This window comes from Schistocerca piceifrons, chromosome 1 (assembly GCF_021461385.2).
Source record: "Schistocerca piceifrons isolate TAMUIC-IGC-003096 chromosome 1, iqSchPice1.1, whole genome shotgun sequence".
NCBI lineage: Eukaryota > Metazoa > Arthropoda > Insecta > Orthoptera > Acrididae > Schistocerca > Schistocerca piceifrons.
In genome coordinates, this window is record NC_060138.1 from 246,670,305 (window position 1) to 246,958,662 (window position 288,358).

General features: G+C 39.9%; 2 protein-coding genes across 3 annotated transcripts; one reads left to right on the top strand and one right to left on the bottom strand.

Annotated features, from left to right (window-relative positions):
- Nucleotides 1–6,727: 6,727 nt before the first annotated feature.
- Nucleotides 6,728–118,036, top strand: LOC124784161 (adipocyte plasma membrane-associated protein-like). 2 transcript variants are annotated; one of them, XM_047254080.1, is made up of 8 exons: nt 6,728–6,824; nt 40,910–41,019; nt 49,009–49,214; nt 72,826–72,942; nt 88,118–88,286; nt 98,278–98,412; nt 114,103–114,376; nt 117,597–118,036. In XM_047254080.1, the coding sequence occupies exons 2-8, from the start codon at nt 40,913–40,915 to the stop codon at nt 117,858–117,860; spliced, it is 1,272 nt and encodes a 423-aa protein (XP_047110036.1). In that variant the 5' UTR covers nt 6,728–6,824; nt 40,910–40,912; the 3' UTR covers nt 117,861–118,036. The 2 variants fall into 2 exon arrangements, with proteins under 2 accessions (XP_047110036.1, XP_047110035.1); XM_047254079.1 differs by lacking the exon at nt 6,728–6,824 and adding an exon at nt 6,841–7,395.
- Nucleotides 118,037–162,870: 44,834 nt separating this feature from the next.
- Nucleotides 162,871–179,605, bottom strand: LOC124784307 (6-phosphogluconolactonase). Its single transcript, XM_047254091.1, has 4 exons — nt 179,326–179,605; nt 179,024–179,224; nt 175,345–175,628; nt 162,871–165,126 (listed from the first exon to the last, which is right to left on the bottom strand). The coding sequence occupies exons 1-4, from the start codon at nt 179,450–179,452 to the stop codon at nt 165,016–165,018; spliced, it is 723 nt and encodes a 240-aa protein (XP_047110047.1). The 5' UTR covers nt 179,453–179,605; the 3' UTR covers nt 162,871–165,015.
- Nucleotides 179,606–288,358: the final 108,753 nt, after the last annotated feature.

The window sequence follows — 288,358 nt, forward strand, 5'->3', positions numbered from 1 at the left end:
TTATGCCCTTAGAAACCTACCATCAGTGTGTAACATGCAGTGTCTTTTAGTTACATATTATTCATATATACACTCAAATCTTAGCTATGGCATTATTTTTTGGGGAACAAATGCACGAAATAGGAACACAATTTTCAAGGTCCACAAAAGATCCATAAGAATAATAACCAAAAATACTAGTTGAGCTCATTCTAAAGATCTGTTCCTAACACTGGGGATTTTAACTGCTCCATGTGAATACATTTACCAGTCAGTTGTACACATCAAAAATAACATTGGTAATTACTGCACAAACAGCTCTGTCCATGACCATACAACAAGAGATAGACTCAACTTACATTTACCAAGAAAAAATAAACATACAACTCAAAACAGCTTTTTCTACCAAGGAATAAAACTGTACAATAAAATACCATAAGAGATTAAATAAATTGCAAAAATACAATTATTTAAAAATGCAGCTAAAAAATACCTATTATGCAATACATTTTATACATTGAAGGATTACTTAGCTGAAACAAAGTAGGGATCTGATAAAAAATGTTATACAAATAAATAATGATAATGATTATAGAATATTCAGCATTCCACATAACACCTTCACTTCATGTTTTTTTCTTCTTTTTTTCTTTCCTAGAAATGCTTACCCCTAAACTATGATGCACAATAACTAACACCTATTCGTCTTTCTGAGTTCAACATCTCACTCAATATGGAGGGATGCTGACTCAGTTTTTCAGAATAGCAAATGAGAAGTTGAGGTACAGAAAATGGCCCATAGATCACCAGTGTGTGTGTGTGTGTGTGTGTGTGTGTGTGTGTGTGTGTGTGTGTGTGTGTGTGTGTGTTGTAGTGAGTGAAGTGTTATGAAACAATGTGTGTACAGTGTGTACAGAGACTGATAGTGAGATATGAGTGAACAATGTTGCATTACATTATTTAATAAGTTATTTGAAAAATAAGTATTGTATATCAGAAGTAAAACTAATGATTTTCTCTAACTAGAAGCCTGTAAATTAATCTAAATTTGTAAATACTTTGACATCTCCTATATCCTCGTAAAAAGAGATCTAAGGATGAATAAAGATACTACTACTACATTTGACTGGGCAACTAGACCTACATGTAAGTGTAAATGGTGAACCCAATATAGTTACAACACATGATGTTCATTATGTAAAAAATGTTGCAACTGACCTGCTGTCTGTATGGGAAATTGTCAAGAATGGAAATAAAGTCATTTTTGACATGCACGGAGCTAGAGTAATCAACGAAAATGGTGAAGTTATAACTACAGCCAGTAACAAAAGGGGTATTTTTAAGTTTGATACCATTGACAGTAAACATAGAAATGTTAGTCATTCAGTATACTCAGCAGAAGGTTTTTTTATGGTACCACAGACCTGGACACCTAAATAGAAAGAGTATGTCTTTAATGAGGGATAGTGTGAAGAGAATACAGAATTATAGTCTAACCAAGGACCCTTGTGAGATATGCATAAAAGGAAAACAAGCGAGACTACCTTTTAAGACTGGTAAAAGTAAATCTATGGATATTTTGCAGTTAATCCATACAGATGTATGTGGCCCAATAGAGTGCGAATCCATATGTGGGAGCCATTATTTTCTTACGTTTGTTGATGATTATTCATGATATACTCTTGTTTATTTCCTTAGTTCCAAAGACTAAGTCAGTGACATTTCTGAGGAATATTGAAATATGGTCGAAAGGTGGACGGGACAGAAGAATAAGATCATCAGGTCTGATATGAGAGAGAATACATTAACCAGAAATTCAAGGCACTTCTGGCAAAAATGGGAATCAGGCATCAGACTACGATAAGGTACACCCCATCTCAAAATGGGGTTGCTGGAGGACTAATAGGACCATTATCGAAAAAGCAAGGAGCATGATAACTGATGCAGGATTATCGAAAGATGGCCATATACCTGAAAAATAGATCACCAACAAAAGAATTAAGGAATAAAAACCCCTATGAGATATGGGTAGGAAGGAAACCTGACCTAAGCAATATAAGGGTTTTTTGGTGTGATGCAATGCCATACATTCGAAAACAGCTAAGAGGAAAATGGGACCCAAAAGCTGAAAAGTATATTTTTGTAGGCTATTATGAGAATTCAAAGGGCTACCGATTAATGGATCCATTGAATAAAAGGATTGTTACAAGCAGAGATGTAGCGTTCTTTGGAAATAGAAAGGACTCTGAAGAGGGCAAGACTACTAAGTAACTGCACTTAGTTCCAAGAGTGAAACCTTATGTGAAGAAAGAAAAAGTGAAGAACAGGAAGAGGACAGTCAAAGGCAAATGGAGACCATTTATGATGACAATTAGTTTGAGGACAAACAAAATAGAGTGAACAATCTAAGGCGTTCTTATCGCGTACCAGCACCAAAAGAATATCCAGATTTTGAAATGTATGCAGCCCAGTCTTTTAATGATGAACCAGAAACAGTAGAAGAAGTAATGAGCAGTCCAAACTCTCAAGAAAGGAAAGAAGTGATGGAGAGAGAATTGGAATCTTTATCTCAGAGCGAAACCTTTGAATGGGTAATTATGCCAGCAGATAAGAAGCCATTACAGGGAAGATGGGTATTCACTTTGAAGTGCTCTGAAAACTAATTACCAAGATATAAAGCACGACTTGTAATAAAAGGATATTCGCAAAAATAGGGGGTAGATTACAAAGAAACTTTTTCACCCGTAGTCAAGTATGCCTCGTTGAGATATCTTTTAGCCTTGGCAGCAAAACGAAATTTAACATGGATGTAAAAACAGCATATGTCATTCCACATTCCACCAAGAGAAGCTATGAAACCCAGATCGGAAAGGGAAAAGATTTGGCGTTTGCTGAAAAGTATTTATGGACTTTAAAAGAGTGCACATTGTTGGAATCGATGTCTACATAAAACTCTAATAAATATGAATATGCAGCAATCTAAGGCAGATCAGTATATACCATAAAAGTGAAAGAGAAGAGATAATAATAATGGCAATATGGGTGGACGATTTCTTTATCTTGGCTAAAAATGAAAGTCAAATGAGAATTTTTAAGAAACAGAGGCAAACCAAGTTTAAGGTGCATGACTTGGGAAAAGTTAAACGTTATTTACGTATGCAGATTACTAAGGATGAAGAGAGACAAAAATTGAGAATAAATCAATCATCATATACAGAAAAAATCTTAAATAAATTTGGCATGAGTGATTGTAAACCCATAACTACTCCAATGGAAGCAGAAGTGAAGTTAAATATAATGAGACAGATTGGAATGTGATAAAAATGTTCCATATTTGGAAGCAGTAGGGGGTCTGTTATATTTGTCTCAAATGTCACGACCCGACATTGCTTTTGCCACTAGTGCAGTGAGCAGATATTGCAGAGACCCAAAGGAAAAACACTGAAAAGCTGTGAAAAGGAAATTACATAAGACGAACTTCAAACAACGAATTAAGATACCATGTTGTTGTTGTTGTGGTCTTCAGTCCTCAGACTGGTTTGATGCAGCTCTCCATGCTACTCTATCCTGTGCAAGCTTTTTCATCTCCCAGTACCTACTGCAACCTACATCCTTCTGAATCTGCTTAGTGTATTCATCTCTTGGTCTCCCCCTACAATTTTTACCCTCCACGCTGCCCTCCAATACTAAACTGGTGATCCCTTGATGCCTCAGAACATGTCCTACCAACCGATCCCTTCTTCTGGTCAAGTTGTGCCACAAACTTCTCTTCTCCCCAATCCTATTCAATACTTCCTCATTAGTTATGTGATCTACTCATCTAATCTTCAGCATTCTTCTGTAGCACCACATTTCGAAAGCTTCTATTCTCTTCTTGTCCAAACTATTTATCGTCCATGTTTCACTTCCATACATGGCTACACTCCATACGAATACTTTCAGAAATGACTTCCTGACACTTAAATCAATACTGGATGTTAACAAATTTCTCTTCTTCAGAAACGCTTTCCTTGCCATTGCCAGCCTACATTTTATATCCTCTCTACTTCGACCATCATCAGTTATTTTGCTCCCCAAACAGCAAAACTCCTTTACTACTTTAAGTGCCTCATTTCCTAATCTAATTCCCTCAGCATCACCCGACTTAATTAGACTACATTCCATTATCCTTGTTTTGCTTTTGTTGATGTTCATCTTATATCCTCCTTTCAAGACACTGTCCATTCCATTCAACTGCTCTTCCAAGTCCTTTGCTGTCTCTGACAGAATTACAATGTCATCGGCAAACCTCAAAGTTTTTATTTCTTCTCCATGAATTTTAATACCTATTCCGAATTTTTCTTTTGTTTCCTTTACTGCTTGCTCAATATACAGATTGAACAACATTGCGGAGAGGCTACAACCCTGTCTCACTCCCTTCCCAACCTCTGTTTCCCTTTCATGTCCCTCGACTCTTATAACTACCATCTGGTTTCTGTACAAATTGTAAATAGCCTTTCGCTCCCTGTATTTTACCCCTGCCACCTTTAGAATTTGAAAGAGAGTATTCCAGTCAACATTGTCAAAAGCTTTCTCTAAGTCTACAAATGCTAGAAATGTAGGTTTGCCTTTCCTTAATCTTTCTTCTAAGATAAGTCGTAAGGTCAGTATTGCCTCACGTGTTCCAGTGTTTCTACGGAATCCAAACTGATCTTCCCCGAGGTTGGCTTCTACTAGTTTTTCCATTCGTCTGTAAAGAATTCGTGTTAGTATTTTGCAGCTGTGACTTATTAAGCTGATAGTTCGGTAATTTTCACATCTGTCAACACCTACTTTCTTTGGGATTGGAATTATTATATTCTTCTTGAAGTCTGAGGGTATTTCGCCTGTTTCATACATCTTGCTCACCAGATAGTAGAGTTTTGTCAGGACTGGCTCTCCCACGGCCGTCAGTAGTTCCAATGGAATATTGTCTACTCCGGGGGCCTTGTTTCGACTCAGGTCTTTCAGTGCTCTGTCAAACTCTTCACGCAGATAACATAGAGGAGGTAATGCAAAACTAGAAGGCTACAGCGATGCAGACTGGGAGAGTGAATTGGGAGATAGGTACTCCACTACGGGTTGCTGCTTTAAATTAATGAGAGGCCTCATTTCATGGTCCTGTCAAAATCAAAAAACTGTTCCATTGAGTACCGTAGAGGCCGAGTATATGGTGCTGTCTTACACCTTACAAGAAGCATTGTGGCTAAGAACATTAATATGTGAAATAGAACCCAATTTAATAGTGGAATCCATAACGATCTTCTGTGACAATAAAGGAGCCATTAACCTAGCTAAAAATGATGTCACTAGTGCTAGAACAAAACATATTGATATAAGGCACCATTTTATTCAGGACCACATAGAGCGACAGAACATCACCGTGTAATACCTGCACACAGAAGACGTGTTGGCTGACCTGACAAAACCCTTAGACATAGAGAAGTTTGAAAAGATTGTAGGACTATTTGGTTTATCTTGTGAAGGCAAGCCACAAAATATATGTTCAAAGGGGGGTGTTGGAATTGTGTGAATAATATATTTCGTATGAAATGGCAGCAAAGTGCATCATGTGGAATATAATAGACCTCTCTGGTGCTATTGTACACTCGCAGTTTTACATATGTAATTAAATGTTCCTTGGTTGTTGTGTTCAATGTATTTTACCTGGAAATGCAAATATAGTTACTGGCACTAAATGTATTTTCCTCACTATTACTTATTCACCTGTGTCGACTCTAATAAAAACTTCTGTTTTTTTATTCAGTCTTTTGATTTCTTCAACCTTAAGTCTTAAATCACTGGGTTCACAGATGGGCACTGCATTTGTTACTTGAGCTAATTTCCTCTTCTTTTGCGATACAGATTCCAAGACACCAACTGCCTCTTTCGCCCATCTCTGTTTTCATAGCGTAGAGCTCGCAGACTGCGCCTCGCGTTGCGTCTTGATTGTGCACACGCCATTCGCACGCAGCCGGCTGTCCGCTGAATGATGTCACAGCGTGAGGGGCGCCGTGGGAACCTTGTCAGCGGGCCCACCTCGAATGTCCTACCTTAGAGAGCCTATTTTCTTTGTACGTGTTTTTCAAAATGGCGAGGTGTGACGTTATTTGTACAGGAGTTATGTAACTTTTAACTGAAGAACTTATAGTGACGTTGATGAAGAATAAACGGATCACACAACACTACATAAAGAAGACAGAGCATAAATGAACATTATCGCAGTATAGCTGCATTTAGTTCTAGCAGTTCAGAAACAGTGTTTCCTTTTATCTGTTCCGACACAGCCATGGAAGACTGTTTTGTGTTTGCAACACGTTGCAATCATCGACAACCCGTTAGTGGCCGCAAACAACGTTGCAAACATTGTTGCAAAACATGTTTCAAATTCAGTGTACACCCGGCTTTACGCAAGCGGTGATGTGGGGCATGGACATGTGAGTGTGTGGAAACCAGGCTTCAAAAACATTTCGCTCACCAGTTTAGCGGCAATTTCCTGATCATACGCGACGATTTGTCTGCATAGATGTAAACTGCGCCCATAAATTAGAGTGCATTTGCTCCAACATGCGAAAATTTCCATGTAAACCCTATGATTTGCCTTCTCAGAATTTTTGCGCAGATAAGTCATAGTGTGTGAATTGTGAACTGCTATTGAAATAAACGAAGAGATTTACCCGTGGTTGACCAGTTCGATTGTCGATATTATCGATCTATGTGTATGGTCGCGTTATTACTGGTTGGGTGGATATTTTCAATTTTCGATAGTACTTAGTCACCACCAGCTGTTACGTCCTGGAAATTGCAGAAAACGCAGAAGCACTTGCATGCGTAACATGGAATTAAAAATAACTACGAAAGAGGAATGTGTTACCGAATTGTTAATTTGCCGACCTGTTGGTTTCGTGGATGCTTCATAGGGAGATAACAAGCAGTTGAGACAGGTGTACCGTATCTGTCGAATTTAAAAAAAAAGAAGTGTCGCGAAACTGCGACGAAACAGGCATCGTTCAATAGTAATTATTGTAATGGACACTTAACGAGCTGATCAAGTCGACGATCTGCCCTTTAACATCAGCATGGACTTCGGAACATAAGTCACACATTGACGACATTGTTTATCACAATCTCAATACGAAATTATCAATTAAATGTACATAATCACAGCGTGACTAATTCGTCGTCGTCTGCATTAGATTAGCTCTCCTGTCAACACGAGTTGTTAATGAGATACAGCAGAAGCAATTTAAGAACTTGTTTGTCATCGGGCCGTACGGAGAACTGGAAAGTCACGCTCCTGTTAACGAGTATTTAGTTACGTGGAAGTGCGGAGGTAGTGCGTGCGGCGAAAAAATTTTGAATGTTTATCTGCCTCCTTTCGCAGTACTTCATCCAAAGGTTAGACGTTTTATATAGTAATGTATTATTTACATGTCAGCTCTTAACAAGGACGCCGAGATCACTAGTCCATAGGACAACAATTGCGAAAGTGCGAAAGCAGTATAACTATATAGGAGTTAGATCACTCTTGTTATTGCAACTTGATTATCTGAGCAGAGTTTTCATCCCAAATGTAACAACAAATTCTTAATGGCGTGTTTGCCAGAAATATATTAACGGAATGCCACATACGAGCCTGAAACTGCTGTTAAAAGCTTTTGGGTATGGAAGCACCCTCTTAATTGTCTTCAGACAGCCACACATTACGTCGCAACAATTTACATTATTGTCTAGTGAAATAACTGCAATCTTAAAAAAATAATAATTTAAAAGTTTTCACGTTCATTTATTTGCTGTGTTGTTAACCGATCGTATAGCGGTATCTTTAAACATCTGTAACATTTCGAGCGCATTTTCGAGGAAGGCAAGCAGCAGATTGTTACATGTTCCAGAATGAATTCGTTTTGCAGAATTGTTTCCACTCCATTTTATAAATGATCTACAAATACCAAGAACTGTTGCAGATCTTTATCTCCATTTCATCTGAAGATGTTCAAGCATTTGCCAAGGCTGGTTCTTTAACAAAACCAGTTATGATGAATTTCCCCAATATGTATATAAGTGAGCTGTCAGTGTTTTAACAAACCCTTAAACACAAAGAAATAAAAATAGCACCTAGGAACAGACAACGTCCCTTCAGCACTTCAGATCATTAATTCGAATTTAGAACTTGTCACAATAACGTAGTAACCCACCCCTATTAAGAGTTTCACATGCTGTTTACATTCTGTGGACACTCATCCTCTTACTCTATCTTTTAAAACTTTACGATTTCCTTTGCTGAAGAGAGGACATATGCCAGTGGGAGTTAATTTATGATAGACATACACACCAATCAATTATTGCTCAAGTATTTAAATTTTTTGAATCTGTTGGTGTTAAAAACTACTGAGATGACATACCAAGACTGCAAAAGGCTTTCTGTGAGTGCAGTATGTTCAGTGTTGGATTGTGTAGCCACTCGTTGCTGCAGAGAAGAACCAATTTCTTGATGACACATAGCCCTATATCCAGAAGTAGTCACTCACAGTGCTGGGTTACAATTAAAAAAAAGTGTGGACTGTCTTAAGGAATTAAATAGGCTGCAGTTAGAAAGCTCTTCATACTATTTTACGTTAAAAGTATAGTGTTTTCCCAAGAGATTAAACATGAGAGTTTTGGTTATATGTGGCTGTAAGACTGCTTTAACGGGCATGGTTTCTCCCATCTGCAAGGAGTGTGCAATTTGTTGCACTATTCAAGTGTGCATGATGGACTGACAGAAAGCCAGAGGCATGCCTTTGCAAACACTGCAGAGGCTGTCTTATTACACTATAGTGGACGGTTGAATCTTTGAATTGACCCTTGAGGTATACATGGATAGCACAAATGGTAGTACACTATCCATGAAATACAAACATTTGTGTTTTAACCCCACTCTGTACATAGTTTCTAATTCGTTACATGTAATCAACTTAATATATACTCCGTAAAAAGAAGAAAAATTTTCATGCCATGACAGACTGTGCTTGCAGTCCATTTAAGGCAACTTCCATATTTTTATCAACATTGTGGTTTCTTGCCAGCATCCACAGTATTTTCTTAACATTCTTCTTTAGTCCTGCTGCAATCCCCTTCTATTCTGTTTTGTGTGTGTGTGTGTGTGTGTGTGTGTGTGTGTGTGTGTGTGTGTGTGTGTGTGGGAGGGGGGGGGCATGCGTATGTGCGCACGCACACATATGTAAGCATATGCTTGTGTGCATGCACTTTCCTCTTCATTCATCATCCTATGTAAAAGCTATTGCTATCTTTGTAGTATTCCTCAGATGGTTTCTCTTTGCCTTGCATCTTCTGTGTTATACTTGAAGCATGCAAACTGAACTGCTGCACTATGAATGCAGTCATTCATATTGTTGTATAACTAGCAGAAGGTTACCCAACTATTATATGAAGATGGAACAAAGGAAGTTTCAGGTTTTAATTTTCTGCATGGAATGGACAAGAATGTGGAGAAAATTAGGCATAATCATGCATGGTCTTGTTGGAGAACCACCTAGCATTTGCCTGTGTTGTTTATGGAAATCATTACAAAATTAAGTCATGGCAGCTGGACACCCTGCTCATCCTGAATTCTCCTGGACAATGCTCAAATCCGAATTTTTAAGTTGCGTTTTGTTTTTGATTTAGGAAAGCAATAGTTTGGCATGCAGAAAATGTCAGCATAGCTGCATGTTCTTTCACGTTACAATGATTAGTGATTTATACACCACATAACATACACTTATTAATCATATGATCAGGATACAGGAAAAATGTCAAAAAATAGTTGTTTAATTCCTTAAGCCTTATGTAAGATAATAGCTAGTGCTATGGAGCGGTATTCTATTTTTTAAAATTTTTTATGAGTATGTACAACTATAGTTGCATAATAAGGCTAATGATCAGTGACATTGAGCCTAAATTATCAATTCATCTTTCATAAACTCCTGCACTGAGTGACACAGTTTCTTTTTCAATAGACTCGATGCATGTTCAGAATATTCTTGCCTTTTATTCTATTGAAAGTTTTCAGTCTCAAGTATTGGAGAGTCTTTTTATATAATTTTAATCCTTGGGTAGGAAGTATAAATTTATCTTTATTTATTGTATTATATGAATAATCAAAATGATTTTTCATTAATAATTCTGGTTTGTTACATTAAAAGATTATTGTTTTGTAGTTGTTGCGGGGGAGGGGTGGCAAGGGACTGTTAAAACTACCAGGTTTGCGAGTAAATGAGCAACAGGATTCTCTTAGACATGCAGCACATGTATTTCTGATGACACGTTCTCTGGAACTTAAATATATATAATATATTACCAGCATTTCCCAAAAATACAATGCCATACCAGCACTGATTCAAAATAAGTCTATTTTTCAATTGTCTTTGTGACAATGTCAGTGGCACTGGGTAATTGCATTGCAAATGCAAAGCTAACATATTTAGTTGATATGTACTCCCTTTGCATATTCCAGTATAAATTTTTATCCAGATTTAGACCCAGTAATGTGACTGGTTCCACTTCTGCTGTACCCTTTTTTATGACTTATTTTAATTTTGTGATTTCAATAGTACCATATGCATTTTTGAGGTGTTCAGAGACAATCTGTTTAACTGTTACCATGTTACAGAAAATATTAACGATGCAGTCAGATTATTTCTGCTTCACAATTTTCATTAAAACAAATGCTTCATCTGCAAATGGAACTGATGGAGAGTTGACATTAACAAAGAACCAGAAGCGAGTAGGATGGAATAGAGCCTTGAGGTACATTATGGTTACTTTTCTTAATTTTGAAGGATAATTTGCTGCTTTTGAGGAGGTAATTACTCTTTGTCTTGTGTCATGTAGGTACAATATAAGAACTGTAGCACACTGCCCCCTAAACCTTTGTATTAGCAAGTTATGATTTCCTGAGTTGAAAGCCTTTTCGAGGTCTCAGAAGATACCTTCCACTTTACTAGTGAGTTGCTGACCTTGAGAAAGAAGTCATAAAAAGACATCTACAGTACTGTTTCTGCTCTGGAGATCAGTTTCATTTGTTCAAACTAATCTTGTGTTTTCCAATAAAATATTGTATGTTACTTGCAATTACTTTCTCAAACACCTGTGATCAGACAGGAAGAAAAGTGTTTGAGTAATAAATTACCCTATCTTCCACAGACCCCTTCTTGAAGAATGACTTTATTCCTGGACATTTCACAAAATCAGGAAAACAAACTTGTTCAAAAGACTGATTTATTAAAACAGGCAGTGGATTGTTTTTATGTATTTATTTACATTTTATGGCCTTCATTGGACCACTCTAGCCAAATTTATACAAAGAATTTTTCACATCTTGGGTTGTCGGGTGTTCTGCCGGATATCAGCGTCGTACTTGCACGATATTTCGGTCACGTAGCTCGAGACCTTCATCAGGTGCGACCTGAGACTGCTCCTCGAGTGGATCTGGTCCAGTATTTATGCCTATGGACTTCCCCCTCCACCAACGGCTGCAGGCGCTTCCTCTGTGGTCCGCGCCCATTCCCTGTGACCTGCTGGAGCGTTGCTGCTCCGTTTTCCGTCCGCTGCGGTTCTAGGTGTTCCCTCTGCGGTCCGCGCCCACCAAACCCGCTCCTGGGGGTTTCATCTACGGTCTGGGGTACCAGGCGTTCCACCTGCGGTCCGCGCCCGCTCACCACGACCTGTTGGAGCGTTGCCGCTCCGTTTTTCATCTGCTGCGGCTCTGGATGTTCCCTCTGCGGTCCGCGCCCACCAGTCCCACTTCTGGGTGTTCCATCTTCGGTCTGGTGCTCCTGGCAGTCCGTCAGGGGCTCGTTTACCATCTCCATGTCTCTGGTTCTTCTGTTTGTGTAGTGTTGCAGCTGGCCCCGTTGCTCCTTTAACAATTCCAGAGCCGGATCCCAGGCTCTGCTTAGCTGGTACCCTGTGTCACGATTCATAAGATCGTCAGCCATTTTAATCTCAATCGATTCTCTTATGACACTGTCCCAAAATCTGGGTGTTTGTGCTAGAATCTTGGTATCCTCATACTTCATGGCATGATCTAGCTCTAGACAGTGTTCAGCAATGGCTGACTTAGTCACCTGTCTTAATCTAGTGTGCCTCTGATGTTCTTTGCACCTGATCTCCACAGTTCTTGTCGTCTGGCCAATGTAGGACATGCCACATTGGCAAGGTATATTGTAAATCCCTGGTTTTCGTAACCCCAGGTCGTCTTTGACACTCCCCAGCAGTCCCCCGATCTTGTTGGATGGACAGAAAACACACTTGATATTGTGTTTACGCAGGATCCTACTGATTCTGGCAGAAATAGAGCCAGCATAGGGCAGATATGCCACCTTCCTTGCTTCATCTTGGTCTTCTTCAGGAACCTGTGGTATAGTGGCTGGTCGGAGTGCCCTCTCAATTTGTCTGTCCATGTATCCATTCTTGGAGAAAACTGTTTTGAGACGTTCTATCTCTATGGGTAGATTCTCTTGGTCTGATAGGGCACGTGCTCTGTGGACCAAAGTCTTCAGAACCCCATTCTTCTGTGCAGGGTGGTGACAACTGCTGGCCTGCAGATATAAATCAGTGTGTGTAGGTTTTCGGTACACACTGTGGCCAATTGATCCATCTGCTTTCCTCTGGACTAGTACATCCAGAAATGACAGCTGGCCATTCTTCTCCAGTTCCATGGTGAACTTGATATTAGGGTGGCATGAGTTAAGATGTTCAAGAAACTCATTGAGCCTGTCCATCCCATGTGGCCAGATCACGAAGGTGCCATCCACATACCTAAAGAAGCATGTGGGTTTGAATGTGGCTGTCTCCAATGCCCTCTCCTCAAAACTCTCCATAAACATGTTGGCAACCACAGGGGACAACATGTTTATGGAGAGTTTTGAGGAGAGGGCATTGGAGACAGCCACATTCAAACCCACATGCTTCTTTAGGTATGTGGATGACACCTTCGTGATCTGGCCACATGGGATGGACAGGCTCAATGAGTTTCTTGAACATCTTAACTCATGCCACCCTAATATCAAGTTCACCATGGAACTGGAGAAGAATGGCCAGCTGTCATTTCTGGATGTACTAGTCCAGAGGAAAGCAGATGGATCAATTGGCCACAGTGTGTACCGAAAACCTACACACACTGATTTATATCTGCAGGCCAGCAGTTGTCACCACCCTGCACAGAAGAATGGGGTTCTGAAGACTTTGGTCCACAGAGCACGTGCCCTATCAGACCAAGAGAATCTACCCATAGAGATAGAACGTCTCAAAACAGTTTTCTCCAAGAATGGATACATGGACAGACAAATTGAGAGGGCACTCCGACCAGCCACTATACCACAGGTTCCTGAAGAAGACCAAGATGAAGCAAGGAAGGTGGCATATCTGCCCTATGCTGGCTCTATTTCTGCCAGAATCAGTAGGATCCTGCGTAAACACAATATCAAGTGTGTTTTCTGTCCATCCAACAAGATCGGGGGACTGCTGGGGAGTGTCAAAGACGACCTGGGGTTACGAAAACCAGGGATTTACAATATACCTTGCCAATGTGGCATGTCCTACATTGGCCAGACGACAAGAACTGTGGAGATCAGGTGCAAAGAACATCAGAGGCACACTAGATTAAGACAGGTGACTAAGTCAGCCATTGCTGAACACTGTCTAGAGCTAGATCATGCCATGAAGTATGAGGATACCAAGATTCTAGCACAAACACCCAGATTTTGGGACAGTGTCATAAGAGAATCGATTGAGATTAAAATGGCTGACGATCTTATGAATCGTGACACAGGGTACCAGCTAAGCAGAGCCTGGGATCCGGCTCTGGAATTGTTAAAGGAGCAACGGGGCCAGCTGCAACACTACACAAACAGAAGAACCAGAGACATGGAGATGGTAAACGAGCCCCTGACGGACTGCCAGGAGCACCAGACCGAAGATGGAACACCCAGAAGTGGGACTGGTGGGCGCGGACCGCAGAGGGAACATCCAGAGCCGCAGCAGATGAAAAACGGAGCGGCAACGCTCCAACAGGTCGTGGTGAGCGGGCGCGGACCGCAGGTGGAACGCCTGGTACCCCAGACCGTAGATGAAACCCCCAGGAGCGGGTTTGGTGGGCGCGGACCGCAGAGGGAACACCTAGAACCGCAGCGGACGGAAAACGGAGCAGCAACGCTCCAGCAGGTCACAGGGAATGGGCGCGGACCACAGAGGAAGCGCCTGCAGCCGTTGGTGGAGGGGGAAGTCCATAGGCATAAATACTGGACCAGATCCACTCGAGGAGCAGTCTCAGGTCGCACCTGATGAAGGTCTCGAGCTACGTGACCGAAATATCGTGCAAGTACGACGCTGATATCCGGCAGAACACCCGACAACCCAAGATGTCATTAGATCGCCGGGAAAGCCTGAAGAGTTACAAGAATTTTTCAGTTTCCTGTCGGCCCAGTACTTCTTCATTCTTTCGGATCTCATCCTTCCTTCTTCATCGGAAATCACCCTTCCTATTGTCTGTTTGTTGATTCTTGTTTTCAGTCTGGTTTGTTTGTCTGTGAGTTTCCTGATTTTGTCAGTTTTATTTCTTAGATTTTCCAATGTAATCTGTAGCTCATCCATACCTTCCTTGATTTCTGTAATCCATTTAATGTTGCACTTACTGTTCCACAATTTTTCTATAAATCTCGTGATGATCCTGTTCTCTGGTGTTCTGATTAGATGTCCGAAAAGTGAAATGCTTTTCTTCCTGATTGTTCTCATTACCGGTTCTATTTCCTTGTAGACTGTTTCATTTGTAGCTACTCTCCAGTGTCCATCTTTCTGGTACAATTTGTTGATGCACATTCTGATGATTCTTCTCTCTGTTTTGAGTATTTTTTCTATTTGTGCAGTGTTAGTTGTTTTGAAGATGGTTTCACTTGCATACATTATTTCTGGTTGAGTGACTGTTTTGTAGTGTTTTAATTTTGTTGCTATTGACGGGCTCTTTTTGTTGTAGGTGTTCTTGGTGATATATTGTGCTCTGATAAATTTGTTTGTTCTGTTATGCCATGTTGGCTTTTCATTGAGGTTATATGTTATGATTTCTCCCAGATATTTAAATTTATCTACAATTTTCATTTCTTGGTTTCCTAAGGCAATTTTGTTTATGATTGGTGGGTCAGTTAACAAGATGACTGTTTTTTCAAAGGATATTCCAAGACCAATTTTCTGTGCTATTTCCTGTAGTGAGATAAATTGTTTGGTTTCCTGAATACTGTTGGACAAGAGAGCAAGGTCATCAGCAAATCCTAGACAATTTAAACTTTTGTTGTCTTTGGTTCTTCCAGTTTGCATGTTCTTTGGGTTAATCTTGTACCATTCCCTCATTATGTATTCTAAAGCACAGTTGAACAGCAGTGGTGCCAAACAGTCTCCTTGTCGTAAACCTGTTTTTATGATGAATGACTCAGAGAGTTCCCCCCTGAACTTGATTTTGGTACAGTGTTGGTTAAGGTGAGTGCTATCAATTTGATTAATTTTATAGGGAGCCCAAAATTTCTTAAGATTTTTAACATTGAAGGAAGCAGACATGGATTCAGACATATGCTTTATTAACGTCCACGAGTGGGTTGGTTATTGTGTAATACACTAATTTACTGAACATTGTATATTGTAACAATAAGAACGTAAAAAATTGATGGTGTTGAATGAGAAGACATGAAGACTGACTTTTCTCTGCGGAACCTCAACTACAGATCTCAGGCCGGCCTCTAATTTCATAGAATGGTTAACAGTTTCGTACATGCTCACTTACTGAAGAAATCTCAGAGTTACCAAAAGCACTAAAGTAGTTTATTTTTTTGTTTATTTAATCGTATGGCTAGGACCCCCCGTCGGGCAGGCCGGTCCCCGGGTGCCCGTCTTTCAATTTGATGCCACTTCAGTGACCTGCAGTCAATGAGGATGATAGGATGATGATGAGGACAGCACAACACCCAGTCCTTGGGCGGAGAAAATTCCCCATCCCAGCTGGGAACTGAACCCGGGCCCAGAGGATTGTCAATCCGTCATGCTGACCATTCAGCTACTGGGAGCGGAAAGTAGTGAAGAAGTATTAAAGACTCATCGACCTTGTCAGCAGAGGCTGGTATGGGTTACCAAATGTGGAATTGCTGAACTGGGACTGGCTAACGCTCCTGTATTACTGTGAACTCCGTACATACTTCTGTGCCCACCACTGTATTCTTATTGATCAGTTTCTGTTTCAGTGAATTGGGACCTTGGCTTAAATTAATGGAAAAGATTGCAAAAACAACTATATTAAGGCAGAAAAATTCCTCAAGCTTAGATTTAGCTACATGCTGGCAGATGAAGGAGTGTTGAGGCGAAACATGTTACCTGACCTCTGTTTTAGATGTAGATGTTCCTGAGTCAGCAGTGTCCTATTAAGTCTATTCAGGCACATGATGCACTGTTTGTGTGGACTCTGTTTTTGTCTCATTACCTTCTTGTAGGTACTCCATGGAGACTGAAGTTCAACTGTACAACACTCCCACGAGCGTTCACCCGACTTATGTTTCGGAGAAGCAAATGGCAAGAATTACAGTACTGATATTAAGAGAACAGACAAACTGCCAAATGTATTTATTGTTGTTAAATGAGATGATTGAACTTTTAAGGAGCGGAAACCTGCTATACCCAGAAGATTTTTCAAGTACCAGGTGCAATTTAGAAATCTGTGCCAAAGTTATGAAATGCAACTGTTTAATAGGAAAAATTCAGAAACCTCTGAAATGCAAAATTGTGTGGCTTATATCTAACTGTCATTTGCTGGTCAATACCCTAGATTTTAGGTGAGATTTTCTTTCATATAAAGATGTCAAAGAAATGTGCCCACCACTGTATTCTTATTGATCAGTTTCTGTTTCAGTGAATTGGGACCTTGGCTTAAATTAATGGAAAAGATTGCAAAAACAACTATATTAAGGCAGAAAAATTCCTCAAGCTTAGATTTAGCTACATGCTGGCAGATGAAGGAGTGTTGAGGCGAAACATGTTACCTGACCTCTGTTTTAGATGTAGATGTTCCTGAGTCAGCAGTGTCCTATTAAGTCTATTCAGGCACATGATGCACTGTTTGTGTGGACTCTGTTTTTGTCTCATTACCTTCTTGTAGGTACTCCATGGAGACTGAAGTTCAACTGTACAACACTCCCACGAGCGTTCACCCGACTTATGTTTCGGAGAAGCAAATGGCAAGAATTACAGTACTGATATTAAGAGAACAGACAAACTGCCAAATGTATTTATTGTTGTTAAATGAGATGATTGAACTTTTAAGGAGCGGAAACCTGCTATACCCAGAAGATTTTTCAAGTACCAGGTGCAATTTAGAAATCTGTGCCAAAGTTATGAAATGCAACTGTTTAATAGGAAAAATTCAGAAACCTCTGAAATGCAAAATTGTGTGGCTTATATCTAACTGTCATTTGCTGGTCAATACCCTAGATTTTAGGTGAGATTTTCTTTCATATAAAGATGTCAAAGAAATGGCTGTCAATCAATTACAGGAGAAGTGTATGACTAAGCTTAAAAATGTGAAGAAAATTAGGAGTTGATGAAAACAGGTGTCTTCATTTTGACATATAATAAGCTACTTCTCCCAGACCATATTAAGACTGGCTTATGTCTCAAAGTAATATGATATATTATGGAGAAATACCACAGGTTTAGCTGTATTGCATTGTCAGAGGCAGGTAAGTAACAGTAGCACAAATATCTGTATTTGCAAGTGCCTCTACAAAGGTACACTTGCTTCCATACTACTCTCTCCTTCAGCCAGCCTGAAAAGTTGTCCACTGGAACAGCTATCCTCTTTTCCATGCTCCGCAGAGATTCTTCTGCAAACCATGCTGGTTTAGTTCTGTTGAGAGAAGACATGACAAAATCAAACTTTGTTTTAAACAGATAACATTGCTTTTTGAGGACATTGTTCTTGCCACTTGAACTGTTGGACCATGGCTTTGCTGGGTCGATGAACTGTTCCTGTGTTGATTAGCAGAATGACATCGTAGAGGAGAGGTGCTCATCAGCCTGATGACTAAGCTTGCACTATGTAACAGCAGGACATGTTTAGTACCAAGAACATTCATTCTGGATGCTGACAATATAGGTGTAATCCAGCACCTCTGAAAGCTGAAGTTGTTAAATCTTACAGCTCTGGCTGTACTTCTGAATGAGCTGACTAGGTAGAAAAACTGGAAGAAATGTAGTAATCATTGCCCAACGGTGATGTCCAGGCACTCCAACCTGCTATGAATTCTAGAGTGGGAGTCCCACCGTAGGAGAAACACTAGCCAGTTGGCTTACTTCTTAGATGTCAGCAGCTACAGGCATATGCCTCAGGTGAAGTCTGCATGTAGTCAATATTGTGCCTTTGCACCATTGTGTCATCTGCTGGGTGGTTACCTCCTGTTGATGGCCACATGCCTGGTTAGCCTGGTTTCAGTTAGCATTGCCCAACTAGCACACTGCCACTATGGGAGCGGTCAGCTGCATGAGCTGTTCTCTCTCATGTGTTGCTAACAATTGTGGCACCTTACGTCAGCTCTCTGCTACTGTGCTGTTACTAACATATGATGACCCAAGCATGCATCACGTTCCTCGCAGACTACTTCTAAGCTGGCACACTTCAGCGACTGTGGCCAACAAGTATCACCGATGGCAGCTATCTTCTCTCCAGCTACAATTCTGTATGTATAACTGTCATGAATTAATGTCTGTCTTAACCGTGTATGTTTTACTGACAGTTTACTGTTCAACTCCAGCTCACCGCCACAACTGCACCCAGGTCCAGATAGGGGAAATAGCACTCCATCACAACACAGTAGCAACTAATCCATCTACCACGGTAGGGGTCATATCCATCCTCTACGGAACTACCCATCCACATACTCTGATCTGCCTTGAAGTTTATGCCCTGTGGTCCAACACACTGCACTAATCTCTAAGGAGCCTTCCTAATAGTGTGCATTCTGCTGCAAGGCCAAATTTTATATACTGATACAACCACAGAGGCTTTTGGCAAAGCAATTATAGCCATATCCTATTTCATAGGGCTCGTAAGTTCAGTGTAGAATGCAGGAGAGCTTCTTTGGAGTTTGGAAAGTGGAAATACACACATCAAAAAAAGTTTTGCATCTCCCCGGTTCCCAGAACTCCTGAACATAGATGTTGACTGTGGATATTATATCACACACACAGTTCCCTTGACTGTTCAGAGATGTCACTAAACCCATCCAAAGATGTAAACAACCATGCATGAGCAGTGCCTATTAGACGGAGGGAGTCCGACAGCCGATCAGTTCCAGTCATTCCACCAGGAAGGAGGTACATGGTTCGTGTTGTCAGCCATGCCTAGATGGTCAATACCATGGTTCGATCGCATCCGCATAGTTACTTTGTGCCAGGAAGGGCTCTCAACAAGGGAATTGTCCAGGCGTCTCGGAGTGAACCAAAGTGATGTTGTTCAGACTTGGAGGTACAGGAACTGTTGATGACATGCCTCGCTCAGACTGCCCAAGGGCTACTACTGCAGTGGATGACCGCTACCTATGGAGTATGGCTCGAAGGAACACTGACAGCAATGTGACCATGTTCATTAATGCTTTCCGTGCAGCCACAGGATGTCATGTTACGACTCAAACTGTGCGCAATAGGGTGCATGATGCACAACTTCACTCCCGACATTCATGGTGAGGTCCATTTTTGCAACCATGACACCATGCAGCGCAATAGAGATGGGCCCAACAACATGCCGAATGGACAGCTCAGGATTGGCCTCATTCTCCTCACCAATGAGCATTGCATAAGCCTTCAGCCAATCGTCGGAGACATGTTCTGAGGCAACCCCGTCGGGCTAAACATCATAGACACTTTGTCCAGCAAGTGCAGCAAGGTGGAGGTTCCCTGCTGTTTTGGGGTGGCATTATGTGGGGCTGACGTCACTGCTGGTGGTCATGGAAGGTGCCGTAACGGCTGTACGATATGTGAATGCCATCCTTCGACCGATAGTGCAACCATATCGGCAGCATATTGGCGAGGAATTTGTCTTCCTGGATGACAGTTTGTGCCCCCATCATGCACATCTTCTGAATGACTTCCTTCAGGATAATGACATTGCTCGACTAGAGTGGCCAGCATGTTCTCCAGACATGAACCCTATCAAACATGCCTGGGATGGTTTGAAAAGGCGTGTTTATGGACGACGTGACCCACCAGCCACTCTGAGGGATCTACGCCGAATCGCTGTTGAGGAGTGGGACAATTTGGACAAACAGTGGCTTGATGAACTTCTGGACAGTATGCCACGATGAATACAGGCATGCATCAGTGCATGAGGACTTACTACTAGGTATTAGAGATACCAGTGTGTACAGCAATCTGGACCACCACCTCTGAAGATCTAGCTGTATGGTGTTACAACATGCAATGTGTGGTTTTCATCAGCAATAAAAATGGAAAAAATGATGTTTATGTTGATCTCTATTCCAATTTTCCATACAGGTTCCGGAACTCTCGGAACTTAAGTGATGCAAAACTTTTTTTGGTGTGTGTAGGGAAGCTTCAAGGCAACTCGTGAGAGATGTCTGGACAGTTTAGTTGGTAAGAAGAATCCCTGCAGAAGGATAGGGCTCACATGTGAGTCCCATTCTGGCACACAGTTTTATTCTGAGAGAAAGTTTCCCAACAGTGGCCAGTCTGCTGCAAAATGGAAGTTTTCATGTGGAGAAATCAACTGGTTTGCAACCAGTTATAAAGTTTCCACTGTGTTGCTATAGGTCAGGCAGAGATTAAAACAAAAACGGGTCTAAAACATCAGACAAAACTTATTCATCAGGTACTCTATGTGACAGCCATTGTACAGAAACAATGAAGTATCTAGTATGCTTAAAAGAATAATCTAGTTCCTCAAGTAACACAAGGTTATCAGAGGACCCAAACTCAACAGGAAAGTAAGTGGACAGGATAAAAAAATCATCTGTGAAATAGATCTCACATTGCAGTGGGAAATGAGCAGGTTCAGCATACATCTCAAAAAACTGAAACTCTAGGAAGACCCACAAGTATGTTTGCTTCTCTAGAATAAGTGCATTTTTAATCATGTAACACACTTGAGCTAAGAGGCTGCTATCACTACTTAAAGGTTGGCTTCACAGAGAATATGTCTAAAAGTGGAATGGCTTCCTGTATAAAAAAAACATTTAATGCCCCTTACATGTCGTAGGCATCCAAACAGTGGCTGCTAATGCTTGTATTTTTTTTGGATCAAAGTATGTCTCAGTTAGTTTAAAACACAAGAGGCTACAGATTATGAATTAATCAATGACCTTGTAACACATCTGTGCCTACTCTTTCTCGCATCCTTTAATGTATTTGATATGCTAGGAGACCCAACATCAGATTTTCTCAGGTGTCAAGTTGGTGAAATTCCCATGATGTCCTATAAGCTATGTATGTGCAATAGGTGACACAACATGCAATTTGGTGTTGCTACAGAACCTTCCTCTGCCACAATTTTGTTTCCCCATCATTGTAGGTTCCTCGTAGTGGGAAGTTTTTAATGATTTTCATTCCATTAACCATTCTCCAGTCAGAATTTGTCTATTTGGTCAGAGTAGTTCATGAGAGAAAGCTACAGAGATGGATAGCGAGCAGAGCAAACTGCACACTGAACAGCAAATTGCTTTATTGTGAATAGGATCTCTGTGACTGATGTTCCTGATTTATGTATCCTGTGACTTCTGAAAATGATTTCAGGAAAGGGCTGAGGTGCTTCCTTTACTTGAGCTGCGATCAGTTTCTCCCTCTTATTTCTACACTTGGACTCTCTTTCATTTTTAATGACCTCAGAATTCCTGGCATATTAAACCCTTTACATGTTTATGAGGCAGCATCATGAACGTAGTAGATCTCATCACAAGTATTATACACCAGGCTGATGAATTGTCACTGTCACAACTCTGCAGATGACAACAGGAGGCGCCTTGTTTCCTAGGACTGAATTTGTATGACAGTTTAAAAGGGTATTATCTAGGCATAGTTTTATCATAACTTAGTACTCCAGCATCGACTGAATACTTTACCAGACTTTGCTAGTATGGTGCCTATATGGCTAATTCTCAGTCAGTATCTAAAATAGTTGATAACAACAGACAGTGAAGGATTGGTTAAAACTCACTTGCCATGTTTTCCTTCCTCAACTTGATATGTCACATGTGCCAGCCTGCAACATACTATCTGTTGCCACCATGTAACAGGGTTACTCATTCATGGCTGGAGTAATGGTTACTCTCCTTGTTTTGCTGCCCTACTGGCACATACAACTGTCTAAAAAGTTTCTGGCCTTTGATTTTCCCGCATAAAATAGAGACAATAGTGCAGCGCCACTGTACACAGTAAAGGAAGAGACCTTTATGCACATGCATGAATTTTGTCCACGCCTTCTAGCGTGTCAGTCGTTGCCTGTCGGTCACTGAGTGAGGTGCTACACAACGTGTTCATTGGATTACCAATGCTCTCGAGATGACTGAACGTGTTGAGCAAAGATACTGCATAAAATTTTGTCAAAAGCTTGGTGATTCTCAAAGCAAAACAATTTGTAAGATTCAGCAGGTGTTTGGAGAAGATGTGATGGGTGAACACAAATTAAGGAGTGGTTCAACCAATTCAAAAATGGCCGCACATCAGCGGAGAGTGACCAGCATTCTGGCAGGCCCCAAACTGCTCAGAGTGCAGCTGTTGTTGAAAGTGTGTAAAATTTGGTGATGGCAGATCGTCTTTTGACCGTGCGGGAGATTGCCTAAGAGGTTGGAGTGAGTAAAGATTCTGCACATGCAATTTTGCATGATGATTTGAACATGCACTGAGTGACTGCAAAATTCGTGCCCAAGTTGTTGTCCCTGGAATAAAAAGACCTCCATTTTGATGTTGCACAGGACTTTATGGACACCGCGAGCACTAATCCTGGGTTTCTGAACACCGTGATAACTGGAGATGACAGTGAAAAACTGGCAACTGCATCACGACAACGCTCCCACACATTCATCCCAATTGATCCAAAATTTCTTTGCCAAACGTGGAATTACAGCCGTTCGCCATCCTCCCTACTCTCCAGACATGGCTCCATGTGACTTCTGGTTGTTTCCAAAATTGAAGATGCCACTGAAAGGATCCCATTTTGAGAGTAGAGAAGAGATAATACGGAACATGCTGACGGAGCTGAACACCATTCCAAAAGAAACCTTACAGAGGTGTTTCTGGCAGTGTGTGCAAGCACAAGGGGCCTACTGTAAAGGGGATTAGGGCCAAAGGTCAGATACTTTTTAAGACAGGCCTTGTACTATTAAACCAAATATTGCATTAGATGAGTGTAATTTGGTACTGTTCTGTCAAATGGAACATACAACTGCATTGAAGGGGGGGGGGGGGGGGATTGTAACAAGATAGAAACTGATGTTTCGTCTTGGCACTGGGCATCTCATGAAACATAGTATGAGCAGTATTTGTTTAAGCTGACTCCATCTACCCATTACAGTTACCTGGCAAAACAAAGGACAAGATGCACCTAGTGACTCTTATGAGAAAATAGAGTCAGAGATAGAGATGGGAAAATTTTAATGACTGGGCAGAAGTCATGAGTGGCATCTAACAGGGTTCAGTGTTGCATCCCCTCTTATTCATTGTTTAGGTGAACCAAGATCCACTTAACATACATCAAGCAGATTCAGTACTCTCTGAAGATGACACAAACATATTTAATTTTGGAATTACAGAAACAGAAGAAACTGTTACACACATTTCTCATGGAGTTGTATTGTGGTTCTCAGAAAATGGTCTGTACTGCAATTTTTTTAAAAGTATATTCAGTGGAGTAAAAACAACAATAAATGTAGTACATGATGAATGAGAATCACCAAATAGAACAGAATGTTCCAATTTTTGGAACTATGTATTGGCAGGTATTTGAGCAAGGGGAAACAGATTAAGCTGCTCAAACTGTCAAATTCATCTTTTGATCCACGCATAACTGCTTGTATCTGAAACAAAAGAATCACCTTAACGTGCTTGGGTATTTAGACTCATTAACGTCTTACATCATGATGAAATAGGGTTTTTTTTTTTTGTCAATGTGGCTATGTGTGTGAATGTATCCACTTTTATAGAACTAGAGCCAGAACTCAAAGGCTAGTGAACACTGTTCTCTGTTACATTTGTCTTGCACCACACATCATTCTACTATTGGTGAGTGATTGCTTTTGTCTTATTTTATGTATTGTTCCATAACGCAATATACCTCTTCAAGGAGGGACTGATGACCTCAGAAGTTAAGTCGCATAGTGCTCAGAGCCATTTGAACCTCTTCAAGGATTTAATTAGGCTATCCTAATTGCATCCAAACAACACACACACACACACACACACACACACACACACACACACACACATTCACCAATGAAATCCATACTTCCACACTAATATTATAAATGTGAAAGTAACTCTGTTACACTTCATGACTTAACTGCTGAATTGGTTTTGATGAAATTTGCTTTGGCGATAGTTTGAACACTGAGGAAGAAAATAGGTTGCTTTAGAAAATGTGTAGTGTGAGATATTTATTGATTTGAAGATGTACAGCGAAACATGGAACAATAATTACTCATTGAGAAAGTTTTGACTTATGATTTTCGAACTTTATCATGACTGCTTTTCGTGTTTGATATGTTCTACATAATAAGATTCAGCATAATGAATACAAAGCTTATACACTCTTGAATGTGTTTAGTCCACATTTCCATCCTAAAACCAGTCACATGCCCATCACATTCTAGCCGCTGAGTGTCAGGTGCCTCTTATACAGGGTATGGCAGTGTTCATAGCATAATTTGACTTGCATAGTACAATGATGTACTGCAGGAATGCATGCTAGCTCGTGCCGCATTTGTGCACTAAAGAGCTGCCATTTCGAATGTGACAGTGATATGGAGCGGTGGAGTGCACAGCATCGTGCCTTTGCTGTTGAAAGTTATTTCAAGAATAATGACTCCGTTATTGCTACCCAGCATCTGTTTCAGCAACATTTCAACTTAGGGGCGTCATGGGAAAGTTGCAAATGGACAGACCATTGTGAGGTGGGTACGTGCACCGCTTGTCATCATGCACAAACTGTGCATCCGATCGCTCATTCAGCAGAATATTGCACGAAGATCTCCATTTTCACCCATATAAGCTGCAGATTGTTCAGGAAATTAGGCCTCGGATTGGGTTGTACATGAAACATTCTGCTTAACCATGTGTGATCTCCATAGCCAAAATTCACAAATGTTGCACACCATCCTAATAGCAGATGAAGCTCATTTCGAGTTATGTGGTTCAGTGAATAAACAGAATATGTGTTATTGGAGTGATGTAAACCCACATGAACTGCACATCAAGCCCTTGCACAGTTCTCGTGTCACAGTGTGGTGTGGAGTTGTGTCCTTTGGGATTATTGGCTCTTACTTCTTTGAGGATGACAGCGGTGTGGCTGTAACTATCACCAGTGAACGCTACCTAAGGATGCTGCTATACTTTGTTCTTCCCCAGTTAGGTATGGTCGATGTGAATGAGGAACAATTATGGTTTCAACAAGACAGATTCACCTCGCATACAGCCAGAATGTGACAGACATTTCCCGGTAGAGTAGTTTCCCATTTTGGTGACATTTCATGGCCGCCTCACTCACCTGACCTTCCATGGGCAGACTTTTTCCTTTGGGGCTACCTGAAGCAAGAAGTGTTCTGAACACGTCGTGCCACTATTCCTGAGTTGAAGGATCACATCAGAACTGCTGTTGGCAATGTCCCAGGGAATACGTTATGCCGAGTTATGGAAAGCTTCCAACACCACCTAGATGAAAGTGTTGAGCAGAGGGGGCATCATTTGACAGGAGTTATATTCAAAAAGTAATCCATGCAATGGACAGTGACTTACATGTTAGCAAATGGCATACCTTTAATTATTAATTGACATAAGAGGTAATGAATAAATTACAGTTACTGCCTGATGGTGTGTTTTTAATATGCTACTATGAACGGTGCCGCACCCTTTAGTTTCTGAGATGATTGAGGACTCACAACAGCAGCATCGTTTGAATTTCTGTATGACAAACAGAGAGATGTTGTGTCCTTAGATGTAGAACATGGGGGACTTTTAGTGAGACTGTATTTGATTATGATATGTGAACGCAGCCATGGGTAACAGGCATACATGTGGGGGTAGCTTTCTTTATTGCATGAACAAATATTATAAAATTTGCACTGCACCAAACTACAATTTATTTATTTTCTGTTGTTGTCAGTTTAAAGCTACTTAATAATTTTAGAAAGTCCAATTTTATGTTAGTCATATCACTCTTCATAACAAAACTACTGATGTTGATCAAGAGGTCTTGGTGTTGTGGTTACAGTTTCTGCCCCTCAGTTATGGAGTCCCGGCTTTGATTCCTGGCTGGGTTGGATTTTCCCCTCTGGGGAATGGGTATGTGCGTGTTGTCCTCATCATCGTTTTATCATGATGGACATGCAAGGCAGCAAAGTGACATTAAATAAAAGACTTGCACCAAGCAGCTGAACATCCAAAATCTTCCTGCCAATAAAGCCATAGGCACATTTCATTTCATGTTACTGGTGTGGGAGCACAATTGCATGTAACAGCTAGAGTACAATTCTTACACAATCCTCAGTGTGTTTATCTATATTTCCATGCTAATATTGTTACTTGTGAAAGTAATTCTGTCAGTTACATTTCCACAGCCAAACTGCTGAGCCAATTTTGATGAAATTTGCTATGGAGGTAGCTTAAACTTTGTGAAAGAAATCAGGCTACTTTAGGATGTAAAAAGAAAGAAGCCAACCCCCTAAGAGGGCGAAGTAAGAAGTAAGGAATGGAACATCTTTTTTTTTCTTGAGTGAACATGAACCATGTCAAAAAATTATTACATCTGTTACTTAATGTACACATGTTGTATAATGTATAGATGCCCAAGCCCCCCTGCATGCTCTGCTCAGCAGTGACGCTGAATGCATCATGTTGTCATGCATCGAGGGGGGCCGAGGGGACTCCCATCAAGAACTTTGCTTACCCGAAGAGGCAGATATGTGAAGGCAGCTGACATTATTGCACGTACAATAGCTTGCTTACTTACTCACCATCACTCTTTATAACAAAACTACTGACACATGAGTATAGCTATGGGTAATAGCTAGTTCAAATACTATTCTAAAAGAATAATGATGTACATGCCTATAAGAACATGTACCATAGTTGCTTGGTATTAATGTTATTAAAGACATAAGAAAGGTGATTGATGTGCTGCAAAAAATCTTTGCTCATTTGCCCAATATCGTAAAAGGCCTGACAAATGTTGTTGTTGTGGTCTTCAGTCCTCAGACTGGTTTGATGCAGCTCTCCATGCTACTCTATCCTGTGCAAGCTTCTTCATCTCCCAGTACCTACTGCAGCCTACATACTTCTGAATCTGCTTACTGTATTCATTTCTTGGTCTCCCTCTACGATTTTTACCCTCCACACTGCCCTCCAATACTAAATTGGTGATCCCTTGATGCCTCAGAACATGACCTACCAACCGATCCCTTCTTCTAGTCAAGTTGTGCCACAAACTCCTCTTCTCCCCAATTCTATTCGATACTTCCTCATTAGTTATGTGATCTACCCATCTAATCTTCAGCATTCTTCTATAGCACCACATTTCGAAAGCTTCTATTCTCTTCTTGTCCAAACTATTTATCGTCCATGTTTCACTTCCATACATGGCTACACTCCATACAAATACTTTCAGAAACGACTTCCTGACACTTAAATTAATACTCGATGTTAACAAATTCCTCTTCTTCAGAAACGCTTTCCTTGCCATTGCCAGTCTACATTTTATACCCTCTCTACTTCAACCCTCATCAGTTTTTTTGCTCCCTAAATAGCAAAACTCCTTTACTACTTTAAGTGTCTCATTTCCCAATCTAATTCCCTCAGCATCACCCGATTTAATTCGACTACATTCCATTATCCTCGTTTTGCTTATGTTGATGTTCATCTTATACCCTCCTTTCAAGACACTGTCCATTCCGTTCAACTGCTCTTCCAGGTCCTTTGCTGTCTCTGACAGAATTACAATCTCATTGGCAAACCTCAAAGTTTTTATTTCTTCTCCATGGATTTTAATACCTACTCCGAACTTTTCTTTTGTTTTCTTTACGGCTTGCTCAATATACTGATTGAATAGCATCGGGGAGAGGCTACAACCCTGTCTCACTCCCTTCCCAACCACTGCTTCCCTTTGATGTACCTCGACTCTTATAACTGCCATCTGGTTTCTGTACAAATTGTAAATAGCCTTTTGCTCCCTGTATTTTACTCCTGCCACCTTCAGAATTTGAAAGAGAGTATTCCAGTCAACAATGTCAAAAGCTTTCTCTAAGTCTACAGATGCTAGAAACATAGGTTTGCCTTTCCTTAATCTAGCTTCTAAGATATGTTGTAGGGTCAGTATTGCCTCACGTGTTCCAACATTTCTACGGAATCCAAACTGAACTTCCCCGAGGTCAGCTTCTACCAGTTTTTCCATTCGTCTGTAAAGAATTCGTGTTAGTATTTTGCAGCTGTGACTTATTAAACTGATAATTCAGTAATTTTCACATCTGCCAACACCTGCTTTCTTTGGGATTGGAATTACTATATTCTTCTTGAAGTCTGAGGGTATTTCGCCTGTCCCATACATCTTTCTCACCAGATGGTGGAGTTTTGTCAGGACTGGCTCACCCAAGGCTGTCAGTAGTTCTAATGGAATATTGTCTACTCCAGGGGCTTTGTTTCGACTGAGGTCTTTCAGTGCTCTGTCAAACTCGTCACGCAGTATCATATCTCCCATTTCATCTTCATCTACCTCCTCTTCCATTTCCATAATATTGTCCTCAAGAACATCGCCCCTGTATAGACCCTCTATATACTCCTTCCACCTTTCTGCTTTCCCTTCTTTGCTTAGAACTGGGTTTCCATCTGAGCTCTTGATATTCATGCAAGTGGTTCTCTTTTCTCCAAAAGTCTGTTTAATTTTCCTTTAGGCAGTATCTATCTTACCCCTAGAGAGATAAGCCTCTACATCCTTACATTTGTCGTCTAGCCATCCCTGCTTAGCCATTTTGCACTTCCTGTCGATCTCATTTTTGAGACGTTCGTATTCCTTTTTGCCTGCTTCATTTACTGCATTTTTGTATTTTCTCCTTTAATGAATTAAATTCAATATCTCTTCAGTTATCCAAGGATTTCTACCAGCCCTCGTCTTTTTACCTACTTGATCCTCTGCTGCCTTCACTATTTCATTCCTCAAAGCTAACCATTCTTCTTCTACTGTATTTCTTTCCCCCATTCCTGTCAATTGTTCCCTTATGCTCTCCCTGAAACTCTGTACAACCTCTGGTTCTTTCAGTTTATCCAGGTCCCATCTCCTTAAATTCTCACCTTTTTGCAGTTTCTTCAGTTTTACTCTACAGTTCATAACCAATAGATTGTGGTCAAATTCCACATCTGCCCCTGGAAATTTAAAACCTGGTTCCTAAATCTCTGTCTTACCATTATATAATCTATCTGATAGCTTTTAGTATCTCCAGGGTTCTTCCATGTATACAACCTTCTTTCATGATTCTTGAACCAAGTGTTAGCTATGATTAAGTTGTGCTCTGTGCAAAATTGTACCAGGCGGCTTCCTCTTTCATTTCTTAGCCCCAATCCATATTCACCTACTACGTTTCCTTCTCTTCCTTTTCCTACTGTCGAATTCCAGTAACCCATGACTATTAAATTTTCGTCTCCCTTCACTACCTGAATAATTTCTTTTATCTCATCATACATTTCATCAATTTCTTCATCATCTGCTGAGCTAGTTGGCATATAAACTTGTACTACTGTAGTAGGCTTGGGCTTCATGTCTGTCTTGGCCACAATAATGCGTTCACTATGCTGTTTGTAGTAGCTTACCAGCACTCCTATTTTTATTATTCATTACTATTCTGACAAATAGTAAAGCAAATTTTAAATCCAAGCAGAAATTTTTCCTTGTGGGGTGCTCAAATTCTTTGAGCTAGTGGCATCACAAAAGGAATGTTTTAATTATGTAAAACATTGCAACTCTATTCTTAGACGTGACCAAATGTACTGCCAAAATTAAACAGTATTTTTGTAAATTATATGAATGTAGAAACTTCCAATAAAAAATAAAAGAGGTGAACACTAATATGATAAACTTATCTGCAGTACAAAATTTATATCAGGGAATAACAATCTTTTTTCTGTCTGGTAAACTAGGGAGTAAAAGGTATTTTGTATGATTTAAACTGTGTGCAAGGTGACTGAGAAGGAATGTCACATAATTTTGTGAGGTGATTCTACTTGTGAAAATAAACCGCAAAAATCATATGAACATGTGTCCAATTTTCAATCATTATGGAACTGGAGGGTGTTGAAGACTACACAATCCATGCATGAGTATAAAGACAAGTGTGACTGTGAATATTACTGAAATGCTGTGGAAGCACTGTGGTGGGCAGTATAGTGGTGGGACAGGCAACCGATCCATCGTGCAAGAGGTGTTCAAGAAGTCGTCTACCCATCTCAATGCGCTTTTCAACTTGTTGGACTTACTCAGTTAAACAACACTCAGGCACAACATGTACACAGCCTCACGACTGTTCACTGATCCAACCTGTGACTGCACACTGGGTATGATTGCGTCTGTTGCCTTGGTGCGACGTCACAATTCTGCCATCTGTTGGAGAAACCCCAAACTTCTAGGAAGGATCAGTCATCTGTCCCAACATTATTCTGTCCACCACAATGCCTGCACAGCATTTTGGTAAGTAATATTCACACTTTTCTCCATACTCATTCTTGGATGTGTGTAATCTTCAACCTGCTCTAGTTTCGTAATGATAAAAAATCGGACGCATGTTTCTTCATAGGATTTTTTTAGTTTATTTTCACATGTAGAATCGCCTCACAAATAATGTGACATTTCTCTGTTTATTCATTAGTCTGTGATAGATTTATGTTCAATTCAATGCACATGGTCCGCAGTGCTGGAACTCTGAAAAAGGTCTCAATTGGAGGACTCCATTGAATCTGCAAAGAAGATTCTCCAAAAGTCAACTCTTTTTAGGAATTTCTGTCATACTATCCCTATTTTACAATCTTTGCAAGATCAAACAAGTAGCGGAAGGTCCAAATTTGGACTGTAGGTAGTATGCACAAGGATTATTCAATCATGTAAGCCAGTTTATTCCCATATTGATTATGTCTGATCTTATTAATTGATCCTCTCATTTAAATTTGTTGTTCATGATAGTGAAGCAATGAATGTTTGTACAATGTTCAAAGAACTTACGCAAATACAGTCGGATGACACCATCGACAGCTGCCGAAATTTTGACAGGAGCAGATCCTACCATTTTCAAGGCATAACTGCAGCAAGTAGTTCCGTTGCACAGTGCTTACTAGCAGCAGTTATGCACTGGAAATGCAGGGTACGCTCCTGTCCAAATATCGGTGGCCGTTGATGACATCACACAGATATATTCCAGAAAGTTATTTGAGGAAGGTATGTACAATTCTTCCACTGCCATTATTTTTGTCCTGAAACTGGGTTTAGTATTCAGAGTTAGTGGTTATCTTTTCTTCCCAGAAGAGCAATTAGAAATGACAGAAGAGGTTGACATGAGAAAGCTTCTCAGTATTATACTAGAATACTAGCTGGGCACATTTCAGCGATAATGTTCACACTTCTTATTGATAACAAACTATTCACTCCATTTATAGTGAGGGCACCAGTTCAAATAGCCAACTTAAGAAATTGTTTATATTTTTTAAGGATAATACTGCAAAATTTTTGCACTAAACCCTTAACATTGGAAATCAGTATGTGTGACTTACTTTTGAAATGAAACTCAAGAGAAAGGGATGAAACAGGTATTCAGAAGAGAAATATCCACTTAGCAGCTACACTTAAAATTAAAACAGAAAGACTTGGAGCAATGGAAAGTGGATCTATTATGTAACTGAGGCTTTGTCCAAATAAAATAAGTATTAGTCTTATTGCACTAAAACATTGTGGACAATGATCTTGTAATCAGGTTACATGCTAGAGATATGAAATCTTTAGGTTATGCCAAAAAATATATCCTAAATTTCCAAAATAATTTTCCTAGGCATCAACTGCAGTATACATCTTAGGTCCTGTGCTACCCATAATTATATACCTTACCACTATGGAAGCTACCTGTGTGAGCTGCCTTATAGTAAAACATGGTCAGTGTACTCTATTGTTACCATATGCAGGCATACTCAGATTCCGTTTCTAACAGAGTGAAGGTTATTAAAGGAAAGGCAAACTATTGAAGCATATCTGAAATGCAAGTTCTGTTCAAGGTTTTGTTTTGAGTGGGCACTGTCAAGTCATAATGAATAACTATATACAAATTGCTGTAACTGGCAATATTCTATTACCCTGTTGCTGATAATTCTGCAGATCATAACAGCAGGGCTCTGGATATTTGATTATTTACTATCTGGGTATCTATTTCAGCAGCACTTGCTGTGAGCTCATGAACTGGGAACTGATTTCCATTATGTGCTTCAGCCCTGTCACTCATCTGGTGGCAATATACTATACATTACTTATGTCTGTTCTTCATCTTCCTCCACTTTTATCCTCAAAGCTTAACTGTGATTTACTTTTCTCTTTACTCATGTTTGTCGTGGGAGGGTGCAAATCACTATCTGTACATCCAGAGGTATGTTTTCTGCGGCCTTTCTAACTTGCTTCAGACAAGTACTGAGATGATTGTTTGAAAAGGCTATTGCCAATTTCTTCGCCAGCTAAGATAGGGTCCCAGTTCAAATGACTTTGATTGTGATGAGATGATAAACGGTAATCTTCCTTCTTTTCATTTCATTTACATTTGGACCTTTAAAATCTGTAGTTCTTGAAGAATTAATTAGGTTTTACTTAATGATATGTCCTAATCTTTTCCTCTGACTTGTGTATCTCCTAATTTACAGCTTCAAATGACTTTGGTTTCTGAAAATTTTGCCTCCACTCCCTCATCTTTTTCATCTTGCACAGTTCCCTGCTGCTATCAATGTTTGCTTAGAGCGCAAGATTGTCCATCTTTTCCAATCTTCTGACTACTTCTCTGTCGATGTTCTGGTACAGTCTTGTTTGCTATTCAAATGCTGCCTTCTGTTCCTTTATCTTCTTGTCCCTTCATCTTCCCCTTGGTCTCTTGCCCTCCATTTTCACCTTGTGCATCTTCCTTGGCATCCACTTCTCATCCAGTTTCTTCATATCCCCATATCATTTTAATGTTTTTTCTTAGTCTTTCTTGCAAGGGTTCCCCATATGTTGTCTCCGTAGTATTTACATTTCTCATCTTTTCGATTTTTGTTACACCCATGGAACTTCTCAAAGAACTTGATTTCAAGTGCACCTTACTTTCTTAACTTTCCTTCATGACCAAGGTTTGAGCAATATACAACAGAAACGGTCTTTAGCACGATTGATACATCATCTTCTTACTTTTCTGGGTGACTTCTTTGGTTCATATAATTCCTATCACATGTCTCAGAAAGCTATCAGCTAGCCTTTGCTTTTTCTCTTTTTCCCATTTTCGTGTACTATACACCTGAAGTGCTTGAAACTTTTCACTGTTTTCAGCTGCTCCCTGAAAAGTGTCATGCTTACTACAGGACTGTCCTCTTTTCTAGTGACCACTAGCTTGCACTTCCTTGCCTTAAATTTTGAAATTTTGGGCCACCAGTATTAAAAGTAATGGAGATAGTGTTTGAGACTGTTTCTGTGCTCTACACTCACTCTGACACAAGTTACACTTCCCTGATACAGTTCTTTTTCATTAGTACAGGATTGTTCTCTACACCCTTTCCTTCTTAGTGCCTCTCACATTTTTTGGGTACAGTGATGTATGCTTTCTAAATCCAGAAGACGATCAGTAGATCTCTACCATATTCTTAATAGTGTTCCTGCATATGTCTCACAGCAAATAAGAGAGCTGTTGTTTACCTTCATTTCCTGAAGTCAAACTATAATCTCTCAGCTGCTTTTCCACTGTTCTCCATATTTACCTTTCCAGAAGCTCTCAGAAAAATTTTACACAGTGCCTTTAAGGATAATTTCCCTACAGGTTTTGAAATCCTCTTCAGTTTTCATACATCTCTCATAATTCTTCACGACCACCTTGTGTCCCCCCCCCCCTCCCCCCTTCCCCCCCCCCCCCCCTCTTCTGCTACTCTGATCATTTCCACACTTAGTTAATCCAGTTTCGGTACCTTTCCTCATTTTGTTTTGTTCAGTGTCTCCTTTATTTAAATCCAGTTTTGAGTGTTTGATATTTCCAGTTCCCCCATTATCTCTCTATCTTTGTTTTCCTCCACTGTTCCACTTGGGTTCAGAAAATCATAAAAATACATTGTGCACACTATTTGAGGTCCAACCCCTATTACACACCATTCCTATTTTTATAAACTATTTTTAAATTTTCTACCATTCCTCTTTTCCTGTTTCTAATCATTTCTTACAGTATTTACTTATTTTCTTTACTCTCCTGCCTCATTGTCATGATCTGTTTTTCCATCCACTTACTCCTTTCCACTTTGATAACTTTTTGCACTTTCTCACTTTATACGAGGGCTATCCACAAAGTACATTACGTTTTGGAATTAAAAATAAATAAAGTATTGGAAATTTTTTTATTATATACAGATGAAAGCCACACTTAAATACTACTTTTCTACATAGTTGCCATTTAAATTAAGGCACTTATCTAGCAATGGACGAGCTTGGAAATTCCTTCGTCGTAAAATTCGGCCGCCTGCGCCTTCAACCAAGAGGTTACCTCTTCTTTTGGGACAGAAAAGGTGTGATTTTTGTGGATTTCGTGGAAAGAGGCACTACAATAAACTTTCAAAGGTATTGCCAAACTCTGCACAACGTCAGAAGAGCAGTACAAAACGAGTGCAGGGGAAAGTTGGGCTCAAAGATCTTGCTGATTCACGACAACGCCCGGGCCCACACGGCAAATGCCACTCGTGAAGTTCTCGAATCTTTTAACTGGGAGTTGTTTCCTCATCCACCGTACAGTCCCGACCTGGCACTGAGCGACTTCCACTTATTCCCAGCAATGAAGAGGTGGTTGGTTATGCAGCGTTTTGATGACGACGCACAGCTTCAAGAAGAGGTAACCACGTGGTTGAAGGCACAGGCGGCCGAATTTTATGACGAAGGAATTTCCAAGCTCGTCCATCGCTACGATAAGTGCCTTAATTTAAATGACAACTATGTAGAAAAGTAGTATTTAAGTCTGGCTTTCATCTGTATATAATAAAAAAAATTTCCAATACTTTATTTATTTTTAATTCCAAAACGTAATGTACTTTGTGGATAGCCCTCGTATTTTTCACTTGCTTCTGACATCCTTTATTAAAATCCATATTCTAAACACCTTATTGTTATTGAAAAGCACTTTTTTAACTTGAGAATTTCACCAAGTTAACTTCTTGTATCTTCTCTTGTTAATTAGTTCTGCCATGCACCTCCTATGATGCTTCTACCAGTGTGCTCTTTAAAACTCCTGCATTCTTCTTCCACAGTTTGCAACTCAGCTAGGGCTTTTTTCTTCTTACTTTCTGCTGATATTGTTCCTTTAGCTCTTCTGTTGCTGATATCGTCTGTTTAGCTTTTCCATGAACCATGGACCTTGCCGTTGGTGGGGAGGCTGGCATGCCTCAGCGATACAGATAGCCGTACTGTAGGTGCAACCACAACGGAGGGTATCTGTTGAGAGGCCAGACAAACATGTGGTTCCTGAAGAGGTGCAGCAGCCTTTTCAGTAGTTGCAGGGGCAACAGTCTGGATGATTGACTGATCTGGCCTTGCAACACTAACCAAAACAACCTTGCTGTGCTGGTACTGTGAACGGCTGAAAGCAAGGGGAAACTACAGGCATAATTTTTCCTGAGGGCATGCAGCTTTACTGTATGGTTGAATGATGATGACGTCCTCTTGGGTAAAATATTCCGGAGGTAAAATAGTCCCCCATTCAGATCTCCAGGCGGGGACTACTCAAGAGGATGTCGTTATCAGGAGAAAGAAAACTGGTGTTCTACGGATCGGAGCGTGTAATGTCAGATCCCGTAATTGGGCAGGTAGGTTAGAAAATTTAAAAAGGGACATGGATAGGTTAAAGTTAGATATAATGGGAATTAGTGAAGTTCGGTGGTAGGAGGAACAAGACTTCTGGTCAGATGACTACAGGGTTATAAACACAAAATCAAATACGGGTAATGCAGGAGTAGGTTTAATAATGAATAAAGCAATAGGAATGTGGGTAAGCTACTACAAACAGCACAGCGAACGCATTGTTGTGGCCAAGATAGACACGAAGCCCACGCCTACAACAGTAGTACAAGTTTATATGCCTACTAGCTCTGCAGATGATGAAGAAATTGAAGAAATGTATGATGAGATAAAAGATATTATTCAGATAGTGAAGGGAGATGAAAATTTAATAGTCATGGGTGACTGGAATTCGATAGTAGGAAAAGGAAGAGAAGGAAACGTAGTAGGTGAATATGGATTGGGGTTAAGAAATGAAAGAGGAAGCCGCCTGGTGGAATTTTGCACAGAGCACAACTTAATCATAGCTAACACTTGGTTCAAGAATCATAAAAGAAGGTTGTATACATGGAAGAAGCCTGGAGATACTAAAAGGTTTCAGATAGATTATATAATGGTAAGACAGAGATTTAGGAACCAGGTTTTAAATTGTAAGACATTTCCAGGGGCAGATGTGGACTCTGACCACAATCTATTGGTTATGAACTGTAGATTAAAACTGAAGAAACTACAAAAAGGTAGTAATTTAAGGAGATGGGACCTGGATAAACTGACTAAGCCAGAGGTTGTACAGAGTTTCAGGGAGAGCATAAGGGAACAATTGACAGGAATGGGGGAAAGAAATACAGTAGAAGAAGAATGGGTAGCTTTGAGGGATGAGGTAGTGAAGGCAGCAGAGGATCAAGTAGGTAAAAAGACGAGGGCTAGTAGAAATCCTTGGGTAACAGAAGAAATATTTAATTTAATTGATGAAAGGAGAAAATATATATATGCAGTAAATGAAGCAGGCAAAAAGGAATACAAACGTCTCAAAAATGAGATAGACAGGAAGTGCAAAATGGCTAAGCAGGGATGGCTAGAGGACAAATGTAAGGACGTAGAGGCTTATCTCACTAGGGGTAAGATAGATACTGCCTACAGGAAAATTAAAGAGACCTTAGGAGAAAAGAGAACCAGTTGTATGAATATCAAGAGCTCAGATGGAAACCAGTTCTAAGCAAAGAAGGGGAAGCAGAAAGGTGGAAGGAGTATATAGAGGGTCTACACAAGGGCGATGTACTTGAGGACAATATTATGGAAATTATGTACTTGACGACGATATTATGGAAATGGAAGGGGATGTAGATGAAGATGAAAGGGGAGATATGATACTGTGTGAAGAGTTTGACAGAGCACTGAAAGACCTGAATCAAAACAAGGCCCCGGGAGTTGACAACATTCCATTAGAACTACTGACAGCCTTGGGTGAGCCAGTCCTGACAAAACTCCACCATCTGGTGAGCAAGATGTATGAGACAGGCGAAATACCCTCAGACTACAAGAAGAATATAATAATTCCAATCCCAACGAAAGCAGGTGTTGCCAAATGTGAAAGTTACCGAACTATCAGTTTAATAAGTTATGGCTGCAAAATACTAACGTGAATTCTTTACAGATGAGTGGAAAAACTGGTAGAAGCCGACCTCGGGGAAGATCAGTTTGGATTCTGTAGAAATATCGGAACACGTGAGGGAATACTGACCCTACGACTTATCTTAGAAACTAGATTAAGGAAAGGCAAACCTACGTTTCTAGCATTTGTAGACTTAGAGAAAGCTTTTGACAATGTTGACTGGAATACTCTCTTTCAAATTCTGAAGGTGGCAGGGGTAAAATACAGGGAGGCGAAAGCTATTTACAATTTGTACAGAAACCAGATGGCAGTTATAAGAGTCGAGGTACATCAAAGGGAAGCAGTGGTTGGGAAGGGAGTGAGACAGGGTTGTAGCCTCTCCCCGATGTGATTCAATCTATATATTGAGCAAGCAGTGAAGGAAACAAAAGAAAAATTCGGAATAGGTAATAAAATCCATGGAGAAGAAATAAAAACTTTGAGGTTCGCCGATGACATTGTAATTCTGTCATGACAGCAAAGGACTTGGAAGAGCAGTTGAACGGAATGGATAGTGTCTTGAAAGGAGGATATAAGATGAACATCAACAAAAGCAAAACGAGGATAATGGAAGGTAGTCGATTTAAATCGGGTGATGCTGAGGGAATTAGATTAGGAAATGAGACACTTAACATAGTAAAGGAGTTCTGCTATTTGGGGAGCAAAATAACTGATGATGGTCGAAGTAGAGAGGATATAAAATGTAGACTGGCAATGGCAAGGAAAGCATTTCTGAAGAAGAGAAATCTATTAACATTGAGTATTAATTTAAGTGTCAGGAAGTCATTTCTGAAAGTATTTGTATGGAGTGTAGCCATGTATGGAAGTGAAACATGGACGATAAATAGTTTGGACAAGAAGAGAATAGAAGCTTTCGAAATGTGGTGCTATAGAAGAATGCTGAAGATTAGATGGGTAGATCACATAACTAATGAGGAAGTATCGAATAGAATTGGGGAGAAGAGGAGTTTGTGGCACAACTTGACTAGAAGAAGGGATCGGTTGGTAGGTCATGTTCTGAGGCATCAAGGGATCACCAATTTAGTATTTGAGGGCAGTGTGGAGGGTAAAAATTGTAGAGGGAGACTAAGAGATGAATACAGTAAGCAGATTCGGAAGGATGTAAGTTGCAGTAGGTACTGGGAGATGAAGAAGCTTGCACAGGATAGAGTAGCATGGAGAGCTGTGTCAAACCAGTCTCAGGACTGAAGACCACAACAACAACAACAGCCTTTCTTTCTTTTTACCTTCCATAGTCACGTTCACCTTTCAATGATTTACTGACACCTAGGGTCGCCATAGATTTCACGGGCCCCTAGACAAATTTTTGTGAGGGTCCCTAGGCCATCTCAGCCCAAAGCAGTTAATTATCACAAATATTAATTCTTCAGTATGTTGTTTTACACGTGAGTGGTAGATGAATGCTGCCTGCATAGTCCTCTGTCAATTATTTATTTGTTGATTGAATGTACTGTCTTTAAATAGTTACAAATTTTAATATAACATAATAATAATAATAATAAGAGTAATAGCTATCGAAAGAAAATCAGTCAATCCATATTTAAATAAATTTAATCTCCAGAAAAGTTTTGATTATTTGTTGCTCACAAATGTGCTAAATGATGACTGTGGGGATTTGTCATTTAATTTCGCAGTAGGAGGTGTTCAGTCGTTGCCATACCTGATTATTAATATGTGTTGTAAAATTGTGTTTGATAGTTAGTTGACTATCACTTCTTCAACTTTTCTTGAGTCGTGTCAGATGCCAGTGTGGGGAAAAATGAGGTAAGCAGTCTGGTGGCTGAAAGGCAAGAACTGTTGTGCAGGGATGTCTCTGGCAGTGGTGACAACATTTGCAGCTCACGCCCTATTGTGACCATTTGCCATAAAGAAAGCAACACACAGAAGTACAAACGTTTTATCAAAGCCCATTAAAGTGACATTCATGTTCACATGTGGTAATTATTTGAAACAATGAAAGGTATATGAAATTAAAGTAAGGCCACAATAAAGGTCAAAGAACAGAATAGTATTGCTACTGCAATACCACTCAGTTTCAGCTTGCATAAATTGGCAGCAGTGTTAAGCATCACAAAAACTTATGAATCCCATTGACAAGTGTCAAGCAGTACTAGGGGGCATTGCCCCAAGAAAAGTTGGACAAGCTATAATATCTTATTGTTGTGTTGATTTTCTGCTATTTTAAATTTATAAACTAGCAAAAGCATCACTAGCAACATTGACCTTACATGATTGTACAATTGCCCAGCACAGACAGCTTGATGAAAATTTTAATATTAAAGAGAATCACAGTTGAATAGTGAGCAAATATAGATATAGAGAGATAATTTTTTTCAATGGCCCCCCTCCCGAACTTGTCAGAATCCCCCCTCCCTGTCCCCCTCCCCTCCCCCATACGGGTGGCCCTGCCATCACTTCCCAAGATTCCTGTGAGGTGTTTCCAGCAATTGTAACGATAATTGGGCACATGTCACCACTGTATTGCACTCCAGCTGGTAGTGCATGACTTCTTGCCATTGCCCATGTCCCACTACTTGGACGAGGGGTTGGACTCTGGGAGGCCTTTCCCTGCTCTTGATTATTCCTTTATTCTAAATAATTTATGTTGCTCCTGTTGAAGTAATTTTAAAAGATATCTGAAATCTGGGTGCTCAGTCATGTTCTTAATTTTTTATTGTTGTTTTGCCTGAATGTAGTTGTATCTGATATAAAGATTAATAAATAAATATGATTAGTATTAATTTTTACCTTCATATTGCATATAAACAATGTGGTTATTCTTGTGAAGCATGCACTTGTAGAACATTATAGCATGTTGTAGCAATTCCTTTGATGATTATTTATCCACAGACATATAAACCTGTGAGAAATAAAATCTGTATGAATTTTGGGTGTAATGTAATATTTTCTTACACGAATGTGTAATTTTTGCATAATCTGCTTTTCAGGAAATGGGTTTTATAAAATTCATTGGTGCCAGACTATTTGAAGCCACTATTTGCTTCATACTTATTACAGTGCTGCCTCTGCCACCTTACATGGAATTTACGGCCTACAGGTTTGTCTTAAGAACTGTAAATCTATACTGTATATCAGCTTCACTCAAACTTCTTATAGTGGTGAGACTTAGAGGAAGTGTATTTAGTAGTGAATTATCAAAATTGATATTGAGAGGACCAGATAGTAAACAACAAGGTAGTAGATACTTGTGTAACTTCTTGTAATTGGGGTTCACATTCAAGTAAAAGATAAAAATAAAAAAGTTAAATAAACTAAAAGGAATGTATGTGATATCAAGAATTGTTTTAGTAACAGTTGGGTGCTTATTTAAGAGGATTGTGCTTATTTAAGAGGATTGTGTTTAGGATTGTTATTTAACTATTTTTATATGAAGACTGTTTTATAAGCTCATTTTTAACTAATGGGCTACTTAAGAAACCATGTGCTTTGATAACATTTTTTATCTGCAATGAATTTTCTGATCTGTTATTAACCGTTTCACATGTACTTGCAATGGCTACTAATATAATGTTATGTTAAATAGTTCTGGACTCCATTTTAGTCATCTGTTGGCTCAACCTTTCTGTGTATTACTATAGTTCACAATATTATATTTCAGTTACCATTTTAATTTTTTATTATGTTTGTCTGCCATTTTGTTGTAATGGCTGACTGATAACTTCTTTTATCTTCACGAATGTTGGAGAGGCTTTCTTTCTTCTTTCTTTTTTTTCCCCATTGTATAATGGCAGCCTGCACAAGGATCACCACAAGACATAACAAATAAACAAACAACAGTTTTGGTATGCCAGAAGAAAATAAATCTTCGGCAGATATAGAATTCTTATGTAGTCTTCATCAATTTGAGCTATGTTTATTATATATGAACACAATTTTAAGGAATTTCAATCAAGCTATCACCAGTTATAACTATGAAACATTGTAGGAACTATTATCATCACTTTTGTATTCCTTCAGATACACACACACACTGTTCAAGCATATGACATATAGAAGTGCAATAAAGCTGCCACTAAGGTCACAATTTCATACTTTTACAAAAAGCTCGAGAAAACCAGGTATGATTCTCTTACTTCAAATAAGTGTGGGAGTATCCAAGACATTGTGAGCTATTGTGAATAATCCAAAACAAGAGAAATCAAAATACATCAGGAAAGTCAGTAAAGCAAACAATAAATTCAGCAAAACACACAGCTTAATAGAGTACAAAGATCTGCTTGACTGTGGCTGGTACTCTGCTTAAATAGCAAGAGGTGCTGCCCATCTCACACCATGTTGCTGTGGCATACAATGATCTTCGAGGGCATAAAGCAAACTATTGCCATCACAAATCAATTTCACTGTAATTACTCTGGAGGCCAGTGTGTTCATTTCCTTGTCTCTGGTGCGGATGGATATGTGTGTGTGTGTGTGTGTGTGTGTGTGTGTGTGTGTGTGTGTGTGTGCGAGTGTGCGAGTGTATACCTGTCCTTTTTTCCCCCTAAGGTAAGTCTTTCTGCTCCCGGGATTGGAAGACTCCTTACCCTCTCCCTTAAAACCCACATCCTTTCGTCTTTCCCTCTCCTTCCCTCTTTCCTGGCGAAGCAACCATTGGTTGCGAAAGCTAGAATTTTTTATGTATGTATGTGTTTGTTTGTGTTTCTATCGACCTGCCAGCGCTTTCGTATGGTAAGTCACATCATCTTTGTTTTTAAATGTATCATTATGTATATTCACTGATGATATTTTGGTAGTCAGCATTTTTTAAACAAGTTATTTCATGGCCAGTTGTGATACATGAAACAAAGATAGTTTGCTCTTGCACTCAGTCCAAGGACAGGTCAACAGCAGTCAGGTTGGCAGCAGTACCAATAATAGCAAACCTCCAGTCTTCACATTTTTCTGCCATCTTCATTTCTGTGTAGAGGAGCAACAGCCAAAACTTTTTAAATTTGATCTACATACTACATACGTAGCCTTTTTCTAGTTTATTAAGCATTCGCATAATACCCCTCTATTTTTGTTTTAGGACCTCCCTCCCCCCACCCCACTCCCCTCCCCACCCCCTCATGTCTCAATAGACAACCAGTAATCTGAACTCATCCTTTTAAATAGTGTACACTACTGTCCTCTCTCTCTGTTTTAAGGGATTCATCATTCAAGCTCTCGTCAGTCGTTTTACCTTTCAGGTTGTGCCTGTAACACCTCATCTGAAAAATATTCAGTCTTTTCCTCTCCTCAGTAGCTAGAGTCCAGGTATAATAGCCATAAAACATGACATTCCAAACATATGCTTTCGAAACATTTTTCCTTTCTTGTGTGTTGATGTGACCTGTACAACTTTCCAGTCTATATGTATGAATCTTCCACCAAGTGAGCAGTTGTATATGACTGCTAAGTATGGAGCTATTATGTCGGCTTACTCTGAAAAGAATCCAGTTTGTATACATTCTGGACTGGAAGACTTGTTTTTAGTAATTGATTAAATTGCTTTGCTGCTTTTAAGTGACTCGTGTTGGCAGCTGTTCTGTTTTGAACTCTGCAATATTTACTTACTTATGTAGATCCAGTTGTGAGGAAAAATTCTCAAGGATGTGGGAAATATCAAAATAAAATATAATGATGGACTAATCCCACATTCTAGCAAAAAGCTAAGTATCAGAATATTGTTTAATGTTATTTGTGAAGGACATTTGTCATCGTTGACTCATATAATGTATTTAATGATCAATAGTAAAGGTTCTACATTGAAAAAAAAATACTGCTGCTTTTTTGGTTAAATTGTTTAGCTGCCATATATATTTTACTGCTTATTTAACAGTTGGAAACACAATGAAGAGCAGGATAGTAGTTACGACACATCATATAAATTTAAATAAAAATGAACTCTTGTTGCAGTTAAGTCAGCCTAGAGCTGGTTTCACAAAAATACCCATGAAGTTAACATAAGGAGTATACAAACAATAGCTTGCAATATGGGGAATGGACTGGGTGGAAATGGTTCATGTATCAGTTATAGATAAGAAAGCTCAATAGGGTGTATGGAATGTGCCACCTATGCATTGCTCATACAATCACATTTAAATTCATTTAACCAGTAATAATTTGTGCTGAGTGCTGTTGCAGTATCTCTTTGAACTTTTCTCAGCTTAGTGGAGTGCCACACGTAAGAATGCCTGTATAGACAATATTATTGTGAATTTCCATAGGGAGGATTTTACAGTTAGACTTGCAGGAAGTGGACTTGCAGATCATGAGCCACTACTCCTTACCCTCTGTAAGAGGCAGCCAGTTAAAACTGAAGAATCTAAAGTAGTAGTGGTACGAAGACAGAAGGAAGAGTACATAAATATGTTTGTTGATAGATTAGGAAGTGCAGATTGGGACTTTATATAATTGTCAATCTGGAAAAAGGGAAGCTGAAATTAGCTTTGGTAACTTCTTTAAAAAGTACACAGATTTATGGTATTCTTGCTCACCAGTAAAAAAAATTAGATATCCAAATGAAATGAAAAAGAAAAGTCTGAACTGGTTCACACAAGAGCTAGTAGAAATTAGAGGAAACTTGCATATGCTGTACCAGATGCATAAACAAGCCTCTGACCAAGGGGCAGAACAGAGTGTGAACATTCATAGGTCATATCTGAAATGCAAAAAATACTATAAAGCTAAACTACTTCTGGCAAAAAAAAGCAAGCAGTGGAGAACTATATAGAAAGAGCTCCCAATAAATGCAAGGCAGCCTGGCAAATAATAAAACAAGAGAATACACCGAAACGCACAGAAACAGCTCTGCTTGATCCTGAAGAATTAAACGAGTACTTTTTAAACTCAGTTAAAGAAATAAGTAACAGTATCAAAGCAACAAATTCATCTGCAATGAACCTTGTTGGAACACCACTGCCTGTTAACCTGGCATTTCAATGGAGGGCTGTCACACCCGCTGATGTTATAAAAGCTGCATCCAAATTTTCAGGTTCTAAAAGTATGGACTGTTATTGGTTATCAAATAACATAATTAAAAAGACAATACACTCAATCACCAAACCATTAGCTTATATTTTTAATAAATGTGTAGAATTTGGAGTTTTTCCGGATGCACTCAAGGTATCAAAAGTTGTCCCAGTTTTTAAAAAAGGAGACAAACATCTCCCCCAAAGCTACCGACCAGTCTCCATTGTTCCAATATTCTCAAAGGTATTTGAGGCTCTGATACACAAATAAGCAACTTCTTTGAAAAGCACAATATCCTATGTAACAATCAGTTTGGCTTTCGAAAGGGGAAGAACACAACAGGGGCCATCTTGGAAATCATTGACCAAACCTTAACAGCTTTTGAAAATAATAACATGGTATCACTGGTATTATGTGACCTAAGCAAAGCTTTCGATTGCATTCCTGTTGACATACTACTGGGGAAACTAGAGTTTTATGGGGTGAGAGGGAGCACTTTATCTGTGATAAATTCTTATTTAAGTAACCGAAAACAATTCGTTTCAGTCAGAAATTTAAATTCTTCCATCATGGAAATCAGCACAGGTGTACCACAAGGGTCTATCCTTGGACCCTTCTTCTTCATTGTCGCTATTAATGATTTAACTAAAAATATAGCTCACCCTGTTGTGTGTTATGCTGATGATACAACACTACTTACCACACATCAGAACATTTCAGATCTGAATAACCTAACAAAAGAAACACTAGATAAGGCCCTGGACTGGTTTGCAGCCAATAAGCTCCTATGCAACCCTGACAAAACACAACAACTTTTAATGGGAACATCAAATGAAGTAGGCAATAAGTCGGTAAAACTCTTAGGTATTCACATTGACTCAAAACTATATTGGGAGGAACATGTCAATCATGTATGTGAAAAAATATCTCGGGTGGCATACCTTCTCTTGAAACTAAGGGAGGTAGTGAGCTTGGAGTACCTCAGGGTGACATACTTTGGGCTATTCCAGTCGCATATTTCATATGGTCTTATTATATGGGGGCACTCCCCTCACATCAAAAACGCATTGAAATTACAAAAAAAAGTCATACGTATAATTTGTAAAAGAGGTCATAGGGAGCACTGTCGTCCTCTTTTCTCCAGACTCAGAATACTTACAATTATAAATTTATACATCTATGTGTCTGTACTCTACATTAAAAATAATATTTCAGAATTTATTGCCAGAAAGGAAATACACGAACACAACACCAGGGCGAACGGTAATTTAGACATACCGCGCCACAGATTAGCGAGAACAGGAAATTCCCACAAAGTTAACCCACTCAAAATGTTCAATAAACTGCCAATTCATGTTCAGTCTAGGGATACAAATTCTTTTAAAATTAAGTGGTACAGCTGGCTGTCAGATCATCCATTCTATGACATTAAAGAATTCTTTGAGATGCCTGAGGAGAATATAAGCATTTAAAAGTTGTCTGTAGTTAAACATATTATTTTGTGCTGTGGTTAATCGTGTGTAATTACAAAGTTTATACTATAAACAACAAAATACCTTATTATATTAGATTATAAGATAGCTTGTTGTGTTAGCTTTTAAAAGCTATCCTTTGTAATTTGGTACACTACCATGCTTCAAATGTATTTATAATGTATTGACAGAAGTTTATTTTGTTATTCTGTATGTACTAGTACATCTTGTATGACGAAGCCAATATCATTGTAGAATGATCTATGGTGAATAAAATTCTTGAAATTCTTGAAATTTAACAAAAATCGTTTGTCACTGAATGATATTCATTTGTACCCATTTCCATGGAACATATGACACTACTCTCTTAAGATAGCTACCAGTAAACAATGGCCTTTTCTTTAAAGGGTACTAGAGTTATCAATCTTCTATTCAGCATCTTGTAAATGCCATATTAGACTTGTTAGTGCTCTCATCATATTACATTGTAGTTCAGCTCTCATCAATTTAAATGTGCTATATAATGCTATATAAAGAGACTCTGATAGTTTGAAGGAAGTAATACAAAATCTCACTTTCTCACAAACTTTTCTTCACTTCTTTTCAATGTACATTACTTATGGTTGTGCACACTAATTCTGCAAAGACTTCACAATGTATGCTTAGGAACATTGGTCAAAAATGCTACATAGGCAGATACATTCATGCGAGTAAATTCTAAGTGATGCCAATAGCAAGTTTCTTTAATTTTTGGCAAAAGGAAGAAATTATTTGGGGCCAGTCATAGCCCTAAATTGGTCATAGAATTGTCCAGATTTAGGACTAGCTAAGAAATGCTCGTATTTTGAGTGTCTTGGGTACTGTCCTGTAGCCATAGTTGGACAAGGTATGACGCAAGCCCATTTGTTAATCACTTCTCATGAATGCTTTCAAGAACTCTTCAAAGGAACTCCATGGTATTCCAATTTGTTGTTATTGTTGTACTTTCTTTGAATGTGAATATAGCAATGTGTCCTCCTACAATCAAGAAATTGCACACTCATTTTTCCACACACTCTTCTCATGCTGGGGAAAAACCATCACAGATGATCCAGATGCATTGACACTGATTTTTCCATGAATCAGATTATAACAGCCACATTTTGTCATCAGTTATGATGGTGAATATCTATTTTGAAATTCAAGTGATCAAGAAATAGTGTACAGCACTATGAATGATGAATCTCTTATTTCTGGTGTAAGTGGTGTCATATGCCCTTGACAGCAAATGTTTTTCACATCAAGACTCACATGTAACTCATAGAGATAATCAGTGGCCCAATCCCAAGAATACAGAAAAGTTACAGTGGAAGTTGTGTGATATGACTACTTTCACAAATGTCCCCTCTTCTGATAGGGTAGGATATGCCTATGATGAGATTGGAATAGGATATGCTGGGTGGAATACTGGTTGGGTGCATAGAGCAGATCTTGCAGTAGCATGTTCCTTAACACTTTATTATGCAATTGCAGGTAATACATCATTTCCATTGGTTGGTCAGTGACAGCTGGAAGCAGTCTTGACCAGTGTTGTGACTTACTGCTTTACAGCTCACCATGTACCATCTACACTTCCCAAGGAAAAAAAAAAGTAAATAAAAAATAATAAAAGAAATGAGTAAGGTGCCAAATACATAATGGTCATTACTCTTTACAGAAAAGAAAATTACTGGTTCCTTACAAATTTGGTGCTGGAACAGCCTGTTTCACAAACAATGAACGGAATAAAAGGGAACCTAATGAATTTTTAAATACCCTTTATGACTGTATGCTTCAGTCTGTTTATGCTTTGAAAATAAGTCAATAATAGAATACAAATTTGTTACATGGTTTTACTGCTTCATTTTCTATGTACTCAGTGGAAACTAAGGCAGCACCTAGTTTGAGAATGCGACCAGATATAACCCTGGTACCGTGGCCATATAGTGTACTCATGATAGCAACTTCATGCATGTTGTATCTCAGTGTGTGAATGTTTTTGACCCACATAGTACTCTACTATCTGAACAGGCCTCAAAAGGCCTAATGGTACTGACCGGACGCCATTTCATCCTTGGCGAATAGATATCACTGGATGTGGATTTGGAGAGGTATGTGGTCACACTGCTCTCCCAACCATTGTCATTTTTTATGACTGAAGCCGCTACTTCTCAGTCAAGTAGCTCCTCAATTGGCTTCCCAACAGTGCTCGGCACATCCAGATGGTCACCCATCCAAGTGTTAACCAAGTGCAAAAGCACTTAACTTCAGTGATGTGATGGGAACCGGTGTTACCATGGTGGCAAGGCAGTTGGCAGCTTCACATTATAACTAATAAAATAAAAACCGTGGGGTTCAGAAGCAGGAAATTAATTCATTACAACATCTAAACCAACAGTGAACAGTTTTTTTACTGAATGTACAACTGAAAATTTTGTTTTGTTTCATGGTAAAAAAGCCAAATAAGGTAAATGAATAGAGATATGGAATGAACACAATATGTTATCAGAAGTGTTAAAATGAGTCTATTTATGAGTTAAATTGCTAGTGGAGAAATTGCTCTAATTTGTCATTTACAAAGCTTTGTTACTTTTTTTTTGCAGTGCTCCTTCTTACATGCCATTTGAAGGACCATTACAGCTAAATGATAGATTAAACAATGCAGAACATTTATTTGTTGATCTTCTTAAGGGGCCTGAAGCATTTGCTGTACACAATGGAGAAATTTATACAGGAATACATGGAGGAGAAGTAGTTAAAATTGTAAACAACAGTTTAGTGCATGTAGCAAAGTTTGGAAAACCATGTGGTACGTACATTCCAAATTGTAATCAATATTGTAATTGGCAACAAAAGAATAAAAATCATCATTGAATCCTGCAGTTTTTTTTTACTGTACTGATTTGTTACCAGTTGCAGTGTGGGAATGGAAAAATTTAATATTAATACCATTTGAGTACTGTCACTGTTCTTGCTGCATGTATTTTTCATGATAACTAATATTCTGATTTAAGATTTTATCTACTCCCTTCGTTTCCATTCTTATGTGAGAAATTTGTGCTGGAAGAATATGAAGCAGAATATGTAGCACAGATAAGGACAAACAATTACAGTGAAGTGCTCAGAACGAAATAAAGTTAACTTGTAAGAATAATTTGAGGACAACAAAATTGTTGTACTGGATGAAAATACACTCGTCTGTAAAACGGTGGGTTCTTTGGCTTGCTCTGGGAGGTGACCGAGTGGATACTATAACACATAAAATATTAGTTTGCTTTATTACAACATGAATAAGAAGAACTACTTAACTTTGTAAACCCATTTCCCCAGGGATGTTATGAGTATTTACAACTGTCTCTGAACATTAACGTACCACTTGATACAGACAAAATACAAGTCTCTCACTCAGAGCACATTTGACAATAATTTTAATGTAGTAGCCTGCTTAATACATTGATCACACAGTTGGCCTTCTAGAAGACAAAGCTGTCATCTTAGTCAGTGACCACGGACTAGAGTGAGCGGTACTTTGCGCGGTCGTAAGTAGAAGATCTGTTGCAGCAGTGTACTTGTAGCAAAATGTTTCTGGATGTTGCTACACCATTGTTACTCATCTGTCAATGTAGCTTCCAGAGGTTATCTTTTCTTGTGGTTACTTTACCACCTTGCTCTTTAGATGACACCACGTAAATATCCCCAATAGACTTAAACTTATTATGTTTTAGTTTTTGCTTTTGCTTTTAAACAGGTCTTGAAGGATTGGAATTACAGTATTTGTAAACTGTGTTGCAGTGCTTTTAGGATCAAATGTTTGTATGCTTCATTGCTGTCACAAATTACATTTCTGTTTTGAATAATCACTGGAGATAGATCATAATTTTATTGAAAATACTTTAAACCTGTGAATAAACTGTTTGCTTCACATTGATAGAATCAACCATTATTGCCATTTGTATAATGTTTCTCTCTCTTTATACTATTTATATTATTCAGTCTTAACTGATACTAAAATAAATATTGAGTAATTCATTACTGAAGTATTGCTGACATTTTCCGTTTTGTTCAGGCCTGGATGTAAACTCAGTGTAAGTAATTTATAAATTGTAACAAACAATTGAAAGCCCTGGATGGAATAATAACGATATTAAAAGAAGGATAGATTGATACTCACCATATAAAGGAGACCTCGAGTCATGCTAGGCACAACAAAAAACTGCTGCCCATTAAGCTTTCAGCTTAAAGGCCTTCTTCTGAAGTAGGAAACTCATATACATTCACATAAACACAACTCACACACAAATGACCACTGCCTCTGGCCATCATGGCCAGACGTGGACTGCAGCTGTGCCTGATGTGAGGAGCAACCTGGTGTGGGTGGTGGGGGTAGGGAGGGTGCTAGGTTGGGGAGGGGGAAGGAAGGCTGCCTGAGGGTGAGGGGAGGTGTACTACTGCTTGTGCGAGTGTGTGGGGACTTGATGGGGACAGGAAAGGGTTGCTAAGTGTAGTTCAGATGTTTGGAGGGGAGAGGGTGGAAAAGGAGGGATAGACCTAGATGACATGACCCTTACATCCTCACACCACAACGTACTGCAATCTGGTTATTCACACCATTTGGAGCCCCTCTTGTTCTGCCATGGCTCCTGGATCCACCAACAACTCTGTCCAAATGTGCATGACCACACCTGGGCATCCACATAGAATGGTGTAGCTGCACCCACTTCATACTCTGGGAATGCATGCTGGAAAACCAAAAAGATCCAGTGAGGGCACCTATAGGAATTCTGCTGGGTTTTGACCATTGATAGATGTGGACTTGCAAGAAGCCAGAAGAAGTCTAGAACTGAAACCAATTTAACAAACCCTAAAGCTTTCAACATTTGCACATTAAAGGTGCGAACAAACTGTTCTGCTACACTATTTGTGGATTAATGGAGAGGGGGTGTGGTCAGCTGCATAATACAATTGTGAATGGAAAAACTATTTGAATGACTGAGAACCATTTGTCATCATCAGAATGTGGGCTGCACACTCTGTTATGGAGATCTGCTCCAAATCTAACATAAAATCATTTTTCCTGAACAACTCCTTCTAGTTCATGGAAAAATAATATGTTTATCCGTGTTATCACTAATTATGTATACACATCGTATAAGCTGACTTGTTCCACATTGTAGTGTCACCGCCAGACACCACACTTGCTAGGTGGTAGCTTTAAATTGGCCGCGGTCCATTAGTACATGTCGGACCCGCGTGTCGCCACTGTCAGTGATCGCAGACCGAGCGCCACCACACGGCAGGTCTAGAGAGACGTACTAGCAATTGCCCAGTTGTAAGGACGACATAGCTAACGATGCACACTGACGAAGCCTCGCTCATTTGCAGAGCAGATAGTTAGAATAGCCTTCAGCTAAGTCAATGGCTACGACCTAGCAAGGCGCCATTAGCAGTATATTGTCTGAAACTATAGAGTCTCACTTGTATCGTCAATAGCGATGTACCAAGGATGGATTAAAGTTAAGTATTCCAGGAGCTACGTACTTTTCTTTATAGCATTCATTACGTATCCTGTTGCAGACCTATCTCTATTCTGCGTGAGCTTAGCGCGTGCCTTTCGGCTACTTCAGAGTGGCGTGGCTGTCTTGTTACGCCACAACACACATCATCTCAAGAAAAGAATGATTCAAATGAGTCATGAAATATCTAACTAACTAATTAAGTAATTAATTAAACATTCCTTTGTCCTGTCTCCAGAGTTTCTGTAGCACCTGGTGAAGTCCCATTTGTGGCCATGGCCAAAGCTTATATGTTCTTACCAGTGTGTATTGTGCAAAATAAGTCATGTGATGTATTGTTTTGTAGATTTTTCCCAAAATGGTGGATCCAGTCTATGTCTTTTCACTGCTACACGTATACTATCAAGCTAAGTAAGTCCCACCAACCTCACTTTGACCAGCAAGACAAGGTTTAAAATAGTCATTTTTCCATACCACTTTTCCTTGCCCCTTAGCTATCAAAACACTTTCAAAAACCTTTCAGATGTGGCCACGTGATTGGAAGAAAAGCACTACAAACAGTCTCTTCACCATCTCCAACCAATTTGGAAGAAAAACACCGTAAACAGACTCTTCACCATCTCCAGCCAATTTCTAGCATCTATTTTCTACTCTATAAACTATACAGGATAACAGTTAAAAGAGATAAGAACACACACAAGAAGTCTACACTTCAAATTTCCCCTGGAGCCAAATGGATTTTATTATCCTCTAATAAACCTTGCCAAGTCCCTTATTGTTATCAGGCAACACCATCAGCTAACTAACTACTCCATAGATTCAGATTCAGATTCTTTATTAGTCATTCAGCATTATTACATGCAAAAGACTTCGTCAGTTCACTTAACCTATTAATTTTACAAAATAAATTTTTACATATTTAAGTTGATATTGGGCATTTCTAAAAATTCTTCTAATGAATAGAATGGATTAGTTAACAAGAATTTATGTACATTTTCTTTAAATAATCTACCAGGCTTGAATAATGCATTTTTAGACAATATGTTATATATTTTAATTGCCATATACTTATGACTATCGTTAGTTTTAGCTAATCTATTTTATGGCAACAGCAGAGAAGTACAGGTTCTTGTATAGTAGTCATGCCTTTGATTTGTTACACTTAAATTAGGTAGTTCAGCAACTATGTAGTTAATGCTGTCAAGAATATATAAATTAATAACTGTTAAAATTCTATATTTAATGAACAATGGTTTACAATATGTTCTATTATCTACCTTGGCCGTTACTCTGATTGCTTTCTTCTGGATCACCATAATCTCATTTATTTTTCTGCTGTTTCCCCAGAGTATTAACCCATACCTTAAAACAGATTGAAAAAAGGCAGTGTACACTGTCCTTACGTACTCAAATGTCACACAACACATTAGTCTCTTCAACAAATATATAACTCTTGACAACCTAACCACTATGTGATCAACATGAGAGTTCCATGTTAGACTGTTGTCAAGTATGATACCGAAAAACTTTACCTTTTGTTTTTCTATTTTTGTAGTCTTTGATAGACTGAACCACATATTCTGAGTCTTTTCCTCATTTAATAGTGGACCATTTGCATTAAACCATGCTGTTGCATTTTCTTTTGCCAATTTCATATCACTTACAAGGTTATCAAGTACATGGTTTACAGATAGAAAAGTTGTATCATCTGCATACATATATGTCTTTACATCTATATTTTCTGGTAAGTCATTTATGTGTACAAGGAAAAGAAGTGGTCCCAATTTAGATCCCTGTGGCACTCCGTGTTGAACATCGAGTGTGTTTGACAGATGACTCCCTGAACTCACCACCTGTTTCCCTTTATTGAGGTATGCTTTGATGAGTTTTAAACTTTTCTCACATATTCCATTGTACTCAAGTTTAGAGAGCAAAAGTGAGTGGTCAACACAGTCAAAAGCTTTGCTCAGATCACATAAGGTTACCTGTGTGTGGGCATGGTCCTCGAATTCTGCTAAAATGTCTCTGACTAAGAGCTCTATGGCATGTATAGCTGACCTTGCTTTTCTGTAACCAAACTGTGATGCACTTAACATACCATTTAGTTCCAGGTACTCATACATCTGCCGATATATTATGCTTTCAAAGACTTTTCCTAGTACTTGAATTAGTGAAATTGGTATGTAGTTTGCGGGATCTGATTTGATACCCTTCTTAAAGACTGGAGTTACCTTGGATAGTTTGAGAGGATCAGGAAAAAACCCTTCTATGAGACACAGGTTTATAGAATATGTTAATGGTGCTGCAATGTAACGTATGATTTCTTTCAATACATTGTTTGACATATTAAAAATATCTGTACTGTATGAATTTTGCATTTCTTTGACTAGGCTGCCTCTTCTTCGAGAGTCCATATATTCTCACTGAATAGTAACACCCCCTGCTGCTGTTGATGTTGCTGGTTTATCTTTTTTCCGTTGTGACAGCTGTTGCTGCAGTAGGTCTATAAATCACAAACGTCCACAGTAGCACTTGTTAAATAAGTACTTCAACTGTCTTACTGCCGATGTTGTAACCCTCACTTTGGCCCACAATGTTTATTGAACATAAATAATTTCTGTAACAACAATGCCAATTCACCGGACCAATTCCTGAGCCCACGTATAGGAACACACTTCCAGATAATTTCACAACTTTCCAGACAGAGTGAATAACTTTATTGATCACTTATTACACTTCTGAAATACATACCACAACACAGCTTCTGCCCCAGGAGGCAGAAAAATAGCCTTATGCAACCCAAAGTGGCTGCTGGCCATCTCCTCGAATTTGCATCCTCCGAACTGCTCCATGAAATATTTTTACATGAAGACTGTTCTGGCCAATCACTCTCCAGAGCACCATGTAGGCCCTTTGGCCATTACTGTTAACTCACATAGTACAGCTGTCAAGTGCTGTTGCCTGCTGACATTTCAGAAGTTTCTTCTGTAAGGGTATTAGGAAACACCAGCCATTCTGTGGAAGTCAGTCGTCTTTGAAAGTAGTTGGGTTAGGCCGGGCCACCCCATTTAACTGCAGCATTATCAGTAGAACTGCAGATATTTGGTCATCCCTAGAACCACAGTCAAAGTGGACATGCAGTTCTATATTGAACAAAAAAGATTTTCGTCAGATGCCTGATCTTTCTAAGAAAAGTAAATAAAGATAAAATACTTGAAAAAGTAAAAATTATAGTACTTCTTAAAACCAGTCATCTGTAAAACAAGAAAGGAACAAAGAAAACAACAAATCAGTGCAATATAATTGAACTAAACTATACATTGTAATTAATAAGCAATCATTACTCATAAAGAATTGAAAATTGGGAAATAGAAAAAACTCTCCTTGGAAAATCCAAGATGGAATAATGATGATATTATGAAAAGGATAGATCGCTGCTCACCATATAGCACAGATGTTCAGTCACAAATAGACACAACAAGTAAGCTTTCAGGGCGAAAGGCTTTTTTCAGAATTAGACAACTCAAGACAACACACACACACACACACACACACACACACACACACACACACATTCATGCAAATGTGTTCATACGTGGATGACCATTGTCTCTGGTTGCCAAGGTCAGACTGCGAGCGGCTGTGCATGATGGGAGAAGCAATGTAGGTGGTTGGACTAAGGAGGAGGCTTGAGCAGGGAGGGGGAGGGATAGCAGGGTAGAGGGGGGGGGGGGGGTAAAGTGCTGCTTGTGGGAGCATACAAGGACAAGCTGGAGAGAGGGTAGGGCAGCTAGGTGCAGTCAGGAGGTTGAACAGAGGGTGGGAGGGGTGGGGTGGGGGTGGGGGTGCAGTAAAGGAGGGAAGTAAAAAGATTGTGGGTGGGTTGGTGGAATAGAGGGCTGTGTAACTCTGGAGTGGGAACAGGGAAAAGGGGATAGGTGGGTGACGGACAATGGCAATAGAGGTTGAGACCAGTAGGATATGTTGCAGGGAGAGTTCCCACCTGCACAGTCCAGAAAAGCTGATGCAGAGGAATGCAGATGGCACAGGCTGTGAAGCAGTCATTAAAATGAAGCAGCATACCCAGCAATGGGATGTTCTTGACCACAGTTTGTCAGTGGTCATCCATGCAGACAGACAGCTTATTGGCAGTTATGCAAACGTAGAATGCAGCACAGTGGTTGCAGCTTAGCTTGTAGATCACATGACTGGTTTCGAATGTAGCCCTGCCTTTGATGGATAAGATGATGCTTATCACTGAACTAGAGTTGGTGATAGTGGGAGGAAGTATGGGACAGGTCTTGTATCTAGGTGTATTACAGGGATATGAGCCATGAACAAGCGGTTTGGAACAGGGGTTGTATAGAGATGGATGAGGATATTGTGTTGGTTCAGTGAGCAGCAGAATACCATTGTGGGAGCGTGAGAAGGATAGTGGGTAGGACATTCCTCTTTTCAGGGCATGGCAAAAGGTAGTCAAACCCCTTCTTTAGCCATTGTCCATCATTACACAGCCCTATGTTCCACCAACCCACCCACAGGCTTTTTACTTTTCTGCTCCCCCTCCCCCTTCCCCAACCCCCACCACTCCCTCCTTTATGTCCTTTGTTCAACTTCCTAACTGCACCTAGCTGCCCTACCCTTTACCATCCACACCCACTACCCTGCTATCCCTCCCCCTCCTTACCCCCACCACCCAGATTGCTTCTCACATCATGAGGTGTGTGTACATGTGTGTGTGTGTGAGTGTGTGTGTGTGTGTGTGTGTGTGTGTGTTGTCTAATTCAGAAGAAGGCCTTTTGGCCAAAAGCTCACGTGTTAACAGTCTTTTTGTTGTGCGTATCTGCGACTCAACGTAAGTGCTGTATGGTGAGTAGCAATCTATCCTATCCCAATATTGCCAAAAAACTCTCCATGTAAAATAGAATTGTGTCTAACATAGTAGCCTTCTGCAAGAAACACCATTTCGACAAATAATAAAATGAAATAAATACAAAAATAAAAAATAAAAATCCCAGGCTAATTTTAAAACAAGAATATAAATTCAGAAACAATAATCTTGGGTCAGTCTGTGAAAAGTAGAATAATTTAAGAACTTGGCAATCTATAGGGGACTTTCGATTCCTCGATAATAGAAGCCTGCTTCTTAGTTGCAGAGCCACTCAAGAACCACTGTGTGAAGTCTATATCACTGGACAATCTCTTTCCCCCTAGATGTTCTTTCAGCTTACTAAAAACGTAGAAATCGCATGTGCAAAGTCTGGACTTCCCGACCACTGTCACCCATGTTTATTCGGACTCAGTCAAATTGTTGGCATCTTTCTATTATGACTTGACATGGCATTGCATTAGATCCATATACCACCAGAATTTTGTAGTGAATCTGTATGAGTTTAGATGATTATCTCACAAAACTTGTGTTGTTCCACACAGTTCAATCTTGGAGTATAGTTTCATGTCATTTTAGTCATCTACTGTGAGGCACCCATTATATTTACCACATCAGAACTGCACCCTCAGGAAAACCACAACATGTGCTCTCTTCTGATAATATGCCACTCTTGTTGTACAATGGCCTTAGCTTGGGAAGACATGTGTAACTAACTTTCTGAAGTCCATACACACAAGAGTCATTAAGTGCCATAATAAACAAAACAATGTTCACTTAACCAAAGAAGCAAACAGAGTTTTACTGCACCTTCACGTCGATAAGTAAAACTGACAAAAAATTCCAGCAAACTAAAAACACATGGGAATTGTTATGCATAGCAAAGTTTATGTAATTTTGTGTACTCAATGTAACTAACCAGGATTAAACTCATGGATGATAATAACTCTATATAGTGACCTCTACAATGCTGCAAACAGTCACTAAAAACTGTGAACCATCTGATGATGAGTCACAAGGCAACTTGAAATCAGTCTGTCAAAAATAGAAAATGAACCATCATAAAAGGTGACTAATTGTAGCTATTTCTGAAAGTTTTCAGATAAATTAACATCCACAGAACACTAAAAAAGAAACAATAAGTAACTAGAGTGTGAAATTTACAGATCTGCCTGTCCTCCCCATTACTGCAAGCCAAATGCATATGAAGTGAGTAGACAGAGATTTCAGTACAAATAAATTACTGTGTTTAATGAAGACAACATTAAAATTAAGCCTACATGTGTGTTAAAAATGGATACTGTAGCTTTCAGTCCATTCAGCAACACATAAATGTACCAGTACCACATAGAAAAATGCTCATTATTGAACATCACTCACCAAGCAGCTTTCCAGCATGAATACGTTGGCATCCAGAGGCCACCTGAACACACATGATATTCGTGATCCACATGCACTTTCACTAAAAACTTTAAATACAATATGTGTCTGCATTTGGAACACTTATTTGGATACATGTATCACTGATATAATGTATGCAAACTCACTGCACATTGAAGTCACTAAATGGGATCGCTATGGAGGATTCGAGAGCCACAGTGTCTGATGTAGTGGAGGCCACAAAGGCCATCGGGGAAGATTTGATATTTCACGTTATAATTTCTTTGATAGATGATGCGCCAATGAGAAACTTGCTAAAGGTTCATCTTGCTTCACCACTGACTTAGCTGTTATCCCTGCTCTCTATGTCACTGATGTCACAGCCATGACAAAAAATTGCATTAGTGCTTGTGACTGCAATTCCTGTTGGGCATTCTCAGCACTCTTGCAATACTGGAATTATAGTGATATCGGAGTTTAATTTTGTTTTCCTGTGGTACCTGCATTACTGGAAAATGTTGATCCCCTTTCATCCATTTTCTTTGTTTCTTCTTCCTACTTGTCTTTCGTTCTGGACTATTTCTGTAAGACTCTTCCATACCTGATAACAAGATGACAGCTTTTTTGCCCCAGATCTCCAGTTCATTTTGTAATTCTGGCTTCAGTAGAGAATATATTTATCAGGGGTCATTATTAACTGCTGTTGCCAACTCCTTAGTAATGTCTGATTATGTCCCAATAATTTTAGAATCTGGCATCCTCTTTTCAGATGTATCTTGGGACAACCTCTCTCTCCCTCAGTTTCCATTCCTTTGCTTTTAGAGGCAAGACCAAGGCTTCTTTCACTTCCTTTGTGAAAAAAACCATAATCCTTCTCCCAATTGTTTTGGGAATGATCATCTACTTTTCAGTGAAATGAAATGTCATGAGGCTAGGGCCTCCCGTCGGGTAGACCTGTCGCGTGGAACAAGTCTTTCGAGTTGATGCCACTTCGGTGTCTTGCGTATTGATGGGGATGATATGATGACAGTGATGAAGACAACAAAACACCCAGTTCCTGAGTGGAGAAAGTCTCCAACTCAGCCAGGAATTGAACTCGGGCCCCTTTGCCTAGCATTACATCTCGCTGACCACTCAGCTATCGAGGCGGACATCTACTTTTCAGTCACAGTCATGACCATCTGGTGATTAACTCCCTTCTTCAAATTCTCTGTTTCATCTCTTAACTTGTTCCCTCCATATCTCTTTTCATGTTTCATGCTCTAATCTAAACTGCTTGGATACAACTTCAAGCCACTTCTTTCTCTCTTCTTTCAGTTACTTCCTCTTATGTTCTTTCTCAGTCTTCTCCTATTCTCTGCCCCTTATGTTTTGGCCTCATTCTGTGCTCTCCCAGCTACTTCTTCTTTCTTTTCTACCTTCCTCTATTTCTGATCTACCTCCAACTGTGCCAACTATTTTGCTCATAGATCCATTTTATCTCCACTAATTTCTTTCGGCTTACTTCTGGAATATTTAACTGGTTTTCTTCCATTGTCCTTGTTTCACATTTCTCAAAATTAGTCAGAATAGATATCCCTAGCTACTTATTCCAACATTTCTCATCTAAACAGTTTGTTGTTGTTGTTGTTGTTGTTGTGGTCTTCAGTCCTGGGACTGGTTTGATGCAGCTCTCCATGCTACTCTATCCTGTGCAAGCTTTTTCATCTCCCAGTACCTACTGCAACTAAACAGTGTACCCTAGAAATACATTGCAGCAGTCCGGCACGCTAAAGAGAAACAGCAAACCCAAACACAAAAGGAATCAACCGCACCCAAAGCTTGCTGAAAACTGCAGTATGCTGAACCATAGGATTTACCTTTGGAGTTTTCTGCATTGTGCAGCCAATGGTCAATGCCGGGGCCCGGTGAATGTGAAATTCTGGATGGTGGTTCCAATCCTGAAAGGCTATGGCAAGTGAAATGTTCCACCTTTTCTTGCGCAGAGAGCTGCCATAGTGTCTGGTGATGTCCCAGTTGTGAGTTCAGATGAAGTCCACATATTCTTAATTATGAACAGTGCAAATATTCTGTGCAGTGCAAGAGAAATCAAGCAATGTATTCCCCTATTCCTCTGTAACATTCCTCCCAAACATTTGTTGGTGGACTCATATTACTTCTGTGCATTGCTAAAAATATACTATCATGCTAAATAAGGGTTGTCAGCCTTAGTTTGACCCATGAGACACAGTTAAAATAGCCACTTCTTCTATACCACTAATCACTACCCTGTAGCAATCTAACTACTTTCAGTAAACTCTCAGATCCAACCACGGGATTTGAAAATGAGCACCGAAAAAGGTCAGTGCACCATATCTACAGGTCTTGTCTTTCTTTCTGTATTTGCAATTAAATTATAGGATATAGAGTTTTCCTTTTTGCAAGAACACTGTTTTTTTCTTTTCTCCCAAACATGTTTCGGCTCATCTGTGCCTGTGTAGGTTTTGTTTATTGAAAACTGTAAAAAGTGAAAATATTTTAGATTGTAACCACTCTAAAAAGTGAGGCCCAAATGAATTTTTGTTCAGTTTGCTTCTTACTGTGATTTTACATTATATGGTTTTGCAGGACAATCTGTGTGGTGTTCTGCACTGATAGTTTGACATCTGCAAACCAAACAATGTAAATGTGAATTTCATCGGTGAGTTAACACATCCTTTGATTTATAAAAAACGTGATTTTGGCATGTCAAACTGTTTTGCTTATATGTTTGTTATTAATCATGTTTTGTTGTGATTGAGCCTTCTTCTTTTGCATTCTGAGGGCACTGCACACACATGTTAATGTACTTTGTGTAATTTCATATTTTATAAAATCCTTTTCACTTCACAAAATGCGGTGAACACTACATTGTTGTGTTTCCTAATCCCACTGGTGTTCATTTGTTCCCAAGAGAGTTTTGCGCCAAATTTGAATTTTGTGTACTTGTTCTCTCTCTTTCTGTGTGTGTGTGTGTGTGTGTGTGTGTGTGTGTGTGTGTGTGTGTGTGTGTAGGAGCGTGTGTGCACAAGCGTGTGTGTGTGTGTGTGTGTGTGTGTGTGTGTGTGTGTGTGTGTGTAATCTCCTTAGCTGTTCGTGTTGCCTTTTATGTGAATAATGTGTTACCATAGGTTATACATCTTGCACTGACTGCAATTTAACTAAGAGAACTACACAGAAGTGTTTTGCTTTTATTTATAAAGCATCCTCCGTAGTTATTGGTGTTTCTTTACATATTCTGCTCCTTCCCTCCTTGCTAGCAGTGTTGGCCTCAAAAGGCTTCATTTCACATTTGCACTTGGCAGTTCTTGCCATTCTGCAGATTGCAGAATGAGAAACAGTTAAAGAAAGTGAACTGCAAATAATGCAATAATACTACAAAACAGCAAAAACTGTCAAGTGCAAATGTGAAATGAGATCTCCTATGTTTTGAGTTTTTTCTGTGTTGTGTTGGCTGTCCTGTATCCTATTTGAAATCCCTGTTTCTTTAATATGTTGCCTATTCAGTGGATAATTTTGTTATTGTAGGTGAGTATGTGCCATTTTGATTTGTGTGTGTTGTTGCACTTGTTTTTTTTTTTTGGTCTTTTTATGTGTGTGACTATACCGTTCTATAATTTGTTCATGGATATGTTGACTAGGAGGCAAGTAATTCGTAATCCTAGCCAATATATTCATAAACAACTTAGAGAAAGGATGTTCACGCACGTAATAACATCCAAAAATTACAAAGTCATATACTGCTACTTTTAGGTTGGTGACATAATATGACTGAATGATGAACCGCGCACAGCTACACAATGAAACAAACTACTTACACCCAAAAATTCACTTCATGTTAGAAACAGAAACAGACAATACACTAAATTTTCAGGACTTCAACATACGAAAAACGAACAACACCCATTACTTCACAATATTCTGGAAACCGACAGCCACAAGTATCACCATTCACAACCTGTCAAACCACCTGGTGGCACACAAGCAAGCAAGCTTCAGATTCGTGCTCCACAGATTGAACAGAACACCTGTAAGCAAACAGAATTATACAATTTCAATAAAACAGATAGCAGAGAAAAATGGTTACAAGCCCCATATGATAGAGAAATTAAAACAAAAATCTGTAAACAGAAAATGAATGAACACACAACACACACACATACAAAACTTTACACATCACGTATCAACACAACATACAAACAATGACCACATGTAAGACACAACAGTGCAACAACACACACACAAAGCAAAATGGCTCGTCATCACCTACAATAACAAAATTATCCACAGAACAGGCAACATACTGAAGAAACAGAGGCTGTGGCTGGATTTAATTATTTTTAAATCTGTTGCTATTGTAGTTGGGTGGTGGTTATTGGCTGTTAAGTGATCAGCAAATGTACTGTACCACAAACTGACAATAGAAGATAACTTCTACATACAGAAGCCAATAGCACAAGGCAAACAAGTTTTAAATGAAAACACTACACTCTGTAAAGGCACATTACTTAACATATTAAAAGAACTTCACAGAAAAGGCAACACAAACAGCTAAAGGAGTTTACACAAACATACACTCACAGAAAAAGAGAGAAAAAGTAAACAAAATTCATATTTGGCAGGAAACTCTCTCGAGAACAAATGAATGCCAACGAAGCTTACACACTCTCTCTCTCTCTCTCTCTCTCTCTCTCTCACTCTCTCTCTCTCTCTCTCTCTCACACACACACATATACATACATACATAGAAATGGAGACAAAAAGTAAACCAAATTCAGAACTCAGATTTGGCACCAAATTCTCTTGGGAACAAATGAACGCAACGGGATTAGGGAACACAACAACAAAGTGCTCACTGCATTTTGCAAATTGAAAAGCCATTTATAAAGAACAAAATTATACAAAATACATTAATATGTGTGTGCAGTGCCCTCAGAATGCAAAAGAATGATCTGTCACAACAAAACATGAATAATAACAAATATATACGCAAAAACTTTTGACATGCCAAAATCACATTTTTTATAAATCAAGGGATGTGTTATCTCACCGATGAAGTTCACATTTGCATTGTTTGGTTTGCAGTTGTTAAGCTATCCCTGCAGGACACCATAAAGATGGCCCTACAAATCCATACAATGTAAAATCACAGCAAAATAAATAAATAATAAATATTCATTAGGCCTCACTTTGTTAGATTGGGTGCAAATTAAAATGTGTTCACTTTTTACAGTTTTCAATAAACAAAAGCCACTGATGATGGCACAAAGATGACAAAACATGTTTGGTAAAAAGAAAAAAACAGTGTTTTTGCAAAAAGGTGGAACCTATATCCTATGATTTCTATATTCTCCTCTGTGAACAAGAAAGGATGACAATCTATAGTTAAAAAGGCTAAGGATACACACAAGAAACACACACTTAAAATTACCCCTGGAGCTATATAGATTTTAGTGTCCCCTAAGTCCACCTCTTTGTTATCAAACAACACCTCCAGCTAGCTAGCTGTTCCACACTCTGCCAGGCTACCTGTTCCTCCAGAGTCCATATGTGCTCACCAAACAGCAGCACCCTTCTTGAAAACAGATGACATATTAAACCAGTTCCTGAGCCTGTGCACGGAAACCCACTTGCGAACACTTTCAAAACTGTCAGCACAGGGAGAACAACTTTATTGATCACTGACTATCTACTTCTGAAATACACATGGCAATACCACCTCTGCCTCAGAGGGGGGAAGAGTAGCCTTGTACACCCCACAAGAGGTGCTGGCCAACTATCTGATTGTGCATGCTCCAGTCTGCCCCACAAAGTTATTTTAACTTTCAGACCTATCAGCCAATCAGCTTCCAGACAAGAGTGTAGCCACTTTCATTGGCCAGTTTGTGTTAACTGTACTGCTGTAAGATGCTGCTGCCTGTCAACACTTCCAGAAGTTCTTTACCAAAGGGTATTAGGAAACACTGCTTTCATATGACAAATACTTGTGTTTAAAAACAGCTGTGGTGGGCCAGATCACTTTCGTTTAGCTGGATTAAAGGAAGACTGGCACTTATCTCCAGCCTGGAGAATAACCTCTGTGTCATGAAAACCAGAAAACCAACTCGGAAATGATATGTCATGACCAATGACATCATTGAGGTCTGTAGTGTTTTGTTGGGTTACAGGATTTGGATTTAACGTACTTGAATCATTGAGGGTAAAATATTATTTTATTTTTCTTATTCTTCTTAGCTGATTGTTGCTTTAGGTGCAGTAATCTATGACTTCTTCACCTGAAGGGACAGTTTATGCTGGAAGGAAATGCGATGTGACAACTTCCACTTTCTTTCAATAATTGTTCAGATACCTTTTGTATATATACTCCATATATTGTCTGGATAAGTTTACAGTGTCCATCAGATAAGAAAGGCTTTATTTAAAATATTTAACATGGGAACACTATGTACAAGTTCCTTTTACATAGCATTAAGGATTCAGAATGAATGAACCATAAAACGTTAATTTTTCCAGTCTCAATTGAGTCACTGTCATGTTTGCCTTATTTATCCTAGGGATGACATGCTTCTTCAACGTAGGCCGCCAATTTGTGGAGCCTCTATATTGGGCCTTTCTATGTACTTCCTCTTATGAAGTTACCGGATCACTGGCATCTCTTGAAGACACACATAATCGCTTGGGCTGGTTCTTGAAATGCAAAAAACAATGCTCGTGCTTTATGCTCTTCTGTATAATAATTAGTTTTATCATTCTTTCATTCATGAGTATCATTTGTCGGTAAGAAATACATAGGCCTACACATCACTCTTTCAGAATGATATGTAACAGCTTAAAGACCCTTGCTTAGACGAATGATCTCATGACACACTCAGCTACTTTACTTAACTCAGGCGTCAATTTCTGTGAAGGATCAATGCCTTTTATATTTGCAATAAATCCTTTATATAAGGATCTCTGCCTACTGCTACATTATAAAGTTAATAGCCGCACAGAGTGACCGCGCAGTTTGGGGCACCATGCCATGGACTGCGCTGTCTCTCCCACTGGAGTTTCGAGTCCTCCCTCGGGCATGGGTGTGTGTGTTTTCTTAGCATAAGCTAGTTTAAGTAGTGTGTATGTCTATGGTCCGATGACCTCAGCGGTTTGGTCCCTGAGGAATTCACACATATTTGAACATTTTATAAAGTTAATAACTTTCATCTTATCAGTATTGTATTAAGATTGTGTTTCTCCTTGCTGGATATCTAGCTGTGATTTACAATACTCCAGTGATTATGTCTCTGTTGTAATTAAAGTAATATGTCTTTATTAATGCACATAACATTTTTTGAATGTGACTAGTATATAACCTTAATATTTACTAAAACATACTTGTTGCAAGCAATGTGCCTGTTGTGTTTTTTGTTTAGTTCTTTATCTTCATTGTATTTTCCTTGTAGTGCTGTTGCAATAAAGTTGTAATAATTTAAGAAATGCAAGTTGGTTTTATTTTTTTAACACAACAGATTCTGGCTACCATAAGTTTCTGTAATAGACTTGTAGTACTTAGAAACCTTTTGCTTTCTTAACATGTGTGTATTGTAATTCAACATTCATTATTTCCACCGTACAAACTTGACACTTTTTACTCCTTCAAAAATATCTTATTCAATTATCTCATTGTACTATTACAACTCACAAGGGGAGGCCATGACATTTGAATCACAGATTTACTTCAAACCTTGTGCACCTTCCGTATGTCATTAAAACAACATAATGTGGGAATAGGAAGATGCACAATTTGAAAAAAATCTATTAATTGACTTATGTATCTGTGCATAGGTACCAGACGTTACAGTTCATGGCGGTCAACTGATAAGCATTCGAGCTTTGTAAAATGAACATCTTCCAGGTGACGGTTAAATTACCACTCAAACTTAATTATTAATCTTGTTTTTCATTACTAGTTATATTATTTAGTTGATATGACACTTGAGAGATAATACAATGCAAAAAAACACATGTATTTGCATGAAGTTTCAGTTTATGTTTTCCATGTCTGTGTGACAAATACCATCCTGCAATGTGTGATATCGAGAGGACATCCGACAAGTAATTGTGCATTACTCATGTGGTGTGGCACTCGCATAATTATTTATCGAGATTTATGTGGGCTTTCCAGGCCTGTCCCTCGTCCTTGAAAATTTAATTACAAAGAGTAAATATTCAAATAACATATGAAATTACTACAGCTTAGTGAAAAAGCACTTTTTTTAAAAAAATTATAATACCTCTCAAATGTCATGTTGTTGTTGTTGTGGTCTTCAGTCCTGAGATTGGTTTGATGCAGCTCTCCATGCTGCTCTATCCTGTGCAAGCTTCTTCATCTCCCAGTACCTACTGCAACCTACATCCTTCTGAATCTGCTTAGTGTATTCATCTCTTGGTCTCTCTCTATAATTTTTACCCTCCACGCTGCCCTCCAATACTAAATTGGTGATCCCTTGATGCCTCAGAACATGTCCTACCAATCGATCCATTCTTCTGGTCAAGTTGTGCCACAAACTCCTCTTCTCCCCAATCCTATTCAATACTTCCTCATTAGTTATGTGATCTACCCATCTAATCTTCAGCATTCTTCAGTAGCACCATATTTCGAAAGCTTCTATTCTCTTCTTGTCTAAACTATTTGTCGTCCACATTTCACTTCCATACATGGCTACACTCCATACAAATACTTTCAGAAATGACTTCCTGACACTTAAATCTATACTCAATGTTAACAAATTTCTCTTCTTCAGAAACGCTTTCCTTGCCATTGCCAGTCTACATTTTATATCCTCTCTACTTCGACCATCATCAGTTATTTTGCTCCCCAAATAGCAAAACTCCTTTACTACTTTAAGTGTTTCATTTCCTAATCTAATTCCCTCAGCATCACTCGACTTAATTCGACTACATTCCATTATCCTCATTTTGCTTTTGTTGATGTTCATCTTATATCCTCCTTTCAAGACACTATCCATTCCGTTCAACTGCTCTTCCAAGTCCTTTGCTGTCTCTGACAGAATTACAATGTCATTGGTGAACCTCAAAGTTTTTATTTCTTCTCCATGGATTTTATTACCTACTCCGAATTTTTCTTTTGTTTCCTTTACTGCTTGCTCAATATACAGATTGAAGGGGAGAGACTACAACCCTGTCTCACTCCCTTCCCAACCACTGCTTCCCTTTCATGTCCCTTGACTCTTATAACTGCCATCTGGTTTCTGTACAATTTGTAAATAGCCTTTCGCTCCCTGTATTTTATCCCTACCACCTTCAGAATTTGAAAGAGAGTATTCCAGTCAACATTGTCAAAAGCTTTCTCTAAGTCTACAAATGCTAGAAATGTAGGTTTGCCCTTCCTTAATCTAGCTTCTAAGATAAGTCGTAAGGGCAGTATTGCCTCACGTGTTCCAACATTTCTATGGAATCCAAACGGATCTTCCCCGAGGTCAGCTTCTACTAGTTTTTCCATTCGTCTGTAAAGAATTCGCGTTAGTATTTTGCAGCTGTGACTTATTAAACTGATAGTTCGGTAATTTTCACATCTGTCAACACCTGCTTTCTTTGGGATTGGAATTATTATATTCTTCTTGAAGTCTGGGGGTATTTCACCTGTTTCATACATCTTGCTCGCCAGATGGTAGAGTTTTGTCAGGACTGGCTCTCCCAAGGCCGTCAGTAGTTCCAATGGAATGTTGTCTACTCTGGGGGCCTTGTTTCGACTCAGGTCTTTCAGTGCTCTGTCAAACTCTTCACGCAGTATTGTATCTCCCATTTCGTCTTCATCTACATCCTCTTCCATTTCCATAATATTGTCCTCAAGTACATTGCCCTTGTATAGACCCTCTATATACTCCTTCCACCTTTCTGCTTTCCCTTCTTTGCTTAGAACTGGGTTTCCATCTGAACTCTTGATGTTCATACAAGTGGTTCTCTTATCTCCAAAGGTCTCTTTAATTTTCCTGTAGGCAGTATCTATCTTACCCCTAGTGAGATAAGCCTCTACATCCTTACATTTGACCTCTAGCCATCCCTGCTTAGCCATTTTGCACTTCCTGTCTATCTCATTTTTGAGACGTTTGTATTCCTTTTTGCCCGCTTCATTTACTGCATATTTATATTTTCTCCTTTCATCAATTAAATTAAATATTTCTTCTGTTACCCAAGGATTTCTACTAGTCCTCGTCTTTTTACCTACTTGATCCTCTGCTGCCTTCACTACTTCATCCCTCAAAGCTACCCATTCTTCTTCTACTGTATTTCTTTCCCCCATTCCTGTCCATTGTTCCCTGTTGCTCTCCCTGAAACTCTGTACAACCTCTGGTTTAGTCAGTTTATCCAGGTCCCATCTCCTTAAATTCCCACCTTTTTGCAGTTTCTTCAGTTTTAATCTACAGTTCATAACCAATAGATTGTGGTCAGAGTCCACATCTGCCCCTGGAAATGTCTTACAATTTAGAACCTGGTTCCTAAATCTCCGTCTTACCATTATATAATCTATCTGAAACCTTTTAGTATCTCCAGGCTTCTTCCATGTATACAACTTTCTTTTATGATTCTTGAACCAAGTGTTAGCTATGATTAAGTTGTGCTCTGTGCAAAATTCTACCAGACGGCTTCCTCTTTCATTTCTTAGCCCCAATCCATATTTACCTACTACGTTTCCTTCTCTCCCTTTTCCTACTACCGAATTCCAGTCACCCATGACTATTAAATTTTCGTCACCCTTCACTATCTGAATAATTTCTTTTATTTCATCATACATTTCTTCAATTTCTTCGTCATCTGCAGAGCTAGTTGCCATATAAACTTGTACTACTGTGGTTGCCATGGGCTTCGTGTCTTATCTTGGCCACAGTAATGCGTTCACTATACTGTTTGTAGTAGCTCACCCACATTCCTATTTTCCTATTCATTATTAAACCTACTCCTGCATTACCCGTATTTGATTTTGTGTTTATAACCCTGTAGTTACCTGACCAGAAATCTTGTTCCTCCTGCCACCGAACTTCACTAATTCCCACTATATCTAACTTTAACCTATCCATTTCTCTTTTTAAATTTTCTAACCTACCTGCCCGATTAAGGAATCTGACATTCCACACTCCGATCCGTAGAGCGCCAGTTTTCTTTCTCCTGATAACGACATCCTCTTGAGTAGTCCCCGCCCGGAGATCCGAATGGTGGACTATTTTACCTCCGGAATATTTTACCGAAGAGGACGCCATCATCATTTAATCATACAGTAAAGCTGCATACCCTCGGGAAAAATTACGGCCGTAGTTTCCCCTTGCTTTCAGCCATCCACAGTACCAGCACAGCAAGGCCGTTTTGGTTATTGTTACAAGGCCAGATCAGTCAATCATCCAGACTGTTGTCCTTGCAACTACTGAAAAGGCTGCTGCCCCTCTTCAGGAACCACACGTTTGTCTGGCCTCTCAACAGATACCCCTCCGTTGTGGTTGCACCTACGGTACGGCTATCTGTATTGCTGAGGCACGCAAGCCTCCCCACTAATGTCAAGGTCCATGTTTCATGGGGGGTCAAATGTCATATAAATTGAATAAAGGGGCCAGTGATGAAAAAAATAGATCACAAATTAAGTGTTAGCTGGATTCAAACCATTGCCTTGACCACGGCTCTCTTGCAAGGCATGAACACTAACCGTTTGACCACAATTAATTCTTATGACCGACAGCTTCGCACAGATACATCAGTTACATAATAGACACGTAAACCTCTCCTGAAATTTTCTCAGAATTGCCAGACTAGTGCACCTTACTACTTGCACATTATGTTGTTTTAATGGCCTTGTAAGGGTGTACAAAGTTTGAAGTAAATCCATGATCCCAATATTGTGGCCACCCCTTGTTAGATAAATTTATTTCCACACAACATTGAAGTAAGTCTCAAAATATTAAATGTTCGACTTCTGCAGAAACTATCATTTACACCTCCTTTCTCATACACATTTCTCCTGTTTAATCAAATGTTTCTACAGATTCACATTCTTCCTCCTTTTCCTCATCAAAGGTGTAGCTCCTCCTTCATTGATACACATACAAATATCTGTATCCTTACTCCTACTTTATCAGCTAACACACTTAGTTGGTTGGTTTTACGCATAGTTTATCCTATATCCATTTTCTAAGTGCCCATTTGTACCACCGTAGCCAGCAGCCCTTGCATATAAATTACAGTTATATTATTTTAGCTAGCACTCAGTATAAATTTATGTTACTTTACCATAATGTTACTTTTACTGCTGGGAAAGCATATAATTATTGTCTAATATAACATTGATGCTAGCAAGCCATAAATTATGCTTTTTGTAACGTATGCACCTGTTCTTCCTGTCATAAAACTGACATTGCTAGCATCCTTGAACAGAAGTGCACAATAAATCAATCATAACTATTATCTTCATACAGAAAAATATTGTCATACAGTATTGTTATAATCCTGTGAATAATGACTCAATGAGTGGCTAAGGAAACATTTTTCTCAGTGCTCTTGTAATCCTGACTAATTCCCAAAAAATTGGAAATAAAATTGTAACACAAAGAGAATAGTCTCACAATGGGGACTATTGAATATGAAATGAGGGGATGATAGGAATGGTACCCAAAAGAGGGAAGTGAGAAGAAAGAAAAAATCAGCAATGATAACACTGAAGAAGGAAAGAAGATAGCCCCAAAGACAGATACTCATCTCAGCTTTCCCCCCCCCCCCCCCCCCCCCCCGAGGTGGTAGTGGTGGGGGGTTACTTCACTGCCACTGAAATGTTGGAGGACAAAGATGGACGGCAATCCTACAGAATGGACACCACCAGGTCCCAAAAAGTGGTTTCAACACCTTGCTATTGCAGGCCAGTATGGATTACTCATTGTCTAAAAGAAATGCTCCTAAAGTTGTCAGATTCCTGTACCACAACTTCAATATTTTCATTACACAAGCTTTAATGTTCAGTCAATGTAACTATTTTCACACACTCTCTGATATTTGCGTTCTGATATTTATGTTCATCATATTTGATGAAACATCGACTTTTAAATCTTCATTAAATTCTGCATGTACTTAATAAATAAAAACATATATCATTTGCAATTTCACACAAGAATAATGAACATTTTCTTTTCAATTGTGGAAGACCATTTCCTTTGTGTCATCTTGAAACAAGACTTACAGGTGTCAAGAGTAGAAAATAATCACAGAAGCTTCTCATTATACTAACAGGTTATTGGCCCTGATTTGCTTGTAACACTGTGTTGGATTGTTCACCCCTTAATAGGGTATAAGTACGAAACATCATTGTTACTCATTTATTTAAGACTGTGGCATATACTGACAGACTTACTGGCAGTGATAACTGACTCAAATTTTCTTTGTGGTTTGATTGTCTTATTGTTATTCTTGGTTTAGACAATGGAAAATCCAGGATTGGATGTAACAATATTATGAAAATGAAAGTTGCTACTCACCATATAGCGGAGATACTGAGTCACAGATAGGCACAACAAAAAGACTCTCACAAATAAGCTTTCACCCAAAAAGGCCTTGTTGGCTGAAAGGTTATTTGTGAGAGTCTTTTTGTTGTGCCTATCTGTGACTCAGCATCTCTGCTGTATGGCGAGTAACAACTTTCCTTTTCCTAATATTGTTGTTCTTGTCTTGAATTAAAAAACCTTTAGTATTAAAGAGACTTAAACTTCATCTGTGGCAGAGTCATTTGTAGAGGGAGTAGGCTTCTATAATGTACAGGTAAGTGCGAATAGATCGTGTATAAAGAAGTAGGATGGAAGTTTCCTATAAGAGTGCATTGTGTTAGCAAAACTTTCCTTTAGCATATAGAGTAGTGAAAACATTTTGTAAAGTGTGCAACAGTTGACATGAATGCTTTCTTAAAGTGTGGAATGGGTAACAGGAAAGCTTCTTTAAAGAGTCTAATTGGGTAACAGGAAAGCTTCCTTAAAGTGTGAAAAGATTAGCAGGAAAACTTTCTTAAACTGTGTAAGGTGTAGCAGGAACACTTTCTTAAAGCATATAAGGGCTAACTGGAAAGTTTCATGACAGTGATGTGATAAACTGGAGCCTTTTCCTGTTCGATACCATATCGTTAATTTAAGTCAGTCATAAAACAAATAAAATAATTTATAAAACCGTTTTACACAACAGTATGTTTCCCCAAACTATGGAAGAATTTACAACTGTAGATATGTAAGCATCTTGGGTATGAACTAGAACTTGTTACATGATAAATCAATTCACCCAGAACCCTGGCAGCAATTAACCAAAATGCTTAAGAAAAAACAGAAATGAAATTTGTCTTCATTATATCAATGCTTAGTGTTTCGTTAAAAACTGAGTAAGTTGTGAATTCTTTTAGCTGCACAGTTGCAGCAAACAGATATAGGTATCCAGATGCTTTTAACCTTATAGTGTGTGCATTTAGTGAAACAGAGGCAAAGGATTTGTGCCAAGAAACCAGTTTCCTTCACTGGTCAGTAACTTAAGTGCAAGTGGTAAAGTTGGTAGAAAAAATGATTTAATTTTTTAAAAATTATTGTTATTCTTATTAGTTTGCTGCATTTCAGGTGGTTACTGGGAAGAGAGTATTTGTGGACGCCCACTTGGCTTAAAATTTGACAAACATGGCAATCTTTATGTTGCCGATACTTATTATGGACTGTTCAAAGTTAACGTTGAAACTGGTAAGTGTTCTGTAAACTAAACTAAATCTGAATTCAATATTGAAAATATGGTGATTTTAAATTTTCTTTGAAGTTAACTTTATGCCACTTCTCAGTGTTGAAAAATCTGACTGTATTAAATATTTTCGATCTCTTTATGTAAGGTTTATTATTGTGTATTCCCTGTAGTGTTGCTATAAAATTGTATTTATCAAAAAGTGAAAACGCAGGGCCAGTTGGTAAGATGACTCCTTTTACAGTATGTGACACATTTTTTCTCAATAAAATATGAAATTTAGTTTGTAATTTATTTGATAGCACAACAATAAAATACATGTCCTAGGTTCACAATGCACAATGATTAGTTTGAATATTTTCTTCTGTTTGGAGAAATATTGCATGGGAGTGTAGAAAATTCTGCAACAGACACTGGTTAAGCAGCTTTTGGTGCAGCAGTTCCTCTTGTGTGAGGGTCACAAAATGTCATTTTAAAAATGAATTATATTGTGTTGTGTCCTTTGGCAGTTACATACCTCTCACATGAATTTACAGCCTGTTACAATATTATTTGTCAGCAAAAATTGCATAAAATAATATAAAAAAATTAATTTTGCTTGTTTCACTACTAGATATGTTTTAAATTTAGAAATTTTCTGAAAGCTAAACAACTAATGACTTTTTTGGGGGGGGAGGGGGCAGTAAAGTAACAGTGTAATGTACATTCTGGATGAATCATTTAATCATTCAGAAATTGCTGTTCCGTATATCCACTTAATAATATTTTCACAGGCATGTCATGACCAGTGTGAGGGCACCAAATGGAGACACCTCTACGTTGTCAGGATGGTGTTGTGGAACCTGTAGAGTATCTTGTAGCACTATTCAAACATGATAAGCAAGTAAATATTTATTTGTTCAGATTTACAGTTTTGCATTTTGTTGTCAGCCTCAGCTGACATCTCATGCTAGTGAAATGGAGGGATTTTGATGATTCTAACTGTCAGCACGCGTGGTCTAGGGGTAGTGTCTTTGAATCATAATCAAAACGTCTCTGGTCCCAGATTCAAATCCTACCACCATCTAAATTTTGATTAATAATCAGCATTGAGAGTTGAAGACTTCCGGCATAAGAAGTCACCCACATTCTGCCAATGGCCTTGTCAAAGAGGGTGGAGGAGTAGACAAAGGTTCAGTGCACTATCTTGTTCTAAGGGTGGGAAACTGCTCCTAAAGGCAGAAGAATCAGCAATGATCAACAGCCTGAGGATACAGAAGGCAATGGAAACCACTGCGTTAAAGACACATAATGTGTACCCACAGGACATTTGGCCTGTAATTGAAGAAGTGTCATGATGATATCTCCATTCTGGAATAGTCCCCCATTCGGATCTACAGGAGGGGACTGCCAAGGGGGAGGTTACCATGAGAAAAAGATTGAATAATCAATGGAAGGATAACATTCTATGAGTCAGGGCATGGAATGTCAGAAGCTTGAATGGGGTAGGGAAACTAGAAGATCTGAAAAGGGAAATGCAAAGGCTGAATCTAGATATAGTAGGGGTCAGTGAAGTGAAGCAGAAAGAAGACAAGGATTTCTGGTCAGATGAGTATAGGGTAATATCAGCAGCAGCAGAAAATGGTGTAACAGGAATAGGATTCATTATGAATAGGAAGGTAGGGCAGGGAGTGGGTTTCTGGGAACAGTTCAGTGACAGGATCATTCTTATCCGAATCGACAGCAAACCAACACTGACAATGATAGTTCAGGTATAGACTCAGATCACAATATAGTAGTGATGAAGAGTAGGCTGAAGTTTAAGACATTAGTCAGGAAGAATCAATACGCAAAGAAGTGGGATACGGAAGTACTAAGGAATGACGAGATATGTTTGAAGTTCTCTAAGGCTTTAGATACAGCAATAAGGAATAGCTCAGTAGGCAGTACAGTTGAAGAGGAATGGAAATCTCTAAAAAGGGCCATCACAGAAGTTGGGAAGGAAAACATAGGTACAAAGAAGGTAACTGCAAAGAAACTATGGGTAACAGAAGAAATACTTCAGTTGATTGATGAAAGGTGGAAGTACATAAATGTTCCGGGACACTCAGGAATACAGAAATACAAGTCGCTGAGGAATGAAATAAATAGGAAGTGCAGGGAAGCTAAGATGAAATGGCTGCAGGAAAAATGTGAAGACATCAAAAAAGAAATGATTGTCGGAAGGACAGACTCAGCATACAGGAAAGTCAAAACAACCTTCAGTGGCATTAAAAGCAAGCGTGGTAACATTAAGAGTGCAATGGGAATTCCACTGTTAAATGCAGAGGAGGGAGCAGATAAATGGAAAGAATACACTGAAACCCTCTATAAGAGGAAAGATTTGTCGGATGTGATAGAAGAAGAAACAAGAGTCGATGTAGAAGAGATAGGGGATCTAGTATTGGAATCAGAATTTAAAAGTGCTTTGGAGGACTTAAAGTCAGATAAGGCAGAAGGGATAGATAATATTCCATCAGAATTTCTAAAATCATTGGAAGAAGTGGCAACAAAATGACTATTCATGTTGGTATGTAGAATGTATGAGTCTGGCTACATACCATCTGACTTTCGGAAAAGCATCATCCACAAAATTCCAAAGAGGGCAAGAGCTTACAAGTGCAAGAATTATTGCATGATCAGCTTAACAGCCCATGCATCCAAGTTGCTTACAAGATTAATATACAGAAGAATGGAAAAGAAAATTGAGGATGCGCTGTATGACGATCAGTTTGGCTTTAGGAAAAGTAAAGGCCAGAGAGAGGCAATTCTGACATTGTGGTTAATATTGGAAACAAGACTAAAGAAAAATCAAGACACATTCCTAGGAATTGTTGACCTGGAAAAAGCGTTCAACAATGTAAAAGTGGTGCAAGATGTTCAAAATTCTGAAAACAGGAGGGGTAAGCTATAGGGAGCGACGGGTCATATACAATATGTACAACAGTCAAGAGGGAATAATAAGAGCGGACAACCATGAATGAAGTGCTCATACTAAAAATGGTGTAAGACAAGGATGTAGCCTTTTGCCCCTACTCTTCAGTCTGTACATCAAGGAAGCAATGATGGAAATAAAAGAAAGGTTCAGGAGTGGAATTAAAATTCAAGGTGAAAGGATATCAATGATACGATTTGCTGATGACATTGCTATCCGGAGTGAAAGTGAAGAAGAATTACATGCCAGAATAAGATTTTCACTGTGCAGTGGAGTGTGTGCTGATATGAAACTTCCTGGCAGATTAAAACTGTGTGCTGGACCAAGACTCGAACTCGAGTCCCGAGTTCAAGTCTCGGTCTGGCACACAGTTTTAATCTGCCGGGAAGTTTCAAGACTTACATGATCTGCTGAATGGAATGAACAGTCTAATGAGCACACAGTATGGACTGAGAGTAAATTGAAGAAAAATGAAGGTAATGAGAAGTAGTAGAAATGAGAACAGTGAGAAACTTAACATCAGGATTGATGGTCATGAAGTAGATGAAGTTAAGGAATTCTCCTACGTAGGCAGAAAAATAACCAATGATGGACGTAGCAAGGAGGACATCAAAAGCAGACTATCTATGGCAAAAAAAGGCATGACTGTCCAAGAGAAGTCTACTAATGTCAAATATCATTAGTATGAGAAAGAAATTTCTGAGAATGTACATCTGGAGTACAGCACTGTATGGTAGTGAAACATGGACTGTGGGAAAACCGGAACAGAATAGAATCGAAGCATTTGAGATGTGGTACTACAGATGAATGTTGAAAATTAGGTGGACAAATAAGGTAAGGAATGAGGAGGTTCTACACAGAATTGGAGAGGAAAGGAATATGTGGAAAACACTGATAAGGAGAAGGGACAGGACGATAGGACATCTGTTAAGACATGAGGGAATGACTTCCATGGTACTAGAGGGAACTGTAAAGGGCAAAAACTGTAGAGGAAGACAGGGATTGGAATACATCCAGCAAATAATTGAGGACATAGGTTGCAAGTACTACTCTGTTATGAAGAGGTTAGCACAGGAGAGGAATTCATGACGGGCCACATCAAACCAGTCAGAAGACTGATGACAAAAAGTAACTGTAGCATCAGATTATGCCTCCACACAGTGCAGAGCATTCTTGGCTGTACTGCACCCCATGGGACAGGCAGATCTTGGCACCTGGAAGTGATTGTAGTGATGATCAGGAACAGAGGCACTGGATGGTCCTCTCACCCAGCAATGATGATGATGTTAAAGTGACAAAGATGTACTGGTGTTGGAAGACCCTGAAGCTCTCCATCGCCAATGTGATAGGCGGCCAGTGCAAAGTCCCAAGAGCTGCAAGTTATGGTTACTTGCATGTTGCCACCTCAGGAACAGCAAGCAGTGTGTTCAAATGAAGTTCTGGAACATCTAACACATATATGTCACTGCACAACAATAATCAAAGTAGTTCGGTACAAATGACATCGATCCTAGTGACCAACTGAATTCAGATGTGGAGAACTGCAGTTTTAATGGAGACAGGAGGGAGACATTTAGGTGAACTCTCTCTCTCTCTCTCTCTCTCTCTCTCTCTCTCTCAGTGGACATTTTGCTGAATGTGTAACTTGTGCCTGGTGATTGGTGCCAATGTAGCACCGTGTACACACATACAACACCGACTTACAGTGTTGATTGTTTCTTTCAGCTCCATAGCTATATCAACCACATCTTCCTGGAGTTGTGTGTGTCAGTGCTTGTGTGAACTAGAGTAAAATTTTAATTCCTTCCCCTTCACTACTCTGTGGCATAACACAAGTTACTTTTGTGCCCTACATAGAGAAAGCGTCACATAGCACACAGGCACAGTTGAAAGAATACTAGGTGTGTGAGTTATTGTGTGAATGTGTGAGAGCTCTACAGCTGAGGAAGGACTTTGTGTGATAGCTTAAATACTTCTATTGTTCTTTTCATTGTGCGTGTCTGTGATTCACCACCTCCTCTGTGTGTTGAGTAGTATTCTATACTTTCCATACTGTTGTTATTCCATCCTTGACTTTCCACTGTGTGTAACAAGTGTAGCTGCAGAAGTGAACCAGCCCAACACTTTTGAGTTCCTCCAGTTACAAGGCTAAGAAATGGCTCATGATAAAAATGGGCAAGCAGTTTGTAGTGAATATACAATAATAAACAATATCAAAACTAAGAGTATGTCCTTAAAGCCATCAACGCATGCCATATTTCATTTGGCTGATTGACTGAATGTCAGTCTTTCCACACAGTCCTTGGAAGTAGAATCTACCAGAGGAAGGCAGCAAATCTATCCTCATGTTATTTCCCCATCACAGGCTCCCCAAATAAACGGAGACAAAAGGGAAGGGAAAAGGAAAAACCTCACACCAAAGATGGATCGCATGCTTCAGCGACGTGTTAATGGATTCTGGATATGTGGAAGAACCCGACTTCTGTCATGGGGAAGCCCCTTGTGTTGTATTTACAAAAAATACATTTTAGACCTACTGATGCCCCCAGTCATTATGGATAGCCTACGACAAAGATGAAGAGTGTGTGTTTGCAGATGACACTCACCATTCTTCTTGAAGGCCCTCTTGTTACAGCCCTACTGATTCCCGCAATTGTAATGGATAGCTTCTGCCAAAGTTGAAGAGTGTATGTTTGTAGATGACATATACGTCTTCTTGAAGGCCTTCTTGTTACAGACCTTCAAGTTTTACTGTTACAGTCCAGAGACGGGCATTATTCAAATAAATTTACATTTGGGTATTTTTTCAAATAAATTGATAAAAAATTATTTGTGGATAAATCATTCTCAGGTGAAAGGATTATTCCCCACTGCAAATAATTAATATATTATTAATATTAAAAAGGATAACACTGCTTAATGTTCAGCAAAATTATATTTGTTCAGTCACAACCTGCTTTCGGCTTCTCAGTCTATCTTCAGGCGACAAGTTGAGACAAGGATAACACTTCCTAATAATATGCAGAACTGTTTTTATTTGGTCATGAACCAGTTTTCAGCTTTTCAGGCTATCTTTATTTGCGATCAAATAAATATAATTTTGCAGAACATTAGGAAATGTTATCCTTTTTAATATTACTATCATGTTTGCCAAGCACTGGCAGAAAATTCAGTTAACATATACACTGAAGTGGCAAAGAAACTGGACTAGGCATGTATATTCAAATACAGAGATATGTAAAAGTGCAGAATATGGCACTGGGTTCGGCAGTGCCTGTACAGGGTGTATCATAATTAATGGCATAAATGCATACAATTGAAAGTACACAATACTAGAGCTTAAAATTCTCAGTAAACATAGGGTCGAAAATGCATGTCTTAAGAGCTACGAGCAATTTTTCATCTTCGATACTGTGAAACAAATCTCCTTTTCTGCAAGTTCTTTGCTTTCCATATTTTGGGAACTGGTAGTATGGACCAAAACAAGAAAAAAGTCAAGTAAACATTTGCTCTAAAATGCATTCTCTAAGAGTTACGAGCACTTGATCATCTTTGCTACTTTGGAACACAACTCTTCTAATGATCAAGTGCTTGTAACTTTTAAGGTATGCGTTTTAGAGCACATGTTGCTGGACATTTTTTTCGAATTTTGGTCCATACTACCACTTCCAAAAATATGGAAAGTAAAGAATTTGCAGTAGAAGAGATCTGTTCCACAGTATCAAAGATGAAAAATTGCTCGTAGCTCTTAAGGTATGCATTTTCGACCCTATGTTCTTGAGGTATGCGTTTTTGACCCTATGTTTACTGAAACTTTTTTCCTTCTAGTATCATGTACTTTCAACTGTATGCATTTACACCATTAATTATGATACACCCTGTGTAAGACAACGTGTGTCTGGTGCAGTTGTTAGATCGGTTACTGCAGCTACACTGACAGGTTGTCAAGATTTATGTGAGTTTGAACATGATGTTATAGTCAGCACGTGAGTGTGGGACACAGCATCTCCAGGGTAGCAATGAAGTGGTGATTTTTCCCGTATAACCATTTCACGAGTGTACTGTGACTATCAGGAATCTGGTAATACATCAAATCTCTGACATCACTGCAGCCGGAAAGAGATTCTGCAAAAATCGGACCAACGGTGACTGAAGAGAATCATTCAGTGTGATAGAAGTGCAACTCTTCCACAAATTGGTGCAGATTTCAATGCTGGGCCATCAACAAATGTCAGTGTGTGAACCATTCAACGAAACATCATTGATATGGGCTTTCAGAGCCGAAGGTCCACTCATGTAACCTTGATGACTGCACGACACAAGTCTTTACGCCTCACCTGGGCCTGTCAATGCCAACATTGGACTGTTGATGACTGGAAACATGTTGCCTGGTCAGACAAGTTTTGTTTCAAATTGTATCAAGCAGATGGACATGTACAGGTATGGAGACAACTGCATGAGTCCATGGACACTGCATGTCGTCAGGGGATTGTTCAAGCTGATGGAGGCTCTGTAAGGATGTAGGGCGTGTGAAGTTGGAGGGATATGGGACCCCTGATACATCTAGATATGGCTCTTGACAGGTGAAACATTGTGCATTCCGATGGACTTCAGCAGTTCCAGCAGGACAGTGCAACACCACATATGTCCAGAATTGCTACAGAGTGGCTCCAGAAACACTCTTTGGAGTTTAAACACTTTCGCTTGAGCGTATCTGGGCTGCCTTGCAACGTGCTGTTCAGAAGAGATCTCCACCTCCTCGTACTCTTACAGGTTTATGGACAGCCCTGCAGGATTCATGATGTCACTTCCCGCCAGCACTACCTCAGACATTAGTCGAGTCCATGCCACATCGTGTTGCGGCACTTCTGCATGCTGGCAGGGGTCCTGCACTATATTAGGCGGGTATACCAGTTTCTTTGGCTCTTCAGTATGTTACTCATAATCATAACTTAACTAACAAATGACATAAAGTATCACCATATTTTATTTGTATATTTCTTGATCAGCACTCTCTCACATATAACCAATATTTTTCCTGTGATTCAGTTTCTATTTGACGAATAACTTATTAATGCTTTACATAGTAGGTAAGTTCCACACTACAAATTGAGAGGTATAGAACTCAATTTCCCATTATTCTTTGGACTGTTTTTTTCACTGATAGCTTTTTTCAGTTCTTGATTTGTTAATGAAAGATGTCAAGTTGCAGCGTGGTTCACAGTTTACCTTAAAACTATAGGTACCCCTAAAATTGGCTGTGTAAGGCAGTTCAAAAGTCACAGGAATGCAAGCACGTACCAACTCCAACAGGACCCTGTCTAATTTAGTACTTCAGTGTTCAAACCTATATTTAGGCTGTGGACAGCTGTACTTACTCAACAGCATTACAAATATAATATAAAAGTGTTTTGTTGTCAAATAGCCTTAGCAGTTACTCTACCAAAACAGCACAATTCAGCTGACTCTGCACTTGTCAGTACTTCCTCCTCTCCTCCCCTGCTAACAAGCAGAAGCACTGTGTGGGGTAAGCAAATACAAGTATGCAGCTGACAGATATTCCAACCCTCTATACCACTCTCAGCCATACCAAATTGCTAACGATATTATGTGTTGGTCTCATTGATATATTTGTGCAATACTCTCATGTTTGTAGTTCTACAAAATGAATAAACAAAATAAGGACTCAATGGTTGGTAATGATCACTATCAACAGACTTTAAAGTCTCCTAAAACAACAACAGCAAACAGCTTAGACATTCTGCATTCTAGCCCTAGACAAGCCAATTGGGCCTGACCGACCACCACACCATCCTCTTCCAGTAGCATCATTGGATTTGTTATGGAGGGGGATATGGTCAGCGCACAACTCTATGTGTCATTGTCTTGGCCTTGGAACCACTACTAATCTGTTAAGTAGCTCCACAGTTGGCTTCAGCAGGCTGAGAGTACCCCTACCAGTCCTCCTACCAAGGAAAAATCCTTGGAAATACCGAGAATCAAACCAGGACCTCCACATGACAGTCAGCTACATCAACCTCCAACTACGGAGGCAGACAGCTTAGAAGAAGGTAGTTATAAAACTATGAGACAGAATTATCTTCAAGAGAAGTTTCTGAACTGCCAATAAACACATATAAAAGTACATACACTATCATAGCTTTAGAATTAATAGTTCTTTCTTTGGGAAGAAGAAGATAGGAATAGATTTGGGAGGTTAGAAATGAAGTGCAAGTCACTCAGACCCCAGAATGAGAGGACCCACCAGTTTTGATGAGTTTGATATATCAGCTCATGACATTTGGGCACTGATAATCGTGCTGTAAAAATAAATAATTATCAGCATCGTCACCAACTCAGGTCATAGCACACCTCATTTGAAGACAATTTTGTATGTGCAAGGTCCAGTTTGTAATTTTTCAAGTACTTCAGATTGATAAAATAAAAGAAATGGATAGGTTAAGGTTAGATACAGTGGGAATTAGTGAAGTTCGGTGGCGGGAGGAACAAGACTTTTGGTCAGGTGAATACAGGGTTATAAAGACAAAATCAAATAGCGGTAATGCAGGAGTAGGTTTAATAATGAATAAAAAAATAGGAGTGTGGGTAAGCTACTACAAACAGCATAGTGAACTCTTCTACAGTAGTACAAGTTTATGTGCCAACTAGCTCTGCAGATGATGAAGAAATTGGTGAAATGTATGATGAGATAAAAGAAATTATTCAGATAGTGAGGAGAGATGAAAATTTAATAGTCATGAGTGACTAGAACTAAACAGTAGGAAAAGGAAGAGAAGGAAACATAGTAGGTGAATATGGATTGGGGTAACAAATGAAAGAGGAAGCCACCTGGTTGAATTTTGCACAGAGCATCACTTAATCATAGCTAACACTTGGTTCAAGAATCATGAAAGAAGGTTGTATACATGTAAGAAGGCTGGAGATACTAGAAGGTATCAGATAGATTATATAATGGTAAGACAGAGATTTAGGAACCAGGTTTTAAATTGTAAGACATTTCCAGGGGCAGATGTGGAATCTGACCACAATCTATTGGTTATGAACTGTAGAGTAAAACTGAAGAAACTGCAAAAGGTGAGAATTTAAGGAGATGGGACCTGGATGAACTGACTAAACCAGAGGTTGTACAGAGTTTCAGGGAGAGCACAAGGGAACAATTGACAGGAATGGGGGAAAGAAATACAGTAGAAGAAGAATGGGTAGCTTTGAGGGATGAAATAGTTAAGACAGCAGAGGATCAAATATAGGTAAAAAGACGAGGGCTAGTAGAAATCCTTGGGTAACAGAAGAAATACTGAATTTAATTGATGAAAGGAGAAAATATAAAAATGCAGTAAATGAAGCAGGCAAAAAGGAATACAAACGTCTCAAAAATGGCTAAGCAGGGATGGCTAGAGGACAAATGTAAGGATGTAGAGGCACATATCACTAGGGGTAAGATAGATACTGCCTACAGGAAAATTACAGAGACCTTTGGAGAAAAGAGAACCACTTGTATGAATATCAAGAGCTCAGATGGAAACCCAGTTCTAAGCAAAGAAGGGAAAGCAGAAAGGTGGAAGAGGTATATAGAGGGTCTATACAAGGGCAATGTACTTGAGGACAATATTATGGAAACGGAAGAGGATGTAGATGAAGATGAAATCGGAGATATGATACTGTGTGAAGAGTTTGACAGAGCACTGAAAGACCTAAGTCGAAACAAGGCCAGTGGAGTAGACAACATTCCATTAGAACTACTGACAGCCTTGGGAGAGCGAGTCCTGACAAAACTCTACCATCTGGTGAGCAAGATGTATGAGACAGGCGAAATACCCACAGACTTAAAGAAGATTATAATAATTCCAATCCCAAAGAAAGCAGGTGTTGACAGATATGAAAATTACCGAACTATCAGTTTAATAAGTCACGGCTGAAAATACTAACACGAATTCTTTACAGACGAATGGAAAAACCTGTAGAAGTTGACCTTGGGAAGATCAGTTTGTATTCTGTAGAAATATTGGAATACATGAGGCAATACTGACTCTATGACTTATCTTAGAAGATAGATTAAGGAAAGGCAAACCTATGTTTCTAGCATTTGTAGACTTAGAGAAAGCTTTTGACAATGTTGACTGGAATACTCTCTTTCAAATTCTGAAGGTGGCAGGGGTAAAATACAGGGAGCGAAAGGCTATTTACAATTTGTACAGAAACCAGATGGCAGTTATAAGTGTCAAGGGGCATGAAAGGGAAGCAGCGGTTGGGAAGGGAGTGAGACAGGGTTGTGGCCTCTCCCCGATGTTATTCAGTCTGTATATTGAGCAAGCAGTAAAGGAAACAAAAGAAAAATTCGGAGTAGGTATTAAAATCCATGGAGAAGAAATAAAAACTTTGAGGTTTGCCGATGACATTGTAATTCTGTCAGAGACAGCAAAGGACTTGGAAGAGCAGTTGAACGGAATGGATAGTGTCTTGAAAGAAGCATATAAGATGAACATCAACAAAAGCAAAACGAGGATAATGGAATGTAGTCGAATAAGTCGGTTGATGCTGAGGGAATTAGATTAGGAAATGAGACACTTAATGTAGTAAAGGAGTTTTGCTATTTGGGGAGCAAAATAACTGATGATGATCAGAGTAGAGAGGATATAAAATGTAGACTGGCAATGGCAAGGGAAGCGTTTCTGAAGAAGAGAAATTTGTTAACATCGAGTATAGATTTAAGTGTCAGGAAGTCGTTTCTGAAAGTATTTGTATGGAGTGTAGCCATGTATGGAAGTGAAACATGGACGATAAATAGTTTGGACAAGAAGAGAATAGAAGCTTTCGAAATATGGTGCTACAGAAGAATGCTGAAGATTAGTTGGGTAAATCACATAACTAATGAGGAGGTATTAAATAGAATTGGGAAGAAGAGAAGTTTGTGGCACAACTTGACTAGAAGAAGGGTTCAGCTGGTAGGACATGTTCTGAGTGAGGCATCAAGGGATCACCAATTTAGTATTGGAGGGCACTGTCGAGGGTAAAAATTGTAGAGAGAGACCAAGAGATGAATACACTTAGCAGATTTAGAAGGATGTAGGTTGCAGTAGGTACTGGGAGATGAAGGAGCTTGCACAGGATAGAGTAGCATGGAGAGCTGCAACAAACCAGTCGCAGGACTGAAGACCACAACAATAACAACAACAACAACAAAATAAAAGTATGAGCCACTCATGTAAATTGACAGTAGAGAATTGTACAGGAAAAAAGTGTTATTTTGTAAATTACTTGAATCATTCTACATCACAGCATGATATCATGAACAGGATCTTTGTAAGAAGCACTCTTATGTTTGCTTTATCATCATGTAAGGTACCAAATGGGCAACTTGTGCAGAATATATTTTTCAGTTTAATAATGTATGTAAAATCAATAGAATGCTAAATTGCCAAACTGTGGCAGTGAACCACTCAGTGGCAGATCATACTGCAGAGCACAACGTGCTTGATTTCATTGGCTCCCTCACAGCCCATGGCATCTAGGTCCTTCCCCCAAGCATCATCTTCTCTGAATTACATAGGTGGGAGTTTTTCTTGCAGCATGTTCTTCATTAATGTAACCATCCTGGTCTCAGTCTCCATCAACACCCAGTACCACAACCACCTCCACCCTGCACCAGAATCCTAACTTCAATTATCCTCAACCCACATCCTCTTCCCTGCAGTCTTTCTTTCCTCTGCACTATCACCATGCCTCCCAACGCATGTCATCATCATTGTGCACTGCACAAACTCACTAGTGCTGGTGGCCATAGTGCATTATTATTATGTGCACCTGCTGCTCTCCCTCCCAGTCCCTGACTCTTTTCTCCCTCACTTGCTCCAACAAACACTACCTCTAGCCCCAGTCAAAAATGTAGACCTACAGTATTCACAGAGTGTATTCAGCCAGCATAATGTAGCCATACAAGAGTGTGTGTGTATGCCTGACAACTAGCTAAGTTTTCAGTCATATTTACGAGCTGTTGACAACTCAACGAACTCAAGGACTTTACAGTTTGGTGATTCATTACCTTTATTCCTAAATTATTTACTACTTTTTTTTTTCTCTAAACATGAACCCATGGTTAGATTTCATCTTGTTTTGTGACAGAATCATACTTCATTCTTATGTAAAGTGTAGTGTAGCAACCTTTAGTTCATGTTTGTGGCACCCTTGGAGAATTAGCCAAAATATGTAAAGCCAATATACTGCAATGCTACTTGTGATCTCAGTAATAATAGTGAATAAGTGCTCAGCCTATAAGAAAAACCTTCTCATAATGATTCCCATACTACAAAACTTCATTTGTGTTTTCTCTCTGCCAAATCTGTCACTTTTATTACTTTTAACAGTGCTAAGCTGTCCAATGGTTCACTGATATTGTTTCTTAGCCAAGTGAAAGCAGTATTACTAGTCCAGTAATTAAAATTTTGTAGATTATGAAAATTTTATCTGTACCTTCTGATCTGAACACAGCACAAACTCCTAATGCTTTGGCTGTGGACTTCATGAAAGTGATCAAAACAGTTCAAAAAGAATCATCCTCTTCCATGCCCCCCAAAAAAGACAAAACAGCCTTCTCATTTAACAAAAAACGGAATGTCTGTTATCTGCCACATATTGAAAATAGGTTGACATTCAAGGAAAGTTTAATTATGAAATGAAACAAGATTTTATATGAAATGATTTGTTTTGAAAAGAAACACTGGAAAGACCAGGATGGAATAACTACAATATGGAAAGGATAGATAGTTGCTCACCACATAGAGGAGTTATTGAATTGGAGACAGGCCCAATGAAAGAAATAGATATAGCTTTTGGATGAAGTCCTTGCAAACCAGAAAACAAGCGGACATTTACACAGGCACAAATCACACAAACACAAAAACAACACACATAAACATGACCAGTGTCATGAACAGCACTATGTTTCATTGTGCCTGTCTGCAACTCAACACTTCCTGCATGCAGTGAAAAGGAATCTATCCTTTCCATATCATCATTTGAAAAAGAAAGCTTCATATCTGCAAGACTGCCTGAAGTAGTAGCAAAATGGAAACAAATAATGCCCACTTTTAATTTTTGATTCCTGTTTTTGAATATTGGCAATGGCCTTGCCGCAGTGGATACACCGCTTCCCGTGAGATCACCAAAGTTAAGCGCTGTTGGGCGTGGCCGGCACTTGGATGGGTGACCATCCAGCCGCCATGCGCTGTTACCATTTTTCGGGGTGCACTCAGCCTCGTGATGCCAATTGAGGAGCTACTCGACCGAATAGTAGCGGCCCCGATCAAAGAAAACCATCATAACGACCGGGAGAGCGGTGTGCTGACCACACGCCTCTCCTATCTGCATCCTCAACTGAGGATGACACAGTGGTCGGATGGTCCCGATGGGCCACTTGTGGCCTGAAGATGGAGTGCTTTTTTGTTTTTGAATATTAATGGAAACTTCATGTAATATAACATTTCAAAGCTTAGTATACTCAAAACGTAAAGATAACTTTTCTTCACAGTGCATTTTTGAGGAAGTCCTTAAATGAATAGACAAGCATACATTACCAATCTGATGATGGAAACCAATGAGAGTAAATGTCTGTCTAGAAGCACTTCTGTTGATCACATTTTTAGTCTGAGGTTAACATTAGACAATTTACCTCCAAGCTGAAGCTTCTTTATTTACATAGGCTACATTCAAAGGTTTTTATTGGATGCCTTTTTAAATCTTGCTAGAAGACCATGCAAATGACCTGTCTTCATATGTTCTCATGGCATGAGCTGGTATGAGCCAAGAACTCAGATAATTCTGTCTGCCCCTTGTAGTTCATAGAGAATATTGTGTGTACTATTATTTCATCAAGTGCTCTCTGAATAAACCTGGTATCATTCTTCCTTTCAAACCTTTTGTTAAAAAATAAATAAATAAATAAAATAAAAAAATTACAGTGAAATGTTCTGAAATGGCCACGTAGAGAATACATTCTTTGAAAAAGACCCTTATTACCTTCTCACTGACTGACTTTGTAGCACATGCCTGTGGTTGGAATCTGATAAAAGACACAAAGATTTAGGTGCAGTCAACATGTAGGTATTGCATATTCTTTGGAAATTTTTTCCTCCCTATACCAGAGACTGTAATGTCACTTTCTGTCAAGTATGAAGTGTTATTATATTATGTTTCTATTAACTTTTTTGCAGGTTTGGTTACTAAACTGGTATCTGCAGATATTCCTATAAACGGGAAAAAACCATTACTAATAAATAGTGTTGATGTTGCCCGTGATGGTACTGTCTACTGGAGCCATTCTTCATCAGATGTAACTCTGCAAGATGGTGTATATACTTTGTTAGGAGATGGGAGTGGCAGGTATTCCTTCATTAACTGTAGCCTTCTCTATGAGTAGTGACAAAGGCTGAAGCCAAATAATATCACGGTACAACCAAGTGATTTGCAAGAGTTTATTTTGTATTCATTTATATGCATTTCAACTTCTTGAATGCAACATTGGAGTACTGACTGATAGTGTAAGGTTCGTGTGAGAATGGAGTATCATGACAGTGTGTTTATGAAGTGTCAGAAGTCATCATAATAAACATTTAGTGGCAGCTCACATATGGCAGTGTGCTATCTTTATTTATGTGTTATGCCCTATAAATATATATGGTTGTTTATTATGTAGATTTCTTATTATTTTCTGTGTGCTTTAGCATTTTGCTTTGTTTAATTACTGCCAGATTAACTAGTATAAGTGCCTATAAAATGTCACAAGAGGAGACAATCACTCTCCCTGTAAGCCCTGTTGAGTAGCACACATGCTCATATACAAAAGTGTTAAACTTAGCTTTTAGACACACATTTTATCAAATCTCATCCACATCATGTACACACACACACACACACACACACACACACACACACACACACACAAACACAAACACACACACCACAGGCACACACAGATTCTGTGACGAGAAGAAAACAAAAGAAATTATAATTATGGTCCAACAAAGTAAGAGAAAGAGGGAGAGATAGAGTGGTAGCTAAATAACAGAACGGAAAAAAAACATTGCAAAAACAGGGAAGAATGCTAGTGAATATGGACCCCAGAGCCCAGGCATCACATTAAGATGTCACAAAATTATGAAAAGAGCACTACTCATGAATGAATATTCAAAGTAGTGGTGTAGAGACTATGTTCTAAAACTGAAGAATCAGACTCTCCAAAGCATCATTGTTTTGATAGATGATATATAACATTCAAAGTATTCACAGAACACAACACTAATATAGTAAAACAATGCTTGCTCAGTTCAGAAAGTGTTACCCTTCCTTTACAATACAAATTGGAAGGGGAATTCTACTTTTCACTTAATTTCAAACAACGTGTGGTGCAATAACACATTTTATTTCCTATATTTCATATCATCAGCCACCTACTTGCTTCCTTTCAGAGACACCTGTGTCTGAAAGGTGGATCCAGATAGGGAAGTGGTCACTTGAATGCCAAGTCATTGAACATTTCCCAGTGAGCAGGATCTATAAGGGCAGGAGAACAGGAAGCAAGATCTATGGGCAAAATGACCCCATGACACTGCTAAATTGTGTGCTACCACCAGCATTAAAATGGCATAACTTTTCTGACACAATGATGTTTTCGATAACTTGACCCCTGCAGCAGGTCAGTGTAGATCCCTATAGCACATTGTGTGCATTAAAATCTCCTGCAAGTAGGAAGGATTGCAGACATTGTGAAATCAGCTCAGAACGAGCCACTATAGCCAAAATTTTGTTGAGTGACAGTTTTCACACTACAAATTGTAACACTGAATGAAATATACACAGTGACAGCAACTGCCTGAATATATGTTCTGAGAAAGACAGAGGTGGAGTGGTAAATGTTGTTCACAAAGGCAGTCACTCCATCTTTATCCCTCTGTCCACTGAAGTCATTCTTTTGATGGAGTTTGTATCCCCTGAGCACAACGGTGTCGCTGTGTTTAAAATGTGTTTGCTGTGGACACATATGGAGGGGTCGCTCCTGCGCCAACAGTTTCAGCTCCTCCATATGTGTTCTGTACCCATTAATGTCCTATTGAAGCACAGGAGTCATTTATCTGGGAGGTTCATGCTTTTCCCATGCTCTTCTTCATGTAGGAGAGCCCACTTCAGAAGAGGGAGAACTAAGAGGTATCAAGGCTTCATTGAACCAAACATCAAAGTTCATGGTTGAGTCATCATCCTCTGAGTGTTTCTGGATCTGATGGTCCACCTGCTTTGATTCCACTTTCTGGACAGCACGATTCTCCTTAGTCTTCTCCTTGAGATTTGATGACACCGATTTTGGCTGTGGTAAATTAATGTTCAGCAATTGGCCTTCCAATATGGCATCCATGTCAGTGGCAAAAGCAGTGCTTGCCATTGGAGTTTGCATGGAGACAGCTGTAGTTTCATCAGCATTGCTATTTTGCATGCATGTTTGCAAGAGCATTTCTTGGTATCAGAATCTGTAGGTGATGTCTTTGTGGAAACATTTAGTCATCTTCAATTTCTGGATTTTCTTTTCTTCTTTGAATATCCTACACTCTCTGCTCCAAGTTGAATGCAGACCTGAGCAATGAAACAAAGTTTATGGGAGCCAGAAGTAGTTCCTTCAGCATGGGTGGCCATACAACCCCTGTTCTCCCTCAACAGCCACGCATTATGTCAGGCACGCAGCACACCTTAAGACTGAAGGGTTTTTAACGAGGTTCATTTTGTCTTCCCAAGTGAAATGGTTAATCCAAGATCCCTGGTCCATGTAACACCTTATATTCCACTGCAGCATCACATGGTGGTCAGTGAAGCATGCCCAGAAGTTACAGTGACAGAGGGCTGGCGGCACTAACCAGTCCAGCTCAGCAAATCCATGTTTACCTACCCTGTATCCAACAAATGAATTATAAGCTCCCCCCCCCCCCCCCCCCCCCCCGCCCCCTCTGCTGTTGTGGGCACCATCGACATTCGACATTTGTCTTCTTGTCTTCTGGTTCCAGTGTATTCTTTGTCATCTGGAACCATTGCAAACCTGAAATCTTAACTTATCTCTAAAAATGCTTTACATATGGAGTGCAAAGCTCTTTGTCCTTACGTGAAGCTCTTAACCATTTTCCTTGAGATTGAGGTTTCTGTAACTGATGGATAAGTCTGTAAGTGAGTGACCTATGAGTTCAATAAGTAATGTAACACATTTTTTTTCTGAAAGCAGTTTGGTTTTATTCAGGAGTCCAATACACCTATTTTTCAACTTGATCTCCATTTAATGCGATGGCCATATGGCACCTTACTGGGAAGGCCTGTACGCCTGCACGGTACCACACAATTAGTCGATGTTAAAGCCAATGTCTTGCTTCCTCAATAACCTCCATCTAATCCATGTAGTGCTTCCCATGGAGTGCATCCTTCATTGGGCCAAACAGATGTACCTTCATTACTAAATTTCGACATTACTCCTCTGTCGATAACCGGAAGCAACATATGCAAGTGAAACACTATTCAGACTAAATACTCAAGCAAAAACTGACAAATTGCAGAAAGTTGATTGAAGAGTACTCCGAACAATTATCAGTAAAAAACATCAAGTTAATGGGGTGGAAACTTTTGCCCAATTCAGTAGTGTACAAAGAAAGTGAATCCATTATTGATACAATGCGGAAAAGAAGAATTGCATTTTTCGGCCACATATCTTGCTTAGCAAATACTAGGATCTTGAAGCAACTTTTTGACTACTTCTGGAACAGTAAAACCAAAAACATCTGGTTTAAAGAAGTATAAAGTGATCTGGATGAATTGAACATCACCACAGACCAAATTCAACACAGAGAAGAGAAACTGCTTCTGAAGAACAAATTCATATGGCTGACATTCAAGCCATCAGAATGGAAAAAGTATGTCATATCTTCAGAAGAACAAGCAAGCAGATCACAGTGAATGAAGAAATTTTGGGAAACAAAGAAATTGCTGACTGCTAAGACCCAAACTTAATTGTAGACTCTATTGTATTACATTTGATTTTAGCGCTCCAATGTGGGTGTAAACTATGTAAATAAATAAATACCATCCCTTCTATGTTGAGTGTTATGTTCCGTAAAGACTTGTTGTCACCATCACACAAATTCTGTACTAATAAAGAACCAAACCTATCTCAATCTTAATGCGTCCTAACTGTTCCCCCAATTTGGCATGCAGATGGATTTCGTATGCCATCAGAATCAATTTTTTGTCACATTGTTCTTGCAATTTTACCCTTCACTACATGTACCTTGTGGAATCTTGTGGAATATCACATTGAAATCATTGATGGGAGGAATTACCATGAGAAAGAGGAGGCATCTGAAGCTCCAGACTCCATGGAATGACAAATACCCTGCAATATTATATTGACATGAATAACAATTGCGAGCAAAAATGATAGCACAAGTATTAATCAGTATTAGCCAGTCAGTAATGAAGCTTTACAACACTTTAACTAGGATCATGATGACACATATGATCCTCTTGTCCAGTGCTTTTGCATCTGTAAACCTGCTCTCTCACAGGCATGTATTTCCCATTATACATCCGGCTTCACCTTCTGCTAAATTTTATCACTTGTTTTTCAAGTCTCCTCACTTCCATAACGTGCCTTAGTATTTTTATATATGTCCTTCTCTTTTATATACTCATCTCTTGTATATAGTTCTTTTTTTATATACTTCCTTCTCTTTTCCTGGCTCCATACTCCATCTTGCTGTCTTGCTCTCTCTCTCTCTCTCTCTTTTTTTAAGGATAGGTAAGAGTGGGTTACAAATCCCTGTCTGGCCTCCTCTTGTGATTGGTTCTTCCTTCCCATTATTTCTTTTCTTTTCTTTTACAGTCTGTGAGTGTCTGTTTACATTTTTGTTCCTGTTTTCTTCAGTCTTTATCCCTGACTTGTGAAATGCACTCAGTGTCAAAGCAATTTTCTGTATTCTCAGGTTTTTGAATGATATGTGTTGCATTCTATATTTAATTTCTTTTTTACACTATCATGATGTATCTTTGGTGACATTTCTTAAAATATGTTTTCCAATATATGTCTTCCCCTTCAGCCTTCAGTTTTTACTGTCTTTAGCTCTCTCTAGTACAAATGCAGCTATTGTCTGATGTCTTAAGTATGTCACATCATCCAGTCTGTTCTTCTATCCAGTGGCTTCCACATACTTTTTCTTTGCCAGTTCTGCAGAGAATCACATCATTTCTTATCTTATAAATCCACTTAATTTTCAGCATCCTTCTATAGCACCATATCTCAAATGCTTTGGCTCTCTGCTTTTCTAATTTTTCCATGGTCCATGATTTACTTTATATAATCCTGTTCTCCATATGTATATCCTCAGAAATTTTTCCTAAAATTAATGCCTTTGCCAGTGCTAGTCTGCTTTTTTTTTATCCTCATTACTTCTTCTGTCAAGCATTATTTTGCTTTCCAGGTAGCATAATTTCTTTACATTGTCTACTTCGTGGTCATCAGTTTTTATGTTAATTTTATCACTGTACTAAGGAGTAGCAAAACTGGTGGCTAGAGAGTCAAGTATAGAAAGCCGCGCCGGCCGAAGTGGCCGTGCGGTTAAAGGCGCTGCAGTCTGGAATCGCAAGACCGCTACGGTCGCAGGTTCGAATCCTGCTTCGGGCATGGATGTTTGTGATGTCCTTAGGGTAGTCAGGTTTAACTAGTTCTAAGTTCTAGGGGACTAATGACCTCAGCAGTTGAGTCCCATAGTGCTCAGAGCCATAGAAAGCTGTACTTCAGCTGTCCCAAATTATAAGACTTCAGTCCAAAGTATCATGCATGTCGAACCAAACCTAGAAACTATGCCATCAAACAATGCTGTCTGATACCTATACACATAATGCATTACAAGGCACTCATTTGAAGATGACAGGATAACTTAGATCGACAGACAGTGAATTGCAATAAAGGTCTTACAGTCAGAAGTGGATGATGACTTCTTTTAAACAGTTTATGATGGCTATGAAACTGTGTGCCAAGAAAGTATTTAGAAAATACTGTAGTGAAATAGTAGCCTGTCTGGAAAAAATGACATACTGTCTTAGAGATGAAGTGATTGACTTATGTACTACTATTTTTATATAAAATAGAGGAAAGGCAACCACTCAACTATAGCTGAATAATGGATGGTGCTTAGAAACACTCAACAGAATGTAGTATTTACATTAGATTTCGAGCTGGTGCTCTATCTGTAGTAAAAGTGTACACATTCACATTCAAACACACTAGCTCAATGACACCCATAATGCCTGCAGCCATGATGAAACTGACTGTTGGTTATCGGTTATTGAGGGTAGTTGCTGGGTTGTTGAGGTTGGGGAGGGGGTAGGGAAGGATGCACAAGTCGAGGGGGGGGGGGGCATTGGTATGGTACAAGGCAGGCCTTTTAACAGATAAATCAGTGGTTGCACAACAAGACAGAATGAGTTCAGAGGGTATAGCATATAGAAGGTAGAGAGAGGGAGGGGTGGGGGAAGGTTGGGGGGGGGGAAGAGATGAGGGTGCAGATGAAGGGGGGGAAACAGTGAGGGATGTGGGAGGAGAGAGGGTGGAAAATGGAGGGGAGAGGCGGAGGGAGAGGTTAAGGGGAGTATGGGAGAGAGAGAGAGAAAATCTGCCCTTTGGAGGGGGGGGGGGGGGTGTAGGAGAAGACACTACACAATCTAAATGGGGAAGGACTGGTGGGGGCAGAAGAGAGAAGGGAAAAGGTGAGGCAATGGGAAACAAGGTGGTGGATTTTTAGGTCAGCAGGATTGCAAGAGCACAGGATATGCTGTAGAGACAAATCCCACCTGCTAGTTCATAGAAACTAGTGCTGGAAGGAAGTATCAAAATGTCTCATGCAATGAAGTAGCTGCTGATGTAACTCATGTTGTGGACCACAGCATGTTCAGCAATTGGATGGTCAAGTTCTTGGTTTGCCAGTTTGTAAGTGGCCACCTGTGAAAGCAGTCTTGCTATGTAAAACATCAGCTGCCTATTTTGCCTTTTGGGTTCCTTATCATAGTCACAAAATTCCAATACAGTTCAATGAAAAACATTTCTGGATGTGTTCCAAATCAATGGCAGTCTTGGATTTGTTGGAGATTGAAAATTCATTTCGTATCTGCAGTTTTCCATTCCCTGTGCTGCTGACATATTCTCTGTACTGTTAGGAGTAAAATACCACACACCTTTGCCATTGCAGTCTAGTGTTGATTAGATTTCATTTCTTCTTTAAGGTCATGAAGAAATTTATGTATGACTCCCTATGTTTGGTTGCATGTGTCTTGTAACTTATCCGTTTTAATTTGCACACAAGAACAGCTACATTATGTGATGAAAATTACAGCTCTCTTCCCAACTGTATAACAGTTCCATACAGCAAATGTGTAAGCAAGCAATGGTTACCAACAAAGCTGTTAACAATAAGTGTCTCTTCAGTAGCTTTTGCATCTTACAATGCTGCCTGAAAGGCATTTGTGACAGAAATGGCATGATGGCAAAACTTTAAGGACCAAGCTGACTAGCCCAAAGGCTTCTCATTGGCACTTAAATGAAAGGAAGGGGAGGTGTGAAGGAACTGATATACCCCTCAGCGGTAGCTGGCAGTTTAACTGATCCCTATTACGATCTCATTTATGTTGCTCCTCATTACTGTTGCCTTTCTTTGATGTATTCTCAACCCATATAATGCGTTCTTTAGACTGTTTCTATCATTCAACATGTGCTGTATTTCTTCTTCAATTTCACTGACAGTTGCTTAAGTTTTCTATTCTATTTGTACTTGTCTTCTCCAGGCAAAGGAAATCTTTACATTCAGACAATCAATGTCATAAATGAATCTTATCATTGACATCCTTTCACCTTGAATTTTAATTCCATTCCTGAACCTTTCTTTTATTTGTTATAGCTTCTTCAATGAATGGATTGAACAACAGGGCCAAAATTGCGCCCTGATCTTACTTTTTAATCTGAACACCCTCAGTTGGTCTTCTATTCATGTTGTTTCCTCTGTATATTACCCATGTTTCCCTTATACTCATTTTTCCTGAGAATTTCAAACATCTTGTATCATTCTACATTGTAGAACACGTTTTTTGAGTCAACAAATCATATGAAAGTGTCTTGATTAACACTGAGGTTAAAATTGCAAATCAACAAAAAGGCTGACCAGTATTTACCTCAAGAAGGAGTAACTCACATTACACCTAATAGAATAATTTAAAATAGAAAATAATACTTCTAGACTTAGGAATTAGCTCCTCAAGAGAGGCTGATTGATGTGTGCCTCACCACTTCCTCTACCCCCTTTTGTCCTCCCTTTTCAACCCTCTCTTGTCAATCCCTCTTTCATCCCTGAAGAAAAAGAACTGTGTAGTTGCAAAATAGGAGTATTATTATTAACTATTGTAAGCGTTTCTGTTGCCTGTGCTGTGAGTTATGTTTCCTGATATTAAGTGCTTGTCACCCTTTCCATCTCTGTGTAGTTGTAACCATTTTAACTGAATTTTCTGTTTTATACAATTATTACTGAAGTTTTATATTCTATTTTTACTTGGCTTCTCCAGACAAAGGAAATCATTACATTCAGATAGCTTTAAATTATGGACTTGTATCTATAAGGGTCCGTGTAGCTGCTGCTACCACTCATACCAGTAAGAGCACATGTACCTGAATGCACATTTAACTTTCTATTTCACTTTGCTGGAGAAGCAGATCTAACTCACGCAAATTATGATTAACACAAATGAAAACAAACATTTCTTCTTATTAACACATTCAAGGTGAAACTATAGCTGAATCAAGATTACATAGTATAGCAACTGTACATTACACAGGCATCTCTTTGAATTTGAGAGTTTTCATTTTGATTCAGATATTGGTTTTGTTTCTATTGTATCATAGTAAGTGATGAGGCAAAGTGATTAAGACACTGGACACCACTTGGGGTAAGTGAGTTTCTAATACCTGTGTACCTACCTTGATTTTTCCATGGCAGGCTTAAATCACATAATGAAAATGTCGGGATAGTTCCTTCAATAAGTCGAGTGCATATTTTTTTTCCCTTAGCCTTCAACTCATTGTCAGTTCTTCATTTCCCTACAGTTGTACTTTCTTTCTTTGTCCTTGACAGACCAGCAGTTTCCTGCAAATGCTCAATTTTTTGGATACAGTATGGTTTTGTTACTTTGATGTTCCCTTTAGGTAAATATTTATATTTCAGTGGTATAGTTTCTGAAGAATTTATAGCATTTATAGAAAAGTATTGATCCTGACTTGGCGATATGTTATGAATAATCAAATATGAGTTATAAACTGTGTTTGCCATTGTCGACTGCATTTAAAATGAGTTGTAGTTGTAAAGTTTCTGATGACCATAGATCACCTACACAAACAGTTATTGCTGATTTAGTGATGTTTTATGGTTCATCTAATATGAATTATAATTACATCTGTAACATACATTTTGTGTGTGTGTGTGTGTGTGTGTGTGTCTGCTTGTGTCTGTATGTGTGGATGGATATGTGCGTGTGTGCGAGTGTATACCTGTCCTTTTTTCCCCCTAAGGTAAGTCTTTCCGCTCCCGGGATTGGAATGACTCCTTACCCTCTCCTTTAAAACCCACTTCCTTTCGTCTTCCCCTCTCCTTCCCTCTTTCCTGATGAGGCAACAATTTGTTGCGAAAGCTTGAATTTTGTGTGTATGTTTGTGTTTGTTTGTGTGTCTATCGACCTGCCAGCGTTTTTGTTCGGTAAGTCACCTCATCTTTGTATATATATATATATATATATATATATATATATATATATATATATATATATATATATATATATGATTATAATAGAGGGAAACATTCCACATAGGAAAAATATATCTAAGGTAAGTCTTTCCGCTCCCGGGATTGGAATGACTCCTTACCCTCTCCCTTAAAACCCACATCCTTTCGTCTTTCCCTCTCCTTCCCTCTTTCCTGATGTAGCAACCGTTTGTTGCGAAAGCTTGAATTTTGTGTGTATGTTTGTGTTTGTTTGTGTGTCTATCAACCTGCCAGCACTTTCGTTTGGTAAATCACATCATCTTTGTTTTTAGATACTTTTTCCCATGTGGAATGGTTCCCTCTATTATATATATATATTTTTTTGTCCCTGACAGCTACATTTTAAATGAGTGTAGTCTATGTTTCACCAGTGGCAGTAATCCCATTCTGTGTAAGATAAGGCCATGTTCATTATTTTTCCACTTAATTATTTCAATGAGTCTTTTAACTGTGATGTGAGATACATTTTCACTTGTCTCTTCTTAATACAGGTTGCTAAAGTATAGCCCCACAACGAATACAAGTGAAGTATTGCTTGAAAAGCTGCATTTTGCCAATGGTGTACTTTTATCAGACGATGAAGATTTTGTGTTGGTTTCTGAGACACTCAGTTCCCAAATTCGCAGGTAAAAGGAAACGATATGCTTTTTTATATTGTAACTAGTATATCTAGACATTAAAAAAAAGAGTGCACACAGCATGAGATTATTGTTTTCATGTTTTTAAGTCCACTTAAAATGGAACTAAACAATGCTGAAAGCGGAAGAACTGAAATTAGGCATATAAATAAACACTGTTAAGATTATTATGTGATTCATCTCTGTGATTTGATCAGGCTAATATCCTGTAGAGTGCATACTAATTGCTAGAAACTGTCACAAACCAGATGTAATTTGGAAACAGTAATAAGGTTCATACTGGGTGTCACTTAAAAGCAACATACAGAAGAATTTTATAGACATCATTCAGTTTTATTTTATTTATTTTTATATCCAGTCCATTGATGCAATGAATTCCTAAAATGTGGAATAAGCAAAGTTTTACATGGCAGAATTACAATGCTGTAAACAAAAGACCATGTAGCAGACTCCAACAAAGTGGTGTGAACATGAAATGACTTATTATAATTCATGCATATCTCAATTGCACTAAATTAAAATATCTTACAATTGAAAATTAAGCACTTCATCAAGTTATGTTACATGCTAGATTGGATGAAGTTTTAGCTAATGTGTCATTCCTGTAATACATTGAACTCCATCTGCTTAATTATTTACCTTAAATATTAACCAAATAAATAAATAGATTCTTCAAAAACATGTTTCTTCAATTGGCTGTCAAATTGAGGTGTTGCATTAACAACACTTTTGATAACCTGCACTTCACATGTGAATGGAATGGGTAAAAATCCTAAAAACTGGTACAATGCTACATGCCCTCTGCCATGCACTTAACAGTTGTTTGCAGAGCACAGATGTAGATGTAGAAGTGCACAAGTCTCACATTTGCTTTTTGAAATGTTGTGCAATCCATCTTTTGATCTTGTATTGTGACTTTTTATAGGCACTATTTTTTAGGGAATAATTCTGATTACTACTTAAGGGGAAAGATTTATTGTGATAGTGTTATAAGAATCTCTAATTTTCAGAAGAGAATCTCGCATGAATATTGTGGACATACTCCACGAAGAATTCAGATTACTCATTTCTAAGCAACAAGAAATATTTTCAGACATTTTCCCCAAAGAATGATGTGATATTACAAATTGCATGAAAGTATCCTAAGTATGTAGCTCTAATAGTATCCTTATCAGTAGTCAATGCAAGTATGTGAAACAAGAGTTTGGCTTCCATAAATCTTTTCTACTGAGAAAGCAATATCTAATCTCACAAATGCAATTCTGATAGAACTCAACAATAAAAATTGCCCTGTTGATCTTTTTTGTGATCTTGCCAAGGCCTTCAGCTGTGTACCTTAAAATTATACCAGCAAAACTAAAGTGTTTTGGCATTAAAGGAATTTTTGGAGTAATGTCATAACCATACAGAAGAGATGACCACATAAACAAATGGTGCTACAGGTATAAGACTAAATTAGGAGTAGAGAATAAATTAAATGCAACATCTCAAAAGTTTTAGCGATTGGCTTACTCCTGTTCATAATCTACAGTAGACTTTTCCCCTGCTCTACCTGCGTACACGTATGTCTTATACGAAGTGCACAACTCCAATGAGCCCATCACTCCCTCCCACCTCTCAGCCCATATGCTCTTCCCTCCCTCTTTTCTGTCCATCTACACCTCCCCCCCTCTCTCTGCCCGTCTCGTCCTCTCCTCTCTCTGTCCATCTCCTCTTCCCAGTTCCTCTCTGTACATCCCCTCCTGCCCCCGCTGTCCCTTCTCATCCCCTCCTACCTCTCTCTCTCTCTCTCTCTCTCTCTGTCTCTGTCTCTGTCTCTCTCTCTCTCTCTCTCTCCATCTCAAACTTCCCCCAGGCATTGCCAACTACATGTCTATTGTTGGGACATATCAACGCTATTCAGCCATGTTGCACATCCTTGTCAGATACATAATGAATGCCGCATTTGTGCATAAGTATAATGGTGATGGAAGCAAATAGCTATTTCACACTGGATGAATACAATGATACAGTGTTTCAAACTGGGTGAATACAGTGGTCTATATCTGCACTAAGAGCATGGTGTACATCCAGCGACCACACAATGTGGGGCACGCTCTGGGTGTATAATCACATTGCTTTTAGTATTCTTACTACGATTTACTGATGGTCACCAACTTGGAAACGACACATTATTTGCTGCGGAAGGAAGGGAATGGATGGGCATATGCTAGGGGGGAGGCAATACATCCACATATGGCAGATTACCTACCTGATTACCCATAAGGGACCTGACGTGTAGGCTACCCTGCAGAGTAGGTGGATAATGCTGGTCGATGCTACTGTATGTCTGTATCTCTGCAAGTATTAGAGCTAGAGCGTTATAAATGCCCCTGTGTTGGTCTCCTTGGGGAAATGAGTTTGGTGCACTTTGGTCTAGGGGCCTGGCAGGAGTTTTCAGATATATAAACATAGTCTTAGCTGCATATATATTAAGACAGCGATTTGCCCAGTATGATGGACAACTCTTGAAAATGTCTGATGTTTGCATACCCATAGCAGACAGAGCCAGGGGAATAATGGGGCAAATTTACAACTGGCTCACAGCAAATAGTTGATCTATAATCCTACAAAGACCTGTAGTATGCAATTACAAACAAATAAAATGACATACACATACCTGAAGTAGTGATCAATGGGCACACTTTGGATAAGTCTCGATGTGTAAATTCCCTTGGCATACAGATGTGTAGTAAACTGTGGTGACACCAGCATGTGGATGACCTAACCAAAAAGCTCACTTCTGACAGCTTACCTCTTAGAAGTCTCAGTCATTGTGTGGACCTCCCGTTGGGCTTGCTAGCATACTTTTACACAGTTCTTTGCTGTGGCATAGTCTTCTGAGACAACACAACAAAGGTCAAAGAAGTGTTTATTCTATAAAAGTGCTTGGTAAGGATAGCATGTAAAATTTATAACCATACATCTTATTGCAGCCTCTTCTGGGACCTTGGGATTCTCCACAGTTATGTACCAATACATTTACCACTAACTGTATTTGTGGTTAATAACAAGAGTGAATTTAACTCTCAAGCAGGCGCGCCTCTGTATGAAGTGCGCCAACCGCAAAGAACATTGTCGTGCTCAGTTCCATTGTTGTTTTACAATAGCAAGCCCCTACCTATTCCTGCATTATTATTTCAGATAGCACAGCGAGAAGTTGTGTTGTCATAGGTTCTCGTGAGTTACAGTTTTTTAAAATAAACTGCGAGTGTGTCATCTTAGTGTACAAAGTACGCCACATTCCAAGTCATGTAAGTAATTTTTCCTTCACTTTTATTTTGTTCCTTTTTAACTGAATCAAATGGTCACACATAACAAGCGGGTATATCACTGTCAGGGTGAGATCAAAGCTGACAGACAATGAGCTTGATTGGTTACTCAATGGGGATCCAGAGTTCAGTCTTGTATCAGACAACAAAAATGGTGACAACTCTGAAGAAGAAGAGGAATTTATCACACAAAGTGACCACGATTCAGATTCTGATCAAGTCCACAATTCAGATGATGACTGTGAAGAGCCACTCTCCACTGGTGATATTTTTATTGGGAGGGACAGAACATGTAAATGGAATAAAATATGTCCTACTGTGACTTCAAAAACAGAAAGAAAATATTGTGAAAATATTCCATGGGCCTGCACGTGTCACCAGAGGGGTCACAAGTGAAACAGAGGCTTTATGAACTATACTTAGCCTGGAAATGATTGATGAAATTTTAAAATACACGAACATATACATTCAATCTAAGAAAGAATGTGTACAATATTCCAGAGAAAGAGATGCTACAAAACTACAAGGTGTGAAATAACGGCATCGTTGGGATTGCTGTATCTCAATAGGACTAAAAAAGCAAACCACACAAATATCATTGAACTGTGGACAGCAGATGCTACTGGCATGGAGATTATGAGAGCTGTGATGAGGCACAGAAGATTTCTGTTCCTTTTATGACGTATCTGTTTTGACGACAAGAGTACAAGGCAAGAAAGAAGAGTAACTAATAGACTTGCTGCAATAAGGCAAATATTGGATGCCTCTATGGTGAATTGCAAGAACGCTTATAATGTAGGACAATTTGTGACAGTAGACAAAAAGGTGCAAGCTTTTTGAGGTCGCTGTTCTTTTGTTTAGTATATCCCAAACAAACCAGTGAAGTACGGGATAAAGAATTTAGCTTTAGAAGATGCTAAAACATTCTTCACTAGTAATTTTGAAGTATATTGTGGAAAACAACCTAAAGGACCATGGTATTGTAGGAAGGCTAGTTACCCACACTGAAGGCTGAGGAAGAAGTGTTACAATGGATAGTTGGTACACTAGCTATTCCTTAGCCAACTCCCTTTTGAATAAGCGACTAACATGCATCAACACATTGAGAAAAAACAAACACAAGATCTGACAAGAATATTTACCTGGGAAATGTAGGGCTAACCACTCCTTTTTATTTGGTTTTCAGAATGATATGACACTAGTTTTGAATGTGCCGAAACAAAACAAGGAAGTTATATTACTTTCAACTACACACAATTTTGGAACCACTGATGAAGTTACACGTAAGCCAGAGATAGATTTGGATTGAAATATAACAAAGGAAGGAGTCGACACAGCCGATCAACTGGGAGGTGCGTGTTCTGTCGCACGGGTGACAAGAAGCTGGTGATTGGTTGTATCCTATGCTCTTATGGATATAGCAAGAATTAATGTTCAAATGATTTTTCATGCAAATGAGGCAAATCCAAACAAGAAGAGAAGATTTTTTTTTTTTTTTAAGATTTAGCACAGTCTCTTATGAAGTCTCAACTAGTGGTAAGAGCTGATATACCTTCACTTCCTGCCAACATTGCAACTTTCCTTGTGGAATACAAAGATCAATGTGTTGAAAGAACTGAGGAGCCTACCACCAAGAAAAGAGGTCTGTGTGTGACATGTGGACAAGCAAGAAACACATCTACTACCTTAAGGTGTAATTCATACCATAGCTTTGTTTGCAAAGGACATGTAAAAACAGTGCATACAGTGAGAAGTGTGAAGCATTTCCCGAAATTGTGCAAGACAACTAACTGTGTAGATGGAAGGAACTTTGTGATAACTGATACTTCTTCAATATATAAAGCCTTTGTCCTTTTATATTGCAATGAAAGAGTGTTTTTGTTCAGTGTGTATTTAAAAAAGTGTTGTAATATATTGATATGTCAGCTGCAGTAATAAAATGATATGAAAGTTTCTGATTTGTTTAATCAAATAGTAAATTGGCAATGTAATATAAATTTCTTGTATAGTTGTTTAAATAAACTAAAATTAAACTGTGATTTAGCTCATACATGTTTTCCCTGGTAACATAATGACAGCTTTTGACTACACGTGTACAAAGTGCGCAGAGCTCCTGCTGGTGTTATGAAAATCCCATTCTTCTTTAAAAATTTGTGTCAACATTTTGCAGTCATGACTTATTAAACAGATGGTTTGGTAGTATTCATACCTGACAGCACTTGGTTTCTCTGGAATTAGAATGAATGTTCTCCATGTAGTCTGAGCAGATTTTGCCGGCTCATATAGATTACACACCAGGCTAACTCTCCCAAGGACCTCAACAATTCTGAAGGAATATGAGTTACTACAGGGGAATATGAGTTACTCCAGGGGCTTTGTTTGTACTCAGGTCAGTCAGTGCTTTGATAAATTCTTCTCCCAATATCATTTTTGCCATCTTATCTTCATCTACGTGCTCTTGTCTTTATATAATATTGTCCCCAAGTTTATTTCTGTTATGTACACTGTCAACACTGATCAGCCAAAACATGGTGACCAGTGCTCACTATGACCTTGCATGTCACCTGGTGGCATTGATGGCACTTGACACAGTAACAAAAGTATTTAAGTGGAGCAGACATGGGCAGGTGATCACCCTAGTGAGGATATGGATTGCAAATGGGAAATCCATTGAGCTAAGCAACTTTGACAAAGGGCAGATTATTATTAAGCAGACCCTATGAGCGATTATCTTGAAAACGATGAATTTGGTTGAATGTTCATGTGGTTCTGTTGTGAGCTTCTACAGAAAGAGGCAGAAGGCAGGTGCTAAATGAATGGATGTTGATGACTCTTCACAGAACACAGGGTTCAGAGGCTTCTCTGCTTTGTAAAGTAGGATGGACAGCAGTCCATAGAATCTTTGCTGAAAGAGCACAATGCTGGTGAAAGCACTATCCATTTTTCCTTCATGGGGAATTAGTGATGCGGCTGGTCCCGGCGGAGGTTCGAGTCCTCCCTTGGGCATGGGTGTGTGTGTTTGTCCTTAGGATAATTTAGGTTAAGTAGTGTGTAACCTGATGACCTTAGCAGTTAAGACCCATAAGATTTCACACACATTTGAACATTTTTTGAACTAGTGATTTAGAACTTTTTGAAAGAAATTTCTGCCATTTGAATGTAAATTACTGTTCATTTAATTCACACAATCATGATTTTTGCTTTATAATCATTCTCAAGTGCATATTGCATTGAAAATTAATAAAACTTGTTATCATGCAGTGCAGGGCATAGGAACAATAAGTCATTGAGTATTTGAAAACATTACTTTCACTATATCTGACACTGTGCTCAGTGAATAACCATTAACACCCAGTAGGACATATTTAGCAGCCGATACATTGCTGTGACCTGCAGTTATCACACTCTTGCATCAACAGATGTTAACACTTGTCATAACAGTGGCAGAGATTGTAACAAAGTGGCACTATTGTGTGAGCCACATGATTTTTGGATTACCAGGGACATTACCAGGAAAGGAAGGTGGATATTTATTTGGCTAGGTGCTTAACATATCCACAAATACACGTTCATAACACCCTCATACAGAGATACAATTTAGTACTCTGAAAACAGAATACAAATAAAATATTTTTGGATGTACGGCATAATTTGAACTCAAAAAGGATCGTGTAGATGTGTCTCATAGGACCTTTCAACAATAGATAGTAATTTTGTAATTTTTAATAATGTCTAATAGTCTTTGATGGATGTGATATTTCATTATCTGTAAAACAACTGTACAGGTAAGTCACTTTGAAAATCTATGTAGAACCCATTATATTTTGGTTCGGATATTCACACACTGTCTTTAATAAAAGTACAGAAATATGAAATTCATGTTATTTGTGTAATACTGCAATATGTGGTTTAGGTACATAATATAGTACACTCATGTGCCATACTTGAAAATGTATATAGAATGTATTATGTTTGGTTCAGATCTTCACATGCAATGAGCAGTAAGACTACATTAATATGAATTTAATGGATATTCATGTAATATTGAAGTATTTGGTTAAGTACATAATATACACTGAAGAGCCAAAGGAACTGGCACACCTGCCTAATATCATGTAGGGCCCTGCAGGCACGCAGAAGTGCCGCAACACGACATGGCATGGAATCAACTAATGTCTGAAACAGTGCTGGAGAGAGCTAACACATTAATCCTGCAGAGCTGTCCATAAACCCGTAAGGGTACGAGAGGGTGGAGATCTCTTCTGAACAGCACATCGGAAGGTGTCCCAGATATGCTCAAGCAGAAATATTTAAACTCATAAGAGTGTTCCCGGAGCCACTCTGTAGCTATTCTGGATGTGTGGAGTGTTGCATTGTCCCGCTGGAATTGCCCACATCCGGAATTGCCCACATTTGTTGGAATGCACAATGGACATGAATGGATGCAGGTGATCAGACAGGATGCTTATGTATGTGTCAGGGGTCCCATATCACTCCAACTGCACATGCACCACACCATTACAGAGCCTTCACCAGTTTGAACAGTCCCCTGCTGACATGCAGGGTCCATGGACTCATGAGGTTATCATCATTGTATTGTGTATTAAACAGGGGACCTAGAAACGATAGAGAGCCTTCATCCCGCTGTAGCCCTCAGTGGTTCAAAACCCAAATCAGGCCACAGCAGTGCACCCAGTCCACCGCCACCCCACACCGACCCCAAGGTTATTGTGCGGTTCGGCCCCCTTCAGACCCCTCCCCCCCTCCCTCCCCCCCGGGGACGTCTCATACCAGACGAGTGTAACCCCAAATGTTTGCATGGCAGAGTAATTACAGTGTACACGTATGTGGCGACAGTGTTAGCACAGCAGTTGCTGACATAATGTAACTGAGGTGGAATAAGGAGAACCGGCCTGCATTCGCTGAGGTAGATGGAAAACCACCTTAAAAACCATCCACAGGCTGGCGGGCACACTGGACCTTGACACTAATCCGCCGAGTGGATTTGTGCCGGGGACCAGCATGCCTTCCCGCTTGGGAAGCAGCGCGTTAGACTGCACAGCTAGCTGGATGGGCTAGGTTATCATCATACCCGTAAACGTCCATCTCCTTGATACAATTTGAAATGAGACTCGTCTGACCAGGCAACATGTTTCCAATCATCAACAGTCCAATGTCAGTGTTGATGGCCCAGGCAAGGCGTAATGCTTAGTGTTATGCAGTCATCAAGGGTACATGAGTGGGCCTTCGACTCCGAAAGCCCATATCGATGATGTTTCATTGAATGGTTTACACGCTGTAACTTGTTGATGGCCCAGCATTGAAATCTGCAGCAATTTGTGGAAGTGTTGCACTTCTGTCACATTGAATGATTCTCTTCAGTCATCGTTGTTCCCATTCTTGCATAACGTTTTTCTGGTCACAGCAATGTTGGGGATTTGATGTTTTACCAGATTCTTGATATTCACAGTACACTCATGAAATGGTGGTATGGGAAAAATCCACACTTTATCACTGCCTTGGAGATGCTGTCCCCCACTGCTCATGCACCAACTATAACACCAAGTTCAAACTCACCTAAATCTTGACAACCTGTCAGTGTAATAGCAGTAACTGATGTAATAACTGTGCCAGACACTTCTTGTCTTATATAGGCTTTGCTGACCACAGCGCCATATTCTGCCTGTGTACATGTCCCTGTATTTCAATACCCATACCTGCACTTCAGCGTAGCTTGGTGGTGTACCAGTTATATCTGCCCCCTCTATCAACCCAGTACCCATGCCCACCTCTAAATCCTCTTTCCACCCCAACTCCTCCCATTCCCCCTCAACTTTCCTCTCCACTCCTGCCCCCCCCCCCCTCCCCTCCTCCTACAGCCCCACATTTTGAAACTGGAACTTTTATTTATGGACACCCAGTACTTACTTCTCAAACTGACACACAAAATTACCTAAAATAATACAAAGACAATAGAAATTGTGCCCCTATAACCAACAGTTTGATCCAGTTCACTTTTCAACATGACAAAACATATATTTTTACTTATCATAACATTGTTACATAATTACCGGTTATAACAAGGGAAGGGGATGGAAACTGTCTCAAATTATTACATTACTTCACTGAAATTAGATTACTACCTCCGTAAAACCGGAAATATAAATTCTCACAAAATTCCCAAATTATCAATTACCATTTGATCTTGTCAGAATATTCATATTAATTTCAAGTTGCTGTTAGCAATTTAATTATCAAAAATATTCTTCTTTTATTGTATCATCTTTACCTTAAGCTATCAGTTCCAAAAAATATAATTAACAAAGTCATAAATTAAAAAACAAAGATGCTGTGACTTACCAAACGAGAAAGCACTGGTAGATAGACACAATAAAAAACACACAAACACACATACAAATTTCAAGCTTTCGCAACCCACGGTTGCTTCATCGCCATCCGCACATATACAGACACAGGCAGACATATGTAAAGGCAAAGAGTTTGGGCAGAGATGTCAGTCGAGGCAGAAGTACAGAGGCAAAGACGTTGTTGAGTGACAAGTGATGTATGAGGGGTGGCAACTTGAAATTAGCGGAGGTTGAGGCCTGGTGGGTAACAGGAAGACAGAATATATTGAAGGGCAAGTTCCCATCTCTGGAGTTCTGATAGGTTGGTGTCAGTGGGAAGTATCCAGATAGCCCGGATGGTGTAACACTGTGCCAAGATGTGCTGGCCGTGCACCAAGGCATGTTTAGCCACTGGGTGATCCTCATTACCAACAAACACTGTCTGCCTGTGTCTGTTCATGTGAATGGAAAGTTTGTTGCTGGTCATTCCCACATAGAGGGCTTCACAGTGTAGGCAGGTCAGTTGGTAAATCACGTGGGTGCTTTCACACGTGGCTCTGATTTTATCGTGTACAACTTCCGGGTTACAGGACTGGAGTAGTTGGTGGTGGGAGGGTGCATGGGACAGCGTTTACACCGGGGGCAGTTACAAGGGTTGGAGCCAGAGGGTAGGGAAGGTGGTTTGGGGATTTCATAGGGATGAACCAAGAAGTTACAAAGGTTAGGTGGATGGCGGAAAGACACTCTTGCTGGAGTGGGGAGGATTTCATGAAGGATAGATTTCATTTCAGGCCAGGATTTGAGGAAGTCATATCCCTGCTGCAGAGCCACATTCAAAGTCTGATCCAGTCCCGGAAAGTATTCTGTCACAAGTGGGGCACTTTTGGGTTTCTTCTGTGGGGGATTTTGGGTTTGAGGGGATGAGGAAATGGCTCTGGTTATTCGCTCTTGTACGAGCTCGGAAGGGTAGTTGTGGGATGCGAAAGCTGTTTTCAGGTTGTTGGTGTAATGGTTGCATCAAACTGTCCATTCGCATGAACGACACAGGCAGACAGTGTTTGTTGGTAATGAGGATGGTGGCTAAACATGCCTTGGTGCATGGCCAGCACATCTTCGCACAGTGTTACACCGTCCGGGTTATCTGGATACTTCCCACTGACACCAACCTATCAGAACTCTGGAGATGGGAACTTGCCCTTCAATATTGCAGTGACTAGTATATAACCTTGTAGCACCAGACTATGTAACACTTTGAAATGAGCTCCTTAAGGGGTCTTGAAGGCCCAAGAGATGTCTGCCAGTTGCCATGTCATCCTCTGCCTTGCATTGTCATGTGGATGTGATATAGTGAGGCATATGATCAGTACACTGCTCTCCTGACAGTTTTCCATGTATTTGTGAGAACAGGGTTTAAATTATGAAACAGCTGCAGAAATAAATGTGCATAAATTTAAGTACAATATCGATATTAAGGAACATGATTCCATTTCAGCTTCTTTGCTTGTTACAATGCGATTTTATAAGCATCTCTACGATGATGCCTCTTCATAGATCATCATTTGCTCCTACAGCCATTTGCGCTTCACAGTTGAAAGCTGTCAAAAGTGCTGCCAGATAACAGGTATTTTCTTAAGCTGACTCAACATTAGGCGCGTCTTAGTAGTAAAGAATAAATGTATTAAAACCTTATGGGCGATGTGGTATTTTTTTTACATATCTCAGTGTTTATGATATTATATCTCTTGAACTGTATGTCACAAAATTATAAATTTATGTAGGTACGTTCAGCAGCATGTGTGGGCACTGTCGGCAAAATATGTTATGAACAGAGTTAGTAGCAAAGAAGTATGTCACACACGATGTGGCAGTTTTCGATCCATCTCAGTGTTTATGACTTCATATCTCTCAATCTGTGTGTCATCCAATGATATAATTTTGTATGTACATTCAGCAGAATGTGTGGCTACTGTATGCAAAAATTTTTGCAAACACAGTTAGTTGGAAAGAAGTAATAAATTTAAACACCATGCACAATGCAGTAGTTTTAAATGCATCTCAGTGCTTATGATGTCATATTTCCTTAACTGTGTGTGGTACCATGATATATGTTTATAGGTACATTTAGCAGCACATGTGGATACTGGGTGCAAAATTTATTGCAAATAAAGTTAACAGCACAGAAGTAACACATATAAACACCATGCAAGACATGGCAGTTTTTCACACATGTCATTGTGTATGACCTTTGCCACTCCCCTTCATCTATGTACACCCTTGTTCTCACTACAGGTGGATCATTCTCATTCTGGATCTGTGTGACCTATCTCTCATTTTATCCTTCTATAACCAATTCCCCTTTTCTTCCAGAAGAAGGATCTGTTAGTTCTCCTTTTACTTTTATGTGTGTCTTTTGACAATAGGACACATTTCACCTCCTGAAGGTATGTGAAGGCCAGCAGTTCTGCCTCATAAATTGATCTTGCCATATTCTAAATAAAAAAAGGCAAAGCTCAGCGATTCTTGCATTATACATTGACCACTGATAAGGATTCTGTTGTCAAAAGGTTATTGCATTGACCACTAAGCTTGCTGTCGTTAATGAGTTATTCACAGGAAAGTAATTTGTTGGAAGTCACCTATTCAGAAATGTTTGTGAACAAGAAAAGAAAGGAAACAGTTTTATAATTAGAGGTCACCTGTTTATCTCATGTTCTTCAGTCTTTTTAGTACTTTGTTTGAAATACCAACATAAAAAGAAGAGTTTCTTCTCTTTGTGACCTAATGATTTTTGAGAATAATTTTACAGCTGATTTTGCCAAACTAATGTCTGCTGGTGCAGTATGCAGTGTTTGTCTAAGTAAATGTAATGGTTCTGCTTCTGATGATCCATTCTCTGTCTCGGTTTTAGAAAAGCATGTTCTGAGACAACAAGACAAATTTGTTCTTGCTTGCAGTATCTAGAGCAATGGCCTCAAGTGTGGTTGGAGGAGTCATAGTGCAAAGAATGAATCACTCATTCCTGCAGCCTGACCACCACCTGTGGGCACAGCCGCAAGTGCTCACATGCTGTTCTTTGTGACAGCAAAGCCTCATTTTTAATGATGGTCTGTGTCATTGGCCACCTGCTGTCAGTATGCACATAGCCCGCATCTTTTGTGTGTGCACACTAAGAAGATTCCTTAATGCATTTGTCTGCTATCTGGGGCTGCTGGTTCTACACATCCAATGGTGTCACTGTTTTGCTGGACCTATGCTAATGGAAAATCCAGCTCTTACTTATAATACTGCAAAGGGGGGGGGGGGGGGGGTGTCGTGATGGCGCAGGAGATTTGAAACCTCACCCCTTTTGTACACCCATAGTGCACTACTAAATAAATAAATAAAAATAAATATCAGGTAAATATTGCTACTTACTGTATAGAAGAAATGTTGAGATGCAGATAGGCACAACTAAAAGACACTTGTAAAAAAGCTTTTGGTCATAGTCTTCAACAGCAAAACAGAAACAGAGAAACACACACTGGCCACAATTTGGTGGTAGCCATTCATTCTGGTGGACTGCTGATTGGTAGCAGTATCAGTATAAAACACTGTGCAGTGGTTGCAGCAGAGCTGGTGTATGGCATGGATAGTTTCCCAGCTGGCCCATCCTTTGATAGGGTAGGATAAACCTGTGACACGACTGGAATAAGAAGTGCTGGGTGGGTGGATTGGGCAGGTATTGCATGTGGGTCTTCCTCAGGGATATGATCCTTGTGGGATTGGGAGTGGCATAGAGATGGAGCAGGATGTTGCGGATGTTGGGTGGGCACTGGAACACTACTTTAGGAGGGGTGGGAAGGATCTGGGATAGGATGTCCCTCATTTCAGGGTATGATTATAGATGATCAAACCCCTGGTGGAGGATGTGGTTCATTTGTTCCAGTTTGGGATGGTACTGGGTGATGAAGAGGGCACTCCTTTGTGGCCAGTTCATGGGCGTGGTTGAAGGACTGGGGATGCAAGGGGGAAATAGCGTGCGAGATTTGGTTGCAAATCAGGTCTGGGGGATAGAGCCTTTCTGTGAAGGCCTTGGTGAAACCCTCAGCACTCTGAGCAAGGGAGTTCTTGTCACTGCAGGTACACCACACCTGGGTGGCCATGCTATATGGGAGGGGGATTTTTTAGTGCAAAAGGGATGACAGATGTCAAAATGCAGGTACGCTTGGTGGTTTTAATGTGGACAGTGGTGCAGTTGGAGCCAATCACCAGAGAGGAGGAGGTCAACGTCTAGGCACAAGGAACACTGTGTAGAGGAGGTCCAGGTGAAGCAGCTGATGATGATGATGATGATGTTTGGTTTGTGGGACACTCAACTGCACAGTCATCAGCACCCATACACATTCTCAATCTGTACACAGTCCAATCTAGCCACATTCATCAATGATGATGGAATGGTGATGACAACACAAATACCCAGTCCCCAGGCAGAGAAAAATCCCCAACGCAGCCGGGAATCAAACCCAGGACCCCGTGATCCAGAACTAGCAAGGCTTGACATAGACCACAAGCCCCAGACCAGGTGAAACGGATGGGAGGGAAGGGGTTGGGGTTTTGAAGGAATCAAGATAGGATGTCTTGGCTCTGAGTCCAGATCATGAAGATATCATCAGTGGACATGTACCAGGCCAAAGGTTTGGTGTTTTGGGGGCCTAGGAAGGTCTCCAGTAGACAGCTCATAAACAGGATGGCATATGAGGATACCATGTGGTGCCCATGGCAGTGCTGCAGATTTGTTTATATACCTTCCCTTGCCACCTCTTGGCACAAGGATCAAATCTCTGTGGAAGACCCGGGTGCAAGACCTGCCCATTCTACTCATCCAACACTTCCTATTACAGTCCTGTAACAGTTTTATTGTACCCCATCAGGGATCAGGCTAGAAACCAGCTATGTCATTTACCAACTCTGCTGTAACCACTGCACAGCTTATTATATTGGTATGACTACCAATCAGCTGTCCATCAGGATGACGGCCACTGCCAAACTGTGGCCAAGAGCAAAGTAGACCATCCTGTGGGACAACATGCAGCTGAGCATAATGTGCTTGTTTACTGGCTGCTTCACTACCAAAGCCACTTGGATTTCTCATACACCACCCAGTTTTCTGAACTGTGCTGATGGGAGTTATCCTTACAACACATCCTCTTCTCCCATAATTATCCCGGCCTCAACCTACAATTACATACTGTCCTCACACCCTTCACCCAACAGTTTTCACCCCTTCTGTCATATCATCTCCTCCCCATTCTCGTCTCCTAGCCTTTCTGTTTGCTGCCCTCTGTGCCCTCTGTTAATGCACCCACCCATCTTTCTTCACCCCTCTGCTTTTAGCTCCTTTCTTTCCCCATTTCTCTGCCTCACAACCTCCTGACACTGCACCTGTTGGCATTCTAGTCCCTGTACACTCTGCCAGACAGTGGTCCTCCATCCCCCCACCCTGCCCCCACCAGTGCACTACTATCCCTTCCCCTTCACCTTCCCTGGTCCCTCCAGATTGTTGCTGCCATCCACAGATAGTTGCATCCTGGCCTGAGCTTCTGGAATTGGGGTTTATGAGTGTACGAGGTGTGCTTGTTTGTGCATACGGATGGTGTGTGTTTCTGTGTTTCTCTTTTGCTGATGAAAGTAGTGGCTGAAAGCTTTGTGTAAATGTCTTTTAGTTGTGCCTGTCTGCAATTTCCTGTATCTCCTTTATGGTAAGTAGCAAACTATGTGGAGTTTTCATTGTTTAAATATCAGGTAAACAGCCCAAGGAACAGAGAACCTAAAAGGTATTTTTTGTGTGATAATAAAAAACACCACAATGATGGCAGAGAGAATTGTGAGGTGTTACCAGATGCAATATAGAAGGCTTGCTACACTGGATTAATATTGATTTTTTCCTATTCTGTTCTACATGCAGGCATGAAATGTTGATTATATACTTTTTCCTTCTTTTTTAGGTACTACTGTATGCTAATTTTTTCCTTCTTTTTCAGATACTATCTTAAAGGTGCAAAGAAAGGGTCAAATGATATATTTGTGGATAAATTACCAGGTTTTCCTGACAACTTGAGCCATGATGGTAAAGGAAGCTACTTTGTTGCACTAGCATTTCCAGCAGATAAAGATCATCCAGCATTTAACCACATCATTAGTGAATATCCTGTCCTAAGAAAATTTCTTGCCAGGTTGCTGGCTTTGCTGGAGATGCCATTTCAGTTCATTGAACGTTTTTATCCTAACTATTACGTCAAGAGAGCCACTCACTGGGTATGTTTTTTATAGCTGTACACTCTTTATGTAAGCATTTTGTATTAACTATTTGAAGATCAACAGCCCTTTCATTCAGTGGTAGTGTACACATTCTGTCGTGGTGAAAAACTTTCAGAAATATGGCCCAAATTAAGGTTCACATTAACAGACACACGCAGCTGTTCAAAATTAATAACAGAAATTTCTGGATGGAAAATTACGTAAAACAGGGGACAGACAACCACTTACATATACAGGACGGGTGCATGGCACAAAGAAACATGTAATAGAAAACAATTAACACTAGTTTTTGAGCTCTTTCTTTTTTTCTGTTGAGAGTAAACACATTCACACAAACAACCACACAGACAGCCAAACGTACACATTTGTGCTAGCTAGGTAGAGCTCGAAAGCTAGTGCCATCTGTTTTCTATTATGTGTTCCTGTGCACAACGCATGTGTCCTCTATATATAAATGGTTGCATTTCCCTTGTTTCATGTAATTAATAATTAAGTATCATCAATCAGTAATAAATTTTGTTCTGCTTAATCAGGCTCAATTTAGCATAATAAAATGAACAAAAATACTGCTTTTTTCTCAGGTATATTGAGTAATAGCTGCTTATATACTGCTACTACTTGCTTATTGTTTGTATAGTTACATTTTGAAAGAGAACTGTATACAGGGTGAGCCAAGACACATTTTCACAAAAGTATCTACAGAATGTGCTAAAACTGAGATGTAAGGCAGTCAGAATGTGTGACTTTGGTGTAAACACCACTAACGAGAAATTCTCTGACTACTGGGCAGGATACTGTAAAATGGCCTGCCAGGTCCTTCAATTTGGCTCATCTTGATTTATTTTCCTGTGGAAGCACTCTTAAAGATGCAGTCTGCCATGAAGTCCCACCTACACCAGGTAATATGGACAAATTGCTGCACCATGTGCTGCTGACACCAATATTATCTCCTCTGCTCCTCTAATGCTTGGTTTGTTGACTTATTTATTCTATATGATAACAATTTCAAGTTTCAAAATTGTCCTCAAGAGGTATTTTATGGAATCTCCCAAATCCTTAAAGAAGCATTCGAGCTAGTGTGGGGAAAAACAGTTCCGATAATCTCTTCAGTGGTGGTCCTTTATTATCCTTCACACCTCGTTCAGAATTTACTTGTCTAATGCATGTTGTACAAATTTCAGTCAAAAAGTAATGTCTCCTATTTCTGTTTCTTTTTCTTCCTCCTTAACTTTCCATGCCCACGGCACAGTTTTGAATTTTTTCTTCTTTGGTGAGTTTCTGTGATGTCATTCCATTGACTGCCTCTCTGACTCTGATTTTTAAAAAATGAACCCATGTTTTATCTCTGGTCAAATTTTTTCCAGAAACTTCTCTTCCTTCAAACAGAAGTGCTGCAAGAGTTGGGAGTCAATTGTTTTTCTTGCCTCTTTTTATTTTGGTCGGTTAACAGCCTTGGTATGCAAGTTGCACAAACCTTTGAGTATCCCAGTTGTTGAAGAACCATCATAATATTGCCCTTATTGAGGGAGTTAATGCAACACAAATCATCTGCAGTCACACAGTCATCTCCACAAATGATGTCATTGACCCACTGAATGTTGCTTGGAGTGACTGCAGTAACCAGCCTGCCATTTCACATTTCACCAGCCAAAGGTGTTTGCCCTTCAGCTCCATTACAGTGATGAACCCATCATCTGACAAAGCTGATATCCACTGTTGCATCAATGTACAAATTTTTCAAACTTTCATGAATGTGAATGAGCATTTCATCTTCTGTATTCAAGAATTCTATCAAAGAATGCTATCTGATATGAACATTATGCATGGTGTGAATCAGAGTTGAATGATAGAAACTCTTGCTTACACCTGATCACTAACTTTTGTGATTGGACTGAAGGGAGAGAAACCAACAGGGAACCTTTATGAACTGAAAACATCTTATCTTGACATACAAAATACATTTGTGTAGTTCGTGAATCTCAGCACGCCTACTGGAAGGACTTAAGTTCAAAGGTTGGTGTATGCTGATGGAGGATTTTTGATATTCTAGGGATGGTTTAATCTTCTTTTGTTGATGTTTGAGGTACCTGAAGTCAAATGGGAACATTGAGGTGCTAAACAACCAAATTTTTCTTCCGCTATTTTCTCATGACCTTAGTGAGGACTGTAACATTATCTACCAAGTTGAAACTGTAGCAGCATGGTATGGGGAAAATTCTGCAGCAATCACACATCTGGACTGGCCTGAGTGTCTCAAGATTTGAAACCAATGGAAAATCTCAGGATTTCCTTCAACAGTCTCCAAATGTTGGAGACAGTACCTCACCATGTACCATGTTCATGAGTTGTCTGTGACAGGAATAATTTGACACTGATGATGTCTAGTACCTTGTGTGGTCCATACTGTAGTGAATCACCATTGCTACCAATACACGTGGAAGTGTTAAATACTATTTAGTCAGAGGTCACTAATGTTTGCCACAAAATCTCATAGTATGTGTCTACTACATTGGTTTACATAAAAAGTACCATCCTGGAATTTATGTATACTATCTTGTTGGTGGACACCATTTGTCTGTATTTAGTTGCCATAGTCTTCAATTTTTTTGCATGAGATTCGATCCCCCTATATTCTCTCAGGTGGTAACAAGGTAAAAAAAAAGTGCATCATCATCATCATCAGTATATTGCTAGAAGAGTGTTAATGCTGCTGCTCTATGTTTAACTTCGTATTATATATTTAGTTGCTTGTTTTCTAGGCATCCTGTGGAAATACAAACAATTGATGAGGGTTTCACATAAGTTCAGAGAACTTAGTGGTCATGATGTTTGACTTAGTCTCTTTGCCAGAGTTAATTCACAGCTTTCAAAAATCAGACTTTGGGACACATTTGCACTTGCAAGGAGATGGTGGTGGGATATTCTTTCTTTCATACCAGTGCTGAAAAATAAGTACTGTCTTAATGTTGTTCTACAAAAAGACTACAAACATGTATCTCTTGCTGCTCTTGTGTGTTCATGTTGCTCTAACAACAGTGTTAAATCTGAAGCCACAAGGAATTACTTAAAATGCATCTATAGTGCATGCATTTTAGTGTAATGAAGTTGTATTTGACATAAATGTCATTTAAAAAGATGTAGTTTGTTTCATTGAAATAACAACTTTTCAAATGGTCAGTTAAAGATGATTAATTTATTAATAAAAATTATTTTTCAGATTGGACATTTTGAATCTGTACGATTTATGGAACCAAAACGGTTTACCTTATTGAGACTAGGTAAGGATGGTAAAGTATTAGAGAGCATGCATTGCTTGGATGGTACTCTCTCAGGAATAAGTGATGTTGTTGAGTTTGAAGACGCCCTCTATTTTGGATCCCCATACAATACATATATAGGAAGAATTAAATTGGAGAAACAACCCAGAATTTCCATACGGATCAAGAAAAATAAGGAACCAACAGCAGAAATGAAATATTAATGGAATGGAAAGACTGAATGTTAATTAAGATTTTTTTAAACTTTGTTATTTTATTTTTGACTGATCTTTTGGATATATTCAGTTGCATTTTAGTAATGTCATTTTATATAATGTGTTCAGATCTTATTTATCTATATACCTTGCAGTGTGTAGAATAAAGTCACTATTAAAAATAATCACCTGTGGTGTGGTCTGAAAGTGGAATTTGTTTCTTGAATGACTGGAAGTCTGTTTTTATTTGTTCTCAGTGCTGTCATTAAATTATTATGCAGTACTACAATATTTTGGGATGGAAAATACTCGTACTACTGACAGCCACATATAAAAATATTCATGAAATATCCTTGTTTTTGGTACTATTAGTTCTTTCTTAGGGGAAGAGAGAGGGATAGGTTGGGGAAGGTACAAAAGGAAGGGCATGTCACTCAGACCCCAGATGATAGGGGCTCACCTGTTGTGAGGACAAAGGGAAGGAAAGATGAAGGGGGTGGGGGGCTATTGGCAGTACTAATATTCCACCTCATGAAGGTAAGTAGTGACTCATAATTTTATTGTTTTCTCAAGGGGATTTTCCTTTTGGTACAGTGTTAAAACCTGTTACTCAGACATACACTGAGCTTAATGTGTGCCTAAATGAGAATAATTCTCCCATCAATACTGTGAGGGAGTAATGTTCTAAGTTTACACGTTTTGAAGTTTTTAAATTACATCCTGTAATATGACACACTCCAATGAGTATTAAGAGACAAATGACCAATGTTGTACTAATATATCTGAAGATTGTGTGGAGTGCACAAAAATTACTGTTCTTTGGAGTTATTGAAAAATTAGAATGTAATGGTTACTCTGAGTTATGTTTTCTGGCTATTTGGAGAGTAGTTAAACTGGTTTTTATCAGTATATCAATTATAAGTGTTACATGAAAAGAATTTTATCTGTTCCCCTCTCAAACTACTGCCAAAAATTGTAACTGTCTATGGAGAATTCCTGCATATTTACATGAAATGGGAATTAGTGTGTTACAAATTACTGAGTGTGAAATTGAGGCAGTGTGAAAAAGATTGTTATATCTTTCACTGTGCATGCCATATTTCTTTTAAAGCTGACCTCCAGTATTAGTGGTAATTGCAAATAAAGGCAGAATGTGTGATAAATTCCCATAGTTAAATAAGTTTGATTTCCCATCTGCTGTTTCCCGTGTGAAAAGCTCTTCTTGAAAGTACTCTCTTCTGATCCAACATCAGCCAGCTTGTGAAAAACCATATCCTTTGCTAGGGCTTCAATTACTCTTATTGTGCTATGGGATGAGGTATTATCTCGCCTTCATCACACAAAATGATGATCTGCTGTCCGTCAAACAATGCAGTACACCAATATCTTTTCCCATTTCTGTGTCATCTCTGTCCCAGCATGGCATCTCACATGTCATTCATCTGTGGACAACCCAGGTGCAAGCCCTGTCCCCTACATCCACCCACAATTTCCTGTATACCAGACATAAGGCCACATTTAAAGTCAGATATTAAATATATCTGTAATGTAGCAACTTTGGTGTGTTACAAGAGTATGTCAAACATAAATAGTCAATGCCAACTGTTGCTAACTGCAAACTTGAGATTGAAGTGGCTCAACATGTTACACACAACACCAATGACCTCAACAGTTGCTTCGGTACAAGTGCTCTTTGAGCTCTCCATCCACCTCTCTCCCTCAGTACTAAGTTCCTTTGAATTACACATGTAGGAACTGTCTGTGCAGCATATAAATCATTCCTGCAATCCCCCTAATCTGAAACTCCACTAACACCGTTTTCATTCAGCCTATAGTGTAATCACAGCTCTCTCTCTCTCTCTCTCTCTCAAGCACCATATATCATGTACGTATCAACTATTCGTGAATAATTTGAGACGGACAATTTATGTTTGAAGTGAGAACATGTTTTAAGAGCACTCAATAAAGCTGTTGAGTGTAGCACAAGAAATATCAATATTGAGTGTGATCATGCTGTCCTTGATGTACAGTGTTGTTCATGACAATGTGTATGAGCTCCGTAGGAAGTGAATTCTATTCCTACTGCAAAGCTGTTCTCAGTGTAGCAAGGCTCTGGGTAGGAGAATTTCAAGCAGCATTATGCATCCCGAGAGCATTCTACACATGCTCTGTGAGATTCACAGTCTGTTGTGTGTTGTGGTTGAGCGTCAGCATGTAGGACGAAATCATAAACTGTTCCTCAGTGACACATCCCTGCTCACAACTAAGATGTAACTGCTTGTAAATTTAAGTTCAAAAATTGCAGTAGTCTTCTTAACTGACAGAGATTGTTGCAAAAGATAAAAATGTTTTGGAACAGGAAATGGGTCAATAATATCCAAATACACTGCTGGAAAACAATCAGTACACTAAAAGTTTCTGGTTCACCCATGAGTTACTGCTGCAACAGTGTGTATGGATTACATGAAAGGATTACATTTATAGATCAATAGCACAAGTGATTCTGAGTTACCAAGTATTGACCCAGGCTGAAATATCTACATTAGTATGTGGTGTAGCCTTGATGGGCAGCAGTGCAGTCGCTGACTCTGGCATCCAGTTGATCACACAAATGGTGAATACTGTCCTGGGATATGTTATGCCACATACCATCATACCCCACATGTGCTCAATGGGAGACAAGCCCAGAGATCATGCTGGCCAAAGAAGTTGCCGCACATCTTGTAGAGCACATTGAGTTTCACAGGCAATGTGTGGGCGAGCATTATCCTTTTGGAACAACACAGCTCCTTCCTGTTGCAATAATGGCAAAAGAACAGGTCTAACAACATTGTGCATGTGCTGTTAGTGTCTCCTCCAAAAACACCAAATGTGAATGAATGTTGTAGCTTATCGCCCCCGCAGACTATAAGGCCTGGGGTGGGGGCACAGTGTCTTGGACGAATGCACTCTATGAGACAGCCCTCCTCACCAGGTCTATGCCGTATGCTCAAACAACCATCACTTGCAAGCAGAATCTGTTTGCATCACTGAAGACCGTGGCATGCCAGTCCATCTTCCAAATGATCCTTTAATGGAACCAGTTTAGCTGTGCATGTCAGTACAGTGATGTGACTGGAAGAAGGCTAGAGATGTGCATGTGTGTTGACATGTCTGCACTCACAAGCCCTCTTATCTGTCCTGTAGTATGACTTGCCACTGCTGCCCTTTCAATACAACAATCCTTGTGGATGTCTGTGCCATGTGGGCATTCAAAACCTTCTCCACAAGCGTGAGAATGTTCATGTGACCACTGATACCAGCATCATTTTGCAGCTGGTGCAACACGTCCAACTTGTGTGCCAATTCTTCAAAAAGATCATCCCACCCCACAGAAGCCCACCAATTTGATCCCTTTCAAACTCACTCAGTTGGCTGTAGGAAGCATGAGTGCATCTCAGTGGCATGGTTGCCCACTTCATATATTTGCACCACAATGAGCCACCTGGCTGTGACCACTCCCTATTAAAGGGTAGACATGGACGGCACTCTGGTAGCTATGCCACTACACTAGTTGGCAGATGATTATCAGTATATCTACTATACCCCCAGGTGGCATCATCGGATCGAAACTGATGTTGTCTTTCCAGATGTACTATTTTTTTCTGGCAGTGTATTTATTTTGATGAATTAGAAGTGTTGAGGATTGTTCATCATGTTGCCACATCCTTTTGTTCACTGCAGGTAGTATTGGTATGATTCTCTTGGAACATGTTGCATCCTTATGCCATTACAAACAATGTTTCCTTAACCAAAATTTTTAGACATCCATAATTTATTTGTAGTTTCTTTCCTTCTCATTTCTCCATTACAAAAATTTTCATTAAAAGTCAAACTGAGACATAACCGTGTCAAACTGTGAAAAAATTGAGCAAAATCTGTCACAACCTGAATTGCCCATGTGGTTGCAGCCACAGTCACATATATAACATCTCAACAGTGCTTTCAGTTTTAGGTATTATTACAATTTAAGTTATGTGAAAATTACAATGAAAAACGAGTCCAGAAAATAAGTACCATTTTGGAACAGAACTCATAAAAAATTTTTAAAAAATTACTAGAAAGCGCTTTTATTAAGCTATTTTTCTACATAGTTGTCACATTGCTCAGACATTTGTCATAATAGATACCAACTTTTGTGTGTCGTCTTCATAGACAGATGCTCTCAGTGAAGACAGCCACTGCTGAACACCATTTTTGCGTCGTCATTATGGTCAAAGCACCTTCCTTCAAAATCAAGCTTCAAGTTCAAGAATAAGTGGTAATGAGAAGGTGCAAGATCATGGCTGTGCAGTGGGTGATCACAGTGCTCCCAAACAAATTGTTGAATAAGGTTTTAGTGACACCAGCAGAATGGAGACACTGTCATGAAGCAACACACAGTGCCTTGACTGAGCATTCCACACCTTTTATTTTGGCCTGCCCTGATCTCACTCCTTCTGATTACCACTTGAAGCATGATTTTGGAGTAAGGAGCTCGACAAAGATGACAAAGCAAGAAATGGTGTCCCAGAATGGCTGTTTTCACTCGCAGCATCTTTCTATGAAGAGGACATAGAAAAGTTAGTTTGCTGCTATGAAAAATGTCTCAACACTGGTGGCTCTATGCAGAACAATATTTTAAGAAATGCTCTTTGTTGTAAAAACAAATTTTGGTTTGAAAAAAAATTTTGAGTTTTGATACAAAACAGTACTTACTTTCCTGACACACCCCAAACGAGTCATTTCACATGTGACATCAAGGTCACCAGAGAATAAAGACGTAATTTAAATAAATTGTTTCATTAAATGGAGAGCTTTCTAATGTTGAATTTTGTAATGTGAATATGTTTTGCAATTAACATTGCAACATGTAAAGTATCATTAAAAATAAATGAAATTTTACTAACCTACAATAGCAGTGAATCTAATGTTAAAGTTTTTATGCAAAATACAGTACTCCAATCTCTGCTGACAACAAATACATCAAAAAACTTTTACGTTATGAACAATCAGTTTCATCAATACATAGAATTTCATTGAGTTACTTTCTTTTAGGAAATAGTAATCATACTGTTATACAAAGGCTAGTGTGAATTGAACAATGAAAACATCATCAATCACATATGTTTACATAACACAACTGTTGTATTGTGATGTATGTTAGTAGTATGTATATTAATGTTCAATAGCTGAGTCTCAGTGTGTTAAATTAAATGTATTATCTGACTGAAATAAAATAGCTGATGAGTGTGTTCACTACTGACAAAGAAAGAAAATGTTCATTACTTTAGTCATAAGAAATAAATTAGTTGACAGCCCTTGCAGCTCTTTATATTACCTTTCAGAAACGTTCTCTCCTCTATCTTTGTGTATGCAAGTCCATTCTTCACAGCATTAACAAACAATAGTGGTTTCTATAATATACTGAAACAGAGTCTAAAAATCTCCATGTGTCTCTTACGGGCTATTGTGTCAACAAAATGAAATGTTCTTGAGCAAAAACAATCCTAGAAATAGTGACTAAGTGCTCATATACAGACAATTAAAAATCTCAAAAATTTTGGAGCGCACAAAAAAAAATTTCTACACAAAAAGTTAATATCAGTAAAGGGACCATCTGTCAGTGCTACAGCTGGTCATCTCCTAACCACCCCTGCTGCATGAGTGGGGTCAATCTTGTATTTTCAAATGGTAACCCCCCATTTTACTGCATATTGGATTGTACACCAAAAATATGTATGGTTTACTCAGATCTTTGTTTCCCATTTGTGGTAGATGGCACTGTGATTGACAAATATCAAGTGTACCTGTTTTTGCAATTAAGACCCGATGCATCGATTCTACATTTCATTTACGATGTAAATGTAAATCTTCGTGTTCAAGTTGATTCAGATGTTCAGACATTACTTAAGTGTTACAAGTATGATTGTATAGTACCAAGTAGACAGTCTCATTTCTGGAAAATAAGCTATTTTTATGGTAACATAGTTTTCTGCTCCCTAAAGGGATGATTGTCGTCAGCCCCAAAACCATTGAGATGCTCGATTTCAGTGGCTGCCATCAGTACGATTGACTTCAGTGTGTTTCCAGCCAACCTTCACAACTCTAGGGATGGTTGCTATGCAGCTACAGGAGAATGCAAACCACAACCATTGTAATAAGACAGAACTTGCGCAAAGTGATAGTGACGGGTGCACCTGCCATGGATACTCTCTGAAATCAACCACCACAATGGTGATAGGCACGGGAAAACACCAAAATCAAGCACACCAGCGGTGACAGACAAGGTGACTCACCAATATCGAGCATCCCAATACATCAACATCGTTGTTCCTGGATCACACTAAACATACTTTCAATGAGACACTGGAACGATTAACCAAATTGTACTGTACAATCAAAGTTTCAGCTCTAAAGTAAATTTTGAACATAAATATCAACTGTTAGAACACATGAGTTTACATTTACATCATAAATGAAATGTAGACTCAAATGCACCAGTTCTTAATTGCAAAAAGGCACACTTGATATTTGTCAATTACAGCACCATCTACCACAAATGAGAAACAATGGTTTGAGTAAACTGTACATATTTTTTTGGTGCAGAATGTAAATATGCCCCCCATGAACCATAGACCTTGCCGTTGGTGGGGAGGCTTGCGTGCCTCAGCGATACAGATAGCCGTACCGTAGGTGCAACCACAACGGAGGGGTATCTGTTGAGAGGCCAGACAAACGTGTGGTTCCTGAAGAGGGGCAGCAGCCTTTTCAGTAGTTGCAAGGGCAACAGTCTGGATGATTGACTGATCTGGCCTTGTAACAATAACCAAAACGGCCTTGCTGTGCTGGTACTGCGAACGGCTGAAAGCAAGGGGAAACTACAGCCGTAATTTTTCCCGAGGGCATGCAGCTTTACTGTATGATTACATGATGATGGCGTCCTCTTGGGTAAAATATTCCGGAGGTAAAATAGTCCCCCATTCGGATCTCCGGCGGGGACTACTCAAGAGGATGTCGTTATCAGGAGAAAGAAAACTGGTGTTCTACGAATCGGAGCGTGGAATGTCAGATCCCTTAATCAGGCAGGTAGGTTAGAAAATTTAAAAAGGGAAATGGATAGGTTGAAGTTACATATAGTGGAAATTAGTGAAGTTCGGTGGCAGGAGGAACAAGACTTCTGGTCAGGTGACTACAGGGTTATAAACACAAAATCAAATAGGGGTAATGCAGGAGTAGGTTTAATAATGAATAGGAAAATAGGAATGCGGGTAAGCTACTACAAACAGCATAGTGAACGCATTATTGTGGCCAAGATAGATACGAAGCCCACGCCTACTACAGTAGTACAAGTTTATATGCCAACTAGCTCTGCAGATGACGAAGAAATTGAAGAAATGTATGATGAAATAAAAGAAATTATTCAGATTGTGAAGGGAGACGAAAATTTAATAGTCATGGGTGACTGGAATTCGAGTGTAGGAAAAGGGAGAGAAGGAAACATAGTACGTGAATATGGATTGGGGGACAGAAATGAAAGAGGAAGCCGCCTGGTCGAATTTTGCACAGAGCACAACATAATCATAGCTAACACTTGGTTTAAGAATCATGAAAGAAGGTTGTATACATGGAAGAACCCTGGAGATACTAAAAGGTATCAGATAGATTATATAATGGTAAGACAGAGATTTAGGAACCAGGTTTTAAATTGTAAGACATTTCCAGGGGCAGATGTGGACTCTGACCACAATCTATTGGTTATGACCTGTAGATTAAAACTGAAGAAACTGCAAAAAGGTGGGAATTTAAGGAGATGGGACCTGGATAAACTAAAAGAACCAGAGGTTGTACAGAGATTCAGGGAGAGCATAAGGGAGCAATTGACAGGAATGGGGGAAATAAATACAGTAGAAGAAGAATGGGTAGCTTTGAGGGTTGAAGTAGTGAAGGCAGCAGAGGATCAAGTGGGTAAAAAGACGAGGGCTAGTAGAAATCCTTGGGTAACAGAAGAAATATTGAATTTAATTGATGAAAGGAGAAAATATAAAAATGCAGTAAGTGAAACAGGCAAAAAGGAATACAAACGTCTCAAAAATGTGATCGACAGGAAGTGCAAAATGGCTAAGCAGGGATGGCTAGAGGACAAATGTAAGGATGTAGAGGCCTATCTCACTAGGAGTAAGATAGATACCGCCTACAGGAAAATTAAAGAGACCTTTGGAGATAAGAGAACGACTTGTATGAATATCAAGAGCTCAGATGGAAACCCAGTTCTAAGCAAAGAAGGGAAAGCAGAAAGGTGGAAGGAGTATATAGAGGGTCTATACAAGGGCGATGTACTTGAGGACAATATTATGGAAATGAAAGAGGATGTAGATGAAGATGAAATGGGAGATATGATACTGCGTGAAGAGTTTGACAGAGCACTGAAAAACCTGAGTCGAAACAAGGCCCCTGGAGTAGACAATATTCCATTGGAACTACTGACGGCCGTGGGAGAACCAGTCCTGACAAAACTCTACCATCTGGTGAGCAAGATGTATGAAACAGGTGAAATACCCTCAGACTTCAAGAAGAATATAATAATTCCAATCCCAAAGAAAGCAGGTGTTGACAGATGTGAAAATTACCGAACTATCAGCTTAATAAGTCACAGCTGCAAAATACTAACACGAATTCTTTACAGACGAATGGAAAAACTAGTAGAAGCCAACCTCGGGGAAGATCAGTTTGGATTCCGTAGAAACACTGGAACACGTGAGGCAATACTGACCTTACGACTTATCTTAGAAGAAAGATTAAGGAAAGGCAAACCTACGTTTCTAGCATTTGTAGACTTAGAGAAAGCTTTTGACAATGTTGACTGGAATACTCTCTTTCAAATTCTAAAGGTGGCAGGGGTAAAATACAGGGAGCGAAAGGCTATTTACAATTTGTACAGAAACCAGATGGCAGTTATAAGAGTCGAGGGACATGAAAGGGAAGCAGTGGTTGGGAAGGGAGTAAGACAGGGTTGTAGCCTCTCCCCGATGTTGTTCAATCTGTATATTGAGCAAGCAGTAAAGGAAACAAAAGAAAAATTCGGAGTAGGTATTAAAATTCATGGAGAAGAAATAAAAACTTTGAGGTTCGCCGATGACATTGTAATTCTGTCAGAGACAGCAAAGGACTTGGAAGAGCAGTTGAATGGAATGGACAGTGTCTTGAAAGGAGGATATAAGATGAACATCAACAAAAGCAAAACAAGGATAATGGAATGTAGTCTAATTAAGTCGGGTGATGCTGAGTGAATTAGATTAGGAAATGAAACACTTAAAGTAGTAAAGGAGTTTTGCTATTTGGGGAGCAAAATAACTGATGATGGTCGAAGTAGAGAGGATATAAAATGTAGGCTGGCAATGGCAAGGAAAGCGTTTCTGAAGAAGAGAAATTTGTTAACATCCAGTATTGGTTTAAGTGTCAGGAAGTCGTTTCTGAAAGTATTCGTATGGAATGTAGCCATGTATGGAAGTGAAACATGGACGATAAACAGTTTAGACAAGAAGAGAATAGAAGCTTTCGAAATGTGGTGCTACAGAAGAATGCTGAAGATTAGATGGGTAGATCACATAACTAATGAGGAAGTATTGAATAGGATTGGGGAGAAGAGAAGTTTGTGGCACAACTTGACCAGAAGAAGGGATCGGTTGGTAGGACATGTTCTGAGGCATCAAGGGATCACCAATTTAGTATTGGAGGGCAGCGTGGAGGGTAAAAATCGTAGAGGGAGACCAAGAGATGAATACACTAAGCAGATTCAGAAGGATGTAGGTTGCAGTAGGTACTGGGAGATGAAAAAGCTTGCACAGGATAGAGTAGCATGGAGAGCTGCATCAAACCAGTCTCAGGACTGAAGACCACAACAACAACAACATGTAAATATGCAGGAAAAATGGGGCATCCCCATTTGAAAATACAAAGTTGACCCCACCCACACAGGAGAGGTGGTTAGAAGCAAGTCATTTGTAGTGCAGACAGAGGTCCCCTTTACTAATAACAACTTTTTACGTAGAACGTTTCTTTTGTACAATGTGTTTTCGAGATATTTAGTTTCCTCATGTTAAAATAAACACCCTGTTTTTTTTTTTTTAACCAGTTACATCAACAACAAACATCAACATCTCATCTTCATTAATTTCTGGGTAAGGCTTACATACCACACAAAGCTACATATGCAGAACTACTTTTTATTTCTAGCAATACAAATACAAGTCTGTAAAAGACCACAGATAACTGGATATTGAGAGTAACATCAAAGACACCTCTTGTACCATAGGTAACACACACTACAGTTGGTTGTTGGACTGATTATTCCCATACATCCTGCCACCCCCCCCCCTCCCCCTCCCCCTTCCTCCACATATAGAGTGGAGCATGGAGTGCCTGGAATGTAAGGAAACTGAAAATTGGTTTGATGGCCCACACATTTACGGACTGCTGAGTGGTGATGCATTGTTTGTAGTCAGTAGTACCTGCCAAGAAAGGCAGGGCTATCGTTTCGTCGTTGGTGTACATTGTCACAAGGCAAGCTTCAATTTGTCGTCAAAAATGCTTAATGGCTTCATAAATTGCAAGCAGTTCTGTGTCAAATGTGCCCTACTGATGTTGTGGTTGTTGCAAATTTTTGTAAAAAAAGTTAATGGTTCCCAGTGTTGTTTGAGTTATTTGTTAGTGTGTGCATGGGTGCAGATGGTACTGGGTGAGCAAGGAGTGATACACTAGTTAGACTGGCATGAAGATCGCAGTAAACTTATTCCATTTCCATGCCTCACTTGAGACACCATCAGCTTGTGGTATTGTGCCCTGTGATTGTATCTGGAAGTGGTGTTTGTATAGCCACCATTGCTTGGAGCTGGTGGCAATAAAAGTTGACCATTCCTACAAAACAACATAATTTATGGTAGTCTTCTGGGCTTCAGCACTGGTAGAGCTGCTGTCTTCTCTGGTAATGGATAAATACAATCTGACGAAACAGCGTGTCCTAGGAAGATCACTTCTACTCTGCTGTACATGCTGCAGTTATTCAGCCGCTGACAAGGTTCTGAGCACTCTGGGACTTAACTGCTGTGGTCATCAGTCCCCTAGAACTTCGAACTACTTAAACCTAACTAATCTAAGGACATCACACACATCCATGCCCGAGGCAGGATTCAAACCTGCGACTGTACTGGTCGCGAGATTCCAGACTGTAGCGCCTAGAACCGCTCGGCCACTTCGGCCGGCGCCGCTGACAAGCTCCTGTATGTGTTGTTCATGTAGCCAGGCATTTGGTGAGGACACTAGTATGTCATGAAGGTGTGCAAAGCAAAATGGAAGCTCCTTTAATACATCATCTTGCTGCATTGCCATGTCTTTGTAGCATTTTTGAGACCAAATGGCATAAACAGAAATTCAGATAGTGAAGTGCTCCCTACTCGTATGTCTGAAAGAGAGTATACAACGGCTGTTCAAAACGTAAGGTGACTTTTCAAATTGTTGCACAGGCAACATACATTCAATTATCGATCTTTTTTTTTTTATGTTCGTGCACATGTCCCGAATATATGTTCACAGGTTCAAGTGTACAGCATACTTCATTTGTCTTTTATATATAGAAAGGTTAGATGTATTTTAGTGTGCTCGTGATTTTTGATTATTATAAAAATTAGAGCAAAGAGTTTGCACTAAATTTTGTGTAAAAAATGGAATAAAGTACTCTAAAACTCTTAAAATGTTGACATTGGCATACAGTGAGTCTGCTCTAAGTAAAAAAAAAAGTAAGTTTACAAGTGGTACAAGCTCTTCCAAGATGGCTGAGAAGATTCAAAAACACAACCTTGCTGTGGACCCCTAGCACATCAACAACAGATGACAAATTCGAAGTTGTGAAAAAAATTGTCGAATTACCATAAAAGAAGTTGCTGAGGATGTTGGCATATACATCGGCTCATGTCATGCAATTTTTTCGGATGTTTTGGGCATGAGACGTGTGTCAGTGAAGTTTGTTCTAAAACTTCTCAGTTTTGATCAGAAGAATCATTGCATGAGCATCACTCAGGAACTCTTAAATGACATCAATGATGGTCCTGATAAGCTCAAAAAAGGTCATAACTGGTGACAAAACATGGATTTACTGTTTATGATGTCAAAACCAAAGCCCAGTCATCCCGATGGAAGCATCCTGGAGAGCCAAGACCGAAAAAAGCATGCCAAGTTTGATCAAATGTCAAAGTTTTGCTCACTGTTTTTCTGAATTACCGTGGCATAGTGCATCATGAATTTTTGCCTGTTGGTCTTACTGTCAGTAACGAGTACTAACTTGATGGTATGTGCTTTTTGCAAGAAGCAATACACAAAAAAGTCCAGTATTGTGGAAAAACAGTTCATGGCTTTTGCATCATGACAATCCACCTGCTCATTCATCATTGCTTGTGAGAGATTTTTTGGCCAAAAACAACACGATTATCATGCCTCAGCCACCACTTTCACTGGATTTGGCCCCCAGCCTTTTTTTCCTGTTCCCAAAACTGAAGAGAGCTACGAAAGGACAAAGATTTTCAACGAACGATGAAATAAAAACTGCATTGCTGTAAGTACTCGAGGCTGTACCAAAAAGTGCTTGTGAGAAGTGCTTCAAGGATTGGAAGAGGCATTGACACAAGTGTATTGTATCTGAGGGGAATTACTTTGATTGACACAAGTGTATTTTATCTGAGGGGGATTACTTTGAATGGGACAACATGAATATTGATGAATAAACAAACATTTTTTCACAAAAAAATAAAATCACCTTACTTTTTGAATACGTCTCATACATATTCAGATTACAAACTCCGTTGCTGTCAGTTGCTGCCTCTTGAAATGCTATTTGGACAAATCTTGAAATTATTCTTAATATTATCAATATGGATCTCTCCACTGCTCCTACTGTTCTTGTGCTAGAATCTGGAAGCTTTAATATGTTCTCAGTTTCTGCAAAATAATAGAAAGAATTTCTTCCTAGAACAGTTACAGTATGTCTTTTGTTATAATTAATCGTATAAAGGAACACCACATCTACAACAAATGTTCATACATTCAATCTGATGATACATAAACTAAATCTGACAGTACCAATGACTGTTCTGTATGAATCTGACAAACAGACTGAATTGTTGTATATCCTCCATGATGACAGCACCATTGTCAAAGTACCTTTATTCAGTGGTGTGCTCCACTTCTCCCAGCTGGCCCATCATCGTCTTGCCTTGAGGATGCATGACATCCATCTGGGCTGGAGTACATGCACAGGCAGTAACAAATATTGAAACAGTTTATATTTCTAAACTGTTCAACTAATAAAAAATACTTTCACTGTGGCAATCATCATTCATCAGCTAGGCAGATGTTGGGTAACACATTACTTTATCAAAAGACATATCTTACATCACATGCCACACGCCGCCCCGCCCCCATAGTGATGAGTGCTTCTTAGGATTTTAAAATTACAACATGGGCAGCTCAACACTTTTACATTATCAGTTTTAACCTACACAAACTGAAAGCAATTAATGCATAGCCTTTGTATAAAATACCAGCTCATATAATTAAAAGTTTAAATTCTTGCAGTTGTGGCAGAGACTTACGTGTTTTGACCATAAATTATTTGTATGTGTGTCTACTGCTGGCAAAGGCCTTAACGGCCAAAAGCTACGATTGTGTGAATCATTTTATTGTGCCTTTTGCGACTCAGTGTCTCTGCTATATGGTGAGTAGCAACTTTCCTTCTCTGGTATTGTTACATTCTATCCTGGATTTTCCATTGTTTAAGCACAAATGTAATTTTGTCTTTTACACTTTGTAGGTGCCGATAAATTCTGAAGGGTTTTGTAACCTCATTTTTCTTGATAAATCACTTGTTTGAGTATTTTTTCTGGCGATTTGTGCAGTGAGCAGTTGCATCAGTTTTTAAATCCAGGTAAGCTTTATGATGTGATGGGTGCAAAATAATGTCCGACACAAATGCTACTGACCACAGGTCTAAATTGCTGATCTCTGGTATAAATTGTTCACAATCAGCAGTAACTTGTTGATGTATGAAAATATTTGCCACATTCACGAACCAGATTTGTGTTAAGTCAAGCTGAAACGACAGGGCCTGTATCTACAAATGTCACATGGAAGAACCACTTCATCTGGCAGACAGTTCACTGCTCCTAAGTGCAGTTCTGATGTAGAATAAATCACCAGAAAATTCATCACTTCAAACCCGTATTAAAATGACCTCCTGATGTAGCAAAAGACCAACTGCACACTGGCCTGTAATTGGTACTATTATCTGAACCAGTGCGGGGTTGTGTACTGTTTCAGTATTTGTTTCTTTACATTACACTGTGTCCACTTTCTGCATTGCAGGGAGGAAGAGCTCCAAAAACTGGATTTCATAGCAAATTTCTTGAGTCTCATTGTTGATGGCAAGCAGTTACTTTAACTGCCCACAAAATAAACTGTCTAAACATATACCTGTTCCTTCATTGTTGAGTTCAGCAATTGTCTGGATAATGCTTACGCTTCACATACCCTTCTATGAGAGGTAACACACACTACAGTCTGTTGCTGGATCAGTCATTTCCACAAATTCATTATCCATCATACATGTCACTCTTTATTGTATTCCTCACAATACTTCAGTAACATACGTAATACCTATCACCTATAGCAAGATCATGATATCATTGGGGCATCAATATCCATCTCATCTAAACTTCACTACAGACAGATCATTCTCACCGTCATTAATAATGTATTTCTGATAATATTTTATCCTGACCATGAAAAAAATAAACATTATTTCACTCAATATTTTGACTGCTTTGCATGATCATGCTGTGCACAGAACTTCCCTTCTCTTCCAACAGCTAACAAATACCTCAAAGTATGAGCAGGTTAATCAGTAAAAACTTTTCTACATAATCTATACTTCCATTAAGTTTGAAAACACTTCTGCTCTACCAAAGAAATGACTCTTACACATGACTTCATAACTTTGGCATAACTCTGTCCTGTGGTGTAATGCTTTTGCATGCAGGATACTCAGCTAGTTCAGGTAAGATCAGCTGGATTTTTGTCAAACAAAACCTCATATGGGAAAAACCCAGTGGAAGTGTGTTGTAACTATTCAAGATATCTTCAAAGTTGTTAACAAATTTGTTCCAGTTTGAATTGTTTTTAAGTTCCACATAATCAGCCAATTTCATATATCTTTCTGTCAGATTAGTTGAGCCCCACAACGACAAAACTGTCATGTAAGTACTTAAACAAAGTCAGGTCAGCGGAATTTACAATTATCACTATCAACATTGGTTATTCCAAAAAGAATTCCCTTGTACACTTTGTATTATTGATCAGCCTTTTTGTGTCTATTCTTTTGCGTATAACATTTTACTAACTGCCAGTTTTGGTCAAGTTCAGATTTCTCTTTATAGCTCTGCAAATATTTCTAACTTTGTTCTCATCTTTAATGCTTTTAAGCACATAATTTTGAGTCTCTTTTCACTGTTCTCCTGTCATTTTTTTTATTCACCTCTCATTGGTAACCTAGACAAAGCATAATTATGCAGTTATATTTTACTCCCACTTTATGTATTTAAAAGTACAGTCAAATTGCTGGACAAATAATGACTACCTAGTCAGTCTGCTATGATAGAGTTTACACTCCTGAAGATGACTCAGTGCTTTGTAATCTAAGTAAACCAAGACTTTGAGAAACAATAAAAAAAATCCTAAATTAACTGCAAGCCCAATGTTAAGCTAAGATTTCTTTTATTGTAACAGTGGACATTTTCCCATCCCTTCCTATGGGCAAATACTGTGGATCTATGTCCGACATTCACATCAACTACTTACTCCTGAAACAAATGTCACTTGTACCTGTCGTAAGACAAAAGAGAATTGCTAAATCCAGTTTGTGTAAAATTCTGCTGTCACAAAGCTATTTATTAACCTCCTCGAAAGCCTCCTGGCAATTATTACCCCTACTCCAGATAATATTTTTCTTTAACAAATTATTCAAAGAAGGTGCATTTAAACTGTAAGTGTTAACAAATTTCATATAAAAGCCACGGGATCCAAAGAATTATTTCAATTGCTTTTTAGTTTTTGAAATGTGAAATTTTGCAATTGCCCCTTTTTTTCCTATCACTTAAAATTCCATCCTCTATGCTGTGACCCAGAAATTTAAGTTTGTCACAGAAAATGTAAATTTTTCAGTTTTTAAAGATACACCCCCTTACTGTAAATTTTCATATACTTCCCTTAACACTCCAATATGTTCCTCCAAATCTTTCCCCATAGTTAAAATATCAGTAACATAAGCAATTCATTTAATAAGCTCTTTTCTCAAGATAATTAGAAAAGAAAATATTCCTTTTATTTCAGCCTTTGGTCACAAAACTTTTTGATCCTTTAGATGACTGGCTTCACTCAGCTAGGACCATGTTAAAGTCTGTGGAGAAACAAAGGAAAACTAAAATGACTAGTGGACAGTAAACATCTTAAACAATAAAATATGCCATAATGCAAAGTATTATTTAGTATTTAAACATGCACTTAAAACAGATGGGGCATACCTGTTTCAAAAATATGTCTCAATATAACACAGCCAGAATGGCATCATCAAAAACCACACACAAAATCGGCTTAGTATCATTGGACATATTTAAAATATGTTGTCACTACTGCAAGCTTATAGGCATTCATCAATTATAGAATATTACAAAATGCAATAAAATGAGAAAATACAATAGGGAAAATCAAGGGAGGGTCTCAAAAGGTTTGTAAGTGATAAAATGTAATAAATTGAAAACATGAATAAAGTTTAAAATTTAAAATTGAAAACATGAATAAAGTTTAAAATTTAAAGTTACTTGAAAGGAAATGGTTACATGACACTACGTGATTCTGAGAAACTCTTGTGATGATTTCAGATAAAAGATAATAATATACAAAAGAACAAGCTTACTGAGCTAACAAAATAAAATAAGAATGATAAAATAACGAGGGAAAAAGCCAAATGGATGAAAGAAAAGACTGAAGTAAGTAATCAGCTCCCTCTGTTGATGCAGACACCATAATGGAGCATAGACGACAAGTGGTCAGAGGAACATAACCACCAGAGAGCCTCTCATACCCCATGCCAAGAAAAGGATAGTAAAACATAGTACGAGTCAATTATGAAGATTATATAGTCAATGAAGTATGTTATATAAACAAATAAGGGACAGTCAGACATAAGAGTACAATAGTCAACATGCACTCTATACTAGGTAACAACAAGGCAAGATTTCCATAAGTGAGGTGTTCAACGATTAAGATGTCCAGCAAATAGAAGTTTGCATTAGGTACAAAATCATTCTGATATTTAGCACTCTTCTTGCCTCTTGTTTTTTGGTTTTATAAATTTCAAGCTCTTCTAACATGATGAGAGCAAGGTCTTTTTGCACCCTATGGAGAGTACATTAACCATTCTCAATGCTCCCTACAATGTGACCAGTTTCTGCTAAATGCAAACCTAAGGCAGTTTTTTATGTGGCTGCAAATGCTCGTTAAACTCTACATTAAAAGAATGGCTGGTTTAGCTGATATAATATTTATCACAGTTATTAAAGTCGATCCTGTACACCCCAGAGCCACCAAATTTTTCATATTCACTTTTCAACTTCCGTTTTAAGCCAAGTTTTAGGGTGTTGTTAACTGGAAACCCATATCTAACCTTAGATTTTCTGAAACATTTCTCTGTTTGCTGAGACATATTCCATGCAATTTCGTTGAAATGGTTCTCATTCTTTTTTTATTAGTTCTGTTTTCTGGGTGAGAGTGCATTTGCTACTATTTGTTTCTTTTCTTTTTTGAGTCTTTTGTACTTCGGCATGTCATAATTTCCAGAAAAAGCATTGGCTATTGCAATTTTCTTTAAAATATTCAGTTCATTACTATTTCACTGTCAGCCAAAGGTGATGCCTCTTACATTGTTGTGGATTGCATAAACTAGCAGTGATGATACTATCAGCACATGTACGTCTTCCGAAAATTGAAAACTTATATTTGTTATGAGCTTTATTAATAGCAAGGTCTAGGTAGTTCATGGTGTTCCCTTCTAATTTCCAAGTAAAAGTTATGTTTGGGCGCATGCTGCCTATTGGTTGGGCAAATGCGTTAACCTCAATGGAGTCACTCTCTACCAGTACTAAAATATCATCAAATTAACATTTATAATAATTAGTTTTTACTTTGGTGGTAACTTGGCAAAAATTTACATTCTAATTCATTCACAAAAATATCTGCTAAAGTACAGGGCAGACTATTAGCCATCCCAAGACCATCTTTTTTTATAATGTATCTTGCCATTAAACATAAAAAAAACTGTAAGCTAAAACAGAATCTAAAAATCCAATTAATTGTATGCATTCTGCAGTACTAACCTCGTTATGGGTTAGCAGATTACATCTAATAATTTCAGTAGTTTCTTTTATCGGCATGTTACTAGAGGCTTTTGACACCCTTGGATGCTAGTGTCGCATGATTTGGTATGTGTATATCCTTGGCTACTTTTGCATACTCAGCATTGTTTCTGACCTCAAAGTAGGTACTGAACATGTAAACTGATCTAAGGTTATTGTTAAGAAACTTTTTGGAGTTTTGTCATCTTCACTGCTTCACATGCCACTTTAGTCTCAACTATGACTGACTTAATATTTTTCTAATTGTGCATTATTGAGCAAAAAATGTTCATCATTCAATTATGTGTTAGTTAAGTCAGCTATCTTGCCATTACAGCAATATTGTCCAATGCCAAACTTGCTTTTCGCCATCTTTGGATTCTGAGGTTTGATCAATTTACCTAAATTTTTATTATGGGTCTTTTTCAGTTTTTCAACATCATTTCTGACCCTATTAGAAATCTCTTGGCATACAAATTAAAACTGAGTGCTACGAAATTTGTTATTTATTTCCAAACATAATTCAAAAGCTTTTCTGCTTAGCAGGTATTTATAAATTCACTAACTGGGCCCCAGTCCAGCTGATCTCACTTGTGGTTTTTATTGATAAGGCAAGGGCTGATCACTGTTTAACTTTCACTTTCGCATAGTTTGGTGTGACGCCTCCTACAAAAAACTGCTTATTCAACGTAATGTTTATTTACTTAACATATTACCTCAATACTGATTTGCTGCTTCAATTTTAAGAGCCTTTAGACTCTGTTGTAGGCCACACCAAGCACTTCTTTCACAAGCTGCGACACAGTCATGAATGAAACAGTTATCCAGAAAGTGTACAGTAAATTCCTTTTACTTACACCTGTGATCACAAAACTTTTGGGTGTTTTGAATACTGGTTTTTATCAGTGACGACTATCTTCAGATCTGCAGCAAAACATGGAACAACCAAGACAATTAATGGACAGTCTGTATCTTAAAACAATGAAATATGCCAAAATGAAAATTACTGTTTTCATACATTTGGAAGACATGCACTTAAAATCTGATAAGGCATACAGGTTTTAAAACAATCATAATGTAATGCAGCTATAATAACAGCATCAAAAAATACACACAAAATCAGATAACATTGTTGCACAATTTAAAATATGTTCCAAACTAGGTGACAGTACTGGAAGAGTCATCCTGTTAACATTGCTACTGTTCACAACAAACTGGTTTAGAGTAGCCACAAAATATGTATTCTCCAATTACATAATTTTGTAGAATTCAATAAAATCAAGAAATACAGTAGTGGTCTTATAATGTGTATAAGTCATGACAGTGATAAAATGGAAAAAATTAAAAACATGTATAAAATTAAATTTTAAAATTATTAACAATGAAATGGGTAAAAACTATATATCATTCTGAGGAATTCTTGTAATGATTTTACATAGAAAATAGTAATATATGCAAAAACATGATTATCACTGCAGAATGTACACAACTAATTGAATTTTTAGATTTTTAAAAATTTAGTGACGAAATATATTATCAACAAGATGGCTAATAGTCTGGCTTGTACTTGAGAAGATATTTTTGTGAGCAATTTAGAATGGAATTTGTTTGCCAAATTTCCACATCTAAAAGAAAAAACTATTTAGGATATGTCGATGTAATATTATTACTGTTAGAGGGTGACACCAGTGAGATTAACGCAATTGCCCAAACAGTAGGCAGCATGCACCCAAAAATAACTTTTATTATGGAATTAGAAGAAAGGAAGTCCACAAACTTCCTTTACATTACTATTAAGAAAGTTGACAACAAACATTCATTTTCCATTTTCAGAAGACATACATGTACAGATGTCATTAACAATGCCAGCTCTTGCTATCCAACATGATATAAAAAAAACTTTTTCCATCTCAATGCTTCACTGCCTCTTTTGTGCACCTTTGGCCAACTTTGAAATATGTAATGAACCCAGCATTTAAAGCAAATTATAATTGCCAATGATTTTTCTGTAGCCAATGTTATGCACAATACAATACGCTAAAGAAACAAATAGAAAGCAAATGCACACTCACCCAGAAACAGAAATAATAAGGAAAGAATGAAAACCATTCCAATGAAATTTCACAATATGTCTAACCAAATAGAGAAATATTTAAGAAAATCTAAGATTAGATGTATTTTTCAAGTTAAAAACATCCTAAACCTTCACATAAAACATAGGCATTAGATGAAAAGTGCATATGACACATTTGATGGCTCTGAGGTATACTGTAATAATTGTGATAAATATTATACTGGCCAAACCTGACCCTCTTTTAATGTAGAATTTGAGGAGCATTTGCAGTCATATAGCAAAACTGTCTTAGCATTGCAATTAGCAGATGCTGGTCATATATAGGTATTCTCCACAGGGTACAAAAAGGCTATGTTCTTGTCATGTTAGAAGAGCTTGAAATTTATAAAGCAAAAAGAACAAAACCCACCAGGAGAGCTCACTAGGCACAGAGATTTTGTACCCAATGCCTACATTGGTTTATTTGACAGTGTCTCATCACTGAATGACCCACTTATGTATATCTAGCCTTGTCGTTACCTAATGTAGACTGCATTTCATACTTTCTTCATTTTATTATGTTGATTGTAATACTCTTGCGCCTGTCTGCCCCCTTCTCTCCTCCTCTGTTTATATAATGTATTTATAATGTAAGGAGAAGATAGATTGCCACTTGCCACAAAGGTGACTCATTAAATTGCAGACAGGCACAACTAAAAGACTCTTACACATGAGCTGTTAGCCACAGCCTTCCACCAGGAAAGGAAACACACACATCCATTCACACAAGCCAGCACACCTCACACAACACAAGACCACCATCTCTGGCAGCTTGGACCAAAATTTAAATGTCATTTAGAGTGAAGGAACAATCAGGAGAAGGCTTGGAAGGGGAAGGGATAGCAGTGTACGGGTGGGGGAAGAAAAGAGTGCTACCTGGTATAGTGTGCAGTGACTAGACTATCAACGGGTACAGTGTCAGGATGGTGTGGGGCAGGGAGATGGAGAAGGGCGGGAGGGCAGAGGAAAAGTCAGTGTAAAAGAAGAGACACAGGGAAAGATGGGCAACTGTGGTACACATACAGGATATGAGACAAGGATAGGGAGGCGGTGATAAGACAGAGAGGTGGAAACTGTTGGGCGGAGGTTGTGGGGTCAGTACGTTACCATAGGCTGGCTCTGGGATAATTTTGGGAGCAAAGAATGAGTTCTAAGGATAACTCCCATGTGCCCCTCCCAATTCATACCACCATCAAACTTTGATTCCCCCCCCCCCCCCCCCCCCCCCGGACAGCCTCCCCCACGATCCCCCTTCCCACCTGACCACCTATTGGTCACCTAGGAATTCTTTACTATCCTTGCCCATGTTCCTTCCTCAGAACTCCAACCTTTCAGCAGATGAAAGAACAGCCACACACAACCTCAAAACAAATCCTGATCTAGTCATCCCACCTTCAGACAGTGACTGCCTCACGGAAGGCCTCTGCCTATTATCCAACTCCTCCACCTATAAACTCTCCCACAGTGAACCCATCCCTGAAATTCAACATAACCTCCAATCCCTTTTTAAAGCCTTATTCCCTTCCCAGAATAAGTTTCCCCCCTCATCCCTAAGACACCCTACACACCCACCTTTTACATGCTTCACAAACCCAACAATCCTGAACGTCCCTTGTGGCTGGTTACTGTGCCCCCACTGAAGGAATTTCAGCCCTCTTTGATCAATACTTCCAAGTAACTGCCCATAATCTAGCCTCAAATATCAAAGACACCAACCATTTCCTTCACTGACTGTCCACCATCCCCACCCATTTAGCTCCTGCATCCCTACTCACCACTGTTGATACCACCTCCCTACACACCAATATTCCTCGTGACCTTGATCTTACTGCTATTAAACACTACCTTACTCAATGTCCTTCAGACTACAAACCCACTACCTCAGTCCCCATGCACCTTATTAACTTTATCCTAACTCACAACTACTTCTTTGGATGTGGAAGCTATACAAACAAGTCCATGGCACAGACATGGGCACTGTCCTATGACAGCCTGTTTATGGGCCATCTAGAGGAGATCTTCTAAGTTTCCCAAAATGCCAATCCCCTAGTCTGGTTCAGGTTCACTTATGATATCTTCATGATCTGGACTCAGGGCCAAGAAACCCTTTCTTCGTTCCTTCACAACTTCATCACCTTCTCTCCAGTCCACTTCACTTGGTCCTCCTCAGCCCAGGGACCCACATTCATGGACGTTGACATCCTCTTCTCTAATGGCTCTAGCCACACCTCCGCTCACAAAATTAAACCCATTAACTACCAACAACATCTGCATTTTGACCCTTATCTCCCCTCCACACCAAAAAAATACCTCCCATACGGCTTGGCCAACTGGAGATGGCATATCTGCAGTGATAAGAACTCTCTTGCCCAGTATGTTGAGGGTCTCACTGGAGCCTTCACAGAACGGCACTATCCCCCAGACCTAGTCTGCAAACAGATCTCTCATGCTATTTCCCCCTCACACCCCATAATCTTCATTCCCCCCCCCCCCCCCCCTCCTCCTCAAAGAACCAGCCACAAAAGAATGCCCCCTCCATCACACAGTATGACCCCAGACAATAACGACTGAACCACATCCTTCGCCAGGGCTTTCATTACTACTTACCATCAAGCCCTGAAATGAAGGCCATCCTGCCCAAGATCCATCCCATAAAATGGTGTTCCACTGCACACCCAACGACCAAAACTTCCTAGTCTATCCATATGCCATTCCTAATTTCAACCCCTTGCCACAAGGATCAAATCCATCAGGAAGACCCAGGTGCAAGACCTACCCAATCCTCTCACCCAGCACTTCCTATTCCAGATCTGTCACAGGCTCATCAGAGGCAAGGCCATCTGTGAAAGCATTCATGTCATTTACCAGTTCTCCTGCAATCATTGCACAGCGTTTCGTATTTCTGTGACTACCAACCAGCTGTCCTCCTGAATAAATGACCACCACCAAACTGTGGCCAAGTGTTAAGTAGACCACCCTGTGGCACAACATGCAGCAGAACATAACATGTTTGATTTCAATAGCCGCTTCACTGCCTAAGCCATCTGGCTCCTCCCCTCCACCATCAGCTTTACAGAACTGCACAGATGGAAGTTATCCTTACAACACATTCTCTGCTACCAAAATTATCCTGGCCTCAATCTGCTGTTACATACTGTCCCAACACCCTGCACCCAACAGGTACCACCCTCTCTCTCCTATCACCTCCTCCAATTTCTTGTCTCATACCCTCTTTCTTTGCTGTCCTCTGCCAACATACCCACCCATCTTTCCCATTCCTCTACAATTTCACTCCCTTTCCCTCTTCCCTCTCGATCTCCCTGCCCCACAGCCTCCCGATGCTGCTCTTGGTAAACGTGCCATCTCTGTGGTAAGAACAATCTATATATCTTTTTTACATTGTTCATATTACAACTTGGAGCTTCCATTGTTTGATTTCACCTAACAACTTTTCTTCCATCACACAACCCAGTGAAGTTTTCCTTTGTTACCATTCCTATAGCATTATTCTTCTCAGTGTCCATTGTTTCTCTTCTTCTTCCTGAATTTATTCACGGCCTTCCAAACCGCATTCACTTCAGAGCTACAAGGTATCTATGATTGTCTGCACACAATACATAGCTATGTTACTGCTTGGATTGTTGACGCAGCATCTCATGCCCCAAATTCTTCCCATCAATAATTACAATAATTAAATTTACTCCTCCTGATCCCACTTCCTCCCTCGTCCTCACAATTTTTTTTATTTAAAAAAAAAATTTTTTTTTAGCACTATATTGTCCACACCCACCTGTGCCATACGAACTTGTGATCATCAACCTAACTGACCCCCATCCCCTCTCTTCCCTCACCCCAACACACATATACTCCCATACCTTGTCCGTTCCTTTCATCTACATCTACATCTACATACATACTCCGCAATCCACCATACGGTGCGTGGCGGAGGGTACCTCGTACCACAACTAGCATCTTCTCTCCCTGTTCCAATCCCAAACAGAATGAGGGAAAAATGACTGCCTATATGCCTCTGTACGAGCCCTAATCTCTCTTATCTTATCTTTGTGGTCTTTCCGCGAAATGTAAGTTGGCGGCAGTAAAATTGTACTGCAGTCAGCCTCAAATGCTGGTTCTCTAAATTTACTCAGTAGCGATTCACGAAAAGAACGCCTCCTTTCCTCTAGAGACTCCCACCCGAGTTCCTGAAGCATTTCTGTAACACTCGCATGATGATCAAACCTACCAGTAATAAATCCAGCAGCCTGCCTCTGAATTGCTTCTATGTCCTCCCTCAATCCGACCTGATAGGGATCCGAAACACTCGAGCAGTACTCAAGAATAGGTCGTATTAGTGTTTTATAAGCGGTCTCCTTTACAGATGAACCACATCTTCCCAAAATTCTACCAATGAACCGAAGACGACTATCCACCCTCCCCACAACTGCCATTACATGCTTGTCCCACTTCATATCGCTCTGCAATGTTACGCCCAAATATTTAATCAATGTGACTGTGTCAAGCGCTCTGAAGGAGATAGCTACTGTGCAAGCCCTGCTTCAAATATTACATCTCTGAAACTGAGTCCCTTGCTCTCTAACATCTGGAGGAGCATTTCAGACAAAAATCCACATATTTCCAAAATGCTGACATCCTACTGCCGCTTCAGGGCAGCACTGTCCAAAACCCCAGTTTTCCTCACCCAAGCCCTAGCTGACATTTTCATTTTGCCTCATCTCTCAAGACACCAAACCAATGCCCCACAAAATGCAGAGCTGAAACATTCCTGAACACTGTTGTTAATGTTCCACCAAAACCCTCTCTACCATAGAAGTTTCAGTCATGTCCAAAGCCCTACATCAAAACTTAACCATACTGGGCTTGTCAAAGACCTACTCTCCTCCTGACCCCTGTAAGTGAAACACTTCTTTGCCACCAGTCCCCCCCCCCCCCCCCCCAAACAAAGCCAATCTAATCTCAACACTGACCCCTGCCTCTCCCAGTTCACACCACCATCCAACTGCAATCCTGACTCCATCCCACCTAACAACCTGCTGGACATCTTACAGGAATTCCTTACCCTCAACTTGGCCACAGGTCTCTTCCTCAGAACACCACCCTTGCAGCGAAAGAAAGGACAGCCACACACAACCCCAAAACAAATCCTGATCCAAGCATCCTACCTTCAGACAAAGGTTCCACCACTGTCATGACTGCCAGAAGACGTCTGCTAGTTATCTGAGTCCCGCACTTACAAATCCTGGCAGAGTGATCCCATACCAGAAGTTCAACATAACTGGAATAGCAAAAATGGGATGATTCAGAAATGGGCAAAATAAAACTTTAAAATGTTAGGCGTTTGTAAGGGGGCTGGATAAGTGAAAAGATGCCTAAGAAAGACAAAGATACACACAAATATCAAAAAATACACAGATCTGTGAAAATACAGACAAATATGTAAATATATGCAAGAAAGCTCAAAACCTAAAAATATGCTCAGTAATATTAAAAATGTACAGAAACATGGAATAAAAGGAATGGACGAGGTATGGGAATATATGTGTGTGTTGGGACGAGACAAGAAAGGGGAAAGGGGTCAGTTAGATGGAGGAGCACAAGTTTGTGTGGCACAGGTAGGTGTGGAAAATAAAATGCTAAAATAAGTGAGGATGAGGGAGGAAGTGGTATCAATAGCAATAAATAAAATTATCAGTGGGAAGAACTTGGGCCATCAGATGCTGCATCAACACTCCACGCAGTAACATAGCCATGTGTTGTGTGTGGATGATCATTGATGCAGAGTAGCTTGGAAGTATATCTGGTTTCGAAGGTGGAGAATAAACACAGGAAAGAAGAGAAACAATGGACACTGAGAAGATTAATGCTGCAGAGAAGAATAACAAAGGAAATAATCATGAGGTTGTGTAATGGAGGAAGAGCTATTGGGTGAAATCAAACAAGGAAACCTACAAGTTGGAATATCAACAATGTAAGGAAATGATTGCTACTTACTGTAAAGATGACACGTTAAGTTGCAGACAGGCACGATTGCCAACAGGTGCATTATCTGGAGGCTGTGGGGCAGGGAGTTGGAGAGGGTGGGGGAGGCAGAACATATGGCGAAAAAAGGAGTGGAGTGGGGAAAGGTGGGTAAGTGCATTGATACAAAGATGTTGAGAGATGGGAGTAGGGAGGAGGTAATAGGACAGAGAAGTTGGAAACTGTTGGGTGGAGAGTGTGGGAACAGTATGTTACCATAGGTTAGGGCCAGGATAATTTCAGGAGCAGAGAATGTGTTGTAAGGATAACTCAATCTGCGCAGTTAAGAAAAGCTTGTGGTGGACGGGAGGATCCAGATGGCTCAGGTGGTGGAGCAGCCATCGAAATCAAGCATGTTATGTTCTGCTGCACGTTGTGGCAAAGGGTGGTCTACTTTGCTCTTGGTCACAGTTTGGCAGTGGCCATTCATCCTGGTGGACAGCTCATTGGGAATCTCAGCAATATAAAAAACTGCAATGATTGCAGCACAGCTGGTATATGACATGGCTTCTTTCACAGATGGCCCCGTCTCTGACAGGAGGATAAGCCTGTGACAGGATACTGGAATAGAAAGTGCTGGGTGGGAGGATTGGACCGGTCTTGCATCTGAGTCTTGAACAAGGGTCTTGTCCTTGTGGCAACAGGTTTGGATTAGGTGTGGCATGGGGATCGATTTGGATGTTGTGGAGGTTGGGACACAACTTTAACAGGGGTGGGAAGGATCTTGGGTAGTACTGCCCTCATTTGAAAGCATGATGATAAATAATCAAAGCGCTGGTGAAGGATGCCGTTCATTTGTTCATATCCGGGGTGATACTGGGTAAAGGGGAGCACACTTTGGTGGCTGGTTTGTGGGGTTGGTGGGAGGATTGTAAGGGTGTGAGGAGAAGTGGCGTGGGAGATCTTTTTGCAGACTAGGTGCAGTGGATTGTGACAACCATCAGAGGCCATGGTGAGACCATGCAGATACACCATCCCCAGTTGGCTCTATGCGAGGGATTTCTTAGGTATGGAAGGGATGACAGCTGTCAAAATACATATACTGTTGGGGGTTTGTGGGTTAATATGGACGGAAGTGTGGATGGAGGCATCTGAGAGAAGGAGATCAACATCCAGGAATGTGGTACACTGTGTTGAGGAGGACCAGGTGAAGCAGATGGGAGGGGGGTGTTGAGGTTATGAAGGAAAGGAGAAAGGGTGTCTTGATCCTGAGCCCAGATCATGAACATATGTTCTATGAACCTGAACCAGATTAGGGGTTAAGGGTTAGTTGTTTTTGGATGCTAGGAAGGTGCTAGGATGGTGCAGAAACAGGTTGGCATAGGAGGGTGCCATGCAGGTGCCCATGGCCTGCCACTGATTTGTTTGTATATCTTTTCCCTGGGGAGGTGGGTATTAGGGATAATGTAGAAGGTGAGGGTGTGGGGCGTCATAGGGGTGAGGAGGGAAAAGGACGCAGATGAGAGTTCCTAGAAGGGCCTAAGCCTTTAAGCAAGGATTGGAGATTATGTTGAACTTTTGGGATGGGATCACTCTGGCAGAGTTTATAGATGGAGGAGTCAGATAATTGACAGAAGCCTTCCGCCAGGTAGTCACTGTGATTCATAACAACGGTGATGGATCCTTTGCCTGAAAGTAAGTTGCTTATGTCAGGATTTGTTTTCATGATATGTATGGCTGTTCTTTATTCTACTGAAAGGTTGGTGTTTTGAGGAAGCGACCTGGGAAAGGATGATGAGACCCAGTTGGCGGTACAGAATTCTTGGAAGGTGGTTAGCAGATAGTTAGGGGGGAGAGAAGTGGGGAGGATAACGATCTCATAGTGGTACGAACTGGGAGAGGTAGAGTTCAATGTTGGGGTTAGGTTTGCTTTGGTTGGAGGGATTGATGGCAAAGAAGTGTTTGCCTTACAGGGAGCAAGAGAAGGAGAGTAGATCTTTAACAAATGAAGCATGGTTAAATTTTGATGTAGTGCTAAAGATGAGGCCTTTGGAGAGGACTTAAATTTCTATGGTACAGAGGTTTTTGGTGGAAAGATTAACAATAGTGTTATGGGAATATTTTGGTTCTAGATTTGGCGGAGTGTTAATAGAGAGTTTTGGGAGATATGGCATGTTGAAAAGATCAGCTAGGCAGAGTTTGGGTGTTATGAGGGATTGACGAGGAGGAAAACAATTGGTACAATAAGGTTTGGATTGTGGTGCCCTTAGGTGGCAGTCGGTTGTAAACAGGTTGGAAAACTTTTGGAGGCGGTGTCTGACAATGCTTGTCCAAGTGCTGGAAAGCAAGCAATTCAATTTCAGAGATGTGATATATGTAGCAGGGATTGCACAGTAGCATTATCTTGTGGAGGGAATAGAAGTGCTTCAGAGATGCCTGTGCCATTGAGATGTGTTTTTGCAGTACCACGATTGCAAGGACCAGCGACTGGTGGAATCTGAAAGGAGGGGTGGGATCCACAGAAAGGAATTTTTATGGTTAGGCTGTAGGGAGGAATTCATGGTTTAGGCAGCATTTAAGAAACAATATGTAAGACTGTGTTTTATCCCTGCAAGGGATACTTCTCTTAAGTGATGCAGAAATATGGAGCATGGGTTCATTGCGCCAGGGATGGTATAGGCAGAAACAGGAATGATGCGGAAATGGCCAAAATAATTTTTTAGATGGTTGTGAGGAGAGCTGGATAAGACAAAACACATGTCAGAAAAATGCAAAGACATGCCCCAATACCTAAAAATATGCAAGACAACATGTAAAAATATGCAAAATAAGTTAAAAACATACAGAAACAGGGGAAGAAAGGAATCGATAAAGCATGAGAGTAAGGGTGTGCTGGCATTAGGGAACAGAAGGGGAGGTACGATTAGTTAGGTCAATAATCGCAAGTTCATGTGGAGCAGGGGGGGAGTGGAAAAGAAACTGCTAAAATATGTGCATATGAGGGGGGGAATTGGGACCAATAGGAATAAATATAATTACAGTGATGAGAATCTGCAGCACCAGATCCACACGAACCATCCATGTGGTAACATAACCATGTGTTGTGCATGGGCAGTCATTGATACTATGTGGCTCCAAGTTGTATGTCGTTTAGAAAGTGATAAATAAACACAGAAAAGAAGAGAAAGAACAGATACTGAGAACAGTAATGCCTCAGGCAATAGTAACAAAGGGAAACACCACAAGATCGTGGGAGGGAAGAAAAGCCATTAAGTGATATCAAACAATGAAAACTTACACAGTAGTTTTCAGTCACAGCCTTCACCACAAAACAAAACACACACAGACATTCATTCCCACAAGTGAGCATACCGCATTCACACATGACCGCTATCTTGGGCAGCTTGAACTGGGATGCACCTATCACATAGAATGGAAGCAGCAGTCTGCAGAGGGGCAGGAAATATGAAGAGACAGCAGTGTGCATGTAGCAGGAAAGAAGAGCACTGTCAGCGGAGCGTGTAAGGACTATACTCCCAACAGACACAGCACTGGGAAGCTGTGGGGCAGGGAGGGGATGGGGGAAACAGGGAGCGAAAGAAGAGAAGAGTCGGAAAGATGGGCAGGTGCGTTGGCAGAGGCCAGCACACAAAGAGGGTGGGAACCGAAAATAGGGAGGAGGTGATAGGACAGAGCAGGTGAAGACAACTGGGTGGAGAATGTGGGTGCAGTATGTTAAATATAGGCTGAGGCCAGGATAATTTTAGTACTGGAGAATGTTTTGTAAATATTGGTAGGGATCCAGGAGGTGAAGGGGTTGGGATGGTGGAGAGTCTGTGAAGGAAGTAGTTGGTATCTTTGAAGTGGGAGGCTAGGCTATGATCTATTGGCTGATCAGTTAGGGCTCAAATTCTTTCATTGGGGTCACAATAACCAGCCACAGTGGGGCTTCCAGGATTGTTGGGTTTGTGGATTTTGGGGAATATATAAAAGATGGGTGTGAGAAAGGAAATTGACTCAGGGGGAGAGGTTCTGGGAAGGGCCTAAGCCTTTAAGCAGGGATTGGAGGTTATGTTGAACTTCTGGCTTGGGGTCACTCTGGGAGAGTTTTTAGGCGGAGGAATCCGATAACTGGAAAAGCCCTTCAACCAGATAGTCACTGTGATTCATAACAACAATGGTGGAACCGTTGTCTGAAGCTAGGATGCTTTCAGGATTTGTTTAGAGATCGTTATGGCTATCCTTTCTTCTACTGAAAGGTTGGTGCTCCAAGGAAGAGCCCTGGGGAAGGATGATGAGGCTAAGTTTGAGGGAAGGAATTCCTGGAAGGTGAAGGAGGGGTACTGCACAGCTTTTTATTCTGATGTGATTAATAACCATCAGTCCATCAAGATAAGTGGTCACCACAGACTGTGGCAAAGACCAAAGTAGACCAGCCTGTGACAAACATGCAGCTGCACATAACATTTTTCATTTCAATGTCTGCTTCACTAACCGAGCCACCCTGATCCTCCACAATCTTTTCTGACCTGCACAGATGGGAGTTATTCTTACAATACATTTTCCACTATCAAAATTATCGTGGCCTCAACCTACAGTAACATAGTGTCTCTCTCCACCTAACAGCTTCCACTACCTGACCTATGATGTCCTCCCTACTTTCATCTCCCACCCCCTCCTTTTACTGCCCTCTGCCAATGCACCCACTCATCTTTCACTTCTCCTCACCTTTATCGCTCCCTGTTTTCCCCTCCCTGCCTCACAGCCTCCTGTGTCTGTACCTGTTGCAGTCTAGTCCCCACACACTCTGCCAGACAGTGTTCTTGTCTCACTCCACCTGTTCACTGCAGTCCATTCCCATTCCCATTCCCATTCCCATTCCCATTCCCATTCCCATTCCCATTCCCCACCTCCTCCAGACTGCTGCTTCCATTCTACACGACACTGAATTCCAGTATGAACGACTGTTAATGGCAGTTGTGTGTGCCAGGTTGCTTGCTTGAACAAATGAATGAATGAATGAATGAATGAACGAATGAATGAATGAACGAATGAACGAATGAACGAATGGTGTTTTCTCACCTATGCTGCATTTTGGTGGCTACGTCAACAGAAGATGCTAATTACTTACTTCAGTCTTGTTTCATCTGTGTGTTCTTTTCCATACTTACATTATCATTCTTACTATTTTGTTATATCAGTAAACTTGTTCTTGTGTATATCATCATCATCATCATCATCATCATCATCTAAAATCATCACAAGAGATTCTCAGAATCACATTGTGTCACATAACCATTTCCTTTTTAATAAATTTAAAATGTGCCTTTATTTATTTTTTCAGTTTATTACATTTATCGTTTTAATAGCTCCCACACCCTATAAGGCCCCTCTAGATTTTACTACTGCATTTTTTCATTTTATTTCATTGTGTAAAATTATATAATTGATGAATACATGTAAGCTTACAGCAGCAACAATATATTTTAAATGTGTGTGATGATGCTACACTGATCTTGTGTGTGTGTGTTTTTTTTTTTGTCATTATGTCTACAATATATTATGCCATGTTTTGAAACAGATATGCCTCGTCGTGTTTTAAGTGCATGTACTTATCATTATTGCCTAGTTTATTAATTTAAGATGCTTACTGTCTACTATATGTTTTGGTTTTTCCATGTTCTCTGCAGATCCGAATATGGTTATTGCTGACCAAAACTAGTACTCTAAGAACCAAAAGGTTTTGTGTTCATAGGCAGAGACCACTTTCTGGACCACTTTTTTTTTTTTATTCAAGAGTATGTCTCTGTTTGTGATAGCAATGTCTAAAGCATGACTAAATTCAGCAATAATACATGAAGTCCAGTTACTGCTACATAGTATTGGTAACATTTATCCCCATATACAAATCAATATTCTTTCTAGAATCATGTTCTAGAAGAATTTTGTGGAACATAAAAGTAGTGATGCAGAGAACTGACACAATGAATCCTGCAGGGCTGTCCATCAGTCCGTAAGATTATGAGGGGGTGGAGATCTCTTCTGAACAACACAGTGCAAGGCATCCCAGATATGCTAAATAACGTTCATGTCTGGGGAGCTCGATACCCAGAAGAAGTATTTTAAACCCTGAAAAGTGTTCCCGGAGCCACTTTGTAGCAATTCGTAATGCACAGTGGACATGAATGGATTGAGGTGATCAGACAGGATGCTTACGTACGTGTTACCTGTTTGAATTGCATCTAGATGTATCAGACATCCCATATCACTTCAACCACTTTCGCCACACACCATTATTGAGTCTCCACCAGCTTGAACAGTCCAATGCTGATATGCAGGGTCCTTGGATTCTGGGGTTGCCTCCATACTCGTGCACGTCCGTCCACTCGATACAATTTGAAAGAGACTCATCCAACCATGCAACAAGTTTCCAGTCATCAACAGTCCAATGCCAATGTTGACGGGCCAGGCAAAGCGTAAAGCTTTGTGTCATGCAGTCATCAAGGGTGCATAAGTGGGCCTTTAGCTCCAAAAGCTGATGTCGATGATGTTTCATTGAATGGTTCCCAGGCCGACACTTCTTAATGGCCCAGCATTGAAATCTGCAGCAATTTGCAGAAGGGTTGCACTTCTGTCACTTGAATGATTCTCTTCAGTCATCATTAGTCCCATTCTTGCAGAACCTTTTTCCAGCTGCAGCAATGTCAGAGATTTAATGTTTTACTGGATTCCTGACATTCACAGTACACTCGTGGAATGGTCGTATGGAATGTCCCCACTTCATCGCTTTCTCAGAGATGCTGTGTCCCATCGCTTGTACATCGACTATAACACCACGTTCAGACTCCCTTGAATCTTGATAATCTGCCATTGTAGAAGGAGTAACCGATCTAACAACTGTGCCAGACACTTGTCTTATATAGGCATTGCCGACCACAGATTGTATTCTATCTGTTTACATATGTCTGTCTTTGAACACATATTCTTATACCAGTTTCTTAGGTGCTTCAATGTACACATAATACAATAAAAATACATTTTCACACATTTGCAAAAAAATAAATTGAAACATATATTAATTTGGGCTTGCATTGTAATCTTGAATCACACGTACAAATTTTAACAGTATTTACAAGGGACAAAATCTCTCATCTCGAGAATACTTCATGGTTTTATAAGAAAAGGTTGCTGTGCAAAGTTCAAATTTTCTGCTCTTCTAATTTCATATCTGCTCTAGTGTAATAAGAGGAAGTAAGGGCACTCAAATGAAAAAGAGACAAATGAAAAAAAAGTGAACTGTTTATCAGTGGCAGCTAGGTATAACAGTTATGCTTATCAACAAATTTATAGAGCTACAGCCACTGCCAATAATAATAATAATATGCATAACTTATCTGACAAACGAAAGAATTGTTTTGTGCAATTTTCTTGTTTTGTACATAATGAAGTGCAGTTTAGGGCAGTAACAAAATAATGTGTAAGCTTTTGCAACTCTCTGTTTCACATTTTTGCGTATGCAACAGTTTTTGTGCTTTTCCGTTTTTTCGGACAAATGTACAAGATATCAAACAGATGTATTAGTTCAAGAATTTACTTTCAGTCTGAAAATGAGATATTCTTACACTGCACCCATACAACAACTTGTGCTAACTGTACACGTCCCTTATTAAATGTTCACTTGTAGTCATGCTTATTTGATTTTGTCTCTCACTCAATCAAAGGATCTGTTCTCAGAGGCCTAGTTCCTTTGTGGCTAACTTTTCCTGATAATTTACTTTTATGATCCCTGAGTGAGATTTTCACTCTGCAGTGGAGTGTGTGCTGATATGAAACTTCCTGGCAGATTAAAGCTGTTTGCCAGACTATGACTCGAACTCGGGACCATTGCCTCTTGCAAGCGAGTGCTCTACCTACTCAGCTACCCAAGCATGACTCACAACGCCTCCTCACAGCTTTACTTTTCTGTTAGCATTTAAAAGAGATTTAACACAGTTCATGTTTACACTGGACACAGAAACCGATTCCTGCACAGTAAACTACCAACTCCAAACACAAACAGCCATTTATGGAAATGATTAAACTGAAGTAGTAATGTCTACCAACATTATCACTTGACAAATGATGCACTGAGATCCGAAAGGGCCTAAAACACATCACCATTGATCCCAAGATTAGATGAATATCAGAGAAACCAGTGACACAGCTTTTTGTGAATTTTCATACATGCAATATAGACCTACAGCACAGATAAACCTGACTCACCATAAGATCAACAGATTTCAGAAGCATGAACAAATGCCACAATATCACAATTGACGGTGATGCGCTTCAGGCCCATATGATTTCTCAGCGTCTCAAATGGAAATATGTATGTATTTGGCCTGTAAGACAATTACATCACCCAATTTATGCATTTGCAAAAGCTCCTTAAAAAGTGCACAGCTGAAGGTGTGCTCACTACTCTGATGCCAAGTTTCAATAGCTTGGTAGATTGGAGTGCCGTATCTTTCAGGTTACAACATCTATGTTACATTAAACAGCATTCAAAGAAAATTAACCAATAAATCCACAAGGTGTCAAAAGTTGTGATGTTCGTGTGCCCTTGCGGTCTTACACAGCAGCCGCCACCGCTGTTTGTTATTTCAAAAGCAGTCAACATAACTGTTAATATGTTTATCCCATTGTGAGACATGATGGTCAGTGCCTGCATGAAGAAATGATTGCTGTTGCCTACAGAACCATGATTTGCCCAGGCATTCACCTCTTCATCCAAAGCAACTCGATGGCCATGAATGTCTTTCTTCAGGACACCAAAAATTTAGAATTCACCTGGGGAGAGACTGGGTTTGTATAGAAGATGTGTGAGGCCTTCACAGCAAAACTTTTGCAGCGTAATTAAAACAACCTTGATAACGTGCTTTGCCCTATTACTGGCCAGTGATTTGCTTTGGATGAACTGCACGCAAGAGTAAATCACGGTTTTGTACGCAACTGCAACATTTTCCTATGCAGACACTGATTCTCTCTCTTCACAGTGGAATGAATGTATTAATAATAAACAATTGGCTCAGTTTTTTACCCATCAGTCTCATTTACTACTGACTGTCTCATATATATTGTCCGATGAATAGCTCATCTCTGGCAGAATGTGTATCTTCCAAATATCCCTTTCATTACCATAAGTCATCCCCTCTATTCTGATTATTGCTATTTGCACAGCTTTGAACAGTTATTTTTGTATCTGAAAGAAATTCGATTCACAGGATCTGTAAATGCCGACTCTTTACTGGCGCATTCAAAATCTACCTCAGCCTTAACAGTCCAAGCCAGTCCCAAATTTAGTCTTCACTCAGATCTGGTATTACTAGACACACTTGCAAAAATTTTGTCCCCAGTACGAAATGATTGCAGTTATTGGATTTTCAGAATTTTACTGTATCTCCCAGTGGCTCCCCTGATAGTCATTCCCACTACTGCATTTCAACAGAAACTACTTCATTCATTACTTAGATTTCCAGATATTTCAGGAAATGGACTACCACAGTCTACCAAGCAGTTTACCTCCTCAACCATCAAAAGTATCCAGACACCTGGCTGAAAATGACTTACAAGTTCATGGCGCCCTCCATCGGTAATGCTGGAATTCAGTATGGTGTTGGCCCACCCTTAGCCTTGATAACAGCTTCAACTCCTGCAGGCTTATGTTCATTCAGGTGCTGTTTGGTTTCTTGGGGAATGGCAGCCCATTCTTCATGGAGTGCTGCACTGAGAAGAGGTACCCATGTTGGTCGGTGAGGCCTGGCACGAAATCGGCATTCCAAAACATCCCAAAGGTGTTCTATAGGATTTCGGTCAGAACTTTGTGCAGGCCAGTCCATTACAGGGATGTTATTGTCACGTAACCACTCTGCCACAGGCCGTGCATTGTGAACAGGTGCTCGATTGTGTTGAAAGATGCAATCGCTATCGCTGAATTGCTCTTCAACAGTGGAAGCAAGGAGGTGCTTAAAACATCAACGTAGGCCTATTCTGTGATAGTGCCATGCAAAACAACATGGGGTGCAAGCCCCCTACATGAAAAACACGACCACACCATAACACCACCACCTCCGAATTTTACTGTTGGCACTACACACTCTGGCAGATGACATCCTCCAAGCATTCGCCATACACACACCCTGCCATCGTATCACCATTTTGTGTACCATGATTCGTCACTTCACACAACACTTTTCCAATGTTCAATCGTCCAGTGTTTATGATCGTTACACCAAGTGAGGCAACGTTTGACATTTACCGGCGTAATGTATGGCATATGATCAGCTGTTCCAACATGATATCCAAGTTTTCTCACCTCCTGCCTAACTGCAGTAGTACTTGCAGTGGATCCTGATGCAGTTTGGAATTCCTGTGTGATGGTCTGGACAGATGTCTGCTTATTACACTTTATGACCCTCTTCAACTGTCGGTGGTCTCTGTCAGTCAACAGACGAGGTCCGCCTGTACGTTTTTGTACTGTACGTGTCCCTTCATGCTTCCACTCCACTATCACATCAGAAACAGTGGACCTAGGGATGTTTAAGAACGTAGAAATCTCACGTACAGACATATGACACAAGTGACACCCAATCACCTGACCATGTTCAAAGTCCGTGAGTTCTGCAGAGTGCCCCATTCTGCTCTCTCTTGATGTCTAATGTCTACTGAGTTTGCAGCACAAGTGGCAGCACAATGCACCTAGTATGAAAACCGTATGTTTCTGGGTGTGTCTGGATATTTTTGATCACATAGTGTACTCCAGGATTAAAATCGTTCTGAACCAGGTTAGTAGTTCTGACTGTTTACAGCCAGTATATACTGAACTGCCTCTTCCACATAAAGAGGAACCATGATATCTACAGAAAGAGAAATGAAATTCACAAATACAGCACTCGCAACAAACACAGTATCGACATGCCCAGGTGTCGATTAGCAAAGACACAAAACAGCTTCCCAATGGTGGCCCTGAAATTCAGTCTATACCATGGGAGCAGGTTAAAACTACTATTTTGTGTAAGCTAAAAGAGCGACCCTTCTACAATATTTAAGAATTCTTCTCTAGTAATAGCATAGTGTTTACTTGAGCTGCAGTTCAGTTCAACGACTCCAACAGCAACCGTTATATTTAATTTCATTATATACTTGTATGTATTTTATTGCTGTGATATTATTGTAATCTACTTTATAACTTAAATGTCTTGCAGTATTACATTACTACCATAGTAGAGTTGTATTCATGTATTTTGATAATGTTGTATCTTGACACTGTCTGTATAGCTGTGGCTGGTGAATGACATAGAATTGGTAATAAAGGTATTAAGTTTTCCCATGTGCTTTCTAGGATGCATTTTTTTTTGGAGTACCAGTACTGTATTGTCTCATGTTTGGTTCTTTATTATGGCATAATGCCATACGTGACAGAAGATGAAAATGTGCACCCAAAATTCAGTGAACAGTTGAAAGTAGCCAATAGAGTGGAATGAAGCACTTCGTTTCTTATAAATTGGCTGCATCTGTGGGAATGATTACTAAAAGCCACATTTATTTAACAAACTGACAAAAATAACTTAATTGTTGTTGACTGCCAAAAAGTGGAAATAAAAGAAAATCAGAAAACTGAAACTAGTTAACATATTTTAGCCTTCTGTAATTATGTCAATGTAGTTTAATTCACTTGATAGATCCCGCCCAGGCAAAATCCATTTTGTTTTCATTTGATGTGTGAACTGTAAACGAAGAGGAAGCAGCAAAATCACTAAACCCAAACACGAGTCACTGTCCCTCTCCCCACTACAGTCCAGACTACTCTGCGCATGTGCGAATCGGGCAACCTGGGCACGCCAGAAAAATTTTTCTGGGTAGCAGGACTGCTTCTTGCTATCGCTGCAGCCACACTTCAAGTAGCCAGAAGCGGAAGGTATTGCTCATATGCAACTCAACTAAGCACGCACCTGCTGGCAACTGCTCAAAACGAACTTATGTAAAGGGTGTTGTTGTATATTCATAGATTCCTTATTTAGAGCTGACTTTTGAAACTGTTGAGTCAGTTTTCTCAGGACAGTTTATGTCTACCTTCAAGTGTTTCCCGTTCAGTTTCCTCAGCAGCTCTTTGACACTCTTCCACAGGTCGTGCAAATCTGTGAATGCTGCCCTTCACTGTAAAGATTCAATATCTCCCGTGTCTTATTTGACGTGGGTCCCACACACTTTATATTCTAGACAGGATGGGTAAGGTGTTGCACACCATCTTCTTTTGAGACTGATTTTACTTATCTAGCATTCTACCAAAGTCTGCCACCAACTTCACCTGCTAGTCACGAGAACTTTAAAAACATATGTAGGTACAGTCTCACTAAATGAGCAACCATTAACACTAGTTATTCTTCAGAAATCTGTAGAATTCTTCCTCATAAATTTCTAGGACTAGCAGTTCAGATAAAGCAAAATGTCACTAAGGCTCATTCTTACAATTTCCAGCAAAGAAAGAGTAAGAATTAACCTCCAGTATGCATTACAGTCAGAGTAAAATTAAAGCAAATTAACTTTGGCTCTTACCATCTAAAGATTAAGTTTCAGTGGCAGTTAATAAATCTTTAAACATTTGTAGCAGTTGGTACAGATTTTTACGGCACAAATATTATCTATCAGTCAGTTTCATTGTTTTGAAAGTTTTTGTGAAGGAAATCCATCTCATACGCTGTTTGATACAATGGCGAATAGTAAACAGAGTTTAAGACAGGGCAAATTTTCTTCTAATGATGAAGAAATTATAGAGGAGAAACATCACATCATGGAAAATATGAAAACTGATGCTGTAACATTGGAACAGAAAAGTAAAAGGTCAGATGAAGGAACTGTCTGAACCTCTGACTGGTAGCAAAAGACTTGTAAAAACTTTGAAGATAAGTATGACAACATGAAGGAAAAAGGATGACGGGCATGGGAAGAAGAGAAGAGGATTTGTTAACAAATAATATCAAACACGGTAAAATCCGGAATGGAATAATGACAATATTACGAAAAGGATAGATTGCTACTCACCATACATGGGAGATGTTGACTCGCAGACAGGAACCGCAATCTTTTTGTTGAACATGTCCACTAAACGAATAATATATTTTACATTTTAGTTCCACATTATTGCATTTGATTATTTGAACCAAATGTGACAGTACAAATGTAAAACATTTTTTCCTGTTGTAGCAAGATACAATTACATAGTTAGACGAAAGTCTTCAATCAGGCCAGTTCTTGCTGCAGCTTGTTGAATGTCTTCCACAACATGGGTCTAGATGAAGCTCATCTTCTCTTTGTTTCTGAACTATATTGTGTAATACAGCACAAGCAACAACAATAGACACGGTTGTTTACAATTTAACTCTTAAACCTAGTGTAACACTGGAAACCTTTGCTTCTGAATACCGCAACAACTTTCGATTACATTTCTGGTACGAATGTGAGATTCATTATATAGCCTCTCTACTTTCTTACTGGGCCATCATATGGTCTCACTAAATAGGTTTTCCAAGGGATATCTACTGGAGCATAATATCCGTGAGTCTTTATAGTCTCCTCTCTCTTAGTGTGCCGTAAACCCATTATTCATAATATGCTACTACCAGTTGTTGATACGGGTCACCTGCAACAGTGTCAGTGATAAGTAGCTCTGCACTGACCAGTACTTTCGCGTTTACAGAAAATAACCTTTTCTGTTCCTAAACATCCTTGGTGCCACCCAAGCATCATTCCTGAGTGTGTTACAAATGAACCTTCAGGAACTTCAACACTAATTCGGCCTAGCAGCTGCTCTAGCTCCTGAGCGTTAGGTAAGCCCTTAGACATGCTTAGGTGGAGTTTGCCTACCTTCAGGTGCTAGAGCAGCCATGAGACTGAAATGGTATTAAAGATTGACAACAGTCTGGCATTCATTATTCGTTTGGGCATCCTGTCTTCCGTCATCCTCTCCACACATCCTAACCAACACATTGTTTGACATTTGATAAAATTCACTGTATCTTTCCCTTGTATAAGCTCTTGTATTTCATGGTTGTGTCTCACTCTCCAACCTTCTGCCTCTCTCACAGACCCATAGATTTTTCTTTCAAATACCCTTAGGCTGTTACTGTCTGCTTCTTTCATTGTCCACTTTTCTGATCTGTATGTGGCAACAGGCCGCACAAGGGACTAGAATACTCTCAGTTTAGTCTTTCTTGTAATTAGAGTGTTCTTGAGTACCTTTAGGTTTGCATAACAGGCTTTATTTCCTGCTTGTATCCTTTCTCTTATACATGGTCTCATACTGTTATCATTGGTTAGGAGGACACCTACATAATGGAAGCATCTAACAGCTCTGAAGCATTTATCAGAGATCGTGAAGTCCTGTGGTGTTCTTCTAGCTTCAGAATTGGACATGACAATATATTTTGTCTTGATTTCATTTACAGTAAGTCCACTTCTTGTTACTTCTGCTTCCATTTGTCTATAAATTTCTGTAAGTGATGTTACATCCCTTATCATCTGCATATGCACATATCTGGGTGGACTTCTACATTATTGTTTATCTACTTTTTGTATGATACTATGCAGTGCAAAGTTAAACAGGACTGCAGAGAGGCCATCACCCTGTTTCACTCCATCCTCACTACACTCCAACAGGGGCGAGATTATGTTCAGGAGACTACAACCCTGCACTGTCCGTAAGAGTAGGGTTGAAACACCCAGTGGGTGGCAGCAGTGTGGAACATGTCAAGAATGTTGTCCAGCAGCTGATTGCACAGTAAACTGTTGTTTTCAACCGCAAAATGTGTGGGAGTCAGTGCCTCAAAGGAAGGAGTGATTTCACTGACAATTTATGCTCCCTTCCGAGGCCTTTTCTTGTTGATTCTGAGTGGTGGTGTGATTGAAATTTTTTCCTCTGCCACCCATAAGAAAGATGTGCGATTTAACGTCAGGTCTCGCAGTTCTCACCTCCATTGCAGAAGCGTCAAAACACAGGGTGAAACTTGAGTAAGAGGGAGTGAGATGAAATTTTCCTCGTGTGACATGTCCACAGTGGCATTAAGCAGAAGTGTGTTAAATTTGGTGCCAATGTGACATATTAACCTACCTTACACCTCACATGAAATTCTGAGCTGTGGCCTTTTTCGTCGCATGTGTCAACACCTTGCTGTCTGAAGCATGACGGTGAAGTCTCAGAATGCCCTGTGTTTGCACCGTTACGGAGGCACGTTGTTGGCACCCTTGAGCCAAATTTTGAACTTGTGCTTCACAACAAGAGAAAATGCCAGGGTTTTGAAAAAGTGATGCTTTAATTTTGTTACGCAGTGTGGTTGGTTCATTGATGACACAACAGTATTCCTGAAATGTAAATGTAATGCACAGTTTTAGATTTATCAAGTATTCATTAAAATTTTAAAGAAACATTATAGAACAACAACAAAAAAGACAAAAAATAATACAAAACAAGAATTTACCTTTATGTTTTATGATGAGTTTTGTCACATATATGACCACGAAGTCAGTCAATTATTGGTTTTGTTAGGTGGTATTGTCTACAGAATTCTTCATTTTCTAAAGTCTCATGATAGTCTATTACGGTTTTCACCGCATTAGGTCTACTTGTATGTATCCTAATTTGACGATCACTGCTATCTTCAGAGTCAGTTTCAAAGAACAGTATGTAATTCCTTTTTGCATTTGGCACATAGCCTTAAAATATGCCTCCATTAACAGTTTACTGGAAGATAATGCTGCATAAAATAACTGATGGTTTATAAATAGTTTAAAGATGGATGTCTCATAACTGGATATTGTAAAATCAAACTGTCGGTACAGTTCCCATAAACAGTTCACTGGACATTATAAGAAGGGACCTAAGTGGGTTAGTGGTAAAAGCAGATGCTACAATGAATTGTTTCAAAGCTGTGTAAATGATAAATGAGGCTTATTGTTTGATTTGTCGTTCGGCTGGTTGATTATAATTGAAGTACAGCTACTAAAAGATATCTACTTTGAGCTGTTATGTGGCAGCTAAACTACACAGATATTAATGTGTTAACACAGAACCAATTTATCCTAGAAAAAAATTAATTCCAATTTTGGGCACCAAGTGTAAATCTGTCACTGTGAATGCGAAAGACAAAGAAATATTTCCAAACGTAATGGGTTAAAAATGGGAAGTGGGCAGAGATCATCAAACAAGTGAGAAAGGCATAATGTTGATTTTATTATTAACCAACACTTAAACAATTAATTCAATATGAACACCAACACCAACGAATGTGCACCTATAAAACAACATGATCAACTGTCGATTGCAGGGATTTTGGTGGACTCTGAGCAACATGTTCCTATATACTAACCTTCAGATCACGCAGAGACCATACGTCTCCTTGGTAAACGCATTGTTTTAAAAGAGTCAAAAGTCATATGGATTCAGATAAGGTGACCTTCCAGGCCATGCATCTGGAAAACCTCTGGAGGTTACACATTTGTGGAAGGTTGCATTAGACAGAGGTTTTACTGGAAGAGCGACAAGAGATGTTACTCCATTTTGCACGAAAATAGTGGATTCCACACTGTTGCGTTCTTCCACAGCAGGACTCACATGCTGTACAATGAGGTTTCAATAATATGCAGACATCATAACGTAGCTGACAGACCACTTGGGTGTATCCTCTTCAAAGAAGAACATACCGAGATTAAAGGTGCTTGTGACTCCACACCACACACTCACATTCAGCAAGTGCAATCGATCTTTGTGCACAACATGTGGTTTAAACCCAAATTTGGCAGTTCTGCGTATTCACTGTATCCTATAGTGTAAAATGTATCCTGTCACTGCACAGTTCAGTTGCTGCACTGTCTGGGTCTTAAGAAGATACCAGTCCAAAACAGAGCTCAAAAATTTCTGTACAGTTGACCATGGGATGGACAATTCTTGTAACAATGCACAAACACTAACATTACCCAGGGACACATGATGCTTAGTCAGATACAGCAACAGCAAACTCGTCAATTTCCGCTGGGATAGGGCGCTTTCCTCTTCCAGGCGCCACACCATTCTCACCTGTATTTTTTAATTTCATTATCATTATCTTTAAAACATTTAATGACATCTGGCCTCTCCTCACACCTTTCAGTTGGTGATACTCTCTCAATGCAGCATTGTAATTGCTGCCGTTAGTTTCACGGACAGCACACGGTCTCTCCTCTCGATAGCAATACTGTTCACTGCTATTATTGCTTGTCGAACGTCAGCATGGATGTAATACTGTCATACAAAGAGTGTACAATACCAGATTTGCACCTGGTGGCCAAAATTGGAACAAATTTTTTCCGGCATAAATAGGTTCCGCACTGACACATTAGCATATCTAGCAAGTTTCGATACCACATAATTATAGCCCACACTGGACCTCTGTGAGTAGCTGCACTTTAATTATACCCATCCAGTTGGAAGCACGATGACTGAAAAAGAATAATAAGTGAAATGAAAAGCACCAGTTTGCTTTTGTTCTACAATATTGTAGAACATAAGCAGACTGGTGCTTTTCGTTTATTATTGTAATGTTGTTCTACCAAGAACCGACGGAAGATTCTATTAATACTGAAAAAGAACCTTTTAGCTGGCCTCTGATGAGTGTGGAGTTGTTTCTCCAACTATTCAACATATCACATTAAAACACATTATAATGTTGAACTGTACATTTGTAGTATAATGTTTGAGGGAAGAAAAGCATGGTGTACGAGTATGAATTGTACTGCCAGCCAACTAAATGTTAGCAGGCTGACCTATCACAAATTCATTTCCATATTGCTATATGCAATAATCTAGCTCAACACAACTAATCACAAAAGTAGAGTCACTGCTGCAGACCGAGAGTCCAAGAGCAATCACACTACTGATTGTGTATGTCAGTATTGAACTGATTTGAAATTTGAAAGTTAGAGAGCTGTTATGAGGCAAACAAGTACATCTTCACACACTGCCATGGTTTTGAACAAGGAATCTGCTTTCTTCCTGGTGGATAGCAGTGAGTAAAGTGAGGTGTTTGTTGAAAAAGACTGTTACTGTTTGAGGTGCAAATATATTGTCGCAATTTCAATTACTGCAATGAAACAAATGTATTACTTCCAAGTTTAGTGATATGGATACTTATATGTTATTTGCTTTGCAGTTTCCTGCGAATTCATGCTGTAAAAAATTAACAGGTACTTTATTACTTCTTTTTTAACATAATTTTTTTGTGGGTTAAGATTCTATGAAGCATATACCAACACCACAACTTTGTAATATTCATATGTAAGTGTGTGAGGTGGGACTAAAGGAAACTATTGTGGACACTTTGAAGATATTATACAGGAATAAAAAAATAAATAAATTATAAAATCTTGGTTTTATTGTTGAACAAATTATGAAGAACAGTCTATACAACAAGTAAACATTAAATCACCACACCACAATTCTAGTACAATCTGAGACATGTTCTGCAGCATTTGCCCACAAATTTTCAGGCTATACAACATGTGTATTATCTCTAAAGCAAATGATTTATGACATTAGTTTCATGCTATGTTACATCACCAGTTTACTACATCCAGAACACAAATTAAAAATACTGCATCTCTGTCATAAAATATGGCACATGAAAGCTGAATTTAGTAGTGTGTAAGAAAATATTTTGAACTGTAGTTCACTGAAACCATAAACAACAATATCTGTTACACGAATTACATATTGGTAACTGTCTGCAGACAACATTATTTAAAAATACAGTACTACAATATTTCTGGAAAAAATAATATTGTGACACTAAATTTAAAAAAAGAAACAGTACATACTTGGCTGCTTTTACTTTATTGCAAAGTCAGACTGAATTCTCTCACAGAAAAACAACAGGTAAAATAACTCTTAATATCACTAACGGTAGTGGAAGATTAAATGCAAGCATATTCAACAAAGATGACTTTACACCAAACCATTCACAATCTATACGAAAAGCTACTTAATATCAAACTCCAAGTTTTGTCGAGAGAGAGAGAGAGAGAGAGAGAGAGAGAGAGAGAGAGAGAGAGAGAGAGAGAACAAAGTGAAATGGCACAGAGATCACATAACAGATAATTATACAACACATTGTGGTAACAGAGACTGAAAAAAATAAGTATTCCAATACTCTCTGAAATGGATAGTCCATGAGATTTTTCTACAACTCAGTCCAGTTCCTTCCAGCAACAGGAATGATATGCAAACTTCATTGTGGAAATTTTAAAATAAATGCTTGCCGTTTATGTGATGATAACCGAGCAAGTTGACTATGAAAGCAACTACATCATATTGTTTACTTTACTTTACACACTGAAAAGTTCCCCTTCCCTCAACAAAGTAATCTCATGCTTACTGACCTTATTTGCTTCCTGCTTTGTGTTACCATACAGAAAAATTTTACACACACACACACACACACACACACACACACACACACACACACACACACACACAAAAGCTGTACAAAAAGAAAAAGCACAGAAATGTTATACCTGACATTATCTAGATAATATTCCTAATTATTTATGTCACAGTCTTTCAATACATGTAGATCTTTGTTTGTTAGAGACAATCCATCTCGTGGATAATGTATTAATGCTGTTAAACAGAACGAAACAGCACCATTTCCTTCACTAGATGACAAAGAACAAAACTGAAAATCTACACTTGCATACGAAGATAACAAATTTATAAAAAGCTGAGGAAATGCATTATTACAAAAAGGAACATTAACTTTTAGGACACTTCTACCGTCAATCAGACTGAAAAATTGAAATACTTTTAATATAACAAGCTGATTTATATAAATTCTTAAATGTACGTCTGAACTTTCATGCTGCCTGCTGATATGGTATAAAGTGTTCTTAAAGCATTCCAGTAACCCTGGAAGCAGTTGTCTTATCATGGCCACAAAGCTGGTCTCTCAAAAAAACCACACACACACACACACACACACACACACACACACACGGAAAAGTACAATTAACACGTTGGTAAAAAGTAAGAATGGAGATATCGTATAAAACACAGTAATGTGTCAAAATGTTACTCCTTTACTAAAGTTATAAATGCTACTTCTTATGTAACTATCACAGGTATTGAGATAAGTGGGCCCTCATGTATTTCAAGCATTTCCCCAAATGACATTCAACAATATGCTGAATTTCTGACTGTTTTTGGATGTCAATGCAATTTCACATATTTCTCTGAAATGAAACAAAACTTAATAGAACAGACTTCTACAGTAAGCACTTACCACATACCTCCTCCTCCCCCAAGCTGTGAGTAATAGCTTATATATCAATAGGCAAAAATTACACCAGTCTCTCAACACTATTAAAAAAATTCTGCATGACATGTTTCAGTTGCATTTCTTTGTCATATCAGTTCATCCTTTGGTTTATCTCATTTTACAAAATAGGTGATGTGAGCAAATTGAGTACAGCACGAGTACCAGGGTGTACCATCATTGTTAAGTCACATATCCGTTATATGTGCAGCAGCACTGTTATCAAGAATCCAGTAAAGCTTCCCATCTGTTGGCTTCACTCTAGCAGCTGGCAGAGGCTCTTCGTCTTTCAGGACACGCTACAAAATAAAGATTATATTTTGAATCCAGAAGATTAAAAACAAGTAATTTACTTCAGTGATTTCTCAACAGTAAGCTTAATGAATCAATACTCCTTTCAGAGTATCAGAATTAGATTTATTCACACAACTCCATTGTGATACACATTTACTGCATACTATAACTAACAAGAGTAATTTTATTACTTGGGTCCTGAAGATATATTGATTGTATGAAGACTTTTTAATGTTGTTTAAAATTATTTGTGATTGATGGTGGCGATAGTGGTGGTGGTGGTAGTGGTGGTAGTAGTAGTAGTAGTAGTAGTAGTAGTAGTAGTAGTAGTAATAATCTGATGTCACTCAACGGCCTAGTTCAACTGGGTGCCACTCTGCCAAGTTGGTTGTCCCTAACCTACCCCAGTAAGCCTAATGAAAGGGAACCTGTAGTTCAATGTTCAATGTGGAACATGAATCATGTGTCATGTCTGCTGAACCTTAACCTCACTGAGAAGTGAAGGCTAAATTAAATTAGTGAATTGTAAAATACCACCAACTAAAATGTCTGAACTTCTTTCATATAACAGTAAAAACGCTTTTCATTACCCCATGTTCTTTAGCTTTAATATACTGCATGATAGTGGGAAACTATCAATTTTGGAAGTAGTGGATCAGTAAAATCTGGCAGCTAGTTTAAAGAATAGATTAGTCTGCCTGGGAATACTCTTAGAAGACACCTCTCTGACTTGATACTTTACAGTACTGCAAGTCTTGTTGATAACCTCACAAAGTACACTTTTGTGCCCTTGAAGTGGTCTCCCAGCCCCCTACCACGGCTGAAATACAGACTGATTTATTTATTTATTTATTACTAGAGAATAAAAAAATTCAAATGGCTCTGAGAACTATGGGACTTAACTTCTGAGGTCAGCAGTCCCCTAGAACTACTTAAACCTAACTAACCTAAGGACATCATGCACACCCATGCCCGAGGCAGGATTCGAACCTGCGACCGTAGCGGTCGCGTGGTTCCAGACTGTAGCACCTAGAACCGCTCGCCCACCCCGGCCGGCTTACTAGAGACAAGATTCCATGCACTTGCATGTTGCATATGCTTTTGCAAAAATGGCTCCTTTTCACAGGTTATTGAATATTTTAACTAAAAACTAGTGACGATAATTATTTTCGCTCTATGTCACAATATTTTACAAATTTAAACGGGTGGTCTCTAACTCGATCTAGTTTTGATGTCTCACAGATTGACCGCGACACAGAACTGCGTGCAATCGCAAACCGAGAGGCAACTGCCTAGCGAAATCATCACAGAAAAGGAACAGGAAGAATCAATTCTCCTGCACCAGTGCTTGATGTACAATATTTTAATGTCATCACTTTTCTTTCACAGCTTCTCATGTAATATCCCCCAAGAGTCCTTTTAACGATCAAATACAGATTGAACTGGGTGGTAACAAATGTAGCAGCACATATTCCTTTCATATTCTGTATTTATCAAACTTGACAAGGATTACAACACTTCAGCTGTAGTCAAGAGTATGTTACAAAACTACCTTTAATGTCACCTTCTCTGGAGTGGAATATTTTATTGATAAATCTGAGCACTTCAGTTGTTCTCCCTACAGCTGATCCAACATGTTGATCCTACTTCCCATCACCTCATGAAGTTGTCACTTATGTCATGAAAAAAAATTCACTAGCTTTCAAGAACAGGAGCAGCAGGTTTCTATGCTGCCTTAATCGTCCTGACTGTTCTATGTATGTATTTTATCCAGCATTTATTCACACACTAGGTCACTGCCACTCGTTACACCAAGAAAGCAGTTTGTTCGTGTTTTCTTCCCAGTTCCATTCTTGGCTGCACCTGTCAGTTTTTTGTGTGTAAGAGCTTCTGTCAAACTTCTAAGGAATTTATGTGGGCTCCTACATATTTTTTTGACTTGTTCAACCCAGGTTATAGCTTTTGGTCATTGTGTACATGTAAAAATTTCCTGGAAAAGACTGGGGACATGTCCTGGGAGACTGTGGACATGTCCATAAAATGTTAATAGTATTTTTTTGGATGTCTGCCATGAAGTTAAATAATTATCTGTTGTTTTCCAAGACTTTAATGTGTGACCATCTTCTGTTCTGTCTTGAGCTTAGAATCTTCCCCATAATTTTGCATTCCTCTCTGAAGGTGTTCTCCATGCTGCCTTTATGTACCAAGTCATCCTGTAGGCCCTCTTGATATTTCTAGCTCTATTCTCTTTGCTATTGAGGGAGTAGGGTGCTACCAGCTCAGATTGTGGCACCCATTCGAACAAGTGATGCCTGTTGCCTGGGCTCCTAAATTATTCTTGGGTCATTCCAGTGACTGGCAGGGAAGGCTGAGAAGGCCAGCCTTGCACATGGAGTTTCAACAAAGCTCACAATCTGTATCATTGTTCCCAGTATTGATTGTCAACATTTGGTTCTGAGTTGAGTGAAAGGACTGAACCAGAGAATCCGAAGGTTCTGTGTCAAGCTAGGTTCAGACTTCCTTGACTTGTGCCATGGGCTTGAGAACTGTAGGGTCTTCCAAATGCATCTGCTGTGACCTACACATCAGAGGCTGTTACCCAGATAGCTAACTGAGTCTGGAATGCACACAAGATTTTCATGATTAGGAGGCACTACATCCAATCCAGATAATGGTAGCTGAAGGAAACCCAGAATTACCAGTGTGAGAGTGTTAAAATCCTATCAGTAAACTGCCGAAGCATTTGTAACTAAGTACCAGTATTTGAAGAGCTCTTGAAAAGCAGTAAAGCTCACATAATACTACGTACAGAAAGCTGCTTTGAACCTGAAATTGATAGCAGTGAGATTCTTGGGGAAAATTTAAGTGTATGTGAGTAAGGTAAGCAAATGGAGGTGATGTATTTATCGCAGCAAACGAGAAACTCTTACTTCTTTGACAACACTGCCACAGGCGACTCGTACTCTGAAATGTTGGAAATGATAACTTCTGGTCTTACCGTTGTGTTTGGAAATGAAGATTAATACTTTCAACAGGATGGGGCACCACCTCACTTTCACCTGGATGCGAGGGCTTTTCTCAATCTTACACTCCCTGCCAGATGGATAGGACGAAGAGGGAGTGTGGAGTATCCTGCTCGATTTCTAGATTAGAACTCCTCTAGACCATTGTCTGTGAGGTACTCTCAAGAACACAGTTTACACTGCGAGACCACACACACTGGATGATCTTAGAGAGCAAATGGAGCAAGCCTGTGATGCTATTCCGTTGGGAACAATAAAGTTGGCATGTCGCTCAGTCGTAAGTCGTCATCAACGTTGCATTGCGATGGATGGACACCAGTTTGAACATTTACCACCTTAAGTCAGACCATGAGGCACCTAACAACACTAAAATTGTATTTCTGACCCCTTTCATTAAAGAGATGTTCAGTTTCAAAGAGCGTATACATTATTTTGGGACACCCTGTATTACAACAAAAGTAATTGTTGATTAGTTTTACAGTAATTTTTAATTTTTATGAAAAATGATTTTCATTCCAATAATTTAAGCTGCATAAACCTGAAGTAAAAAGACTATATAGCAAAATTGTTTCATATAAATAAGAGTCTGTTTTAAAAGAAATTTCACTTTTTTTACCTTCAAATTTTAGCAGTCAAACTAATTACCTTGCTTGACCACACATTTGACCTCCTCTGAGTAGAATTTCACTGGAAATATTTTCTGCCATAGAGATAACTTCGTTAAATGAAATGTTTTTCGTAAAGCTCGAAAAAGCGAAAAAAATCATATTAAAGGGTGGGGGAGGGAGAAGCTCCCCAATAGGGGAGGCAACTTTTCTGTTTTTACTTCTACATCCCTTAGAGTGTTTTCCCAAAGTTTCAAAACTTTATCAATTTCTGCTCCATTTTTCTTAATTTGCCTGGGTTATAGGCGAAATGTTGATTCATCACTGAAGACAACACAATTCAGAAAAATCTTCACTGCCATGCAGCAACATTTTGTTTGCAAAAAGTTGGCACATAAAATGTAGTTTGTAGACTTTACAACTTGTAACAACTGCAAATGATAAGGACTTAGTGCAAGCATTTTGAAGTCTCTAACGGAACTGCTAATTCTCGAATAGCCTTCTAAGCTGATTTCTTGGGGCTATGTGTGAAAGACTCACTTGTTCAAAATGTTCTTCAGTCACTCTTGGTCATTCCATACTCTTCCATTTGCGCCAGGTATACAAACAAAACTGTTTGAGTTGATCTTTCATTTGGTGTATTATTTATAATTTCAATGTAATAAGTGCTACAAAGCATTAAAACCCATATATTCATTTTGAAAAAAAATCTGTATATATATCCAAGCTATGGGCAGAAATGTGTGTGTAGTGTCAATATTGACATAGAAAACCAGATATTTCACGTGTAACAATGCAGTAAGTTTTATTTCCAAGCAGTAACATGGAATTAATGTCAATCTGGTACTAACTGCTCATGAATGTGTAGCAATCTCCAGTACACTCTTCTGGCTATGAAGGGCCTGCATTTATAAGGCTAAGATTGATTGTGGGCAATGTCTTGCAAAATGTGTTAGCATAACAAGTTTAATATAGTGTACCTAAGCAAACACAAGGAAAGTGAAAAGAACAACCAACAAATATTCTTGGTGATCAATCAGCAAGAGGCTGACAACTTCTAGGACATACTTAAGATATGGGAAATCGAGATAGGTTCTTGAGGGTATAGGATGATGAGTGGGGCTGAGGTGACAGCTGAGGGGCCAAGCTAACCTCCAGGATACTGTCAGGAAAAAAAAAGCTGTCAAGATGGAAACAAGTACTCATTGCAGAAATACATCTATAGTGCCTGTCATCAGTTTGATGGTTACACAAAAATATTTTTTTTGAGAGTCTGCCCTATGAAGCAAAGTACATACTTATTACTTGTGGTTAACAAACTTCTGTAGACATTCCATTGAAAATTCTTTGTAGTTTGTTATCTCGACCAAAAAACTACTTCTAAGAAATACAACTCTAAATAGCATCCACTACAGTGAACAGCTGTTAATGGTCACTTCTTTGGTGTTTTCAGCCAGTTCTGAGGCTGCAAATGCACAAAATTCATTGCAAGGGGCACTCCCTTTGGTCTTGTGCCCTGCGTGTGTTTGCAACCTCATGACTGACTGAAATAGTCCATTAAAAACTGTCTACTGCAATGAACGTCATGCACCACAAGAGTAAAGGCAGATAGAAATTTTTCTGTGGCTCGACCACAATCATGTCTCATAACTTCCGTTTCCAGTAATGCAGCTTACTACTTGACCACCGAGCCCAACACAGACTTTAAGAAACTAGTATATGGACGTAATGTACTGGGGTAAACTTGGTAAGTCTGCGTACAACAACAATACCACTCAGCAATTAGGTGAGACCTACCAAACTTTGAAATCCTACGGGTTATAGTGACATGACAGAAGATTTACAAATTCCTACAGTTAATTTCTTGATAGTGGAAATAAACTCTTAGAACAGGTCTCTAATCATTATTAACAATTAGTTATTTATAACAATATTTCTAACATGTTTCAACTACTGCCACATCAGATCTGAATTTGTAACTCCTGAAACTTGGGTGAAGGTTGTATTTAATCATAAAGCAATGTAGACAGTATTTTTGCAAATTTTTAAACTTAATTTCTTACTGAACTCGCCCTTAAAACCACTGGTTCCTGTGCTCTGTAGATGGCAAACAGACACACCTGTTGAACTATCATCATTTATCAGTACTTATGAGTACTGATAATGAGGGTATTTCATTACATCAACTAACTTTTTATAATCTGTTTTGGGCACAAATTAGAATACTGAATCTATTACCAATTTGGGCATGGGTGTCCAAAGTCTGTACATCCTTGCCCTGCACATTATATTAACCTTGGTTTTTTCTTAAACAATGGAAAATCCAGGATAGAAATGAAAGTTGCTACTCACCCATATAGCGGAGATGCTGAGTCACACACACACACACACACACACACACACACACACACACACACACACGAGGCCTTAATGGCCAAAAGCTTAAAATGTGGGAGTCTTTTTGTTGTGCCCATATGTGACTCAGCATCTCTGCTATATGGTGAGTAGCAACTTTTCTTTTCATAATACTGTTGGTAGTTTCTTAGTTGCATGAGGTGTCACCCAATTTCTACTAACAATGTACCATTAGGTTAGCCACCTCCTGTGGGTTATATGCAAATGGCAGTTTAATGCTAGAGAAACAGAATGAAAGCTTTTGACATTGCAACTGAAGCACACTCAGTTTGGCAAATATATATTATTAGTATACCAGTGGTCCTCCCAACTTTCTTCCTCTGCCCATCTCCCCCCCCCCCCCTCCCCCCCGACTATTTTATTTATGAAAATATTAATTTTTTATATTTTCTTTGCCTTATTCTCTGTTTTGCCAAATTCAATTTAGAAGGGTTTTACATAACAAAAGCGAAATCTACATGGATTATGATGATGAAAATATGGACTAAATGGTTTATCACATTTTTATTTATTCAAAAACTATGAAATGAACAATATCTACAATTCAGTAAACTAATATCACGAGAGCATTAAAAATTTAAATTACAAAGTCCAGTGTGCTAGAAGAGCTTGCTTTTGAAAACAAAGTTTCTGAAGATGTTGTGTAATAGCAGAAACAGCCACTCAAAGTTCTTTGCTTACATTTAGCTTCAAATGTAAGTTTGGCTTCATGGCTGCTACAGCTGAAAAGCTAGTCATGCACAGGTATGTTGTGGCAAAAGGAATCACCATCTTTACTGTATTCTGGCTCAGTTTTGGGAATTCGTTGCTAATATGTATCCAATGCTCCAACAAAAACACTTAATTACATTTACTCTTCAGTGAAGTGTAACACGTACGATCAGTAACTTGTTCTTGCTCTTTTATATTTAGACAGGACGGTCCAGGAGTCTGCAGCTCGTGGTCTAGCGGCTAGTCTTGCTGCCTCTGGCTCATGGGGGGGGGGGGGGGGGTGGTTTTGATTCCCGGCCGGGTTGGGGACTTTCTCTGCCTGGGGACTGGGTGTTTGTGTTGTCATCATTTCACCACCACCACCATTTGCGACAGTGGCTAGACTGGACTGTGTCAAAATTGGGACTTTGTACGGGTGCCGATGACCGTGCAGTAGAGTGCCCAACAAACTAAAATAATCATCATCATCATCATCATCATCATCATCATCATCATCATCATCATGGTCCAGGAGCTTTTTTTAATGGACTGTTAATCCAATAAAATTTAACAAAATCATCACTGAAATACTTTTCGAAGTGAACTTTTACTGCTGGAAGATGATGATGAAGGTGAGTTTCTATCTTCATTTGATTACCTGTGTCCTCTAACAATGACTAACGCAGAGAACAAATTTAGCATGCCACTTTCCATTGGGCTTTGTCATAGCTCTAATTTATTCATGGATGCCCTCAACTTTAAAATCAAAGATAATAAAGTTGCCTGATTACCTTGAAGTGAGGTGTTAAGAATATTTAGTTTTGCAAAGATGTCAGTAAGTCAAGCGAAGTAATAATAATCCATCTCCACACACAGTACTTTAAAAAGCATTGAATTTATAGATTTTGCCTTAATAAGATTAACTGAATGGGTGGGATAAGTTATTTACTGGCCCAATGCACCTATTTCACGATATCCCGTTTTGGTAAAAGAAACTACTGACCATGTCAAATTCATCAATGGAACTGACATAAGAACTAAATGAGCACCTTTGTGAATGTCAGTAGCTTACTCCACTTCAAGAGTAAGTTTGTTTATTGATAACCTACTCAAATAAATAATCAGAAATTTCTGAAATTCATCTATGCACTGTGTCACTAGACATATGAATATTTTTCAACTGTTGAGCAAATGAGTCACCAAATTTTGTTGATACTATATAAATTGCTGCCGGTAACATTAGAGTCTCCGTACCTGTGTGTGGTTTCCCACAATTTGTATTCCCATGCAGAATCTGGTAAAAGGCAAAAAGGGCTTTAGAAGTCACATTCGTCATCTTGGTGAAGTTCTTCTGTGTAGACAATAAAACATTTAGTTTTTCCACTAATTCAGGATGTTTTGTTTAAAGATTTCTCTGTAACTTGTTAGGCTTAATTCTATCAGCAGCTAAGACTGTTAAACAAATTACACACTGTGGTCATTTTTCACCACTGGCTGGAGTTTTCAGGAAGCCGAGAAACAAACAGTTCACATCATACCTACTAATTTTAGCTTCTGTAGTATCTCCCTCCCCTCCGCCAGTTGATGTCTGTCACTAACCAGGAAACAATTTGTACTGCAGTGAAGTCTTCCTTGTAACAGCTGAAAGACTGTAAGAGGGCGTCGAGATGCGCAAGCCAAAGCTCTCACTGTGCGCATTAGCTAGGAATTCCGTCACAGTGCAGTCGATGTGTGCAATTCTGTAGATGACTGATGTGATCCAGCTCTTCTGATCATTTAAAACAATGCTAAAAATATAACCACGGTTTCATGATCGTTAGTGGTGCCTGGAATAACACTGACATTGGGTGGAATTCAGTTCAGTCTTTATTTGAAGAAAAAGATAAACATAATTGTCTGTGACTAATAAATGTTTATTTACTACACGGCGGCCTCCCTTGCATGCCATTCGCATCCCCTAGGGGGCCGCTTCCCACAATTTGAGAACCACTGCCATGCACTGATCTAGGTATAAGGTGGAAACTATATGGCAGAGCAGTTGAAGTGTCAGAAAGAAACAGAACTGAAATTCTTTTGCGTTTTTTTCCCCCCCCTCTTCCATGTTTAACTGACACCAACATGCATTCACCCAATCGCAAATGCGTGTTACTTGCTCAGTTAAAGCAATGTGACCGAACGAACACTGACCATTTACAGGGTTTATGAGGCAATGTAGTGCTTGCTTCGGCTGCAAACAAAATTGCTCTCTCATATTTCAGAATGGAGGTGTGGCTTCCAAGATATCAGAATTCTGTCAACTGAGGCCTACAGCAAAATTGCAATGGTGGGGGAAAGATGCAAACAGGCTCCTCATTTGTCCCTCTAACAACAGTTTAACAATAACAGAAAATGGTACTTTTCGGAAATACGGAAGCGTCCGATCCCGCCCGTCTGCTTTGACCCATGACGTCACAAATATGGCGGAAACTACCATAAACCACGATTCCAATATGGCGCATATAAAGTCGGTACGCACACATTATAAGGACGAAAATACATCGAAAAACAACCACACACACTTTCCAAAAAAAGCCTAACGACACTAACGGGACAAACGCGGGAAATGGGGTGTTTTTGGGTGTGGGCAAACTAAATATAAACAAATTTAGACACCCTCCCACACACAAAACCACACAAAATGACGAAAAACACCGACATCACAAAACTCCCCAAATACCACTAAACACAATATCATCTGGAATCGGATACTTCCCTTGATCTATATAGCTCAACAGCAGCTTCCGATCCCATAAATTAGAATCAAACACTTCCCTTGGCTTATATAGCTCAAAAACATCTCCCGATACCAATACCAACATACACAGCCACACATTGGGATCGAACACTTCCCTTGACCTGCGCAGTGTTAGTTTTATCCGTCATATCCGTTCCTGAACAAAAACAACAGCCGATTAATTTTACTAAAATTACCGCACGACGTACAGTGAACAACACTAAATTAACCTTCACACAAAATCGTTAACCCACTGAAACGAATTCCACTACAAACACAGCCGACATTCTAACAATTCTTGATAATGGGCAAAAGCAAACTGAATCCATTACACCACACAAACGAAAACCCTGAACATACCACCAGAGAGCACAACAAACCACAACACGACGACATCTACAAACACGCCACACTCACAAACCGCACCGTCATGACGTCACACACAACACCCTTACGTCACGGGTCAAAGCCGACGCTTGGGATCGGACGCTTCTGTCGACCCTACTTTTCTTACCATTATTCAAATAATATTTCATCCACACTATTAAACACACACACACACAGACACACACAGACACACACACAGACACAGAACAGTTTTAATACAATTATTATTATTATTATTATTATTATTATTATTATTTCAAACCAAAAAATTCTATTAAGTTCGATTAGTATTTTAAAAAATATGAAGAGATGAGTGAGAAGTTGTCATACCTTGACAATGTCTGCTTTGCCAGCACCAGTAAGGGCAAAAATGCAGCACTCTGCATTGTTCACCACAGGAAATGTTAAAGTAATTCTTGAGGCTGGTGGTTTAGGTGAATTAGTTATGGGTGCCACCCACACTGAGGTTTCCTCCAGAAGTCTGTGATCAGGAAAAAGTGAGCATGTGTGCCCATCTGGTCCCATTCCAAGCAACAACAAATGAAACCTAGGTAGTGAATCTGGAGGAAAATGCACTGCCATTTTTTGAATGTAGTCTTTTGCTGCTTCCTCAGCTGGATGGGAAAAGAGAAGAAAGCTTCTATAAATTCCAAGTACACAAATACTTCAGAACATGAATTATCTTTGGCATTTTTAAACCACATAAAATACTAATCAATACACGTACAAATAATCATCCAGCAAGTTTGGAACAGAGAAAAACTGATGTCTTTGGTAAAGTTATTTTAGAACACTACAAAATCAAGTTGCCCATAGAACACTTAAGAATATTAAAGAACTGCAGTTTTGTTTCCAAATTCTATACTGCAAAAAGTAGGCCTTAAACAGAGTCTCGTGTAGTGTTGTGCAAAGGTTCTGCTCAATTAAGTTAAGAGCCCAGAGTCAAATACAAAGGTTGAATGGAAAGTAATGCCTCCACCTTCATTAATTGGGTTTGGATGGGAATATTTTAATAAATCAAATGCAGAAATAATCCTTAGAATGTGATCTTTAATTACCAATATTCACTTTTCCACATACTTTCCAGCCCATTGGACACATTTCTGCCAACGATGAACAAGTCTTCTGAAGCAGTCACAGAAGAACTGCAGTTTACCGCAACCACAGTTTCACAGAACTCTCAACGTCTTCATCAGAAGCATAATGATGTCCCGTGATTGAATGTAGAAAGGTGTCACCTTCATTCTTGTAACGCGAGAGGAGTTCCTGGCAAATTTCAAGTCTGTGTACTGTCATTTCAGGAGTCAGCATCCGGGGTATGCATTGTGCACAGATCTTCTGATAGCCAAGCAAAGTAATAACGTGACCCACACGTTCTTGTGAAATGCCGACTGTGCTTGCAATTTCTCTCTGAGTGATACGACAATCGTCCTGGTTCAATCTGTCAACATTTTGCTTGTGAAACTTGGTGGTTGCTGTCACAGGACATCCAACTCTGTTTGTCACGCAGGTCAGATGTTCCGACCTCAATGTCTTTAAACTTACTTGCCCAACGATGCACAGTATTCACATCAACACAATCACCATAAACTGCTCTCATTCTCTGATAAATTTCCTTTAGGGTGACATCATCTGCTGTCAAGAATTCAATGACTGCATGTTGCTCAAGTCACATTGACTGCACAAGGTTTCATACATTACAGTGTAACAACACAACCATTCAGTGCTATGGCTTCCCACCAACTGGAGCTGTAGCGGAAACAGGTCAACAGAGGTTTAGGCCAGGGGAATTGTGGGCCGGGTATAGTGAACAGTTGTTTAAGTCATTTGTGTTGTGACATGCAGCATGTTCAGCAATTGGATTGTCAAGTTTTAAGTTTGCCACAGTCTGGTGGTGGCCATTCATGTGAGCAGAGTTGGTTATTTGTCATGCCCACATAGAATGCTGTACATTAGTTGCAGGGTAACTGCAATATGACATAGCTGCTTTCACACATGGACTTGCCTTTTATTGGGTAGGAAATGCCTGTGACGACTGCAATAGGAAGTGGTGGGTAAGCTTATGGGACAGGTCTTGCACTTGCACTGACCACAAGGTAAATGACCCATGAAGGTTTGAGAATAGGATTGGACAGGGATGGACAAGGATATTCTGTAGGTGATGTGGATAGGATGTCACTCATCTTGAGGCATGATGAGAGGTAATCAAAGCCCTGGTGGAGGATGTAGTTGAGCTTTCAAGGCCATGGTGATACTGGATCGTCAGAGTAGTGCTGGACGGTGGCTGGTTAACAGATTTACTGGTGTTTGAGGAGCACATGCCACAATAGATTTGTTTATGATTGAGCTAGAGAGGAAATTGTCTAATGGGAAAGACTCTGGTAAGGTTATTGGTATATTTTGACAACTTCTGCTTTCCACTGCAGTTGCAGCATCCATGGATGGCTAGACAGAAAGGAAGAGAATTTTTCACATGGAATGGATGACACCTGTCAAAGTAGAGGCACCACTAGAACTTTGTGCACTCAATATGGACAGACATTTTTATGGAGCCATTTGAGAGGTAGAGATTGATATCAAGGAAGGTGGCTCAATTAGTTGAGAGGAACCAGGTGAAGCGGATTTGGTAATAGGTGTTGAGGTTATGGAGAAAAGAGCACAGGTCGTCCTTCGTCAAGTCCTTGTGCGCATTTAGAGATACTCAAATGTAAAGTTTGGTTGGACACATTTGAACATCACTTAAACGTAAGTACTAATTGGATAAATATAATACAGTTATTTTGTTTGACATTCCCATGCAAATTTATTATTATTAGCAACATGAATTTAACTTAATAATCTTTCAGCTTTTATTCAAATCTGATTCTCAGAGAAAGCATAATAATGAAAACAAACTTAGTTTGACACCTAAAAGAAAGTGTTACAATGAACAAGACTGAAGGAGAATAGAATATTGCAAGGGGAAGTGTTCACAAAACTTGGTGGAGAGAAAGCATTGAAGGCTATCTACAACTTTTAATCATTTAACTGGGGCACCTACACCGAAGTTGGAAAGGGTCCTTTCTTGACTGCATCCCACAAGCCAATTCTAACACTCAATGTCATCTATTAAAAGGGAGCTTACACGAGCCAAGTTATAATGTTGTATTGTTAACAAACAATTTCATGTATTCAAATAAAGTAATTGCAGAATAGTGTTCACTGAGAGTCATGAGGAGACATTTTACAAACTTGCCTACAGATTGCAATACAATGCAGTGTTATCTGATGAATTCAAGTTCAACAAACTCCTCTGATGGAAAATCATACCTAAAAATACTGCTCAAACAAACAACTCACATTCACTTTAGGGAATGTGAAACTAGTGGTACTTTTTTCACAGTTCCAAATGTGAGAGCTGCAAATGTATTTTGTGTTACAGTATTAGGCAAATACCTCACAGTTTATGCATGTGAACTTGTAAATTTTTAGATGAATACAGCAACACGCTTTTGATACAACACATTCAACATGAGATGGATATTGCACATAAATATTTCATAGAGAAGGAAAGTATTTATCAAAGCTTATGGTATGCCCTGTTTCCCGTTGTACACTTTATTGTACATGACTGTGTGCTTAACATACACAAAAATATCTGAATGTTTCTCTGTTATGTAATACAGTGTTTCTAAATTCATCTTGTGATTACAGTTATTTGTGGATAAGTGCGTTTTAAACTCCTTAAAGTTGCTCCTGTGTACCGACTATAATTTAGGACAAATAGGGACGGAAAAAAACACAGCAGGACATAGAAAAAAATAAAACGGGTTATTAAAATTAATTTAGTTTATCGCACCTATTACTTTTTTAACAGCAGCAGCTTAAATAAATGTTGTAGGCAGTGTAGATTACTGTAAAACTGGCTATACAGAACAATACAGCTATTACTTATTAGAGAAACATTTCATCATATTAATTAGCACATTGATTGATCGCGTCACTGACGTAATCAAAATCAAAAGGGTACCTGTTAAGTGTGGATCGATTTTGATGAACTGCTCCTCGGTAAGAGGTACGGTCCCAATTAGAGAACTCTTGTAAACCCCATAAGTTGAATCCGCGCTCTCAACAGGCACAACCCTCTCGTCACAAAAAAATAGTCTCCACTTCGCCCAATCTGTTTCAATTTTCGGGAGACCAACCGTAAGGAATTTTGTAAGAGATCCACCTAGATACACAAAACAAACTTCATTACGTGTTTTCATGTGATTCGTCTGACGAAGCATGGAATCTTGTATGTAATATTCCTAAATTTTGTCTGATCATAACCTGACAATCCAACTTTGAAAACATCGTCTCGCTGTATCGCCGTTCTGGCAATGTCTTGAATTAATTCACAGAGTGTTTTGATTACTTCTTCTTCACTTGGGACTATTTTTACTTCTTTCGGTGACATTTTAATAATCACGCGACTTTAAGTACACTTCATCAACTTTCACAGACAAATCAGCAACACTTCACTGACGTTAGAATCCAACCGCCCTGCGTTACGCCACTTCTCTGCCGGCACAGACCAGACGACACTATCACTACTGCTGCAATCAGCAGAGAGCTTATAAGTCATTGACATGGATGACCTTTAAACTACATAAGATAAAAAAATTCTCAAGTCCTAACTGTCCATGAATGGTAATCTGTCTTTAAACATCAATCCAATAAAAATACATGTAATGATTTTGTGCCGTCCATTAAATTTGTCATTCCCGTTACTAATAATCGTGTAGGGGCAGAGATAACAAACAAGCGTGGAAATGAAGCAAGTTGAATGTGTGAAGCAGTTCTTCGTAACACGGTTCAGTATTGGAAAATTTAAAGAGCTCTGAAAGGATAGACATCCTATGCATAACGGAGCACTTTACAGCCACAGGGTTAGAGGTGTTAGGTACGAAAGATTACATTGTAGCATCTTACTCATGTAGAACTAACATTGTTACATACACGAAGACAAAACACAAATTCAAAAACATTGAAACAAACAGATTAGTATATTGTATCATAATGTATATGGATTAAAAAACAAAGTAGATGAGGTTTTTGTTTGTTTGGAAGATTTAAAAACTGAAAATGTAATAGATTTACTATTCCTGTCTGAACATCACATAGTCACAGATATGGAAAAGGTAAATGTAAGTACCTAAGTGGGTATAAGCTTCCAACACGTGTAAATAAAGACAATAGCGCTAAGGAAGGAGTTGTCATATATGTTAAAAATTGTCACAGTGTGGAAAATTCATAAACTAAAAAGTTTTGTGTGGAGCAACATGTAGGGGGTGCACCTGTGAGCTTAAACTAAATAATTGTAACTGTTCATAAGGCTCCACTGGGAAATATTCAGCTACTTCTGAACAAGCTTGGATTCTTTGTTGTTGTATCTGCCACACAGTGGGAAGCAAATTATTGTCTGTCGGAATTTCAGTATAGATTTTCTGAAAGAGTGTGAAAGGAAAAATGATCTTGATTTATTACTTGGTTCTTTCAAACTGGCGTCAGTTATTGATTTTTTCTACTTGGGTAATACAGGAAAGCAGCACATTGATAGATAATATTTTCATATACCAAGACAAATTTAACCAAATACACATTTATTCTATTCAGAATGGTCTGTCTGGTCATCATGCACAGGTAGTTACTGTCTACGACATAGCTCCATACAGTAGTGCAAACTGGTTCACCAAATTTGGGCATTCAGTTGGTGATTTAACGACCGCTAATTTTAGACTGGGTTGAGATGTACTGGGAACCTGATGGTACTTTAAAATATAACTTATTCTACAACATGTTTGAGAGTATATTTGAAAGCAGTTTCCATAAGAAAACAGTGAAATATAGTTGTAAGAAACCATGTAGAAAACAATAGCTTACTAAAGGGATAAAAATATCTTATAACCAGAAAAGCAAAAGTATCTAATAGCAAGAAAGAGTAATGATCCAGAAACAGTAAAATGTTATAAAAACTACTGTACTATAGTAAGGAAAGTGATTAAAACCTCCATAAGTATGTATATATAGTGTCTGTTATTAGCCCCTATGATAATAAAATTTAAAAAATGGAGTATTGTTGAAAAGGAAACAGATAATAGTGGCACAAGTGGGGCAGTGCACAAACAGTTTAATTCAGATTTAACTGGAAGAATGCAGAAGGTTGAAATAAACGACACTCATAATGCACAAAAATCAGCAGATTCCTCAGACTGAGAAGATATCAAGAATGGGTCCTCTTTTTTCTTAATATGTATTAATGATTTGCCACTCTGTATTCATGAAGATGAAAAGCTAGTTCTTTTTGCTGAAGATACAGCTATATCAAACACTCCCAACAAACAAGAAATAGCTAACAAAATTACAAATAATGCTTTTTGGCAAATTATTAAGAGGTTCTCTGCAAATGGACACTCATTAAATTTTGATAAAATGCAGTATATACGGTTCTGAATAGAAAATGGCATAACACCATTAATAAATAAGGACTTCAGCAGAAGTGTGTAGTTAAGGAAGAATAGTCAAAACTTTTGGCTGTCTGAACTAATGAGAGATTGATATGGAAGAAGTATACTGATGATTTGCTGAAACATTTGAGTTCAGTTACTTATACTATTAGAATTATCGCAAATTTTGGTGATACAAGTATCAGCAGATCAGCTTACTACGCCTATTTTCATCCACAGTTTTCATATGACATCATATTTTGGAGTAAATCGTCACTATATAAAAATATTCATTGAACAAAAGTGTGCAATCAAAATAATAGCTGGAGCCCAGCCAAGATCATGTTGCAGACATTTATAGAAAGAACTACAGGTATTCACAGTAGCTACACAATACAGACACACACATACATTATATCTATTGTGTTGTCTAGGAAGCCTACTCACTCGGTTCGCTAGACAAACATTCAGACAAATTGTATTAATGGGTTTTATTACAATAAGAGAAGATAACAATACTTAATTTTTGCAATTACACAGATATGTCGCAAGCAAAGGGCGACAAATAAAATAGTCTAGCTTCTTCAGTACAAAGAACATAGAAAGGAACAGAGTTGACACCGCTATACAAGTCACTAGTCTTGAACCTACTATTGAACTGGGTTGTCACCAGTCAGTCGTGATGCTTATGCCCTGTTGCATTGTCATCCTGGATAGAGGTCGTCTGGCATGCAATTGGCTGATGTCTTCTCACAGTCATCTCTTCTCTATCTTTCCCGACTGGCGTCCTAGCGCTTGACTTTATATATATTTATTCATTTACGAAATTTGTTATTAATAACTCATCCCAATTCAAAAGCAAAATGCATAGCTACAGCAATAAGAGAAAGGCTCAACTTCACTATTTTGGGTTAAATCTAGCACTGGCACAAAAAGAGTTAAATTATGCTGCCACAAAAGTCTTTGGTCTCTTACCAAATACCATCAAAAGTCTTACATATAATCAATCAGCTTTTAAAAACAATTTTGTGAATGACAACTCCTTCTACTCAATAGATGAAGTTTAAGATATAAATTAGTATGAAAAATATCATAATGTGTTCCATGCAGAAAAAGTACTAAAAGTTTTATCTTATTCATGCCATTTATTCAAAGAAAATTATACATACAGTATGATATACTTTATTATTAGTGATACATAACTAGCCCTTTTTTACTAGGAACCTATCTATAGTCATTTGTTTCTGCAACACTTAGCGAAAATGCCACATAGCATTATCATCAAATAAATTTGTAGTGTGTGTAGTCACTGCTTTATTTCAATGTACAATGCAACTGGTTCCCATGTTTTCAGCATTTCTCTTATTCCGCCAGAAGATTGTTGCTTTACTGTTACCACCTCCTCTTCGTCCTCTGAAGGACTCTCCACAACTTCCTGCTGTCACACACTGCTACTCTATAAGCTCTTCGTTGGTCATTTGTTGGCTGTGATTTTCCACAAGCTCATTGATATCATTGTTATCCATTTCTAGTCACATGCTCTTGGCCAAAGATACAGTCTCATTGACTACTGGCTCCACAGATAAAAGCCTTACAATCATATTCAACAATACACTTCACCCAAAGTTTCTTCCAAGCAGAAGTGAGAGTTCTCTTGGTGATCCCTTCCCACGTCTTTACAGTTATCTTGATGCAGGTGATGATGCTGAAGTAATATTTCCAAAACTCTCTGAGAGTGAGATTGGTAACTACAGTCAACTCAAAGCAATGCTCGAAGAATTCTTTAGTGTAGAGCTTCTCAGAATTACAAATAATCTACTGGTCCATAGGATGGAGTAATGGAGTGGCATTGGGGGACAGAAATTGGATCTTGATGAATTGAAGTTCTTCAAGGAGGTGTTCTTGTAAGGGCAGGAGGGTTGTCCATAACAAGTAAGACATGGAGTAGCAGATTCATCTCAAGCAAATATTTTTTCACAGAAGCACCAAACCCTTCATCGATCCAATCACAAAAAAGGTCACATGTCAGCCTAGACTTGTTGTTGGAGCTCCACATCACATTTAACCTGCTCTTCTGGACTTTACACTTCCTGAAGGGTTGTGGATTTCCTGAACGGTAATTTTCAAATCGCCACTTGAATTGACACAGAACAGCAGTGGGAGACGGTCTTCATTGACATGTGACAGGACAATACATTTTCCTCTGCCATTATAAAGGTATGCTTTGGCATCTCTTTCCTTTAGAGACACATTTCGTCACAATTAAAAATCTGCTGCGACAGATAGCCCTCAGTATCTACAAGCATTTTGAAGTTGCTGATGAAGTTCTCCTCTGCCTTTGTGTCAGAGCTGACTGCTTCACCTTGCCTCACAACGCTGTGGATGCCAGTTCTTCTCTTCAACTTCTCGAACCACCCATGGCTTCCCTTAAACACTCCTTCAGCCACTGCTGATCCTGGCGTCTTTTAACGAGGTTGGCGAAAATCATTCTTACCTTCTCACAAGTGCCGCTCTCATTAATAGTGGCGCCTTGCAATTGCTTTTTATTTTCCTTATAACCAGCACCCTTTCGACATTGTCCATAATATTAAACCATTGTTTACATACTGTTTTAACTCCCTTTGAAGCATCCATTTTCTTAATCTTATCCTTGTTTTTGGGGCCAGTGCAAATAATTGATGTAGACCGATTGTATGTCACCACATGTTCGCGTTTTTCAATGATGTCACGTTTCATTTCTAAGGTCATTTTCCTTTCTTTATGGTCGTCTTTTTGCCGGTTTTCTTCAGGGACATTTCTACGAAGGATATTAAAATTTGCACATAAAAAACACTATGTGAAAATAAGTTTAGAAAAATGTGTGATCACAAGCTGCATTAAGATGGTAGCAGAAAGAGTGTTAAACCCAGAATGGAGTACACGCTAAAGACATTGTTGATATTCTGCTGCCAACAATGAAATGTGTTCATATTACTCAATGGCTTCCTTGCCACCTACGAACGACTAGTGACATCACACTAAATCGTCGTCGTTCATTATGCGAAACATTGCTTGTTAAGTGAGTCACTTTTTTACAATTTGTTTTGCTTGTTATGCGAAATGTGCGTTATGAGAGTTGCTCATTAAGCAATGTAATTTTAGCACTGTAATTTTAGAAATATTATAAATAATTGAATTACATCATGTAAAGAAACCTTCTGTTAAACTGACATGTTTCACATCATTACAGACAGTCATTCATGCTCTATGTAACAAGCACTAACCTAATGTAATCAAAGCTAATCTTTGTAGAGATCAGCACATGAAAATGTGTGCTTGTGAATTAATACTGGAAATAAGTTCACTTTTAATTGTAACTGTATACAGATCTGCACTGGGAAATTTTTAACTGTTTATAAGGAATATGGATGCCCTACTACGCTATCTGTCAAATAGCAGCAAGCGGTTAATACTCTGCAGTGATTTAAGTGTAGATTTTCTAAAAGATTCAGATAAGAAAATGATCTGTAATCCTTACTTGGATCCTACAATTTGAACTCAATAATTAATTTTCGAAGAGTGGTGGACAAATACAGTGAGACTTTAACTAATAATTTTTTCCTTTGATAATGCTCAAAGCAAGAAAATAACTGTACTCACAGTAACAAATCCTCTCCGATTATGGTGCACAGTTAGTTAGGATAAATGAGGTAGTGTTTTACAATAAAGATACTCGTCAGTGGATATCAGTTAGAATAATTAATGATTCCAGGACAATATTTTTTAAGAACAGTTCACACGAAATAACCTGTCATGAAATTGACAATGAACCAACTGCTGACAATAATTTTAATCATCTCCATGATAAATTCGAATCGTTATTTGAAAATCAGAAAGGACATTAACCAGCTATGTAGAAAGCATGGATCACTAGTGAGATTAAACTATCTTTTGGAACGGAAATAGGAATTTCATCTGTTGGCAACAACAAGTAAAGATTCTGAAACAGCTGAACACTACAAAAACTACTCAAAATTACTAAGAAAGGTTTGTAGAAAATCTAGAAACATGCACATTATGTCAGAAATCAGTAATTCTTACACAACAAACCACAGAACAGGATAACATTAACATTAATTTAAATAGAAGAACTGTAAATGGTCAGTCACAGAGAGCAGTTATGTTGAATAATAATTTCTTAAAGGTAGTAGAAAATATAGAGACAAACAGTTCAGGAGAAAAATAAAAACAATATGTTGAACAACCAACTTATATAAAATTCAGTCATATAGACATCTCATCCTCACCTACTGAAATTAAGGAAAAAATAAAAGTTCACCTCTGTTTGCCAGTGTCCCATATAGTGATACAAACTTGTTTCCACATAATAATCTTGTCTTTTCTGAAATGTGTGGTCCATCACTAACTCAGGACACTTTTCAAGAGAGATCGAAATATGCCACTCTTAAGATCCTCTATAAGAAAGATGTCAGAAAAGACGCCAATAACTACTGACTAGTTTCACATGTAACACCATTTTCCAAAATGTTTGGCAAAGGTCATGTATTTTAAAATAGTATCCCACCTGAGCAACAATAACTTCCTCAGTAAATCCCAGTTTGGATTTCAGGCAAGCTGCTCAACTGAGAATGTCATTTTGCACATTCACTTACCAAATTTTACAAACACTAGGTAACAAAACAGCACCAGTTAGATTATCTGTGATATATGTAAGGCATTTGACTTCATGACTCACAGTAGTCTCCTGGATAAACTGAGGATTTATGAACTAATGATATTGCAAACCAATGGATAATGTCATATCTAACTAAAAGTGTGAAGAAAGTTGTACTTAACAATTCAATAGGTGCAAGCATGGCAAATTCTTCAGACTGGAGGGAAAAAATCACTTATGGGACCCCACAAGGCTCAATCACAATTGTTCCTCATATATGTAAATGCCTTTCTGTCTGCTATACAACAAGCAGATTTCTTAATGCAATGAAGTTCTTGAAAGTATTATTGAGTGGTTTTCTGTGAATGGTCTCACTCTCAATTAAAAAAAAATATTCAGATTGTATATCTAGAGATGCTACATAAAGATAACCATAACACATGGTGATAAAATAATAACTAGGGTGCGAATGTCAAAAATTTTAGGTGTACACAAAGATGAGATCTTAATCTACAGAAAATAAGGTCAAAACTCTTAAAACAACTGAGTTCAGCCACTGTTTCACTTTAAGTCATTGCAATGAAGACGAGATGTGGCTCAAATTCAAAGATATAGTAGCAACAGCAATTGAGAGATTCATACCTCATAAATTGGTAAGAGATGGAACTGATCCCCCATGGTACACAAAACAGGTCCGAACGCTGTTGCAGAGTCAACGGAAAAAGCATGCGAAGTTCAGAAGAACGCGAAATCCCGAAGATTGGCTAAAATTTACAGACGCGCGAAATTTGGCACAGACTTCAATGCGAGAAGCCTTTAGTAGGTTCCACAACGAAACATTGTCTCGAAATTTGGTACAAAATCCGAAGAAATTCTGGTCGTATGTAAAGTACACAAGCGGCAAGACGCAGTCAATACCTTCGCTGCGCAGTCCCGATGGTACTGTTACCGACGACTGTGCCGCTAAAGCGGAGTTATTGAACGCAGTTTTCCGAAATTCCTTCACCAGGGGAAGACGAATGGAATATTCCGGAATTTGAAACATGAACAGCTGCTAGCATGAGTTTCTTAGAAGTAGATACCTTAGGGGTTGCGAAGCAACTCAAATCACTTGATACGGGCAAGTCTTCAGGTCCAGATTGTATGCCGATTAGGTTTCTTTCAGATTTCGCTGATACAATAGCTCCCTACTTAGCAATCGTATACAACCGCTCGCTCACCGATAGATCTGTATCTACAGATTGGAAAATTGCGCAGGTCGTACCAGTGTTTAAGAAGGGTAGTAGGAGTAATCCATCAAACTACAGACCTATATCATTGACGTCGGTTTGCAGTAGGGTTTTGGAGCATATATTGTATTCAAACATTATGAATCACCTCGAAGGGAATGATCTATTGATACGTAATCAGCATGGTTTCAGAAAACATTGTTCTCGTGCAACGCAGCTAGCTCTTTAGTCGCACGGGATCTCAAGTTGATTCCGTATTTCTAGATTTCTGGAAGGCTTTTGACACCGTTCCTCACAAGCAACTTCTAATCAAGCTGCGGGCCTATGGGGGTATCATCTCAGTTGTGCGACTGGATTTGTGATTTCCTGTCAGGAAGGTCGCAGCTCGTAGTAATAGATTGCAAGTCATCGAGTAAAATTGAAGTGATATTAGGTGTTCCCGAGGGAAGCATCCTGGGACCTCTGCTGTTCCTGATCTATATAAATGACCTGGGTGAGGAGGAGGAGGATATTGGTGTTTAACGTCCCAGCGACAACGAGGTCATTAGAGACGGAGCACAAGCTCGGATTAGGGAAGGATGGGAAAGGAAGTCGGCCGTGCCCTTTCAAAGGAACCATCCTGGCATTTGCCTGGAGTGATCTAGGGAAATCACGGAAAACCTAAATCAGGATGGCCGTATGCGGGATTGAACCGTCATCCTCCAGAATGCGAGTCCAGTGTACTAACCACCGCGCCACATCGCTCGGTGACCTGGGTGACAATCTGAGCAGTTCTCTTAGGTTGTTCTCAGACGATGCTGTAATTTACCGTCTATTAAGGTCATATGAAGACTAGTATCAGTTGCAAAGCGATTTAGAAAAGATTGCTGTATGGTGTGGCACGTGGCAGTTGACGCTAAATAACGAAAAGTGTGAGGTGATCCACATGAGTTCCAAAACAAATCCGTTGGAATTCGATTACTCGATAAACAGTACAAGTCTCAAGGCTGTCAATTCAACTAAGTACCTGGGTGTTAAAATTACGAACAACTTCAGTTGGAAAGACCACATAGATGATATTGTGGGGAAGGCGAGCCAAAGATGCAACAAGTCCACTAAAGAGACAGCTTACACTACACTCGTTCGTCCTCTGTTAGAATATTGCTGTGCGGTGTGGGATCCTTACCAGGTGGGATTGACGGAGGACATCGAAAGGGTGCCAAAAAGACGTTTTTCGTTGCGGCGAGATCTATTTACGAAATTTCAGTCACCAACTTTCTCTTCCGAATGCAAAAATATTTTGTTGAGCCCAGCATACATAGGTAGGAATGATCATCAAAATAAAATAAGAGAAATCAGAGCTGGAATAGCAAGGTTTAGGTGTTCGTTTTTCCCGCGCGCTATTCGGGAGTGGAATGGTAGAGAGATAGTATGATTGTGGTTCAATGAACCCTCTGCCAAGCACTTAAATGTGAATTGCAGAGTACTCATGTAGATGTAGGTGTAGATGAAATCTTGGGAGAGACATATCAGTAAATTACCATATTTAGTGTATTCTTATTAAGTTGCGTCTTATGGTGTAATGTTCTGTGGTAATCTAATATGGTTTTTTAATTATTCTTTTATTTGGTTTTGAAATTATTAATTTTATATTATTCTGATTTTGGTTAATTGAATCTTCAATTAAATCAAGAAAAATTACATACTTGAAAAAATCATTTAAAATATTTTTTAAATATTGAAATTGTAATTTAATTACCACCATCATGATTCACACTTTTTTTAGCTTTGCTCCTCTACCAGGATCGTCTGTTGGCCAATACAGTTTTGGGACGTGATTTGCGCCTAAAAGCTATTGGACTTCGTTTTGTGAAAAGTGAAACTTTAGATACACGTTCTATTCTGAAAGCAAACCAAACATATTGCACTGATTGGTGCCATTAATACGCGATCATTCACTAACAGACATCGCCACACATAGTAAGCCACCCTTAATTATCGAATTCATGAAAAAAGTTGAGGAAAGAAGGTATGATTAGTCGTAATAACAAACAAAATGAAATTAAACAGTTATTGTTATGCAAAATGATCACAAACAACAAAATCTCTACGTTCACAAACCACATAATAGTTTTATGACTGTACCAGACAATGGCTCACCAGGAAGAGAGAGAGCAAAAGGTTGCGAGTCCTTGTTCGCTAAAACAACATAGATAATACTATTACAGAGATATTAATTTCATTGTAATGGCAGTGTCTATTAATCAACGATGAAATGTTCTCAGCGATACTGCGCTAACACACACAGTCACGAAATCCACCAATATTTGGGAAACATTACGCAGCCCCATAAATTTTTAAAAGTTTATCAAGTGTTTGTAAAAAGTTTTAAAAATTTAGATCACTTCATTAAGTTTGAGTCTTAAGATTGTCCTTTTTTCATCATTTTATTCGTTTGAGCTGGAGACTGTTTTAGCTTCGCCGGGAATGTAATCTGCCTTCCCTTTCAGGTGCGATCCTGCGAGAACCTGGCGAAACGACAGGAAACGCATTGGCATACCAGTTCCTTTTTTGCACATGCAATCTTTTCTCATTACACACTGACAAAATCAGATCATTTAATACAATTAATCAGGATGAACGAATTACATCATTAGAAAAAAACATTAAGATAGGAAATTAGCACTTTTGACAGTTATTTGTCCTTGTGAATTTAGATTGAGTTTTGAAATGTCCATATTAAACATTTAGGAATCATCGTATGGGTTTTGTTACAGAAATACGTGTGGTTTTTGAAACAGTTTACAATAATCATTCAGTTGCACATTAATCATTCTTGTTCAACGACTGTAAAAGCAATGCATGGTAGGCGAAGTCAGTCGTGATGCAGCATTCGCCGTTGTTGTGTTGTAGAGCGGTCAGGTGAGGTGCTCGCGATGTTGACAAATCTGTGTACGTGTGAGCCATGATGATATGCGTTGTCTGCGATGGAGGAAGAAGACTGCTGGATTTTGGGCCATTTGTGCTTGATGTGATCCACTCAGCTCAGGTTACAGGGATTACATAAAACATTAATAGAGTGGGGCCAGTAACACAATTCTTAATACAATAAATTCTTAATACACATTCCCAAAAAAGAATTTTGATTAGCAGGTAATTGTAATCATTTGCAACACCAATTTACATCACTTTATTCCGTGATAGCTGTGGGTTACATAGTATACATGTTTTCGTTATGATACAAAAGCTTTAATTTATGGTTTTTGTTCATGCACTTTACTGTCAGTTGTCATCAACACCATTACTGCATGAACACGTTCATGTTAGTTTCATTTTCCGCACATTCATAAGTGTACTCAGGATATGGTAAATTACACATCTTTGTGAAGTGTTTATCAAAGTTTTTGTTTCTTAAGCACATAGTTTCGCGTCGGCGTCTAATAGTCACACGTGACGTCACATGTATAAAGTACCAGCGCTACAGACTGTTCCACAGTTTATGCGCAATACACACTAACAGAGTTGCAAATAACGACACTTCACTGTGTTCCAGTTCAGCGCATCATCAGATCACTTCATTGCTGTGAATTAAGTTCACTTGCCACTAAACGTGCCATCCAATTGCGACATTGGTGCAAAGTGTTAGTATTTATTTCACCCAGTGGAATTGAATTATCATGTGTATAATGTCTCTTGATAACATATATTTCTCTTTGCTCTTGTATAAAGAGTCCTCCCATTAAATGCAAATTTGTGTGCACTACTTCACCATTGACAGTTCTGTTTGCCATTGATAACTTATGATGCAGCCTCTGTCGGTATGTATCATGTTACTTACAAATGTGCTGAAAGAAAAATCCCACAGCTTATGTACTCTATTGTAGGTACCAAGTGCATGATTTACATAGTGTTTATGTTCTATAACACACTAACCTTTTCGTCTTACAATTCTTCGCAACATTAAATTTAGTTGTGCGGCTACTTGCGGCAGTGAGGCCTAGCTTTACAGTGTTTTTTTTTCAGTATGTAATGCGAGTTTAGTCGTTACTACTGGAGCTAAGGACATCACTGACTGTTTTTACCTCACACAACCTGGCATGTACTGTTGAAATTAGTAGCGAGAATTAGCGCAGAATATGATTCTGCTTATGGCACAATGTTGCCGTTTCACTACTATCGTACTAAAATCACAATAGTTTTATCACTTCACTTTAAAAACACGACCCACAGAAGCTTGCTGTTTATCTTTGCAAACTACATGCTAGACATAAACAGCAAATTATTATATACTACAAATCATTGCATTTGTACAAAACTTAAAATCTACTGATAGAAAAACTTCTGCCTTGCTTTCTTTACTTAGAAATGTATAGCAAAAGAAATGGAATAATTGCATCCATGAAAATGTTACTAAGATTAGATCAAAATATGTTTCTTGTTACTTTCCTCTTCATAATATAAATGAAATGACTTTACTTAAAAGACTATTCCTGAACTTCTACTAATAATGTGAAATATTGTTGTTGAACAAAAGGTTTACTTAAGATCTACTTATGCACATGAAAAAAATAAATTTGTCTTAAGGCTACTAAGCACACTGTGAAATGTCTTGCATACTAACATATTTACAAATTCTCATAATATTTACATAGGTACATCCACTCTAGGAAATGTTCACTGAGTAAAATATTTCTTTATATCGTGTTTTAACATGTGACAGATTTCATTCCATACAGGTTCTCTGTGTCTCACGGGCCAAAACACGTAGAGTGGCAAAATGTTTCGTGAGGCTTTACTTGCATTGTATTCACATATCCTTTAATTTACTGGGCTTTTCATCAAAAACAGATATATATTTGTTTAAAAGGTCAATCAGTTCATTTTGTTGTATAGTGTTTAAATAAACTGATTCATAAAGTTTGCTTTGTATTTCTTGTCTGCAAGATTGTACATCAAATTGCTGTTGACTGGGCTGTGTTTGATCTAGGAACATAGGAAACTGATTGTTACATAAAATTACCTCTGGCTTTATATATTTGATTCGGACTCCTTGACATAACTTACTGTGAACCAGCTTGCCTTTAATGAGTGGTAGGGCTATTTCCTTCCCATTCACTTTTAATACACATTTGCCACAAGAAAGGTCAATTACTGCATCGATTTCTTGTAAGAAATCTTCTCCCCATATGCAGCTCACTGATAAACCTTCACAAGCCAGGAATGTGCTCTCTATAGCTCCATACCTGGCTCAATTAATAAATGAGTTTGCATACGTATTCCTTTGATTTATTTCCAAATGCACGAATGATACCAGCAGCGTATGTGGTGTCTAAAGTTCACAAATCTTATTATAGAACTCTAAAGGCACACAATTTGTAGCCGCGCCCATGTCAACAGTAACTGTGGTTGGTATCCCACCTACTACTGTGTGAAATGAAGCTTGGATTGTTTCCTCTTTGTTAATTTACACAAATGGTTTTCTTTGCGAAGTCCATCACTCAGATTTTTGCCCTGATAATATCTTATTAAATACACCCTCTCTCGACAACTGCCGCCTGTTTGTTCCGCAACCGTCATATGAGGACTGTATGAGGTCACATTTAGTTTAATGCCTCTAAAGTGCTGGGGATAGTGTTGCCCACCACTTCTATAAATCTAACTGCTGGCTGTCGCCTCTAGTTTTGCCCAGAACTATTGTATTCAGTGGCACTGTTCAGTGGCGCAGAAGCACCAGATGATTGGGTATTGGTTTCTGTATTAGGATGCCAATTACTGTTTGAATGCTGTGGTATTGGTTGCCAGCGATTTGGCTGATTATTGTTATTACTATTGTAATTACTGTACCCTGGATGATATCTGTTGTCTTGCCTACACCTCTCATTAAAAGGAGGAGAATTTCTTCCATCCCTTTGACCTAAGTTGTTATTACCATTGTAAGATTGAGGTGAACTATTCCAATTTTTGTTACCATTGCCGTTTTTATTGTGATATTGGTAATAGTTATTACTATTGTTATTCCATACTTGAGCATTACTGCCTCATTTCAATTTCGCTTCTTCATGCAACATGTAAATGGAATCAAATGTTGACTTGAAAAGTTTTATGTCTGAATCTGATGCATGAAGTATTTTTTCTTTTATTGAGACTGGTAATTTTGATGTTAACAGCCATATGACTTCTTGTTTTGGTACTGATTCATCCCAATATTTCGTCTTATTTACATACTTCTCAAAATATTTATGCAATGTACCTGCTTTGCCGCTGTACGTCATGGGATTATAACCTCACACCTTAAACATCCTTGTGTTTTTGCTGACCAGTACTTATTTAGAAGAGCTTTCTCGAATTCCTTATAAGTATGGCAATAATTTATTACTTCACTTGCCCATAAGGCTCCATCACCTTGAATACGGGTAGTGACAAACGATATTTTCTGTTTATCATTCCATGATTTTGGTAGTATACCACAGAAGGTTTTGATAAAAATAACAGGGTGTGGTATTTTGTGTTCTTGTGCTGAACTTTGGAATTGCCTATATTTCAGCAAACTCTCTTCCACAATTATGTTAGAAAGAGAACAGGCCGTCCCCTGTTCACAAGCTACGTGAACGGGTTGTGGATTGGGCATTGCTGGTGAACAGCTGATTGGTTCTGCTGTTCAAGAAGTTACAGTCTGTGTCACTGGCAACTTCTTGACACGTAAATCAGACTCGCCTGCTGCGATTTTTATCGCTGCCAGGTCGCTTCTTAACGTGTCTACTTCTTATGCATGTTTCTGTCCTCCCCCGGTAGCTGTGTGGTCAGTGCGACAGACTGTCAAGCCAAAGGGCCCGGGTTCGATTCCCGGCTGGGTCGGAGATTTTCTCCGCTCAGGGACTGGATGTTGTGTTGTGCTAATCATCATCATTTCATCCCCATCGACGCGCAAGTCGCCGAAGTGGCGTCAAATCGAAAGACTTGCACCAGGCGAACGGTCTACCCGACGGGAGGCCCTCGTCACACGACATTTCATTTCATTTCATGTAAGTTTCTGTTTCCACTCAGAAACCTGTTTGGTGTTTTCACCTAGCATGTTTGCTGCAGACAAAACTTCATTTCTTGCTTTCTTTACGGTTATAGGCAGTTCGTTCAGTAACATTCTTGAAATTGGTTGTCTCTCCTGTTTGATAACGAGCTATTTGCTCCACAGAATTTTCTAATGTACTTTGTGCTGCATTAACTAGCGCAACCTGCTTGGTTACATCATTGACAGCTTCATGCAAATGCTTTTATGTTTTTCGCATTTCGTCAAATTCATCACCAGTACTTTTGAAGTTAGTTTCAATTTTACTGAATTTTCTATCAAGGTCGTCACGAAAATGCGTGGCACCTTTTTCTTGTATCTGATGGGCTATGGCTTTCAAATTTTCTTTTACTAATATGGTTATATTATTTACATTAAATTTTCGTTTACTAATATGGAAATATTATTTTGAATTTCAGTGCCCGCAGTTTGAAGTTTTATATTCAAACTGTCAGTCACATTTTGGAGTTTTGCATCTAAACTAACAGTTGCACTAATTTTAATCTCAGTGGCTGCAGTTAGAGTTTTGCATCTAAATTGCGTCACATTTGTAGCTTTGCCTCTAAATTATCAGACACATTTTGTACTTTTGCATCTGAACTGTCTGTTACGTTTCTCTGAACTTCTATAAAGTGTGCATTTTATTCATAAACGGCGAGATGTAAATCCTGCATCTGTTCTTTGAAAAATGTGAGCAGTTCCGCGAAATTAATAGGTGCTGTTTCACTCTGGGTGGATTCTTCAGGATGTTCGGCCGTAGGTGCGTTGTCACCCGCCAATAGTTCATTACTTTGAGTTTCGTGACTCGCCATATTTTGCTTGTCACTGTCTACGTCTGACTCTACTCAGGGCAGTGTAGCAATTTTAATGTTTCTACCAACTTTGTCCATAAATTTAAAAAAATGCACCTCACTAAATTTAATAAAATTGACCGTTAATTCTCCTCAAGTTACACGTGGCAAATGTTCTTTAATAGGAATTACTGTTAATATATAGCGATTAACGATAAAACAATCTAGCGACGATTCTCAGTCGTTCTAGAAAGTGACCATCTTGTCAACATTATGGTATGCAAAATTCGCCAAAAAAATTTGCAAGTTATTGTGAGCAAAGTTTTTTTTTTAATTTAACACTCCCTAACTGACTTTTACACACCAGGGCAATGGAAAACAGTAGTGTCCTTACCTCCTTTCGTACTGCACTTCAGCAACATCTCAAGTCATGGTTTTTTCTTTTAAGGATCGTGCTCCATGTCTCGTATTACTCAGCTTGTTGAAATTGTCTTGTATCTTGTTACAGTGGTTTTTCATGTAACAAAAATATACACATTTTTTTAGATACCAAAAACACAATAATGCATATACACTACACATGAACATACACAAATAGGTCCTGTATTAAGGGAGCCAATTCTAATGGTGGTTTTTAATTATTTATAATTGATTTTGAAATTATTATTCAATTTTATATTATTCTCGCTTTGGCAAATTGAATCTTCAATTAAATAAAGAAAAATTACATATTTGAAAAAAATCATGTAAAAATATTTTTTAAATATTGAAATTGGAATTTAATTACCTTCAACATGATTTGTATACATATTCTTTCAGTTAGGCTCCTCTACCGGGATTGCCTGTTGGCCAATATAATTTTGGGAAGTGATTTACGCCTAAAAGCTATCGGACTTCGTTTTGTGAAAAGTGAAACTTTAGATGCACGTTCTATTCTGAAAGTAAACCAAACATATCGCACTGATTGGTGCCATTAATAAGCGATCATTCAGTAACAGACATCCCCATACAAAGTAAGCCACACTTAATTATCAGATTCATGAAAAAAGCTGAGGAGAAAAGGTATGATTAGTCATAATAACAAACACAGTTATTATTATGCAAAATGAGCACAAACAACGAAATCCCTATGTAACATAAATCATATGATCTTTTTAAGACTCTACCAGACAATGGCTGACCAGGAAGAGAGAGAACAAAAGGTTATGAGTCCTTGTTCGATTAAAATTACATAGATAACACAGTTACTGAGATATTAATTTCATTGTAAATGCAGTGTATATTAAACAGTGATGAAGTTTTCTCAGCGCAACTACGCGAAAACACACAGTCACGAAATCCGCTAACACTTGGGGAGCATTAGAGTAACTCAACTGTAAGAAATAAAGTGTTCATTGTTCAAAAGTGTGCCATAAGAACGAAGTGTGTGGCGCTCATACACAGTCATCTTGTAGACAACTGTTTAAGGGGCTAGGCATTATGACAACTACCTCACAGTACATTTATTCCATCTTGGAGTTTGTTGTGCATAATCCACTGCAGTTGAAAACGAACAGGATGTATACAATTATAAATCCAGGAGAAAAAAGACATTCATTACTTCACATTAAGGTCGTCTTCAGCATGAAAAGAGCTGCACAATGCTGCCATCAAAAGTTTTGATCACTTACAGAAAGGTAAAAAATGTCTGACAGACAACAAAGTTAAATTCGGGAATAACCTGAAAACAATTGCTGTATGAAAACTCATTTTATTGCATAAAAGAATTTCTAATTTCGTAACATGTAAAATGTGATGGTTAGCAATTATTATCTCACTGTAGTATTAAAAATGTAGATGATAAGTATGTAGCCATATTTACATATGAAAGTGCAATGTTAATGGAAGATTACTCATTCCTCATCAATATGATTAACTGAGCCAATGATCCACAGAATGTGAAAGTAACTAACTACCTAATCTTCGCTAGTGTAATTTGCGACTTGCTCTTTGTAAAAGTTGGAAGAGGTGGAGGGCGCTGTTGTCAGCATAGCAGAGGAAACTAATGGGAGAAATAAAGGTAGAGTTCTGTTTATGAAAGCTTGGCACACAAAATCTGACTGAGAGATGGTTACACTTCAGGTGGATAAAAACGAAAATCAGAATGGAGAAGAGCCTGCTGCAATTCGATAAACAGCCTCCACAGAAGAAGGTACATTGGAGGAATAGTAACCATTTTCTAAACAGTTATTGAGTTATTTGTACAAATATACAACAAACTGTGGAACATGTAATTTGTATAACACTTACATGCATTTGATTAAATATGATAGTAATTATGGTTAGTCACAGACAGATTCACCTGAATATCTGCATCATGCACAAATAATAGTAGTTTATATTTTCAATGGTATGTATTATCACACATATGCCATACTATTTTCAAGAAGCTTGTATTCCAAGATGTCCAGATGAGTGACAAGCAGAAATAGAATCACAGTTTGATGAAGTGTGTAAAAACTAATTTGAGATTAGCTTTGCACTTCCTAATTTTGTTACTTGCATGACAATGCATTCATATATATTTTGAACATTATTTGGTGGCATGTGGGACTTTTTTGATATAATGTAGTAAGACTCAATGATGTATTTCTTATGCAAAAGTAAGTAGTAAGAATATGGAGATCATGAAAAATAATGTGTGAAACTGGTAAAGAATATTTTTAATGATAATCATCGAAAATTGAACTGAAAGTGGTGGCATAAACACGAGATCGATTTTATAGACAAAAGTATGGTGCAAAAATCTATAAAAGTTTAGTTTTTGGGCATATTTCATGAATCATATATGTGACAACTCTACATGGTGTGGAGCATTTTAGTAGGCTATAAGTCATTTACAAAAATTGGAAAAACTGATACTTCACTTTAATTACAGTCCACAACATAACTTGATAAATTTAAATCTAACCACGTATACACTGTCTACTCAAAATTTCATTTATGGAGCGCAAAAATTTTAAAAAATTACTTAGGTTAATCGTTGCATGTAACACAAATGTGTAGACACTAATGATTAAAGGAAGAACTTCTAACCAATAAAATCTTTATCGATTCAAATATGTATTCACACAATATGTATGGTATTTTGCTATGCTGCCCAATGAAAACAAAACCATACTGGATCCATGGTAAGAATTGGAAAAGAAGTACTGTCAACTGTTATACAACCTTCCTCCATAAACTAGAGATTGTACTAGAGCATATTATCTCTTTAAATTTGCTTATGGCAAACTAAAAAACATATAGAGAAAAGAGATACTCACTACTAAACAAATTCTGGAAAATCTTTTTTTGACATGTAAATATAACACTAGTAGTTACCAACTAACTTACTTGCTAGTTATGAAAAGGCAAGCATGATGTTCATGCTGAGGGACAAGGAACTAAATGTGCACTTAAAAAATTTTCTGTGAAAAACTCTTCACAGATATATCAAATATTGTCACGAAACTGAGTAACTAGGGAACAGAGAATATCCACACTCATAATTTCTCCAAAACTATCCTTAAAAAGATAGTAGGTACAGTCTGTCACCTTGTGAGTTTCCCTATAAAATGAATTTTTAAACAGGGCATATCTCCAGACTGCTCGAAGTTAACCATAGTCCAGCCTCTATATAGAAAGGAGTTGGGGATTCAGCTGAAAACTATGTGGTACTCCTACTGAAAATGTGCCTCTAATTTGAACATTTATTGAGGTCATAGTGAAAAACTAACTAAGTAAACTACTACATAAAATTTTTTTTTCCCATGTGTGATCGAAAATGGAAAGTCTGATAGTGATTGCCTGAAGGTGGTTCTATGAACCCTCTGACAAACACATAATAGTGAATTACATAGTCATCATTTAGATGAAGATCTACATTGCAGAAAGTATTCAGACTGCTAGAGATTTCACCTACGGGTGTTGTGTAGTACATGATTCAATATACAAGTTGAAACACAGACCACAAATTTTAGATCTTCCAGTACTTGTTTTTCACAAGAAGTACAAAGTAAACGAAATAGGAAAACACATAGTGCAAAATATAATAAAACATATCCAGCCATCCATTATGACACTTAACATTAAACAGCCAGGTATGGAGATTTTTAGACTTTTCATAGTTCCCATAGGCAGTATGTTGTACTACAGTGGACAGAACTTATTTGAGAACTTACATAAAGTGCCCTGGAACAGGAGTATATCGATACTGAAGGTTTAATGTAGGTGAGCTGCTTTTCTAGCATTAGAATGAGAGGAATACTGAAAATAAGGTTACCTGATGTTTGTTTATAAAGATATGAACAGTAAATAGACATATATTCTCTCACACACTCTACAGTCACAAATATTTGTCTATTTCTCTGTCTTAAATGTTATTTGGAAAAGTGAAAAGCCAAATGTAAATTGTTACACTAGACAATTACTAAGCTTAAAACTAGTTTAAATATCTAATAACTTGTTCTGTAGTGGTAATTAAACCTTTTCTGCAGCTGTACATTGTTTGTACTAGTTTTGATGTTCTGCGATACTGATATTTTGACTCACTCTTTCTGATGCATGATATGCTTAGGATCAGTACCCTGCAGTAACATAAAATCATTTTTCGATTCAAAATATTTTCGTACTATACTACACCCCCCAAAACAAGAACTGACCCACCTTCATGTTTTTAAGTTGGAAATAGATGTTTTAGATGTAGCTCTGAATTCTTTGTGTGCTGAACCGTTTGCAACCTCATTGTAACTAAAAACATTAAGCTTGTTTTCGTAAATAGTGACTCTTTTCCAGATGTCTCACATTCGATTATGATGAAAAAGATGACTGCTAAGTATAGCTTCCAAATTACCTCAAGAATGAACTCCATCGCTAACTGCCCTTGATAATCGTCTGATTTAGCCACACTTCTTACTGTGCTTACTAATATCATCTTCTTATTTTGAGTAGATCAGTGAATTTTGGTATCTTTTTGATGAGTGGTAGATTAAACACTTCATATCTATTTGTGAGGCACACCACTGTTGTTGAATTTTCTGTTACTGAATAGCGTTGTATTAATGTACAGCTTAGTGTATAATCTGTCTTATACACTGCAGCAGATGAATATTTAGTAATAGGCCTTCAATCAACATATTTTTCATACTCTTTGGGGTATAACTCGTTGATTGACTTACACCTCTCGCCACATGTCTTACAGATTTATTACATATTTGAATACGATTAAACATGAAAGCAGAGGAGAAAATGTCAGAGTTCTTTTGTACTCTTCTGTCCCTGTTTTCGTAAAATCATTTAGATTTACCAGCCTAATATGTATTTTGATGCTGGCAAAATATTTCAATCATAGAATATCTGTAATTCTCAAATTTGTGATATATCAGTAATATGTTCACATATTTTAGTAAAAATTAAAAAATAGTTAACTGAACACCTTGTTATGTTACTAGTTAACTGTTTTGTGGCTACTACGCTGTAAGTAGCACCACATGATGTAAGTGAAGTATCAATAGCCAGCGAAAAAGTACAAATCATTGTCATATAATATTGTTACATGATGAGGGGAAGGAGAGTTGATATGAGGTAAGTAGACTATTAAAAACGGAACATGTTTCATGACTTTATTTTGAATGCTGAAAATAGGTTTCAGGGGTGGATTGTAAGGCTCTTGTGGTAAAAAGACGTAAGAAAGTTTCAGCAAGCTTGTGGTCTTGTAGAGGATCCAGAAAAATGAAAAATGTTAGGAAGAAGTAGGTATTGGTTCTGGGTGCTAGCTATGAGCGAGGTGTGGGGCTGTAAGCCTCCAGTAGGAGGAAGTTCTAGGGACACAGTACTAGATTACCATGTTATTTAAATATAGGGCCGATGTTGTCCTGGACATCTTTCCTTCTTTCCCATATCCAGAAACTTTTTACAGTTTTTCAAACTAAAACTGACAGTTTTATCTGCTCCTCACAGATCTCCAAGATATATTGAAGGAGATAGTTCATGTGAGTTCCTATGGGCAGAGACAGGAATAAAATAATTACACTAATTAACAAATATAAACTTTTCTGCATCTAGTTTGTAAGTGGGTGGATTTACCTAATTTTGGAGTGCTGAATACACAGGTAAAATCAATTTTTCTCCTTGTAGTCACATTTCCTAGATACACAGCAGAATAAAAAATGGTTATAGCGAAATTTACACAATTAAGTCAAACAAAAATACACATTCAGAAAGTTTGAAATCAATCCTATTTTGTATGTATATATGGACATGATGCCAAGAAAAGGTTCAAATTAGTTCAGAAGATATCTTTACCTTTAATCATCTTTGGTTTTTGAAAACTGCGACGACAGAGCTCTTCTTTTGTTGGCGTTTCATCACTCTCCCTAAGATCCCAGCCATAGTCACCCATCATCGAAGCATTCCAGTGGCCTTGGTAATGGTGTTCCATGGTAAGAATGGCTTGGTGAAGGCATTCAACTTGCTCATTGCTTACGGCTCCCAAATTTTCAGGGAAGAAATCAAGGTGAGAATATAAAAAGTGAATTTTAAGCAACATTCTTATAGTTGTCAAACAGATCACTACAATGGTAACATAGTTTTTGTCTTTTCTGTTACCCAAAAAGCCCTTCACAATTGCTTTAAAAGAAGACCAAGCAGCTAATTGGATATTTTTAGTTTGGTATGAAAGGTTGGATCTTTCAGCAATTTCTTTATTTGTGATCTGACAAATATACCCTCTTTCAGCTTTGCCTCACTTAATTTGGGAAACTTTTCTTTTAAGTGACTGAAGGTCTCACCTTCTTTATCCAGAGCTTTTACAAAGTTCTTGATAAGGCCCAACTGGATAGGAAGGGGAAGCAAAATGATATTATCGGGCTCAATCAATGGGTTATTGTTCTCATTTACGTTTCCAGGAACATATGACGTCCCTGTAGGCCATTTCTTGACTGTATAGTGGTTCTTGGTGTCACGGCTGTCCCAAAGACACAAGAAGCAGCAATATTTCGTGAATCCAGCCTGTAAACCTGTTAGGAGTGCAATAACTTTTAAATCACAGCAAGCTGCCAAATGACCTGTATATTTGATTGCTTCTAGCAGGAAAGCCATGCTTTCATAAGTTTCTTTCATGTCTACTGTGTAAGCCAAAAGTACCGATGAAAATGCACTGCCATTATGCGTAGTACTGCTTTCAAGCTGGTTTTACTGGAGTCAATAAATATTCGCCACTCCTGTGGATTATGATGTACACCTAGCTGCATCATCAGACCATTGACATCTCTGCATATGCACACTGAATTCTGCATATTGAAATATTGAGCGAAGGGAGCACCTCTTGATCTGAAACAGAAAATTTTTGTCCCTGGAGCTAGAAGGTTCCGTTGTTGCAGTTTCTACCCCAAGAGTTGCTGTTTCGAAAGTTTTAGATCGTGAACCATATCGTTCAGTACCTTAGGATTAAAAAGCTGAGGCGAAGTGTCATGATATTGAGGGCAGTACTCTGCGACATGTTCAATACTTCTGATTCACTTGAAATGGTGTCTGGTTCCGTGGCTTTCAAGTTACAGACAGGAATAGGTAACCCCTCATCATGGGGCACAAGCAAATGCACTGAAGATAAACCTGGACACTTTATTTTATGTCTAGTTTTGCTTGAATCTATCGAAATATTTGTATGATATAAGCAACAGTCTGAATAATGGTCATTAGGCTCACACCACACCATCGGAGCAGCGAATGGCATGGCTCGGCGTATTCCTTTCAACCACTCGGTTAAAATTGTAGTACTGTTATGCAGGCAATATGAGGTGTAAAATTTTTATCTTGATCACCAACAGGACAATCAAAATACAATTTATAAGCCTTCTTAACCAAATCAGTGATTGTTTTTTTTTGGGGTTTTGGAGTGAATATCCCACATACATAACAAAAGTTGTCGGGGTGGTTTAGACAGCAACGAGATTTACTGGTTGCGTTTTTCTTAAGTTTTAAACACAAAAAGTGTGCACTATCTTTCACAGGAAACACTCACTGAGGATCTCTTTTGCACCACCGCATTTCCACACCAACCATTTACTGACGATATTCTAGCTCACCTCTGCAAATCAAAAGCAAACAGTTAAACATCAAAACAGAAGTACGGCAAAAAGCGAAATACTGAATATGAAAAATAAAAAAAACCTTTAAAATCTCAAAAATCCTACGTGCTACAACATTTTGAAAGGTATATTCGTATTTTATACACCAAAATACATATTAACTGGTTGATGTATCTCATCCCAGATGCAAAATGGCTGTTGAGTAGTGTAATTCGATCCTTTTACCGACCTCCCAACTTCCAGAAATGTTCACGGGAAACTATAGTTTAATTTCAGTCACATACCCTACTCATACAATTATAGTTCATAGTGACCTTAATATACCTTCGATATGTTGGCGAAAATGCATGTTTAAATCCGAAGGTATGCATAAAACTTCATCCCAAATTGTGCTGAATGCATTCTCTGAAAATTATTTCGAGCAGTTAGTTCATGAGCCCACGACAATAGTAAATGGTTGTCAAAACATGTATATGCGACTTTGCGACATGTATCGTGACTTGTATGAGTTGACAAGTATCAACCTCATACATGTATGAGCGTGCGTTTACACTGATTGATTTGTATCACTGTGCGATGGCTTCCGACGACGATTTCGAAGATTTCACATTTTTATGTGCTGGTGCACTTGCTCTTTTGGAAGATGATAGGAAGAAAAGGCGGAGGAAGCGTCGATGGTGGCAGAGAGAGTTTCTTCACAAATGCGCTACTCAAGGAGCTTACGCAATGCTCGTTCTGGAATTAACGCTAGAGGATGGCGCATATTTTAGAAATTGTGTTAGGATGAGTGTGGAGGACTTCTGCAGTTTCTTATCTCTTGTGGCTCCTCTTGTGTCCAAAACCAATACAAACTTTCGGGAAGCGTTTCCACAAGAGGATCAGTTGGCAGTAACACTCCGTTTTTTTGCCACTGTGGATTCCTTTTCGACGATAATGTATCTGCATAGAATATCAAAAAGTGCCATATGCAACACTATTCTTCGTGTTTGCGAGGCCATTGTGCAAGTTTTATCCCAAGAAGTGAAGGTAAAAGTTTTATATATATATATATATATATATATATATATATATATATATATATATATATATCAGAGTATGTAATACATTATATAATTTTTTCATGCATCTGGCATGTATATCAATTTTTTGCTATTATTCTGGTGGCCTCGCAAGATAATATTGACAATGGATGCTAATGCCGACAATCGTGTGTGAGACATTGGCTTTAGCAATCGTGCAACAATGCAAATGTTTTGTCATGAAATCTTCGTTTTACGAGGACAATTACTTTTAATGAGCGGACGAGGGTACATACAAGTAACCGTCAACCAGGAACCGCAGCACAAATTTTCTACCGCGTCGTTGATGTTGCCAGCATAACCACATGATGCTGCTGGAATAGGAACTAAAATTTTAATGACACATACATTTTGCACCATAAATTTCTCAAATTTTGCTGAAATGGGTTAGCTTTTAGAGCTTTGGAACAACTGACATGCATCACTCAGTAATACAATATCACAATATCTGAGGACACTTTCTGCACAGTAAAGATATCCAACAACATTAATTTGTATTTAGTTTTATTAAGTAGTACTTGACAGCACATGACATGCATATTTCAACATTTATACACGCTTTTAAAGAATCCATAAATTATGTTGCATTTGCATCTATTAGTTCATCGTTTGCCTCCTGCAAACATCTGTATATTCCATTCTCAAGTCTTGCCATAATTCTAGTATGGCCATTTTCATAAAGAAATCTGCGCTTATTGGCGACAAAGTCACCCAAGTGGGTAAACTGGTCCCTTTTTCTGCCTGCTAAATTGTCGCCAACTTTTCTTTAGGTCTGTAAAAGACCTTCTCGGTCTTCATCCACGTCTCTCCTGGCTCTCTTCAGTGCACTTGATCTACCACTTCCACTCGGACTTGGACTGGTACAGGGTGGCACGGTTGCAGGTCCACTTTCATGTGGAGGCACAGAGATGACTGGAGTGGTTTCCACTTCCACAATGTCTTGTGGGGGCGTGGCAAATGTCACCTCCTCCATTTCTGTTACATCAAAAGGGAAACTAATGCTTCCTTCTCCTTCATCATCTCCTTCTGAGGCTGGGGCTTCAATAACCTTTAAAATACATAACACATTTCTAAGGCAAAGTGAGCTATATGTTATACATACATTACAATCAAAGTATCTCAATGTATTGAGAATTTTTTGAGTGTCCATGCGTAAATTAAATAAAAAAAGTAACAATTCTCTTTCCAGCTTCCTGCTGCTGAAGAGGAATGGCTGAAAATTGCCAAAGAATATGAAGAAAAATGGAATTTCCCTAGGTGTTTGGGAGCTATATATGGCACATTGACATTGTGGCACCATCCATCAGTGGAACAGTTTATTTTAATTACAAAGAGCGCTTCAGCATTGTTTTGCTAGCAATTGCTGATGCTAATTATAGAATAATTAACGCTGATGTTGGTGCACAGGGGAGGATTTCAAATGGTGGTGTCCTTAAAGACACCACATTTTACAAAACGTTAGAAACCAAAACTCTAAATACACCACCATCAACTCCTCTTCCTGGTAGGAGCAAGCCTGTTCCATATGTTTTCGTCGCTGACGAAGCCTTTGGCCTAGAGGAAAATATTGTGAAACCATTTCCAGGTCTGCATGAAAAAAATAGTTAGCAATGTAATTTTAACTATAGAGCATGCAGAGCAAGAAGAGTAATAGAAAATGTATTTGGGATTATAAATGCTGTTTACAGAGTGCTGGGGAAGGAAATGCTTCTCAGTCCGGAAAAGGCTACAGTGGTAGCACTAGCCTGTGTTTATTTACAAAATTTTCTTCAAAACCGAAAATCTCAAAGGTATTGTCCAGCAGGAACATACGACAGAGAGGGAGATGATGGCAACGTAATACCTGGGTCCTGGAGGGACACCCCTACTGTGCTGGAGCCACTGCCCAGAACTGGCCGAAGAACTTCATTGCTGAATGACAACAGAAGAGAATATGCTGAATACTTTTGCAGTATTCAGGGCTCCATCCCACGGCAGTATGGAAAATAAGTTCCACATCAGTGTTAAATGATGACATAAAGGAATATGCTCTATTCTTCTGCAGTATTCAGGACTTCAAACCATAGCAGTATGGTGAATCATGTTTTCAGTGAAATTGTAAATAATTGTAAATATTCACATTATGTAAAGCATTAGCACGAAAAAATGTTGCCAAATATATGACTAATAAAATAATGTAACAAATTTACTTACTGGTACTACTTCATGTGTGCTCCTATGAGAGAGTGGTTTGTGATTGTCTCTTATGAACTGCATACTTTCAAAAGCATACCATGTAGAGTGGTACACATTGCTTGTAGCACTTCCAGTTCCTTTGCTGCTCTTCCATTTCGCTAACTCGCGACTATATTGGCTTTTTAAATTATGCCACTTGTCCTCACAGTCCTTCCTTGACGCGTTAAACGCCTTAGCAATTTCCTTCCACTTGTCGTATCTTTTCTGAGTCTTCTAATTATAGTCTCCTAGTTTCAAATCCCATATACAGGGATGCCTCTATAAAATGCAGTGTATTTTGTTTTGACCAAGAAGTCATGGCAAATTTTAAAGTATTACACGCGGGCACAACACACGACACAATACACAAATACCTACACAACAAACGACAGTCGGCACCTCCAAAACTCAAACAGCCGCCAAAGAGCCTGGTACTACGCATGCGCTAATCGTCAAAATAAGCGGCAGGCGACAAGACGACAGGAAATGAAAGTACTGCGCATGTGCGAGTTCTTCAAATGTCGCTCATACATGTCGCGTATATGGCCAAAAAGCGATATACAAAATGTATACACGACATGTATGAGCTCGAGGGTCCGCATACAAGTTCCGTGAATTTTTGTGTGAGGTGATGTATCGCGACATGGCAAATTGACATGTCGCTCATACATGTCGTGATACATGTATCCCAGTGTAAACGTACCTTAGCGTACATTGCCTACAGACGCCATTTTGAAACTGTACTGCAGCTACGCTATCTGTCGGAAGTGACGGAAACTTGGCGCGCTCACTCAGGAGACTTCCAATAATACATACGTAACATTTCGCATTCGTAGCATTGTTATCGGCTGAGAAAAAAATGCGGTGCATTACTTCATGGGCAACCCTCGTACATAATTGACTACTCGTATCAGGTATCCAACAGTTTGTTGGTAAGCTTGTGGAGGTATGCGGTATTAGATGTTTGCGCACTGGGCACATAATTCGCGTAAATAACGGGCTGCTGACTTCCTTACACGGTTATGGCACTCGACAGAGAGCCAGATGGGTTCCATAGGATTTACATCAGACGAAGCTGGTCGCCGAGATAAATACGCGAGTTCACTATAATGCTCCTCAAACCACTGTAACACGGTTCTGGTTCCGAGACAGGGACAATTATACTGCTGAAAGACGGCATCGCCGTTGGGAAAAACATCAAGCATGAATGGATGCAGGTGGTTCGCAGCTGTTAGCGTGTCTTCGATTACTATCAAAGGTCCCATGCAAGCGCAGGAGAATGTCTCACATAGCATAATACTGCTGCCACAAATCTGCGTCCGTGGTGCACTGAACGTTTCGAGCCGCCGCTCATCTCGATGACGGCGTTTGTGGAGACAACCACCGAGCTAGTGTAGCAAAAAAGTGATTCACCAGAAGAGGCAGCACGTTTCCATTGACTGACGGTCGAATTCCGACGGTGCCGTGTCCACTGAAATTATTACTGAGGATGTCGTTGGGTCAACATGTAGACACGTAGTGGTGGTCTGCTACGAGCACTGGACTCGCATTCGGGAGAACGACGGTTCAATCCCGCGTCCGGCCATTCTGATTTAGGTTTTCGGTGATTTCCCTAGATCACTTCAGGCAAATGCTGGGATGGTTCCTTCCAAAGGGCACGGCCGATTTCCTTCCCCATCCTTCCATAATCCGAGCTTGTGCTCCGTCTCTAATGACCTCGTTGTCGACGGGACGTTAAACACTAATCTCCTCCTCCTCCTCTGCTACGGGGTGATGAACGGTGTGCTCCAAAACACTTGTGCGTGCACCAGCATTCTGCTCTTTCGGCAGAAATGCCACATATCACCGCCTATGCTACTTTACAGAGCAGACAAGTCTCAGAACGTGGGACGTCCAACCATTTAGCGCCTAGTGGTAGTTTCACTGTCATTCTACAACTTTCTGTAGATTCTCACGACAGAAGCACGTGAATATTCGACCAGGTTCGCCATTTTCGAGATACTCGTTCAAAGACTCTGCATGATAATAATCTGCCCTTTGACAAAGTCGCTTAACTCAGTGGATTTCCCCATTTGCAGCCCTTGTCTTCGCTAATGTGATGCCCGTCCATCTCAGCTGCACTTGCATATTTCTCTTATCACGTCACGTGCTCGCAGTGTCACTGGGCGGCATCCAACCTAACACTGGGCAGTGGTCATAGTGTTTTGGCTTATTAGCGTATTTTTGATGAATTTTATACTTAAATGGCAGGTATTCGAACTGAACGAAAAAATAATGACCGAAACGGGACTTGATCCAGCGGTTACCAGTCTCGGCTGCTACCGATTTTTTTCCGCATTCATGTATTTTATGTTTCACCTAAATGCTCGTAGTCATGCACCTTTGTTTAAAATACTCAATTTGGCAGGAATCAAACACATGCCTCGACGTGGCAGGAGAAGCACACTGCTTGTCGAAATGTCAATTTTACTTTAGACTACTAAAGGTGGCCTAAGAACTTCAGAATCAATGTATCTCGAGCATATTTGAAAATGCCGTCGAGATCCATTGGACGACTGATATTTGAGTTCTGAACTTCATGTACCATAAACATGAACAAAGTACAAAAATCCGATTACCATGTGGTCTCATTGCGAGCCACAATAGGAGGCATCATCGGCAAAAAATATGTCTGATCAGGTTGGCTTTGCCTCTGCCCTCCCACGTAGTTGAAAACGGCCTTGTTATAAGGTTACAGAAGTGTGGTACCAGCGAAGCTATAAAAGTTCTGGTCACTCCCACTTCCTACTCCATTTAGTTTGATCTTTGAGACTGACCAGCACCTGCAGCTCTGTCACTGTTGTGGACGTGTCTTGTTATAAGTACCTTGCAGTCAGTAGTAGTTTAGCCGTTCATCACGTTGAACAGAACGCAGCAATGTTGCTCACCTACACCCATCGTTTCGATCGCTCGGCGACCCCTAGTATCTCTCTCTACCATCGCTAAACAATGGCGCCAGCCTTGTGGTGAGATTCACGGAATCTACCACTTTGCCACCGAGATCTGCTCTCCCGGTTCAATAGTCTGCAGGTTGATGGTAGTTATGTGTATCTAGTTATGGTTTCGGTACGTATGCTCTGTGTCGTTTATCAATGCTGCCCTCGGCTAAGTATTGTACCGAGTGATCAAAAAGTCAGTATTAATGTGAAAACTTAATAAACCACGGAATAATGTAGATAGAGAGGTAAAAATTGACACACTTTCTTGGAATGACATGGAGTTTTATTAGAACAAAAAAAAAAAAAAAAACGAAGTTCACAAAATGTCCGACAGTTGGCGCTGGACGGCAAAACGTCAGTGACTACGCATGACAATCGTGTATAAAAGGAGCTGTAATGAGAGAGAGAATCAGATGCGCCAGCAGTCGCCGCATGTTGACGTTACCTGAAAAGGCGCTTTTAGTGAAGCTGTATTATCAGAATCGGGAATGAGCTAGTTCAGCGTTACGCTCCAATCGCCATAGGAAGGGGATGCGAACGGGTAAAGGTCCGTTGACAAATGCAGCTGTGGCGAGAATGATTTCGACGTTCGAAGCTACGGGTTGTTTAGGCGATAGACCCCGTAGGGGCCGACCGAGCACAAGGCGTAATGCTACTGAGACAGTTCAGGAAGAAATGGACACTGTAGCGGGTTCGTCTATGCACGGGGAAGTGAGCGCTCATGCAGTTGCACGTAGCATCGGCATTCCATACACTACTGTTTGGTTGGCACTGAGGCGTACCCTCCGATGCTATCCGTACAAAATCCATCGGCATCGTGAACTGTTACCTGGCGATTTAGTGAAGCGGAGGGCATTTGCGGTGTGGGCGTTTCAAAAGATGGCGGAAGATGACGATTGGTTGAGTAACGTGTTGTGGACCGACGAAGCTCATTTCACGCTCCGAGGGTCTGTCAACGCCCACAACTGCAGAATTTGGGCTACCGAAAATCCTAGAACTGTCGTGGGAACTCCATTGCACGACGAGAAAGTCACGGTATGGGTTGGATTTACCACATCTGCCGTTGTCGGGCCTTTTTTCTTCGAGGAAATGCGTGATTCTGGTTTTGTAACTGTTACCGTGACGGGTGAGAGGTAAGCCGATATGTTACAGAATCGCATTATGGCTGATAAACACCTGCTGGAACGTACGATGTTTATGCAAGATGGCGCTCCACCCCATATTGCTAGATGTGTGAAAGATCTCTTGCGCGCGTCGTTTGGTGATGACGGTGTGCTCAGCCGCCACTTTCGTCGTGCTTGACTTCCCAGGTCCCCAGACCTCAGTCCGTGCGATTATTGGCTTTGGGGTTGCCTGAGGTCGCAAGTGTATCGTGATCGATCGACATCTCTAGGGATGCTGAAAGACAACATCCGACGCCAATGCCTCACCATAACTCCGGACATGCTTTACAGTGCTGTTCACAACATTATTCCTCGACTTCAGCTATTGTTCAGGAATGATGGTGGACATATTGAGCATTTCCTGTAAAGAACATCATCTTTGCTTTGTCTTACTTTGTTATGCTAATTATTGCTATTCTGATCAGATGAAGTGCCATCTGTAGGACATTTTTTGAAATTTTGTATTTTTTTGGTTCTAATAAAACCCCATGTCGTTCCAAGCATGTGTGTCAATTTGTACCTCTCTCTCTACATTATTCCGCGATTTATTCAGTTTTCAAATTTATACTGACTTTTTGATCACCTGGTATTTTGCTTAATTCTAATGTTAGAATATGTCAATATTTTTGTTACTCCTAATTCTGTCTTGTTAGAGTTGTAGTATCCTCCCACCTTTCACAACCCAACAAATCAGGGACACCCTGCAAGTAGAAACGTTGCCGACACCTTCCACGGTCGAATACTGAACAGGTAATCAATTTAAAATCCCTGTGCCATCTTAACATTTACCGCAATCACAAACTGGATCAAACTCCTTTCTTTTAGGCTTCCTGGGACTGCAAATGCTGTGGAAAACCACAATGGTTCGTGTAGGTGAAAGACTATGGCACATTAGGTTTTGTCGTGCCGATTTTGAGAGAAGACAAAAGACACATACTTCAGCTTTTGCAGAAGCTGGTCTCAGTGTACCATCTCTTTAATTTGTATACATGGCATTTATAGCTTTTGTAAGTTTATCTTCAGCCAGTTTAAAGTTCTATCTTGTATGGTAAGGCAGCAACATCTACACAGAGAAAATATACAGTTGGTTATTTGTATACGGGATGAAGAGAGTTAGAGCAAATACATTCTTCTAATTTCTTCATTTACTTGTTCGATCGCGGACCATGTCTGGATGACGATTTACGGCCTTCAGGTCGTTGTGCGAAGTGTCGGCCCATCGCTGTCTAGGTCATTCCTTGGGTCTCTTTTCCATGACTTCCACTGTATATATTGCTTTGCAGTGGTATCGTTCTCTTCTCGCAGCACATATCCAGGTCATCGCAGATAACTTTCATGCGCTGGCCAGTGTGGCCACGCGGTTAAAGGCGCTTCAGTTTGGAACCGCGCGACCGCTACGGTCGCAGGTTCGAATCCTGCCTCGGGCATGGATGTGTGTGATGTCCTTAGGTTAGTTAGGTTTAAGTAGTTCTAAGTTCTAGGGGACTCATGACCTCAGATGTTAAGTCCCATAGTGCTCAGAGGCATTTGAACCATTTTGACTTTCATGCATTTTCTTCTGGATCGGTGCTACTCCGAAACGTTTCCTGATAGTGTCATCTGAGACGCCATCCAGTCGAGTGATGCCATATGTCCATCTAAGCATCTTAGTCTCCATGACTCCAATCGTCGTTCTGCCTCTTTTGTAACTGGCCAACACTCGGTGACATAGAGAGCAACACGACGGATGACAATTCAGTAGATGACTTAAGAAGTTACTTAATCCGACGGTCGCAGGTGAAGCCCGTTGTTCGCTCCTCCATCCAAGCTACCTATGTACTTGCATTGACCTCGTCTGTAAGTTGGTCAGCGCTAGAGGCTATAGAAGCGAGATACTTAAATTTTGTTACTATTGATAGATATTCTCCATCAAAGCTGATGGTGCCAACTTCTCGCGGATCTGATGTCATGTACTCAGTTTCCTTTTTGTTGAGCCGTAGGCCACATCACGCGAGTCGGCTATGCCATTCTTGTGTTTCATGCAGGAGATCAAACTTGTTCTCCACAGCCAACATGACGTTATCAGCATAGAGAAGTGTCCATGGTAGTTGCATGTGCAAGTCTGATGTGACAATGTCCGTCAGAAGAATAAACAGTGGTGGTGATACGATCGAGCCTTAGTGGACTCCTCCTGTGACGCGAAAGTCATTTGACGTTCCTGCAGCCACTTGGAAATAGCTCCTTGGTTCTACATATAGAAGCTGTACCCGACTGAAGGCCTTTTCGAGGTCTAAAAAAGCAAGATGCAGCAGCTTGTTCTTTTCGAGGTATTTTTCAAATGGTTCAAATTGTTCTGAGCACTATGGGACTTAACATCTGAGGTCATCAGTCCCCTAGACCTAGAAGTACTTAAATTCAACCGTAAATAGAAATATTGAAAAAGGTAGGAAGACTTTTCTGTTAAGCAGAAGTGACAAAATGCAGATTTCAGAGTACCTGACGGCTCAACACAAAAGTTTTGTCTCAAGTACAGATAGTGTTGAGGATCAGTGGACAAAGTTCAAAATCATCGTACAATATGCCTTAGCTGAGTATGTGTCGAGCAAGATAGTAAGAGATGGAAAAGAGCCACCGTGGTACAACAACCGAGTTAGAAAACTGCTGCGGAAGCAAAGGGAACTTTACAGCAAACATAAACATAGCCAAAGTCTTGCAGACAAACAAAAATTACGCGAAGCGAAATGTAGTGTGAGGAGGGCTATGCGAGAGGCGTTCAATGAATTCGAAAGTAAATTTCTATGTACTGACTTGGCAGAAAATCCTAAGAAATTTTGGTCTTACGTCAAAGGCCGAAATACTAAATATGTTTTTCCAAAGCTGTTTCACAGAGGAAGACTGCACTGTAGTTCCTTCTCTAGATTGTCGCACAGATGACAAAATGGTAGATATCGAAATAGACGACAGAGGGATAGAGAAACAACTAAAATCGCTCAAAAGAGGAAAGGCCGCTGGACCTGATGCGATACCAGTTCGATTTTACACAGAGTACGCGAAGGAACTTGCCCCCCTTCTTGCAACGGTGTACCGTAGGTCTCTAGAAGAGCGTAGCGTTCCAAAGGATTGGGAAAGGGCACATGTCATCCCTGTTTTCAAGAACGGACGTCGAACAGATGTGCAGAACTGTAGACCTATATCTCTAACGTCGATCAGTTGTAGAATTTTGGAACACGTATTATGTTCGAGTATAATGACTTTTCTTGAGACTAGAAATCTACTCTGTAGGAATCAGCATGGGTTTCGAAAAAGACGATCGTGTGAAACCCAGCTCGCGCAATTCGTCCACGAGACTCAGAGGGCCATAGACACGGGTTCCCAGGTAGATGCCGTGTTTCTTGACTTCCGCAAGGCGTTCGATACAGTTCTCCACAGTCGTTTAATGAACAAAGTAAGAGCATACGGACTATCACCCCAATTGTGTGACTGGATTGAAGGGTTCCTAGACAACAGAACGCAGCATGTCATTCTCAATGGAGAGAAGTCTTCCGAAGTAAGAGTGATTTCAGCTGTGCTGCAGGGGAGTGTCGTAGGACCGTTGCTGTTCACAATATACATAAATGACCTTGTGGATGACATCAGAAGTTCACTGAGGCTTTTTGCGGATGATGCTGTGGTATATCGAGAGGTTGTAACAATGGAAAATTGTGCTGAAATGCAGGAGGATCTGCAGCGAATTGACGCATGGTGCAGGGAATGGCAATTGAATCTCAATGTAGACAAGTGTAATGTGCTGCGAATACATAGAGAGAAAGATCCCTTATTATTTAGCTACAATATAGCAGGTCAGCAACTGGAAGCAGTTAAGTCCATAAATTATCTGGGAGTAGGCATTAGGAGTGATTTAAAATGGAATGATCATTTAAAGTTGATCGTCGGTAAAGCAAATGCCAGACTGAGATTCACTGGAAGAATCCAAAGGAAATGCAATCCGAAAACAAAGGAAGTAGGTTACAGTACGCTTGTTCGCCCAGTGCTTGAATACTGCTTAGCAGTGTGGGATCCGTACTAGATAGGATTGATAGAAGAGATAGAGAAGATCCAACGGAGAGCAGCGCGCTTCGTTACAGGATCATTTAGTAATCGCGAAAGCGTTACGGAGATGATAGATAAACTCCAGTGGAAGACTCTGCAGGAGAGACGCTCAGTAGCTCGGAACGGGCTTTTGTTGAAGTTTCGAGAACATACCTTCACCGAGGAGTCAAGCAGTATATTGCTCCCTCCTACGTATATCTCGCGAAGAGACCACGAGGATAAAATCAGAGAGATTAGAGCCCACACAGAGGCATATCGACAATCCATCTTTCCACGAACAATACGAGACTGGAATAGAAGGGAGAACAGATAGAGGTACTCAAGGTGCCCTCCGCCACACACCGTCAGATGGCTTGCGGAGTATGGATGTAGATGTAGAACGTAGCTAACCTAAGGACATCAGACACATCCATGCCCGAGGCGGGATTCGAACCTGTGACTGTAGCAGCAGCGCGGTTCCGGACTGAAGCGCCTAGAACCGCTTGGCCACAGAGGCCGGCAGTCGAGTTTGAGATGGCAACCCAAAGCACGACAGCCAGCAACATTAAATGCTACCTCGCACTGCACGCATCATAGCCTGCAGCATTGCTCCCTCTCCTAAAGACCAGCGACCTACTGTTTCAGAAGTTCTCATTGGAACTGACTACAACATCTTGGATCCAAACATCGTCGGTGCTCTCTCTACGTCAGCGCTGATGGATCCTCGCATTCTGATCATGCCGTCACACACTCTTCACTATGTCGAACACCGAAGGTAACCCCTTCCACCGAAGCCTTGCAGCTGACGAGCAGGTCCACGGTTTCCTTGAAGAAGTAGGCCGCATCGTCGATCTCAGACTCAGGGTTCATGTGAAGTCATGGACAATGTCTCAGCACTTTTCTTTCCTTGATGAAGGGTCATAATTCTCTATATGTGATGTCTAACAAGTGACGAAGGATGTAATATGGTCAAATGTAGTGCTTTAGTAAGTTTTCTAATAGTTCTACATTTTTCATAGATGTTAAAATCCATACCAAATCTCCTGGGTTGTGTGTCATTGGCTGGTCCTTGGTGTTAACAGCGCTCTTGCTCTTCCTCCAGGACGTCCATGGTCCACATGCCCATCAACTGCTTGTTACTTCATTCCTTGTGATGAAGTGTTACACGTAGTCTTCCTGAGTATCGTCCAGTTGAAACAGGATCTGTGCGTCCATTGTCATTTCGGCCTCTTGGCTCTGGAGTAGAAACAATAGCGTGAAGCCTGTAGTATCTTGCTTCCCTGTTTTGTATGCGAATGTCATGGTGGGAGGTATTGTATCCCAATCTCTCTGCTCGAGATTAGCGTACATCAAGAGCATGTCTGCCGTCGTCTTATTAAAGCGTTCCATGAGGTCATTCGCTTTGTATAATAGGCAGCTATCATCCTGTGGGTGATGTGGTAAAGTGACATTACCACTGACACTCGTACTAGTCTCGGCTGGAACACAATAAAAAATAATCGCACAATGTGCTCTATGCTTCAAAATGATGGAATGGCGGTGTTGCAGAGTGGATTGGTACCTGATGCCACAGAGGAATTGTGGCGCGTTCTTCAAGGCTACTACTTCTTGCTTAATCAGCTCGACACTTCCCATAAAATGCTGTATGTCTCACCACACTACCCGGCATTTCCGGTAAACAATATCACATCGTAACCATACAAAGTCCAAATTCGAAACACAGCACTTAGAACTGAAAGTGTTGCCAGAACAGAATTGACCTCTGGGATGGTGAAAGCACCTGTTTATACAAACATAGAATATTCCAGAATGTACAAACATTACAAACGTAAAGTACTTCAAGAACCTTTCAGAAATAATAAATACTAAATAACAAATCACTGATGTTGGTTGTGTATATAATGAGATCCCGCACACATCACGAGGAATGCTAATCACTAAGCCATTCTGCACACATCACAGACAGTAACAACATCAACAGCAGCATTGCATCAACTTCAACACTATCTGCAACAACAGAAACCACTGCAACTACGAGATTCTCTTCCAACAAGACTGGACATTTTATACGTCTGAAGATTTATTATTATTATTATTATTATGAATCAGAAATAGGAAAATGTTAAGGTAATATGAGTCAAAAGGTGGAACACATAGACAATTTAAAATTTCTACCATAAAATGCAAAATGATTGAATAGGAAACTGCTTGACTGCATGAATTAAAGATCCCAAAGGATTTTACCATAAGATTTCAGTACTGAGTATGATACAGCAGTGATCAGTATATAAAAAACCACATGGAGCTAGGAATGAATGTTTCAGTAGATATGTTTCTGCATAAGACAAAACTGTAGGTTAGAAAGGACATTAAATAGTAATAAATGATCTACAAAAGTATGAAACGAATTGAAATTCGTGGTAAGGCACTATGGGACCAAACTGCTGAGGTCATCGGTCCTTTGGCTTAACACTAATTAAACTAATTTAAACTAACTTACACTAAAGACAACACACACACCCATGCCCAAGGGAGGACTCGAACCTCCGACGGAGGGAGCCATGCGGACCATGACTAAGGAGCCTCAGACCACACGGCTACCCTGCACGGCGAAAACGAATTGAAACATGTTTTGAGTTAGGCATACTGGAGATTACAGTGAGCTAAATTACATCTGTGCAAACACTCAGATTAATGGTAGAAAACTTTTCTTCATATTTAGATAACCTAGAAAATCTAAATGCTCTTCAAAATCAGTAAAATATGCATCTTTGCACATAATTCTGAAAGTATGTACTGAGGCGTAGCGCCATATAACGATCCTGCCTTGGAAGTGGTTAAGTGGGAGATGTGTCTCAGAGCTTGAGAGTGACATATGGTGACGAGAGACTGGATGCGCACGTACTTTATGTATCAACCGATAGAGAACAGTATTGGATAGGGGACTGATTTAGTTTCGATTGTACCCAGTAGAGTGCACTAAGGTAATAGAATGTTTTTCATAAGCTGTTCTAGTATTTTCATAAAGTGTTATTATGTCTTTGTGTGTATGTAAAATGTTATAAATGTGTTTTAGCAGTATGAATGATGCGTGAGTGTGGATTAATGTTAATATGAAGATAATTGTTTAACGAGTTATGTAGTAGGATTCAGTGTGGAAACATTTCGAAGTATGGATATGAACAAAAGGGATTTTTGTAGAATAGGTTTGTAAAGTAAGTTTATGGTAAAGGGAAAGTTAATTCAGGTATAAATAACAATAGTAAATAACTTTATGCATAAACAAAACTTCAGCATATTACATAATTACCTCGGTAAAAGGTGCAGTCGTTAGGTTTACTATTTTGCGATTGGTTATTGATGAAAAGCGCGGACTGACGCGGGAGAATGTTGTTTTGCTATTGGCTGTTGAGTAAACTGACCAATGGTAAAGCAATATTCTTCGCGCGCCTTTCTCTGCTGGTAGAAAAGACTTAAGAGTATTCTAGAGAAGAGTCGATGCTTAGCCATGAAAGAGATCGGACGTGTGCAGTAGTAGTTCCGATGGAAATGATAAGTTGCCGGATCTAGCAGTGTTTCATACATCAAAAGTGTTGGAAAGTGACTGCATAATTATTCCGATGTGTGTGTAGAAATTTTGGAATTTTTAAGTGAATTTTGTGACGAGAAAAGCCATATATTCCGCGTGGCGTATTGAGCAGGTCGGTGGCTAAAAACTGTGAGTGCATTTGGTACCGACAGACTTAATGCTTGGCGAGCATTCTCAATAAAAAACAATCAGTATTTTTGTATCTATTACGTTTTCGGGAAATGCAACACCATAAACTTGCTAACGTGAGTGAAAGGGATTGTGAGTGACAGTGTTAAGACTAGCACGGGTTTGGCAGCGATACTTGTTCACCTAAGTTTCAGAATATATTAATTGAGGACAAAATATCCAACCTTTCATTTAGTGTTTCTCCCGAAACGTAGATTAGTGACTTTAATTGCAGCCTGGTTCACGTAGAAGTACAGCAGGTTTCACTCGGCTTTCCTACTGATGATCTGCTGAGACAATGTCCACAGGTAGGTGCAGGTTCGTCGTTAAGAGACGGAAAGAACCGCGCCGCCGCAGTACCAAAAACTAAATGAATTGGTTGGTCCATTAAAGTTATATAAAATCACACCAGCTGTCTATGAGGTCACCAGATAAAAGGATGGGAATAAAATCGTAAATAACTAGACTCTTATTGACAAACAGAAATGTAATCGTGGCACTTAAGTGCTAGAAGTAGTCATTAATAGTAGTATGAATATTGGATACCGCATAAAGAAATCACATTTTTGCAGAAGGTATCAGTATTTTCAACAAGGTGCTAGAAAGTAGCCTGAAACAAGAAACACCATTAGAATCTAATATAAACAGAGTCATTAGTTTCTAAGATTAGTGTTGCAGTGTTGCATGACCAGTGACGAAAATAAAAGTTAAAATTAAAAAAATATTAAGGGTTTTATGAAATATCCAAACAAAATGTTGTGTTAAAATTATTTCAGATTTTTTTGTGAACATTTACAGGAAATACAAAACAGCAGTAAATCAGATAACTGATACCTGATACATGAGTTAGGTCATGGAAGTTGTTAAGAAGAAAGAAGAGAGAAGTAAAGACAATACATCAACTTTTCTGTCAAAAAATTAATAAAGATTTCATGCAGAGTGCTAACATATGTAAAACACATGAAATAAAAACAACAACAAAATCCATTAAGCTTAATACAGAATGTTCCACAGTTGAAAATTCTGACAGTCCCAAGAAAGATCAACAGAGTTTAACATGGGTGGTAACCTTGTTTGACTCTAATGATAAGTAAGCATTTGCACAATATTTAATAGAGAACACTTCAGCGAAGTGTATTCTCACGCTGCAGAATACAGATAAAACAGTAGTTATTACAACAATACAGTACCATGAGAAGACAAAAAAATGGTTCAAATGGCTCTGAGCACTATGGGACTTAACATCCGAGGTCATCAGTCACTTAGAACTTAGAGCTACTTAAACCTAACTAACCTAAGGACATCACACACATCGATGCCCAAGGCACGATTCGAACCTGCAGCCAAAGCGGTCGCGAGGTTCCAGACTGAACCGCCTAGAACCGCTCGGCCACAACAACCTGCCTGAGAAGACAAGAAACATATGGTATATGCAAACATTAGGCATAATGCATAATAACAAAACATTAACAAAGTATCTCAGCATCCATAAATAAAGGCAAAACGTTATTAATTATTTAGAGAAACAGTAAAATATGGTGGATCTTGAACACAGAATACTGTAGTGATAGTAAGCGATTCTGTAAATATACTGAAGGAACTTAAACAATCAAAATAAAATAAAAATGGATTGCCTATAATTATAAAGATAAGAGGCTACAAAAAAGCAAGCAGGAATAATAAGGAATTTCTGGTGGCTGGAGTTTCTAAGGCCCCACTTTCTCGAAGATATAAGGACAGATAAGTATGAGAATTATAGCGCAGTCAGCTTAATGTCTCATGTGTAGAAGATGAATAATACAGGTACAGAAGAGTGGAATAGAAAATCAAGGCGCTGTCAGATGACAGTTTATTTGGTTTTAGGAAAGGTAAAGTACTAGAAAGGCAGATCAGATGTTTTACTTGATAATGGAAGAAAGGCTTAAAAGAATTTATGACACGTTCATTTGGGGATTAGAAAAAAGCATTGGATAATGTAAACTGCGTAAGATATTTGAAATTTTGAGAAGAGGATTAAGTTATAGTGAAAACAGTGCAATATGTACAAGAACCCAGACAGAACAATAAGAATGAAAGAACAAGAACGACGCGCTTGTGTTAAAAAGGGTGTGAGACAGGGATCCAGTCTTTTATAGTTATTGTTTAGTCTCTGTATCGCAGAAAAAGGCCACCTGTAGTCCAAGGGTAGCGTCTTTTATACATAATCAAAAATGTCCTCAGTCCCAGGTTCAAAGCCTGGCTCTGCTTAAATTTTGATTAATAATTAGTATTGGCTCCCAAAGACTTCTAGCATACGAAATTACCCTCATTCCGTCAACGGCCTTGTTAAAGATGGTGGAGGAACGGGCAGAGGTTCATGACACGCTCTTGACCTTGGGGTGGGAAACTGCCCCTAAAGACGGAAGAATCAGCATGATCAACGGCATTAATTTGCAGAAGACAATGGAAGCCAGTGCATTACAGACATGTAACGTGTATCCATAGGACATGTGGGCTGTAATTGAAAAAGTGACATGATGATCTCCATTAGCAAAAGATTCCAGGATCTCCAGGAAGGGACTGCTAAGGCGGAGGTGACCATGAGAAAAAGACTGAATAATCAACGAAAGGATAACTTTCTACGAGTCTTGGCGTGGAATGTCAAGAAGCCTGAATGTGGTAGGGAAGCTAGAAAATCTCAAAAGAGAAATGCAAAGGTTCAGTCTAGATACAGTAGGGGTCAGTGAAATGAAATGGAAAGAAGACAAGGATTTCTGGTCAGTTGAGTATAGGGTAATATCAAGAGCAGCAGAGAATGGTATAATGGGAATCGGATTCGTTATGAATAGGAAGGTAGGGCAGAGAGTGATAGGGTTCTTCTTATCAGAATCGACACCAAACCAACAAACACAGATAGTTCAGTTATATATACCGACATCGAAAGCTCAAAATGAAGAGATAGAGAAAGTATATGCAGATGTTGGAACAGTAATACAGTATGTAAAAGGAGGTGAAAATCTAATAGTCATGAGGGACTGGAATGCAGTTGTAGGGGTAGAAGTAGAAGAAAAGGTTATGGGAGAATATGGGCTGGGGACAAGGTATGAGAGAAGAGAAAGACTAATTGAGTTCTGTAACAAGTTTCAGCTAGTAATAGCGAATACCCTGTTCAAGAATCACAAGAGGAGAAGGTATACTTGGAAAAGGCCAGGTGATACGGTAAGATTTCATGGCAGACAGAGATTCCGAAATCAGATTCTGGACTGTAAGGCATACCCAGGACTCATATCACAATGTAGTAATGATGAAGAGTAGGCTAAAGTTTCAGAGATTAGTCAGGAAGAATCAATACGCAGAGAAGTGGCATTCGGAAGTGCTAAGGAATGACGAGATATGCCTGAGGCTCTCTAAGTCTGTAGGTATGGTAATAAAGAATAGTCCAGCTGAAAAGGAGTGAACGTCTCTAAATGGGGCGACCACAGAAGTGAGAAAGACAGTAACGGTTCAAAGACGGTAACTGTAAAGAAACCATGGGTAACAGAAGAAATTCTTCAGCTGATCGACGAAACAAGGAAGTACAAAAATATTCAGGATACAGAAATACGAGTCGCTGAGGAATGAAATAAATAGGAGGTTCAGGGAAGCTAAGACGAAATGGCTGCATAAAAAGTGTGGAGAAATCGAAAAAGAAATGATTGCCGGAAGTAGTGACTCAGCATATAGGAAAGTCAAAACAACCGTCGATGAAATTAAAAGAAAGGATGGTAACGTTAAGAGTGCAGCCGGAATTCTATTGTTAAATGCAGAGGTGACGGCGGATAGGTGGAAAGGGTACACTGAAGGCCTCTATGAGGGGAAGATTTGTCTGATGTGATAGAACAAATAACAGGAGTCGATTTAGCAGAGATAGGGGATCTAGTATTACTACCCACCAGGGTAGCAGAGAGCGCTAACGTGCTGCTTCCTGGACTTGGGTAGGGGCGCCGACCCCGGATCGAATCGGCCCGACGGATTAATGACGATGGCCGGTATGCCGACCAGCCTGGATGTGGTTTTTAGGTGGTTTTCTACATCCTTCTAGGTGAATATGGAGCTGATCCCCACGTTCCGCCTCAGTTACACGACTCGGAGACACTTGAAAACGTTCGCACTATTCCATGGATTACACTAGATGCAGACAGTTGGGATACACTAATTCCTTCCCGAGGGGTTCAGGATGGCGGCAGGAAGGGTATCCGGCCGCCCTCTGCAACTAACACTGCCAAATAAATAGTAACATGACCGATCCCGCTTTGAAGCGGGACAACGGCCCCAAGACAGGAAGAAAAGGGATCTAGTATTAGAATCAGAACTAAAGAGAGCTTTGGAGAACTTGTGATCAAATAAGGCAGAAGCGATCGATAACATTCCATCAGAATTTCTAAAATCATTAAGGGAAGTGGCAATAAAACGATTACTCACGTTGGTGTGTAAGAATGTTTGCATCTAGCAATACACCGTTTGAGTTTTAGAAAAATATCATCCACACAATTCTGAAGACTGCAAGAGCTGATAAGTGTGAGAGTTTTCGCACAATCAACTTAACATCTCATGTTTCCAATACAAGAATAATATACAGAAGAATGGAAAAGAAAATTGAGGGTGTGTTAGATGACGATTAGTTTGGCTTCAGGAAAGGTAAAGACCAAGAGACGCAGTTCTGACGTCGCAGTTGATAAAGAAAGCAACATAAAAGGAAAAATCAAGACATGTTCGTAGGATTTTTCGACCAAGAAAAAACGTTGGACAATGTAAAATGGAGCAAGATGTGTGAAATTCTGAGAAAAATAGGGGTAAGCTATAGGGAGAGACAGGTAATACACAACAAGTACAAGAATGCTCGAATTAAAAAGGGTGTAAGACAGGGATGTAGTTTTTCGCCCCTACTTTTCAGTCTGTACATCGAAGCAGGAATGATGTAAATAAAAGAAAGGTTCAGGAGTAGATTTAAAATTCATGGTGAACGGGTATCAATGATACGATTTGCCAATGACATAGCTATCGTGAGTGAAAGTCAGGAAGAATAATATGATTTTTTTGAAACGAATGTTCTAATGAGTACAGAATAAGGACTGAGAGTAAATCGAAGAAAGATGGAATTAATGAGAAGTAGCAGAAATGAGAACAGCTAGAAACTTAACATTAGGACTGATGATCACGAAGTAGATGAAATTAAGGAATTCTGCTAGCCAGGCAGCAAAATAACCAATGACGGATGGAGCAAGGAGGACATCAAAAGCAGATTAGCACCAGCTAAAAGGGCATTCTGGACCAAGAGAAGTCTACTAGTATCAAACACAGGCCTTAATTTGAGGAAGAAATTTCTGAGAATATACGTTTAGAGCACAGCATTGTATGGTAGTGAAACTTGGACTGTGGGAAAATTGGAACAGAAGAGAATGGAAGCATTTGAGATGTGGTGCTACAGACGAATGTTGAAAAGTAGGTGGACTGATCTGGTAAGGAATGAGAAGGCTCTGCACAGAATCAAGGAAAGGAATAGGTGGAATACATTGACAAGGAGAAGGGACAGGATGATAGGACACCTGTTAAGACAACAGGGACTGATTTCCATAGCACTAGGGGGAACTGTAGAGGGCAAAGATTGTAGAGGAAGACAGACATTCGAATACATTCAGTTGATGGTACAGGATGTAGATTGCAAGTGCTACTCTGGATGAAGAGGTCGGCACAAGAGAGAAATCCTTGGGAGGCCACATCAAACCAGTCTGACGACTAAAAAATAAAAACCGCAGAAGCAATGACGGAAGTAAAAGTAAGGTTCAAGAGTGGGTATAAAATTCAAAGTGAAATGATATTAATGATAAGATTCGCTGATGACATTGCTATACTCAATGACTGCAAAGAAGAATTACAGGATGTGATGAATGGAATGTACAGAGTAATGAGCACAGAATATGAATTTAGAGTAAAAATTACAAAACTAATGAGCAGTAGCAGAAATGAGATTAGCGACAACTTTACGGGATGAAAATTGGTGATGATGAAGTAGTCGAAGTTAAGGAATTCTGCTACTTTGGAAGCGAAATAACCCATGCCGGATGAGGCAATGGGGACATAATAAGTGGAATAACACGGACAAAGAGAGTATCCCTGGTAAAAAATGTATAACAGTATCAAAGACAGGCCGTAATTTGGGGAAGAAATTTCTGAGGATACACATCGGAGCACAGCATTGTATGGTAGTGAGTCGTGGACAGTGGGAAAACTGGAACAGAAGGGAATCGAAGCGTCTGAAATGAGTGTTCAGAAGGGTATTGAAAATTAGGTGGGCTCATCAGGTAAGTAATGAGGAGGTTCTCCTCAGAACCGACGAAGAAAGGAAAATATGGAAAACAGTGACAAGAAGATATGACAGGATGATACAACATGTGTTAAGACATCAGGGAACAATTTCCATGATACTACAGGCACCTGTAGAGTGTAAAAGCTCTAGGGGTAGACAAAGATTGGGGTAAATCAACACATAATTGAGAATTTAGAGTCCAAGTGCTACTCTGAGATGAAGAGGTCGGTACAAGAGGAGAAACTTGGCAGGTTGTATCAAACCAGTCAGAAGACTGATAGCAGAGGTTTTCCTTTCAACATCGGCTATAGTCTTTGTATGAACCCAACGAGGTACTGTATATATCGATGAGAGAGTACAGAAGACAGAATGCTCGAAGATCTCTGCTCTTGTTTGACTGTAGCCTGGCTAGCTGTGTATAAGATGGTGAAATAGGGTCAAAAACACAAAATTCTTTGGCGCCAGTTGCAAGAGCTATGAGTTTCTTTAAAGAAACACCTTGCAGGATAACATCATGATAATCAACAATGGGAAGTCCCAGTGCCTGTACAAGTTCCTTTTCCATGTCAAAAGAAAATATCTTAAAATATTTTTGTAGGACATGGGGAGAGACTGGTACTTTATTGCACATTGCACCTATATGCTCAATCCAGTTTAGGCCTAACCTAATCTAACCATCTATCATCACTTCAAGACTCTTTGTTGAAGAAGAGAAATTTATATTTGTTCCATGTTGGATTAAAAATGATAAGGACTACGGAAATCTCGGGTTAATGACTAAACAGCACCACTTGTGTTCTGGATGGATTTGATTTTAACCCTATATTCTATGTTCATATGGCTAATACAAACAACTCAACACTGACATTGTCGAGTGCTGTCCTCAAGTCCTCAAGGACTGACCCATTATTTCCTCTGCTGATGAACCACCTAAAAGCGTGTGAATTTTATTGTCTGAAATTAAACCTTGTGTTATTTATCTTTGATTATTTGATAAATACGCTCATGTAAATAATTTCAGCCTGAGCTTCTCTTAGATGCCATTTTTTTGGGGGGGGGGGCGATATTGGCTGATATATGGCTTTATTCAGACGTAGTCAGAGAGGAGTTCGGAACCACTAACGTAGGGATTGCAATCATCTTGTCCACATGGCCTTAACAGGCGAACAGGCAGTCGCAGTATGGCTCGAAGCTGGAGCACAGCAGTGTGTGTGGACCTGGTCTGCATGGCTGATTCCACACAGCCTGCTGTGGGCTGGATTAGTCGCACTCTTTCCATCTACATCACATGATTTCTCTGCAGTTCGCAATTAAGTGCCTAGTAAAGGGTTCATCAAAACACCTTCAAGCTGTTGCTCCACTGTTCCACTCTCAAACAGTGTGCGGGAAAAAGTGAATACCTAAATCTTTCTGTGAAAGCTTGATTTCTCTCAATTTATCATGTCGATCATTCCTCCCTATGGAGATGGGCGCCAAGAAAATATTTTCTCATTATGAACAGAAAATTGGCGATTCAAATTTCATGAGAAGATTCTGTCACGACAAGAAACACCTTTGTTTTAATGTTTGCCATCCCAATTCACGTATCATAGCCATGGCGCTCTCTCCCCTGTTTCGCAATTTTTTGAACTTTGTTCGCAGCTTGTGGTGTTGTCGTTACCGTAGCTGCCTCTGGATCAGCGAGTAACGGGTTCGATTCCCGGTCCGGTTGGGGATTTTTCTACACCTGGGGACTTTGTGTTGTCTTCATCATTTCATCATCATTTGGGAAGATGCCGAGACCGGACAGTGAACAAGATTGGGAATTTATACGGGTGCTTATAATCGCGATGTTGAGCGCTGCACAAACCAAAATCGTCATTATCTTTTTTGAACTTAGTCGATGTCGTCCGTCGATCCTATCTCATGAGGATCTAATATCACACAGCGATACTCCAGATGAAGATGTACAAGTGTAGTGTAGGCAGTCTCTTTAGTACACCTGTTGATTTGCTCAGTGTTTTGCCAGTAAATTGTATTCTTCGGTTTGCTTTACCCACGACATTAGGTATGCGATCGTTGCAACTTAAGTTAGTCTAACTGTAATTTCTAAATACAGTGTTTCGTTGACTTTACAGCCTATAGGTCTGTGAGTGTCACTGTGTAACCGTAATTTAGAGCATTCCGTTTGGAACTCATGTGGATTTTTCACACTTTTCATTATTTAGAGTCAATTGCCACTTTTCGCAGCATACTTATATTTTTTCTAAATCGTTTGGAATTTGTTTCGATCAACTGACGACTTTTTAAGACGGTAAATAACAGCATCATCTGCAAACAATCGCACATTGTCTCCTGAATCGTTTATGTTGATCAGGAACAGCACACAGACTGCTACATTTGCTTGGAGAACGCCACAAATTACTTCTATTTTTCTTGATGACTTTTCGTTAGTTACTACGAACTGTGACTTACCTGCCAGGAAACCACGAATCTAGTTGCACAACTGAGACGATAGTCTATAGGCACACAATTTGACTTGAAGTTGCTTGCGAGATATGGTGTCAAAAGCCTTCTGGAAATGTAAGAAATAGAATCAATTTGATGTCTAGTGTCAATAGCACTCATTAATTTATGATGATAAACAGCGAGTTATGTTTGTTTGACAGGAATGATATTTTCCAGATCTGTGTTGACTGTTAGTAGTAGGGCAACAGCAGAGTTGCTCCACTCTGCATTGTTGCAAATTTATTCAAGATGGCAGCAATAGATGCGGCAATGTCGCAATGACTTCATGGCGGGAAGTTCAAATTTTGGCGGGAAAGTAGGTCAATTGGACTACCTCCACTAATCTAACACCCCCTTCCCTCCCCCTCCCCTCCCCTAGAAAACAGTGGCAAAATTTTGGTGGGAAAATAGGTCGTTTGGGCTACCTCCACTAACTTAAGTCATCCAGCCACCACCTCTTCCTTGGAATTGCCGGAAGGACTCAGTCTGTGCTGTGTTTCTGGATAGGATGGATGTAAATCTTTATTTTGCATGCATTGTTTATTTAAAAAATTTTAAATATCATAGGCAGTAGCTCCATCCAGTCCATTCACAATGAGGTCCAGAGTCCAACTGACCTAGTACATGGTACTGCCACCAGAGGGCACTGTCGTCCATCCATTGACATAATCCAAGAAGGTGGTCTGAGAAAAATGGCAGGAAAAGGACTCAGTCTGTGTCCAGCTGCTGGAGAGAGGAAGGAGTGTACTTAATTTATTTTCAGTAGGAAGTTGTAACAACTTATTTGGGTATGGATTTCATGTAGTTTATTTATTTATTATGCTGATAACAAACACTCACCATGAGTGCTTGGGTTCACAATTATAGCCTACAGACCTGCAAACTGCTCGTAAATTACCGAAATAATGCACTACAGTGATGTACAGACGCGAAAACAACTCCTAAATTGTCAAAATAATGCAAGTATAATGCTCTGCAAACATGCTCACAACACATAAATGGCCGAAAATAAGCAGTGCACAAACATTCATTGGCTTTGAACTATCGTTAAATTCGACCACATCGCATCAGCAAACTGTTCCCTACAGAGTTCACAAGACGCTCACATGTGGGGTGGCGCACTCACACCAGTCCAACCCGTCCGACATTGGAGACATATCTGGCTGCACAGTTGATTACTGTTGCTGGCACATAGCTTTTGTACCTGCAGGTCCATTGCAGGCCTCATTGCCAAGCGAGAGATGTTTCCCTAGCAACTCATCATTGCAAGCACAGCTAAAAGGTCGTCAGTGTTATACTGTTACATGTCTACGTAAATAACAACCAAGTCTCCCTCTGGACACGTTATAGAAACATGTTGCAATGCTTTCGGAAACTGTTTACGAAAAAATCCTAGAATAACACAAGACGGATTCTACCCAGCAATCCTAAAAGGATAGCCCATCCGACATGTGAGTCGCACCATGCCGCGTGCATGTGTTTAGCTGCCCAGCATAGCTGATGCATAGCCGCGAGATGTTTGCACAGCATGGCTGGAATTTTCGGTGTCCTACAACTACTGATCTGGAGATGTCCTAATGCCACAGTGGAAGATGAGGGACAGCGTCACACTAGAGATGGATGGTCTGCTTCAACTTGTCTTTAAACACTTGAACAAAGAAGGCATCATGTTACTCTCAGAACTTTCCATAGATACCTTCTCCCCATCTTTTTCGAAACCATCTGTAGAGGCTCCCATGTGCCAGCACAAAGGATGTCTTGTGAATGAATGTAGCAGTCTGATTGGCTCTTACTGAATTTACCTACCAAACTGCTGCTGCTGCCGGTGTGGGAGCACTGTCCCCCATTTTTTTCTGCAGATGAGTTTTTCAGTGGCAAAACTATTTTGTACAGATCGCCATCTTGCACTGACTGTTAAACCATGTAAAAGTGGTCTACAGATCCTCAATTACACAGCTCTTCCACTGACGATGGAAGCTTGAATTTTACAGCGTGAAACTGATCTCCAGCCTGGTTATATATCACCACACACCATTTGATGTAGTAAACACACGATACATATCCTGCACCACGCAAAATTACCACTTTTGCATCCTGCATTAGCTGTCGACCACCTGACCCTCATTCTGCGAAGACAGACAGCAAAGCCACATGCACCATATATACTCCTTGCAGCACTAGATATTTCCCGCAGTGTCGGGTGGTCATCCACCACAGCTGATGGTCACAAGTAATCCGCCCCCGCACACACACTGTCCAGATACGTGACCAGAGCGCCCTCAGCGCACTGATGTCACTCTCCACACTGTTGTACAAAGGCTGGGTCAGTTCCCCTCGGCACAAAGGCGTTACTGTTTCTGGGTCCGACCTGCTTGCTTGCTTGCTTTCTACACCCATCTCCTGACTCTGGGATTATGAGAACATATATATTTTCATGTGGTTTGCCAGAATATCATACCATTTTCGCGATACTTCTCGATATCAAACACTTTGCGGTACGTTACTGATCGCTTGTACAGTATAATTCCGAAGATATAGATTGTAAATTATTTCTCTAGAAACCCGAAACTTTAAAGAGGTGGTGTGTGCTGTAAACCACTCAATAACTAGACACTTATCTCGTCTGCAAAGACATTTACGTGAAAACTCGAAAAAAAGAGACTATTGCCAGTCGTGAATATCAGTGTCGGTGATATAACAGATTTGAAATCATCCTTATAATTTACAAAGTCAACAGAGGTGTTTCTTATGTCGAGAGAACCAGCAAACAACATGTCTTCCACTCGTCTTTCACCTGCTAGATGCACACAACACACACCACTATCGATGTTCTCTCAACTAAAGAAAGACAGGAAATGTGCATAAGCAGTCAACCGGACAATTTACATGGGAGGGAATAACAGTCCAGTGCAAACGCACATCCATATTGAATCTTCTCAAATTTCCAAGGAGAACATATGTGATCACAAAGGCTGCCCAAGACATACTGAATATTAGTTCGCTATTCAGCTGTCTAGACGGCGACACGGTCATGTCAGCTATATTCGTGTACCCCAAACCAGCCTTTTTATTCAGACGGCTCCTGCCGTTAGCCGGATACGTGAATCATTCCTGCTACAGGCTACCGCTGTCACGCGCCACACACCCCCATACAGAATCGTCATAGCAAACCGGCCATATATGTATTTGATCGCTATACTTACAGTTAAATACACTCCTGGAAATGGAAAAAAGAACACATTGACACCGGTGTGTCAGACCCACCATACTTGCTCCGGACACTGCGAGAGGGCTGTACAAGCAATGATCACACGCACGGCACAGCGGACACACCAAGAACCGCGGTGTTGGCCGTCGAATGGCGCTAGCTGCGCAGCATTTGTGCACCGCCGCCGTCAGTGTCAGCCAGTTTGCCGTGGCATACGGAGCTCCATCGCAGTCTTTAACACTGGTAGCATGCCGCGACAGCGTGGACGTGAACCGTATGTGCAGTTGACGGACTTTGAGCGAGGGCGTATAGTGGGCATGCGGGAGGCCGGGTGGACGTACCGCCGAATTGCTCAACACGTGGGGCGTGAGGTCTCCACAGTACATCGATGTTGTCGCCAGTGGTCGGCGGAAGGTGCACGTGCCCGTCGACCTGGGACCGGACCGCAGCGACGCACGGATGCACGCCAAGACCGTAGGATCCTACGCAGTGCCGTAGGGGACCGCACCGCCACTTCCCAGCAAATTAGGGACACTGTTGCTCCTGGGGTATCGGCGAGGACCATTCGCAACCGTCTCCATGAAGCTGGGCTACGGTCCCGCACACCGTTAGGCCGTCTTCCGCTCACGCCCCAACATCGTGCAGCTCGCCTCCAGTGGTGTGGCGACAGGCGTGAATGGAGGGACGAATGGAGACGTGTCGTCTTCAGCGATGAGAGTCGCTTCTGCCTTGGTGCCAATGATGGTCGTATGCGTGTTTGGCGCCGTGCAGGTGAGCGCCACAATCAGGACTGCATACGACCGAGGTACACAGGGCCAACACCCGGCATCATGGTGTGGGGAGCGATCTCCTACACTGGCCGTACACCACTGGTGATCGTCGAGGGGACACTGAATAGTGCACGGTACATCCAAACCGTCATCGAACCCATCGTTCTACCATTCCTCGACCGGCAAGGGAACTTGCTGTTCCAACAGGACAATGCACGTCCGCATGTATCCCGTGCCACCCAACGTGCTCTAGAAGGTGTAAGTCAACTACCCTGGCCAGCAAGATCTCCGGATCTGTCCCCCATTGAGCATGTTTGGGACTGGATGAAGCGTCGTCTCACGCGGTCTGCACGTCCAGCACGAACGCTGGTCCAACTGAGGCGCCAGGTGGAAATGGCATGGCAAGCCGTTCCACAGGACTACATCCAGCATCTCTACGATCGTCTCCATGGGAGAGTAGCAGCCTGCATTGCTGCGAAAGGTGGATATACACTGTACTAGTGCCGACATTGTGCATGCTCTGTTGCCTGTGTCTATGTGCCCGTGGTTCTGTCAGTGTGATCATGTGATGTATCTGACCCCAGGAATGTGACAATAAAGTTTCCCCTTCCTGGGACAATGAATTCACGGTGTTCTTATTTCAATTTCCAGGAGTGTATTATGATTGTGCTCTCATCTGGATGACATTCGACAGTGAGAGAAGTATCGGAAACACCCCCTGCGGGTGGCTGTGCCTCTGGAAATAGAAATACCTATACCATTATTATGACTAGACATAATTTTTTAAGAAAAAAAATTTTTGATTCTCTTTGCGGCTGTCATAGCATTCCATTTGAAATCGATATCATCCCTTACGACAGGACATAGCCACTTTTTTTACGTATGTCGGAACACAGAAACACATACTTTGTAAACCTGATGCACAAGGTGATCATGCATCCTCTACTTCTAAGTATAATACTTCGAAAATAACTGATTGCTGGCAGTATAAAACAATACTGAGCGAAAATCAGCGGTGGGTATGCATGTGTCGTAAGTTTTTCTTGTGAGTGGTACCAAGGTGTCTTAGAAAGAGAGCCATCTGCGATGTATGCACATAAACAGACATACGGGAAACAGAGGGAATGCACTGCAAATGTCGGATATGTGGGTGGAGGTGACTGGATGCATTCGAGCACAGTGCTATACTATGCCACCCGACCAGAAAAGTAATGCATCTGAGATAGGTGTTGACAGCTGCAGTACATTTACAAGCAATTTTAGAACACGGAACGAAACGTGATCTCATGATCGCATGGGTAGAAGTGACATAAGATCGATAGAATTGCAAAGTGAAATCCAGAGAAATTGAGGAAGTACTTGCGCGTCTTATGGTTGACGCAAAACACTGCTTGTGCATGGGAATGAGTATCTGACAGCAAGAGAAATCCGAGAAAACATTGACATGGAATCGCCAGGAACCAGGGAAACAGTCCTTTTTTTCCATTGAGGCAACATTCAACTGTATATGTATTGAGGTAACAGTGATACACGGGAGCTGACTGCTGTATTTGACGCTTTCTAGGAAAACAGAGAACCGTCTGCCTTTAAACTTACTTGCATCTGCATTAAAGGATTATGGAGAGTGGACGGAGTGGTCAGTTGAGATGGAGTTATAACGAGGTACGATTTAATGGTAGACTGATGAGGCATTCTAGGGAGAGAGGGAGATGTTGCTGCAGGTTGTTTGATCATTTCTTTCTGTTGTTCTGTCAGGATGCATCAGCTGTGTGGCATATCCTGCGTTCGACTCATATATAACCGCATGTTCTGTGTGTGACTTAGAACACTGTCTATTTGCCATCATTAACAGCAAACCTTTAACAGCAAACCTCTCAGTCTTCAGAGTACTTGTATCTCATGTGTGATGAAAAGTGACCTTCCAGTTTCGACACATTCCTCTAAACGAATGAAGACTTATGTGACGTACTCTATTCCCCTGTCGCACCTTGGATAAAAAAAAACTAGACTTCAGTTCCACAATTAAGGTGATTGTAAGCTAGTGAGAGGTGTTTGTGAGGCACTGCAATACCCGTGCATACATCTGCTTGACAGATGTCCTGTTTACAGTATTAGTGGCGGCATGGCGTGTCATTTCACACTTCAAACGCTGCTGCTATGTGTTTATCTGTTTCCTTGTAAGAGGTATTCTCCATTACTAACGATCATTTTATATAATATTAATGCAAGCGTAGTATAATTTCTGAACCATGATGAGATGTGAACAGTGGACTCTCTGCATATCTGGAAAGCTATATGGTGCATGTATCACACAGAATCGTTGTTTTAAGGAAGTAGTTTTTTCATTTAACATTTTGTTACCATAATTTATCGTAGAGAAACCTGCAAGAAAGATGTATGTCATGCACCAGAAATATGTTTCTCACTTTGGAAAATTAACAGCATTGCATTCCACACAACTAATAGGTCGGAAACTGCAGCAATTTAACATTGCGGCCTTTTTTAAGTGCAGAACCGTGTAACCTTAGGAGTGCATGTGTGTATATACTCTCTTACGAATACCTTCCCGGCACAGATCCCAGACATTAGAACAAGAATTGATAGTATAGTAGATTTACGATTCGAAATCCATCTGTCTGGAGCTCCATCATGCATAAAACCACCCATTTCTTGTTCTTCTTAACCGTCTCCTATTATATCACAACACTTTCATATCTACTACTATACACCAATGATGGGTGCTAGCCTCCTCGACATGCATGCACCTGGAGAAGTCTTGTGCACTTGGATGGGTGCTAAATAGCAGTTACGGACTCAGCACACTTCATTCATTCACGGGTCATAGAATGCAGCGGTCTACTTCTGGTCAGCTGCAGATTAAATCGGTAACAGTACTGCACGGTGGGTTGGTCAAAAACAGTGTGAGGGGGTCTCTCAGTCTCTAACTTTATCCTAAGAGTGCGAAGAATGCCCTGTGACTCTCATTCACATAGAGAAAGATCATAAATTACGCACTATTCTCGAGGTGCTAGAAATATGTAGATCGCTGTCTGGTATACTTTGATGATGTATATGTTCAAGAATTAACAATGAATGGACGTACTGCACAGTCATCTATCGACATTCACATTTGTGCTCGCAAAGTAGAGGAGGGCGGTTTATCGATGATACTGAAACTGAGAAGCATGGTCTTGCATCATTGGTCAGTTTTTAAATTACTGTAAAATTGCTAAAATTATTTGCATTATCAACTATGATGCATATTATTACAGTACACGGATGGTGTCTTTCCCATCCGATGCATCCACTGGTATGCAGTTGATTGCCACATAATGATTGACTGAGATTGCTTGTTTGAGATGGATCAAGAGTCTTGGTAGAGGGGCAACATCTTCTGGGGGTGGCTAGCACCGAAACAGTGATTGTGTACAAGACTGCAATATGAGGAATCAATCGAAGCAGAACACAGAGTCCTCATCTACCAGATCACTGTGACGGATGAGTTTAAATTTAGAGGTCATCAATTACCTTCGGAGAGCAGTTTGGAAACGCTCCACAGTGCCACAAAATTCTCCCAGTTTCCTTATGTGGTAGCTGTCTTTTATTTAAGATCATCCAGTGTGTGTATGTTGTGGTAGCAGCAGCAACAACATAATTCACACCGTGCAATGTCTAGTTTTCTGTGAGAGGCAATGGATCAGGAAGTGTTCATGTCAATTTAGAACCTGAGACAGACCTCGAAGTGGTGGCAGAATAAACAAAATATGTGGCAGTGAACAAAGCGTGTTACAGTAGAAAAAAAACAATGTTTCATACACCGACACAGGGAGCCTCTCTTTCTAGTCATAGCATTGTCTGTGGGATACGGTCATCCTCCTCTTACAGTACGGATGTTGACACTTTTCACTGGTTTGTGCAAGCGACTCGATCATTGGACATCTTCTCCATTGGATCAACAATTGTATTTTTAATAGGATCGCCGTATGTGCTCGACACCGGCACGCAGACGGTATTTGTTTTCGATATGTTCAAAGAGAGAGTTGCGTTAAAAATCTTACTGAGTTCTCTGTTGGATGAAGTTAGCGGAGATTTTACAGTTTGTAATTTTTTCTGTTGGATGGTACAGAATAACGATGACAGAATATTGGGGTGATAGACGTGAATGGAGTCTGAGGGATGCGTATCTGCTTCAGACTGCAGTAGCTGTGTGATGTTGAGTCTTCCCAATTTTCCCAATAAGAAACACCACTGTAATTGTTCGTACTGTCTTTATACTATCTCATGTTGCAGGACGGGCTTCTTTTGGCGCTGACCTTACACATCATACACGGCTGGTGCAGCTACAACAACATCTTCCCATTTCCACCGAATGGTCACAACACGGCCCTGTCACATTAACTCAGCTTAGCCTGTTTCTACACGGGTTGCAGAATGTGACAGATGTAGCTCTCTCCGACTTCTGCACAGTTCCGACTAAAATTGGAACGATTACATGCGCAAAGCTTCAGGCTGGCAGTGCAGAGTCTGAGGGGCAGTTGCAAGTTGCATAGGGACTATCAAAAATTTTGCTGTAGCAGATAGGTCCGAGTGCCAGAAATGATTCACTAGTGGCTGTAATCATTAAAGTACTTCTCCATAGGATTTAACGCGGGTATGTGGCTGAACGGAAAGACTTGATTCCAAATCACAGTTCTGACTTAAATTGAAACGATCACATGCGCAAAGCTGCCGGGATGGCAGGGCAGAGTCTGAGGAGCAGTTACAAGATCCATAGCGACTATGAAAAACCACATTGGAATTTTACTGTAACATACAGGTTTGAAAAAGGTAACTCGTTTCGAGATATTAGAGTGCCACGGATATGATTCACTCATGGCTGTAATCATTAAAGGACTTCTCCATAGAATCCAAAGCAGGTATGTTGTTGAATGGAAAGACTTGATTCCAAACCGCAGAAAGCGTTTCGCCAGAGAGTATAACACTAGAGATCTGGTTCAAATGGTTCAAATGGCTCTGAGCACTATGCGACTTAACTTCTGAGGTCATCAGTCGCCTAGAACTTAGAACTAATTAAACCTAACTAACCTAAGGACATCACACACATCCATGCCCGAAGCAGGATTCGAACCTGCGACCGTAGCGGTCGCATGGTTCCAGACTGTAGCGCCTAGAACCGCTGGGCCACTCCAGACAGCTAAATCCAAATCAATTAGTTTAAAGTACCCTACTGCCTCTCACGTAACAATTTAAATTGAAGCAGATACACTGCTAAACATGTCTAACAACTCGGTCACATTAAGTTCTGATCAACAACAATGACCGAATATTAACTCAATAATTAAATAAAACCTCTCAACGATATTCTCACACAATTCATTAGTCACGATCCCACTTAGATCCGCAATCTGTTATCTTTCCTGGTGACGATACTTGTCTTACCGTTTCCATTACTGTTGTATAGTGAAACCATCAAATGGTGTTTACATGTCAATGGCACATTAGATGCATACGCCATAGTTGGCGAATATTTACTATTTGCACGATGTACAAGGGAGAATTGTCAGAGCATGGGCTATCATAAAGGCAAAATGATAACAAATACCAGTCAATCTATGATAAGGGGATTGCAGCACTGCATTGATACCAATCGTCATCACTTCGGAATACCTTCTGTAAACAGACGTTCATGCCACGTTTGTGACCTTCGTTGATCTTCAAAGACCTCACTGTTACTCATCATTGGATTTGTCTCGATAGCCACTATCAGAAAATAAGTACCAAGCTATGGCAACCCATTTAGGAAAACAAAGTTGACCTTCACATCTCTGATGTGAACGCACCTAGCAACAAAAAACATCATATTGTGGCACCCACTGTCCCAAGCAACATTTGTCTGACAAACGTTTCAGCTACTATCATACTTCTGGAGTTACTCTAGGTGGCAATAGTTAGTGACTCACCCAGCAATAAAATTGTTTTAAGTGTCAATAATGATAAAAGTTTTATAGTAGAAAATGGAATAGATATTTTACCATGCAGACATTGTAAAATAGAATAATTAAATGTAAACAACTAAAAATAAAAATTAATTCGAAATAGTTTGTATTATTTCGCATGGTAACCTAACTTTTGATTTATTTTCAGATTCATTCTAGAAACAAATTTTGCACAAAAATGTTCACAACATTTTAGTTTATATTTTTGATAATTGTTATAAAAATGTAAACATTTTCTCCCTTTTTTAGAGACCTATAATCATTTTTATGAATACATTTATAACAGTTTTTTTACATTTCCCATATATGTTTCTTTATTCCAGTTTTTAAGAAGCTCTTTTATATGCTCTAAATTATTGTTTTATATTTACTTAATTTATTTTTTATGCATTCAGAACAACCCATTGTGAGGGTAAAATCTTTTCTGTTATTTTTATTTTTTTATTAATTTCTCTTTCTTGTTTGCAGAAGGGACAAATCACAAATAATTAAAGATGAAAAAATTAAAATCGTATTAAAAATATTGGAGAGATGTATTGGATGGTCATACAACACAGAAAATGTATTGAAGTGTAAAACTACGTAACAATTTTTATTTTCAAAAAATCTAAATACTTTTTATATATAAATGAAAAAGCATCTATGATTTAATGTTCTCCAAGTGTTAATGGATTTCGTGACTGTATTTTTACTCAGTGGCACTGAGACGATCTTATTGCTGCTTAATAGACACTGCAATTACAATAAAACCTCTCTGTAATTATATTACCTATGTAATTTTAAATGAAGTGGGCCGGGCCGGCTGGAGTGGCCGAGTGGTTAAAGGCGCTACAGTCTGGAACTGCACGACCGCTACGGTCGCAGGTTCGAATCCTGCCTTGGGCATGGATGTGTGTGATGTCCTTAGATTAGTTAGGTTTAAGTAGTTCTAAGTTCTAGGGGACTTATGACCATAGCAGTTGAGTCCCATAGTGCTCAGAGCCATTTGAACGATTTTTTGAAGTGGGCCGGCAACCTTTAGTTCTCTCTCTTCCTGTTCAGTCATTGTCTGGTATGGTCGCAAAATCTGTGTTACATAGAGATTCTGTTTTTTGTGCTCATTTTGCTTAATAATAAATATTTAATTTCATTGCATTTATCATTAAAACTAATCATACTTTTCTAACATTCTGCATGGTGTCTGTTTGTTCTATATCGTGTCTCCCTAACACTTTCGCGCAACGACGCTCTGAGCGTGTTTTTTAGGGAATTGACTAGTTTGAACCTGGGACCTGTTGCTGGTAAGGAGACGCCAGACCACACATGACATGTAGAACTCAGAAGAGTTCAGTGAGACTAGCGATGATATAACCAAATACTTAATGATTTCAGCATCAGCTCCACTGCACTCCCTGTAAAAGAATCTTAATACTAACTAAATTTAGTGGAAGGGGTTCAAGGCTTTCCTATTTTTAGTTAGCTGGTAAAATAACGTCGAAAAAGCAGTTAAGTTTACCATTGGAAATTTTATTCTACTCACAAAACATTGTTTATAAATTGCACTATTGATAAAAGGAACTGTTTTAATACAGGATGGTAAAAACCAACTGCATTCAACAAAAATGTGAACGAATATTCCCTGAGTGGGCTTCCAAATTTTACAATGGATCGAAGGATGACCTATGCCATATCACATCTATAATCTAGCTTTAAATTAGGTTTCACAAGAGAGAAAACTATCAAAATGGTCTACAGTGACCCTCAATTATCTTTAATTACTTATCTAACTTGTCGTAAATTACAGTGGCTGATGTGGCTTCTCAATAACTATATAATAGAAAAATCATCGCGTTTCAGATTTTTACTTCAAGTGGCAAATGTGAACACCATGAGCTTTAATAGATGCTCGACACTAGTATTACGCAAAAAGGGGTGTAACAGATGAGACTTCTGCAGTTCTGAGTGAAGCTTTATGCGCTGTTATGCGGCATCGTGTGCGTTCATTACCTTGGCGGTGTTTGTCAGGGGGCGGTGGGCAGCACAGCTCCGCTCACCTCGCCATCTCCGAAGCAACTCTCTCCTAACTTCTCCTTACTACAATTTACCGAAGTTGGTTTAAAAAAAATTATCTGGCTGTGTTTTCATCTGACCAATCAGGGTCTCAATGTTAACCTTAAGCTCCGCCTACAAAAATTCTGTCTATCCAATGAAAAACGATATACTTTTCGTGGTGGGGCAATGTTTTTTAAAGTTTGCAACGTAACAGAGACGCGAAAAAGTCTCACGCTAAAACTTGCAGCTGGTGTGGTCCTTTTAGCGTTATCGTAAGATCTATACTGTTCTTCTGGAGGGCTCTATCTTTTAACATGGACTATGGGGTGGTCCTGACGTAACAGAGACGCGAAAAAGTCTCAAGCTAAAACTTGCGGGTGGTGTAGCCCTTTTTGTGTTATCGTAAGATCTATACTGTTCTTTTGGAGGGCTCTAGCTTTTAACATTGGCTGGGGGGGTGGTCCTGACGTAACAGAGATGCGAAAAAGTCTCACGCTAAAACTGGTGGGTGGTGTGGTCCTAGCAGTTAGCTGCGACATGGGTGTCCGTCCGTCCCTTATCGTAGCGCCTTCCAGCTTAACACGGTTCTGCTCTCGGCTTCTGTTCTCGTTTCTCCCCTCGGAACTGCGTCTGTCTCACGGTGGGAAGGTATGACATGCATTTAGGCATTCTTGTGTTAGTCTGTGGTATTCCATTTGCTCACTCGTTACTCGTATTACTTTGGTTAAGTTAATGTCACGATTTATTCGGAGCTATGTGACATACTACTGGATTTGCTTATCATGTCAGGGTTTTCATGGAAGGTGTTGGATTTGCCTGACACCTTACACCTTTATTCCTCGGCTTTTATCATGAATTTGATTAGTAAATGTGGCTTATTTTGTGCTGGGATCTCTGTTGGTGAATGACTGCATATCAATGGCATCAATCAATGTAATACGTTTGGTTTGCTTTCAAAATAGAGCCTGTATCTAAAATTTCACTTTTTGCAAAACAAAGTGCGATAGTCTTTAGGCGATATCACGTCCCAAAATTATACTCGCCAACAGACAATCCCAGTAGAGGAGCGTAGCTAAAGAAATATGAGTCATGATTGTGGTAATTAATTTCCAAAAATAAAATCTAATATACACCAGGAACCGCGGTGTTCGCTGTCGAATGGCGCTAGCTGCGCAGCATTTGTGCACCGCCGCCGTCAGTGTCAGCCAGTTTGCCGTGGCATACGGAACTCCATCGCAGTCTTTAACACTGGTAGCATGCCGCGACAGCGTGGACGTGAACCGTATGTGCAGTTGACGGACTTTGAGCGAGGGCGTATAGTGGGGATGCGGGAGGCCGGGTGGACGTACCGCCGAATTGCTCAACACGTGGGGCGTGAGGTCTCCACAGTACATCGATGTTGTCGCCAGTGGTCGGCGGAAGGTGCACGTGCCCGTCGACCTGGGACCGGACCGCAGCGACGCACGGATGCACGCCAAGACCGTAGGATCCTATGCAGTGCCGTAGGGGACCGCACCGCCACTTCCCAGCAAATTAGGGACAGTGTTGCTCCTGGGGTATCGGCGAGGACCATTCGCAACCGTCTCCATGAAGCTGGGCTACGGTCCCGCACACCGTTAGGCCGTCTTCCGCTCACGCCCCAACATCGTGCAGCCTGCCTCCAGTGGTGTCGCGACAGGCGTGAATGGAGGGACGAATGGAGACGTGTCGTCTTCAACGATGAGAGTCGCTTCTGCCTTGGTGCCAATGATGGTAGTATGCGTGTTTGGCGCCGTGCAGGTGAGCGCCACAATCAGGACTGCATACGACCGAGGCACGCAGGGCCAACACCCGGCATCATGGTGTGGGGAGCGATCTCCTACACTGGCCGTACACCACTGGTGATCGTCGAGGGGACACTGAATAGTGCACGGTACATCCAAACCGTCATCGAACCCATCGTTCTACCATTCCTCGACCGGCAAGGGAACTTGCTGTTCCAACAGGACAATGCACGTCCGCATGTATCCCGTGCCACCCAACGTGCTCTAGAAGGTGTAAGTCAACTACCCTGGCCAGCAAGATCTCCGGATTTGTCCCCCATTGAGTATGTTTGGGACTGGATGAAGCGTCGTCTCACGCGGTCTGCACGTCCAGCACGAACGCTGGTCCAACTGAGGCGCCAGGTGGAAATGGCATGGCAAGCCGTTCCACAGGACTACATCCAGCATCTCTACGATCGTCTCCATGGGAGAATAGCAGCCTGCATTGATGCGAAAGGTGGATATACACTGTACTAGTGCCGACATTGTGCATGCTCTGTTGCCTGTGTCTATGTGCCTGTGGTTCTGTCAGTGTGATCATGTGATGTATCTGACCCCAGGAATGTGTCAATAAAGTTTCCCCTTCCCGGGACAATGAATACACGGTGTTCTTATTTCAATTTCCAGGAGTGTAGTTCATTAGCGCAGACACTTTTTATGGATCCGGTTTAGTTCCTGAGGATGTGATTAATTGTCCCAAGAATATCAGTTCTTGCACTCCAAATATGGATTTTGCAACATTTATTACTAGACCATACTGATTCATTTGTTTAAAGAGTAAATTAGATGCTCAATATGTTGTTCGGGAGATTCTGATGCTATTGAAATATCATCCAGATATGGAAAGCAGAAATCCAGCTCTCTCACAACTTCGTGTATAAACCTTTGAAAAATGCTAGGTGCATTTCGTAGTCCGAAGGGCATGTAATTAAATTCATACAGAACAAAGGGAGTAATAACAGCTGACTTTGATTTGTCTTCTTCAGCTAAAGGAATTTGATAATACGCTTTTAGTAGGTCAATCTTGGAGAATATCTTCTTATTCTGAAGCATCAAATTTACGCCATCTACTCGAGGTACTGGATACCAGTCTGGGAGAGTCCTGTCATTAAGACGACGATAATCTCCACAAACTCGTCACTGATCACTGGTCTTCATAACAAGGTAAAGTGGACTAACCCATTGTGATTGTAATGGACGTATAATACCATTATTCAGCAGAAACTGAAATTCTTTCTTGGCTATTTGCAATTTATGTGGGTCCGACCTACGAGCTTTATTATACACCGGTGGACCACTAGAAGTAGTGATATAATGCTGTACTTTATGCTTTAACACCTTTGGTATTATAGATGGTTTTGTTAGCTCAGGAAATTTCTCTAACAGCTTTGAATACTGACATTTTGCATAGAGTGAGCTTACTGAATCGTTAGCGTCCACAGTGGTTACCTCTGCGGAAATTTTTCACTTCGTAATGTTATCTATAAGCTTTTTATTTTGCAGATCTATGAGTAAACCAAAGCGACGAAAAAAATCGACTCCCAATATCTCTTTTAATACATCTGCTACTATAAATGGCCATTCAAACTTGCGTTTAAGACCTAAATCAATGGTTAACAGCTTTGACCCGTAAGTTTTTATTTCAGAAGCATTTGCAGCATAGAGACTAAAGTCAGGGTTCAAGCTTTTTAGTTTTTGCCACTGGTATAACAGACAAATCTGCACCGCTATCTACCAGATAAGATCGTCCACAAGTTCTGACTTTAACAAATAATGGATATTGGCGGCTTATTCTAGGAAGTTGGGTAGAACATTCAGCCGCTTTTGACTCTACCCTTCCTTTTTTTCCTTATTTTTCCATCGGCAAGGTTGTATACACTTTTCCGGTTTACACCGGGAGCCAAATTTGAAGTGATAATAACAATATTTACCATTTTTTTGAACTGTGTTCTTTTTGTACTTCTGCTGCGCGACCTGGATCTATTTGATTCTTGGAGCGTTTTAACTTCATTTTCTAAGTTTTTAATTTTCACAAGAAGATCTTGGACTGATAAGGATGTGGAAGGAACTGATTGGGATGAGGTAATTTGAAGCTCCTCAGCATATTGCATCTCCACTATACGATCGGCCATCTGCGCGATTCAGTCCGTGGTTTCTTCCGATATCACTAATATACATCGACTATTACTAGGAAGTTTATCGAGCCACAATTTTTTAAAGCGTTCTCCAGACAAGTTGGTACCAGCATATTTCGGTTCAGGCTGGGCGAGCAGATAATTGAAATTAGTTGCTTCCGTTGCTATGGCAGCGATTGTAAACTGAGCCTCGGCTTGGCAAAACCAAATATCGGGCTTTTCTAACCAAAAGGGAGGAAGCTTTACGCTTACCTTATTGATTTCCGGAGAACTCACAGCCGGCCGGTGTGGCCGAGCGGTTCTAGGCGCTTCAGTCTGGAACCGCGCGACCGCTACGGTCGCAGGTTCGAATCTTGCCTCAGTCATGGATGTGTGTGATGTCCTTAGGTTAGTTAGGTTTAAGTAATTCTAAGTTCTAGGGGACTGATGACTTCAGATGTTAAGTCCCATAGTTCTCAGTGCCATTTGAACCATTTTAGTACTCACAGGATTGTCCCCTTCAAGTCCACTACCTGACTGTATATTGAGTATTTTATTGAACACCGTCTGCGCCGAATTCCAGCAGATTCCGCGTTGGACAATTCGCCGATAATTTCGTTGCAGGATTTCTTTTGTTGTCTCGGCGATCGCGTCGGGGTCACCAATTTGTGGGTGGTGTGTAACACAGGTAAATACACAAACAAATAAGAACTTAAAACTTCTTTAGTACAACATTTTATAAGACGTGAATCGGCATGTTGCTTAGGCAACGATGCATTTGACAACTCTCAAAAGGAATACAATCTTTTTTTGTCTCTTGTGATATCACAGAACATGTAACTATGAAGCCAACTTTATCGATGTCAAAACACTCACTGACACACCAAAACACTATATGGAAGAGCGACCTGCTCCCACAGACATTCGTGGAAGAAAGGTTGAGGACGACGAGAAGGTGAATCACGCAGTGAAGCACTGGCTCCGCCACCAGGAGAAGTGTTGGTAGCGACAGGGATACACGCCCTGGTTTCGCGCTGGAGGAAGGCCTTAGAACGGGATGGAGATTACATGGAAAAATAGGGTGTGTAGATAAAAGACCGTATACGTAATTCTCATTACGTTCAATAAAGAAATGTTGAAGAAAAAAATGCGGTGCATTACTTTCTGGGCGACCCTTGTAATATGTTTGCAGTTAGCCCTGTATCTGCCACTCGCATTTTCACTACAGTGCTTCCATTGGATCAATTAGCAACCAGTATCCAGTCCAAATATTAGCTGTTATAACAGTAGACAACCTGCTGATAATCCTCAAGGGTGGATCTTCTACGCTGATGTGCCTTTTACTCACAGTAGCGTTTCTGCTGTGTAAGTTTCGTTGCCGTCGGCATCCACTGTCGCCGCGCGGGTAGCCGTGCGGTCTAAAACGGCGCCCTGCCACGGTTCGCGCGGCTACACCGTCGGAGGTTCGAGTCCTCCCTTCACATGTTCATATGAGGGTGAATTCTTAAGGGACCAAACTACTGAGGTCATCAGTCCCTAGACTTACACACTACTTAAACTAACTTACGCTAAGAACAACACACACACCCATGCCCGAGGGAGGACTTGAAATTCCGGCGGATGGGGCCGCTCAATCCGTGACACAGGGCCCTAGACCGCACGGCCGAGTCCTCCCTCGGGCATGAGTTTGTGTGCTGTCCTTAGCCTAAGTTAGTTTAAGTTCGATTAAGTAGTGTGTAAGCCTAGGGACCGATGACCTTAGCAGTTTGGTCCCATAGGAACTTACCATAAATTTCCAAATTTTTCCATCATCTGTCTTTTAAATTCCTTAAGTGCACCGTAAATGTTGTAGAACTGGTACCAAGCGGTCATATGAACTACCACTGCTGACTTAAGTGACGACTCTAGTCCAGAGAAAGAGTACACGTAACGGCACCTTCTAAACATCCCAGTACCACAATCCAAGAAAAAAAACGATAATGACAATTAACAAGCAAAAAATTATTTCTTCGATATTTCTTTTTAGATGTATACCGTTCACTTTATGGGACATGGAATGTAGATAGGCAACGCCTGTGATGACTGTTGAAGAAGTAAAAAATAAAAAAGTTTCATAGAAACTGGCTCAGCTCGCTGTTGTATAAAACAAAGGGAGTACACTCTCTGCAAGAGGACAAGTTCTTCGCGTGTTTTACGAACAAAATCCTTTTCTCATATTGATGAACCAATGTAATGGGTGTGTGTGTGTAATGCAACTGTACAAATAAGTAATATTCTGGAATAAAACATTTTTAAAGAACATACTTTTTGTATTTCATCACTATCAAAATCAAACCACTGTTGAATATGAATATTTTACATACTTCGGGGAATTTTTGCAATTTCATATTAAACAACCGCGGTGGAGGTATGTCCAGATTTCCCTTACCACGTATGTCCTCCATCAACACTTCATACCAACTCTCTCTCAACTTCATAACTTCAAAATAAACACAAAGAAAACAAAGGTATTACATTTAAACAATTCAGAGAGTTTCGCTGATATCGATACAATCCTTTTTTTAAATATAAATTGCTAGCTTATTTTTAAATATGGTTCTTATAACGGATTTTTCATAATTTGTGTTTCCAAGAACACGTATATCTGTTTATAGCGGGTTTAGAAAGCAAGACTGATCAAATAAGATAGTTAACTTTTTCAGAAAATGGGCGAAAATACGAACAGTTCTTCAAAATACAATGAGAAAAACATAACATGGTGAATGAAATTAAAAAAATAGACAATAACCATCACAATGGATCCACAGAGTCACACAGAGAGGATAAATTTTGCCAATGCTGAGAAATATCGCGAGAATAAGAACCGGCCGGTCGGTGTGGCCGAGCGGTTCTAAGCGCTTCAGTCTGGAACCGCGCGACCGCTACGGGCATGGATGTGTGTGCTGTCCTTAGGTTAGTTAGGTTTAAGTAGTTCTAAGTTCTAGGGGACTGATGACCTCAGAACTTAAGTCTCATAGTGCTCAGAGCCTTTGAACCAAGCCAATATGAATGGTATCGAGAGGTTCATATGGCACAGCCCTATAGTCATCTGCTGCTGCGGAGGTATAATAGAAGTGTAGATCGTTTCAACCTAAAGAAGATGAATGCACTGTCATCGAAATATTGTGCATAAAATGGAAACAACTCGGCTGAACCCTTGGAAGAACGGCATTAGTCAGTTCGACGAGAAAATATGGGAGTCATGGTTTTACCTGTCACTGATGAAAGGGCGTTGAATGCACGAATGGCCCAGTGAGGGATTTAACCCGTATGTTGTGGATCGTGCAGTTTAGGCCAGAGGAGGTTGTGAGATATTTTTCATATAATTACTCCGGCCCACTCTTTCAGTTTACCATGAACGTGAACGAGGATGTTCATTTCAACATTCTCGATGACTGAGGGTTGCTCTTTCTTCCGCGTCTGTGGACGCTCGGGTCCTTCAATATAAAAGAGTCGTGTTCACAGGGCTCCACGTTCTTTGTTTGACGAACACGCGGAAACCCTATAGCACGTCGACTGGCCGACTAACTAAATCACCCGATCTTAATACCATAGAAAACGTCTGGGACCATTTTTAACAGAGCGTGGAACGTGGCAGTCAACATCCCTGCTATCCGGTAGCTCAGCAGGTTCTAGTCATCAATGAGCTGCTTTAGCTGGATGTAGCTAACCTGAGGGAACTTCTGAAGTTCATTTCTTGCAGAATTAAGGCTATTGTGAACTCTAGTTTCAATATGTTTCATATGTTCAGGCAATTCGGTGTAAGCTATAGTAAATACAACAAACAAGAAGGGACAATAAGAATAAAAGAGAAAGAAGTCAGTGCCCAGATAACATACGCATCTATGCTCCGCGACCCACTGTGAAGTGCATGGCAGAGGATATGTCCCAGTGTACCAGTTATTAGGGCTTTTCCCGTTGCGTTCGGGAAGCATGATTGATAAAATGCCTCTGTGCTTGCTGTAATTAACCCAATCTAGCGCTCACGATCCCTATGGGAGTGATTAGCAGGGGGTTGTAGTATGTTTCTATTTCTTGAAACTTTGTTAGTAGACTTTCGCTGGAGATTTTTCGTCTATCTTCAAGAGTCTGCTAGTTCAGTTGTTTCATCATCTCTGTTACACTCTTCCTCGGGTCAAAAAACCTGTGGCAATTCATGGTGCACTTCTCTATATACTTTCAATCTCCTCTGCTAGTACTATTTGGTTCCACACACTTGAGCAATGTTCTAGGATGGACTGCATGAGTAATTTGTAAGCAATCTCGTTTGTATATTGATTGAATTTCCCTAGTATTCTACCAATAAAACGAAACCTGCTACTACTATTGAGCCTTGAGGAGGTTGTAAGACAGAGATGCAGCTTTCTCCCCTACTGCTTAATTTATACGTCGAAGAAGCAAGGGCGAAGATAAGAGAAAGATTCAGGGGTGGGTTTTAAGTTCAGGGTCGAAGACATGACATTACTATCCTAATTGAAAGAAAGATAGCAGGAGATAAGTGGAATTAACAGTCCAATAAGCACACTTTGGTTAGAAAGTAAGTCGATGAAAGATGAAAGTAATGAGGAGTAGCAGAAACAAAATTAGCGATACACTTAACGTAAAGGGTGTGAACAACAAAGTAAACTAAATGAAGGACCACAGTAGTTACTTTGGGGCAAAATGACATACGACGGATGAAGCGAGGAGGACATATAAAGAACAGAGTAGCACAAACAAAGAGGGTAATCCTTGTCAAAAGAGATCTACTAGTAACAAAGGCAGGAATTAATTATCAGTTTGAGTAAGAAATTTCTGATAACATATGTACGGAGCAGAAGGCTGCATGGATATGAAGCACGGACTGTGGAAAAACTGGATAAGGAGAGACTCGAAGCATTTGAAATGTGCTGTTATAGAAGATAAGTAGATAGGTAGATTGATAAGATAATAAATGAGGATACCCCCGAATAATTTGCGATGGAAGGAGTGCATGGAAAACACTGGCAAGAAGACGGGTTTAGAGGGTAAAAGGTTTGGGGAAGATAGAAAATGGTGAGATGAAGAGACTGTCACAGGAGAGAAAGTCGGGGCAGAGCGCGTTAAACCAATCAAAGGACTAATGACAACCTCGATCCTCCTCCTCCCCCCCCCCCCCCCCATGAATTAAAAAAATCGGGGTTGATGGGAACGTTACACGTTATTAGCCTAATGTCTCCTGGAGATTACAATATCACACTCTCTAATGGTGGTGGAATTTAGTAATTAATGAATAATCAGGAAAATAAAAATATAAGATGCTTATGACAACGGAAATAACGCAGAAATTTGAATTTGTAAAGAGTGTTTAAATTTCACTATTATTGTCATGTGTGATGCGAGGGCGACAATAGATACTTAATATCTGATACATAGGTATAGACTCTACACCTATACCTCCCACTACCTATACTCTATACTATAGAGGGATTTTTCCATCAGTTTTGTGAATTTTTATTCTATTTGATTAATACGTTAGTAATTTTCAACAAGATGTTCTTAATTGGAAGTAAATCGTTTGTGAGAATCTGAACAGTGTCTTGCATTCGGATATATCAGAGACGTGGCTTCAGCAGTTAGAAGACCTCAATGGCTTCCAACGTAACGGTTCTGCGCTGTCTTCCGAAAAACTCTGCAAACGAACTTACTTGTCAATTAAGCTGGCTGTAAGAAACAGTCCCTCTCTGGACAGTCGACTGATTACTTTGAGTGCTGAGGTTTTAATTAGCTCCCATTGACAGTCCCCGGTTTCAGTTTGATGCTTGTTTTTCTAGAGGCAATACGCGTCTGCTGCGGTTGGTACAGACTGCCTCCATACACTTACTTCTACGTACAGCTTCGGCGTAATGTTGCAGAAGGAGTTTAACTGAGTGACTAAGACCTTAGGAGTTCTGGAAATGTCTCTCGTTTTGTCGAGTAACGTTACTAGCAAGTCATGACAACTGATAAAATACCAATGGCAGCACGCAGCTACGACCGCATTCAGCCCACCGACGCCTTTATGCCACCATTACGGTCACCTCTGGTGTCCAACTGCCATGTGCCATCACGAGACAGAATCTCTCTCTCTGTACCTCTGTTTTTGATGTTCAGTTTCGATATTCACAGTCTTGTATAATTACTTGTGTGTAGTCATTTTTATTACGGACCGTACCCAGTGGTTTCCTCTACTCCTTTAACTGTTGACTACCTATACTACTACATAAATACAAGTCGTCGTTTAAGTTGTTACCTAAGATATGGAAAAGTTCTTGATCGGTTTACTTCTAATTTTAACATGATAATAGAATGAACATTCTGACGGACATGTACTACATATTTCTGCAAACAAGATACAAATTTTCTGTTCAATCCGACTGCGAGAAATAAAATTCTGTGCTGTGCTGTTCAAATGTGCGGGTTTGTTTTCTTTCTTGCAGTCCATTTTAACTACAACAGTGAGACATTTAAATCATTAGACAAATTGTTTCTATCATACACTATGTGATCAAAAGAATCCGGACACCTGGCTGAAAATGGCAACCTCCATCGGTAATGCTGGAATTCAGTATGGTGTTGGCCCACCCTCAAGCCTTGATGACAGCTTCCATTCTCGCATGCATACGTTCAATCAGGTGCTGGAAGGTTTCTTGGGGAATGGCAGCCCATTCTTCACGGAGTGCTGCACTGGGGAGAGGTATCGATATCGGTCGTGAGGCCTAGCACGAAGTCGGCGTTCCAAAACATCCCAAAGGTGTTCTATAGGATTTAGGTCAGGACCCTGTGCAGGCCAGTCCATTAAAGGGATGTTATTGTCGTGTCACCACCATGCCACAGGCCGTGCATTATGAACAGATGGTCGATTGTGTTGAAAGATGAAATAGCCAGCCCCGAATTGCTCAACAGTGGGATGCAAAAAGGTACTTAAAACATCAATGTAGGCCTGTGATGTGATAGTGCCACGCAAAACAACTAGGGGTGCAAGCCCCCTCCATGAAAAACAGGAACTCACCATAACAACACCGCCTCCGAATTTTACTGTTGCCACTACACACGCTGGCAGATGACGTTCACCGGGCATTCGCCATACCCACACTCTGCTATCGGATCGCCACATCGTGTACCGTGATTCGTCACTCCACACAACGTTTTCCCACTGTTCAATCGTCCAATGATTACGCTCCTCACAACAAGCGAGGCGTCGTTTGGGATTTACCGGCGTGACGTGTGGCTTATGAGCAGCCATTCGACCATGAAATCCGTTTTCTCACCTCCCGCCTAACTGTCATAGTACTTGCAGTGGATCCTGATGCAGTATGGAATCCCCGTGTGATGGTCTGGATAGATGTCTGCCTATTACACATTACGACCCTCTTCAACTGTCGGCAGTCTCTGTCAGTCAACAGACGAGGTCGGTCTGTACGCTTCACTATCACATCGGAAACAGTGGACCTAGGGGATATTTAGGAGTGTGGAAATCTCGCGTACAGACGTGTGACACAAGTGATCACCTGACCACGTTCGAAGTTCGTGAGATCCGCTGAGCGCCCCATTCTGCTCTCTCACGATGTCTAATGACTATAGAGGTCGCTGATACAGAGAACCTGGCAGTAGGTGGCAGCACAATGCACTTAATATGAAAAACGTATGTTTTTGGGGGTGTCCGGATACTTTTGATCACATAGTGCAGATATTCTTTCTTGTTATACACATTTCTCGACGAAAATAGTATCCACAAAAAAGTGTTTGTTTCGTTTTAATGCTTTCCTTGCAGTCGGTTTTCGTCGAAAACGGAGAAGTTGTATCAGTTTTGATTAGAGTACTACTACAGAATCTGAATTTGCAATAGCAATAAAGAGGTTTCAAGGTCTGAGCGAGGTTGAAGAGGAGAAGGACAGAGGGCAGGAGGCTCTGGCTCTGAGCACTATGGGACTTAACTTCTGTGGTCATCAGTCCCCTAGAACTTAGAACTACTTAAACCTAACTAACCTAAGGACATCACACACATCCATGCCCGAGGCAGGATTCGAACCTGCGACCGTAGCAGCCCCGCGGTTCCGGACTGCGCGCCTAGAACCACTAGACCACCGCGGCCGGCAGGGCAGGAGGGAGGAAATGTACGTAGAGGGGGGAGGGAGGGAGAAGTTGGACAGAAATAAGGGGGAAAAGAGGAGATGGGGAGGAGTAGAAAAAGAGATGGACAGAGAGAGGGAGTGGAGCTAATGGTCAGAGAGAGGGGGAGGAAGAGTAGATGGGCCAAGAGACGGGAAGGATGAGGATGATGGAGAAAGATGCGGGAGAAGGAGGTTAGCTCATACATCCAATTCCAATACGTATTTAGCAACTGCAAGGCATTTCCGGGTTGGCTAATCTACAATAAAAGCATTTTTGCCATTCACTTCAATGGTTTGTACTTAGTTAAGTGGTCAGATTAGATGTACTTCTCATTCCATAGAACCATAGTGAGGGGATTCCCAAAGATTATCTATTGATTTATTTATTTATCATAGTCCACTTTCTTGATTACAGCAGTGGACCATGCATGTGCGTGATGTTCATCATAACCTATTTATTTTCCTATCCTTATTTTAGTTTGAACATGAATTAAGTTTATATTGTCTGTATACTTCTTTTCTAGTCTTTATATTTTTTTCGTACTTCTATCATTCTGACGTTTAGATGGCTACCAATAGTTTTCCTATGGCACCTACCTGTGTCCATCCTCAGCCGGGACTTCTTTTACTGTGATAGAAAGAGAGCTATAGGTTTTCGTTATTTCGGATTATCTTGGCTAATTTATAATTATCATTATCTCTACAGCTATTACTAATGTCACAACACCATGTACTACGTCTACAATAACAAACACTATAGCTATTACAATTACAAAAAAATCGCCTATGCTACTGTCACCATTTCTATTTCTATTTATTTGCTACTGGTACTGGACATTATATTACGATTAATAATAATGCTAATATTTCCATGTTTCTACTGTGGTTACGAGTGATCACTATTTGTCTTTATTGTAGTCTGGGATGGACACACATACACACACACAAACAAGTTAGTACTATAGAAATGTATCTAGTTTCTATCTACGTTTCGTACCAAATGGGCCACCCAGTCGGTTACAGCAATATTCAGCTGCCTCCAGAAAGCATAGTAACTGATCAGAGTGTACCGGTATCAGTCGTATGTCACTGATTTCTCTTGGTCTCCTTGGGTACGCCATGTGTTCATAGAGCTACCGGATTTCGTTCACGTTCCCTAGGATCGTATAGGGGCCATTCTCGTCTCTGCTGTGGTGTCTGTTAGCTACAGTTACGCCTTGCTTTTTCTGAGACAGCATAAGCACAAGATTTAAAATACCGAAGTCCTCTTTTATTCTAGTTGCGTCATAAACAGTTTTCCTTTTAAAGCCTGCCTAGCAGACCTCACTACATCTTCAACAAGGAGACATGCCCATAGGACAGGATCTGGTGTGCCGACTTCACCAGAGACACTGTTGATCGCTGCCCTTTTACCAACTCTATTCACATATGTAGGCCATGGCCATGTCCGAAAGGTAACCGACCAGTTCCCTACTTGGCTCAAAATGTGGCATCTGAAGCCTTTCAGTTACATCAGGAAGAAATTGAAACGTTCTCCTTCCTGTACCTGGTTGCGTTCCGTCTCTGCTGCCATTCTGAAGATTTTAAAATTTTTATTGCTACTGTACTTGTTTGCTTATATTGTTTATTCTTCAGCCAACAGACGGCAGCCTTTTTTCTTATTTGTAGGTACAGGGACATAGGCACGTTAGCATACAATGACGGGAAAATTGCAACACCAAAAAATGATCAATGTAGAGTAATGAAATATCAGGAATACCTTTGTCTAGGTAACGTATTTAAGTGATTAATATTGCAAGATCACAGGTTAATGCAAGCGCGAGATAAGTCATTGCTAATGGTAAATGTTGGTACATTAATAACGAGTACAGCCACCAGAATGTTGAACGCAAGCAGGCAAACGTGCATGGATTGTGATGTACAGGTGCCGGATGTCCGTTTGTGGGATGGAACTCCACGCCTGTTACACACGATCGATCAGTACAGGGACGGTTAAAGTTGTTGACAGATGACGCTGGAGTTTTCGTCCAATGTTGTCCCATATGTGCTCGATTGGGGACAGATATGGTGACTGAATAGGCCAAGCAACATGTCAGCATTCTGCAGACTATGTTGGGTTACAGTAGCGGTATGAAGGGGAGCGTTATCCTATTGGGAAACACCTCCCAAAATGTTGTTCATGAGCGGCAGCAAAACAGGTCGTCTCACCAGATTAATGAATAAATTTGCAGGCCAGGTGCGTGGGAAACCACGAGATTGCTCCTGCTGTCATACGAAATCGCGTCACAGACCAATCGCGTCAACATCAAACCCCAACTGCAATCAACAGAGACTCGTGGTACAGTCTACTTACGCTCAGAGGCAAACCAAATCTCGTTTGTCCCATGTTAATAATTTTATTCCTTACAGAATTCCCGTTCCTTGCTATAGTTTCTATATGGACATTGATCGTCCTGTGGTCGTCCAAGTGTACATCAAAATACGGGTTGACAGCAAGCCTTCAGATAATTTTAATCAATGTATTCCTAATAAGTCTTCCTTTAAGTAATTTATACAGCGATTTTTGTGGAATTTTCTTGAGCCGCACTTGCAAGCATCACTCACGCAAGATTCCAGGGTTTCTCATGTTTATTTTCTACCATATCTGGACTGCTGTCGTGACCTTAAAACGATTAATGACTGCTTTGAAATGTATTGTGTAGTGGTTCTAACTTAACGTCTGTCCGTCTCGGTTGCTGCCCGGTCAGCGCAGCGTATTGTCAAGCGAAGGAGCTAGGGTTCAATTGCCGGGAAAGTGGAAAATTTTTTCTGCTCAGGGACTGGGTGCAGTATTGGCTCTTACATTCGTATTATTGTAATTGATGTTACATTCTGTAGATGGTGGTAGGGCACGTCCCGAAGGCCAATAAATAGGGGAAAAAAGGGTTAATTGAGAACGTCACATATCTGTCTTTGCAGTTATCCAGCGGGCAGTAGCATAACATGCTTGAGCAGCCCAGTTTCCCTTAAAGAATGAAGGATACAATAAGTTATCCTCAACGATGTCAAAGATAAAATAAGAAAAATTTACGCATTCTGGTTCTAGACTGGTCAATCGGGCCCGACCTACTTCCGAGTCACCGTCTGTCAGTGACGTCACTGGATTTAGTATGGAGGGGCATGTGATCGGCACACCAAACTTCTGGTCGTTGTAGGGTTTCTTTATCTCGGAGCCAGCCGGAGTGGCCGTGCGGTTCTAGGCGCTACAGTCTGGAGCCGAGCGACCGCTGCAGTCGCAGGTTCGAATCCTGCCTCGGGCATGGACGTGTGTGATGTCCTTAGGTTAGTTAGATTTAATTAGTTCTAAGTTCTAGGCGACTGATGACCTCAGAAGTTAAGTCGCATAGTGCTCAGAGGCATTTGAACCAACCATTTTTATCTCGGAATCGCTACTGGTCGCCCGAGTAATTCCTCAGTTGACCTTACGCGGCTGAGTACACCCCGTACCAGTCGTTCCCTCCCACAAAGTCCCTGGAATAGCGAGAATCGAACCGGGAACCCAGCTTAGCAGTCAGTCGTGCCTTGAGAACGGGAACGACACTGCACGATGCGGAGTAGATGCTAGTTTGCGACCTGCGCAACAGAATGCGAGGCGGAAGGTCGCCGGGACGGACGCACTTCCGCGTGGCTGCCGGGGCGCGTGCGCGTACACCGGCCCCAGGGGGCGGGGCGGGGGCGGAAGGCGTCGCGACGCCGCGAGGCGCCGGGCGGCGGATCAGACGCCGGCGCGCCGCCCGCCGTGCTGAGTGCCCGCGGAGACCACAGTCGCTGCCGCCGCTGTCGAGTACCGTGCCATGGCTGCCGCGCCTACCATCGCACTCAGCCTGGGTCTCAACGCCAGGGACCTGGAGAAGGACGTGGTGCCGCCGCCGCTGCCGCCGCGCTACCGCTTCCGGGACCTCATCATGGGCGACTACGCCTTCAACGACGACGGAGAAAGGTCAGCCGCCGACGCCGCCTCCAGCACGTGTGCGGCGCGCCGCGCCGTGCGTGCCTGCAGCGCCAGCGGGGAAGATTTGGGGGCGAGCACGGGCAGGGGGACGTAACAACGACCTTTGCCGTGGAACTGTGGCGAAATCTTCCAGGGTTGTCGTTCCTGCGACACTGCCGTCTTGAATCAACGTTTCTATAAATTTCTCTATTCATCTTCAAGCTGACACTGAAAAGATTCCATGTTATCCCTCCCCCCGTATACACGGAAAACAGCATATGTGAGGTGCCGCTGATGATGGGCATGTTTGCACAGTACTAGTCTGGCCGTATACACGCCAGAGCATGTAAATGTATGTATATACAGGGAGATTTCGTGATTATGTTACAAACTTTCTAGGATGATGGAGAAGCATAAATGTATCAATTTGAGGTAAGGGTCCAGTACCGAAAATGAATAAGTCGAAGGTAATAGCGATAACAGTTCTGTTATCTCTGACAGTGGAATACATGTCCTGGTAATGTTGGCGTTAACATTGTAGGGTAGGCAACACCCAGAGGTGGTATTATGGACCACAACAAGGAAAAATGTGCAGTAAATATGGGCTATAAAACGCACGCCTGAGGAATCATGAGCACTTGTTTGTCTTCGCTACCGTGAAACACATCTCCTCTACTGAACAAGTGTTCATAGGTCTTATAACTTTCGACTCGTTCGTTTCCGCTACAGAAATCCTTACCTCAAATTGAAACATTTATCCCTCATCTTAGAAAGTTAGTAACATCATTATGGAATCACCCTGTATATACATACGTATACAGGCGCCGGCGCCTACAACTTTGACGCCCGGTGGTGCCGGATGGCGTTTCCGTATATGGGTTCCTATCTAAAATTTCATCTACTAAGTCCCCTCCGCAACCTCTAGAACTGTGTAAAAATGGAAACAATATATATATTCCCACATTTGAGACCCTCATGTGTCTTATATTAAATTACTTGTCTTAGCGGCATCTACGTCACCTCAGAGGTTCTTAAACGTTAATAAGAGCCACCCAATACATATATTAACGTTTAAGAACCTCTGAGCTGACGTAGATGGCGCTAAGACAAGTAATTTAATATAAGACACATAGTGGTCTCAAATGTCATAAATGGATAAGAAATGTTGAACATGTGACGTCACCAGATGACGTACAAGCACGCAAGTGTAGCGTTTGGGCGTAGACGGGAAGGAATGATTGAGCAACGCAGTACTTACATACGAGCAAATGGTGTCATTTTCGAACTACTTTTGTAAATGTGATCCGTTGCAAACGTTGTATTTACAAAATTGTTGTCCTCGCTGTAATCAAGTAAAAGCTGTTCTTTCCATTTACGTCTTCTTTTTTATGTTCACGAACATCGTTCAGTAAACAAAGCGTAGGTCGTTTACTGCTAATTAGGAAGCTCATTCTAATCAATGTCTGACGTAGTTGTCTTGTACTATATTTCGCAATAAACAAGCGGAGACAGCGAAACCGCCAAATAATCATTAATAAATCATAGTTCAATGTAAACACACAAATGTCTAACTCACTGAAAAAAATACAGCCTTCCAGAATCAAGATTCGAACGCTGAGCTCATGCGCTAAAGCCGCGCACGTGGGCTCACAGCTGCACAGAAGTGAATACTCCAATAAAACAATACCAATCGCCGTTATTTAGGCTTTATTTTTAGCCTACCAGTTTCGACGATACACTACGTCATCTTCAGGCCTGCTTCAATCGAGTGAGCTTCGTGTTACTACATATAGCAGCACTTTTCATTGGTCTCGTAACGATTATACGGGCATGGGTGCTCCTTGGACAGCTGTCAGCAACAGTTGCTGACATTTGTCCAAGGAGCATGCATACCCATAATAATCGTTACGAGACCAGTTAAAAGTGTTGCTATATTTTGTAATACGAAGGTTACTCGATTGAAGCAGACCTGAAGATGGCATAGCGTATCGTCGAAACTGGTAGCCTAAAAATAAAGCCTAAACAACGGCGATTGGTATTGTTTTATTGGATATTGACCAGCTGTAATCCCAGACTCTAGACAGAAGATGGAGTTACATTCATTGACGCGAATGCTGGACGTGGGGTGAGAGGATCAAGTGCAACACACCGATAGGCTCAAACGCTGCGTGTGTGGCTAGGTACGGCAACTGGTGGCATAAGTTCGACATTTCTCATCCACTTTTGGAGTATTTACCGACATTTCCGAACCCGTGTAAAGAATCATATATATACCTTGCCGAATTAATTACCAGACTAGTATCAGACAGACCTGCCCATCGTCAGTGGTATCTTATGTATGCCGAGCTCTTAGCACATACGATTTGCTAATAATATGCATAGTGTTATCTAATTATTTGACCACGGTAATCAGCGTACAAATCTTGACATTGTGTAATCACCACCTTTGGACGAAAAGAATATCACATTTGGCACTTACACAATGTCCATATAGGTCGGGACCTGTTTCACTTTTGTTTTGGTACAGTTACTGTTCGTCACGTCTTTCACGCGGCGCTCAGTGTCAACAGAAAGCGCCGGTTTCTTTCCCGTTACAAACAAAATGACCTTTAAAGAGGAATCTTACGAGCCCAGTCGACGAGACGGTCTCATGTTAGTCTATTCTGATTTTTGTTTTGTCGATAAGTGTTAAAACACGAAGAATAAATAACCAGTACTCTAGCAGTGACTGAGCAGCGCTGTATTCTTGGTGGTAGCAGTCAGCGCGATCCAGGGCGGTTCTGTCGCTGTTGTAGTACCGGTTATTCTTCGTCATTTATGTTCCTGTTAATACACATCCAGCGCGCTGTTTCTCACACACGAACATAGTTACGTTACCCGCCGCCATGTTACACTATAATTCGGAGCCCTTTAGCGGCAGACGCTTGCAAAAATGGCAACAGAAGAATAAAGATGTAGAATGTTAATAACGTTTATTTAATTCAAAACGATATAAAAGTTTTCACTTAAAAAATTTGGAGCCATTACTTTTCAACACGCCCTGGTATATGAAATGTAATCAGCGTATCAGGACGTCTCTCTTAAATGTCGACAAGCACATTTTCTCTGGTGTTTCAGAAGATAGTTGCAGTTTAGTTTTAGCATTGTGTAGCTTGAATCACACCAAACAAATAGTGCTGATCACGTCTTTCATGCGACGCCCGATGTCGTCGGAAAGCGTCGGTTTCTTTTCCGTTACAAACAAAATTATTTTAAAGCTCAATTGTACGTGTCCATTCCATAGAGCGGTACGAGATTAGTTTATTGTGACATTTAAGAGAGACATCCTACACGTTGAAAAGTAAAGGGCTCCGAATTATAGTGTAACATGGCGGCAGGTAACGTAACTATGTTGGTGTGTGAGAAACAGCACGCTGTGATCGAGTTTCGAATTCGAAGATTCTTCCACACGTGGAGCACCTTCTTCATCAGCACGATAATGCCAGCCCACACGAGCTCTGCGACATCTGCAACAATCCGACGCCTTAGGTTCACTATCATCGATCATCCTCCATAGAGTACCGACTTGGACTCATCCGATTTTCATGTGTTCCCAAAACTTAAGGAACTCCTTCGAGGACTTCGATAGTGATAAGGTGGTAGAAGCAGAGGAGATTGTGGCTTCGTCAACAAAGTCGAAACATCCACGGTATTAACAAACTGGTCTCTCGTTGGGAGAAATGTGTTCGTCGCCAGGATGACTAAGCTGAAAAATGAATATCTAGATATGAAGAATAAAGATGTAGAATGTTAATAACGTTTGGTTTACTTAGAAAGCTTAAAACAGCACATCTGTATTATACCGCCGATGATGGAAATGTTCGTCCGATGCTCTTAGGTAGCTTATGTCAATATACAGCGTGTCCCATGTATCTTGAACACTCCAAATAATTTTTCGTTCTGAGGCAAACTAAAAAAAGAAAAGAATATGTGTCAGTCAAATGTTGTTTGACTACCAGGGAGACGTTAACCTGCATTATTGCCTTCCTGTAACTTTGATGGTTATGAAGATATGAACAGAAGCACATCTTTTTTAATAGCACACTAAATTTTTTATTCTCTCCTCAAGACCTGTTCAAAAATGTATCACAATGTACGACTCACGTAAACGCGACGCTATTAAAAAGGTAACGCAAAATTTCCTTTTAGCCATTGTAGTAGTACATAGTGCAGATACCTGAGATAATGTAACTCACAAATGGAAACAAGGAAAATGTACACCAGTCGTTCAGTCGGTCGTCTTAAGTGAATGCTTTGTGTGAGTACACAGTTCTTATGAGCAAATGAGGACGACAGGCTACTTCCATTGGAAATAGTTAACAAACAACTGCGATCAACGTTCGTGAAGTTATTTGTGGAATTAATACTTTCGATTATGAACGTAATTTCTTTTCTCCATGATACGGCTATTGGAAATTACTGCTTTTTCTATTTTTCTTTACTAGTTATTACTGACAAGGTTTGATGAAAGACCACGATCAAAACGCTGAGATTGGTGGAAATGCCTGTTCACAGTTAAATATTTATGCCTACGTTAAAGGAGGGCGTTGGTAACAACTTTCATCAGTAACGTTGGAACTATTTGCGCTAACCACTGATGCCGTCAGTGCCATTTTCTGAAATGGTTTGTGATGATAAACTGACAATAAAACACGAAAAGTAACGACCTGTCAGTTTATTATCACCTGGCCCGACAGCTTTCAAATCGATATACGGCGGAAATTATTTAGGAACACTTCATGCTTTTAATTTCTGTGTTTCCTTAAAAATCGTTCGTTAATGCATTTTCATTTCCTGTTGAAATATTCTGTATTGCTTCAAGGTATCACAAGAAGATACTAAAGGCTTTACCAATGGTTACGCAAGAAACTCTTCGATAACTTCATTAACTAATGCCGAATTTGCTTCAGTTTCTTTACTAGGTTTGGCTGTTTATGAGCTATGACGATGCTGGCAATGTACTGTTGTGATTTTTCAACCAGCGGACATTTAGAAAATCCGCGTTCCAATCAAATTTTACTAAGTAAATTATAATTAAGTAACTTGTAACATGATAGAAAATGTCTACACGGCTATTTTCCGTGTTAAAGCGCTGAAGTTTAGAATTTTTAATGCCTACTATGTGTGGTGGTGATCAATTCTATCAAGAGGGTCGTTTATAAAACTTCATTTCTGAAAAATTATGCTGAATGATTGTAGAAGCTCCTTTAGCCTTTAATTACAATCTTGCCTTTCCTTTAGTACTGAAGTCTTCCAGAAAATTCTGGCGATTGCAGCTTTCCGACGACTAACACGTTACTTAATTTTTATACCTATAAGCCAATAGTCAGATAACTGGTGTAAATCATTCTGTCTGACAATGGACTAGCAATAGGGCACATGAATATTTGTATGTGGGAATGAGGGAGTGGTCTCTACCTGACGTTCCATTAAAGGAGCACATTCTACACGTATGCGAGTCTTCCTCTTTGCGGCGTTTATAATCTGTTTCCACAAATCGCTTCCATAATCAAAAAACGTGGAACCTTAAGCTAATTCCAAACCCATGTAGCATCTGTAGTCCAATAATCGCGTAATTGCGGATCTACGGAATAGAAGATAGTTGTTGGTACTAAATACGAGAAATACGGGCGATGTCTCTTCCAGGTGAAACTGAGTTTTTCATGAACATTTGTAGTAAATGACACCAATAATTGTTTTCAATTTTTTGTGATTAATCAATTTATATTTTAACGAGCAAAATAATACCCGAATGGCAATTAAATTCTGTTTGCGAATACCGTACAGAAGAATGTTCTCCATCATTAATTGTGTGGTTCAGTGGAATGTAGCACATCAGCATACAAAAAATGTTCGTCCCTTAGATTAAATTGTTGCTGTACTGTTCGTGGAAAGTTGGGCCAGTATAACCTAAGGTATAAGTTTCTCAACGCTTCTTTCAGGATAGGGAGGAAGTTTTAAAGGCGACAACGCCAAGTGTCAGTGAAAAAGAAGTGAAATAAGAAAACAACAGTGATGTGGAAAGAAAGTGTCGAATCTGCATGATTCTGTATATTTCAGCAGAAGCGGGAACGTGCTTCTTTGAACTACACCGAGCGAAACCGCTGTAGCACTGTTGCAGTGTGCGTTCATACTTCAATTATTTCCGTAAGTTATGAATTATATAGTATTGCAAGATCAATGCGAATCTATTTGTTTCGTTTTTATCGTAGAAATAATCTACAAATGTTACTACAGTGGAATGAACAGTTAGTTTATGCCACATCAAGCATCGTACTCGCCATATAGACATGTGTATTAGGTTGGAATTACGCGAAGAAGAATGAAAGATACTTGGAATTGTATTTTTCTCTGCTGATGCACAGAAAGTTTGTGAGGAATATTCGTATAATATTAGCATGCACAATAGGACATTAAATTACCGTACTATTTTCCTGTAATATTAGCTCTACATTGCATCTGCTAAGACGTAGGTATAGAATAAGTTACATCTGTGACTATTGTTGTTCAGCATTGTGTATTGCACAGTTAATGAAGGCCACTTAATTCAGATACCGTTTGTAAGACGTTTCTCTCGGTATGCGTCTTACTGTGCGTACGTCAGGTTCCTTGGACACTGAAGACAAAGTCCTTTAGGATCAAAGCAAGATTTCCATTTATTATTACGACAATGACGACAATGCAGTGTCCCCAAATTCATTGCAATACGCGTGTATTACGTTGTTCGTCCTCTACATATTTTATGTGAATGTTATAAATTTTAAAGGTGAGGGAGATTAGTACAGGAATGGACCTTAACAAAGAAAATGGCATTAACAACATAAATTTATCTTACTATGTTTCACAGGACTTTCATAATGAATGCAGCAGAGTAAGTGTAATTGGTAGCGCTGAATGAACAGATGTGCTGAATAAACAGATGTATGAAGCTGGTGCTCTAAACAATCGGCTTCAAGAAGCATACTCTTTGCAGTTAACGAAGTAGAAAAATATCTCCAGTAAGAATTTGCCAGTACTTTGTTTTAGTAAGTAATGCAATGCAATTAGATATAGTCCTCCTTATCGGATGCTATTAGTTTTTTATGACTCCAATGCAACTTTGTGAGGAAGACGATCATAGCTTCAGGAAGCTCGAAAAGGGGGGGGGGGGGAGGCTCTGAAATCGGTGTTGGAAGAGCGAAAGCGTTTCTCCTGCGTCGTTGTATATCAACACATATTAGTTTTTTGCTCATTGTGAAAAGTGATAAAACACGTACCAGGTCTCGTGATTTAAAACAGCACATTATTACAGTATGTGAGTTACGACTCTTCTGGCAGAAACCATGGCCATTCGTTTGGCTCCCTTATTCATCTCACGACGCCGCAGGACATTAAAGGGCGACGTGGACTTCGCCGCATCGTTCTGCGCGTATCTGGGCCGCAGACGTATTCATTTGAATCTGATAACCGTAAAAGCATGAAGTGGGGGCAGGGAATTTTCAGACATAACAATTAATTTGGGAATTAATTTTGTCGTCAATCACATTGTAAGAAGGAGACTATTTTCTCTTAAAGATACAAATGCGCATTCAAAATATGTATTGGATGTAACATCTTTCGAGAAGAAATGTCTACAAACTTCCTACAGTTGGCTTCGTTGCTCTAACGTCAGATATTAACCAGGTTTTGTCGCTGCATTCTTCAGTTGAGTGCTGTTTATAGTAATGTGATACATTAAATCCCTGATATGAATATTTTATTTGCGAATAAATCATTTTCATTTGTACTTCAAATATTGGGCTTTACTTGCGATTTCTAAAACTACCTGCTGTCAAACCTGGGCGTGTAATCTGCGGCGCTTTGCTGCTATAGTTCTAAATTTTTGATTCAGCTGAGATTATATATTTCCCAATTTTCATTACATATAAAAAATTAGTTTTTTCATTTCAGTAAATTATTTATATTTTTTAAATATTCCAAACTTCTGCTACCACACAGTGTCACTGGAGCCAACTGTCTTGCGATACTACATCAGAGCCTATTTTCCTGTTACGTACTTTAACGTCCTGTGACGTGTTACGTATATATTTAAATGCATTAACAAAATCTTTAATAGTATTTTGTGTTTAAAGGAAAATTACTGCATTTCGTACTCTAACCTAACGATTACGGGCTTCTTTGCGAGTGTTACTGCTGTTTCGTTCCAGAATTTTAAATTAAATCTGGTATTCAGTTGGGGCATTGCTTAAGAAATACTAGAATGCTCACCTGTCACGGTCGACGCAGTGTTATTAACATGTAGATCATCTCGTGGTTTTGTACTTGGAAGTTCACAAAGAACAGTTGTATGATCATCTTGTGGTGCAGTTCTTCTTGTTGTCTCCGTGCTTGCTGGCTTGGTGTAGAAATAATCATCTTGTGGTGCAGTTCTTCTTGTTGTCTCCGTGCTTGCTGGCTTGGTGTAGAAATAATCATCTTGTGGTGCAGTTCTTCTTGTTGTCTCCGTGCTTGCTAAGAAAATGGGATGAGGAGTTCCGCCTTATGCAAGACACCTTTTTTCTTTTGTTTCACCCATACATGTTTCAGCACTTTTGTGCTATCATCAGTGGGTTCCATTTTTATATTTAACTGTAAATTTGTTGTTAACATATTAACATTTTCGTCGTTTACAACGTTATGTAAAAGTTGCATTTATAACTTAATTGGCGAAAAGTAACATACCTTACATTATATTATTGTCCTCTTGTTTTGGTAGCTGTTATGCTACACAATATACAACATGTCGTCTGCAAACAGCAAAACGTAATTTATTTTCTATTTGTTATGTATTTACGAACGGAAATAAGACTGTATCACGTTTTCTTTCTGTAACTTACAGTTTTGAAGTTGTGGTACGTTTTCCTGTTTTGTTGAACTGTTTGCTACAATATATTGTAAACCGTAATGAAAATCTGCATTAATATGTGAGGGGAACATGTTTCCAAAAATCTCGAAAACTTCCTGACCGGTTTACTCCAGAGTTTTAGACGATACTCTAAGAAACATTCCGACGGATATAGTTATTTATTTTGTAAAGAACCATTGTACTCACAACCATATGTATACATATATAGTATAGATGTGCTGTGAAAATGTGCTGTTTTGTTTTCTGTACTGCAGTCGGCTTTGACTACCATAGCTGGACATGTAAGCTATTAGGCATATTTTCCTAGTTGTTGTTTCACCTAATGGTAGTTCCGAAAACCAGTTCATACTCTCACCACACCGTGTGTAAAAACAGAAAGATGTTGAATATTCTGAAGCTGTATAATCGTATTGTGCATACAACTTTTTTAAAAAAATCCTAGAAAGCATAAAAACCAAAAAGGAAAACGAAGGAGTTTTTTCATTACTATTCTATATGATTTATTATAATTTCTCGAAATTATAATAATTTGTTTTCACACTTTCAAAGTGAGTTAAGTCGCAAGGAGGAGCTGAAATTTGCACCTGACACAATTCCCAGCGATACTCCGGATTAGGACGTTTATTCAGTTCCCATACGTATGTAGTAGTTGCGGATCATTGCAGGTTCGTTAGTATTATGATAAATGAAAGCTATTCGTCACGCCGATACTTGAATCAAAAAGGAAATAAGAGAGCTTTTAAAGTCCCATCAAAATCATTGTCATTAGAGACAGAGCGTCAGTTTGTATAGGCGAAGTTGGGTAAGGATGCTGATTCGAAGGAATAGTCGTTCCAGTTAAACGTTTTATAGACACTACTAAAAAAATGAGTGCCTGGACCTAGATTTGAACACATCTCACCCTAAATGAAAGCACAGCGTCTTAATCACTATGCCACAGACATGCCATCATGTCTTGAAGATATCACCAGACGGATATCTTGTGTGAAACCGTGAAGTGGATTGCTCAGTTGCTAGATCGTTGGCTGAGATAAGGTCTGCCACACATTTTAATGGCCAAAAACGTCGTTCACCTGTAAAGCGAATGTTTAATGTCTAGAAGTGGAGTTTACAGCCCGTATAAAATCATCAAATGACGTCATTTTTCTTTAAATGGCTGAATTCATTGGAAAAAGCCCATACATATGCCACGATTAGCTGATTCAAGACTCTATGGTCATTATGAAGTGACCAGTACGTATATGTTACTTATAAAAATATGTATGAAATGCGTATTACATCAGTATCTGTGTTGAAAAGTACCAGTTGCCTGCACGTATTCCGGAGCTAATTTAACAGAAAAACGTGCAGTTCCGTTTCAATAACTTACGCAAATAGATGTCGGGAGAGTCAGAGTTCAGATGACATTTTGTATTACAATCACATCCATGAAAGAAGTAAAAAAAAAAAAAATACTAATGACACGGTTCTACTACTGCACAGTATACGTAAATATGTCGGTTTGTACTGATGACGCTATCGTGGATACAGCTTTGTGAACTGACAACTTAATAATGAAAAAATAAATTAATTAAAAAAGGTAATACAGCAAGGCTGCAACACTAGTGAGAACGAGTTTCTGAAACCGAGTATTCTCCAAAAACTGAATCATTCTGCTACATTATAGAGGTCGCCACATTTGAGTGACACCATTCCGCAAAGCATTTCCCTCCTATCTGCCGACTGTTACGAAGTGTCATTATTACACAAACCAGTGGAATTAAGTTCAAATTATGTAGTTCTCATTAAAATGTTTGCATTTTTACTATGTGTTCCTTTCCTTAGGACGCATATTCCAATATTTTCTCATTTCTCGTTTAAGTTAAACTCGTGACCAATATTCTCATTCTTCCTCCCATTCAGTAACGGGCATTCAGCTACTGTTTTTAGGACTCTCAAATCTGCTTCGTCCATTATTCTGATATGTTGTTTTGTCAGTGTTCAAAAATGGTTCAAATGGTTCTGAGCACTATGGGACTCAACTGCTGAGGTCATTAGTCACCTAGAACTTAGAACTAGTTAAACCTAACTAACCTAAGGACGTCACACACATCCATGCCCGAGGCAGGATTCGAACCTGCGACCGTAGCCGTCTCGCGGTTCCAGGCTGCAGCTCCTAGAACCGCACGGCCACTTCGGCCGGCTTTGTCAGTGTCAAACACTCCCTTCCATAAGTCACTTTCAACACTGTCGTACTGCATAGAATTTAAAATTTCCCTTCTTACGTTTCCTATATAAGTCGTGATAGTACTATGCAGATATCATTTAAAAAATCAGTTCACGTCATCGTCAGATGAGCATGTAATGTTACCAGCTAGTTACGGACGTTTTGACTAATTCTGTTGACTTATGTTACGTTAGTTTTTACAGATTCACTTTCATTGACTGACTGTTTTCTAATAATCGATGACGGCTATAGAAGTCGGGATGTTGAATTCTCTGTACTCTTCTGTTAGTTGTGTCATGGTTTATTGAAGGCAGTGTACGATTTAACTTTTACGGAAACAACTTTGAACATCATTCATACGTGCTTTGAATGCCACGCTTAGACGTCTTTAAACTGACTTGACAGATTTTGTGGATGGTAGGCCTATGAAATTTTTATTCAGTCTCCCTTTGAACATTCTGCTTAAATAATGGGCGCGCTACATCTACATTCTGGGCACATAACAGGGAGTTCAACTAAGCTTAAGAAATTTAACAACTACATTTTAATATAATTTGATGCATAATTGGAGACCATATTTTACGTTGACGGAGTTGCAGTTTGTTCTCCAGCTGTCATTGGGCCTATGTAAAAAAAAAATGGCTCTGAGCACTATGGGACTCAACTGCTGTGGTCATAAGTCCCCTAGAACTTAGAACTACTTAAACCTAACTAACCTAAGGACATCACACACATCCATGCCCGAGGCAAGATTCGAACCTGCGACCGTAGCGGTCGTGCGGTTCCGGACTGTAGCGCCTTTAACCGCTCGGCCACTCCGGCCGGCGAGCCTATGTAAATTTTAGCTTCTGTTGTTTTGCTTACTTCTATTTATCATTCTAATTATCATAATTTTGAAATGCGAAAATATTGGTGATACAAACCCAAATTTCACTTTACTCACATGATGTCCTGAAAGACATGGTTCAAGGAAGTAAGGTGGATGCAGTATTTATTGAGTTCTGAAAAGCATTATATTTGGTCCCCTACCAACGTTATCAAAAGTACAGTCACATGGTGTATCAAGCGAAACTTGTTATTGTACTGTGGATTTTTAGGCAGGGAGGTCGCAGCATGTTACTTAGGATGGAGAGTCATCGACAACTGCAGAAATAAGGTGTGCCACAAGGAAGTGTTTTGGAGCTCTTGTTGTGCGAGTTCTATGTTAATGACAGTAGTAAGAGGGTTTTGGACAAATGGCTCTGAGCACTATGGGACTTAACTTCTGAGGTCATCAGTCCCCTAGAACTTAGAACTGCTTAAACCTAACTAACCTAAGGACATCACACACATCCATGCCCGAGGCAGGATTCGAACCTGCGACCGTAGCGGTCGCGCGGTTCCAGACTGTAGCGCCTAGAACCGCTCGGCCATCCCGGCCGGTGGTTTTGAACATAATGAAGTTATCTATAATGAAGTACCATCTCAAAAACTATACACAAAAAACCAGTTAAATCTTGATAAGTTTCATACATGGTGCAAAGATTTGCAACTTGCTTTGGACGTAAAGAAATGTAAAACTGTCCATTTCACGAAAATCAGAAAAGAGTTTCTGCAATATCAACAAGTTACAATTAGAATTAGTCGACTCGTACAAATATCTGTGTGCACAGACTAAGGATATGAAATGGAATGACCTCGTAGACTGAGTCGTAAAGAAAAAAGGTGGCAGACTTGGGATCATTGGCAGGATACTTGGAGAAAACAATCGGTTTATAAAGGAGACTGCTTATAAACCACGCGTGCGACCCAGTCTAGAACATTGCTCAAGAATGTGGGACTCACATCAAATATGACTGACAGCCGGTGTTGATCATATACAAAGAAGGGCTGCACGTATGGTTACAGATTCGTTTGATCCATGGGAGGGTGTAACAGAGAGGCTGAAAAACCTGAGCCGGAAGACACTTGAAGATAGTTGACGACTGTCTTAACTACTTACAAAGCTTCAAAACCAGTGGTAACTGGGGAATTTATACCTCAATCCCGTAGGTTTCGCTCTCATACTGACCGCGAAGACGAGAAAGCAGTAATTAAAGCGCTCACAGAGGCCTTTACGCAATGGGTTTCCCGCATTCCATACTCGAGTACGACCAGAAGAAACCCTACCATGTGGTACGAAGCTTAGTATCTTGCGCCATCACTTCAGAGTGGTTTGTGGTATATGTGTATGTTGCGTTCAGTCGCTATAAGGATAGCGAAATTCCACAGTCATATTACCTTTCAGCATTGACAGAGTAAGCAGAACATTCACTCTCACTGTTTACGCTTTCAGTTCAATAAGTGGTAGCACTTGAAGATAAAAGTGTCTCGTTTTCTTCCTAATCATTCTTGTTAGTGTCTCTATTAACTACATTGCTCATTATTCAGCTCCACGTTCTTATTACATCTCGATCTCGAACGCCTCATAAAAGCTTTGGGCCACGTTTTGCTTTAAGTCACTGCATTCTTCAACTATGTTATCGTTAATCATACACTCCTGGAAATTGAAATAAGATCACCGTGAATTCATTGTCCCAGGAAGGGGAAACTTTATTGACACATTCCTGGGGTCAGATACATCACACTGACAGAACCACAGGCACATAGACACAGGCAACAGAGCATGCACAATGTCGGCACTAGTACAGTTTATATCCACCTTTCGCAGCAATGCAGGCTGCTATTCTCCCATGGAGACGATCGTAGAGATGCTGGATGTAGTCCTGTGGAACGGCTTGCCATGCCATTTCCACCTGGCGCCTCAGTTGGACCAGCGTTCGTGCTGGACGTGCAGACCGCGTGAGACGACGCTTCATCCAGTCCCAAACATGCTCAATGGGGGACAGATCCGGAGATCTTGCTGGCCAGGGTAGTTGACTTACACCTTCTAGAGCACGTTGGGTGGCACGGGATACATGCGGACGTGCATTGTCCTGTTGGAACAGCAAGTTCCCTTGCCAGTCTAGGAGTGGTAGAACGATGGGTTCGATGACGGTTTGGATGTACCGTGCACTATTCAGTGTCCCCTCGACGATCACCAGTGGTGTACGGCCAGTGTAGGAGATCGCTCCCCACACCATGATGCCGGGTGTTGGCCCTGTGTGCCTCGGTCGCATGCAGTCCTGATTGTGGCGCTCACCTGCACGGCGCCAAACACGCATACGACCATCATTGGCACCAAGGCAGAAGCGACTCTCATCGCTGAAGACGACACGTCTCCATTCGTCCCTCCATACACGCCTGTCGCGACACCACTGGAGGCGGGCTGCACGATGTTGGGGCGTGAGCGGAAGACGGCCTAACGGTGTGCGGGACCGTAGCCCAGCTTCATGGAGACGGTTGCGAATGGTCCTCGCCGATACCCCAGGAGCAACAGTGTCCCTAATTTGCTGGGAAGTGGCGGTGCGGTCCCCTACGGCACTGCGTAGGATCCTACGGTCTTGGCGTGCATCCGTGCTGCGGTCCGGTCTCAGGTCGACGGGCACGTGCACCTTCCGCCGACCACTGGCGACAACATCGATGTGCTGTGGAGACCTCACGCCCCACGTGTTGAGCAATTCGGCGATACGTCCACCCGGCCTCCCGCATGCCCACTATACGCCCTCGCTCAAAGTCCGTCAACTGCACATACGGTTCACGTCCACGCTGTCGCGGCATGCTACCAGTGTTAAAGACTGCGATGGAGCTCCGTATGCCACGGCAAACTGGCTGACACTGACGGCGGCGGTGCACAAATGCTGCGCAGCTAGCGCCATTCGACGGCCAACACCGCGGTTCCTGGTGTGTCCGCTGTGCCGTGCGTGTGATCATTGCTTGTACAGCCCTCTCGCAGTGTCCGGAGCAAGTATGGTGGGTCTGACACACCGGTGTCAATGTGTTCTTTTTTCCATTTCCAGGAGTGTATATCTTTTCGTCTTTTTCGATCATTTCATTCCTTTGTTCTTCAGATAAACGATGTTAAAAATAAATGTGTTACCGAAAAAGCGAAGATGATTATGATGTGGTTGGTGTTAAGACGATGACGATATGAATCCGGCTAGTTGTTCCAGGTCAGCTCCCTAGTAAATGCTGTGTGGATAGGAAGGAAGGATGATGAGGGGCATAGAGATGCCTGGGACGCTGTGTCTGGTACTGAAGGGACGGTTTGGGCTGGGAAGTAGGATTTATTAAAGGAAGCTTGTTACCGTTCGCCTATTGCGTCCGTTAGTATTTGTTTTAATTCATTAGTATGTGGCCAGATTACCAGATTTTTAATAATCGATGGTGCTGGAAGGTCGAAGTTAGTAGTGAAAATGAAAATGTTACGGATGTATTTTACTTGTAATAGCCACGCCGTAGTCGACAGAGTTGGTGCAGCTAAAGCAGATCGCTTTCTACAGAGAGCACCACGATAACGACGCTACAGTTCGCTGGCAGCTAAAGTATACTCTGCCGCCTCGGCTGAAGAAAATGAAATGCTTTCTAGTAATGTTATCGGTTCAGTTCTGACTTGGGTTGTATCGAATCAGGACTAACGCGACAGGCCAGTGATCTTCTAATGATTTATCGTATTGTAATTGGATATTCAGCGCTAATTATGGAATATTACGGCACACTGGCGCTGACCATATATTGTTTTGGAAGAGCATACTAACTTTATCTTACGGCGGAGATTCTTGTCATCTGATTTGTATGTCCTGATGTGGAACAGTGAAAAGATGTAAGAGGCGATCAAAAAGTTTCGCTTTCAGGTCGTTGCTGCAGCGTATATGCAACGCAGCGCGACTCCGATGCGGGTATATAAGCATCGTCATGTAGGCAAGGGATTAGAGTGGCATTCGTATCTTGACGTGCATGCAGTAAACGTGGAAACGTGAACTATGGCGACTATCACCAAATACATCCTAACAGGATCAACGTTGTAAGGTGGCTATAATTTCACACCTTACAAGCACTCATCCACATACTTTGCTGCGAACTACAACCACAATTAGATATCATTTGATATGTTGTGCATCGTATATACGAATATTTAAAGGAGACTGACATTGTCACGTACACCTTGTAAATAATTGTTAACGCTCATTGAATGAAAGGTGACGGAGTGTCTTTATTATAAAAGCGGAGTAATGAATGATTGCCTATACTAGTAGAGGTTGAAACGCCAATGGAAATGAAATGGCAGGCCGAACTCAAGTCGTGGGTGGAAGGCCCACACAGGTGTGTTGGTCCTGCTTAAACACAGGAAGTAGCAAGACGGACGTCGTAGCACCTAAGCGCTGGAGCACAATAGAGTCGCGACCGGCTGGTTTGGAGACGAACTGGAAGGATTATACTTCGAAAACTACGAAAATCTTGGACGCAGGTGAGTGGAACGAAGAAATGGCACCTCGGAAGCCACGCAGGCTGGGTTATTTCCAAGGAATTTTACTCAGAAGCGTACCATTGTACGAGTATAGGTTTTTCCTTGCAAACTTTCCGCGCTGGACGACAAAAGAGTAAAATATGGTTGGTTGGCGTTCGGAAGAATCTTTAGAGAGGGAGAATATTCCGTGGTTTCGGGAATATGATTCGTTTTCGGAATTACGAGGGTGGGGAGCCGAACCTTGCTGGGAAGCCAGCGATGGAGAGACGAGGTCTTCCGTTGTGAGCGCCCGTGTGTGACGGTCGCTCAGTATCAGCTTTGTTGGTACAGACGGATTTGCTGTCTTTGCTCTCAGGAGAGTTTAAAGTTAAAACAGTTAGGCACTGTACTGTTGGAAACCTATACGATTCTGGACTTCACCTCCGGGTTGGAAGTCGTCGTTGAATGCGCGGCGTTCAGTAATTGAGAGCACTTCCTCTGCCCATATTTACGTTGAGACGTTATCTGAACTCCGTCCTTATGGCTGGGAGTTTGAGTTTCTCGGCTGTAGAACACAGAGAGGAGAAGACAGAGTATATAAGTCAGAGGACCGCCTTCTGCCGTCCTAGCGTTTGAAAGAGTTTTAATTTTGTGGCTGGAGTTCTTCCATCATCACAGACTCGTACGAGAACCAGCACGCCGACGCTCCGGACGCAGTACATACAGTGATATCGCAAATTGCTTCGGCTTATTAGGGCTATAAAAGCTAAACAGTTGTGATCACGCTAGTTTATTTCCACTGAGGTTCCACACCACCGTAGACCATCTTTGAAGGTAGAGTCTTCTAATGTTTGGTACGAAGATGATGTCAGTCATTTCGCGTTATTGATATTAGACCACACAGTCATAATAAGGGGCAGAGTTGGGCAATATATCAGTAATTTTACTTAGGAAATGTAAACTTTGTAATATAAAGGGTTTTTCTAATCTACAATAAATGTATAAGCAGGAACAATGTTTACAATTTAGTAGGATTAGTCACCTTCATCATTCATTTATCTTTAGATTGTAATTTATAGAATTAAGAGATCCTATGATCTGCTCCAGGGGGTAGTCAGACAGGGCCAAATCTTCATTTTAGTGTTTATTATTTTCCGCTGCATAGTGATAGCAATAATAATGACCAACAGTAAGTCGTGTTACCGTATTTCTTCCAATCGTTTAAATACAGTACTTCTCGTGTGTTATCTCTGAGGCGAACACTTTGAACTAGCCGGGTACCTCTAAGGAAATTTGTGGGTAACCGCGCGGAAACTACCCTCAGGCCAACCAGTGTCCAGCGCTGGCTCGGTGCTGTCGCTGCTTCCAAAGACTCGATACGGGGTCAGATGTCCTGCAGATTTTTCAGTGTCGTGAAAAACACTAGTTCTGCATCACCCTTGACACCGAGATTTGGTAACTTTTCCAGTACAGTCCTGTAGGACGCACCTAATGTCGGTTAGCTGGAATTAAATGAAGATGAGAACAATAAGTAGGCTGACACAGAGGCGAAATGGAAATATTCTTTTTCTTTTGTAACTGATGATTATTCATCTGACTACACGAGGGAAATTCTGGCTGTATTAGATTTCAGTATGCCTCCTTTTTGACCGATGTCATCGTCATAATACCCATCAGACTCCTAGATTGTCTAGCAGACTGTCCAGTGCAAGCGATGAGGGCACTGCTAACTCTCCAGATTGCTCGTGCGACAGAACATAAGGAGGTAATTTAAATCAGATATTGTTTTGCGTGAGTGGTATGGCTATCAACAAGCCAGTTTGAGCAAGAGATTAAGCAAACTGAAACACCATCAAGTTGTCAATAGTATCACCACTGTTCTCACATCAGAAAATCCGACAGCCTACAGAATCAGGAATATTTTATGATAGTGCAGTCTGCACGTATAATCGAATGTCTGTCAGGCTATAGTGTAATATGTACGCATTACTCAATCTTTATATTTTGTAAGAAACCATATGATCATAAACTAATGCCACAACATCACTTCTGATCAAACTAGTTTAATCGTTCTTCTTCTTCTTTCGTTCTTCTTTGGCGCCACAGCCCATGAGGAGTTTTTTTTCTGCAGTTTTCTTCCACTTGTCTTGGTCCTCTGCTTTTCTTCTTCATTATCGGATGTCCATCTTTCTTTTGGTCGCTCCTAACTTCTGGTGCAGTGACCGAAAACTTTCTTTCTTAAGACACTAGACTGACATTGTAGGGCTACACCTCAGACCGCATAGGAAGGACTTGGGGCGGGAGTAAAATGGCTACTGAGAGACAAATTGAATTTTCACCAAACTATGGTTATCTATAGAAGCTTATCCAGTATGAATCTACATGATATAAGGGATCATATCAAATATTTTTGAGTGAAAAAGAAAATAATATACTGGAACTGCATGCATATTTCTCAACGTTTACATAGCGACCAACTTTCCGTACATAAGCGAGCACTCTGGCTAGTGTCATCGCAACAGGATGCCATGGTTTTTCTGATGATTTCCGGACACATTTTCTCGTCATCTTCGCGCCCTGCTATCTGAAAGAACACCAAGCGGCTGTATCACAGCTTCTTCAATCGGACTTAGGCCAGATAAACAAAACTGAGACAGGTAAAAATAAAATAACTTAATTCATTCAAAATCGTCACAAAGAGGTAGAAGGATAGTGGTAGCTTTGTACATAAGCGGCTTTATAAATCAGTTTTATCCGTTGGATTCTGGATGTTTTTTGGAAATGGCTAAATCTTATTGGGGTGAACGCCTTGCCAACTTATCCCGGCGAATAGTGAGTCCACTTTTCCCGACTGGACGCCATGTCGCCATTAGTGGTCCACAGAAGAAATTATCAAGCTGAAATACACTGACGGGAAAAAATCGCAACACCCAGACCGGGTTGCGCCACATAAATGAAAGTTGGTAGGCGTGTTTCTACATCTGAAAGAATACGTCTATTCAAATTTAGTTCCAGTGCCTTAAGACTGGCGCTAGTATCGCCACTATGATACAAATCACGTTTACTTTTAATACGCGCTGTAACGGTCGTAAACGTGCTGAGTTGGCTAGTCAACAATGCCTTTAAGGCGACAAAGAGGCCATTATCAACACCTCACTGAGTTCTGACGAGGTTGTATAATAGGACTACGAGAAGCTGGATGTTCCATCTGCAATCTTGCAGAAAGACTTTGCAGCAATATAGTCACTGTACAGTCTTAGACATAAAAACTGACCGCCGGCCAGCCGCTACAGAGACTAAGTCCGAGTCGCTCACTTAAGGTGGCCAATAAAACTGACCGCCCCTGACAACTCTTAAGTCCGGCCATCTGCACAATTTGGCAACACTGTAAGATGGGGAAGTGTTAGGAGGAAGTGCTGTCTACTTCCGAGTTGTTCTGGATGGAGTGAGCCCGTGGTCTTGCGGTAACCGTCGTGCATTCTAAACTTGGAGTCGCATGTTCGCGTGCAACTGCTTTTTTTTTTTTTACCACATTTCGGTCTAAAGTTATGAGTCTCATTGAACATCGAAGACAATTCACTTAACATTCTACCCACCCGCAATAACAAGTATTCCAGAAACAATTTCGCAGGACAGCTCGTGGATGCGTCGCTATCATAACAGCTTACGCTCGAGCATTTAAACGCGCTGCAGCGGCTACCGGCCACCGGCCAGACGCCACCCGCCGCCTGAAATCCGGCGCCGCCCATGTGAAGGCGGCGCCACGCTATCAGTGAATGTATCAATGCCATTTTCGAATTTGAAGTTCTAGTTATCATCTTGCAGTTAAGCATCGGATTTTGCATACTTGAAAATCGTGAACTACAGTTAAGCATTGTAAAATAGGGTCGCAAGGGGAAAAAGGTGTAACATTTGCAACACAACATTTACTTTGGTATAACAGAGGGGTGAATGTAGAGGAGGCAGCTAGAAAGATTTGAACTGTGTGCGGAGTGAGTGCTTTTGGGAAAAATACGCCAGAAAAAGATATTCTTGTTTCAACGAAGATCGTTTTGGCCTGAGTGATTTTCCACATTAAGGAAGTCTCGACTACTGATATATGTGACAGATTACCATTTTACCATCATGCGACATTTGCATTCAACAGGCAAAGTTTAGATCTTTGGTGTAGGAGTACTGCATGCTCTAATTCGAAACAACAAAAATCAACGGAGTGACAATTATTGAACGTCATCAGGTCGCTCATTGAGCATTCCTATGCATTACTGTTACTGGTGACGTGCTATGATGCATTTATCGTTAACTTCCTAAGAAGAAATGAAAGGCTGAGCCCCACCAAAAGACGTAGACTAGAGTAAAGTGTAGTGTGAACATAATATTTTACATCTGAATGCTCCAAAAGTGTGTTTTGGGCTACGAATTCTGCCCCAAGGGGTGTGTGCAACACAGCTGGAATTTGTTGTCAACAACTGAGACACCTTTCGGTCGCAGTGTAAGAAAGTCGAGCAACAAAACTACATCACCTGTGCTACTGCATGATAACTCACTCTGTTGATTTGAGAAACAAAACTATCTAGGAGATTGATAGAAAAGCCGTCTCTCAGACACTTGTATTGATAGGGAAGTCCTCTCTCAAGCACTTTCCCGCTCTTGATCGATCAACCGTCAAGGCAATTCATTTCTAGACGAAAATACTGTTAAAACTACACTGGTTTAATGACATCGTTAGAACCAGTGGGTTTCTACAGGCGTAGAATTTGCAAACAACTTTAGCATAGTCAGATTGCTGTAGATATCGTGAAAGAAAATTCAGCTGCTGATTAATTTCTCTTTGGTGATTAATGTTGCGGTTAGTAAATTAATGGAAAATGCAATTAAAATATTCACTGTCCTAATACAAATTAAATTCAGCTTACTACAGAAACATCGATGGCAATCTATCTTAATAAAGCATTATGTGTCTGTAAGACGATTGCCGGCCGAAGTGGCCGTGCGGTTAAAGGCGCTGCAGTCTGGAACCGCAAGACCGCTACGTCGCAGGTTCGAATCCTGCCTCGGGCATGGACGTTTGTGATGTCCTTAGGTTAGTTAGGTTTAACTAGTTCTAAGTTCTAGGCGACTAATGACCTCAGCAGTTGAGTGCCATTTGAACCATTTGTAAGACGATTGAGCCTATTTTAACACGAGTTAGTAGAATATTACCGATTTTTAACTGCGAAAACATCTGTATTTACTTCATTTCCTGTATCATTGGCAAGTATTATGAAAATGTGGCATTTCATAGATAAAATTATGTATTCACAACGACAAAAAATTTGTCGGTAGAAAACAAAAGTGGCATTATGAAATTGGCTGTAACGTAAGGTTTCCGCTCCGACACTAAGGGTTACTGTAAGTAGCAAGCCGTATTTTGCTCGAGCGTTATCTTACGATTCCCTTATTGAGTTTGTATCTGCCTGCTTGTAGCTCAGCTACAAAAGAATTAAAAATCTGGCTTTCAGCGAGTCTCGAAAGGCGTACGAAAGCAGCTTGTTCCTGGTATCCAAGCATGTTACCTGGGAACTGGTTTTTTCTAAAGTGGGAAGACATCCTTTTGTAGTTGAATTGTTGGCAAATGTCAGTCAGACGTGTGCCGTTGGTCTAAGCGTTTCGGTATGGTGAATATGTACCAATGATTTTTCTACAGGTTTTTTCTGTTCCAAATAGAGAGTTGAAGTCTCCCATTAGTATTTTCACGCTATCTTGGTGAATTTTGCTCATCGTATTTTCGAGTGTGTTCCCGAATTTTTTGACATTTTTGGTGTTTTTCTTATTTTCGATGTTGGTGGGGCCATGTGCATAGATGAGTGTATATTTTTTACTGTGGCTCTGAATGAGCATAGTCATAAGTCGATTGTTGATGGGTGTGAATTTTTCTACAGAGTTGATGATAGATCTGTGTTTGAGAAAAGCAATGCCGAAGATTGGTACGCCTTTCGTACCTTTTGTTGTATTTTTCTCTTGAAGATGCAATGGTTTCCGTAATGCAAGGTTTCACTGTCAGTGAGTCGTGGTTCGTGAAGAGCAAGGATGAGAATTTTCTGTTGGTCGATTTCTAATGTGAGATTATTTAGTTTTCGTGCTTGGATCAATGTACCGATGTTTGGTTTTCAAATGCAAGTTTTCTGCTTGTAGGGAAATTTACCAGAGATCTTCGATATTCTCTGCCGTGCTAACCTGGCCTCCCCAGAATCCGAAACCCAACTGCCGCCTGTCGACAGTTTGCACGGCTCATGTTTGCTTGTGTTTCATTGGTTTGGCTTGGGTGATTCCAGGACCGGACAGGACCAGAGGGTGTTGAAGCCTTTGGAAGCAAATATTTTCAGCCGAGCTCATTGAGCTAACAGACGGTGACCAGAGTAGCGGTGGTTTTCACTCAGACGTGCGTGGATTTTGAGTTCAACGGATTGAGTAGTCGTTGAGGATTGTGTTAGTATTTGGTTCACCCCAAGTATTTGACTTCCTCGGTACCACCCATATGGGGGAGGGTTTCACCTATCGGCCCCACGGGATTATTATTATTATTATTATTGTCATTATGTCATCAGCAAATCCGATATGGTGCATCTTCCCACCACTCAAATAGATGTGCATTGTTCGACTCAGTATTTGCATCACATAAATATGGGTTATAATTACATTACATTGCTGTTAGTAGACATATTTCTCACTTTTTCTCGGGCAGTTGCTACCTGTTACTCCATCATAGGAATTTATGTGCCCAGCATTGTTGCAATACAGACGTTCAAATTATCCGATTTCTGTAATTTCATTTCGATACCAGATCGTTCTAATCGGATTCAGCCAGTCAGGCTTAATGTGGATATCCGAATACGACTCTCATCATTTGATAGACTGGGTAAACCACATTCTTAATCGGACGGTTGAATCTAGATCAGTTATTTATGACAGGGCCTGAATTCTTAAACACTGTGAAAAATGATAATACAATGTGCTTATTACTAATATTTTATTTAAATATAAATATATGAACGAACGAGATAACAGTTTATTTACAGGAGCAGAGCCCCATCCATCATCGCAGAGCAGTGCGAGATTGGTTTCAGGGCGAAGAGAGGATAATGCTGTTGCCGTTTGATCCACGGTCACCGAACATCAACCAGATAGAGAATATGTGGGCAGAGGTAACAAGGTCATTGCCATGCGGACCTACAAATGCAAGCGATCTTTGGACGAATATAGAAAACGTGGGTGGGAAGTAAACCATCACGCTATACCGTCGACGACTTAATGAAAACAATGCCCCTACGCCTTCGAGAAATCTTACGTAATGATCGTGGGTGGGTTGGCTACTAAAAGTAAACTCGTCCACAAAACCCATGTGGACAATTATCTGACAGTCGGTCAAGCTTTGCTTTGTCGTAGCTCTTTAGATACAAGTCCATTTACTTTCAGTCTCCTCCGTGCAATTCTTGCAATGCAAGGTAATTGAAAAACCTCATCCACTCGACGCCAACTGAGGAATTGACTGGTGCATGTGTTGTTCAACGCACATGACTGTAAAGTATTTTAATGCGATGGGAAGTTACAAACTAAATTTTTACCCAACCCACGACCTGCATATTACGTTGCGTTAAGTAAGATGTATTAACTCCATAGTCTCGTTAGCAGAGACAGTGCGCTCTTGTTGTCGAGGCTCGCGACAAGTGCAGCGATTAGCAGTGCCCAATGCCGCCGCTATTTGTTTATGTTGGCTGAGCGTGGACACTGCAGCACACGCTTCGCCATAAACAGAAAGAAATCACCTTGGCTCTGACTGCAGTGAGCGGATAGCACTGCCTGCGTGTTCTTATAGTAACCAACGTGAGACTCTACTCACAGGTGCCATGGAGCAATTGCAACGGGTATCATGTCATTAGTCATCAGAATATTAACCAGTGATGAAATGTCCACTCTATTGAATCCCAAGAAAATAGGAACCTTCTCACAAAGGAATGTGAGGTGATGTCAAAATTTATCCAACATACAAAAATTAACTGCAGGGCTTTCATGTATGCAGTAGTAGCACACAAGGAAATAGTATGCCTTGGAAGCGTATATTTCATTCCTCTTTTCATATTAACGCCCTTGTTTTAGTATGAAGTGAGAAAAAAACATGAAAAACTAAAGTTCCTCAGAAGCATATCAGTCATTTCCTCTTCTCATATCATAACTTTTACTTTAGTATGAAGTAAGAAAACAAACAGTTTAAGTTTGTGAAGCATAATATGACACAAGATTCTTATCGTAGGCGCTATCGGAAACGCAAAAAGCAGGGAGCTATCCATTCTTTTGCCCAACAGTCTGTCTCCTTTCATGCATTACTCCCGCTGGGTGATTCTTATTTAAGGACTTGTGGGGATCAAGTTCTTCAGCAGAACAAGCCATATGTTATTGTGCTAATTACGGTATGGAAAAAATGCAACAAAGACGATTTCACCTAAAGCAGTGGGGATATTTGCAAATGTCTGTATTCAGCAATGACTGCCAGCTGCCATAACACTTCACAGAATCCGTGCGGCAGGCAACACAACTGTGCGTGCACTTCAGAATTCATTCAGTAAGACGTCAGGAGATGGATGGAAACGTCAAATTAACGTCGCTTTCCGAGTCGTATTCAATCCAGAATGAGGTGTTGTTAAGGTAGTTGAGCGTTCTAGCAATTACACTTTAATAATTCCCGTATGAGTATTCCGATAGCCAAAGAACCCGTTAGTGTGAAACTATCGGGAACTGCATTAACATCAAACTGCAAGAACTTGAGACAATACGTGGACTCTTCTCTTCGCTGGGTGACCTATTACTGTTATTTAGGATTCTCTGCGTCCTAGGCGTAATGCAAATGGAACTTCAGAGGCGCTTTCCGCTATTCTTGACAAACATCAGCAACTTTTAATCACTGCGAATTACAACTGCGTGATGATATGGCTCAGGTTGTCAGTAGTTGTGGTGGTGTTATGCTGTCAACCTGCTTACAGTAACGTTAATGGTGGCACACATAATTTAGAGCTGACTACCTACTTAAGTAAAGATAGTGTTGTGGCGTCGTCGCTTCTCTTTATTTGGCCCCAGCTTGAGTAATCCGATTTAACGAACATAGTACTCCATTCGCGGGCTGCTAATGATACAGTGTGACTACAGAGATCATCGTGCGGGTATTACATTAATTCTGCAATGAATTGCTTAACAAATATTTCCCTCAGCTATGCAGCTGGAATGACTCATTACATGTGTGAGGTGTCAGGCAAATCGAACACCTTCCATGAAAACCCTGACATGATAAGCAAATCCAGTAGTATGTCACATAGCAGCGAATAAATCGTGGCATTAAATTAACCAAAGTAATACGAGTAACGAGTGAGCAAATGGAATACCACAGACTAACACAAGAATGCCTAAATGCATGTCATACCTTCCCACCATGAGACAGACGCAGTTCCGAGGGGAGAAACGAGAACAGAAGCCGAGAGCAGAACCGAGTTAAGCTAGAAGGCCCTACGATAAGGGACGGACGGACACAAACGTTGCCAGCTAACCGCTAGGACCACACCACCCGCAAGTTTTAGTGCGAGATTTTTTCGCGTCTCTGTTACGTCAGGACCACCCCCCAGCCAATGTTAAAAGCTAGAGCCCTCCAGAAGAACAGTATAGATCTTACGATAATACAAAAAGGGCTACACCACCCGTAAGTTTTAGCGTGAGACTTTTTCGCGTCTCTGTTACATTGCAAACTTTAAAAAAACATTGCCCCACCACGAAAAGTATAACGTTTCTCATTGGATAGACAGAATTTTTGTAGGCGGAGCTTAAGGTTAACATTGAGACCCTGATTGGTCAGATGAAAACACAGCCAGATAGTTTTTTTTAAAACCAACTTCGGTAAATTGTAGTAAGGAGAAGTTAGGAGAGAGTTACTTCCGAGACGGCGAGGTGAGCGGAGCTGTGCTGTCCGCCGCCCCCTGACGAACACCGACAAGGTAATGAACGCACGTGATGCTGCATAACAGCACATAAACCTTCACTCAGAACTGCAGAAGTCTCATCTGTTACACCCCTTTTTGCGTAATACTAGTGTCGATCGTCAATTAAAGCTCATGGTGTTCACATTTGCCACTTGAAGTAAAAATCTGAAACGCGATGATTTTTCTGTTATCTAGCTACTGAGAAGCCACATCAGCCACTGTAATTTACGACAAGTTAGATAAGTAATTAAAGATAATTGAGGGTCCCTGTAGACCATTTTGATAGTTTTCTCTTTTGTGAAACTTAATTTAAAGCTAGATTATAGACGTGATATGGCATAGGTCATCCTTTGATCCTTTGTAGAACTTGGAAACCCATTCAGGGAATATTCGTTCATATTTTTTTGTTGAACGCAGTTGGTTTTTACCATCCTGTATTAAAACATTTCCTTTTATCAATAGTGCAATTTAAAAAACAATGTTTTGTGAGTAGAATAAAATTTCCAATGGTATACTTAACTGCTTTTTCGACGTTATTTTACCAGCTAACTAAAAATGGGAAAGCCTTAAACCCCTTCCACTAAATTTAGTTAGTATTAAAATTCTTTTACAGGGAGTGCAGTGGAGCTGACGCTGAAATCATTAAGTATTTGGTTATATCATCGCTAGTCTCACTGAACTCTTCTGAATTCTACATGTCATGTGTGGTCTGGCGTCTCCTTACCAGCAACAGGTCCCAAGTTCAAACTAGTCAATTCCCTAAAAACGCTCATAGCGTCGTTGCGCGAAAGTGGCAGGGAGACACGATATAGAACAAACAGACACCACGCAGAATGTTAGACATGGGTAGTCTATGTTGCACTTGGTTAAGGGATCAGTTCGCTGCAATCCTGCTTCTACTGTTCGTAAATACTCGTATACTTCATAAATGGTTCAAATGGCTCTGAGCACTATGGGACTTAACTTCTGAGGTCATCAGTCCACTATAACTTAGAGCTACTTAAACCCAACTAACCTAATGACATCAGACACATCCACGCCCGAGACAGGATTCGAACCTGCGACCGTAGCGGTAGCGTGGTTGCAGACTGTAGCGCCTAGAACCGCTCGGCCACCCCGGCCGGCATACTTGTACACTGACCATTCGTTATTTGACTAAATATGTACTACAATCTAATTCGCATGTATATGACATGGGTTAGCGCCGGCACAAAGGTATGACTAAGGATTGGATGCCGTTGGAATCCCGCTATTTTGATGGCAAGACAAATGTTCGAAAATCACCCCTATTGCCTCAAAAAATAATTGCATCTAAAATATCGAAGGACCGACGTCCACACTGTCACAGCGCATTGAAATACACCAATGACGGCAGATGAAAATTTGTGACCGACTGAGCTTCGAACCTAGACCTCCTGCTTACTAGACAGAAGTGCTGACCACTGCACTATTATTTTTTTAAAAAGTTTGAGAATACTTTCAGCACCAGGTAGGCGGAGGCAAAGAGGGCAGGGGTCGAAGATCCGAGGCCTGGCCTCAATGCCTCCCCCATTCCTGTCACTGAGCAGCTGCATCATTCCCATGTATTCCATGTTTGCACCCATATATACCTTTAAATTGTGGAAAAAAATTGAAGTAGTAATTAAGGTAAAATAAATTTCAGATTGCCGCCTCCAGTGGCGTGCGTTCCTTGTATAACATAACTTATAACAGTGAAAAGGGTGACGGAAAAATACATAACAAATATTCATTCAGAAATATATTCACAATTTAAGTTATAATGTTCTTAACCACAATTCGAGTTGGAGTCTCTCTTCAGTTACAGCTAACCAGTGCGCACCTATTGCACTATTGTAAGAACCGAGATGCAATATTTTGGATTTAAAATTTTGTAAATTCGTTGTAAGAACTTATGAGACCAAGCTGCTTAGGTCATCTGTCCCTAAGCTTACACACTACTTAATCTAACTTAAACTAACTTATGGACAACACACACACCCATGCCGGAGGGAGGAATCGAACCTCCGACGTTGGGCACTGTCGGGACGCAGCAGCCAACCTCTTTTCAGCACCTGTCTACACACGCTCCTCGTCAGACGCGAATTCCCATCTTTGCCGCATACCACATGCGCGGCTCTTTCGGGAATGTCCGAAAGGAAAGACACTACGAATCCAAGTTCGAACCTGATCAGGCACAAATTTTCATCTGATGCCGTTGTTCTATTTTAATGCGCTAGACAGCCTGGACATCTGTCCTTCAATCTTTAATTGATTAACAAGGCTGTCTATTTCGATTCGTAGTGTCTGTTCTTTCGGAACACGCACACACACGTTTTTATTTTAAGTGCTATTCGGAAAATGTTTGGCAACTCAGTGATAGTGCCGGACTGAAGCTGCATCAACCTACTCATTTCACTAGATATAGTTGTGATTTTCTGAACAATTCCTGTTTAATAAGTGACAGTGACAGTGTCTCTCATAGTTTACTTTGTTGGAAACCTGCTTCTCTCTGCCCTAGCCTATACTATAGCAATGAGTGATTGCTCACATTGTTGATACCTCACTGGACGTGCTACTGCAACTGTAGCCAAAGATTCAAATCCCGCTGGAAAAGTATGTTTCAAGTCAGATGGTTTTGCTCCTCCCATACTGTCATTGAAAACGATCACAACGAAATTAAGTATAGGTATCCTATGAAACCCTTGAGCTCATACTGTGGTGCTGTGAAGATGAAAAAAGTAGTTTTTCACAATTATCAGATGACAGATGGAATTTGTCAGATTCCACTGATTATGATTGCATTATTAACTGTTGATTCACAGGCGCTTTTCTGCCGCTTATTGTAACTGTTATTTGAATGTTAGAGCTGGAAGAATAGAAACATCAAATTTTCGCCATATGGAACGTTCGAATTCACCCTAAGTCTTCACATTTCGAACAAAGGCGGAATATCCGTCAGGAAAGCTGACAACAATAAGACAGGCCATGTGTCTTCTGGTGGATGTGCCAATGACAGTGATCTCAATAACCATATTGTACAGCAAATATACATTGCCAACTCAACCACTGGAGAAGTTCCAAAACTGTGAATCGCGTCTGGTGAATACGCTTACAAGGTTTCTGTCCGATTAAGTCAGTAAAACACAAATAATTGCCGCAGTTATTAATTTATGACATTTAGTTTGCATTCAGTGCATCGATGTATTACAAGTAATTGCACTCTAGCCCCTAAACCTAGTTACAGAAATGCGAATAAGACTCATTGACATATAATGAGGATCTTGCGGCCCTTGCCACCCGCAACTTTGAAACGAAGCTATAGCCACTTCCGAGGTCACTCACAGAACACATCAGCTGGTATCCTTCCTGGCGGTATAACTGAAACTTGGCAACAGCGCAGAATATGTTTGGCAACTCTGTGACCGACGAGTTACTTCCTTGATGGCACAGAACTATCACTTGATATTATCGTGCCATTTCAATTTAATACTGAGTGATTTTCGCTTGAGACGTGACATAAGGATATCAGTTAATCCTTTTGAGTCCACGAAAGTCATTCCACATGGGAAATACAACTACTGTCGCCTCTTATGTTGCGGTTTATCTGCCAGAGGGCTTACTGCGTCAATAACTAAGTGGAAGACACCGCGCCTATTCGCTAGCTCCTAGGTAACGTGCTTGCCTGTTAGGTGCATGCTGCCTCTGTTCGCCTTTTGAGCCTCGCCGAAAGCTAGAATTTTAATTGTTTTGTAGCAGAGCTACAAGCAGGCAGACACAAATTCAATGAGGGAATCGTAAGACAACGCTCTCGCAAAACTCGTCTTGCTTCTTCTAGTATCCCTTAGTGTCAAAGCGATAACCTTGAGGTACTACTAAATTCATAATGCCACGTTTTTGTTTTCTGCCGATATATTTTTTGTTGTTATGAATACATAATTTTATCTATGAACTGCCACATTTTCATAATACTTGCGAAGCAAATCATGTGACGTAACACTTCACCAACTTTTTGGGAAGGTGGAAAAGGCATTACCCTTTCTGGATGCTCTCTGTCTCTTCCTGGATGTCGAGTAATACGACCTTCGAGTAAATGGTTAGAGATGATGAACGTAGTGGTGAATGAACTCATAGATGAGCTGAATGCGGGGAACTACTCTTGAAAAGAATAAGTAGACGATCTATTCCCAGTAAGACTTAGAAAATTTGCTAGTTCTGTTAAACCTATGTGCACTGATCAAACGGTTCAAATGGCTCTGAGCACTATGGGACTCAACTTCTGAGGTCAGTAGTCCCCTAGAACTTAGAACTAGTTAAACCTAACTAACCTAAGGACATTACAAACATCCATGCCCGAGGCAGGATTCGAACCTGCGACCGTAGCGGTCTTGCGGTTCCAGACTGCAGCGCCTTTAACCGCACGGCCACTTCGGCCGGCGTGCACTGATCATTGTGAAAAAGTATTTAAAGACGAGCCCCACGAAAATTGGTGTAGTATTATTTATGGGGAAGCATGTCCAGCACACATACTGAAAAATTATGTTTCTCGATGAAGCTTTAGAGAGGGTTGTAGTGTATCTAGAGGTAGCCGTGGATCGAAAACTATTATGAACACCTCACATAAAGAATATTTTCCACTGCGAAAGATAATCTTACAAGCACTAGAAGCTGCTGTAGGGTAAACTGGGGTCTAAACCCAGTACGTACTGGATATACATCCCTGCAAAAAGACCAATTATAATTTATTGGCCTATAATATGAACAAAGTCGAAAAGAAGGTGGCTGCTAGGGAGTCTGGCAAAGTGCAGAGACTGGCCTGCTTTCACAAACAGATGGAATTAGCAGAATATCCACTCTTGCAATGGATATTATGCTAGACATGCCCGCCTTACACCTGTGGCTTAAAATGGAGGTAGCGGCAGGGACATAAAGGCTAAAAATTGGAAATAACTGGATATAGTTAGAATATACGGAATCCCAAATCAGTAAGGCGATGGCTGGGGAAATGTCGACTAGCTACACAATAACTTCTAGCTGTTTCAATAAACTTTGCCATGTAACAGTTGGAAGCAGGGAGCAGTGGAAAAACGAACCACAACACCATGCAGGAGACATAATATAGTGGTTTACTGACAGGTCAAAAACAGATGAAAGTACTGCCTAGAATCTCTTTAGGGAAGATGGCCACAGTACTACAATTTTTTTCTGTCAGCATGTGCACGGAGGAAAATTAGAGTAGACCAAACAAAAATTGTAGCATCCACTTTTATTCAGACAGCCAAGTAGCTCTGAAATCTGTATCAGCCCCTGCAACTAGATCGAAGGTCGTTGCAGAATGCCATGAAGCATTTTCTCTCGGACATGTCCGAAAGAACAGACACCACACATATATCCATATACAGGGTGTTTCCGTAGGAATAGTACATATTTTAGCAGGTGGTAGTACAGACGAAAAAAAATCCATATAAATGCGTCCACTTTTTATTGAGTACAGAGATACAGCTGTTAGTACGTAACGCTAAAAAACTCAAAGCAAAGGCAAATGAGGACATTCAAAGTTGATTTTCAAAAATTCACCAACCAACCTCAATGCACATTTGACTTCTCTTGATAACACCACGTGTAGCCTTACTGAGGTGGTCTTTGGGTTCTTTTATGAGGGCTGCACTATTCATAACCCGAACGATCAAATCGGCTCTTGGGTTTACTTTTTATTTGTAGACTTCGCCTTTAACCATCCCCGCTGGCAAAAATCCAAAGAGATAAGGTCCGAGGATCTTGAAGGCCAAGAAAAGTGCCCATATCTAATGATCCACCTTCCGGGAAATGGTAGTCAGGCTGTTGGACGAAAGAATGGACAGCTCCCTGCTTTTTGCGTTTCCGATAGCGCCTACGATAAGAATCTTGTGTCATATTATGCTTCACAAACTTAAACTGTTTGTTTTTTTACTTCATACTAAAGTAAAAGTTATGATATGAGAAGAGGAAATGACTGATATGCTTCTGAGGAACTTTAGTTTTTCATGTTTTTTTCTCACTTCATACTAAAACAAGGGCATTAATATGAAAAGAGGAATGAAATATACGCTTCCAAGACATAATATTTCCTTGTGTGCTACTACTGCATACATGAAAGCCCTGCAGTTAATTTTTGTATGTTGGATAAATTTTGACATCACCTCACATTCCTTTGTGAGAAGGTTCCTATTTTCTTGGGATTCAATAGAGTGGACATTTCATCACTGGTTAATATTCTGATGACTAATGACATGATACCCGTTGCAATTGCTCCATGGCACCTGTGAGTAGAGTCTCACGTTGGTTACTATAAGAACACGCAGGCAGTGCTATCCGCTCACTGCAGTCAGAGCCAAGGTGATTTCTTTCTGTTTATGGCGAAGCGTGTGCTGCAGTGTCCACGCTCAGCCAACATAAACAAATAGCGGCGGCATTGGGCACTGCTAATCGCTGCACTTGTCGCGAGCCTCGAC

Bases quoted from the DNA above. Each gene is read 5' to 3' on its own strand.
- LOC124784161 (XM_047254080.1), top strand. From the start codon at position 40,913: ATGGGTTTTATAAAATTCATTGGTGCCAGACTATTTGAAGCCACTATT. The intron at 88,287-98,277 runs GTATTCCTTCAT...TTCTTAATACAG, and splicing joins TTAGGAGATGGGAGTGGCAG to GTTGCTAAAGTATAGCCCCA. The intron at 114,377-117,596 runs GTATGTTTTTTA...ATTATTTTTCAG, and splicing joins TCAAGAGAGCCACTCACTGG to ATTGGACATTTTGAATCTGT.
- LOC124784307 (XM_047254091.1), bottom strand. From the start codon at position 179,452: ATGTCACCGAAAGAAGTAAAAATAGTCCCAAGTGAAGAAGAAGTAATC. The intron at 179,225-179,325 runs GTTATGATCAGA...TTGTGTATCTAG, and splicing joins TTTCAAAGTTGGATTGTCAG to GTGGATCTCTTACAAAATTC. The intron at 165,127-175,344 runs GTATGACAACTT...TTTATTTTGTAG, and splicing joins GCAAAGCAGACATTGTCAAG to CGTGTCCTGAAAGACGAAGA.